Source organism: Leptosomus discolor, chromosome 7 (assembly GCF_034619465.1).
Source record: "Leptosomus discolor isolate bLepDis1 chromosome 7, bLepDis1.hap2, whole genome shotgun sequence".
Classification (NCBI taxonomy): domain Eukaryota; kingdom Metazoa; phylum Chordata; class Aves; order Leptosomiformes; family Leptosomidae; genus Leptosomus; species Leptosomus discolor.
Window position 1 is genome coordinate 35,463,161 of NC_141397.1, and position 288,358 is coordinate 35,751,518.

Sequence of the window (288,358 nt, forward strand, 5' to 3'; positions counted from 1 at the left end):
ACACCGTTTAAGTAGTACACCTCTGTGTCAGAAGAACAGAATTATTCGGTACCAACCAGAGGCACTCGCCTTTGTTGCTTCAACAGTAGCTACACTGCTTTGGACTGCTTCCCCTTTCTGCACACCTCCGATGCCCACTGCTGCTAATACACCACGTCCTGGTACAAATACATTAAACTTCAAATCTTTCTTCTCTCTCCCTCTCTTCCCCACCCCCCTCCTTTTAAAAACTATGAAGTTCCTTATACAAAATTCACTGTCACACAAATAATTGGTTAACACTTTGGCCATGGTCCTCTAATACTTTGGGAAACAGGAAGAGTTGTTAATAAAAAACAGATCATAATTTATACAGGACAAATGTAGTTCATAACGGCAGAACCTTCTTACCATATAGCCAGAGTTTCCCACTCCATTTAACCATTATCTAGTAAAAGTGGATAAAAGGATTAAAGCCTCCAAGTGGGTACAGTTACTAGTTAGTCCATCTGCACGCCCAATTCAGCATGTCAATTTATTCCTCAGGTTATTAATACAATGTTGACAGCCACACATCAAAGAAATAGAGGCAATGAAACTTGTCCGCACTGTCACACCAAAGCTGCTTTATCACCATCGGTGCTTGATATGGGGGTCTAGTACGACTTTTATTTTTTTTTTGGAGTGAATGGGAATTACACAGTAGATGCCTGCAGCTCTCTCACGAAGGTTTCCACTGCAACCTACTGTATCAATTTTCTGTAAAGCTAACCAGCACTTTGTTACGCATTTAAAATATGCTGTGGTTAGAAAGATAGAGAGCTAGGTGCAAGTGTGACGGTTGTAGAAATCGTGACATGAACGTTCTCAAGAAATGAGACAGAGTAACAAAATAAATTCCATTCCCTTTTGGATTTCCTGACTCAAGGAATTACTAAAAAAACATTATAAACCAAAACCAGTTCCTACATATATTAAAAAAAAAGCGCCAGAAATGCCCCAAAACGCCAATAAAAAGAGGGCCAAAAGAATCCACAAATATAATTATGTATTAGGTAGGGGAAACAAGTGTTACCACCAGAACAGTACTGCAGAGACAGGAAATGGGAAGTATCTTGTCACTGTAAGACAAAAGTAAAAATACGAGGCTCTGTTGTCCTTAGCAAGGCCCAGGCTATACACACTTTTACTCACCCAAAATAGCATTAAAGAGGCAAAGCTCAACAATGGTCTAGTTTAAGAATATCCATATGACATATCAAGATCCGAGATCTACTATAAATAATCTGGCACAGGTAAAAATATATAAATTACAAAAGTTTCTTCTTTGCTTTTCCCTCATTTTTATCCTGTAATTATTAAAATACAGAATATTCCCTGCTTAGTTCTCTGTATAAAAAAGTAATACCAAAAAACCCAATTACAGAACAGATTTCCACACAACCTTTCTTTTGCTTTGCCACCTCTCCCCTATTTAAAATTCTTCAAACTAAAGCAGCCCAGCCTTCTCAACACTAAATACAGAGCAATCTCCCTGAATATTCCACACTGCCACTCCTTTCTTATCAGAAATCAACTTGCACAAGCCTTCTCTTCACATACATCTTCCCCCTTCTCCATTCAGTCCCCACCACTGATGACAAAGACGAAGGGAAGAGCAAATAGTCTTCCTCAGGCCATGGTTCCCTTACGAGCATGTTTGCAAGGCCTATAGCTACCATTGATGCAACTATGGCAAGTGTCTTTGTGGAGGTTATACAAAACATTTTCCGCACAAGAAAGCAGCACAGCCTAGTGAGTATTTCTGCTCCAATAAATGATGACAAACAGCATGTGAAAATAGATTAGAAACCCTTCAGGAGAAAAGTTTTTCATTTATGCTTCATTCAGGTATGGGCTACATGGGTTTGGGTGGCACCCAGCTTCTTTTGTTTTGTCCTTTGATATGAAAACAGAGCATTATTTCTTCGTTAAGTCAGAGGCATCTTCAAAGAAAAGGCTGAACTCTTGCAAACACAATGCAGATAGACCATCTTCTGCTTTCTTCTCGGGAATGACAAGGTTCAGGTGTTGCTGCTGAATAGGCTTTCTCCTTCTCACAGTGCCTTCCTTCAGTGAAATCAGTGAAGAGCTCTGAGTCAAGGATGGAAGGCATCAGATCTTCTTCTGGGAACCGATCATGACCTTTGATACAAAGTTCACAATGGCACTGGCAGGTTGCTCTGGATCGTGCTCAGCAAACACGTGGCACACGTTGTCTGTAGCACTGCCTTGCTTCCTGGCCACGAACCCAAATACTCTGCAAGGGCAACCATCACAGGATATCAGAGAACAGACAGACAGGCGTTGCCTTGTTTCATAAAGCAAAAAAAAAGACACGGCAGAAAACAAAAGCACAAATCAGACTTCGTCTGTTCTGACGGACAAGGCCCTGTGTGACTGCTAAACACAGCAGTCCAGGTGCACCAGCCAACTCAGGAGCTCCTGAATGGCTCACGATGGACTGAATCAGGGAGGGAGACTGTCCCCTTCCTTCAACTGTCTATACTGCATCCTGTGCTGTCTGCAGCCAGAGACATGCTGCCGACCCTGGGGATGTATTTAGCCTGATTCATTAATGCTGTTCCCCTACCCAGTTTGGGGTGGGGTGGGGTGGTATGTCAGGAATTGCCTGAAGAGAGGTTTTGAGGGCCACACATGTCAGCGGACAGAGTACTGGAAATAGGACTTCAGTCATCTGTTTCTGTTCCTTTCCAGAAACCAGTGCCTGAACTCTTTCTGTTTACGCTTTTTATTTCAGTAAAAGGGGGACAATGATGTTTGCCTTCAACATAAAACACTTTGCAATCCACTGGTAATCAGATATTTATGCCACGCACACGTATTACTTGAACTGGTTTCATCCATGTGCCGTGGGTGGGATTTTTTACTTTTTTAAAGCTATCAGGCTAAGAGAGACAAGTAAGCTTGTGCTAGTGGAACATAAAACTGAGTAGCAAATGGCTGTTTTAATGTCTGAAACTTTAGTCAAATCACAGACCTGTAACCCAAATAAATCAGGCTAGGGCTGGCTCCAGATATCCCACCATCACGTAATTAGGCCCTGACTTGCAGAGGTGCAGATGAAGTCTGATTACGGTGGGCAGAGAGACTTTTGTCCCTGAACAGCTGCTTTCCCTTCTACATCTCTGACAAAGATCATTTAGAACACTAAGAGACTAATCACTGTAGTGATATTCCTAAAACATTCAGTTAGAAGAGACTCAGACAGGTGTCCACTTACTTTGCAGAAAGGCCATCTTTCATCCATCTTGTCCATTGAGAAAGCAGTAAAAAAAAAAAAAAATTGAAAAAAATGGAGAAACAAAAATGAAAGCTATGTTAGGGGTTTTTTTTTGTAGATCAACAACACAAACAACTATCAGAAATACTGTTTGTCTTCCTTACTTTCTGTCCTGTGGATCCAAAGCACAGAAAATAACAGTGTTGACTGGATAATGTCGCCGAAAAAAGAGTCTGGATAGGAAGAAACAAAGCAAGTTTTAGGAATAGTGAAGATGCTTAAAATTTTAAACAACAGAAGATCTGAGAAATAGACTATATTTAACCTAAATTTAACAATGAGAATATATTCTTTTTACTATCTGAATCTCCTGAACTGCTTCAACCAAAGATCCATATTTAGAATAGAAACATCAAGTTTTTGAACCAAATGAAAACTAACCCTCAAGCTAACAAAAAGAACTAGAAGGACGAAATGAATTTTTTCTAAAAACTGGGCATTTAGATACTACGTCAGCGGGAAACACAAATTCTTGGAACCCGTGAATAATTTTCTTATATTAAGTTTCAAAATATAAGCACTCGTAGGCATTATAATTTAAGGTTTTGTCCTTGATCGGCTGTGGAATTCCCATGGAATTAAGAAGTCTGCCACTTTTTTTTTTTTAACCTACAATGAATTCCTGTTGTCCCTCCTTTGTTATTGTCAGCTTTCAAATCTAAAGACTTTGTGGTTGCCTTAATAGCATTCAGTACAGAGTAAATATAAATTAACTTTTTATCATAGTATTTTACAGGCTATCCAAAGCATAATTTCAAATACTGGAGAGACACAGTGTCTGCTTAGGCCAACTCTGTTCAGTGATACTGGTGAAACATACCATAAAGATAAATTATTTCACAGAATACACTGAATATCGAACACTGGCAAAGCCGTTACTTTCCCTTTTTATAAGAAATAACAATGAAAAAAATGCCATGGTAAAGTGATCTTCCAGGGGTAAAAGCTGCCATGTGGAAGTAACATCCCCAGCTTAAAACACTCACTCTCCAGTACTGCACACAGCTGACACTGTCTTCTTTAGCCAACCCTATTAGCCTCCGAGACAGTGACTGCAGAACATAACTAGGCAAGTCAAACCAACAGCAGCCAGCACTTGTTGGGGCCAACATCCTCTTCCCACCCCTCTTTTGCTTACTTTCTTTGATTATCTGTCAGTGTGATTCCCTGTGCAGACACCTTGAAATGGACAACGGTTGAGATGGGAGAAGGATCTTGCATCAGCGTCACACTCAAGGCTTTCTGCACTGCCTGGTAGCCCGTGAGGGACTCCATCTCCACTGAATTCAGGTACCAAACGTTACACGCTGTAATGAAAGAGGGGAAAGGCTTTGAGATGTCTTTCCCAGCAGCAAACAAATGGGTATCTTCCAAACAAAAGGTCAATTTTCCACCTTTGTAAAGCAAACAAGGAAGACTGGCAGCAAATGACCAAACCTATGTCTGCCTCACCTTGTCGCACCATTGCTTCATAGCTGAAGGCTGTAGTTTTAGAGGTCATAAGCCTTTTGCTGTCCCTTTGTTTTTAATACCTTTCTATTTAAGCCAATGACTGTATTTCTCTAGTACCCACAAACAGCTATTACCAATCAAGCAACTTCCACAGTGAGAAAAATTACTGGCTTGTGTATTTTTACATATTTATCTTTACTTCAGCATGCACTTAATTTTAAAAGCCCTATTCCTCCCTAGAGATATCAGAAACTTCTGAAGTATCTCTATAAAACAGAAGCTATTTAGTTTCTCCAGCTACCAAATGGTTAATTTTTTCACCTGGTCTCATATCAAATCTGCAGCAAGCACTAGGAAAAGAAGCACTAAGATTATATAGCAGTACTATAGTACTGCATACTACTACATGGTAACAGTGCTATATAATGTTATACAGTATTAATAATTATTATTTAGTATTAATAGAATTATTCACATACTTAAATACTCTGGGACTGTGGTATAAAGTCAAATTTACAAGCAGATTAAGAACATTTTTGAAACTGCAAAGCCCTCTTAGTCTTACTCTACAACACAAGCAAGAATGACTAAACACATCTGTAGCAAAACACTGGTACCAACAGACTTTGTGTTTTGGTAAAAACATTTCTGGATGTATCCAGGACAGAATTTACAACTTTGGCAGCTGACACATGCAAATTACCATGCTAATATTTCATTTGTTTAGCAGTTTAGCTTGGCTTGCCAACCTTACTACGAAAGCAAAGATTAAATTAAATCTAATAGCTTCGCTTTTCATATGGCTATTCTGTAACCTGACTAAAGCTTTCTCCTAGGACTATCCACGTGAAACACACAGCTAGACACTGGCACTTTCAAAACAACCAAGCAATCATACAGTTAAAGACTGCATAAGCGTAAGCTTGATTCCAGCAGGATGATTAGCCTGGTAACTTCAAGCTCTGGAGTCTGTCAGTAAAAGAACGGTTCCAGAGATTTGATTTATTTGATTTGTAAGTGTGGAATTTCCCAAACGTGTTTGCACATTGGTGTGATAGCTTCTATAACCTTTGTTTGAATCAATTACTATACGATTCATGCAGAGAGGGATTTAAGACAATGAATGGCAAGCTCAATGAGGCCTTCGTCACTGAACAGCTTTCTGTCTTGTCTACCCAAAATCATAAACAACATTCCAAACCATAAGCTCTCCTCTTCTCACATCATTACTGTGTATGTTTGGTACAGATCTAAAGCTCTTCATTATCCTCTGAGCCCTTCCCATCATAGGAAGCTTGTCTTGTTTCACAGTCACACTCCTCACCGCTTCTGAGACCCAGGGGAAGGGTTTCCCATCCTCTTCTGCCACATGTTGCACTGGTGTCCACAGACTGTGTTCAAGTTTTGCCTCTAAATGAAATTACCAAGCATTTTGTCTAGATCGCCCTCAATATCGTAGTTCAAAAGCAGTCACCAAATACAGAGTACTTCTGTAGCCCAAAAAATAATAAATGAAACCTTTTTCAAAAGTGTTGGAAAGAGCAAGAATGTCAGCTTAAAAAGGAGATTACAGGAAAGGACAGGTAATGAGAAAGGCTGAAAGATTTCTCATTTAAGAACATCATGTGTAGTCCGATGGGGCATTAAATGACAGCAATCCCACAGAAACCATACTCAAGACTAGAACAAAAGGAAGACATCTGTGTCTTCCGTGCAACGCAGCTGCCCTGCAGTGCTGCTGCTCTTATCTTCCGCAGGTGGCATTTTGTACCATCAGCTACACAATGTGGCCATTTCGAGTAACCCCTGCTGCTTTTAGACTGGGAACATGCTTTGTTCAGAATGCTTAGTCTCTTAACTGTCTTAGTGGAAACAGAGATGAAGAACTGGGATTTATTTGGGGCAGAAAATTTTGCTGCCAAACAGGTCTGTTCTAGGGAAAAGCCACTTATCTGTATAGTTTCTAGTCTTCAACTGTCACTCTCTGGGAAGCAAAGGATATCTGGTCAGCTTCTGCATTTAGATAATGACTGGAAATGCTCATCGAGTTTTTCAGATGGCTATAAAAAAACAATCATTCTAGGAAAACACATCTTCATTTTTTTGCTCGTGGAGTGGAAGAAGGGTGGGATAAGGTAGGGCAGGGGAAAAAGTGCATGTTCTTTGACTAAACCACAGGTGCTCACACAAGCTCAGATAGCTGGAAAAGAAACTATTTATGTGTTTCTGGTCTGCACTTCAGTGTTGAACTCCACAACTTGAATGTCTCTGTGACTGGAGAGAGACCTCTGAAGCATGGAAAATCTGTGGGAAACAATGTACTAAGACAAAAAAAACCTCTGAGAGTCCTCTAGCTAATTTATCTGTTCAGGTTCCAAACTCTTGTTAAAAACAAAAACAACAACAAACAAGGTCAAACCCAAATGTACTAAGTTCCCAAAATGATCCATAACGTGACAGCCCTCCTAAGGAGTTACCTGACTACCGCCCCAACTGAATTAAGAATTATTTCTTTTTCTTTGAAAAGCACTGTCTGAGCAAGGAGAAACCAACAACACATGCCCTTTTTGCTGCATTTTCAAGAGGGAAAGTTCTACAAAAATGCATTCTCCTTGCTTTTTCCCCTGTTGGCCATAACTACCACCACCAGCACTGGCAGGCAGAAAGGCCAACACGTGCTCCCTCCTGGCAGAGCCTCCCAAAAGCTTGCTATTGCCTCAGCCACACATTCCTACTTGATGACAGCACTCAAAGTGGTACTTCAGATTTTTAAGTCAAAGTATATTGCTGCACGAGCAAGGAGCAACACTCTCTCTCTCCAGAGCTGCTGAGACTGGCGACTGCCCCCTTCAGAAGTGCCCTAACAGGGGTGAGGGCAATGAGGCAGTATTCTTATAAAGGCATACTTGGCCACAACTCTTTTGCTGGTGGCTACAGTGGTAGGCTAAACCCAAAGGACAGTGGCAAATGTAGTGTATTCTCCTGCTCCAATGGGATCAACCGGGTGGGCAGATAGAACCTGGGGAGAGTTCAGAGCAGCCTGAAAACCAGGGACTGTGGGAGGGCGTGGACAGGATCCCCTGGGCATGGCCACTGCACAGGGGAGTAACACAGCGGCTGCGTTTCTACTGAGGACAGCCTTAAGCTTATGAAGGGGTACTCAGAACACCGTGTCCAGTAATGGTGGGTTAGGATGCCACACTTTTTCAGACAGGCTACATCACCAGCTGTCTCTCATCAGCTGCACACAAAGCAAACGAGAAGCAGAGCACGTCTCTACAAACAGCTACCACAAATACCTCTATCTGAGAGTGATACAGACAGTACCAACACAGCATCACATCATTTAGAGGCTATCTTGTCAGGGCTTTTCCGTCACATCAATAAGCTCGTGGTAGGACAACTGAACTTGCCAGAACGGGTGCTTCAGCATGCATGAGAATCCATAAAACACCAGCCAATGGAAAAGACCCCGGACATTTCCTAACAACATGCAGCATCAAGTGAAGCACAGGGCAATGGTTTTTAGGTTGGTTGTTTTTCAAATCGATGGGACAGTAAGCGTTTTCCAGTGGTACTGTTGATCCCTATGCTGAGAATTTAACCCTACTGAATACTTCCCTTCATTGCCTTTTGCAGATCTCAGACATAGTTCATGAACCTCTGCAACCACAGGCTGAAAATATGTTCTCTTAAGTTCATCAGTTATGAAAGCAATGTCACCACTTAAAAACTGCCGTGTTTGAGCCAACCTATGTGTACCTCATATTCTCATGGGAGACATGACTGGAAAACAAACAGGGCTGTAGAACCTGGGAGCTGCCTGCAGAAAACAGAAAGAACTTGGTATATATCCTCACAGTACCCTTTACACTTCTACACGGCACTCTAAATTTAACTGCTCCCTTTAAACATCCCAGAGCCTAAGCTTCAGCTTCTCCCAGCCTGTAAGACAGAAAATTTGGTGACAGCCAAATGCAAGGAAAAAGTTTAACAGACCTGCACCCTGTTTGAGAAGCTCTGCTGCTGAGTTTGCAGCAGTTTGTGGAGAAGTTTCTGCAATTTCCTCCAAGGGATCTGCAAACAGAAAACACTGTCAAGGTCTTGTTCAAACTTGAATTGACAAATAAATGCACATGGTCAAGCATGAGTTTAGTTTTTGTAATTGTGATCTCATCTACTGGACAATTCTTGAACAGAAACATGAAACAATCTTGTATCTGCAAGTATAACCATTCATGTGGCTTTGCGTTACATTAGTTTTGGTGCCCCCAGCGCCGCAGGAGGGATGCTCAATCTTTATTTCCTGACAGTAAAAGCCGTAACTACACAGCATATGCTGCAGGGACACACACAATGTCCCATTAAAATGGTACTAATGGCCACATTCCCTCATTACAACCTTGAAATTTTCTAAAGTGTAATTTTAATTATCTCATTTAATTTGTGTAATATACAATAATTTAGGCACAAAGACTTTGTGTTTCTATGATGAAATCAATTAATTGTATTTTGATTCAGAAGATGACAACATAATCCTTCTTTCTTCATACTTATATAGAAAACAAACATCTGAACTATTGGGATGTTTGTCTCACAATCCTCTGTTAAAATTCGTGAGAAAACTGTCCATCAGTATGTTATTTCAGCTATATAAATGCATACATATAATGCAATATAAAAAGTTCTCGCTTATTGCTGTATTTAACAAGATGCATGCCGTCTTTGAGTACATTCAAAAGAAGAAGAGAGCAGTAATAGGGTTTGTGACACTACTCACATGTTTAGAGTTATCCATGTGCTTTAAATAGTCCATGCACCGTGCCCAGAATCATTAACAACAGAAAATCATCTTAAAATGTGTGATCATACTGGATTCAAAAATAAATCGCAAATAAAATTTCCCTGTGGTATGCTTATTGAAGACAAGGCAAATGTTTCAGTCCTGCACCTCTGCCAGAACAGAAGGAGCTTTCCATTTTAGGTGAGGAGGGTAAGGAGAACAAGCCCACCTACCACACTAGTTTGCCATATAAAGAGATCTCTGGTCACATCTACCATAGCATGTTTTTGTGCTAAAACGGTTTCATTAATATATTTGCATAATACAAATGCTATGTTTGAAAACTGACATATCGCCTTTAACAAAAGCTTAAAGAGTTCAGTAGAAAACCACAAAAATGTTTAATATTGCAATAATACATCTGGTGTTAACCTCATTTGGGAGAGTAACAGACAACTGGATTATGGGGCAAGAATAGCTACATTTTGCTGTTGTCTTACAAGTGGTTTATCACATCACCTATCAAATAACCAAAATTAGAATTACAGCCCCATGACGCAACATGGGCTTTTTGATCATTTACTTAAACAATATTTGGACCTGTGTAAGTTACTACTTCCTTCCTACCAGTGTCACATGCAGGGCACCTTCTGTTCTCTACCGACCTGCCCTCCCTAAAGCCCTTTTGCCACTCAGGCCTGAATGAGCGGTTACATCTAACCATACATGGGCATAATTTCATGTCTGAGAAGTACATTTGTCTTCCTACACGCCAGATTACTGTGCGGATTTCCATGACGCATATATGTTTACAACTGGAATATCACAGTACTAGTCTGCTCACAACTACAGCTTGGATAAGAGGTGCTGGCAGTACTGAAGAACCACTTTTAAAACACAGCTTCCTCCCCTGTGCATTCTTGCTTAGATCTCGACATGTTCACCTGCCTTCAGACACTGGCACTTTGAAGCAGAGCTTGGCTGGGTACTTCTCTTCTGTACTTTAACAAGCATACCTCTGTCTGGGATGAGGAGCTTGCAGGGCAGTGCCAGTGGGGTGATGGAATGCTGATACACCAGAGCTGTCAAACTCCCTGTGGTCAGAAGAGTAACAAGACATACACAGTTAACTTGGTGGACAACCAGGACGCTTAACAGTTATGTTGGCTCTCAAGCATTTTATAGATGAAGGCCTTCCCCGCCCCCTGCCCTTTAAAAAAAATTCTCTTGGCACTTAAGCCAAGACCTTCTTCAGTCAACTTCAGTGTATTCACGTTTCCCAGCACTGTCCCAGTTGGATGTACTTGAACTCATTAACCACAATCACTCTCTCTTTGCCTGCTTAAACACACTACTTAAATGGCTTTGCTTTAAACGGAGAAAGCACCAAAACTACAAGAACAGTAACATATGGAAGTCAGTAGATTCCTTTCAATGCTCTTAACTTCTGCTACGTTAAATGTAACAAAATCTTACAAAGATGGTAAGAGCACAAAGGGTCAACACAATGTGATGAGGCACAGAAAGAGCAAGGAGTTCTGCCTTTTAGCCATGTAGTCTCCACCGTCTAGTGTGTTATCTACACACATCTCTATTTTGTGCTTCTAAAAGTATAAAAAATGGTCTAGATAAAACCTCCTCCATTCAATGCAGCAGTGAGGTACATAGCATTCTCCATTAAATTATTGTTCTTTTCTTTTCAAAGTCACTTTTGTCATTTGGACTTGGCTTGATTAAAATAATTAAACAATTAGTCATCCTTGCACCCATCTCACATTAGTATATGAGTCAACAGTATAATATTCATCAGACTGTTTGTACAAAAAGCCACCCTTTGATCCCATTTACTAACAAACATTGAACATTATAATGATGCACTCGAGAAAAATCACAGTACAACCAAAACCAACCTCATTTTTACTGCCCATCAAAAATTTCTTTGAAATGGAAAGATGACCCAATTCTGCAAGGGACTTACAGAAACACTAAGACCAACTGATACTCTTAGTCCCTCATTGTCTTATCTGTACAAGAGTGTCATAGTGCTTGCCCACCTACCTTGTGAAGCAGCTGTGATGCTGTATACATTGAAATGATTAGGAGATGCTCAAACTAAATGCTTAGTAGGGCTACGTACGTGCCATAAACAGGTACTTCAAGATCAAGGTAGGACTGGGCTAAAAATTCTGATTTGAAAGAAGTCTCATGCCAAACACTGACAAAATTCCATCCACCTTTACTTCAAACAGGATTTGTCATTTTACACTTGTTCATTTCATGGTAGATGATGTATGCATGTGACAAGGCTGGTAGCAGGGGGTGGGAGGGCTGCAGGGTGACCTCTGTGGAAAGAGGCCAGGGGCTGCCCCATGCCGGACACAGCTGGCTCCAGCAGACCCACCACAGGGCACCACTGAGCCATGGTGAGATGCCTCCAGGAAAGCGTATCTAATAAAAGGCAAAAAAGGCCACACAGAGACAAGAAGGGAAGAAAAAGGGTGAAACACAGCAGAGGGAACCCCCTGGTCAGAGGAGGGAGAGGGAGAAGGAGGTGCTCCAGGCACCCAAGCTGAGATCCTCCATCCTGCAGCCCTTGGAGGACCTCACATTGGAGCAAATGGATGTCTCCTGAAGGAACTGTGGCCCATGGAGAGCTCACGCTGGAGCTGATTTTCTTCCTGAAGGATGGCAGCTCATGGTGGAAAGCCCACACCTCAGCAGAGAAAAAGTGGGAGAGGGATGGAGGGAGGGAGGAACTGTTCTGCAATGACCATACACCCCCCAACCCGTCCTGCGCTGCTTGCGGTTGAGGAGTCTGGGGGGCAGAAGTGAAGTTGAGCTTTGGAAAAGAGGATGGAGAAGTGTTATGTTAATGTTTGTCTTTGTTTCTCACTACCTGAATAACAACTTTAACTGCCAAAAAATTAAATTAATTTTCCCCAAGTTGAGCGTCTTTACCATGGTAGTAACTAGGTAGCAACTTCCCTGTCTTTATCTACCCATGAGCCTTCCCAGCCTACTTTCCACTCCAGCCCCACCGAGGAGGGCAAATCAGGGAGCAGCTAGGTAGGTGTTTGGCTGTTTGCTGCCACAGGTAATGCACTTTCATCATATTACATTAGGTAGGCTGACACAGCATAATGGACTTTGTCAATGTCCCACTCTGGTGTCACATTAGCCAGCTAGTAGAAATACAGCACAGGACAAAATAAGGCAAAGGGCCTGAATCAATAAGGTCCGTAACAGTCATCTAGCTCAGCTGTGTGCAGCGGCATTGGCAGTGTCAGACAAGCTTGACCGCTTGATGCTCGGTCATGTGCATCTCTGCTGGAGTGCCCTGCACATATACTTAAGGTAAATGCGTACAAGGCTCGTATAACCTTAGAATGGGTTCCTACAGAAATCACCAGGACTCAAGCAAAGTATTGTCTCATTTGCACTCCATCCAAGGCTATAAAACAGCCCTGACAAATGCAAACTGTTCCCATTTTCTGTGTCCCTGTGATGCACAGTACTTACCAAAATATGGTTCATTTGGGCATCCTTTCAAGCGCACCCCCTTGTGAGTGCATTCAATTAGAAAATGCCTTACAAGTTCATTTGACAAATCTCCAACTGTGTTGAAAAAGAAAAAGAAAGCTCATGAAGAGAAGCAATGAACAGACAACAGTCTCACAAATTAGTGGGTCTTTATGAAGCAGTTTTCCACATTACCACTAAATGTTTTATATACAGCATGCAAAGAATACATTAGACCTGCTCTGCTGCAAGGTTACAAGCTGTAGTAAAAAGGCCATTTTTCAAAAACCAAACAAGCAAATAGCTCACTTTAGACAAAGAGTGGAAAAGGTTTTACAATCATAATTCAAAACATATAATCCATCACATAATCCAAATATACACTGGTATCCAAAACGTTCAAGCATGGTCTCAACTACAGACAGGAAGAGAAATTTGGAAAATGAATGGTTAGATATTCTGATGCACTTGCCCATTAGAAGAATTTGTATCCAATGTGACAAGGGAGTAAAAGTATGATAAAATACTCAAATTCCTAGTGACAGTTCTGCTCACAGAATTTTTCCAGACTAAAACAATTGAAGATTTAGCTACACAAAGGTAATGATGCCAAGTCTCTCAGCAAATTTTTAAGTCTTAAAATGTTTGCAGTTTTATGCGAAGTCTTTGCTCCTGAAAACAAACAAACAATTACATGAAACACTCAGGTTTCACTAGATTTTCAAAGACAATTTTTATCTCTCAGAAATCTAGGACAAATTGAAATTGTTAAGTTGTATGTAATGAGGAGATACAAAGTCCAAGAGACACATAAAAATTCCCTTGAGATTTAGCATTCTTTTAAACACATACATGCATACACATACATATAATTAAGACAACTTCATTATTTCCTGAAAGACTGGTTTCACAGTATTTCACATCTGACTACAAACCAAATCTCTCTCCAAGTAATTAAAGGGTTATTTCATAGCAACGGGACAAAGCTATCCAACCATTCAAACCTTAACAAAAGAGCCACAAACACCAACTGCTCCTTTTGACTGTGATCTATCAGCCACACTCCAGGAAACACATGACATCAATGGTTGACTCTCAGGCTAATAAAGATGAACACATTAATCCTGACAGCAAAAACTTCAATGCAAGTAAATATTGCAAAGACCACCTTTTCAAACAGCTTACTGTTTGCCATTAGGCTCTCGCAATACTAAAAATCAATGAATACAAGAGTATGTGGGAAGGGGAAGCCTGGAACAGGAAACCCTGCAGATTTGTGCCTTCTGGAATGCAACAGTAGAAACCAAAAAAGCTAAATATCACAGAGCGAGAAATGGAAGAATGCTACAGTCTCAACTAAAACTTTCTCTTACCACTTGCCTGTGGTACAACTAACATAAACTGGCCCTTAAAGGCTAATGCAGTTTGAACTTTCATGTCTTCCTGGAGTTCATTGGTCTGACGATAAAAAAGATTACTAAAAACACCTACAGCCATTCTCTGTTTGCTTCCTTGTTGTTGCTATGACCACGCCACTGCACCCCTCTTGTCTTCATTAAGAAAGACATTGCAGTGGTGCTGCTGATGTTTCTGGGCAACAAAAAGAAGGATTACACGGCAAATTTTTATTAGAAATTGTCTCAAGATACCAGATTAAGTGCACAGAATTTGAAAGTGTTATTGTAATAATGGTGGCCTGCTAACCTTGTCCCACAGTAAGTACAAAATGTTAAAAAAAATCCCAAACAAACAAAAAACCAACAGCCAACCAACCAACAACAGACAAAACCACACTTCCATAACCACGATGCTAAGAATCACTGCTTTCCTGTGATCTCAGCTGCTTACCTTACCAGGCAGCATGTACTAAGGAAACAGCAGCAATGAAAACCACCCCACTACCCTTGCAGCAGCACAAATGGAGCCAAGGCCACTACAGATACAGGCTGTCGAGTTTCCATACACTGATTAATGCCTTACATACATTCTTCTCATTTCACCTTTCACGACTATCAGGCCCAAGTTATATATAGAGGCACTGGAGCTGGGAGAGTAGGTGTATTTCATCACTTCTTTTAACCAGCTATCATCTTTCCTCAGGGAACCTCCTCGAATTTATATCTAATGTAGAACAAAGCCTTGGGGTAAAAAATAATCAACTTTCCTGCCAAGCAAAAGCTTTACATGGCTGTATGTGGATCAAATGCAGAATTCTGATTGCCAGGGAGGACCCAGTACTGAGCTGATTTTGTATTAGGTTGATAAGCTACAATACCTGCACAGCCACAATGAACATACATTTACAAGCCACGGTGATTCTGTAAAGTACAATGGTCGTCTTATCCAGTGTCATCTAACAAGGTACCAAATGCAGCCCGTAATTCAAGTTGCACTTACTAGAAGAGGGGAGATTCCTCCAGATTATTACTCAATATTGAGGGTTTCCTACTATGTACGGCTTGTTAAATAATAGATAGAAGGCATACAGTACCTTTCTTGTTTAACTGCAGCACAGAAGGAGGAGGTGTTGCAACTTTCATTGCTAGCCCATAGGCTCCACGAAAAGAATGACTGTCTCGAACAATAAATGACCCAGGTTCCTTGTCCTTGAGAACAGCGATGGCTGCAAGGGATTCCGGGAAAGAGAGAAAAACAGGTGCCCAACAACGCACACACCCAGAAAGTACAGAAGTGCAAATCTATAATTAATAATGAGACTAAAGGAAACATGATCCTCTTCTCTGTTTCCATTGCTGTAGAACAAAACCCAACCAAGCATATTTGGGGGATCCAAACAGAAACACCTTGTGCAAATCTCACAGACACTTATTTCAAGAGAAGCCTGAAAGACAGATCCCTACTGATTTAAATTGAGAAGGATGTGCAGGTCTCACCAGGATTCCTACAACCAGTGCATAAGCAAGCTGATTCCTGCTTACATTTGTGTTATGTGCATGACCGAGAGCACAGTCTCTGCAATTCCTAGGCTGACTAGACAGCACTGTCTAGTGCATCTTTTCCTATGCAGCTTCAACAGGCGGAGCAGATCTGTTTTCACCCACCACCACGTTTCTGTCCCTGTAAAGCAGTCTCACTCCCTTACTAGTTTTAAGGCAAGGGAATGGATGTAAATGAATATTTGCTCTTTAGCTGTCCAAGCATTGAAATATTTTACACCTATATTCTGAGATCTCTGCTGGAAATGTGGTACGAAGTCCTCCCCAGGAGGAACCATTTACAGGGAAACTACTTTTGCTTTGCATGAGTCTGTTGCAGACTTTGAAATATAGTAGCCCAAAATCTTAAACTTACTTTGAGAAAAGGCAAAAGGTTTATCTAATGATTGATCTTAATCAATCCTTAGTACTTTGCCTTTTTTTTTTTTTTTTTCCTGAAACTTTTTGGAAATACTTGTGTTTCTTTCCAGAACTTCTAACAATCAGGAAGCCTGGAAAAAGCCCAGATTTGACCCTGGAGTCCTTAACCATCTGTACATACAGAACATGGAAATTAGGCATATGGGGCATGAAGCTGTGTTTTGCAAGGCCTGAGCAATGATTACATCATAAGCACACATTTTTTTCCATGAAAAAAAGGATAGTAACAGAAAATCAGGAAAATGCAGTCATAATTGTCTCTTTTGTATAAGTGAGTAAAGCAAATACACATATAGTCTGTTCCACTCCTCTGTCAGATGGTGAAGGAAACAACTATTTTCACAATAACCTGTCATGTGTTGAGAGGAGGAGTATGAATATATAAAACCCTGCAATTCAGCAGTGTTCACATAACACTTCTAAAGCCGCAAAGGGGACAGTAATCATTTGTCACAGGACCAGTCCATTAAGCACAGGAAAAAAAGAATAAGTGGTCCCCCTCCTCCTCAAGAGTATCTTAAAACACTTTCTAAAAGGATTTTTACTTGGTAGGGTGTAAAGAGGCGTACTAAAAGGTTGGGAGGGTTTTCTTTTCATTTATTCAAGCAGCTAGGTTTAAACTTCCTTTATGATCTGCTCCCCTCTCTGGACTTGTATCAAGCCACAAAACTTTTTTTGCACACTTAAAGACTGAGTTCTCATTATGAGTGGGGAGCAGACAAGGGAAAGAGGGCTGGAGTGAAAGGAGCAGTAAAACATCATCCAAAGATGAATTAATGATCTGTTTTCTACAACCTTTATTCTCCTGGGCTCAGATTTACCAGTACACTATAGGAGGCATCCTCACCACTTGGCAAACTATGAACGAGACAGACATAGCAATTCATCATTTGCCAAGAGCTGAAGGCTATTTTGGTTTAGTGTGAACCTCCTTCCCAGTGCAGAACTAATTCACCATTTTTTCCTTTTTGACCACATTTTAAGAATCCCAGTTTAAAATCCTGTCATAACTCATTAAATACAATTCAGTATAGCTGAATATCACACCACGGGCACAAGGACCATTGGATCAATTGCATGTGCAAAGCACCCAGCATGCTTCACTTACACGTTGTTGCAGGGACAAGGTATAAGTTTGTCTGTACATATCTTCACATGCATAATAAAAGCTCTCTCCACCTCATTCAGTGATACAGCTACATATAGATGTACTATATCTGTACTGTACATTATAAAGATGATGTTCCATGGGAGTGTTATTTCGTGACCTTTAGCTTAAATAGGTCACTTGCAGCTGACAATGAAATTCAGGCTACAGAACAACTGGTAGATGAGGATGCTTTTATGATGACTTCTAGCTAATGAATTATTCTCTGATATTTAGCATCTCTCAATCTATTATCCGTGCAGGGAAACACACATGGCTGAGATCATGCCAGAGCAGCACATGTGTACTCAAAAGGTTTCTGAGAGCAGGCAGTTGTTTGGTATTACATCACACACATTCGCCATTCCAAACCTAGAGCTTTTCAGTAAAGTACATTTGCATCAGCTACCACAGGCAAATTTAAATTACTTTGTCAGTAGTTCAGTTACGCTAATAATTTGCCTGATTAACTGAATATTTTTGAGGATTACTTGACTGCCCTCTACTTTCAAATTCAGCCTTTGGACAAAATAAATTAAGTGAGGCTGTCTGTGGCCCTTCTAGGTTTTGTATTTCTTCTTGTGTTGCTTTTGGACACCAGGTATGCATCAAAAAAATTTACGGAGAATTCACCAACTAGTCTTTCTGTGAGCAGACATGGCAGAATATATACCAGTTGATATACCTTGTTCTCTTGAAATATCTGGCTTATACCAGAACTTGGATGTGTCCTGGACAAATTTTACAGTCACATGTTTATCAGTTGTGTTTTCTGTGAAATAAAAAGGAAAAAAAAAAATCAAAAAAATTTTAAATACAGAAGCATTTTTTACTTTTCTTTCCAACTTCCAATCACATTAATTATTCAAAAAACCTCATGATTAGAAGGACAATTTAGAGAAACTCAGAACTGTTTTAGAACCAGCAAATATAGTACCACACGCTAAGATTCTGGAAGCACTCTTGAAGTTTCATTTTGCAAAACCCATAAAATACGAAAACTCTTACATTTATAAAGCTGTATTAAATACAAATGTCCAGTGAATACACATCAACATTTTTCGCTATTCTTGACACCAGTCTAGAAAGGTGCAGAGAGAAGTCAGCCCTTACTAAAAGAAGTTGGACTCCATGCTGCTCACTTGTTGTTTGGCAGTTCAAAAGGTAGGCTGCCCTTGGCTGACATCTAGGAAAGGACAGAAAGAATTCCGCAGCCTTGTTCTCCGAATAATACATCCACAGCCAGTGAACTGGCGCCACTTACTGCAAACATTCAAGTCCTCTGTACCATTTTCATTCCATTGCTTTTTTTTCCCCCTCCTCCCCACTTTTAAAATCCCCTAAATGCTTTTTATAAACTCATAAAATCTAATGCACTTTGCATTTCTCTGACGCAGAACCTACCTGGCACTGAGGAAGTGCTTAACATTTTTGAGAAATCTGGGAGGACATTTGGGAAGGGGATGCTGATTGTGCTTCCACTGTGGGGGCTGGAGAAGCCGCTTGAAGACGGTGACACAGAGGCAAAGGAACGGTCTCCTTCAGAGGACCTCTTTTTCTCTGGAAGAGGCGGTTGAGCATGTGGGTTCCCTCCATGGTGCTGCTGAACTGCACTGTTCTGGCTGTTATGTCCAGAGGCCACGGTAAGAAAGTTTTGTGTCAAAAAGCCATTGTCCTCAGCAGTTGCCACTGATGAGCTCACAGTTTTAGGAGAGATGCTAGTATTGGCTATAAAAGTAGCTCGTTTCTCCTCGCGGGGGGAGCTGCTGCCCCTGTTGCCCCCACTGTAGCTCAGGTAGGCCCGGGCACTGCTGCTGACAGCAGGTTCTGGCTGTGGCTCTGCTGGTGAATTCTCCAGACTGCTCAGGGTGACAACTTGCAGTCCTGGAGTTTGGAAATGAGACAAGAGAGAGACATCTTGCACAGCGTTTGAAAATTCAGAGGGTGCAAGGTAACCTCCCAGCGGCCTGCTGTTTCCCATTGAAAGCTGGAGCGACGGGGAAGCTTTAGGGCTGCTTTCAAGCCAAGGATGTTCTGCTGCAGAAGAGCTGTCAAAAAAAGCCAAAGATTGGACACAAAAATATAACAGCAGCCACATCATTCCCTTAAAACATCCCTGTACAACCCATACAGCAGCGAGCAGTGAAGGCAGTGAATCACCTCACCCAGGACAATACCTGAGGGTGCTCTTTGACAACATGCTGGACCTGGTGATGCAGCTGGATCAAAGGATTCCAGCCCAACCCTGATCACTTATTTCTTCAGTGCAGGTCATTACGTTCTGCCTCATCTCACCTTCCACCTAGCCATGCTGATGGGACAGTTTCTGAGTTTGCACTGTAACCAGGTCACAAAAATACTCCTCCTTCCCCCTGTTTGAGAGGGTTACTTTTAATATGAATCAATTCAGTGTGGCTGTTCACAGCATTGCTTCACATACAGTAGGTCTGGAGATCTCTACAGGGTGAGCTGAAGTGCTGCCTGGAAAAGCGCAGTAGGAGGCACACATTTCTTAAGCCAAAGCTGCCATCAAAGGCAGAGGTTTATGGAAGAAAACTGACACTGCCACAGCAGTGCAAAAAAAAGAAATCAGAAATGGGCTAGGGGCATCATTGTGCACCATCACACAATAAATGAGTAACTATGATAAGGACACAGTTCACAACACCCAGCCCTTAGACCACGTCCTTTCTAATACAATTTATATTAAAAAAGGAACAGTGGCAGGTCCAGCGGTTAATTTATTTGATGATGGAATCACTTTGATTGAGAGAATTAAATACTTCAACAGATAACATTAGATTTTTCTACTGGGTAGCCATTCCACTTAAGCAAGTGAAAAACAACAAATATCCTTCTAAACAAGACAAATTAAGCTTCTGATGAAATCATCTGATAGAAGTTTAAATTGTCTCCTGGCTTCTAAAAGTTAAATGCCCTTAGACTGTAGCTGCAAACATTACCAGCAATATCAGATATACAGAGAACAAACTCATTGTGAGATGTGAAGGGAAAAAGAGCTGACATAACATAGATATATATAAAAACCCCTATTTTTTTAAGTAACAGGGAACTGTGGAAATGGATACCAGTAGATTTGAACAAATCAAAGTAGAAGAACCATAAAGAAATGGAAGGGAAGCAAACAGAAGATGACATCATTGCAAGGAAAAAACTCACACAGCTGTAGCTATCTGCTAGATGAAATGAAAAATGACAAAAAAAATATTTAGAAAGAAGGGAACAAATTTTTCTAGATAAAGTTTGAAGTAGGGCTGTAAACTTGATAATGACTGCATTGCCTGATAAGCTTTTAATTCATATCTACTTATAATGAAATGTTACACTGCTTCCTTCTCAGAAAACACTAACACACTTTTTGTTCAATTTTATGATTCACATTCATAATCCCAAAATGAAAACATTCTTTCATAGACCAAGTACTGATTGAAAACAAAATCAATTTGACAGGAAGAGAAATAACAGACAAATAGGTATCAACATTCTTGAAGCCCACACTGAGAGTCTTGACACACCAACCAACAGCATTCCAAATACTTATGTGAAGAAGCAGCCGATTATCCAAGAACAAAATAGGATAATCAGCCACAAAGGAATGGTGTTGAAGAGTGATAAAGAAGGAACCTAATCAGCTATGAGGAAACACCTCATCTGTTAAGTAAATACAGGGCACAGGTAATGACAGGTAATGATTCATTATTCATTGTCATGGTCTTCTGAACCTGCTAACAGTAACCTGGGACTCCTTGTTTATTTGCTGTGTTTCCTGTTATTTCTCATCTGATGCTGCAAGCTCCTCGGGACAGGGACTATTTTGTAAATCTATACTCTTCAAGCTTTGGTGCAGAGCCCTACATGTCTACCGCAATACAAATAAGAAATAATAAAATCTCCCAGCCTGCTGAGTAGTTGAAAGCTAGTCAGCTATTCACTACCAAAACCAAATCCTTTTGACATTTCACTGATGAGAAACGCATGCACTGCAGTGAAGAGTTCATACTCTCATATACAACTTATTCTAATGTGAGATTTCATGATATGCTTTTCAGTAAAGCATTAGAGAAGCTGGTTAAGCACACGAGAAAAAATGTATGAGCTTGTGCTAGCACATAATGAAGTAACTGAGCTATAAATTCCTCTTTATTTTTGTATTCCTACCTATCTTCAAAGCTAACTGTGTCCCTGACATATAAATAACATCTGTGTATGTGGTAAATTCCACCTGATGGTTAATTGTTAAATGTCACAACCAAACTTGAAGTACTTAGACAAATGCTCTGCAATGAAGATGCAAGCCTAACATCTTGACTGGCAACTATAGTAATGAGAACTAAACAAGAAGGTTTGAGTCTCTTTTCCTACCTTTCTCCTCCTGGGACAGGACTGTTACTTGAAACAGTACACGAAGACGCAAAACAGCGCTGAAAAGAGGGATCCGTCTGCATGTTGGCCCTCAGCAAAGCAGGGTTAGCGCCCACAGTGCTGTCAGACATCACCATCGGGTGGTTCATGGCTTCTGTGTAACTTCGAGATTCTGTAACAAAGGAAACAAAGTAAAAGGCAAGTTAAAAAACAACTCCTGTTTTTATGGACCTTGCACTGAAAGAGGTGTTTATAAAACTATCTGCTTTATAAACAGATGCAGGACAAATGGCAGAGGGAATAAAGATTACAAAATGGCACCACTCAAACTGTTTGATCGGTTCTCCAAGGTACATTCTGTAGCCCTAAAGATGAGAACAGACCTGTCTGTTCCCAGCTGTTTTGCATTCCACAGTCCACAGTGTTCATCAGGTATTTCTAGTCAAGTGTCCTACAGGACTCTACACACAGTCAGCATACACTTAAACACCAAAGTGATAGAAAACTGGGGTACTAATTCAGCCCACCCATTCAACCCACTGCTGAACGGGGCAGGGGACCCTGGTAGAAAATGACACGAAAAATGCTGAGGTACTCAAAACCTTCTTCACCTCAGTCTTTACCAGTAAGACAGGCCTTTGGGAATCTCAAGCCCCTGAGACCACAGGAAAAATCTGCATCAAGGAAGACTTACCCTCGGTGGAGGAGGACCAAGCAAAGGAGCACTTAAACAAACTGGATATATGTAAGTCCATTGGGCCTGACAGGTTGTACCCACAAGAGCTGAGGCTGCTGACTGACACCACTGCAAGGCCATTCTTGATAATCTTTAAAAGGTCACAACAATTAGGAGAGATTCCTGTAGACCAGAAGGGAGTAAGCATCACTGCCATCTTCAAGAAAGATGTGAAGGCTTGGCTACGCCAACCTCAGTCTCTGGGATGGTGATGGAGCAACTAACTCTGGAAACCATTTCCAAACACGTGAAGGAAAAGAAGATGACTGAGGGTTGTCTGCATGGATTTACACAGGGGAAATCATGCTTATCCACCCTGATAGCCTCCTTCTGTGAACTGAGTAGCTCAGTGGCTAAGGGAAGAGCAGTGGATGTTGCTTATCTTGACTTTAGTAAGGGTTTTATCACAGTCTCCCATAACATCCTCACAAACAAGCTGACAAAGTATGGGTTAGATAAGTGGACAGTGAGGTGGACTGCAAACTGGCTTAACGGCTGGGCCCATAGGCTTGTGATCAGCTGCACCTAGTCCACTAGGAGGCAAGTCACTAGCATTATACCCCAGGGGCTGATTATGGGCCAACACTGTTCAACACCTTCATTAACAACCTGGGTGATGGAATAAAGGTTCATCAGCAAGTTTGCAGACAAGAGAAAACTGTGAGGGGTGACTGATAAACCAGACGGTTGTGCTGCCATTTATAAGTGGGAGAAATGGGCCAAGAGGAATCTCAAGAAGTTCAACAAGGTGAAATGCAAACTCCTGCACCTGGGAAGGAATAATCCCAGGCACCAGTACATGCTGGGAGCCAACTGGCTGGAAGACAGCTCTGCAGAGAAGGACCTGGGGGTCCTGGTGGACAACAAGCTGACCATAAGACAGCAATGCAACCTCACAGCAAAGGTGGTCAACAGTATCCTGGGCTGCATCAGAAAAAGTGCTGCCAGCAGGTCAAAAGAGGTGATCCTTCCTCTCTGCTTAGCACTAGTGAAGCCACATCTGGAGCTCTGTGCCCATTTCTGGGCTCCCCAGCACAAGAGAGACATGATCTTGCTCGAGCAAGTCCAGTGCAAGGCCACTAAGATGCCTGGAGCATCTTTCATAGGGGCAGGGACTGAGAGCTGGTACTGTTCAGCCTCGAGAAGAGAAGGCTTGGGGTATGTTATCACAGTGTATAAAAGCCTGATGGGAGCCTCACTCTTCTGCTCACATGAGGAGAAAAGGACGGATCTGGGGTTGAAAGGCAGTTGAGCAGCACAGAGCAGCACGGGGTTTAGTTACTAGTGCAGCTACAGATTTCAGGTGTGACTTTGTTTGCACCACACAGACAAAAAAGTAAAGTAACTGTAAACTTTTCTAATAGCTTGCAATTAGCATCAGAGTAATTTGTTTCAAGTCTGAACTATATTCAACTGAATTTACTGGACATAAAACACTATGAGATTCAGTTAAACACAGATGCATCTGGATAAGTAATAATGTGGGTGCTACTACTGAAGAGCTTTACACAGGAACAGTTTAGTCCCCTTCTTTACAGGTGCATTTTAATAACCAGTCAAGCTCTAATGAGGATTAATTTAATTATTCTGGTATAGTCTAAAGCAATTCAACACCTATTCACGTAAACTCAGGTTCAATGGCACTATGTCCTACCACAGCGAAGGCCATGCACTAAGATACTGCAAATGCCTGTGCATCTGAAGTGCTTCATACACCTGAATAGTTCCATTGACCTCAACACCTGCAGGACTGGAACTCAATAAGACGATCACAGATGAAAAAATCTCTAATTACAAAAGACTGAGGGAGAAAAAATACAGAGGAAAGTTACAGAACAAGTCCAGTCCTACAAAGATCATATTAATGCATCTTTTCAATTAGGAAATCTTTATAATGTAAAAGTAAGGAAGGTTCTTACTATTTCTGTGAGCCTCACTGAAACAAGTCTAAACAAATTTTCTTCTCCCTTCAATTCATGACAGGGCCTGGCTCTGCTATTATTTGAATGACGAGGGTGCAAGGTAATCAAAAGAAATGCTTGAGACAAGAAAATCTGCAAATCAGTGCCCTGACTGAAAACCATTTGAATTCCTCACATAGCACACATACTGTACAGAGCAAACACTTAACTGGATGAGGGAAACACTGGAAAACTGCAACACTTTTTAACTATACCCATTACTTTAACTATATACATGCCAGCCATAAAAGTGAACTTCAAAGAAAAACTGCAGAAATGTGTGTGGTGTGTAAGAGCTAGAGAAATCTGAATCTGTATCTGTCTAACAGAACAGATACATTACATTCATTCTCATATTGGTGCAAACACAGTCAGAAAAACCTGTCTGCATAAACCCATGATTTAGACCATATTCCTACTGAAATCAGTGCTGCTTGTTTATGAAGTATTACAAAGACTGACTGTTTACCCCAGTATTATAAAGACTGATGTTAAGCCTTGAGCACGGATTTCAATATATAATAAAGCAATGTTACTTTGTCTTAACTATGATCTGAGAAAAAGCTGATTAGTTGAAGGTGGGTTGGTCAAACTAATGTTGTACATCCAAAGACCACTAGAGCCTCCTCAGAAATACGACTTTCACGAGGCTAAAAGCAGATGAATCTACCGAGAGCAGCATCTGTAAGACAAAGTATCCTAAGTCCAACATACATCTCATCTCTGCGCATGAACCTCCAGATGCTTCCCAAATGCACTGCAGGATGGGATGACTCTGCTACTGTATGGGAGAGGTCAATGCATTTGCTGCAGGCATGGGAACTATGACCACAAGTTTAACTCCATATGCTTGCTTGTTTTCATGCCTCTATGTCTGCTCCCCTGATACCACACTGCACAGGGGAGACACTGGACTCCAGTAGTTACCAAGAACCTGGGGGCGGGAAGGGGAGTGGCACTCCTTCTGCAATAGCTTAACATCTTTCACTCCAATGCAATCTCAGCTATGTGCATAAGAATTAATCTAACGCATTTACACAGCAAAGTCCTCTCCTTGTCCCACTCATAACAGCACTTGATTGAAGAACCAGACCAAGGCTTGATTCTTCCCTGTTTCAGGCCTTGGACTGCTGCTATTACCTTTAGAGCACCAAATGCTGCCATGAAGGAAGGACCGCTGTCATGCTCGCAGATGCAGCATTTCTTTTCATACCAAATTTTCACAGATGTAAAATACTAAACTAAGAGTGAAAATTCACTGGCAGCCAGGCATGTAATCCGCAGAAAGAACGTAAACTCTGTAAAACTCCTCCCCAACTAGAAGCAAGTATATCTGAAAGGCATTTCCCATGAAAGCAGCTTTGTTTGTATTTCAATTAAAAACAAGCTTGCTGAATATTTCAGCTATGTCTTCTCTATTGTCTGATGCAAGTCCACACTCTCCAGTCAGCTGTTAACCCTTTAGCTCACAGAATCATTAACTTGGTGCAATCTCATAGCTTCTACAGGACTTCTGTATGCATGGTATGGACTCCCCTGACATGTGTGCTGCAAAGCATTGGTGCTTCTTGCTTCAGGCCCCTACTAAATCTATGCCCCTGTATCTGTGAGAACACTGACATTGTTAAAACGCAGCTCCCTAGTTAAAGTAGTGATGTGACAAAACCGGGATTATTCATGTCCATCTCTTCATGCACCCGGGTCAGACCTGTGTATCTGCATTTACTATCACTGATCATCAACTTCACAGGCAGAACCTAAGAGGAATGGGACACTGCATCACACACTACTGAAAAGTGACATTTGGGAAGAAAACTAATACTATTGGGCCCACACACAAGTCAGAAAAATATCCAGCTCACTCTTCCACTGTCCCACTTGGCAGCAAAGGACAAATACTTGTAAAAGATGCAAGCTTCTTTCAGCAGTAAGCAGAAACTCCTGAATTAACTTGTATTTTAATCCACTAAATCTGTCAAAACAAAAAAAAGGATCCATGAAAAAAAAGCGACGAAAAACCGCCTGAGTGGCTTAATGCAGTCATGGTCCAGATAAGAGACACATAAAAACGTTCCTTTTCCTCTTTCTTGTAGCAGCTGAAGGGCAGAATCACCTCACAGCTTTGGAGACAATGGTCCAACAACAGCAGGGAGGTGAAACGAGCAGCCACTGTCATACCTTGTATTTTAGCAGCTTCTCATACATCCCCATCTTTGTAGTCCTTTTTGCAAGAAGTTGATAGCTAACCTGCATTGCATGAGCTTGGAAACTCCACTTAAGATGCCCAGTTACATCTTTCAGGGGAAGGGAGCTCTAAGTCACTGTTCCGCTCCCAAAACCCTGAGCTGACCACCCCCAAACTACCTCAGGCCAGCCTAAAAGCTGAATGGACACAGAAAAGCATATTGCTGTAAAGCAAGCCAAAGTAACTGAGCCACTGCCAGCCCTAAAGAGCAGCAGAAGGATAAGAAGCTTTGTGCAATACTTTTAAATTTCACAGTCTATTTCTTGATCCTTCCTTTGATGGTTTCAGCAATGAAAAAATCCAGCCTAAAGAAAGACTTGCAAGAAGCCACTGTGAAACATTCCTCATATCAATACTCTCATTCAGAGGTCCCTACGCTTCCACCTCTCACTGTTCACACAAACAGCTGATGAGCCCATTCCTTTAGACAGATTTGCTGACAAACCATCTACAAAGACAGAACAGAAGTCATCTAGGAATGTAGTGGAAGAGAATTTGGCATCTTCTCTACACAGTAGAAGTATTTTTTGGGTTTGGATGTCATATCAATATCACTAAGGACTTGATATTTCTTATTCTCCAAGGACACACCTTGGACTTGGTCCTACCAGACAAGCATTCTCAAGATTTTCTTTCCTTCGAAAGGGCTCTGAAAAAAAAGCACACAGTACTCCCCAGCATTCATCAAAAACTCCATGGCACTTCACAGCTTGGCATCCAGCTGGCTCCAACTACCATTCGAAGTTTACATTACTGCCAATGTAAACTCCACCGCAGTATTGAGCTGTGCATCTTTCCTTTCCATAACTAGGGAACCGTAAGGGTTTCTACGACAATAGTCTCTGCTGATACAATTTTATTTCATCCAGGAGACCAAGGGTCAAAAGATAGCCACTTCCCCTTTCCAATATTAGATTTTATTACTCATTAAGCAAGTTGCTCCACCATTCATCTGAATGTCTTACGGAAGACTTAGGCTCAACTCAGAGCTGAGATGTTACATGTACAAGGAAAGGTAGAGTAAGGATCGAAGAAAACCCTAGACTTCGGTATTGCACATCAGAACAACTTATCTAGAGACACAGTGGATGGCTCCACGGCTTGAAGTATATCAGTAAGACAAAAAGTACCGGATGAAGATCTGAAGCACAATTTATGAAAGAGGTTTGTTTAGGTATGTTTCTTTCCAAACTTCTAAAATCTACTAAGGAAAGAAGTGGAGAAAGCTTTATTAGGGAAACAATCAACGAAAAAAACCCATCACAAGTGAAGTACAGAGCTAATGATACCAAGTAGGCACAATTTTAGTTCTTCCAAGACATTTGCCAGTATTTCAGCAAGGGAAACATTGACAGAAAGATTAGTTGGAAAATAACAGCCTCGAAAAAAATTGGAGCAAGGAAGGGAGCTTCAGCGAATGAGATGTGCAACATCCAGTGAAAGCTAACTGGACTGGATGAAGTGAAAAGGAGCGCAAATTCCAACTGCACTGTGAGTAGAGAGTAATAGATAGTTATAGTTATGCATACATAGTTATGCTACTATGTAAAATCAGAAACCCTCTGGATTTGGAAAAAAAACCCACCACCACCACCAAAAGTCCCTCCAGTAATAACAGAATTGGCACTGGTGAAGCTGATCAGCTCCTCAGCAACCTCTACAGAGCTCATGGGGAAGGCCAGAATTAAAACCCCTGTATATGGAGAGAGGAGACAGCAAGATGGCCCACAGTTTACAAACTAACACCTTTCCAATGTGTGGGGTTGGTATCTGGTGGGGTTTTGGTAGCAGGGGAGGGGGCTAGCGACACAGCTCCTATAAGAGGCTTCGAGAAGCCCCCCTGGCTCAAATTTGGACCCACCTCTGGCCAAGGCCAAGCCAATCAGCACCTCTGCAATAAACCTGTTTAAGAAGGGAAAAACGTGTTGGGCAGGTTCTTTGTATGTGAGTCTTTGTTTGGAGTGAACGAGAGGATGGGGACGTGAGAGAAACATTCCAGGTCAGTGAGGAGGGAGAGGGGAGGTGTGTTGGAGCAGAGATCCCCCTGCAGTCCATGTGGAGATGGCAGGCTGACCCCTGCAGCCCACAGAGCTCAGTGGTGGAGCAGATGTCCACCTGCAGCCCTGGAGGACCTCAGGCTGGAGCAGGCAACTGTGCCCGGAGAAAGCCACGACTGAGAGAAGCCCACGCTGGAGCAGCCAGCAGCCTGTGGGAGGGACCCACACTGGGGCAGAGAGGGCTGCAAGGACCCCTCTCCCTGGGAAGGAAGGAGCAGCAGAGACACCTTGTGATGGACTGACCGCAACCCCCATTCCCCATCCCTCTGCACTGCTGGGGGGAGGAGGGAGAGAAATTGGGAGTGAAGTTGAGCCCAAGAAGAAGGGAGGGGTGGGAGTAAGGTGTTTCTAAGACCTGGTCGTATTTCTCATTATCCTTGGTGGTGGTGGCGGTGTTTAAATCACACTGATGTAGTTATCCCCAAGCTGAGTCTGTCTTTTGCCCATGACCATAACTGGTGAGTGAGCCCTCCCTGTCCTTATCTTGCCCCTCGAGCCTTTTGTTATATTTTCTCCTCCCCATCCCACCAGGCGGGGGGTAGGAGTGAGCAAGTGGCTGCACGGTGCTTTGCTGCCAACTGGGTGGGCTCAAACCATGACACAAGTCCATTAGCACTGGAAGGTTCTTATGGGGTAGCCATCTTCCCTTTCACTCTCTCTCCTGCTTTTCCAAATGCTAATGTGCCAAAATTAGTACAAGAGACTGAGATAATGCTGAAACTCTCTCTTGCTTTCAGTCAGTCTGCAAATTATTGACTTTACTGAATTTTGACCTTTTATACTTGCTATATTCTGTTTTCAGTTTCACAAAAATACAGTGAACCAAATTATTTCCTTCCATGAAATCCATCAACTTGGTCCCACTGCTCCTTCCTTTCCACAGAATACGTGGAAATCAATGAAAGATGCTTAAGATCTTGTCTTTTATAATTTCAGCTGCCAGGGAAGGGAAGTACTATGCCTTTTGCATAGTACATGCTATCCTTTCCGACACAAATTGTTCCACTTCTCATTCAGGGCTGAATTCCCCCAAGCTGTTGCTGCTAGCCTGCTTCTACCATTATTTCTTAAGTGTTTCAAACAAAGCTCTGAGAACATATTAATTTACTGTATTACTGTTTCTTTTGGTTGAGAAGAGTTAAAACACAAATAAGCTGACCTAAGCCACACACGCTGAAAGCAAAACCTGTAACAACCTCAGGCAGCAACAAAATACCTCCTGTTCATTGTCCTCACAAAAGAAGTGAATTGATTTATGCTCGTCATATTTCTGATAGGATAGATTTGGATGGTTTATATTTTAGAAAACAGGTACCTGTTACAAAACTTTCCAAATAACAACTTGTAGACTGAGATAATGATTGTCATCATTAGCCTATTTTTCCTTCAAGCAATCTTCCCTCAAAATCCACCTTTTTAATTTTCTTAAAATACGGGAACTTAAAGTAAGGGTTAACGTCCATGCCAACGATTCCGCTTCACTGAACCACACTGATAACTAGAAAAGGACTAACATTAAGCTGATCTTTAAGAATGCCAATAATGAGTATTGGGACTTTGGTGAACTTGAGGACTGACGAATAGAAACCTTATTTAAGATCAACATGAAACAAACAAAAAAAATCTGTACCTGGGGCAGAACAAGACCTTGCAACAATACAGGCTGAGATCCAACTGGTAATTAGCAGCCCTGATGAAAAGGCTCAGTAGTTGCCCTGGGTATCAGGCTGAAAGAGCCTCTTTGCTTTGCTCTCAGTCCAAACAGGACATACTGAGCTACGGCGGGAGGCACATGGCCAAAGGAAGTTGGTTATTCCCCCTCTGTATTTGATGCTCGGAAAGCTTCACCTGGAACACTAAGCTTGGGTTTAGGCCGCCAGTTCAGGAACATGAGAAACTAGAAGGGATCCAGTGGAAGGGTACCAAGATGGCCACGGGCCTTGCTCGCTCAACCCATGATGACAGGATGATGGAGCTGGGACTGTTTAGTCTGAAGAAGAAAAGCAACCAGGTGGGGAATTTAAAAGCAGCCTAAAACTACTAAAAGAGGGTCTCTCCTCTACCAGAAGAGACAACAGAGCCAAATTCTTCTCAGTAGTGACAGACAAAAAGATGTTGGGAAATTCTCACTAGAAACCAAAGAGAGCTCTGTCACTACGGGCAGTGCAACACTGGAAGAGGTTAACCAGGGTTGTGGTGGAACCCCCATCAGGAGGGGTTTTCTGATTCAGACAAAGCAAGATCCAGTACTTGCGATGGTCCTGTTTTGAGTCACAGGTTGAACTACACCCCCCCAGAGGTGCTTCTCAAACACCAGTTCTATCTTTCTAAGGTAATGCTCATGCAGAAAAGTCTAACACAGTTAGACTTTCCAAACTTTTTTAGCTGCATAGCCCATCAATGAGAAATTTTTGAACACGTACTGAGACAGATCTCAGCAGAATATGTATCAATTGTTTGGCTCTTATAAAAAACACAACAATGTGGAGGCTGACAACCTGGGAAATAGAACAGCGAATCTGGAGAGGCGGTAAAGTATTTCTCAGAGACATTTATCTGGCAGAAGAAGTAACAACCTCAACAGTTAGAACCCAAACTGCCAGTAATTAACTAAAGGTAAGCGACATGGCAGTACCGAAGGCTTCTAACTCCATGCGATTATTTATTGTGCGCATTTAGAAAGTGTTCCGGCTGTTTTCAGAACCTTACAAATGTATTTAAAATAAAAAAATGCATTCTTGCCTTATGCCTAAAGAGGGCTGTAAATCACGCATGTTGCTTGAGGATTTTTGAGGAACTGTCCTTTGCCCAGCAGCGCTCCCCAGCCAGCACTGGGTGAGCAAGGCTGGTGCTCCGCCACCTCCACGGGAGGTTCCGGCCTGCTGGCAAGACGCATGACAGGAGTGGGTGCACGCTGGGACATTCCTGTCTGCCTGCAACTTCTAGCTCCCATAATAGCCCACACAGGCTCCTGCCAGCAACCAACAAACGCAGCCTCTGAAGCTGTGCCAGGGGTCAGCTTATGTCCAGGCAACCCAGGATCAGGGAATTAACTGCACTTACCCTCTGCCTCTGTCTGCACAGGGACAAGTATCAAAAAGATGATTTACCATACCCCACCTTCTCCTACCCACAGTCCCTGTCCTGAAGATCTTACTATCTGGCTTCCTTTCTACTGAGGAAATAACTAGTCCATTGACAGACCCTTACACTGTTTCACAGACACTTGGTATACATTTATTCAAAAACATCAGAATACAAATAACTCTTATTTGCTGAATAGAATTTGCAATGCAGCATCTTCAAAGCAGTAAAATTCTTATAACGTCTTTCTGAAGGACTTTCTTATACTAATTTTATTTTCCCAAATAGTACCAGGAAAAAATAAAGAAACGTCCCCAGGGACTAAAGAAATCAGTTGCACATGTCTTCTTATGTATTTTAAAAGATCTTGCAGATGCTCTGCTATTGACTTTAAGCATAGCTTTGCTGTCTTAGGAATGCAAATCAGCTGCAGAGGCATCTCCTCAAGCCATCCGGGTCACATGCAAACATAAGATGTGACACTTATTGGAACACTCTTCAGGAGAGAGCCACTGTCAGTCTACAATGCATAAACAACAACAGCACTATTATTCTGCCTTTAAGTACAGCAGATCATTCAGTGATGAACAAAACCAAATCCAACAAAACAATTAGAATATAATTATTAACATGCTTGCACTAAGTTTTCACAGCAAATTAGTTAAGGGGCTTTAGAGACAGCCAATTCCATTCTTATCATGTTTTATCTCTTAATGGAATTTCAGATATTCACATTGTTGAATATGACAATTTTCATCAAACTGTAAAATGAAACTGCAGTAGTGGGGGCGGGGGGGGGGGGCAACACACTAGAAATCAGATGTGTACAAACTGGTACCTCTGAAATGAACAGTAATACTTTTTCATGCAGAATGCCCTGAAAGACCAAGCACCTTTCAAGAAAAGAGAGAGTAAAATGCCTGCCCCGTGCTCCAAGGTTCATTAGCTATTAAAATTGCTTGAGTGGTGGGAGATGCAGGTCCAAGTTGTCTGTGCTGAACTGGAAAATGCAACTCATGTCTACTGACAGATTCACTACAACGCCATGCAAAGGTGGCATGGGGGGCAAACTGGAGCAAATACCAAGTGAACAAAGAAGGGAATGAGCTTGGGGCTGACCTTCTGGCATTCCTGCAAAGCCAGAAAGTGAAGTTTTCTATTTTGTGGTATGATCCTATCCATTCTTCCTAAGGCGAAAAAAGAGGGAAAAGGGAGTTTCAACTCCCCTTCTCCTGTCTCAGTCCAGTTCCCTGGTGCCAGCAGCACCAGAGAGGTCCAAGTATGCAGCTTTTGATGTCTGAGGAGCCCTTACTTAGCAGGAGGAATGGAAGCAATCAAATTCACGTTTGGACCTTCTACCAAAGTCTCACTTCGGTCTTGGTCTTCCGCTGTCAGAAAAATACTGCCTAAATGTGACCCTCTTCAACCTCTTCACTTCTCTGGAGTCACTTACTTGTAACAAACATATGAACTCAGTTCACTGCAGCCCAAATACCAAAAGCAAGGGCTGCTTTTTAGTTTTGAAGTAGCATACCTAAACCATTTTTATTTTAGAACCAGAAAAGGAGCTGATTTTTCAGAAGCCGCTATTAAAAATCTGGAATTGAAACAGGTAACCCCGAACTCCACTCAGTTTATTTTCGATATTGTTCAGTATCATGTAACAGATGAAGTGAAGTGAAGTGAAGCCCTAAGGTGTTTTCTTGGTCTGCCTCTCAAGAACTGTGATTCAGCAGCTCTCCTTTCAGGGCTGCAGTCTTTCCACGAGCAACCGCTGCTACTGACTGCACAGAAAAACTGTTTGCATTAAGGCCGTCAGAATCAAGCTCTTTAAAGCATTCTGGTGCACCTCGCACGTCACACACGCAACAGCTGGCCGCTCTCAGACTGTTATATATTTTGATGGAAAATTCAGATCTGGAGCAAGGAAGCTAGACTATTTCACGTGCACTGCCTGAACTAGAAGAATTACTCTGCCAGTGCTAGTGGCACAACACAGTGTTTTTCTCATTAAGCAAGGAAGTAGGAAAACGATGTGATATTCCTCGTTCAGGAAAGAAAGTCGGTTCATTTTTCATGCTTTTGAAAGGAAATTTAATGCTGCTATAGCATTACCAGGAACTCCTCGGGGGAGGAAAAAGAATCAGCCTGGACAAAGTTTTTGTACGTAGTCAGCAATTACACGCGTTCCAGGCAGTCCCCTGTCCTTCTACTTTGAAAACACAACCGCCGCCACACACAAAAAATGACAAGTCTTCCTCAGCAGAAAAATAACTCCGCAAAGACCCCGCGCCCTCGGCGATACCAGCAAAAAAACCCAACCACCACCAAACAAACAAACAAACAAACAAACAAAAAAAGCTCATCCTGACAAAAGCCCCGGGCAGCCCAGCTTTCCACTTTCTTCTTGGGCGCCGAGCGCTACCGCCCGCCGCCATCGCTCCTTCCCCGCCGCCCCCCGCGCCCCCGTCCCGGTCCGGCCTTTGCCCTCCGGCGCCCCCGCCCCTCGCACCCCCAGACGTGACCCCCCTCCCCGGGCGCAGCCCACGGGCAGGGCCGCTGCGCGGGTCCGTGGACGCGGCCTGTGCAGCGCGGCCCCCGCAACGCCAGTTTCCCGCAGGAAAGCACGGAGCTACCTGCGGACGCCACGGTTAGAGGAGCCCCCTCACGGAGCGCGGGCTGCGCGTCCCCTCCGCTCCCTCCGGCCGCTGCTCAGGGCGGCGCGGCAGCCCGGCGAGCTGCTCTGCCGCTCCGGGGCCGGGGCCGGGCCATCCCCCGCCCCTGTCACCTCTGAGACCATCCGCTCTCCCCCGCGCGTTACCGCTTCGCGGCAAAGAGGGGTCCGCGGCCTGCAGAGGGGGAGAGCCGGGCTCCCGCTCTCAAGGTAGCCGGCGATCGCTCCGTCCGGGCGGGCAAGCAGTTCCCCGGCCAGACCGCCCGGGCAGCGCATCCCTGCTCCGCTGGCTCCACCTCGTCCCCATTCGCCGCCCACCCCCGCCCTCCGCAGCGCCGCCCGCCCAAGCGCCGCTCCCCGCGCATCCTCCGCGCAGCGCTGGGGCCGTGGGGGCACCGCGCCCAGCGCGCTCCCCTGCCTCCCCCCGCACAAGCCGGGGCGGCTGCTGGCTGGATTGGGTTGGTTTTCAAGCAGACGCCCAGTCCCCGCACCGCTGCGTGTGACCTCACGGGTGTGCTTCAGAGACGGCGGCACACGGAACTGGGAACCGACAGGTAAGCGCTTCTTAACCAAAGCCCAGCTGCTCCGTAAGGCCCAACAGGGATAAATTTGGCATCCAGAGCTCGGAATAAAAGTTTGACTCACTTCCCAAGATCTCTTTCACAAAACACCACGTGCAGCCGTGCTGTGCTGCATTCAGCATCGCCCCATCATTGTTCAGAGCAGGTTTTATTTACAGGTCAGGAAGATGAGTGGAAATGCTGCAGCACTGCAACGGGCAGAGTGTTTCCTTCTCGGGATTGTTCTTCAGCGTCCCAGGGCACCGGATTTTCTCTAAGGATGGCTATAGGAAACTACTTGGTATGGACAGAAACAAATACGACCACTTAAAGCTTTCCTGTAATGAATTACTCAATTGCTTTCAGATTTCTCAGGGCAACATATTTTGAACATGTGTACTAAACCCTTTTGATAGCTTTAAAATACACAAATTGGCTTGATTAGAGAGATGAGCACTGGTAAACTAATTAGACTTTTGCTTTCTTCCACAGACCAAAAGATAAAATGAATCAAACTACTCCTTTGTAAGATTATTCACTCCTACCACTTATTTTCTTCATAGCAACTGCTCCTATTAAACAGTCTCATAATGGTTGCACCCAGGAGACCCAAGCAGCAAGGATTAGCTGTGATATACGCCGTACTGTCAGGTAAAAAATGAGGCACAATCCTTGCCACAGGGGCAGAACAGGTTATTAATGCAATGCAGCAGTCCAGAAGTGCCATCCGTTACCTTGATGAATTTATTATCCAGCTACACTTTCTCTTTGTCTTGGATGCTTCCTGGCAGAGACAAATGCAGTCTAATGCAGTCTTCAAACTCCTATAAACAATAATTATTAGAGAAAATTGCTCTCCACAGAAAGCATTCCTGGCTCTGCATAAAAAACACTGTAATCACAGGAAACCTTTGGATGTCCCATTTCCTTCCTGATTTCCAAGTCGTGGAATTGCTTGTTCAGCCATTTACACTTGCTGAATTAGAAGAGAACAAGAATAGTAACTTTTAACCAAGAAGATAACAGTGGTCTGAGATACCACACAAAGGCTGAGTTAAGTGAGAACGTGTTAATTTCTAATGTATGAATGTAATGTAAGTAGAAACCAAGTAATTAAAATCATTAATATACTGGTGTTTTGTCAACTCACCCTTTGTTAAGATTTTTTTTGCATGGAGCTTTCTAACAGAATCAGACTTGGTTATACTAAGGGGGCCGTTCAACAAAACCTCTTTGACATGAACACTTTCAATGACAAACAAAAGGCACTTGATACAAAAACTCACCTTTTGTTTGTCCTTCTGTCACAAGTTCAAAGTTTCAACCAGCTGAATTCCAGGGAAGAAAAAAAAAAAAAATCCGAAACTCTAAAGCCATGAGATACAAAGGGCCAGACTGACATGTTGTTGCATAAAAAAGCACAGGAGTTAGGAAGGGGAAAGGGGTGTTGGATGTCTCAGGTGAGGAACTGGTTGGGTTGAGGCGAGTGCAGTTTGTGAGATAATGCTATCCCGAAAGGAGAAGGTCTGTTACTTGCCAAGGAGAATTGTGTTCGTGGCTGTGCCAGATACAGCACAGAGACAACGATCAGGTCCTCCACCCTCTGCCGGGTGGTAGTATTTACTCACACAGCAAGGCCTGTATACAGTTCTCCCAAGTAAAGCGCACAAGATTCCCAGTTTCATCAGAACCATCGCGCTGCAAGATCTGTCCAAAGTAGCTTAAAACATGGGACTTGAATTGCAATGTGCGCCTTTCCCCAACAGGAAGCCCTGCAGGAGGGTGGCTGTGCCATGGCCCTCGGATACAAATTCAGCAAACTCCATCATTTGTGAAGCAACAGCATACGGTTTCTCCGCTACTGCCATGACTGACAGAAATGTGGGAGTCAATCTCAGGTGACAGTGCATTTCAGATTTTGCCTACTAGGTCTCTGCATATGAATGGCTTCATGAAATAACATGCCTAACTCGGGCATAGAACACAGACAAATTTAGTTTTCTCCTCTTCTGCAAGAGGCAATAAACATGAAGAGAATTAACGTAGGGGAGAACAGTATCTTAAAAAAACACTGAGCAATATGGTCTTTGGACTGTGAATGCTTAAGTGGGATGGAATGTGTACTTCCTCTACGTCCTCGCTCAACACTGGCAGCTCTGTAATTATGGAACATCTCTGACTTGTGAATGCAGCAGACCAGACCTTTCCAGGCAGCCAAACAGAGGACAATTTTAAGCCTTTGTTTTGAAAAGGTGTGCTCACAGCTGTACTGCATTTTTTTGAGATTTTTTCTCCTTCAGCCTTCCCTCAAACTACATGGATGACTCTGGCACATCACAGTTATTGAGTACCATGTCATATGGCAGGAGGCCCCACCCTGGAAAATCTGAAAAAGCTTCTTTCACATCATCATAGCAAGGGAAGTAGTTGTTTCCACAGATTTTTGTTAATTTAAGCTCTTCCAGACAGAAGGACTAAGAGCTGCTCAAAAATGCATGCTACCCTCATGCACCACTCACCGACATCACAGGTATGTGGAAAAACAATCCATGTCTGCCAGACTGCCTGCTCACCCAACCCTGTATTTCTGTTAAACTGCTGAGAAATTTCTGCCAATGGCTTATCTCCTGCATCTTCAGAACAAGCAAAAATTAGTGGTGGATTAATCAGCTTCAGACTCTTTTTTTTTTTAATATATGTGTAAGATACTAGTCATACGTACTTCAGTGAATACATACACAGACATTATTGGTCAAATAACAGATTTATTTGGAAAACGTGTGCCTTCTTCCCACTGAAAGGGAAAAATAGAAAGCAAACTCTCTAAAACTTAGTGCTTCAGAAACCTCTCAATTTTTCACTTGTTCTTAGAGACAAAACAAAAAAAAAAAAAAAAGAAAAAAACACCCCCACCACCCACCACCAGTATGTTATCAGGGTGTATTTCAAGTTTAACTGGAAGAGCCATATCTGCTTTGAGACTGTGATCAAAAGTTACAGCACTGAAGTCTTGTATAAACACATTTTTTTCCTGTATAATAATTTAATCATGTAAACATTTTTTTTGGCACTTCCAACTTCAGAATTACAGTTTGTATTATTGCCTGAATTTTAGAAATTATGAGCTCTCATAGATACCAGTGAAGATAACGAAAAATGGTGTTCAGCACCTTTGGAAATGCTATCATCTTTTCAGCTAATAGTTGTGTATTCCAAGTACAGTCAGTTGTCTTGGATGGCAAATACAAAATGCCCTTAAAAAAATAAATAAATACCAGATCATGCTACTGCTTTCTCTCATAGGAGAATGCCTTTGGACTTAGGGATGGAAGGAAGGATGTAAGCTGCACGTTGCACAATTCAACTTGCAGATGTATTGCTGCTGAATGGAATTCAAAGCCCCAGGGCACAAGCTTGGATTCGCCATGTAACAGATGGCAAACGCAAGCTTTGGAAGAATCAGGTTCATTTGGTCACCTAAGGCTACGTAATGGACACTGCACAAGAGAAGTTTCATTCTGGTGTAGAAAGCTGACAATTCCAGATCGAAGGAGTATTTTTACACAAGCTTCACACTTACAGACTTTAAGTAGTGTAACAGAGTTAGCCCTTCATCCTCTGTCCTAGGCAGAGGACCTCCTCTAAATCAGGCCACAGGATTTGAATTCAAGTTCTCCTCCTGTGAGAAGCCTGCTCTACCGTTATTCTGACCGGTATTAAATAGGAATGTGTATGAACTAAGCCAGAAAAAGAAATCTGGCTCAAAAGCATGATAGTTTTCAGACTTGCACAGGAAAGCCTGGTTCAAGTCCTGCTCATAATCATGCAGAAGAGGGAGATGGCCCTGGACCTCTCCTATGACATATGAATACTCTAACTGGATATTAGATTTGCATGGAAAAAGCTCCTCCTAAATGTGATTTAGACAATGTCTAAGATTTAGGTTCAGCTGGTGGAAAATGCAGAAGATAACCACGGTTGTGAACGCCACTGGCCTTAACAGCACAACTGTGCAGACCTGAGAGATCAGGTACAGTGTCACTGCACTGAAGTCACAATATTTACTTTGCTGGTTCCAAGGCTGATGTCCACTGATCTCGCAGCCCTCGGCACTAGGCAGGGGGAGTCGGAGGAAGATTCCTCTGACTGTAAAGCGCCAGAGCTGCAAGCCGTCAGTGCTAACACTCCCTTGCTTTGGTATTCTCTTCTGGCGACCCATGGACCTTTTCTGACCTGCTTTTCCTCTCAGAGTAACTCAATGTGAAGTTTCCAAAATTCATCAATTTCCTGAATGACGTCTGAAAACAGTTCTTTGACATGCAGGTATTTACAAGTCTCTTAGTGCATCTACTTGGTAAGCTGACTCTGGTGCTTAGCAATGATCCAAACAGACTGGTTGTATAGCATGCTCCCTGACAGAGCAAATATAAACTGGAATGCAATTTCTAGAACAAATAGTGTTTACAGAAGACATATTTAGAATCTATTCAACATTCTCTATTCTGTTTTCTAGTATTTTCTTGAACTTTGTCTTCTTTTTCAAACCTCCTTCATAATAACTCATTGCCAAAATATTTGTGGCAATTGAACACAGGCAGGCAGCTTTCAAATTGCTAGGCTGCCACTCAGACATAGAAATAAATGTAAGATAAAAGAAAGAAAAATCAAAGCACAGCAGAAACGTTTTCATTAACGTTATACTTTGCTGCTTCATAAAGTGTTTGAGCTTGATCTTATAATTTCAAGGGATGTGAGCACAGTATGAGGTCCCTCTTACTTACACAGGTCTCAGCTTTCATTAAACCAGCCAGTTTATGCACACCTTAGTATTATGCACTTTATCAATCTGTGTGTCATCTCCCAGCAGGGCATGAAATCAGTTTGCAGAGAATTACAACCAGCAGGCACCCTTCAAAAGCACTGAATGAAAGGTATTAATAATGCACTCTCTTTTGACCAGATATGAAAGCACTGAAAAAACAGCAATGAAAAAAGAAAGCCACAACCAATGCGTAATCTCAAGCTATTTTTAAAATACCCCCACTGTTTTCCAGAACAAAAAATATTTTGCTAGTCTTGAGATAACATTTTGCTGTGACCAAGTGTAGAACGGATTTATAATCTAATGCATCCCATCTCGGGAAACTAGGAGCTGCATCTATTCTCTACCCTCAATACAGAGGGATTCTTGAGTGCTCAGGAAAAACAAACCCTTTTCTTGATATAATTTATTCCGATTTTTGCATTAAACAGTTTTAACAAAATAAACACGATATAAACTCTACTGTCATTTATATGATACAACTTTCTGATATTGGTGGGTACATTTATACAAATGAAAGCTCAGCTTGGCTCCAGTAATTAAAGACATCCGAATGAATGTTTCCTTAACCTTCATTAACTTCATTAACTTGTTCTCCATTTATCTTCAAAGAAAAAAACAGTGTAAACGAAATTCTGAATATAAAAAATTATGCTAACAAGAAATCGTAACATTCTTCAGGCTTTTTGAAAGCGACAGAACTCACATGGTACAATTTCATCTTCTTATAAAGAAGTCTATATAATGTATTATAATTTTTATTTCCTAGAGCTTATCTGGTGCACAGATCAATTCAAGGATCCCAGTGACTATCCCACAGCTCCAGAACATTTCACCTGCAGCACTACATTATCTTCATAGCTGTCCTATAATCTCCCAGCAAAGAATTTAATTTTCATTTACTTTATTCTTGAAGCTTTCTAGACAAACTCTTAAAACATTGTTAGAGCAGTAAGACAACATGAGAACACTCAGGAAATCCAGTGTCAGTAGCATACACAAACTAGGAGTGTGATTGAAATACTCAGTTTGTCTTCATGCTGTTTTTCTTGAAATGCTGCAGGTGCAGTACTATTCAGACTTTTAGAGTTTGTGCTTTTAACACAGTGTTTGATGAAGGACTGAAAAAAAAAAAAAAGACTATTCTGCTTTCTGTACTAGTTCTTCTTAACATACCTTCATTACATCCCTCAGCTCCAGCTATAGCGTCTCTACTCTTCCCCAGCTTCCTTCCTGATGTTTCTCCCCCAGCACACCCATGTAGTTTTTTCCTCTCCAGGATTTTTCTCCCACTTTTCTCATTGCAAGTGCTAAGTTGGTGCAAAACCTTCTGGGAATGGAGGGGAAAAAATTTCATGTACCTGTGGCCCCTCAGGGATCCTAAAGTCACTTGGGGAAAAAAGTATATATATATTAGAGAAATCTCATACATCTGGTTTTCAGAGCAGGAGGTGGTGGAAGGGGGCAGGAGGTGAAAATAAATGAAAGCAAACTCACAATTCCAAAGGCTATTAAAGGAATTGTGTAATTTTGAAATGTTGGTATGGCCTCAAATTGCCCACCTATTTCTAACAGCTAATTCAAATTATGAGGGTTCCAATTATGAGCTACATCTATCTGGAGTTGTGCAAAGCATTTGACACTGTCCTGCACAACAACCTTGTCTCTAAACTGAAGAGACATGGATTTGATGGGTGGACCACTCAGTGGATCAGGAATTGGCTGGATGGTCACGCTCAGAGAGTCACAGTCAACAGCTCAATGTCTGAGTGGAGACCAGTGACAAGTGGTGTTCCTCAAGGGTCAGTACTGTGACCGGTGCTGTTTAACATCTTTGTCAGCGACATGGACAGTGGGATCGAATGCACCCTCATGCCAATGACACCAAGCTGTGCAGTGCGGTCAACACACTAGAGGGAAGGGAGGCCATCCAGAAGGACCTGGAGAGGTGGGCCCATGTGAACCTCATGGAGCTTAACAAGGCACAGATACAGGCTGGGCAATGAGTGGATGGAGAGCAGCCCTGCGGAGAAGGACTGGGGGATGCTGGTGGATGAAAAGGTGAACATGACCCAGCAATGTGTGCACGCAGCCCAGAAAAGCAATTGCATGCTGGGCTGCGTCAAGAGCAGCATGGCCAGCAGGGCGAGGGAGGTGATTCTCATCTGCTGTGGTGAGACCCCACCTGCAGTGCTACATCCAGCTCTGGGACCCCCAGCACAGGAAAGACACGGACCTGCTCGAGCAGGTCCAGAGGAGGCCATGAAGACAATCAGGGGCTGGAGAACCTCCCCTGTAAGGACAGGCTGAAAGCGTTGGGGTTGTTCAGCCTGGAGAAGAGAAGGCTCCAGGGAGACCTTAGAGTGGCCTTCCAGTACTTAAAGGGGGCTACAGGAAAGGTGCGGAGGAACTCTTGATTGGGGAGTGTAGCGATAGGACAAGGGGTAATGGTTTCAAACAGAGAGGGGAGATTTAGATGAGATATTAGAAAGTTCTTCACTGTGGCTGCCCCCTCCGTGGCAGTATTCAAGGCCAGGTTGGACAGGGCTTTGAGCAACCTGGTCTAGTGGAAGGTGTCCCTGCCCATGGCAGGGGGGTTGGAACTAGATAATCTCCAAGGTCCCTTCCAGCCCAGACTATTCTATGATTGCTTGACCTGAAGTTTATTTTGCAGTGAAGCATTTCATCATATAAATGCATTAGACAAAATGCACAAAGCTCAGGTCCTACCCCTGCAATTTCCTTTATATTCTTGTGGTTTTTTCCCCTTCAAACATTTTACTATGCAGGAAAATCATGCAGAAAAAGCACACTTTATTATTTGTTGAAAACGCCACAAGGTTTGTGGTGATTCTGTTATACACTGTAAGTAAATTCTATGTTTGTGGGCCATCTACTGAAAAGCACCTGTCCTAAACACTCACTAGTCTTACTTTGGTGGCAGCGCTTCCATTGTTGCAGTACAGGGCAGCCACGTGGGGCACTCAAGGCTGCTGATGGCCAGACAATCTTTGAAGAGCTTGGGAGCATCTGCAATGCAGGCTTTGAAGACAGAATCAAAGCCTTAATATTGTGTGTCTGTCAACTGCCAAGATACGCAGCGAACAGAGTTTCTAGCGGACTGTATTGCCAAGCATGCAGGTGCTGTTTTCTGTATTGCTCCTGGTTCCAGGATTTTCCCAGTTAATACCCCCTTTTGAAAAAAAGGTTGCTGTTTCACTTTAAATTTACAGTGTTATAGTGACTCAAGACCAAACAAATAGCAGACAGACTGGATTAAAATGAGGTGCCCCAAATAAGGGATGAAGTCTACAGGGTGGGTCATCTTGAAGGAGACCCTATCATCAGTTATTTGCTCTAATGGTATTAGCATGGGATTGAGGAGCAGTCAGACCTGTTGAGCTACCATTGATGGAAGACTTACAATGTGTAAGAGGCTTTAAAGATGTCCAGAGCTAAAAACCTTATTACATATGCATTCCTGTAGGACAGCACTTTCATCACAACATCTACCATTCCTTTAAGACAGTTTAACATTTGACTTGAGGACAAGATGAGTGGGTGAGAAAGTGAAGAGCCTATATCTAGGTTCCTCACCACTTGGATACTCATTTCCCTGGGAGAAAAGTTAATTCACATTTGCTATTTTAGGCAGAAGACTCCATGTAACTTTCCAGCAGTGTCTTGGTTCAAATGGATGATGCAGACAGTGCCAACTGACCTCTGAGGGGGCTGTTAACTTTCCCTTTTCAGAGGGATAGTCTCAGTTCTTGTATTTGCTTATCAATTGGCTCTTTCAGCATGGAACAAAAAGCCATCCAGTAAAACCAAGAAAAAAGAGCAATGTGAATACTTTCACAGAAGGTGAAACACGCAGTATAAACCAGAAAGTCTTTCCAAATCAGTATGTGATTCGTTCTCCAATGCCCTTTTAACAGGGACAGATACAGCTAAAAGCTCGTTCTGATTGGTGATCCAGTTTCTGCTACAGAAGTGAAGGTGGGAGGAAGAGGAGAGTGACTAGCTTCACTGATCATCTCTTCAACGTAATGGCTGAAGTACCTAACTATCCTCTCTGCCTTTTCTCTTTTTTTTTTTTTAAATTCCTCAGGATTATAGAGCAGCTGCACACAGAATTACACACACGTGCACTAGATTAAGCATTTTGACAGTACTCAAAGTCAACATATTTTCCACGACCATCTACAGCACATGAGTTTGTCTCGTGTTCAACATGGCATTCAACCTGTAAGTCGCACCAAGCCCTGTCCCATGTAGAAGCTTAGCTCACAGGGTCATAAGAACTTTCTACCATTAATATCTTTGTACTGACATAAGCATCAGATTTAAAGAACTTTTGATTCTGTGATCAGATACAATGTTGGCTACAAGCCAGAATATATTCATGTTTCAGAATACTTTATCAACAGTGTCCCAAACCAGAGACAGATATACTTTACACAATATGCTTCCTTATGAAAATTCAGTAACAGGAATGGCACCTTTTGTCAGCTTTAACATATCAGCCAAAGAAAAACACATTTATATTGTCCCACTGCTTCTTCATCACACAGTATTTTCCATGGACTTGGCACTCCCTAGCTTTTTATATTCAGGAATGTGTATTTGTAGTCCTTACTCCTCTGAATCAATGACATGTTACCATTTTTAATGAGTGGCTAAAATATGTCCAGATTTTGTAAAGTTTTACGTAGAAACACATAACATGGCTACAAACAAAAACAGTTCATATTTAGCTAGCTAAATGGCTTAATCTCTAAATCATTTCATTCTTATCTCTAAGCCAGACACTAAAGCTATGGTAAGTTAATCAGCGTGCACTGGGAGAGTACATCCCATGAAAATCTTAGCCAAACTAAGTGGGGGGAAAAAAAAGCTCAATTAAAGCTGATTACCAAACAGCTCAGCTGCAGATACTTAAAGATTTTTGGTTAATATTGCTCACTAAAAGCAGGTGTAGACTACAAGTGTTTCAAGTTATTTTCAGTTTGGTTCTGTTACAACATATCTTCCACCAGACTGATGCAAATTAAATGAAACTGTTAATCTATTCAGCACCTAAGATGGAACATTATCACCTTCGCTGTGAATTCGGATTACCAGACTGAAATCACTGCTAATGAGCATTGCTTCTTTCTCCGCAGGCCAGACGAGATACGCAATTTCCATGCTTGTATTTGAAAGATATGTTAAGAACTGTATTATAATCAGTGGCACACAGGGAAGAGGCTCTGTGACAGTAAAGACTTGAAAATACAAGTAGTCATCTTCCAAACTTTGTGCAATAAAAAGTTTGTATAAATGTTAGTTTTACTGAGCAGAATGTGTCAATGAAAGTAATCCAGGGAGGAAAAAGTATGACCTAGATCATAGCACATTATATTGACTTTGGTGTTTACAATGGCCAAAATGCGGTCTCTGAACTTTTATGACTATGCCTTACAGCATTCCACAGGCTCTTTCTGGAAGACCTGATTAAATTCATGTTGGTAGAATCCAAACAGGAGAACCGAGTCCTTTCCTACTTGCTCCGGAAGCCTATGGAGGCTTCATATGCACTAGTAAATGGTATGCTTTATCCTAACGGATAAGGGGAGGAGAGGAAGGCAGGTATAAATAAATATTATATGCAGAGTTTCCATATTGCGGAGAAAGTTTTTGCACATCATAAACTGAGATTTTTCCCCTCTCACAAATTAGTATCACTGTTATTCCCTGTGCTGCTAACCCTCCTGACACACACAAAACATTTTTCAATCAAACAATTCCACAGTACGTTTCATTTCGCTTGCAACTCAGTGACTGGAAGAAACGACAATCCTGGAATGACAGTATAAAATTACAACAGTGTAAAATGCTAATCAGCAGCAGAATTGTACAGTAACGAGGATATCTGTTTGGTTGTGGTTTTGCCTTCGGAGAGGTTTTGGAAACATTCATTGGCTCTACTGGGTGGTGTAACAGAGTACGCCGATGTTAGTCAGTGGGGGGAACAGGATTACAATGTCTTTGTCAGATAGAAACAGTGTCTGTATGAGAAAAACCAAGGAAACATGACAGCATCTGGTCTTCAAGAGTCCCATGGCAGCATGAGGGGAAAAGATGACCTTCTGACAATTTTTAGAAAAGATGCACCTCCTATGCATAACGTAAGCTTTGGGTACAGTATCTAGGCTAAGCTCCATGGCAGGTATGAAAAGGCAAGGCCTTACACATGCTTGAAGGCTCTGAAATTCCTCATACCAGCAGCAGTGCTATCGTTCCACCATAGGCACTGCTCGAACTACGCAAGTTTACTTTGGCTGTTCAGAAGGGACGGAAAAACAGGACATCGCATCTTCTCGTTTTAAGTACACAGATAAAGGATTATAGACAATCTCCCCTTGTTCCACAGATCCCTGCCTTCTCAGGCAAGAGAGTGCCTGTTTGTGAATGCAGATTTTCTGCAAAGCTCTGTCTCTGCTTTGGCCAGGGCTGAAGAAGGGGCAGCTCCTCACGGCCAGCCTGTGGGGTGAAGTGGCAGGGGTGGTTAGCCAGAGTTCAGTCCTCTGTCGAAGGGCTTGCTACGCTTTTGTTACTTCTTTGTACAAAGGGACTTCAATTAGCTGTATGCTGTCTAAGACAAGAGAGTCTTTATAAGCTCCAAAATAGCCTACAAATAGCACTTCTGTTCCTTCCCTGGTGTGTGGGACTATCCTGTGGGACACACAAAGGCTACTGTGTTACTCAGAGAGCCGTATCTGTGTTCTATCTGGAGTCCGCTTTGTCACGGGGTATTTATAAAACCAGCCAAGTTATAGACTGCTCAAGTTTGTCTTAAGAAACAAGGTGTCTTTCAAAAGATAATTCAGAATGAACTCCATGGGTGCTGTACTACTTGAGAGCTATGTAAAGTGAGGAAAAGGGTGATGAAACCACAGCAGCAAGAGATCACTGGAGCAGCAGCACCAACACGAAAGGGCTGCATGCCTGAACATGACTGAGGGAGGTTCAACCTGCTCCCATCTGAGAAAGGAAAGGAATCCTGCCTTTTCTAGCTGGTGCACACAGGGCATCTCAAAGAAACATATGGGGAGAAAGAAGAGGTAGGGCATAGCTAATGAAAGGGAGACAGACACTTAACACCACTGGACTGACTCTCCCTAGCAAAGTGGTTTCACCTGGAAAGAAAATCAAGATTTCTAGGGCTAACAGAGCACCATTGTATACCGAGTTTTGTCAGGCTTCAGTGAAGATAGTGCTCTTCACTTCAATAAACAGTTTAAGAATCAGAATTAGATGCATTCGAGACATAAGTACACAGTTTACAAGAATACCTTACAAAAGAACAGATAATTTTATTGTTTTGTATACATAAAGACGGGATATAATTGTAATTCTTGACTACAGAATACAGAAAACCATGTATTATTCTTTTAAAATGTACACTTTTATACTTTTCTAAAACCACAGTAGTTCTCCCTTGATATGGTAAGTGCTAACTACAGTGAAAGCTATTCTCTACAAGGAAGTGGGGAGGACATAAGACAGTAATATATCTCAATAATTGGTAGACAGATGTTACAGCATCCTCACTGTTAACTTGGAATGCAGATAAGCAGCAAAGCTGAGATGCAGAACAAAACAATTTTGAATTCAAGGGTGATCTGAACCGAGACAAAAGGGGTAATACCTTAATGGCAGAAATTAGGACTCCAGAGTCCATGACTCCAAAAGTCTCAATCTGTTGAAAAATCTCTGGAGAAGTCAGTATGTTTCCCAACCTCTACCAAAATAAAAACCATGAAAGCATTTAAAAGAAGAGCAAGGCTGCGAAGGAAAGTACTGAAAACTGGGGCTGTAAGGATTCTTGCACAGTGCATACTACTAGAGTCACCTTTGTCGCATGTGCATTAGAGCAGTCTCAACCCCAGGAACAGCTACTTCTGCTCCCTTGAGATTCTTGGCCTCATTCAACATGCAAAACCCAATGCTCTCGCACTGACCATGCATTAGGGATTTGTCGCAAAAATAATGAGAGGACATCTTCACTTCTCACCAAAGTGATACTTACTGTAGATCCAGGCAATAAAACAAGCAGAAGAGTGAAGGGAAAAGAGAAGAAAAAAGGTAAAATTAAAGTAGGATTCTAATATTGCCTCTGGCAATAGAAGTTTCTGTGCGCTGGTGGGAAAAGTCATCCAACTAACATTTCTTAGAGATGCTCGCTAATGGTGTATTGCATGTTTTCTAGCTGACCCACCTCATACACCTTTAACCTTAGTGTCCAAGTACATGATGTTTACGACTAAAAGCAAAGCCATAGGGAGCTGAGCACGTAACCTGTAGCATTCAGTACACCTTGAGGATCATTTTTAAAGGGGCATTCAAAGGGAGAATTACCTGCTTTGGTCTCAGCTAGAGTAATTATTTTCAGTGTCACATTAACTGAGTATCCAAACCCAGCATTTGAGAGATAACAGCATTTGGAATTAAGCAGGAGAATCACCAACAAAATACAGAAATATACTGAAAGCCTCAAAATTTTCTAGGGCAAGTCCTAACTCTTAGCAACAGCACGGGAAACCATTTAACAACAAAGTGTTCAGTAGATGAACTCAAGGTAAGCAACCTGTAATTGATTTGCTGAAGCTGCCCTCAGGAGGATACCTGTCGCTACTTGTTTAAGAGCGGAGAGAGTAAAGGGCAAAGCCACAGCAACTGAACCATAAAGAGATGTCCTGAACTGGGTAGAAAGTTGCTTTATTACTGAAGATAATTTTATTCTGTGTTGATGTTACTTGCTTTTGATAACTATTAAATAAGGCAAATTAAACAGGAAGGTTTTTTTCTCCCAAGTTAAAAACACAATACTGTAACTATTATTGCATCAAAATCCACCGTCAAATTTATTGGAGACTCTACTATCAAGATCTTGTCCGAGAAGACAGTCATAGCGTAAGCAATAAAAGTCTATATACACATGAATTACCATCCTAACATCTTCTAATGCACAGAATTTAAATGAATGTCTGTGATTTTTATTCAGGTTTTAAATAAATTATATTAGCTTCCTTCTATGTCCAGCACTTCCTAATGCAGTCACATGAAATACATTTTATTAAACTTGTTGTTCTAAAATAATTTCACAGAGAAAAGGTGACAGCTAACAACAGCTTTGCTGCTGTTTTTAAGTGCAAAGACTTAAGGTCTCAAAGCAGAATCCTTTATTAATAAAATTCATAGCCAGATCACATTAAATCTTTAACCATGTAATCATCTGTTACCAACTATTTTTCCATGCTTGTGCATTTACAAACTGTATTGTGGCAAAAAAACCTCTGGAACCTTCATTCCTCTGATTAAGCATCTCCTTGACTTGAGTATAGCTACTCTCAAGCTCTATTGTCAGCCCCACTTGCTTGGAAAGGTGCCAACATGCATATCACCCCTCTTTCCTCAGATGTAGACAAAGCCTACTAAACATCACAAGGAACTCGAGTCTCCTGACAGTACTATTCTGATATTAATAAATATCAGCAGAGAGATCATGGAACATTGAAACCACGCAAACACATACAGAGAACAAGAGCAGGATACCCTCAAACACTGAACTGCATTTCCTTTTATCGCCATGACACAACTGCCCGACTGCTCCACGCTGATTTTGGACACTGAACATGAACATGGGACTCCCTGTTGGCAATTAATGGCATTGAATCTTTCTTGGATAATACTTCATTGTTTACTTCTTTTTGATATTATTAAAATAGTACTGCTAAATTCTATTTCTCCGACTAGCACATTTCTAAACTCACCAGGTATACATCCTATTTATAAAGGACTGTTGTGTTAGTTGCCTTCACACACAGTTCAATCTCAAATTATTTAAGAAGTAGGGGTATCTTACCAGGATTGGTTCTGTACAGCTCAGACGGGCTGCTGACCTTTTGGCTGGAGGGAATCCGCTGATGGTATAGTGGAGGTGTTTTCACTAGGAGAGAAGGAAAAGTACAATTCCTCTTCAGTAACGGCTGAATTGATCATAGTGCTATTAAAATAAATAAATGAGACAGACATTTCCTTACCATATGGTGTCTCTGGTGACAGGGGAAAAGCTGGTGTGGATGGGACAGCTTCATTTCCATTTTTTGTTGGGGAGAAAATTCCTCCATCTATTTCATCTTGGTAATGTGTAACAGCCACCTAGGAAGGACACAAAAAGCAAAATTACAGTGTGAAAACTTCCACTTAACCCTATAATATAGTGGGGCATTTTTCATCAGATTACAGAAGGTTTCATATAACCTGATCCACTGCTCCAGCAGAGAGATCATGGAGCACTGAAAACATGCAAACACACAAAGAGGACAAGAGCAGGACACCCTTAAACAGTGACTTGCATTTCTGAGATAACTACAGTCATTTGTTCTACTTATCACCACAGTGCAACTGCCCAATGGCTTCACATTGATTTTGAACACTGAACAAGAACATGGGACTCCCTATCGGCCATTCGCTTCAATAAGTATTTCTTGAAAAATTCTTCACTGTTTACCTCCTTGGTCTCCCCTACAGGAATGGGTGATCCTGGATTGACAGCCTGGTCAGTAGCAGGAGACTTCATCCATCCAAACCTGTTATATGATGGCTGCCCAGGGACATCATTGTCATACTGCCCAACACTTAACTTCCTGATCCTTCCCTCTCTTGCATTGTCATCTTGCGTACCTGTTGCTGAAAACAAATAGGTAAACTGTTTAATAAACTATCTTTTTTTCCCAGTTAGAGCTGTTAAAACAAACTTCACTATTATGCATTCAGTGTTTCTGTTCAAGAATGCTTGTGAAATAACTGGTTTAATAATTGGTTTACAAAACCACACAGGTGGGGGAAAAAAAATAAAATCAGCTGTAGTTAGCCTTGCTGACACAAATTGGAACATATTTGCAGTACACCTGGTTCCAGAGGAGCAAAGCAGTATGTTTCTACTGACGCCCATTTTTGGAAGGGATTACTACCCCCACCACCAGCCCCAGTACAGCCTGCCTGCAGGGGCCACTATGGCAGCCGAATGGGAAATCTCTTCTTCCATCTCTGACTCAGCAGCTCTCAGCAGCAAAACCACTGCTGCTTTCCAGGACTGCATCTTCCCCAACCAACCAGCCTCCTTTTAGCTAACACAGACCATGGCCCTTATAAACCCAGCTCACTGTCCACCTTTCATGCAACCACACTTAATCACAAAAAGTAGGTATAGGGTACACACAGGAGTCTGAGGAATGGAGCACAAGAGTAAGCTGAGCCAGCAGAACAAGCCAGGACATTCAAGAGCATAAAGCAGTATTTGTTTCCAAAGTCACTATTAAGAGAGTGTCATTAGATACAGCTTTTCGCTTAGCAGGACTTTATACTTAGTCATCCACTCCCACCAACAGGCAGGATATTCCTGCAGCAATTGCTTTTTCCACCCTTCTTTGTAAAAGTAAGTCCACAATAAGGATCCCACAGTCATCCTTACTGTGTAGTCACAGGACAGTACAAAAACAACCACATAACAGCAACCTGTCAGATACTCCTCTTGGAGTTTTTATTGTCTATATATGCAAAAAGATCTTTGAGAATTAGCTATTTCTCTTAAAAGAGATGAGGATTTCTAAAAGAACTTTTTTTCATTGTGTGGTGTCATTTGAAATCTTACAATCATTTCCAGCTGTAAGTATGTGTTGATTAAGCACATCTCCTTCACACCCAGCTCATGGAGTGCAACAGTAGGAGCCCAAAGCGTGCCCTTCCGCTAACCCAGCAGGAGGGCTGAACCAGCCACTTAGAGAAAGGCAATAGTGTACACTTTCCACGCACATCCGTCTCCTAATCTGAAGTAGCTGACAGAAGCCAAGGTGTAAAATCTGGCATGCAGCGTAAGAGCTTGTGTAATATATTTCACCTTGATTATACAGCATAATTATCAAGGCACAAATAGGTTTCTGTACAGGAGAACAGTTTTTATTCGAGACATGGATTTCAGACTAAAATCGATGGTACTTAAGTGATTCTGCATTGATATACATATGTATCAACCTGAATAACTGGCTGGCAACTAGTGGCGTAACTTAAAAATATCAACAAATCCCTTGTAAAACTACAGAATTAAACACTTTCAAAAATCCAGCTCTGCTACCATCAAAGCCAGTGTGACAGTAACTACCACTAAAGCCAATAAATAAATAAACCCCTGTCCATCAGAACAGCATTAGGCATTTATCTTGTCAGATGGCTATCACCATGCCAATGCTACAGCTAACAGAAACATGGCCAGTGGTTAAAAGTTAATCCTTGTTTGGTTTCTTTAGCTGCTTAGCTTTCCTGGAGTACTCCTGAGAGGTATTTGCAACTATTAGACAGAAAACAACACTAAGCTAAAAATCTTGTCTGCAGTGGCATGTAAACAACAGTGCTCTACCTCATATACTAGCAGTTGTCCCAGCTAAACTTCAAAAACTGATAATTCTTCATGCATTATACATGTTGGTATTTACCGAGCACATGAGGCACACCATTAAAAAGGTCCACATATACTTTCAGTTACCACAACAATTAGTAAGATGATGCTTACATGTTTCCACTTGATTCACAAGGCTTGTGGGCTAGCCGCACAACCAGCTTTCTCTGAGAGTGGGGCAAGCATAGCGTATGTGGTAGGACTCTCTGAAGAACTTTTCTTGTGGAGGTGGAAAAACAAGCTGGACCGACAGCCCTTCTGCCCATTATGGAAGTCTTTATCATTTGTAAACTAGAACTATAAAACTTTTCCAAAACCCAGCATACTCCATCAAAGACCATCCCTTAATTCCTATCTAGTTTGTATCACAGCCAACTGTGTACATTACAGTCAAACTGGAAACGCCTTACAACAGATAAGTATAAAACAAAGTTCGCAAGAATATGAAAGTTTCAGCATCTTGTTGTTTACCCCTCTCTGCAAGGGGCTCTAAATCACATTACGTCACCTTTAAAGTTCTGAATATCACTTCAGGCCACTCAACTGCCCTTCTGTTCCTCTGCATTGTTTTTCTTGATAAAGGTCTTTTGAACAAAAGCAATATATTACAGAAAAGACTAACACAAACCCTATACATAAACTTATTCAAACTGGTTTGAAGGCAGAGAAAAAGATTATGATCATTGTATCACAACAGGATAAAAATGCTTTAGAATCTCAAGATTCACATGTTATCCTGGTTACAATAACAAGTAAGTAAAAAACACATTTAGTAGTTATTCATCCCTTGAATACCATGAGGGTCCATAATGTACTTCAATTTACCAAAATAATAATAATTTGCTCTCATTTAGTATTAAGGAAATGGAATGGAATGGAATATTTCAGCTGGAAGGGACCTGCAACAATCATCTCGTTGAACTGCCTGACCACCTCAGGGCTGACCAAAAGCTAAAGCATGGCATTGAGGGCATTGCCCAAATGCCTCTTACACACTGACAGGCCTGGGACATCGACAGCCTCTCCAGGAAGCCTCTGACAGGGACTGACCACCCTCTCAGTACAGAAATGGTTCCTCCTCATGTCAGGTCCGAACCTCCCCTGACGCACACAGCTTTGAGCCATTCCCACACACCTTGACACTGGGCACCAGACAGAAGAGCTCAGCACCTTCCTCTCCACGTCCCCTCTGCAGGAAGCTGCAGAAAGCAGGGAGGTCGCCCCTCAGCCTCCTTCTCTCCAAACTAGACAAACCCAGAGTCCTCACTCGCTCATCACAGGACATGCCTGCCAGCCCCTTCACCACCCTGGGTGCCCTCCTTGGGACACATTCAAGAACCTTCACATCCCTTTTAAATGTTGGGGCCCAGAACCACACACAACACTCAAGGTGAAGCCACACCAGTGCTGAATACAGCAGGATAATCACCTCTTTGGACTAGCTGGCTGTGCTGTGTTTGATGCACCCCAGGATGGGGTTTGCCTTCTGGGCTGCCAGGGCACACACTGCTGGCTCCTGTTGAGCCTCCTGCTAACCAGCACCCGCAGACCCCTTCACCAGACTGGTCACCAGCCAAATGTAGCCCCCTTCACTACAACCCTTTGAGCTCTGCCCTCCAGCCAGTTCTTCTCCCAGCGCACTAGGAACCCACTCATCCCACAGCTGGACAACTTGTCCAGAAGCACGCTGGGACAGAGTAGCAAAAGCCTTACCAAAATCCAGAAAAACTACATCCACTGCCTTCCCTTCACCCACCAGGCAGGTGACCTTATCATTGAAGGATATCAAATTAGTTAGACAGGGCTTTCCCTTTGTGAACCCTTGGTGACTGTGCCTGATGATTGCATTGTTCTTTAAATGCCTTTCAATGGTAGCCAGGATAATCTCCAGAATTTTTCCAGGAACTGAGGTTAGACTCACAGATCAGAGGTTTCCTGGGTTTTCCCTCATGCCCTTCTTGTAAATTGGAATAATGTTGGCCAGCTGCCAGTCACCAGGGACCTCCCCAGACTCCCAAGACCTTTGGTGGATGATCAAGAGGGGTCCTGCCGTAACATCCACCAGCTCTTTCAGTGCTCTGGGGTGAATCCCGTTAGGTCCCATGGACTTGCGAACATTCAGCTGATACAGCTGGTGCCTTACAGTTCCCGTGTCCAGAGAGCAAAAGCCACTGTTCTCTCTGCTGTGGTCTTCCAACTCAGGACTGGGCAGCCCAAGGTCTGTCAGTATTATTAAAGGCTAAGGCAAAAAAAAGCACCGAATGCCTCTGTTTTTTCTTCATCCCTATTAGTCTCGTGACCATCCTCAAGTATTGGTCCAACGAGGGACTTGGACTATTACGCAGACTTCTGTAAATGAGATTAAGGACTTAATTTACAAGGACTCAATTTACATTTAAAAAACTCTATGGTTTTCTGGTTAAGAAATGTATCTAAGTGGTATTTCAAAATAATGTGTAAATTTCAAAATACAAATACCATTACACAAATTTGAAATCCATGTGGTAAAATTAATTTTGTGTTTATCCTTACAACCTAAATATGTGGGCTAAGGAGGACACAAAGAAGAAAACGTGGTTGCAGGAACCTTATGGTAAGTGACAAAAATCTTTTTTATAGCCGTCTCTGTGGAATGAACAAACAGTTGACATTAAGCCAAAAAAAAAAAAGTAGGGAACTCCCTTATACTCCTGTTCCATCAAAACAAAACAGTCACAAACCAAGTTTTTACAGTTTAGATACTCTCCTTGGTTTGTAGTGGCCACTCGACTTGTCAAATGTCTTTACATTTATAGTCTCAAAAAAAGAAAGATGTGTCGGATCCCCATTTTCCCCAAATTCGTATCTTTTGTAACTACTCATTTAGCACCACCTACTCTATACATTGCACAACCAGAACTTGCTCTTCACAACAGAAATACCATCAATAATATAGTCAAAATAATAATAATACTCAAAAGATAATTAGTCAAAACTATTTTAAAAATACGAATTGTTCCAACAGCACCTGATTTTATGTTTCATCTCATCCATCTAAAAACAGTTCACCAGTACATTAATCTCATAAATTCATAATTTGAGGTCATCCCACCTTCAGAGAACTAAAACATAGCTGTAATTTCATAAAGTCTATCTTCTAACAGGACTGAAGACACCAAGCTTCACAACATGAAACAATACCAATGTGAAAAAACACTACCTGAACAGTACATGTCAGAAGCTCAGCCAACTCCAACTTTGTTTTAAAGCTGTCATCTTAAATTCAGTTACTGAAAGGTAATGATCCAAACAGTCTCCCTTTGAACGTAAATTTAGACTTGACTTTGCAACTAGTTAGAGAGGTCACTGGAATGTCCATTATTGCTACCAATCCTAAACCAAAAAGCCTTACTGTCTTGGAGTACAAGCTCCTCCAAAGCCAACTGAAGTAAATAACAACTTCAACAAGTTCTAGATCAACTCTAAAAACCAGGGTTATTTTTCTGAAGAAACTTTTAAGCCTCTGAAGTGGTCTAAGACTAAATGATCACACTGTATTACACTTCTCCAAATTATCTAACACTTTTTTTTTCCTCTTACATTTTCTTGTCAACTATCAAATAGAAAAATTATTCAGCACTAGAAAAAACATTTATTTGACCCTTCACATAATAATCTCCATCTTTCCAAAGGCCGAACACAGATTTTCCTTGGGATTTGCAAATGCTTCCAGATAGGTTTTGAGTAAGTGTAATTTCAGATAGCAACAGCCTCCTCAGTGCTTTTCTTAACTTGCTTAACAAGTTGGTTCTGTTTATGCACAGGTGACACAAGGGTGCATAACACACTTGGCAAAAGGACAAAAATGCTTTAAATCACACCATCCTCTGATTTACTACCTACAGTTTGGAATTTCAGATCATATTCTCTAACATGTCTTTTAACCCTACAACAGATTTCTGTCTCCATGTGTCTTGCAATAATCAGCTGCTAGTAAATGCTAAATATTTTAAACTTTAAATTAAGATTAAGTTGAATTAAGATTCCATGCACTTCATTGTATCTGCAAGACACACCGATTTATGTGTGTCTTTGTGGCAATTTATGTCATTGGGATGGAGTAATCCCATGAAACTGTACAGGCTTGGTAGAATAGAAAGCAGCTATGAATAGAACTGAACAGATAAGCAGCTGAATAGAAAGCAGTTACTCAGAAGAATCTGACGATCTTGGTTGTTGCACTTGTGGCAAAAGCCCAACTGAATGCTGAACTGTAATATTAAGACAGTAGCCACCAGGTCAAGCAACACAATTACTCTCCTCTATTTGGTATTTGTGAGGCCACATCTGGAGCACTGTGTCCAGTTTTGGGTACCACAGTACAAAAAAATTGGACTGAATCCAGCAAAGGGTTACCAGAACAGTCAGAGACTGGAGTACATATACGAGAGGAGACTGGGGATATTCGCTTGCTGACTCTCAGTAACCCAAGGTAAAATGGGCCCTCACTGCTGTCTTCAATTGCCTACAGAAAGGATTAGAGATGCACCCAGACTCTTCTCAGAGATGCAAAGTGGTAGAACGAGAGGCAACAGGCAAGTTGCAGCAAGGAAAATTTGGAACAGACAGAAGGAAAAAGAGTTGCACAGGCAGACGGGTCAATCTCTGGAGCAGGCTTCTGGAAACACTGAGAAATCTGCAGCCTTGGAGGGTTTAAAAATCTGACTGGACACAACCATGGGCAACTTGATCAGACTGAACCTGCTCTGAGCAGGAGGTTGAACTCAATGACCTCCTGAGGTTCCTTTCAGCCTGAAACACTCTCTTGATTCTGTAACGCAGAAATTACAATAGAATATTGCAGAGTTGGAAGGGAGTTACGATGGCCATTGAGTCCAACTGCCTGACCAAAAGCTAAAGCATGTTATTGAGGGCATTGTCTAAATGCCTCTTAAACACTGACAGGCCTGGATATGCAGATGAATCTACAGGGACACCCAGCAGCTGTGCCCAGTGCATGGCCATCAAGAGCAGGGACAGCCCCTGGGCCTCCTGGGCATAGGGCCTGCCTTGGGGCCAGCACCCCAAAGACCTCCTTTCCAAGGGTGCCAGCCTGAAAATCTGGAAAGCAAAAATTGCTGCCATCAAAGGGGAAGAAATAGATTATTCAGTTTTTACAAGATACTAATCTTACAAGTTCTGTGCTGAAATTATCTGACAGGTTGCAAACATGGTGAATTGTTACGGCATTGAAATATTTATATTGTAAAACTAATTTTAACCAGTTCAGTCATCAACACTTGAGGAACAGTTATGATCATCTTTTCTAGATAGAGCAATTAACTATTATTTCACAGACAGCTTCTCACTTAGCTAACGTCATTTATTCCTCAGCAGGATTTCTGGAATATTGAATTAATTTCAACCCTATCCTTCTCACAAGAGACAAAAGATTACACCTATACATTTAAGAAAATCTGAGAAGCATGTACACGAGCCACATGTACATCATCTAAGAAAACTGGACACAATTCGAAGAAACAAAAGGAAAACTTACTAGGATGTATGTTTAATCAATCAATCCAACCAATACAACATAACAGATACTGTAATTAAAAAACTAATACCCTCAACAAATAACAGCCTCTTCAGACAGACAACTTGGAAATCATTGCCATGTACAAGCTTGTCACACACAGAGGAGCATAGAGAGGAACAGACCAAGCAGACGCACTTCAAGTGAGCTTCTCACCATAGCTTCAATCTGTGTAAAAAGTTAGCATGACATAGAAGAGGCTCTACCAGTTCAACCCACAGATCAATAAAACTCAGGGTTCTCTTGAGAAAGGTACAGTGAAAGCTCCTGCAGGGCTGTTTGTCCAGTGATCCTTTTGCAGACCTCAGCATAGTCATGAAGGCTGAAATAAGACTCCGGGGAGAATTACGTTAGCATTGCAGAAATTCCAGATGCCGCTGCATTACAGCAGTTTAAAAAGACCTGCATAACTCCAGCTACCCGTTACTGTGAAACATGGGGATTCAATCCAACAGGAGGATTAACAATTCATCAAGAAAAAAAAAGTCAGTAAATTAACTTCTAACAGAGGAGCCTTCAGGGCCTGCTCCACATACTAAAATATGGTACCATAACACTACCCAATTCAAAATTGATTTCCTTCACTGGCACCATTTATCTTCTACAGAGTTTAAAATTTTTGTAGAAGGCATTTAACGATCAAACTTTCACAAAAGCTTTATGCTTAAAGCAAAGCAAATCTGGTTTAAGAACTCAGAATGAGCTTTACAATCACTGTAAGAAATTTAAAGGAAAAATAAGATCTTCAAAGATAGCAAGACAAAACTAGTGCTAAACATTGTTGCGGAAAAAAAGACAAGCAAATGTGTACCCAGCTGAATCAAAGTGATGGTTTTCTGATCAGGTGCTAACAGAGTATCTTGTTACGCTCAAATTTTCAGATTCACAGCTCTATAGGAACACTGTTTCAAAGGGATTAATCAGAACAAAAGCTAGCTGAGCTGTGCCTGTGATGTCTTCAGTGCCCTAATCTTTCTAAAATGCAGTAAGAAGTACTACTGCAGCCAGAAAAATCTCTTTGTTCTTGAAAAAATGCCTCATGTTTAACAATGAATCACAAGGAAACTATTTTTATTTCCCCTATCTAGTAGACTAGGAGTCCCAACTTTTTATAACCCATTAGTCTCACAAGCAAATGAAAAGGTCTAAACTCCACCCCAAATCCAAGCAGGCCATTAAACCTGCCCATGTAGGACACAGCAGCTTTGCAGTCTGGCCACTTTAGTTTCTTAGGCCTTTTATGCTGTGCCAAGCACGGGCAGCGAGCCTATTGCAAACTCCAAACTGCTAGCTCCAAACCCATAGGGATGCCACAGTGATGCTACATGAGGGCCCACCTCCTGGAAGTTACAGGACTGATAAAAGTTTGTGGAATAGTGTCCATGACAAATTAAATGAACAATTACTGTGCTGCTGAATGTAACTAAAATTCCATCTTTAACTTTAGCTTAAAAATTAATTTAACTGCATTTAGTTTAAAATACTGAATTTAGTTAAAACTCCAGTTGTAACTTAAAAACTCAGGGTTTAACTTTAGTTTAGCTAAAAACTCCATTTAAATTGACTGTTAACCACCGTAAAATTAACTCCAAGTCAGGTACCAAAATTTTCCTGTGCGATGGAAACGACAACAGGTTTTGTATGTTAGCACATGCAAACAAAGCACATGAGGATCTGCACAAGCTTTGTTCTCCTGTCACTTTACAATTTATTTCAGATGGACTGGGTTTGCTCTCCCAGAGAGTATCACAGAGTGAATGGGAACATCTGGAACAGTTCAATGCTTTTAAAAATTATTATTTAATAAAATATGCAAAAGGATTTCTTCTCCTCTCTTTTGTCTGTGGATACCCCATAGCATGATTTATGATACTGCAATTTGGACCATCTTCAAAGATTTATTTTTCATAGAGGAAAGATCTCTGAAGGTGTTCCAGACACTTGCAATCAGGTGTTTAGGCACCTCGGGTTTTTTCATTTTGAATGCTGGGATTTTTTTGAGGGAGGGAAGATGGATTTGTTTAATGCTCAATTCTTTACCAAGCTGGTAAACTATATAAACTCCACACAAAATATATGGCTGTGTGAATCATCTATCTGTGTTGTCCCCACCACACTAGGTGACCCAAGGATGTTTTAAGACAGCATTTTCAAACACAATGCACAAAGAAGAATTAGAATTAGCCGAGACAAGAATATAATCCCAACCTTACGGAAAATAAGAGTCCCTCTCTTCCTCGTGCTGTCCAGTTTTGACACACATGCATCTCTCGGTCACAGCAATGGAAACGGGCTGCTCCCGAACACTGAATGCATGTGTCCATGTGCTTTGTCTTAGTCTGATCACATAATTCTTTAACTGCTTCTAACATTTAAAGAGTGAAAAGGTGGGAGGCAGGGATGAGACATGGGTGACAGAAATGGTAGGTTTTACTGAAAATGGGTAAAATCCTTTCTGTTCTCTACATTTATTAACAGATTCTTGCTTTTACAGTTTTCTAGGTAGAAGCAAAACATTGTTTTAACTTTCCTTCTCTACCCAATAAGCATAAGCTTTCTGACAAAAAATGGCTGGTTGGAGGAAATAAGTCTAATAAGTCTTACAAATGATCTTTAATAGCAGACTGAGGTCATATGTCAGTAGGCATGAAAGAATATACATATAGCGAAGTAAAGAAGGAACATCAGGCTGCAGAGAAAAGCTTACATACGCATCAAAATTTCCTCAGGCTACAAACTTTCCTGTTACTTAAGAACTACTGAAGCGCTCTGTGTTACTAGTAAATGGCAGCTGCTTTCAGTATTAGACACTTATCTCCGTGTAGCTCAGCTCGTGTCAAAGCAAAAACTTGGATAATCTTAATATGCAGTGGACTGATTCACCTCTGATAAGTGACACAGGTAACACAGAAGGAGGAAAGAGGTCATCAGCCGCTGTTCTACATGGTTCATGAAGACACGTCCTAGCAAAAAGAAATTCAAGTATCACTGCTTCTCCCTGTTCTCAAAAATACTGAGCACTTAACCCAAGACACACTTTCGGACAGAACTCAGAACTCTGCTACGTAGGCAGTCAGTAGTTCATGCCATGTTAACCTATGTTAAGGGTACATGTATATAGAAACCTCTAGGAAGAAGCGTGAAAGGAGAGGTAGCTGCCTGTCTGCCCATCAGTACAGAAACAAAGCGAAGTAAGAATGGACCATAATGCACATCCCAGCTGACATACACACTTTTCATTCTTAAGCTCATTCTTCCTGCTTTGCAGGGCACTGGAAACATGCACACGCCTTCTTAAGGCATACATTTTCTGCACACCTATGCAGGAAACAAGATAACCCACCACCCTCTCATAATTCAGCCCTCAAGTCAGGCACACACCCAACGCATCATTTCAGTCCTATTCATCTCCAGCATGGTTTGCTCCTGCTCACTCAGAACACCTCATCTGTCCCTTCAGCCTCACTCAGAGTCATTCAGCCCTGATCTGCCAACTCCCTCCACCACAGGCCACTTCATTCTCTCGATACTCTTGTTAGATCAAGGGCTGTTTAAGTCACAGGGTATAGAGCTCCCCCTAAAATCTGACTGTGTAAGACCAACCATTACTCATCAGTGAACAACTGCTGGTTTGGTTATCCTGTATTGATGGCTATTTCCTCACTCTCACAGCAGCCAGCATTTCTGTGTGCTACACCTCCTGTGCTGCAGTAGTTTCAACAGCTAATTAATTGCCTTGGAGAATCTCCTATTTCTATATGCCTACTCCGAGGTAAGACAAACCACATTCAGCAGGCCCGTGCTCTGTTATCACGAACTGGCAATGAACAACAACGTATTATTGTTATTTTAACAGATTATTCAGCTTGTTTTATAAGGTTTTCTTCCCCTTCTAGCATAGCACATGTTTACAGCCCTCCACTGCAAGCATGCAGAGTACTTCAGCTTTACTGCATGTGTGTGCATGCACAGGGGAATAGAGTCAGACTAAATTGATGCTTCAGCTGTGCACTGTGGAGGGAAAGCAATGTTAAAGTCTGGAGAGGAACTTTCCGTGACATTATACATCAGTTTGTTCCCATACATGCAGGAACAGACTTTTGACTTTAACCAAGCACAGTAAGTTATGCTTTTATCTGATTTTTTTTTTTAACTGTTTAACACTTGCCATTTATCCCAGTGAGTACAGAGGATATTTCTTGTTATTTATTAATCCTTGCACAGTAGGAGTATGAATACAAAAGACTTTTTAAGGGCTTGGATTTGTACACTGAAACTCTAGAGCATTTGACAGACCTGCACACCCTAAGGCCACTTTCTCTACCTCTCTTCACATAGGTATTGCACACCTATGGTCCCCAAAGACAAGCAAACTGTCAAGCATGTTTGAAAAAGGAAGGGAGTTAATAAAGAGTATTTCCTTGTTTCTCAAGCTTTAGGCTTGCTGCTCGTTTTTCCCACCCACAGTCAAAATAGACTAATTTTGCTGTATTTTCTCATACAGCTGAGGCTGGGGAGGTAGTACAGGCTTCTGCAAACAGTAGGCTATTTTTCCAGTGTTCAGTTATCTGCCTAGCAGAATATCATGATGTTTGGACTATGCTTCTGGATTTACTCCTTTGAAGTCCGATGCAGAGTCTGAAAGAACACACCAGGACATCTGTGTTTTATGCTCAGAACCATGACCATCCTCTGGATTCACACAACACATGAAATTACACTCCTGTTACTTTCATCTGACCATTCCAATTCACAATCTCTCCTTGCAGCTAGAATGCTCCCTTTCCATCAGATGATGTATCAAGGGAAAACCATTCCAGGTCTTCCTCATTCTTAACATTCATTCAGTCAAACTCCTTTTCCCCCATCTTGTTTTGTGCATACCTAGCATAAATTATTCTGTATACAGCAGCGGGGCAAGTCCAGATATGTAAACAAATAAACCCTACAGCATTTGCAAAATCAGTATGTGCTAGTGATCTAGTCTCAAGCAGACATGGCAGCATCCCACATATACATATGGTTTTAACTTTGGAACCACAGGTAGTTTTAAAAATCAAGCTCTTACCAGTATAAACTGAAACATATTTGCAGAAGTCAAAAATAGAACATTTTAGCCCTTGACATAAAGGTAAACTTAAAAAATTGTATTTCTTTCAGAAACATCTTTTGTTTAATTAAATGCTATTCTTATGTTACTCCAGTATCACATGCTGAAGTACATGCAGAAAATGTCAGGTGAATCCTGACATCTCCAATCTTACCCTTGGAGCTAATGCTCTAAAATACTGAATTTACCTTTCTCATAGCTCTGCCCCAGTATTAATCATAATTTCCTAATGGTGTTTGGTAACACAGTGGAATAACTGTGCTCCTCACAGTGAAGTTCCTACAGATAGGTCCTATCACAAATATATACGTACGCAGTTTCAGGATAAACCTGTTCTATCTGGTTTAAATGCAGCTAAAATAGCCGTTCTGCTTGCCCCCTGCCTCCCGTCATGTGCCCTCACCACTCTTTGCACATGGCATTTAGTGATTACCTGTCCACGCTGCAAATTTAATTCTGTGATCTGACAGAGAACTAACCCACAAGAAAACCCTCAAGCCATTAAATTAACAAGCTAATCCAACAAACCCCACCACTGCAGCATTACCAGATCTGACGCAGAGATGTATGGGGTATCACGGAGGCAGTGTAAGGCCACCTCTCTTGGGAACAGTCTGCTGCATTTCAATTGCATTAGACACAACATAAAATGGCACTGTTGATCACCATGAATACATTTGAAGGGTTCAAAGGGCAGGCAAGGGACTCAACACACATCTAAAATTACTGCTTATCACTCAAGAGCAAGGCATGTGATCATTACACAAGGGAAACTCCCCAAGACACTACCTACATTAACCACAAGCAAAGGTCTTTAAACTTCAAGGTGCTTAAATGCCTAAAACTGTGAGGATTAAGTTAAACATCTAAATCCTTTTCATTCCTATGCTCTGCCTCTTCTACCAGAAGATGCCATTCTCTGAAGTAGCAGCTGTTGAAAATGATGGTGCTTTAACTTACAGCCCCAGAAATATAAACTAATAATGCCTCCCCACACCCCACCAAGTTAGGAGCTGAAGGAAATGAAAGCACCCAGTTTCGCTGCCTTTGATGAAATGAACTATAACCTCTCTACAAGGACCACCACAAACAGGTTTCAGCTCAGAACATCCAACACCATTTTATACTAGCATCCTGTTTCAAAGAGACTACTAAGGCTAGAAGACGTTAACCAATGTAAACAACACTGGCAGCATAAGGCCACGAAAAATTGAAGGTAAAATTAAGAGAAAGAACTTTAAGGGTTAAACTTTGAAAGGAAATTTACCTAAACATAAAAATCCTAAGTCACTATAAATATGACTAGGATGAGGCCCATAAATCTTGATGATGTAAGCCAAGACCTGAGGGCAACACAAGCCTCCAGTCTTGCATTCTATATCCTGGATTCCACACATTCTAGGCTCTCTGCAGTCCTTCAACTCTAGATACAGTACATTTATTTATTTTGGGCCCTAAAAATGCAAGGATAATCCTTCACTTGCCACCTTCCTCCTTAAGTCTTTAACGTCAATGAAAGGCTTTGTGAGAACTTCAACAGAATCTGACTTCAGGACAGTAGAAGCGTGAATGGAGTAGGTACTTCCTCCAAGTAAAAACCTAAGAAAAGACTTAAAGACCCAAATACCAGTTGATTCAATCCCTGACTGTCCCTTCAATAATTAGCCTTTTTGCCAGTCAAGGTATCCCTCGTATGCTGAAATAAAACATCATGCAGAAGTACTCATGATTTGGTAGAGTGCAGAACTGTCCGCAAAACACTGGATGGCACTCCTCCTGTAAGTTCTTGATTAAATGAAAGTGTGTTGGGGATCTCATCAATGTGTATAAACACCTGAAGGGACAGTGCAAAGAAGAGGGAGCCAGGCTCTTTTCCATGGTGCCCAGTGACAGGACCAGAGGCAATGGGCACAATCTGAAACACAGGAGCTTCCCTCGAAACATCAGAAAATAACTGTGCTACAAGTGTGACTGAGCACTGGCACAGGTTCCCCAGAGAGGTGGCTGTAGACAGGAGATAGTCAAAAGCCATCTGGACATGGTCCTGGGCAACTGGCTCTAAGCAGCTCTGCCTGAGCAGGTGGGCTGGACCAGATGATCTTCAGAGGTCCTTTCCAATCTTGACCACTCTGCAATTCTGTGATTTCAGCAGGAATGTGGGTGTTGCTTTGGAGCAGAAATAGACGGTATGGGGAAAAATTCAATGTCAGAAACAGAGCTGCTGTTGATAGCAATTAGCACTTACATACCACTTCCAGCATGCAAACTGTGCTCACCACCTCGCTTTCAGAGACATATACTCCACATCTAATTAAATCCACCAAAGAAGTTGAGTTACAAGTGGATTAGGAATCAGTATGCATAAAGGTTACGTTTGAAGCTCAGTATGATGTAAACATCCTGCCAGGACGTTCAATATTTCTGAGACAGGTTTAAAAAAAAAAATGGAAAAAAACATTAACCCTCTTTTTCTCTTGCTCAGACTGATGAAGGAGAGAGAAATGCCTTGCTAAAGGCAAGGGCATGACAAAAAGCGAAGGAGCTTCCCAACTCCTAAACTCTTTCCTCTTTCATATTATGCTCTGTTGCCTGCTTCCCCCAAATTACCCAGGATTCTAAATGTTGTCTGTATATTCATATTTCTTTCCAAATTCATCACTATCCTTAAAAAAAATCCTCTTCCTGAACATGCCCCAGGGACTCATATGCTCACCAGTCTTTATTAGAACAGGAAGTTTACCTGCTTTACCTGACTTTATAAATGGAAGGGCATTGACAGTGACTCCTATTTCCTTTGGGAGATGACCAGAATCTGTGAGAAAAATTCAAACATATCTCTTCAGATTCGTATCTTTAAACACAGAATGGTAAAAGGTGGCTTATTCTAAATGACCCTTTTATCTCCTTTACTAGCTTTACTATACACCAAAGAGAAGAGTTCTCTCCTGCTGGAAAAACCTCACTTACAATTTGTCCATAAGCTAATCATTTGCAAAGATTCAAGAGAACGACAATCTAATTAATTTAATTCCATAAAAGCCACAAAACGCATACCGTGTATTAAAAACAAACAAACGGTAAAGCAGCTCACATTATTCATCATGGATTTCTGGACTTTAGTCCTCAGTTACCCTCCTACATACAAAATTGTGATTTCACCTTCCCTACAAGAATCACCATCCTTGACCACAGAGGCCTGCACATTAATGGAAACCACACACTAGTTTGCCACGCACAGTCATCTTCGAATGGTTTGACATATCCAACTGGGCTTGAGCTGAAGCAGCTCATTTGTGTCCACTGAGGTCATGGACACATGTTCTGGCCTATTGGCTGATACTGAATTAAATCCTGGAGACATAAGCAAGTCTTCCAATGCACCAAGACGGGAGGTACGAAGAGGGAGAAGAGGAAGAGGTAAAGAAAGGAAGGTAGGAAGGGGACATATGCTCTGCCAGAGCAATTAGATCACACAGTGTTTTCAAATATGACAGCAAGACCAGCAAGAGCTGGTTTGTCACAAATTTTAGCTATGGCATTAATGAAAGGTTTCAATGGACTGAAGCAGAGACAGACTACTCATCCTTTTGCAAAGCTCCTAGTTCTAGTAGCAATACTTAAGCAATATATTCAGCAATTGTTGCATATTTAATTCCACCAGTTGATTTTGTCAATCTTATCAGAACCAGAGATAATAAGCAAGCAGTATTTTTAAACAGAAAAAAGTTTCACGAAGAGCATGTTTTAAAATACTTCACTGGCCAAGACTATATTATTTATGAAAATACTGCACAGAAATTGAATGCCAGCAGCATTACACTAAATTTGAAAATAAAATTGTCAGAACTTTTTCTCCTACTTTAAGTGGAAATCATAAAAAACTTATAATAATAAAAAGCATACAATCATAAATCATAAACCATTTCACTACAGATGCCTTCTAAAACTGTCTCAAGGTAGGAAATGGAGTTCGGCTCCCTTACCATTTAAACTTACAGCAGCAAAAAAAATCCCAACTGATGATCTATAACAGGTAAGAATTTGCTGAACAGTACCTTTTTCAAGCAAAAAACCAACTACCTGCAAAACTCACTTATCTTATATCAGTTTGATTCCATAATTTCTTGGATGGTTATGTAAAGAGGGTATCAGAAATAACCCCTTGATAATTATCCTGAAGGTTGTAAGTCATGACCTGAGCTCCTGCTGTACCATATGAAGAACAGACAAGTGCTAGAAAAAACATTATATTCAGAAAGTATTACAACATCTTACCATGCCGGAAGGGATTCCTGTTTGTGACCTCTAATTTGTCATGGAAGCCAGGACTCCTGTCAAGCCCTTCCATGTCTACATCAAGACTGGTGAAGCCATTTACTTGATTTCTGTCCCTGGTGACAGTATTAATGCGGGTTGGGATAGGTTCAAAGGTAGGGTCTAACTCCAGGATCAGCCTGTTCAGTTGCTCAATGGACTGATCAATATCCAAAGTTGGAGAAGCTGGCAAGTCCCCTGCATTCCGTCCTAGATCCAGGCCATTTGTATCCCTCTGAGGCACTGGCCTTGACTGAAAACTCTCAGCACTGGCATGCTCTGCAGCTTCAGCAGCACATGGCACACTTCCTAGCCCCCTCTGCACAGCAACTCTGCTGCTGGAGCCACGTGTCGGGGTGTCTGGCACTTGGGACTGGATCTGGACACTGCCGGAATTCTCCACAGAGTTATGAATGCCAACCCTAATTCCACTCTCTGGGGCAAAACCATACTGGTGAGCAGTCACCATCTGCTGCTGGCGTACCCAAGTCTGAGTAGAGTAGTTACTTGGGCCATAGGCTTGAGGCTGGGGTGAGACAGAAGGATTCCGTATCAATTGCCGAGTTGACTTGGGCTCCGTGCTTCCAAATGATCTCTCATAGAGGGGATCCACACCAATTCCCAGGTCTGGGGCAAAAGCATTGTGATGCTCTTCCCCAGTGTTACTTCCAAAGCCATCTGAGAGAAGTGAGTTCTGACTGCTTTTGTGGCAACTAAAGTTCCCAAGGTGGGTGGAGTGCTGCCCTTCTGAGGAAGACAAAGTCCCAATGCTGTCCACACTGTGAAGGTCATGATTAGGCATTTCGTCATCCAGAATATCAGTCTCCCTGTCCTTCAGTTTGGTGTCTCCATTCATGTGAACTTGAGCTGGTACTATGTGGCGAGTCCCACTGTACTTGCTTCGAGCATCAGTCATATCCTTGGTGGTGTTGACAGAATCCTCCAGACCAAAGCCACTAAGTAGCTGGTCCAGTTCTGCCTTCTCTTGTGGGCTCAGAGCCCGTTTGACTCCCAGCACAAGGCGCTCCTCAGTCTTGTCTGTCCTGACGGAAGCCGTTGAGTGTCCTGAATCACTGCTGACAGACAGGGTATGATCACTGTGATCAGGACTGCCAGTCACGGGAACACCCTGAGCAACACCAGGGATGCTGCTGTCTGAAGAGCTCTTCTTTCTCACTTTCGCATACAAACTGCCATCAATGGGACCTTGGGTATGCAGCACTGTGGAGAGATAAGTAACAAAGAAAGGGAGAGAAAAGGACACTGCATTATAAAACAGCTTTGACTGGTGTCATACCACATGACAGAAGTACTGCTAATACCAACGGTATTGCTTCTGCAAAACTAAACTGCCACTACAAATACAGCCTCAATCAATGGCATTATCATCCTTCATTTTACATTTCAATTTATAACAGTTTTCTTGATAGAAATATAACATGCCATTCATAGCTCAAGATCAAATACAGTTCTCTCTTTTTGTGCCATTTGAATGCATGTTTATGGCTCCACAAACATTCTAATTTGTAGAATTACACTAATACAGTGCTATAAAGTTGAGAAGCAGCTATCATGCGTTTCATTGAGAGCAAGAACGGTCGGAACCTACCAGCCATTCTTGCCTTGAACATATATCCTGTAATTGCCAGCTCGTCCATTTCTACTTGATGGTCTAACTACACTATGACGACTCATTTACTCCTGTTTTCGGTGGTACAAGGAAATAACAGGCTTTCCACCAGAGCTGCAGTCCTTCGAATACATGTAAGGCCTCTTCACAAAGGCATGCACGAGGAAATGTTAGACTCTGAAATTTCTACATGTGTGGAGGATCTGGTATGCATTTCACATTTCAATTTTAATAAGCAAGACAATAAATTCATCAGTTTATAATGGCAAGAAAAGTGGTATGGTTGGAAAAAGCATTATGGGACACACTGCCAAATACCTTAAAAATCAGAATATAACTCCTTCCTCATCAATGATGGGAAGATCCTAACTTTATTTCTGAGCTCTGAAGTACTCATGCAAGTAAAGATTATGAATAACCATTCATAATAAATATGGGCTAGAACTTTTCTTTCTGCTTAGAACATCTTTAGAAAATACACTATTGCAGGAAAATGCATCTACCAAGTTTACTAAGGCTGGGTGTTAAGAACAGACAAATTCCTGCTTCCAGTTGCATGAGCAGAACTTAGCATGCTTCACTGACACCAGGTGTGCATGGAAAACCTGGGTGAGCCAAGTTTTACTTTCTTACAGGGCTAATGAACTCACAAGTGGAGGGCTTCACTGAAGTGACTAGATTGCTTTTGATGCCAAAACTGTTACAGGTGTCCATGAACCCTGCTGCTTCTTGCCGTCTCAAGGCACACGTCCTGTATCTTTTAATCTGATATACTGATTTTCTCTCACACTGCAGCCACCAGCCCATCTAAATTCTTTCTTTCCAATAATCAACAAAAAATGAATGCAAAACATACAGCAGAAAGACAAAAGAATCACAAGGTAGAGACTAAAATCTCAGCCTTAGAATTGTCTCCCACGTACGTATCTCTACATGTTTTATCACATATGTAATATCTAGGATATTATGCTCTATTGCTAACAGGAATGACATAAAATATATACTCAACAATAACAATTAAGAAATACATACAAAATGGGTGATTGAAGTTGTTGAAAAATCTCTTTTTGCTTAGAAAAAGAACTACCACAAACTTGGGCAGATTTTTATATACAATTGGGAAGTAAAAAATCCATTTGAGTTAAAATACTACTGTGAGAATAATCTTTTCCATGTTGTTTCAGTACAACCAACAGTGGCAACGGATAAAACCACAGAACACTGAATACAGCGATTTCCCTCTGGAATATTTTAAAGCTCAAGAGTTTATTTGAATCCAGTTTATTTTATCCAAACCACTTTTTCCTACCTCTGCCTGTCAGGGCTTTTTAAAGCTCTCCCTGACATTATAGACCAAGGAGAAGAAACAAAGCTGTGGGAGGCACATTCTCATGATCCTTTTTATTGGTCTTGTTTGTCCAGCTCCCACACACATTACACAGGTTAGACCAGCCTGAGGTTAGAGTATGGCTACTGGGCTCTTAACCCAGTGCTGAAATTGAACACAATTAATTTGTTTCTCATGTAAAGCTTTAGGAGTAAATACTTCTACTTTCCATCAAGCCGAGAAAGCAAAGCTAGTGATTCTACTTTCAAAGGATTTAATGCTCATTTATCAAAACATTTATACCAAGCAGTAGTTTCTGAGTAACTTTTCCTACCCATAGTTTGAGAATTGTTTGATAAAAAGAAAATTAGACCATTACCATTTAGGAACAGGCAGATTTTTGTCAAAGGTAACCAAAAGCTTAGTCTACATTTGTGGCAGTTCCAGAATCACGAGAGCCACGGAGCACCCAATGCATTTCAACATCAACTCTACCACACATTTTCAAAGTATACTTAAAATGACATCGTGATTATGAAACTTCCAAACAGGGAAGCTTTTCTAGGCAATACCATTTTAGAAAAAGCATTATTCAGAAATTGTACCCACGATGGCAATGAATTCATCAGTTTATAATGGCAAAGAAAGCGGTCTGGTTGGAAAAAGCCTTCATTACAGGATACACTGCCAAGTTTCCATCACTTAAAATACTTACACACTGGAGGTTATATAATAGGTTTAATAGATTTTTAGCTAATAATTGAAGGACAACTTTTTACTTTTTAAGGACTAGGTACTATTACTTGTCTGATGTTGATTTTAAAAACAGCACACGCAAAGACCAAAATACTCCTTTTCAGAACAAGTCTTCAGGCTAGGGAAAAAAGAAATGCCCCTTGCCATAGAATTGCTCTATGGGCAAACTCTTAGAAGTTTGCCGAAGTTTATGATGTGTAAATCCCATGGTGAAAAGAGCTGCTGTGCATGAGGTTGAATGTCTGTGTACAGATCTTTAAAAACAATATTTATGAAAAAAATAGCATATCTAAGGAAAATACAACCAATTGAAAGTTTCTCAGACTCTTTCATGCTGTGATTTCTTATAAGCTCTCACTACTGCTAGGACAATGAAGCAACCCTTGTGCTTCAGGTGGAATTATTTAATACGTTTACCACAATAAATTTAAAAAAAAAACCCAGCAAAACAAAACAAACACACACTAAGAGTAACTACTAAGTGATTAGTTTTTTTCCTTTTCTGCGTGCTTAGTTTTGAGTTTAAAAACTAGAAAGGAAAACGATACAAAACTGCTTCGATTTGAAGTGCTAAATATCCTGACACAAAGTAGACTTGAAGACTCGGTTACAGGTCTGAACTGAACACCGTTAAGTAAATACAGGACTAGTACACTTGAACCATTAAGAAGTCTTCCTGTCTGACTTTTCTGTTAAAGTCAAACCCAGGCACAGCACTGTAAATCCTTCCAATGTGCTACTCAGCCATGAACACCTCACAGCAGATGAAACATTCTAGCGTGCAGATTTGGTTTGCTGTACAGAAACATTAAACAAAATCTGTCAAATTCTCAAGTACAGACATGGAAGCAACGGAAAACCCACATACGTTTCCTGCTGTCAGCCCTACGTCTGCCATCACACCGAGCCACTCAAGCATAGCACCACAAGTACAGACTAGGTGACAGACAGACTGGCAGCGGACTACTGACCCAAGAGTCTTGCACATCTGCACTCGGTAAGGTTCAGAGATAACCCTGCCCAGTACTTCTCCCACTAATATAAAATTATCAAATTTATTCTACATGATGCCCGGATTGTTGAGCAACCACAAATCATTTGGGGGTCTCCCAACTGAACCGTACACCTTCTGTTCTGAATAAGAGACATGAGTTCAGCTTACCAGTAGCATCTCTACTTAAAATTACGTCATTTCATTTGGAAAAAAAAAGAAAAATAGAAAATTAAATACCAACAACAAACCCACAGTCACATAAGTGAATTATAATTCTCAAGAACTGTTCATCTCCCCTCTTTATGTTTCCATTTGAAACAAAGAAAGCTTTTTTAGAAAGTTTGGTTTTGTCGTATTTTGTTGGGGGTTTTTAAAATTTGTACAATATATCTACACACAAATTGGGAAATATGCAAAAATAATCCCTCAATGTATTTTTAATGGTGTTAGGAGTTAGCACCTTTGGATATAAATATGGAAACATCTTTCAGCAGAGGATGGGGCTTTGGTTGCTTATGATCTTTGTTTGCTGTTCACCTATTTGGTATGCAAATTAGAGCACTCAGACTTTGGATTAGATACAACAACTGTATAATATTCAGGAGGTCGTTGGGGTTTTGTTTTGTTTTTTAAATTCTGAACAATTTAAATTTCCTAGAGACTGTTCCTTTTCATACTGCATTTAACTGTCAGTAAAAAGCTTAAACTACTTCAGGATTCTGAGATATCTTTCAAGTGAATTTAAAAGCACCTTTTTCTGATGAATGTAGAAGTTAATTGGCTGTCTTCAAACTCTCAAATGATTCCATTGCTGGCTAATTACTACTCAAATACCAGTTTTAATCCGAGCTATAGTTCGTGGTCAACACTAAGAACACATTGTAAAAAGTGTCAAGTTTCTCTGAATAGGTAGTGTTAACTGGTAAGCATCAAGGAAGGGTGTAGGAATGTTTTAAACAAGTAAATCAGACGAAAGGAAGAAAAATTTTGCCAGAGGAATTTCTCCCTCCCCTAACCTGTCATGTAGATGAATGAAAATGTCTTTTTTTCAAACAGATCTTTTCAAAAATACTGAAAGTATAGATCTCTACTACACTGAAGAATGGCATGTGTACTCATTAGAAGCCAGATTGACAGAGAGAGATACTACTAGGAACAAGAAAGAGTTTCTGGGACTTCTCAGAGGGTTTATCTCAGGATGGTCCAACACAAAATTTAGTTAGAACAGAGGCAGCAAACTTAGAGACTAAAAGGTTCATGGCCAGGAAAGGAAAGCTTACACACATGAGCCTGTACATATCGATGAGTCTGCATATGGAAACCTCTCATTTTTATGGGGAAACTCAGTAAATCTGATCTGAAGCTTCAGCAATAGTAACCATGTTTTTGCTACAATATGGTCCCCTGTTGGAAATAAAATTTCTGAAATCTGAGAGTCTCCTAAGACAACTAGAACCACTTTGTATAAGTAACTGATGACTGTGAGCTGTCTGAGCTTCCCAATTACTACATGTGCTGATGAATCACACAGCCCTGTCAGAACTGAGCACCGCGGCAGAAGGGATGATGTCTGCACACTAGCATCTCTGTGACATATTTCGGCACCATGAAACTGGCAACTAGGTTTTGTGGCATTCAGTGTCTCAAGATCGCCGGTATGTGGAATGCCAGTGGATTAAAAAGCGTGAAGAGCTGTGGACACGAGTATGATCTTACTCTGCATCAGCCTCACTGTGTTCATAACCAAGACAACAAGCCTAGGTATACCACTTATTAAGAACTTCACAATGAAAGAAACTAACAGGCTGAAATATTTTATACACCCTGCATTATTATCTGATAAATGTAGATTATCTAAATTGGAAGGAAATGCATATACATGAGAGGAGGACCAAGAACTCCACTCGACTAAATGAGTAAACTATTTACCAGGATTCCTGGTCCTGCACAAACCATTTAAAGTGAGCACACGGCTACATAAAAAAGTCATTTAAACTGCACAACGGAAATGTAGTCAGTAAAGCATAGGATTGAGATATCCTACTTAAGTATCCATTTCTGAAAGTCTGGTCCACCGCCAAGCTTTGCAAAGCTCTAAGGCAATTTCTCAAAGCGATGGCTCCCCAAATAGAGGTCTTATTGGTCACAAGAAGGCTGGTGAGCCTAATAAGACATTACTTTTGATATTTATGCTAGAAGTTGAGGATTCATATTATGTTATCTGTCCACAAGTGAAGCCAGAAACAGAAAGGTTTGGGACCTGCTGACTTTTGGCTATGAACTTAAAGATGAACACAATATTGTTAAGACTTCACAAGCAAACACCTGCAATTGTGGGGAAAAAACAATTTACTTGCAACTAGACCATTTGGCTCTAGTAGGCAGCTGCCTGTTTAGAAACTCACCAAAAAAATTATCATTCTGCATTATAAACAGATGAGAAAGAATGAGACTCACAGCTAAACAAAAACCCAGCTGCTCCTGAGGAGTCTGGATATTTAAACTTGCAGCTCCCAACCATAAAAACACAATGGATATTCCATGTGACAAATTTAAATTATTTTCAAATTTGCAGAGTTGTAGGAAAGCATTCTTAGATTAATTTAGGGTTTTTTTTTTTAATTTAAATATGGCAAGCACTTACAGGTAATTAGGCGGTAGAAAAAAATTCTGGTGTGTAGTGCTGAACAGCATTAGGAATTTAGTTTTACCTCAGATTTGTGTAAGATTTGTCACTGCAAGTCCAGTAGAAAGAATACAGCTTAGCTGAGGTAAAAAAGCAACTGTACCTAGGATTTTTTCCCTCCTAACTTGGTTTAACAGGAATGTGAAATGCTTTATGAGGCAAACATAATTTTATTTTAAAACATAGCTTTTCTTCCAGGGGGGTAATTAAATAGATTGTATCACACACTGTTGACAGAGCCAGCATTTATAGAGCACATGTCAGTGGTTTTACCCAAACGTTATACTGGGCAGCCTGAGATAGGTTTCTGAACCAAAGTAACCCAGACAACACTTAGATATGACTTATTTTAAATGGAAACAACCACGACAAATCTATCTCCAAAGGTTCAGTGATATCATAGTAGAGAACATGCAAATAGTCAAAAGAAACACAAGATTTCATTTTAATTTGTGTGTGTGTACATACATATAAAATACATAAAGGTACACTATTTTTTTTATATATATATAAAAGCTTTCTATTTAAACTATATATATATACACAAAACCTATATACATCAAAAAACTATATATATGATTTATTTGTTAAAAAAACAGGACAAATTAACTATCTAAATACTATAAACCTTCAAAACACTAAAGTTTTGAAGTTCTTCTCATATTATAACACGCCTTCATTTCACATCCTGCATCCGTCTAAATCATAATTTCAGAATACTTGTGCATGAAGCCTTTTGGTCTTCACTTTACACTGGTCTCCATCCACATTTTCCCCTAAGAAGTGATAATCAACTTGACTGCAAAACTGAAGCTATGCAGGGACAATTTTTGGCCAAAGAAAATGGGAAATTATACTAGCAATGCAAAATTTTATTCTGTGCACCTCGCTAAGTAATGGTACTGCAGAGGCCTTATCTATTCGATACGTCGTCTCAATGCACAACTCAGTCCTCGCTCTCATTTTTTTCCAAGAAAGCACTGTGAACTGCTGGAGCAATGAACTGCCGGAGCAACACAGCTGTCAAAAAACAAGGGACGTTCACAACAGTGGAGACCCAAGTAATGCTGGCACTTAGTTAAGCAAAGCGAAGAGGCCCACTTTCTTTCAGCCTGACCTCTCTTCCCAGGAGCTGTTCCAACTCCCTGAACTGCCCAGGCTGAAGCCTGACAAAATTCCCACACTGAATCTGAATTACACACACACATGCACACCCCCAGTATCAGGGACTCTCTTATAAAGGAAAGCCTCAGAGCAAAAGGTATGTGTGTATTTTCATTCCCCTGCCTAATACACAAACAGCAATTTATAGAAAAATTAGAGGAGCTGAAATACCAACACATACCAAATTCGGTGGCTTCCTTCCAAGCCTGTGTTTCCTGGCACTTCCCTCCTTGAAATCCAAACACCCAAAGGCAGGCTTGTGACTTAAAAAGAGGCTTCAGTCTTTCAGCCTTTGGACTTGTCCCCACAGCTACCCCCTGTCCATTCACCACTTGTGAAAACACACACAAATGCAAGCCAGCTAGGTAAACACCTAGACCACAAATTCAGCAAGAGCTGCTCTGACCCAGTCCACCTGAACAAAAAGAAGGAGGTTGCAAATACACAAACCTTTGCATGCTCTACCCTTGTTCATGTTGCAGCAGGAAACATTACAGGAGATCTGGATTATTTTTTTCAACTTCATAAATAAATATTTCTACCTTCAGGCAAACCTGGACAAGTCCAGAGCTGCATTCCTTCAAAGTTACATCTTTTTATGTGTGCTTGTCTTTTCCTTTCTCCCACCCTAACAAACACAGGCCCTCATTCCTTGCAAACTCTTCCCATATAATTCTGATAAAATCCATACAGAAATACACGTGGTTCGTATTTCCAGCTGTTGAACCACAACAAAGCTGCTTACCTCTTTACTAGGCACGATCAGGAACCTTCTGCAATAGTCAATCATTGGCTCATTTAAATCAACTTGTATTCTCTAAGCAAAACCCTGCACAGAGGAAAGCCAAAGTTCAGTCAAACAACCCAGCTTAAAAAGGCAAGAAGTGTCTCTACTCCTGCTGCATGAGCTGCAGCTGCTGTTCCTGCTCCCGGAGGTAAACGGTCTTGCTAAAGAAGCACGAGCCTTGTAGCAGCCAGGAAAGGCAAATGAAAATGTAAACGCGAGGGAGGAGCCTGAGGGGACAATCAGGTTCAATGAAATCTGAACTCCTGGAGCCAAGGAGGAGTGGAAACGTGTTGACTGAAACAGTTATTCATTCTACAAGCAGTTCCCTTTCAGTGGTTCTTTTCTCAGCCTGGTTCAATATCCAAATGAAGCAGAATGAGCTTCAGCTCCCAGATCATTTAGCCACACACTCACGACTCCTTGCTTTTGATGTCTTTTTCCCAAAACAAACAGCCTTTAGAAAATGTTCCTCCACACTGAACAATCAGGTCAGACACTCTCATCCACATGTTCAAGAATTTGTGTATTGCTGTTCTCAGGCAAGAAAAGCTTTCTGGAAGTCCTATAGCGATAATGCTCATTTTTACGTAGCGGCTGCTGCTCTCCACCTCTCAAACCCCAGCAGGCTTTGGCTCCTCCTCTATGTCTGGAATGAATCAGCTCAGACTAGGGGGAGTGAGCCTGTTAGTTCCTCCTTTAATAACAGCTGTATCTCACCACATGGCAGCCCACAAACTTTTGCTCTAAACATTATAACAAATGTATGCATGTATCACCAGCAGCCAGCCATGCCCCCAGACAACATTCATTTTCTATTTCAGGGACAATCAAGACTTTAATGACTTCTCAGTTGAACAAAGGATAAAAGTGTCTCCTGCATCCACAAAACTGTTCATTGCTTACGAGTTAGAAGTTAAGTTCATACCTAATTCAGAAAGTACACGCTTTTCTGTTCAAGTGTTGCTGTTCTTGCAAATCAGTAAATGGCTGCAGATGAAACCAGTCAGGACTCTGATAAAAAACACAAACCACACAACACAAGCTACACTGTCAGTACTCTCCCAGAACCAGAGAACTGGCTTTCTCCTCTGGGATGATACAGAATTGCTTGTAAGCCGAAAACTTCGAGCATCTGCCTCGAAGATATGAAAAGAAACAAACAGGTACAATTCAAAACTCTTAATGCAAACTGACGAGTCTCACTTAAGACGCAAATTTAGTTTTAGACTCATTGCCTTTTGGTTCTCTGTGAGGAAAAACACCCTACTATATTCCTTGCTTCAATTACAGGCTTCTGCTCCTTCATAAACCTGTAGTGCACGTGCACACTGGTGACCTTGGATCATTAGCACTCAGCGTACTCCAACGCAGGCTGAGGCTCAATGCTGACATCTGCTCTAGCTAGACTACCAGAAGAAACCTGGACAAGGTTAAGAGCAGCTCTGCCTAAACTAACATATTCTACGGTTAGATTACCTGCAACAACACTGCAGGACTTCCAGAAATTTTGTTATTCTAGATAGCCATAGCGGTGCTCCACACAATCACTGAAAGAATGTTTTGGGATTTCAAGCAAGCCCTGTATAACTACAGGTTAAACCTATCCATGGATGCGTTTAGAAAGATGTTCTCAACCCAGTATCACTCAACCAGTTTTGCTGATGCTTCCTCTGTTATCAGTTCCAGGCTTTCTGGGACACATCACCCTTTGCAATAGTAGGTACTCTGATTGTGGGCACATTCCCACATCTAAGGACTGTCGGATTACGGGCCCAGTTCAGGTAGGGAACATTTAAATTCTACAATATATACCTCTTCAAAGCTTTTATGTTGACTGTTGCGAGTACAGATGATATATGTTCTGGCACAGAGTGGCAGAGAAGGGTCATGCAAACGAACTGATCACAATGAATGGATCAAAAGTTTTGGGGAAAAGATATGGATCCACATTGTGAATCCGTATCATCTTAGACCTTTGCATTACCAGTTGTGGTGCTTTGTACAATTTGAGACCTAAAACTGCACGTAGTGCAACTCTCAAACGATGACATAAAAAGCAGGTCCTGATTTGGTACATTGGTCCAACGCTTCAAGATCAATTGCTGGTTCATAAACTTCATCCAGCAATCCTTTTAATACATTTTTAGAGAGTTTTTAAAGAACTATAGTTTGAGAATAACAGAATGGACTGGAAAGAAAGAGAAAAAGGTATGAAGTCATCTTCTACCACTGTTTCTCCTCCCACTGACTATCCAAAACATCCAAGCCAACTCCAACGTTCATACATGCATTCCATTTTAAAGAACTGTTTTTCCAACACGAAACAGCAGTAGCTAAGTCATCAGGAAGTTGTTTGGTTTGCTATGCTTCTCAGGTCCCTGACTCTAACAGAAAAATAAAGAAGGCTGAAGAAAACAAGTCACATATCACAAAACCAAGAAGTGAGCACACGCTCCAAAAGGAAATCAACTGCAGGAGTTGCTGTTAGCAAAATGCTAACAAGCGGGACACTCAGGCTCACATGAGGTCCTTAAGCCTTGAATCTTTTGAGAAGCCAAGGAGAGGGCACCCAAGACCCTAGAGAATCTCTATACTGTGCAAATCCTAATGTATATTTCCCAGCCATTCAAAGGGATAACATATGTATCTTAATGATTTTACAAGTACTCTGGAGTAGGAAAAACCTGTTTCACAAATCACTGCTTCTAGAAGAGAGGCTGGCTGCTGCCCAGTCAACATGGAACACAGGCAGAGCCAGCCAGCTCAGACTCACCCTTAGAATACCACTGTAATATATTGTCACACTTTTTCCCACCTGGGATCAAAAGAAAATAATACTGTGCCATTATCCAAAGCACTAAGAATAGACTGATACATTTATTACTGCAACTCAGTATACACAAGGTTGTATCTATTGTGTCATTTTGATTCTACTACTGCAAACTTTTCTCAGTCATTTAAGCATAGACTTAATTTGAAGTAGCTTCTGCTTGGATAACCAGCAAAAGAATAACAAAACGTCATGGTACAGAAACATCTCCACAAGTACAAAATGCTAAGCAAAGTTTAAGGGCATTACAAAGTCGCTGAACTACATGAAACTACTTCCTTTCCTTCACTCCAAAAACAAAGCCCATCTTCAGAAACTCTCCATTAATTTGCAAGTGTGTACTCCAAATGTTGAGGTTCAGAATTCACAACTGTTCTTCCTTACAGCTGGAACAGCACACTCACCTTGAGTCATGGCTTTTCTCCTACTCTACTGTTAGGCTTCCTGGCAAAATCAGTTACGGTCATTAAATGTGAAACAGCAGGAAACCACAGATGATGCTACATAGTTGCTGAACACTGTACAGGACCACAGTAAAAAAAGGAAAGGGCTTAAAAGGGCTGTCTAAAAGGTCATACGTAACGAATGCACTCTTTCTGTTGAGTGTGGAACGTGTAATTTAACGGTATTACTATTACTAATAAAATTGCTCCAGCACTCTACGGTGCTTTCAATAAGCTGATCTTCAGGTGTTTCTAAACAAGTCCACATATCGAAATGGGAAGTTAAGGCACAGATACATTTAGCAGAGCTCTTCGATTTCCTAACTTCCTAATCAAACTTAGACAGTTTTGCACTGGGACTCGAGAGACTCGTGGCTTATTTTCAGGTATTAAAGCAACAGCAGAAGTAATACATAGTAACCTTATATGATAATAATTATAATATTTACATTTCTCAAAAAGAATATTTGAATATGATGTACACATGCTCAATACAAGCAGATACTAACATAACGAAGTATGTAGTTTTGGCGGAAAATTTCTAATGTGCCTAAATGACTTAGACTAAAGTTCTTCCTACAAAGTATTTTACGCATATTTACTAAAAGGAACATAAGGAACAGCTTGACACCAGAAACATAAGGTAAGCTTCAGAAGTTTGGCAAGTTTTTAAATGGGCAACAGATTAAGAAACATTCTTCAAGGTCCAGAATAAGATAGAGAAACAATATAGAACATGAAGAACCCGGAGGGTATACTCTAGCCTGTACTACTTGAGCGACAACTCAGTGCCCAGGGCCATCTCAGAAACTGCACCAACGAAGGCTTTTCCAACCTCAGTAATTCTGTGGTTATGCCACAGTGCTTTCACTTCTGCCTAGTAAGAAAAAAAGACCTGCCCTCTCAGCAGGCCACACATTTACACATTGATAGACTCCAGGAACAGAGAGAACAACATAAGAGAGCTCTAGTAATGGAACTTGTGCTTTCACAGTTGGAGAGATGTCCGCAATTAGAAGTGGGTCTGGGTTCCAACAAAAAGCTTTCCCTCTGCTTACCAGAATTTACTCCTTTCTGTTCAGTCTGGAAGGAGTTTGAACTAGTGGCTCTTCCTCAGCATTCAGATAGCATCCATGTTTGAAAGCAGAATCTAGAGGAGGTATCATCAATATGCAGGCAGACCTGAAGTCTGCCCTGTCTTTCAATTTCCCCTTATTGCTTAGCAGTCTGCCCCAAGGCTCTCTGATATTTATGCAAATCTTTGCAAAGAACTTCAGCCTTAAATAGAAGGGACCACAGATAAGCGTTTAACACTCAAGAAGTGAAACTGCTGGAGCAGGGGTAGATATGCCCGGGGCAGCTTTCTGGGATCGATCCAGAAATAAGAAGTGTACTATCTTTAGCAAACCTTCACTTGCAACTACCAGGAACCACTCAAAAAACTAACACAATACTACAGCTGACTGCACTACAGACTGCTACTGTTACTGGTACAGCTAAAATTCTGCTGTTGGTCTCTTAAAAAAATTCATTATCTCATCGTTTGGCAGAATTTACTCAACCACACTTTACTATCAGAAGTGCCCGTGGTGCTAAAATACAGCACTAAAAGCACACTCACAGAGCAGTATGCTTCGTTCTGTACAGACTACTGAATATGACAGGTAGCTCTTAAAAATGATACATTAAAATCAAAAGTGGGACTCAGGAGGGCTAGTCTTTCATTCTGCTCTTTTCCAAAGTCAAGAAAAAAAACACCAGAATATAGACACGAAGAGCTCGTGCAAGTATTAACACCACTTTGGAAACACACGCAAGCGGGGAAAAAACCTCTCTCTCTTTCTGTGGTTCACTGAAGAGAACCACTATTTGCAGAAGATGCTTGCTGCAGAAACCTTTCCAGGAAGAGTCCTCAGTTCTTCAGTCCCTGCTGTATATATTCAATGGCAGAAACTAACAGCTATATTTCATTAACCAGCATACCAGACTCTCAACAAAACGGACAGTTCCAGGATGATCCTGACAGTTAATGCATGCCCTATTTGCTGGACGAGCTCTCCTTCAAAAACCAGCACTCATTATAGAACCAAGCCTTTCTGACCAAAGCACACACGTAACCAAAAAAAAACCATTTTGCACAAGCTGTAAGCAGAAACTCATCAGGCCTTTCTAATCAAGAGAACATGCTTGCCAACGGGGAGAGAAGGGTGAACGCTGCACCACAAAATCATTAGTCTTCTTATGAAGGGAGTGGTGCAGTGGCTAGCTGAAACCCTGAAGCAGGACCAGGAGGAGACAGTCATTGAAAAGGAATCTAGCCAAAAAAGGCAATGTGCATGATGTTAAAAGATCAGCACAACAGGCAGTAATTACACCCAAACCCAGGAACAGTCACTCAGAACAATCTGAATACTTCAGGGATTTACCAGAAAAATGATTACTGTTGCTTCATGGTGGCCTAAGAAACCCAGGAAACTCCCAACCACTTTCATGCTGAAGTCTGTCCTTTGTTTTCTAAGTCTTCCCAGAGATTTGCCATTTGAGGATCATCATGAATTCAGTATCATGAATCACAAGTTCTATCATGCACATCCATTCATTCAAGAGACAGTATGACCTCTTACATCATATGCAAATGGCACCATGACTGACGATGCCCTCAACTCACATTTTCATTGGTTACTGGACTGAATGCTCACATAGAAAGCATAATACACAAGGCAGTTCAGTGTTATGTGTGCCTGGGTGCAGGCACAGAGCGGGGACTTAATTGCTATTCTTTATGGTCTTAGGAAAGTCACAGAACAAACAAGCACCAAATCCTAATCTGTACTACAGCATTTCAGTCTGTTTCTTTCAGTCTGTTTCTTCTACACTTTCAATCTCATTATAATGCTGCCACACTAATTTTACTGCCAAGCAAGTAAGGTGTTACAGGAAAAAATAGATAACCAATACCTACATCATCATCAAGGTTATTTTTCCTTGTCTGATGAAGCTAAATGGGTGGGATGCCCTATTGCTTTCAAAAGGGAGAGGAAGAATTATTAAGGAAATGGGTGCAGGGAAGGAACACACACCTGTGGCAGGGGTTTGCCTTTCAGAACTCTTATTCAACGTGGGCCATTAAGTAGATTGTAAGATTGGGTGAAGAGGCTTCTTCTGTGGTATCTATACATGGAAGAAGATACTGATTTGGACATTAGTGTTTAACAATATTAACAACCTTAGACTGTAGTTGACATGACTAAGAAACAGGCATATGCTAAAAGGTAAATGCAAGCCTGCTCAGGAGCCCAAATAAGCTGAGCCAAGAAAGACTTGCCTGAAAAAGCAGTTACACGGCCCGAGATAACGGCCTTTGTGCGATATATCAAGAATACGGGAAGAAGAGAGAATGCTTGCTACAGTCACATGTGTTACCTTCTTCCGAGTTTCTACTGTCTGAATTCTTCTGTGCTAAAGAGAATAGTCTTTTGCACAGTCTTATAAAAACAGAACTGCAAAAGATACCTGAACGTACACAAACCAGCATAAACGTCTATTAAACCACTCAAATGTCACTCTGTGGTCTTTGGATCTAAAAGTGTAATGAAAGCCTTTCACCAAGGGCTAGTGAATAACATCCTTAGGATAACAACACTGCCTATTACTGAGACAGGACAGAAATCAATTGGAGGACATGGAAATGCTTTTTTTTGAAAGCAAATAATTGCCTCTGCAGTAGCTTTGAAAGTATCTGACATGTGCAACCTGTGCTTCGAATAAACCTGTGCACTGTTAAAGACATCGATACCAGTGGGTATGGAGGCAAGTGTATGCAAACATCCCTCACAGAATCAAAGGCAGAGAAGCTACAGAAGATCTAACTAGGAGCTGACAAAGATTTAAGGGCAAAGGAATTCACAGGAAAGAGAAAGGGAAGCACAGGCAGGCAGAGGTGGGAGGCTAACGGAAAAAAACAGGGGCCTAGGGTGAATGCCTAGGGAACCCTGCTTCTAATCTGTTCTTCATTTCAGACATAAGACTTCCAGTATTTACCTTAGGTATAAGCACCCCTCTCTGGCACTTTGCATTTTGAGGGGTTTTCTGTTTTTATTTGAGATAATTTTAAACTCAGTAGAACTGACAAATGGTACCTAGCAAAATCAATGTCCCAGTGCACTAAGTAAAATGCACGTGATTCCTCACTTCAGACAACGCCTTACTAATACGTTCACATGTTTGGGTAAAAGGAAAAACATATTTTTCAACAGAACTTGACAGGCCAAGTTCTGGAGCTCAGCTTAGCACTGAAGTAAACACTCAAGACTTTCAAAAAGGTGCTCAGTGTATCTTCAGAGATACTCTTTAAAAATAGCCAAAAGAAGTCGCTTTGAATCAGTAAATCCTTTGAAAGTCTGACCCCTGACTGCACTTAACTGCCAGCTCCTAACTGACTTATCCAAAACACTCTAACAACTTCTTTTTTGGTTAACAAAAAAAAAACCCAAAAAAAACAAAACCCCAAAACAGGAAAATAAGTTATTACAGTCCAGAGCAATCTTAGCTAATTAAACACAATCTTGAAAACACTTAGGTGAATTTACATTTAGTCCCCAACATATTAAGCTAAAAAAATATTTGAGCCACAGCACTGTTACAATCAATGCTGTATAAAAGGAGGAGAGAATTACCTATCGCTGCACAAGTAGAAGTGAAACCTGGTAATCCCATGTCTGTACTCAATATTACTGACATACAAAGGAAACCATTTCCTATTAAATTATCTCAAACTCACTGCCAACCTCATGATTAAGAAGACTAAGCAGATTTAAAAAATATATATATAAAAAAGAACATAGAAAACATCAAGAAATAGAAGACATAAGTTTCCTCAGAGAAAAATCAATTAAAGGCAGACAGTCCAAGGCACTTCAGATGCTGTTTCAAGCTGGCAGCATTTTATAGGGTAAATTTTTCTATTTTCTATAGATGAAGTGTCAAATAGAAAGAGGGGAAATCGTTGCAGGACACTTTTTCATCTCTACCTTCTAACAAATCTCTCTTTGTCTCAAAGAATACTGCATCCAGCTGGTGACTAAAAGCTGGAATTACCATTTACTCACTACCAATTTACCCTTCAGCTTCACTCACCAGAAATGGCATCAAACCTGCTGTTTTCTTTGGTAGGTATCTGCATTCCTGTTAAGGTAACAAAGCCAAGGAGTTTTGCCTCAGCCCTTGAGTTTTGCAATAATGAAGGGGCCCTCTGGGAAAAGAAGTGTTTAACTACATGAGAGGGCACCTCCCTATTGAACAGCTATTTACTTTGGGTTGAAGAGAAGAAAAAAAAAAATTCAATAAAAGTCAAACATCCCATCTAATCACATGACATAGGTGCATACCAGAATGTTTGTTACTGCCTACCTGGAGACACTTCTCCAATACTTTCCTTCATGAAAAGAAAAAAAAGCAGCAGCAAACCAGTTTATAAATATTTGGCAATTTTTGACTAATTGGTGTTGATTACAGTTACGAAAGGTTAGAAAATTTGTAAAGTAACACTCTCGAGATACAGGAATTTGGATTCGCTCAGCCCTACCCTATTTGGCTTGAATTAAAACCACTTTTTTGTTTCCAAAGTTTCTTTTCTAATTATCAAACACTGTTAAGCAAGGAAACCCACTCTGCTAGGAAACAAACAGCGAGGTTCTGTTGAGAAAGATACTCAAGCTCCCGCATTGCAAAGACTTGCTAGAAGTCCTTCTCTTGTCATTTTAAGCAATTTCTAACATGTGCACATGTTCTTTTCTTTCCACAGACTGTAGAGCTGGCAGATAAAAGAGTGCAGAGGGATTTAGTAGTTGTTAAAATAAGTGAAATGTCTTAAAATGGAACACTGAACGAGAACCAGGTGCATTCCTGTTGTGAACCCACTGAATTCAGTCAAACTAAACCAAATACTATTTTGGCCAACTATAACCTTTGATAAACCAAACCAAAACAAAAAAGTCCCGTATCTCGACTAACTGAATGCTGCACACACAAATGGCGGTACAGAATCCCAGTCGCACACATCCCACAGTCATTGTCTTGAAACAGAGCTGGTCATGGTAGATTCATTCTCTCTCTAGAATAATCTTAGCGTGCTATCAAGATACTCAAAATAAACCTGAAATATAGCAGTCATAGACAGTGGCAAAAGGAACAGCAGCAGTCCTCTTTCGTCCAACTATTCACCTTCTCTATCAGAACAAGTTTCTGCTCTTTGGCAAAACATTTAATTGTTATTTTAATCTCTCAATTTATTTTCAGATCACCTCAGAGCCCAAGCTCGTACCAGGACTTGCCAGTGGGTTCCACACAAACTCATGGTTCCTGTCCAATTGGAGGCTTGCATTTTCAGCAGGAGGAAAGTGTGTTTGTGTTAACAATAGTGTCTCTTACTCACCATGCCAAGTAATAATCTTGAAAATTATCGCTGAGAACTGAAAAAAAAAAAAAACCTCAACAAAAGACAGGTCAAATATTTTCCATTTAGCTCTTCCCTCTGGTCAGAGAGAAGCTTTTTTCAAAACTAGTTGCCATTTGGTATTTGAGGAAGAGAGAGAGAGAAATATTTGTTTTGTATTTGAGAGGGAGTGAAAGACAGAGAGAGAAATATTAGTAAGTGGAAAGCATATGAGACTTTTTTAGGGAGTATGAAGAGGGATTACTTCTTTCTTTCAACACGCTGTTCCCATAGAAAATACATCATCCTCATTTATCATTACTCCCCCTCTCCCTGCCCCAAATACCATAATTACAAGCAGTAACTGCTTTTACTAGTTTTTAATAACAATAGCTACTAATCCCACATTAGTTTAGTCCATCATTTCACTTCAAACTACTCCCAAAACATTATTGTGAACAATTCCAATCCCCAAATCAGTCTAAATATAGAGGAGACATGTATGATCTTAGCAATCAAAAGGAAGACAGACAGCGAAGCGCAGCTGAAAGTATGTGAGCTACAATAACCAAGTCATAAACTGAAAAACATTATTATCAAGAGGAACTGGGACACATTTAAATCTCTTGATACAAAAGAACATACTACTCATTCGTGGCCACAGGTGGTATATCTTTGCGGTCAATTTGCTAGTTTGCAACAAATGAGCAACCTTTTGTAAATCCATACACATCTATTGAATGGCAGGTGATGCCTTAAGGCAAAAAAAATCCCAACCAACAGAGTAGTCAGTAAGATCAAAAGTCATTTCTGTTCCTTTCTGCCCACAAAACACACACAAGACTTGATGAGTACCATGGCTTTAAAAACACAAGAAAACCAATGGCAACTATCTCAGACTTCTACAGGGCAGCAGGAAGACCTTCTGATTCTTGTGGATCCAAGTCCAACATTTGACTGCATACTTTTAAATCAGTGTAACAGAAGTCTCTGTGCTAATGTACTGCTCGAGGAGGAGGAAATCTGATACAAATGCAGAACTAGAAATTTAATAAAATCTTTAGTCTACTATGGAAGACCATTAGTGCAATGTAAAAAGAGACACTTCCCAAGGGATCTGAAGAGAAACAATATTTATGAGAAGAAATCAAAATAATTTCTTGCTTTCCAGTTGTCAAAACTTCTATATTGTTAAGAATCAGGAATAAGAAACTAAATGCAGAGCAAACCATCCAAAGCCTGCTTATATTCAACACAAATGCACACAACTATTACCATCAAAGGGTTCAAGATCATTGAAAAGGCAATTGCTTCTGTCTGCAATACTGTATCATGCCAACAAGCTAAGATACTTTGGGTACATTTTTCTTTTATCATCTCCTTTCATCTTTTGTTCTTTTGGTAACAAGGCCAAGTAGGTGTAGTATTTCAAAAGAGACATACTGCTTTCTTGTTCACTTCTAACTTTCCATTTTAACACATCAGCTTGGAAATAGCCCATCAGCACGCGTATACCTACAAAGCAAATCCTGTTCATTTCACAAAGCTCTGCTGTAGCCTTCCTGGCCACCTGGATCTGGAATTTCATAGGCACACGTTTTTGAAGTGAACAAAAAGGTGCATAACTGTAATACAGGAATTATCTGTCACACTCACATCTCATATTATTCCTATTGAAATTCCTGTGGGAAAGCAGGTACAAGTAAAACCATGAAGACCAGTTCCCACATAAGGCTAGGAGTTGAGCCTAACATGGAGTAGATCTGAATCAGGCACTCTGTATGACAGCTTCCTGCACCTTAAACATACCACCACTGTTACACAGACTTTCACATGCACCACATCTTGTACCTTAATCTTTTCTGAGGTACAGAAAAGATTCTCTGCCTTCAGGATTATAGCTAAAGGCTTCAGACTCTAAAGTGTTTGACTTTGCTCACCTTCTGGATATGAAATCAGCATCTCCTCTTAGTGGTCTCTCACCTGTGGTGAAAACTAGGACTCGATACATCTTTTTAATGCAAAAGCACGATATTGAACCACTGTAACAAGCCATAAGAAGAGTCTGTCCTGGTGTTCATAAAGCCTATGTAAAAGAAGACCTAAGCAAACTATGTTTACCTCAAGCAGCAGGCTGAGCTTACCTTTGTGTTGAGTACAGATCTCATCCTTAAGAGAAAAATGTATCTGTCCCTGTGTATGTGCTTTAGTCCCTCCTGATCTGTTGCCCAGCCTATGCAGAGACAAATGCTCTGCCTGCAATTCAGTTGTTCAGCACCATAGCATAACACCCTGCCTCCTAAATGCTTGCTTGAGAAAAGAGTATCTGGATACATCTCATGTTCTTATGGTACATTCTCCAGCTTCAACTCTAGCAATTTCTCTGCAGGCGCACAATAAACTTCTCAATATCTATGCTAACACATCATAGTTACGTTGTATCTCGGATAATTAAAAATATATCATGCACACAAATTCCACATAATAGCTAATTAAGCGGCACGTATGACTTCTGAACAACAGGGGAATAAGCTAATTGTACTTGCAAATGGTCTGTGATCAAGCTTCCTACAAGCCATGAGCAGCATATAGTTCTGTTATCTTCCAACAGTGTACTGCCTACATATTTAACTCTCTTTTCGATTTCGTGTACCAACAATGCAATGCATGCGGATGGATTGTCAAATCCATCTATCCAATTAATCTTAGCAATTAAAAAATATTTGACATCAATGCGTTACTTGCTGAGGGTTATGTATATATAAAGGAGGGGGAAAAGGAAAGGAAGCAAATGATACGGAAACATCCTGGGTAGAAATTGAGATGTCCTCTTCACCCAAGATTCGGTCTCTCTGATGTTACTCTAAGAGACACTGCACAGTCTTATCCAACTATAAGACCTCTGACAACTCCCCACAGAGTGCTCTACCTGCCCCATGTAACAGTGCCAAATGACTGTTCTCTTCCCACAGTCTAATTTTCACCTAGTTTTCACCAGATTGGAATCTGCTGTGGAAGTACTGGAAATACTGCTGTACAAGAGTGATGCAGTGGAAAAAAATCACACTCCCAGTATGGCTCTGCCCCTAAAACCCTCACTGATGCAGTCATTAGATGGTCAATGCTGAACTCAGATTATAAAAACTAATGGAAACTGAGCCTAGAGAGTGGCTAATTAAGTATCCTAGCTCTACATCTCTCTCATTTCATAACAGGAGAACTGTGAAAACAGGAACTTTGGCATCCATTCAATACCTTCTCTCAGGTTTTTACCTGCAACAATGTTGGGCTTGCATGCGCATTGAGGTGTGCAAACACAGGTGTGACATTCTGAGTCCTTACTGGAAAACTATACCCATTCAAAGTACAACATTCACTCAAGCAAAGCATCAGTAAAGCATCCACACTGGAGTCACAATCTGAAGGCAGCTACTGGAGGCTTTCATCTTCTGCACGTATCAGCAGAAGAAAAAAAATTTAAGAAATAAAAGGGCAATTCAGAAACTGGTAAATTTATGAGGGAAAATATGCAAATATGCATATCATTTGCTGTTTATTTATCTGTAACTTTACAGCCTAGCACAACTCCTGCAACACTCTAGATAACATAGTAAGTACTGAATGCTACAAACTCACATCATTTTGTTTTTCTTAAAATTCTCTATGAGGATTCTAACTAGAAGCTTTAGAACAACAACAAGAGCAACAACAAAAATTAAGCAAATTTACAAATAATACAGTAACTGACATCTACCAGTTGTGTCTCAGTTCAATTCAGTGCATTAATAAGAATCTCTTAAACAACTACTAGAGCTTTCTTTCCATTAGAGCCACTAAAGCTAAATAGGGAAGGGTAGACAGCTACTTAACACATCAGTGAAGTGTCATTAGTTTCAAGCAAGTGAGCTCTCCCTCCCTTTCAAACGCTCTGGCACAGCTGTGAAAGGTTTTGGCTTGGTCTCATGTGACCGAATTACTCACCTTCCCCATCAGGGCTCATATTTTCATAGGAATCCCAGCGTATTAGTGGGTCTGAGGTATTGTAATCAACTATCACTCCATGATCATTCTGAAGGTGTTCACATCCTAAAAAATAAACATCTGTTTGAGACCAAAATTTATCATAGCCACATTTGTAACGACACACACGCATGCATGTACATGGCCTTCTGACAGAAGTTTGCTCCCCAAACTGCAATACCATATTCTGAAATGTAAGAAGCAGCACTAGGGGAGGAAAGGTTATACAAACCACCTAAAATAAAATTTAATTTATGTTTCATTACAGAAGGTACAAGCAGACAGTTTTATCTTGTGCTCCTTGACTACGATGTAGCTCTGATAACTTGGATCAGCCCCTAAACACAACTAACACAGATGATCCACTCAACCCTGCAGGCGGGCACAATAAAACAAGGAGCTTTTCAGAACAAAACCACAAATATCTCTAAAGAGATGGTACTAAAAGAATGATACAGACAGACTTTGTAACAGATTATCATTCTGACACCAGAGCAATTTATCACTGAAGATGAACAGGGAGAGCTGAAAACTGCCATTTTGTGACCCTCCCACTTCCCCCAAGGTGCCAACTATGCTGCTTCACCCACCCTCCAGCCTCCTGACAGAAGCTGAGGTTGGGCAGCTTGCATTCAATGGCTGCGCTTAAGTATGCTGTGCCAAACATAACTGGGATTTTCAGCAGTAACCCACATTTTTGTGCCTTTAATGAGGCATAACATAATATTCAGCTTTAAAATTTATACCATGAGGAATTTAGGTGTGGTCCAGTGACTCAGAAGATCTCATGACCTTGGACTTGGCTTTGACACTGATACAAATCAAATCAGCTTTCTGCCTTTGCTCCTCTATCCAGATCAGGGAACACAAAAATGCTCAGTTATCAACTCTTTGGCTGTGTCCGGAGAAGCAAGTCCTATTGTAAATTGTTCTAAAGCAACAGAGTGTTATGCACGTGCTGTGACTTTCACAACAAAGAGAGTTTAAATTAGAAGGACAAGAACGCTATGGTCCTGTACCTTTATATGCAGGCAGAAAAAAGCCATCTATGGAGAGGTTCTGTAATGACATTTGTCACAAGGCAGGTTTATGGAGTTTGCTACCTAAATATTTAGGTGTCTCATCTTCTTGGCCAATGCATTCTTTCTTAAAAACTGTAGTACAGTTATTTTCTAGAACAGTATCCCATTTCGAGTGACGCAATACAAGAAAGGTATGAATAAAGAGAAGCAAATTCAGGGGAGGGCGACCAGGGTGGTCAGGACTGAAGGACTTGCCTTGTGAGGAATGGCTGAGGGACCCTGGTCTTCAGTCTGGAGATGAGATGGTCTCTGGGGGGACCTGCCACCAGCCCCCCAAAGGCTAAGGAGGAGATAGAGCCAGGTGGGAGCAAGGCAGAAGGACATCAAGGGACAGGCATAAATTGAATCTAGAGAAGTTTAGAGTCAATATAAGGAAAAAATAAAACCACTGTGAGGACAGTGACACATTAGAAGGTTGAGGTAGCAAAGTCTCCAACCTTGGAGGTTTTCAAGATCTGACTGGGCAAAGCTCTGCACAACCATATCCAATCACACAGGGGACCCTACTTTCAGCAGGAGGATGGACTAGAGATACTCTGCAGTTATTCTATGATTCTGCAGTATTTTCAGATGCAGAAAAGTCATTTTGCAGAAATTGTAAATAAATATTTCAAGGTGAACTCCCTTCTAGCCAGTTAATCTTACTTTCCAACAACGTGGAGCCTGCTAAAAAACACACCTCTGATCTGCCATCTAAGGAAAGGAGACTTGAAAAAATTTTGATCCTTTTTCAGTCACATCAATTGCCCTCTCTTCAAGCATTTACTATCCAGAAAGGTTTAGAACAAGTTAATCAAATTTATCTATAAAACTGGTTTTCTTATATGGCTTTCCAACAGGCTGAGATCTTCATATTCAGCTGGACAGAATCCAGTTTCTTGTTTGCTGCTACTACAAGTTTCTAAGTGATCAAACTGGTGGGGAAAAAAAAAAAAAAAAAGGAAAACATGCAATTCACAGGACACTGAACGGGAATATGTATGAGACAAGACAGTTAGGAACACCGGTTTTCATTCAGTCTCAGGTAGAATCCATACTTTTCAGACACCATAAAATGAGTAAGAACACATCCATTAACAGAATTAAACTGCAATATAAAGCATGATCTGAAGCTCTTATTGCAGGTCGTAATTGTCTATGATGTCAGACATATTACAGTAGAATTCTGGAGGCATACATGGTATACCCTACAAGCCAACTTCAGAGCAGAAGCGTTTCCATCAAAACTATAGCTGTATCTCTTTCTGCCAAACTGAAGACAGTTCAAACTGCGCCACTGCAAACATAATCAGTTATGACAACATCCAAAAATGGTTATGGGATAGGCCACTCCTGTCACTTACGCCAGGCCAAGCTACCTATACTATGGAAGTTTTACACAGATATACAAATGTTTTCTACCAGTCGTCAACAACTGTTCTGGTGTAGTTTTAAAACAAAATCTAATCACTCCTATGCTGATGTAAATGCAGAGTCTTTGTTAATTTTTTCAAAAAGGAATTTTTAAAAAAAATATGCATTTCAATGTGGTTTACTTCCAAACTTAGCATATTTCTTCTTCCGTGTACTCACCTTGAATTTTCTCTGGAGTTCCTGAAAATATTAATTCCACTTTGCCGTAATCAGGGAAACGGTCATCTGAAAACAAAGGAGAGTATTTCAGCAAGCTGTCTCCCTGGAAAGCAGTTCCAAGGCACTCAAGAGTCATAATAGTCTGTAACTATTAATACACATATCCTTGTCACTCTTCCCTTCTCACTTGCAGTTTAGTGATTTGCTTCTAAGAGACATGTTCTTTGCCCCACGCATTCTCCAGAAAAGACCATGTAAGTGTCAGCTGGAGTTTTGTTTACTTCCAAGAACAGTCAAAAGCAGTTTGTACAGTTCCCAGACCTCCCTCTAGACAGACACGGCTGGTTTTGGCTTTTAAAGGAAAACATACCCAGGAGCAAATTAAAATTGTTCTCTAATTGATTAAACTGTAATACTTGACCACAAAACTTTTGCATAGCCTTATGTTGCAGGAAAAGATGTTTGATTTTAGTTTGTTAGTAAGGTGAGGGACTTAAAATCCTGCACACAAACATAAAATTAAAACTGCAGTAGTAATTCGGAAAATACAAAGACTAGCACAACACATTTTCAAATGTGTCTGAAAACTTTGCCTCCATTTTTGGATCTTCTGAAGCATAATAAAAGATCTCCATACTCAAGCAGACAAACACAGTATCAGACTTTGTGACCGTTTTCATCACCCAAAGAAGGGATTGGCTTAGCTCATCTCATTTCCTGTAATGGTGACTAACGTAGTCACCATTTTAAACAAATGTCTGTTGTTTTTACAAACATGAGAGGAGCCAATAAGGACTATGTAGGAGTATCTGAATTACTCGGACAAGTTAACTCACTTGAAGAGCTTTTTTTCTCATTAGGGGTTTACCTGTGTTACATGCTATAAGTTAACTAACGCAAAGCAGTCTCCCTTTCCCTAAAAATAGGGATGGAAAAAACCCAAAAATCTGTTTGAAAACAGGTCCTGAAGATGATCATTACTGCACAGGCACACACATGCACCCCTGCACCCCTGCACACATATGCATCCAATCAATCCCAGAAGGCAAGTACCTTTGTTGGCATTGTCCAAATCCTCCTTGCCAAACACCAGACCCTGCCCTTGAATAGCGCCAGTATGAAACTGAAGGCGAAAAACCACATCACGAGTAGCTGACCGGTACTTTTTGTGATAACACTTCAGCTACAAAGAGAGAGAGAAAAACATGTCAGGAAGTAATTTCTCACAAATCTGACTAAACATGTGCGTATGCATTAGTTGCTAAGTAAAGCAGCCACAGCACAATTTATTGCAGACACCCCTGATGTTGTAACCAGCAGGGTATGCGTTATTCAATTCTTTAAAATTATACAGGCCCAAGGCAAGACAGTTCTGGATGTGCAAAAATAATAATTACTATTTTCATCACTCTCAGCACCAATCAGAAGATTATGATTCAGAATCATAACATTTGTCAGTATAATGTTGGAATGCTGACTTGTATCTGTACTTCACGGTACCAAATTAATGTAAAATTGAATTATAAGCAAACTCCTTTCAAAATAGCTGAAGAATATGCAATTTTTAGAAGCAAGCCTGATTACATCTATTTTAGCACTTTTAAAAAACCTACTCTAGTGATGACAAGATCTTGTTTTATGTTACTGTGGGACATTGGTAGTAGTTTTGACACCTTGGCTAGAACAGCACGGAACTCTAAAAATAACATCTAGTACCAGTTTCAGCAGCTAAAGGTGAACACAATACACCTACTCTCTAATACCACCTTCCCTTAGACTAGACCTATGGATATTTTACCTATAAATTCTCTGAAGCATCTGTAATACAAAGCCACTCAGCTTTCTTACAGGAACAGATAAAAATTCTGGTGACATTAGTAAAAGGACTGAAAATTTTACTATATTATCCTGATGATACCAGGATTTAGTGACGAAGCAGATGTTACTGAAATGCATTAAAGACAACAAAAATCACCTTTTTTTTAAGAGAGACTAAGAAAAGTCTAGACAGAAAATACTGAATAACTGAAGAGCAAACAGTTATTCAAACCCAAGTAATACAAGAAAGACATAGGGGGTTAAGAGGGATGCTTCTGAAAGTTGGCATTAACACATACTTATGAAATCCTTCTCACTACAGGACTTGAAAAATCTAACATAAGCTGTTGCTCTCTACCTTTCATTATAGTAGCCCCGTGATGCCTTGAATTTCAGAAGTTAATCAGTGCTGACCACATACATGGCACATAGGACAAATTCTGAAATATTTCAGCCCATATACCAGAGATGGGGTGTTTTAAGTATTCTCTATGCAAACCACAAATTCCTAACCCTTCACAAAGGCTGGGAGATTCTCTACACAAGGAAGCATTATTCTATCTAAAAGTGATGATTTGGGGTTGTTCCTTTATTTTTTTAAAAAAGAATCCTCTACAGCATAGTGCTAATACCAGGTAAAACAGTATTTGCTTTTTATTTTAAACAGTACTTTACACCCACTAAAATTAACATCATGTACAAACCCCTACCTGTCGAAGGAATCTATTTCCCTTTAGTCCAACAAAACTATCAGCATCGGTTCACTAGAACCATGGCCGTAAGTCAGTCCCTTAAACTACCGAAACATAAAGTGGGGGAAACAGACGGCTTGACTCAAAAATAAATAAACACTCATTCTCCACTCTGCCCAACAACCCTAGGTAAAGGTGAAACACCACCATAAAGGATGAAAACTGCAAGTTCGCCCGGAAGTGAGATGGACAGAAACAGGATTAAGAGAGGCCCTGATGAGAGATGTCAGAACTAACCTTCTCCGAAATATATCATCAGCCTGAAAATAACCACGATAAGTCTTTTCAAGCTTCTTTTTGCTCACGTAACAATTAAACAGAATTAAAAGCTTCTTTCAGGAATATATATATGCCTCCACATTTGTGTGTTAAAACATAAACTTCTTCAGCTGCTTAATCAATCACTGTTCTTACATCTGGATGAGAGTTTCTAAGATGCAGAAGACTAAATATCCGAACAATATGTTTTACCCTCCAACTTCTCAGGAGTTTTGGCTTCGCGCAGTTGCTGGATGTACTCATAATACGGATTTCGCATAATTGCATTTATAAAAATGCTGAGCTGGGTCAGTTCAGAGAACTACATGGTTCCTGCTTCTATTTTCTAATTCAAAGTAACAGCCTTGAATAATTTTAACTTAGCGTATCCTAAAAAAATTACTTATAAAAAATTGTAATTGTTTATGAAAATCTGTCCTCTCCTACAATCAGCAACAGCGTACATCCACACCCAGGATACCGAAAACACCTTTTAGTGCTCTGTATAGACAATAAGCTTTCAATGAAGTCTAAGCTTAACTTTGAATTCTGACTCCACTACCTTCTGATGCCATATTCAAGAATTAACGCAAGCTGCTGCAGTATGTTGGAAAATACCTATATGCATTTACAGATGTCAGTGCAGCTTTTCCACAGCTGTGGCTGTGCTGTATCACCACATACTATCCACATTGTGTCAACAAATTCTCTAAACCTAAGACAAGCAAGGCTTTCCCCCCCTCCCATTTTTTTATTTTTTTTTTTTAAACCCACACACTTGAAGTGGTTAAACTTTTTGGAGCTGGAGGTGGAGCATCCTATAGATCTTTTTTCATTTTTCCTGAAACCACAGATCTTTATGCTTACAGTATTCAAATATTCAAAACAGAAGTGAAGTCTTCATTTCGCAAATACTGCCATGCTGAATAAGATGCTGGTTTGCTGAGAAGAGTAACCTCCAACAATAGCATTGGATTAATGAAGCTGATCTCTTTCAAAATGATGCAAGCATTACTGAGAAGCTGTGCTCATTTGTCATTTTATACGCACATTTGAGAAACATTGAATTTGTCTCAGACTGATTTCTTTTGTGATCTATTCCATTTCCTTAGGCACAACAGTCCTCCGATGAGTAACAAATCTTTCTGAATTTGAAACTGTCCCAGACCCCCAGAGCATATGAATTTATAACAGTATAATTAAAAATTGTTTCTCCATTTTTCAGTGAAACTAAGAATGAACAATACACTAAACTGAATGGGGAGGGGACGTAGGAAAGGGAGAAGGAGGAAGGGTAATAAAAAGAATTATTTCAAAAGAAAAAAAAAATAGGAAAAAAAAAAGAATCTGATACCAAGGTCCAACATTTCTCAAAGTAGTACATAAAATAAAAAAACATTCTGAAACCTACTAGCAACAGACCAGGAATACTTTCTGACAATACTTCTCCCCACCATTCATTCCGCATGTTCTTCTGTCCTCTCAGTTTAACAAACTGAAAGGCACAGCAACTACCTTTCTTCACTTTCTCTCTGCTGTGCATAACCGTGTATGACAAGCAAGAGAGAAAACAGAGAGATTCAAAATGATAGTGCTGCAATTCCACCATAGTTACGCTTTGCATAAAGGGAATTACATGCACTATACTGGTGTGTATAAATTGCTTTCTAAATACTCAATGGGCTTGTAGAATCAGAAAGCTTTTATTTGGTATCACGCATTTTTGATTCCCAAATCAACTCAAAATTAGGTATTTTCTTTACAGCACATAGTTTTACAATTGTGCACATCGCCTGCCAAGTTACAGGGCAAGGGTATTTTAGTGCCAAGTTACAAATACTCCCCAGAGCATTTTTGTAAAGAAAACAGCAATACAGGCCTTATTGTACTTGGTGATGATATGAAATGGGAATGTTGACAGCAATTGTTTCAGCTCCTAAAAACCTTCTAGTTTTGAGTTTTATAGGAATTTTCACTCCTATAAAACCCAAGGACAATGACTAAATTAACTTAACCTATTTTGTAGTATGTCTGCCACCATTTGCTCAATTTATTTTTTTTACAAGAACACAAAACTGGTCAGAGACTGTAAACTAAATGGCACAGTACTAGATTTTCATTCCATACAATTAACTTACCATAATATCTCCCTTCAAAAGCTGGGCAGGGTCTATAGCAATGCAGATTCGGCTTTGATCTTCTGGCCCTACACTACTTAACAGGAGACAGAAGAAAAATAAAATTTATGGTTTAAAGAAACAAAACAACAACAACAACAACAAAAAAAGACTATGTCATTCTGCAGTTATGAGAATTAAAACCTGGATTCAAACATAAAGGAAAATGCTTGCGACTTACTATATTCCAGATGTATAAACTGGTTGCATTGCCTGGTATAACTTCAGAAAAGGCCGGCAAGCTGAAAAGAAGTCAACAGAAAAGACTGGTTTGTAATTATTTTCCTTTATTTGAATATTACAACTAGAAAGCTTCACGCACACCCAGACTGAGCAAAGTGGTTCATAAATGGCACAATGTTGACTGTCAAAATATCCTTCAAAGCAAAATTGGCTTTGACAGATTCATTTTCCCCCATTCATGAAATGTAATGAAAAAGTCACTTTTTCCCTGATCTTCAGACTAGCTCTGAACTGGGAAGGAGGGGATTTCAAAGGATTCTGGTAAGGAAAGAAAGAGGAATCACTTTGCTCCTTATTAAATGCCTGTCTGCCTGCCTTACCACTTTTTCTGCAGGAAAACAAAACTATTAAGGGAGAAAGAAAATGGCCAAAACAAAAGAAACAAAACCAAATCCCGAAACAAAACAAAAGCATTTTCAAAATGAAACAAAATATTTGATCCACAGATTTGTTTCAAAACTATTAAGTCCCTTAAGTTTCTTACTGCAACAAACAATGTCCTGTCTTTACTGAAACTTGTTTTAGAAATAAAACCAGACTAAACAACAATGAGAATGGAGCACTGCAAATTCAGGCTGATGACATTTCAAAAGACAGGTGCTATTTAACTCTTGGATGGTAAAAACACAGAGATATACTCCTTCAGTACGCTCTAGCACAACATCTTGGTTTAGCATTTTAATTTTAAAGCCACTTATTATAGCAGGCCCACTTAAGATGCTCATCATATCCAAATGATTTTCCTAAGAAAATCCAACCTCAAAACAGAAAATAAGATTATATTTATAATTACGTTTATTTCCCAAACAAGGAAGAAATGACTGCGAAACCTGTCCAGGTTCTCAGCTCTTTTGCAGGGACTGGGATCACAACTGTTCAGAAACTACGCAGGCATGAACAGCATCAACTCTTCATTTAACAAAGGACAAGAATTTTATTTCAGCTGCTGTAATTTTTACTCTTAGGATATTTCCCTTCTCCAGGTTCTTTTATCGCGAATATTTGGACTGATATCAAGGAGCATCAACTCTACTTTGTGACTCATGCAGGCTTTCTAGAAAGCTTCAAAATGAAACAAGACTTTGAGCCTACTCACGGATAGGAACAATTCAGTAATTTACCTCCCCCAGCATCGAAGCTTGGGATGCCATGAAGGATAACATAGTGCAGGAAAAGAGGAGTTGCATTCATTTTCACAGATCCAGATAGAAGGCCACTTAAGAATTGCACGTATCTAAAATTACAAAATTTATCTGAATTAAATAAAAACAGCAAGGCAACCATAACAGGGAAATAAGATTCTTTACACATTAATATTTCTAGGCCATAGGTAGCGAATAGCATTGTGACATTACACGTAACTGCAACAGAACAATCTTCACAAAATAGCATGAAAAGACACTTTAATTTATCACTTGATTAAATCCATGGCTGTTACACTGCTGTTGTTGATGTCTTCATTTTAGTTATTTACATCACTACACTAAGTAAGAAAGGAACTAGCAGAGACACAAAAGTCAAACACTTTGGTAGACATTTCTAGTTGAAACTGAAGGTCTCAACTGGCTTTCACAGCAGCATGACATGGGTCCCACTCCATTTACAGTGAAGCGCACGTCATTAAAACAAGAGCAAGAAGTGCCCTTGTCAGAAATCTTAGTGTTAAAGCCAATGCAGACAAATAGTATCTTCGTAACGGGAAGTGACCTCATGCAGCACGAAACAGAGGAAAACTACCAGAGTAACACGAAAATCATTGTATTTCTATTTAATACCTGGTTTGGTCACAAGCTCACAAGCAAGTACATGCAAGTGAACACCACTGCAGTGCGTGTTAAACAAACTCCTCCTATCTCCTTAAACAACCAAGGAAAAATCAGCCTCCTTTAATTTTTCTACTGGCTTTGAGTCCCTTTTTCTTCAATACCCATGACACAACTGTCATTTAACTTCACTCTCAGGAACGTACAGAAAAAAGAAAATCACCTCTTTTTCCCCCCCTTTATGCACATACCTGCTTAACTGATCCCTTACTGCACTTTCCTGGTGACACCACAACTAAAGATACCCTGCCCAACAATGACAGCTTTACTACGCCAGTATGGGATTTGTGGTAGTTTAAAACAGGTTTCATTTCATAGACAGCTACCAAAGCTCACTTTCTTTTGAGATGTTAAGAAAAGACAATTTTTTGGTTTCTTCCTTCAGTCTTTCTGAAAATATTTGGTACGTTAAAAGCACAAATTCACAAATTGTCACACCCAAGTGACAAAAAACAGTCTGGTAAAACATTTGGTCAGTGTCATCTCAGTCTGAACATTTTCTCTCTACCACTACCTGTTTTTAAATATTCCAAAAATTTGACTGAATTTTTGAACACCTTTCTCAAGACAGTGTATTTAAGAGGCTTACAGGCAGTTGGCTAATTCTTGAGAAGCATGTTCAAAGATTTATCCTCAAGGTTTATAAGAAATTTTTAAATATGAAGGGTCTGTATCTGCACTTCTTATTCAGGCAAACCTGCAACTGCTTATCGGAGAGTAAGTATCCATTTTAAGTATTGCCAGAATAGATTTAGAATAGGAGAGCTGGTCCTATGCTTGCTTTTTCTTGCCACTCCTACAGCATCCAACTAGCAGTGGGGGAAAAGCTATGTGGTATTTTCAGGACTTATGCACTTAATGGCCACAATTTATTTTTTTCTAGACAAAACTTAGTGTAGAAAAAGCTTGAAAATACAAATAATGGGTGCATTTTCATATTTTAGCATTTTGATATTCACTTAAATTATACCTGTTTATACAGCAACTGGATTTTAACAAGGATATTGCTAATTAATTATCTAAGAATGGTTTCAGAGAAAAAGCACATTCAAAAGGTGATTCAGGCCACTAACTGACCAAAATGGAATCAAAAAGGATTCTAAAATTACCCGCGAATACTACTGAGTTGGTTTTCCCTTCTCTGCAATAGGACTAGTAGCCACTGCCAGACCAGGCACGGGAGGAAAGGCCAGGTTCAGGAGGAGAACAGTTCTGACAAACAGTTTGGAGAACCTCCTCTATTCTCATAGGGAGCGACGCTCCAAAGCACTTGCATGCACATGTGTCTGGAAGACATTAAGGGCAGCTCAAGTTCAGTCCTGCTGAGCAAAGACGCTAACTCCATCAGTCAGCAGGTGAACTGAGTATCTCTGAGACATCCCCCACCCACCCCTCAAAAGAATTAAGCGAGTGTCCTTGAAGAGGGCAGGAAAGCTAGGTACCACCATTTACACCTATTTCAGCTCCAGTTTTAGGGCTCACATACAGATCACCTAAAATAGCAGCTACTGAAGCTTCCTGCCAACATGGCTGTAAAACCTGCCCTGATGCACTGTTGAGAGGCAGCTGCAAGGTCCCTGGCTCTCATGGAAATACGCCTGCTGCGTACAGCATCTTGATGGGAAGATTAAGAACATCTATCTCCTTTTGCTCCTAGGTTCATGTTTCTCTATCCGGTAGGCACCACACTCAAATCCTTATTATTAAAATGCAGTATGTGCAGGCATAAAACTCAGAGCGGGGGGAAAGAAAGATGCCAGTAAACTTCTAGTTATGAATTGTTTACTTCAAGTCTAATGGAATGCTATGTTAGTATTTTTCAAGTGGAAAAAAAGCTGTGATTTGGTGCAGGTCACCAAATGGCTTCAAGAAGTAATGGAGAAGTTTTTCTTATTTAAAGATTAACAGAACCAAACACCTTATGCTCATTGTTACTACTTATTTTTCTAGTTTAATTACTGGTAAAGCCTCATCCTTTAATCAACTTCTAAAAAACCTTCTGTATTCATGCTGATTAAGACCAAAACCAAACAGTAATAACTAAATCAAATCCAGTTGATATTTTATGTTTCTAAAAGAAGATTCACCTGTGTTACAATTACCTGTCTGATGGATATCAGTCTCTTTCGGTACTGAATCCTTCATTACCTCTCATCAAAATGAGGTAAATAACAAACCCCAATTTCCCAAGCTGCTTACTTTGAGTCCTAACTCAACCTCATCCATGCAGACAGACTGAAAAGGTAAGACATCCAGCTAGACAGAATGAATAATACATGCTTTGACAAACTTTTACTAGCATGGACATGGGGCAGATAGAAAATCTGCAGATCCTCCAAATGAGTGGTAATAAGATCTTTATTACACACTAATCAACACACATTCCATACCCATCATTTATCCCACAGAAAAATGAGTTTATTATTATCTTGGAGCAATCAAGAAATAGATTGTGACATCTCTTCTTGTTAACAAACAATGCAGTAAGACCACATGTAGATAACAGTGCAGTACAAAAGGTCTTATTTATCTTGGGAACTGAAGGAGAGATCTCATCAACCAAGGGATATTAATGTAAGATAAAGTGCTGAGAGTTCAGGAATCACTGGAGGATCTTGTGGAAATAGCCTTCACACAGCAGGGGAGGGAGTAAGTGATGGGGGCAGAAGACAGCAATGACGTTTCCTACTGGTATGAAGTAGAAACAAATTAAATACCTTCTTTGGGATGGCTGCATTAAAGCTGAAACTTTATCATCAAAGAATTTCTTCATAGCAAATCTGTCTAGAGCCTGATCAGCACTGTCAAAACAGAGACACAGATACAATGTTATTCCCACTCAGGGTTATCTTGGAAATTCAGCAGGTTACCACCTGAAATATGTCAAAATATTTAGAAGGAAAAAGAAGGAAATGAAGGAAAAAGAGAAGAAAGAAACACCTAACAAGCAACTCTGGCACTTACAGGACAGACAAGAACATTTTTTCCACTGACACCTTCTCATTCCACACCTTAGGGCAGTTTCCTTCCTGAGGCAAAGCACCTACACCCTCATTCAATTAACTGGATTACGCATTTCCAATGTGATTGTGTTGCAGGCATAATGCAATAAACTTTAGCAAAGCCAAGCAGCTCAGGCTGCAATAGCAGGATACTCGCCATAATCTCCTGTGTGCCATTGGCAAGTTTTCTCTGTAAAATACAAATTTATTCTCTTTTCTAAAAAAGCCACAGCAACATTATGGACATGTAAACCACTGCTAGCGCTGACTGAGGTGCAATGGAGGCTGGGCTAGAGGATCATTCAAGCAGTCAAGTAATTCATTCAGTCTTTGTTTCTTATGCCCCAAGCCACCAAGGGAGAGAATGTTTAAAATAAACATGTCAATCTTTGAAAAAGAAATGTTTTACATCAGACAACCACAAACTCTTCAAATGCACAATTCAGAAGCAACATATTCCGAAAAATATGCCTTCTTCCATTCTCTACCCAGAATGGCTCTGATGCGGATCTTCTGCATCTGTGCAGAGGAAGGCAAGAGGGTATAGAAAAAAGAAACAGAAATTCCAAAGCTCAGTAAGAATGCTGTTAATCACATGTGCCAAGTAACATGCTATACTGATTCTGTTGTACCTATACCAGATAAAAACAATGTGTCTCTTAGGAGAGGTACTTGTCAGTGTTAATTCACATCAGGACATAAAAAAAGTAGAAGTTTCAAAACAATTACACTCTGGAATCTCTAATTTTAAATTCCACATCTAGTTCAACCTAAACGAGTTCTGAGAAAAAATATTGTGCAAAAATACATAAGCATCTCAGGCTAAAAATGGGATTTATACCTTTCTCAAGAACTAATCAGATGTTACCAATTGTCTTAACAGGGTGCTGGCTCAGGCTGTAAAATCATGCCTTTTCTTCATGGATGTTAAGGATTACATAGTGTGTGCTTAGAATATCCTTGACCCAAAAACTTTCTTCCTCACCTAACCCATCATAAGTCTTCATCTACACTACCACCCAGAATTTAGGCAACCCACTCATAACTGGCCAAAGACTGCTAGTACTTTACGCATTAAAACAGAGTTTACCAACTATTACAGAGAGCTCTGTTTATAACATAAAATAAAAAGGGTTTCACATCATAAGGCTTCTTCACTAAGCCTGAATTTTTTGGCATGTGCACACAGACAATTAGAAACTGCATTTAGTGTGAACATTCTCAAAGTCTTCTGAGGACCATTACTGACACAGCAGCTAGCACCCTCAGCAGCAACACATACAGCAATTTCTGCTTCTGTGAGGTTGCTCTGTAACACTTTGAAGAGCCTTGATAACGCCAGGGATATACAAGTCCTAGCTGGGAAACTTCCCCAACCTCATTCTTACACAGAAAAGTTAAGTTTGGCGTGTCATCCCTCAGCTTGTCAGGGGCAAGCCTGATATTATCCCCCTCCCCTTCCAAGTCTAGTTTAAAGATCTGTCAACAAGCCTCGCAAGCTCCTGAGCAAACGACTCTCTTCCCCCTTCAAAAAAGGCAAATCCCATCTGATGCCAGCAGGCTTGGTGCCACGTAGGCCATCCCATTATTGAAAACCCAAAACTGTGGCGGTGACACCAGGCCTGGGTGTCATCCATGCGTAACGGGCCATCAGCCTATAGTGATTCAGGACTCCATCTACTACAATATCACATCAAATCTATTACAGACAGGCTGGTATGAATTCAGAACCAAATTTGATTTAACCATGGCCTCTACAGTGCATTTCTATTTTAATACATTTACATATGTATATATAAAAGAGACCAAGGGAAAATAATTTGATTAAAAACCAAATAAAAACCCCAAAATTAAACATTCTTTTGAGACCATTTATCTATGTTGACATAAATTGTCAACTGTCATTTCATAATTTGAGAAAAAACAATTAAAACCAAGTAATCAGACACCTGTTGTTTGAACTGACTGCAAGACAAAGTCCAGATGATTTCTTAAACTGCATTCTGCACTTTCATCAATATCTAGGAATTCTCTATTCAAATATTGATTCCAGAGTCTAATAACTGTTTTCCTTAAGTACTTTAGGATAGTTTCTCATTGATTCAAAAGGGGTAACTTGATGGATGTGGCAAATAGATGGGATTAACAGAATAGAGATGGTATCACTATATAAAAAAATGGTTTCTTGCACATTTCTTTATGTCGAAAAACCCTTTAGAGAATTTTTCCACAGAATCATCGAATATCTGAAATTAGAAGGGACCTTAGGACACCATCCAGTCCAACCTCCTGCTGAAAGCAGGAAGAGAAGAAAATTCTGTCACGAAAGCATGCTATTTTAAGATATGCTCCAAGACTCTTTGAGAAGAAAACCTGACAGACCTTAACTCACGAACAGTAAGATGACAGACAGTACTACCATTAAAAGGCATATTTTTCTATTGTTTCCTTAACTGTAAAAAAATTACACAATATATATTGCTCACAACTTACCTTGCAGAAACATTGGTGAAGTGCATATACGATGATATGACTACGCCTATCCTTCCTTTTCCCCCCTGTATTAGGAAAAAGGGAATGATAACTTAATTTATTCCATTATTGGGCATTATTTTAAGACCAACACTTAACAAAACTTTAAGACAGGAGAGTCAGAGAGTGCTTTTGCTCATGCATCTCCTGTGTTGTCTGGAAGGTGGCAATGATGGGCAGCAGCTTGTCTGTCTACACAAGCTGGATGACAAGAGACATAAAAAACACCAAGTAAGATTTCTCTCTGTGTGCCTGTCGAGTCTTATTCACAGGAAATTATTTTTAAAAGAAACAATATGGAAGGGGAGTAGAAACATTGTATCAACTATTCTAATTTTATATTACTTTTTGCACAAATAATTCAAGACAAGTCTAGACAATGTTGCAATTTCTGGCATGAAATGTTATAAAATACTATTTTGGAAAGCATATGAGTTTCCAACAGGTTTGGGCATTTTCACCTCCCCAGCACCTGAGATTTATAACTACTACTTATTTTTCTATGGATAATTTTAAAAATATTACAAAATCTTACAAAATAATTTACATTACATAAATTTAGTACAATTTACCAAGTGGTAATTCTCACAGATTTCAGAACAGTTTCAGTCTCTCAGCTGATACAAGTAGCTTGTGATTGGAAACTTTAAAGTCACTACCGAAAGGCATTAATCAACAACAGGCACTGCCAATCTCTCTACAAAACGCCCAGGAATACTTTGCCGCCTTCTCTTTTGTCCCATGTATGGGCCATTCTTCTGCAGGCCTGCAACTAGGGAGAATTTAATAGTGTTCATACAATTGTGGCACTCTGCCTGCAAGCAGTTCAGAACTGGGGACTATACAACCTGACTTGAAGAGAAGTTTTGGTTCCACTACTATCCTCATTCTGCTTAGAGTAACACCTGCCAGTGATACAGAGACGGATTTGCCTTGAGTGTCACCAGCACAGCTACCAACCCAGTTCTGAATTCATTTTATCTTTATTTAACTAAGGCTTCTCTATTTCTCTTCATTGTGAACAAGCAAGAAGAAGAAACAACACTGCATGTTGGTAGCTTTGCTGTAAGACACTGCAACAACGTTGGCAGTTAGAACCTGCCAGAAGTACCCAGTAGGTACTTCACGCCCTCATTTCCTACAACCGTACGACAGTCTAAAGGGATGATCTGTGATATGTTACCTATCCTTATCCTGCAACAGCTACTGAGCTGGAAAAAGCTCAAGCTTCTAAATGCACTCAGAGAAGTAGCACTGAGCTTTGAAGGAAGCAAACTAACATCACTGCAGGCTATACCCAGAGCAGAGGCTACAACCACAGTTATCATAAAAAACCCATTATGTAACAAGCATGCACAGCCAGTGGATTTAACCTTACTTAAATTGACTGAAGATTTGGCACAGTTTCCAAGACTGAAAATAGATCAAACTTTTTTTATTTTCTAAAATGAGTGAGAATAAAGGATGAGGTTTTTGAAAACGTATACAAACTGACAAGTGACATGTGTACACAAAGCTCACTTACTCTGCAATGGATCACCACCACGTGTTGAGGATCATTGTTCAGCCACGACTCCATAGCCTTGCAGATGGTGCACACCTTATCAAGAGGCGGAGCATGGAGATCAGGCCACCCCACATCCATAATCTGCAATTAAACAAGCAACATTCATAAGAGACACCGTGACCCTAATACTATTAAAATCTGGCTTCAGATAACTGTGATGGTGAAGAGTCTCCACATTTTTTCCATCCCCAGATAATCATGTCATTCGAATGCCATGATATAACTAAAATAGGCTTACAGGTCTTTTAAGGGGAAGAAGGGGATTTGTTTGTGGTTTTTAAGATACTAGTACTTTTATAAAAACAAAGAACTCCCCCCACAACCTACCAACTGCTCACAAATGACAACATTTCTAAAGATCTTGATTTCTTAAAGAAGTTGCAATTAGAAATTCAGGTATTTTATAACGGCAAAATATTTAGAAGGTCAAAATTGGAACAATGACTGTTAACTGGCCTGGTCCAATATTTTGTGGTTGTTTTTATTTAATTTGCAATTTAGTTCCTTCACGTACAATAGATTCGATATCTCAAAATTTTGTTCCTATTTTCTATTCAACTTTACTCACTATATAATACAGTTTATGCAACCTATTATTATTATTATTATTATTAAGTATGTTAACCCTGACAAAACCAGTAACCATTAATAACTTAAATCCTTCATGATCAATAAAGCATTCAAAAGGTCAAAATTAAGAGTTCTTTTAATATTTTCCTCAGGTAGTGCATACCCCTGTAAATCTACTGCTACAAATAACATCTGTGCTACTCTGGCCTTGTACAGGTGTTGAAGAGTTCAGCACCTGCATATAATTTTTTACGACAAACAATGTAATTGGTGAGGAAGAGACAGACATCAATAGCTCCCTGCCTTATGTCTCTATGGTGCAGAGAAGCAACTACGAAAAGACAGTACAAAAAGGAAATCTGTATCTGAACAGAGTTCACTAGCTTTAGCTATCAGACTATACAGTACGTAATGCCTCGTATCCTGTGACTGCACAAAGAAAGAAAACTTGGAGTAAAATTTGTATCACACAATAGGAGTTTTTCAGTAGTCACAATGCGCTTCAGGTTCTGTGTGCAAAGTCTAAGAAAACAGCAGGAACAGCTCTGTAAAGTGCAGACCTACAGACAGAAAGCAGAACTTGGGAAAAAAATAAAAAGGGATGCAGGCAGGGTTTTTTAATCATCTTCCAAAAGTTGTTCTCTTACTCCGTATATCAACGCTTGCATAGCTTCAGGGCTTATCAGGCCATTTAATTTGTATTTAACATGAGAAAGAGAGGTATGTTATGGAAGACAACCAATACCTTTGGGTTAAGCTTGGCAAGGTCATATCTCTTTTCAGAGAGGTTTAACACCTGTTCAGAAAGAAAGAAAAAAAAAAAAAGAACCATCAAGACTTCATAATTTATGTAATAAATTATGTATTTGAAACACAAGCTCTATTTGAAACACAAGATAATTACAAGAAACTACAGTGGCAAGGCTTCAGGTTTGCCTACTGTTCTACTAAACTAAATTAATACGCAAAGTCCCTAGCAAATGTATTTCACGTATTCAGTCATTATACGACGAAACTAAATGTACATTTTGAAAAAGAACAATTAAAATTCTGCTACAGTTTATTTATTTCACATGGCTTTACTTTAGTCAGAAGTATATTGAGAGACCTGGGCACCATGTAAAATAACTGCACAGCATAAGAATTAACCAAGAAAAGTCTGGGAGGGTAGGACAGTCTTAAATATTTGAATGTGAGTGCCTAACAAGAAAATATTCGTCTGTCAAAACTTCACAGGGAAGATATGGCATAGCTAGTTAACTACAGCTTTGTGTGTGAGATCTTCCAACTCTTCTGCTAACCCATTAGACAGTAAATTATCATACACTTAGTGTGCTTAATGACGAACAGTTAAAGAGACAGACTGCCAAATTAACAGAAATAAAAATAAAGCCATGTACAAAAGTATATCTGACTCTTTCACTAGGAAATACTTTTAAATCAGTATCAGTAACAAAAAGCGGAAATATCAATACTCAACAACTGAAACAACGCTACAGAGGCAGCTTCTCTTTCATAGTGTGGCTATTTCACATCACAATGAGTTAGGTATAGATGACATCCATAATCATTTAAAAAGTCTCACTGCACTGTCAGAATGGGACAAATAGACCACAAATACCTAAATAATGAGAGGTGAGCCCATTATACAGTGTACAAGGACAATTTAAGAACCCTTTTCTGAAGCGTGTTTGGCATTAACCAGCACTCTCGGCAAAGAAGTCAAGAACTGAACAGGCTGAAGAAGCTACATCATTTCGCTTTGAGAAGTTGGTGCCTGCTGCTCACTGATGTAGTACTTAAATAAGCTGAATGTGCAACCCCATCATGGGCACAGTGGAAGCAGGAAGACATTATGCCATCTTTAAGAAAAAGTACACTTTTTGAACAAGAAATTAATCCAGGGAAACCTCCCAAATTAACAAGGTACCCAAGAAAATAGCTTCTGTTTTAAGCTGCATATGGTTCTGGAATCACACGTGATACTGACCATAAAGGGTATACACTGCTTTTATTGACGTCAAACCCCAAAAGAAAGCATAAAACTTCCTTATATGATGAGGAACATGGTCTTTATTTCAATATGTTGTTTGCATTTTAAACAGATTACTGCTGAAGAGCTAAATGGCAATCTAAAACTCATACACACACTGTCCGTATTATTTTGGATCAGGAAGATGTATCAACATTTACAGTTAAGATCATAGTTATCCTTCCAGAAATACCAGCTGTAATTTATCAGGAATGAAACCAGAAGTGTCTTATACAAATGACTCACAAAAATGTCTAGTTTTCTATCAGTCTTAATATCTGCAAAACAATTTAGTGGAGAGTTGTATTTCTCAGTACAGAATTCTTACAATTAGTGTTAAAGCTATGTTAAGAGATCAATTACCTAAAATTTTCCTCAGGAAAAAAAAGTGATATTTGGTGAGAACTTTTTTTATTCATCTTTCTTGTTGTATTTCTATGTAAGATCAGTTTACATCAGGATACGGCCCTGTTCATGGTGAGTATTCGTCACTGCTGGGTCAGATGGCAGACTCAAAGACACTGTTGTACCCTAGTCCCTGTCAAGCTATAGAGTAGAGATCAAACTGAGATACTCCAGGAGTCCTGTCAGCACAGGACAGAGACCAGAAGGGGCAGAAACCAACATTTCACGTACAACAACATAACAAGGGGTCACAGAAGTCTTTGAAGAGAAGCTATAAACAGATGTCAGTGGAAGATTAACTGTATCCTTTTTAGCATCTTTTTGGCATATCCCAGGTCTACTTACTTATATTTTGGTACAAGAAAGATGAACATTAGCCTTTAGTTCTATGAAACCAAATTATTTTGCCCTAAATACCTCATATAAAGAATAAAATGAAGTAAGATAAAACAAGTGGGGAAAAAGAAACCCTTCCTCCTTATACACACCAGAGAGGCAACATCCCTCTCCCCCTTCCCATACGAGTTAATCCTAAACAAGTAACTTGTACTATTGAGATAACATTAACTCTCTCACTCCGCTCAGCAGCACCACAGAACAAAAATAAGGAGACCTTTTAGCTGGAGAAGAGACCCTCATGAAGGTAGTAAAGGGTCTTAGATTTGGTCTGCTCCTGAATCAGATGACCAGAAATACAAAATCTCATGCCAAAGAACAGAAACAAACAGCATAAAGCTGGCAACTTCAGGAAGCAATTTTGGACACAAAGTACTGAGCAGGGAACAATTCACCAGCCTACAGCCTGTTCCATTAAGGAGAAGAGCCTGGGAGAGCAGGCAGGCAAAATTCTTCTACCAGGTGGGACCAAACTTGCTTGCCGAACACAGCGGTAGCCTTCTGTTGAGTAAAGATCAGGCAAAGAGAAAGGTGGCCGAAACACAACATAAGCTAAAATTAACCAACTAGTTCCAACTAGTAAAGCAACAGCAACACATAAGCATTACCACACCACTTACATACACAAGATGAAGAAAATGCAGAGCAGTTATATGAGTCTAATCTATGTACAAACATGTATACGCTAAGACTGCAGTGTAACCACTGAAATATTTTTATAAATTGTAGCAGCACGTTGGGGGTTTGTTTCACGTTTAAAAAAGAACTAACCACGATTTTAAACAATAGCATTTACTGTCAGATTCCTAATGCCTTTGATAAATGAGTTACTGTTCATCAGCTGTATGACCCTATGTAGATACCTCTCTAACTAGTGAGCTAATTTAGAATAGTTTACTCCTCAAAAAACTTTATTACCTTTCAGTCACTGTGGATACAAAATGTAACTGGAGCACACTAACAGAGCAGCAGACAGAAATACAGTAACTTGCTCATTTATCACTGCTCGAAATCAACATCAAGAGAACTGCTTTCACAACCATAAGAAGCACTGCAATAAAACCTGTTAGAGAAACTGAAAAAACCATACATATTTATGTTTTAAACACCAAAACATTCAGCTTTAAAAAATCAGACAAGCTTATAATGGATATTTTTGCTTAAAAGCTCAGAGTATCTGAACAATTGAGCATTACTCCTCTCCTTACACGTGCAATGTATGGCAAATGGTTTAGTCAAAATAGCATGACAAATACATTACTGATGAAGTTGATCAGAACAGTAACGTAATGGTGAATTTAGTTTTGCAAACTGAGTTTTTCAGTTGACACAGCAATTGTGTCATTTTAACTGTTTTTTGCTTTCTGACAGATGTTTGCACTGTGTGTATTCTGGAAGTATTAGTGTAAAGCAGCATTCACTTGGAATCAAGCCTTTGAAACTTGCAGTAACATATGCATTCATTTGCAACGAAGAGACAATTTTATTAGGGAATAAAAGGATGCTTCATTCTATCCTTTAAAACTCCTTACTCTGAAAGCTTTGGGTCTTCACATAAACATTTTTTGCAGGAAGACTCTGACAATGAAAATACACTGCATGAAAGCAAACATATCAATACACTACTGTTTCTTGGCCACTTTAAAGACTATTTTTTAACAAATGTATTACAGAATATTTTACTTCTCTCATTTTTTCTTTTCTCTGTCTAATCCAGAAATAATCTTAATTCATGATTAATATAAAACACTAACAACTTAAGGACAAGAGGGAATGGCCTCAAGTTGCACCAGCAGAGGTTTAGATTGGATATTAGGAAAAATTTTGTCACCAAAAGGGCTGTCAGGCATTGGCACAGGCTGCCCAGGGAAGTGGTTGAGTCACCATCTCTCAAAGTATTTAAAAGACATGTAGATGCGGCACTTAGGGACTTGGCAGCTTGACTCGATGATCTTAAAGGTCCTTTCCAACCTAAACAATTCTATGATTCTAGTCTATGATTGAAACTGTCTTTTGCTATTTTTGACGTAAAAGCTTGCTTGTTGTAACAGCCAATTTCTAAAGGCGATCAGCATTCAAAGAACAGGCTTTTACAACTCTCCATGAATTTTGACACATCACTGCATTCTTTCAGAGCATCATCTCGAATTTTTCAACACAATGCGACTTCCCTCTTGCTGACCAAGGCCACACACATACAAACAGAATAATCAATGAAAGTACTACACAGATAAGACAAAAATGCAGTTTTGAAGTTTTTTTCCGTTAGACAAAAGTTATGTTTCTTCTACGAACCATAGCCTCCTGAAGTTTTTTTTTTTTTCAGGACAACAAAGCAGAGAAAAATTTACTGTACACTATAGACAGGCTTCCATCTCTGGTCTTAGACCATCAAAGTATAATCCTCTACTGTTAGAGCAAAGGAGATACTTATGATTTTTTGTTCATACTCTTCATGACAGAGACTCAAACAGGCAACAATGCCGTCGCCCAGTTCTTTGGGCATATCATTGCCCATGTCTGTCTCCACTACCAACTCTACTGGCAACAGTTCAACATGTATAAAAATCTGGAGGGAGAACAGCTAGACAAGAAATTACAAATTATTTGTAGTATACGTTCTGCTAGCTGAGACCCTGACCTAATGAAAATAAAATTGTTCACTTCAGCAGAATGGCCAACATGCATACTTCACGGGGGGGCGCAGGGGGGTGTCTTTGGGGTTGGGGGGGGGGCGGGGTTTGCTGCTATACACACACCTCTCGAGTAAACTGAAGGGGTCTTTGAAACATGAGGAACAAAAGACAGTTTAAAAAGGGGTTCTCTGGATCTACAGCCTGGCTATGGTTTGCCAGGTTCCCTCGCAAATTTGCGGAAACACACTTGGAGCAGAAGGCATCAAACTTTCTTTTGACACCTCAGTTTGTGAGCAAAAGATAATGTATTTAAATTGTTAGGTGGAATCTCTCCAGAAACTATTTTCCACTATGAGTCAAGTTCATGCTCCAGAAGCCATGGATTTCATTCTAATAGTTTACACATGCTAACTAAAAAGACATTAGAAGAAAAAAGTAAATAAAATATTGGCCCTGATTTAAATTCATCTTCATAGAACAAGCTGAGACAACACATGCCATAGAGTTTAGATGCACTAGCCAGAAACAGCACAGAAGATTAACAGTTTGGGTCACCATTTAAAAAAAAAAAATAAAAAATTCTGCACACGGAGCTCATTATAGATTTGCTTACAAATGAATTTCCTATAAAAAACTAAACAGCAGGAAAAGAAATGCATCTATATCAAGTTAATGAGAAAGAGCTGGACAGAACACACAAACATTCACCCTACTCTTATTTGCTGTTTCACAATACGTCGTAGAGACAGCCAAGACATGATGGTGAGAGATCATCAGATACCCAGCTGAGGACCCAGATGTAGCTGGCTGCTAGAAAAAAAGAACATACTCCACATTGCAGTGTGTGTACCTCTTAAAAGCATGATTTGGACAATTAAAATGCTCAGTGCAATTATTCTACAGCGTCTGACTATATGCTATCACAATGGAGACTGCAGTGCCACCAGCAGAGAAGTGCTCTTAATATCTGTCCTTGCCTAACAACTTAAAACACTACTCAAAATGTTACTCTTGCTTGCAAAGCTGTAAAGATAGACCAAAGAGGCTTTGGATAAGTGACCTTTAGTTTATAATGGTGTGTGTGGACCAACAAATGGTCCTCCTGCACGGCAGAAGAAGTATCACAAAAGACTGATCCTACACATACCAAGTAATTATCCCCATGTTTGGATTTGAGCATTCGGGTTACATCTTGCAGATTGTGGAGATAAGTTTCCTCAGAACAGCTCGCAGGGAAGGATACAGCGATGATCCGCTCTGTGATGTAAGTGAGGTCAAGTTCATAGCCTTCCTCCATAATGTGATCCAAGTCCACACTTCTGCGAAGAAATTAGATGTGGCAGTTCAGAGCAAAGCAGTCAAGAACAAGCATACTGTATCAATGAGAAGAAACTGCAACTTGGACTCACACAGTCAACCACCTGATGCTTCCAATATTTTCATTACAATTACAACTTATTAAATGCTTACAGAGCTCAAATTATTCACCTCAGTACACAAATGGGAATTAGCCAAACATCAGAGTACTTCACACCAAAACAATAGTGAAAAAAAGCTCTGCAACCAATAACACAGAAAAGCAGCAAAATGAATACAAGCAACTTTGACAAACACTAATGCAACAGATCTGCGAGTTAAATAGAAAACATATAGGTACTTATGTGTGCACAAATCTCTTTCTGTAGAATTCTGCAAATGCTTTACAAACTGATAGATTCACCAGTGATCTGTAAAACATTGCGGATAGATACAACCTTGAAATCTGCTCCGAGTAACATTGAATTGAACCCAAAAACCAGTCCCCAAACTGCAAGAGACACCACTGTAATGCAATTAATTTCACAGGTTAGTCTACAGATACTGTTTACTACTTCTTTTCCAGGCTGAGGGCACAACCAGGCACCTTACCTTGTCCTTCTTAATAGGACAATCAGAAGATTACAGTCATTAAGTTAAAAGTAAGCTCAGCAAATATGCGCAGTTGTTTTCTCAGATAGGGACCGTAAAAATGGTCCTTGCATAGGAGGACATGTCTTGCAGAAGACTGAACTCACAGAAATCACAACCACAAATAACAAAACCTGAACCCACCACAGCATTATGTGACACTACTACACAAAATACGAAAGAAATACTTGCCGTGTTCCTTTGTCACAACTGAAAGAGGAGTTCTTCAAAGCACTGCTGGAACTCTGGAACAAAGAAAGCAAAGCAGTCAATACGGTACCTTCCTTGCTGCCACTGATGCCAATGTTCCTGCCTTTTTTCCTCATTTATTGTGTCCATACTGTGGAAAACTACACCAACAACAGGATAAGAGAGTACCATCGCCTTATGTTTTGACTACAAACACTGTGGTTATGGTCAGGTTATGTCCAGCTCTTCATACAGACTCACTACTACCTCTTCCAATTCACTACTGCCAGAGAAGGACTGGTTGTCTTTTGTGGTCTTCTTGGTAACTACATTAAGATTAGAGAAAACATTCAATAGACTTCTGAAAGACAGAGCTTGAATTTCCGTATAAACCTGCAAAAGTAAGTTCCTCTCAAGTGATTCTCTTATGACAATATTGAAAAATAGACTCATTTTATTCCAGTATCAGAGTCCTGGGACTTTGAATTGAAGCCTGAGCTGCAATGGTTTTGCTTTATGAGAATTTAGTGTGTGTCTTTTCCATTTCTTCAGTAACTTTTCATTAAAAAGTGTCAAATTGTTCTCCCCTATGAACCTGAGTAATACAATTTTTCTCACCTCATTTTAGCTGTCTCGGAATTAAGCTCCAGTGTGATAGTCACCCAAGCTCTCTGTACACAATGAAGTAAAACAGAGACATTGGGGCGGGGGCATAGCCCTTCCTTCCAGGACAGGTTTTTACAGAGAGACAGCTATTACTATACTAACAGTAAATAAAAATAAATATTTACTTTACATTTATATATATCTTTTTATACAGAAAATGAGAAGTTCAATTTAACTCCATAAGAGAAAGAGTATTCATTCATCTTCCTGCCCTGAATTTATACCTACCATACAGAAAAAATGCACAGGAAATCCTATTTAGATGAAGGGTAAGAGCTGGAAAGCTGATAAACCCTACTGGTTTTGGCTACACACATGACAAATATTCCCAAACCAAATAAATTGTGATTGAACGGAAAAGGCCTTAAAACTTTCCATACAGTAACGCTGTGTATCAAAATCTGGGGATAGCTAGGACACATATGTTTCCTGCCAAAGTTTCTGGAAATGAGCTGTTCTGGCAAATTTTAAAGCACACGTGATGGCAGAAGGTGCACCTCACCTAAGTTCTTCGTCCCAGTTCTACTAGTCCTATCTTAGACAACAGAAAATAAGGAAACTTTTTCAGCTCATTTTCAGCTCAAAAATGTCAGGTATTTTCAGCTTCTTTTTACTCAATACTTTTTTAGGATTTTAAAGGCTGTAGGTAACACATTACAGATGCCAAATCAAGTAAATAACTAGTATCTGACTTTCAAGACAAAGCTTCTAGTATGTTTTGTTTTGTTGTATAACTAGAAAGCAATTAGCAGAACATGCCTCTCCCTCCTCTTTTTTGGTCTCCTTTGGTCACACAGGTGTACCCATTGCCTAAGGAGTACTTCCACCATTTTTAAATAGATTTTATGACTAACCCTCCATGTAACCTGAATGATCAGTCACTTAGTGGCTTCCTCTGGTAAGAAAATAAGTGATAAAAATAATTCTCTACTCCACACTGTTGGAGCATATAAACTAGCATATAACCATATGTATCATGCAACATATAACCATATGAAAAATAACATAATGCAAACCACTAGCAGAAAAACCCCTGTTAGTAAGATCCATATTTACTGTATGCATGCCATGTCACCTGCTGAAATGCATAGTATTATATAGTCTTTCCTGCTCTGTGCACAGAAATGGATAATCTTGACAGCTTCCAAAATTCAACAGCTGGCACAACTTAAAACTTAAATCACCAGTGCTGTTCGAAAATAAATTTTATTTTATTAAAATAATTAAGGACCTATAATACAGTTTAAAACTCTAGCTGATTGGTTGCACAAATAAAAATATAAATATATCAGTTTTAAAGTACTCTTCTTCTGAGATCTCACCTGGGTATCACGTTTCATTGCATGGTCTTGAATAGCTGCAATACTCTTCAATCTGTCGTTATGGGTACGCTTTTATACAAATTCTGGACGCCCCCCAAAATCAACAGAACCCTACCATCTTCAAAAGATACCATGAAACTTCCCATTGCCTATCTATGGTGCACCAGGCTACTAAATCTTACTTAAGTCTTCATAAAGCCAAGACCACCTTGTACATTTATGTTGAAATGACCTGTTCACAAATGGACAGTCAAGCTCTGTTTTCCTGCATGTCCTCTAGATCATAGTCACTTCCTCCTCTCTTCCATGGCTTAATTACCTACCAGCTAGTGATGCATTCTTTTTTCCCCAGTTTTTCTTTTTACTATTTGGTTTGTTTACTAATTACCAATGGCTACACCACTAACTTTTCCCCTCACAGCTAAAATATTTAGCGAAATCCAACAGACTATGTGATTTACTACAGATGCAAAATTGTTACTGAAAAAGCTTTTTATATGTTTGATGAAACATATACCATATATGCACATCCCCCTACAACGTGTTCTCAAACACACAAAGAAGGTGTTACAGCACTGCTCGCAACAGGCAATCTGTAAATGTGAGCTGTATCTTACCATGCGTCTGACTGAATTCAGTAATAGTCAATTAAAACCAATCTTCAACTTTTGTGACTGCCTCTTTTTCTTCCAACATTTCTGCATTTTCAGGGTCATTTCAATGATAAGAAGGGATTCTTCATCCTGCACCAAGTCATACACACCTATCAGCAGAATATGAGTTTCACCAAGTACACGATTTAATGGTACAGGGCACACTATCCATAAAGGCAAATCACCTCCATCTGAGTGGAAAAAAAAAAACAACACTATTTTCTGCCTTACTGAACTGGAGGGATAATAGCAAAACATTTACCTAATCTTCCAAGATAACAAATGCCATCTGGCATCTCCCAGGGTGGACAATTACACAGAAAATCTTGCAAAACTGAGACGACTTTCATCTCCTGTCAGCCAACAGCAGCACGGAAGACGAAGGGGAGCAAAAAATAATGGCTCAAAATGGGATGTTTAACCACCCCTGGCTAAAAATTTATAGAGTTGTAACTAGGACAGATCCAGTGGAACCAGTGCTTGATTTGTTGCCAGTAGGATTACTTTTCCTGAGATTACTTTTCTATGAGCTTCTCTCCACAATTCTTGTTCCCCTGCTTCCCTGGGACTGCCTGGAATGCAGACAGTATAATCAGTCATTTGAGAAGCAGAGTTCTGAAAAAAAGAAATCACCTCCCATTTATCTGTTCATTCAGTTTTAAGGAGTTTTTATATCCCAAACAAACAGATCAATCCCAAACAATAACACATAAAAACTACCCTTATGTAAAGAAGTGCAAAGAGCCTTTTGGACAAATTTAGCTGCAGCTAGTGTATGGATGCCAGCAGGGGGAAGCAATGGCTTCTCAAAACACAACTGTCTTCTCTCCAGTCACAGAACGACACTAACAAGCAAATTCATTGCATCTACAGTACTGCATCATTACCCTTTGCCAGTGAAAACTAAAGCCATGCAACACTTCCCTTTGACATCCTCCTTACTGATCTTTTACCACCTTTCGCTCCTGAATCTAGTCCTGGGCACACTGCAGAGCTTGCTATCCCACCTTGCTCAAAAACACAGTCCTCAGACAAGACCATCCCAGAGTCCAGTACAGCCCTGGTGTGATATAGAAGCTGAGAAACAGGCCCTTATTTAATTCTACATCATCTTCACCAGCTCACAACAGTCACTAGAAGGTAGAGTTCCCCAGCACAGCCTGCAGTCAATGGAAGCGTAGGAAGTGGGCAAGACAGCAATTAAAGCACAGCTTGGACAAGACAGGCTTTTGAGATCAGTCCTGTTTATTCACCTTCCTCGGACACCAGGGTGAACCTGCTTATGGATTACCTGGTCTGGCTCAATAGCAAGGTTGTGCTGTCCCAGGCTGCATCTCGTACCTTTACAATCTCTCTTCCAGACTCTCTCCACAGTTCCAGAGGAAAAACGTGACACAGATGTATGTAGTACAGGCCATCTCACACAGGGTGGCACTGAGACACCTTCTGCACTAGTCCAGAAACAGAAGGAATAAGGAATAACCTCTCTGCTAAGCCTGCATCCCCTCGCCTATGACGAAAGGCTGCCTCTCAAGGAAAGAAATGGGGACAATAAAGTAAAAATAATAAATCATATCTGTAAGAAAAATCAGGTGTCTCAGTGAGATGATCATCCTCAACCTTTTCAAGAACTGAATAAGGGAACCTGGGTTACAGCTAGTAGGCTTACATTCCGTAGAAGAGCTTCACGGACCAGAAAGATCAGGGAAGGGACAAAGGGTAAAGGGAGATGAGTTTTGCCCCAGATAAATTCTTTTGCATTTTGTCAGTACACAGATTCATTGTCTTTTATATGACAGCTCTGTGGGGAAAAAAACAAACAAAGAAACAAAAAAAAAAACCTGGTATGTAAACTGCTAGTTTCCAATACCAAAGTAAAACTAGACATGTGGGCCACACGTAGGCTTAGAAATATAAGGTGGGATAATGACTTACCCCTTTTGAGATTAGAATCAAAGGCAGACTAAGGAAGCCAAATGAAAAAACATCCAGTAGCCTTTCCCAAGGTCCTGTTCCTGGCATTGAACTATAATATAGTAACACAATATCTGCTTTAAAGCGATCTCAGCAGAATATATGAACCACAAGTTTCAAGGACTGGGTAGTTTTAAACAGCCGAGACAGCTGAACTTCAACTACAGGCTCCTCCGAGTAACAGCACTACTGAAAACTCATGGTTCCAGGATCTGATGTGCTCATCTGTTTCTCTCCAGTGCTCCTTCTTGAATGGGAGCATTAACAAGCGTAAGGATCAATAAGTAGAAACTACAACTACCTGAAATGTAAATCAATGAGTAATCTGTGACTTAAAGGTATCGGGACATATTTTGAAGGAATGACATGGATCTATTTGGGATATAAATATTTTATTTGTGCCTATTTTTAATGTTGATATAAGCATCAGTAAACAACTAGCTAATCTGTCATAAAATTACATGCATTTTACAAAGCTTCTAATTAGCTTATGAAACTTTTTTCCACATAATTGTTCACCATTCAAACAGCAACAGATAAGAATATGAATAGAGAGACTATCATCAGGAGACCTAAATGCATTTTAAAAATTTGTGATGGTATTTTCATTCACCAAGCCATGGATAGGAAGCAGAAGGAATTCTCTAACCTATTTTAAGACATAATGTAACACTGCTATACACTCGGGGCTACTGCAGAAAAGACAGGACAACGAACTACACTGATCGTTGGACTGCTCCACCGTGGTAATTCCCACTGACACAGTAGTTTCTTTTAGAAGCTACAGTGAAACACATGTTTGGATGTCTTGGATGAGAACCACAATTTGCATAATCTTTTGGCCTCTGGCTTTAGAGCGATGCCTTATGTGGAAAGCAAAGATTTATGCCTTGTGAATACAAATATCTCTCTGCTCCTGCAGTAAATATTAAAAAAATCAAAAAATCTTTTTTGTAGTTGACTCTCTGCAGAAGAGATTTATCATTATCTCTACTGCAAACAGCTATTTGTTCAGCTGTACATTTTCTTTTTGTTCTGTATACGGTGTTCCATAAAAAAATAAGTCTCTGTTCCCCTGCGTGGTGTGACAGCAAGAGTCCAGACAGATGTGCCCCTTGCAAGTAGCAGTGTCTGCATAAGTTATAAATCCCAGCTCGCTGTCTTCCTGCCAAAAACTACCCCGACTCTTAGCTGCTGGCAAAGCTGCTCCCACAATTCTTCCCTACAACACTTCAGCCAAGACAGGCCAGGGTCCCATAAACACATCAACTGTAGGACTTCGTAATCCAGCTCATCTTTTATCACATTTGTGGGGCACGTGGAGATGGAGTTTCATCTACCAGTCTGCCAGGACAGCAAGTAACTAACTGGGGCAGGAAGATCACCTTCCAATTCACTTAAATTCAGAAAAGCAGCCCTGCTCACAGCCTGAAAGTTCCTGGTACAGCTGGGTCTTCAATCCATCCTTTTCTCTTAAAAAAATGAAATTGATAACAGAAAGAAGGCACATAGCAAATTTTTGCTACTAAGGGCTTTTCAGGAGAGAATACCGAATGCATGTAAAGTCCATATTCAAGTGAGAATGAGGCACATCTGTTTTATGTCATATACAATTTTACAGATACACATATTCAGATTTGGAAAACCGTAATATTTCTGAAGCCTTAGTTCTACAATGTCTCAAGACCAATAGTTCACAGGGAGCTTCGTGAGGCTAACACCCAGCCCTACTCCGTGATGCCTAACGCTGCCTCTTGCACACACAGATCAGGAACATGCCTGCCTGGGTGAGTTAAGAGTCGTGTCAACATGCGAACGACTGCATTCCACTGCAAACCTATGGAGAAACTCACTATGTCCCTATTTAAGCATGACCCAGTAAAGCTTTAGGTAAGGAGTTTACATCGACTGACTAAAATAATACAGTGCTCCAGCTCCAGGTGTAGCATAGTTTCATAATACTCCAGAGCTTTGAAACAGCTTCCTGAATGAACACTATCCACAGGCAATGTAATTGAGCACAACAGACACAGCACAGCATAAAGGTTTCGGCATTAACTCCCACCTACTACATTATGAGGCTCTGCAGAAGTCCCGTACAGCGTGACCTAGTAGCACCTAACGCAAAATTCCTGTATATGCTTTGCTTCCTAACTCTGTAAAAAGATACAGTGATGTCCACAGTGGAAAGAAAAAGATGTGGTGGCAGAGGGAAAGACTTCAGAAGTAGATCTCCCGAGTTTCTGACCTAGTTAAGATGCAAGAGATCAAAACTGAAGCAAACTTTCATCATAAATTTAGCACCCTATTAACTAACAGAATATTATGCGCACGCAATTCTTGGATGGAAAGTGACACAATCACTTCTGCCAACCTTTAGTTGAAACAAGAAGCCTCATTTATTTGTTTTTAATATGTTATTAAGAATAAAATAAGATTCCAATCCACAGCAGCATGAGGAAGCCCTCTAAATGTAAGAAAATGCACTACTGACTTCCTGAGTAAGAAAGCATTATCCATGGCCCAGAGCTATCCCAAACATTAGAGTTAAGCTAACAAAATTTGGTTCTGACCTAGAATTCAAGCCAAGCTCTCTTTGTTGATGTTTACACAGCTTTCCTATAAAGCAGTAAGGGCTGACACTAGAAATATTGCATTAGCAGTCACACTGCCAGGAAAAACCATGAGAGCTTTTCTTTCCTGGACCAGATGCCATGGAACAAGACGCAAAGGAGAGAAAGGAAGGGAGAAGAAATCCCAGAGCCAAAAAAGGGTCAGGCAGGTTAAAGCAGTCGCTTCCAATTTAGTTAATAAACCAAAAGGAGAACAAGTGTGGCACAAATTTAGAAGGAAGAGAAGGCAGGAAGCCAAGGAATGCACCTCCCATTAGCACTACGCAGTCTGGATGTGTGCTGCAGTCATGGGTCACAGAGCCAGAGCTGCAAAAACCTCATCCAGGCAATGGCAGCATCTAGCCCCACCGTCTGCAGGCAGCACTTGCTTATGAATCCCCCAGCCTCACAGCTTTACACCTCCTTCTCCTTTCCAAACAGGAATAGGTGTTCCTACCACGGTGTTTCAGTTGGGAACTTTCTTCTGTTTCCCAACGGCCCCCTGCCCCTCATCCATGTAACCGTCTGCTCCTGGGGTATACTGGTCCATGGAAAGTAACTACCAAAAATTTCAGGGAACTTGCTAATGGTGATGCAAAATATAACAGGACAAAAGGCACAGCTGATGAAGTACTGCTTGCCATTAAGGCTGCTTTCAAAGTGGCTGTCCATGAGCTACTATGTGTACAGAAAAAAAAGCCCGAAACCATGTGACTTCGGCTTGTTAATAAGCCACCAGTAGAAACAGAAAACCCTCTGAAGTATTCAGATGTAACACTATGAAGCCAAAACTTCCAACTAACAATAGAAAATATCTGCAATTATTTGTCTCACAATGTATCTCATTATTTTGCTTCACATTTGCCACACTAGAAGCAGCTGTCAAAACCAATTATTCACATGCAGATAATGAAGAAGTTTGCTTTATTCTGATTTTTTAAATTTTAGTTGATTTGTCTTCTTAAGGAAGAGAAAAGTGAAGGAAGAAACAAGCTCATTACCAGCCATTTCAGCTGGTTGCAATATCAAATATATTCTAGCAACTTCGAAATAATTATAATTTCACAGCAACAGTGTGGATAATATCATGGATCCAACCACAGGAACGACCTCAGTTGTACAAAACATTTATTGCCCCCCCAAGGAAATAAACTGTACTGCTAATACAAACGCAAGCTCTGTGAAGGCCTCCTGCCTCTATGGGTAGTCAAGGATCAGAACTCTTCACACCCTGCACACAGTGGCATCAGCAGAAGCCTGCAGCACTGAACCATGAACGACACCGCAAAGCAAATGCAGAGCACACAAGACTAACGCTGTGAAATAGATGCTGGTTTATTGCAGCAGAGAGCTGCTCTTGAATTGTACAATGAATCAGTGAAGACCGTATGTATCTTGCAAGTCCCTCTCTCTGCCCCTTTTTAAAATTTAACTTCATCTTTACAGCACTGAATCAAATACCTGCATCACACTCGCCTACTAACAGGTAGTTAACTATCAACATTTCCCATGAATTACTTAGAAATCAGAGAAACTTGGTATCTCTGATAACAGGCAAATGCAAAGGACTTTAAAAAGTCTTTTCTTCTTTGTGTGTCTTATGTATTTCACAGAATTTGTGCTGAAAGTATATTCATAAGTGCTATCACTATTGAAATGTGCAATACTTCCCATTTGCAGAAATTTCTACACAACTTAGAAGACTGGGTTCTATCCACTTCAATAAACATATTTAATAATACTTGTACCAGCAGTACTACAGCAGCAATAAGGGTTGGGAAAGGGCATTTAATTTTGCAAATAACATGGCACAGTAAACTGAACATTGACCACACTACAAGAACTAATATTCCTCCTGCTGAAAAAAAATTATCTCTTGAATTTCTGTACTCCTCCAAATACAACTAGTCCATGAAGATTTTAATATTCCTCTTTACTTCTCCACTGCTTGATTTAGAAATAAGGAACATGGAGTTCATTTCATTGTTCCTGGATAAACTCAGAGGGGGGAAAAAAAACAACCCTGATTATCCTAATCAAAGGCTAATTTCACACAGTACAGAAACCAAAGGGTGTGCTTTGAAAATGGCTAACAACAAACGCTTTGTGAAGATGTAACAAAAATAAGCAGACACAAACAGGAAAATAAATCAGGCCAAGTAAAGGAAAAAGAAATCAATAAAATGGAATTACTTACAGTTCTGGTTACATGATTTTTAATGACCTCAGAGTTATTAGCCTGCAAAAGGAGAAAAGTTAACAAAACTGGCTTTAATTTTCCAGATAGTTTAACTATATTCTAAGAAATCCCCTCCTAATGTATACACACAACAAATAAATCATTCAGAAATATACATACATTTCACAGTATTAATAACCAAACTATCCTTCAAACAGATACAGAAAACAAATTGACTTTACATTATCATCCTGCATATTCAGGTCTTGTAAGCCAGCACTCAGCTACTGAGGGTGCTTACTCCAAGTCACAATATACACAGAGAAGTATGCTGATAACCATGTATTCCCTTTTGCTTTTCTTCCCAAGCTCTCATTTTATGCTTTTTCATGAAAACTGACACTTGCATGGGTATTGACAAAGTGAACTGCCTTGGATTTTCTTCAAGTGCTCTGTTAAAATCTTTTTTCAAGGCTTTAAAACATGCTAAGTTGTATCTGTGGAGGTTTAAAATAAAAGAAAGGAGCCAATGCATTACTACGAAAATCTAACATGAATCGTTAGAAGCACAACCTTCCAGCAGTACATGCTTTCTTATTGATTACTACAATCAGCACGAAATCAAGGTCATGTAATGGGAGAAGTACAGTGATAAAACTGAGTAAAAAACCCTCAAAATGTTTGCTTAAGACTTCAATAAAGTCAAGATTTAGCATTTCACATGAGAAGATACCCTAGATTAACGATTTTACCATTTGGAATTATAATGGAAGAATAATTGAAGTATTTCACCTTGAAAAACACTCAAAATGAGGAAACTTGAGTAACTCTAGAACTAAGCCAGTGCTGTGAGTTAGGTAAGACTGCACCAAACTTCAGTGCTCCCCACTCCACAAGTCTGCAAAGAGTCATCGTGCAGAGAGCAATATCTAGTGTTCAACTGCATCAAAAGATTGCTTCAAATGACAATTTCAAATTCTGTGCAAAAATCAACAAGGTTTTGCTCTGAAGACATTAAAGCTAAATTGTCACAAGCAATGTTGCTGCTGTAGCCACAGTGTTATCACTACAGCTAACATCCCGTCTGCATATTCACCCTGCAGAATGCAAAATCATTTCACAATCTGGAAAATCTTGCATGCAAATTTTACACAGAACATGAATCACTGAAACACATGTGCCATTGAAATACAGACACCTCTGGAACAAAACATAACAGCCGTTAAAACAGCACTGCAACACTTCGCAAGAATTAGGATGAAAAGTGCAAACCTTATGCAAATCAAACTTCGTATTTATCTTGTACATTTAAAGCATGAACTAAATGAGGCAGGTAAGGAACATGTTAAAATACGGTTTTCCTCTTCATAACTTTCACTGGCACACTACCATAGAATCATAGAATCATTTTGGTTGGAAAAGACCTTTAAGATCATCAGGTCCAACCATTAACCTAACACTACCAAGCCCACCACTAAACCACGTTCCTAAGCACCACATCTCTACATCCTCTGAACACCTCCAGGGATGGTGACTCCACCACCACATATGACTATGCAACAGGGAAGAGAGTAACTGGAACTGAACCCTACTTATTTGGAAAGAACACCCAAGGGAGGGAGAAACTACTTTCTGATCAGGAAACTACTTTCTGATCCTGGGTGAACAACCAGGTCACCTTACAATGGCACACACAATAAAATGAAAAACTAGTTCTTCCTGTTGAATCGCTGTGCTGACCAGAGATGGATTCTCCTGCAACTTCAAGACTGCGCAGTAACTTACAGCTTGGAAAGCATTTAAAAAAAAAACAAAAAAACAAAACCACACACCACCACCAAATAAAGCAGCGCAAAACACACACAGGAACACAATGTTTGCCCAAACTAAGAATACCAGCCTCTGCCCAAGACAGTTTATGGGCCAAACTTGCAGCTACACAACACCACCACGCAGACATCTGCAGTGGTCCAACTCAAAATGTGACTCCAAAGCCTGATGTGGGAAAGATGCTTTCAACTAGAGATGCAGCTTTACAACTGTCAACTCTTCTTTTTTTGGTAGGTCACGGAAATTCAGATACACTCTAGTTGCAAATCTCAACTGGAAGAAAAGGTAGTGTTTTCAGAGTGTAAACTATAGTAGCAACACCTTGCTTAATTCAATGAGTCCACACACAATTTACCAGGGCATGGATCCTGCACTAACCACAACCCTTATTATGGGAGACTGGCTCACATTTAACCCTTGAGAATAAACTTTGAGGTTGTTTTATTTGTTTGTTTAAAAACTTCACTTCACTTCTCAGCTATAAATCTCCGCAGAGCTAAACATCCAAACCTGTCAGTCAGAAGAACTAACATGTAGACTGACCAATGCTATTAATTCAACCCAGAAACCCTAAATTGATTGAAACTTCAAAGTTCTCAGCAGATTAAAGTTTATATACAGGACAAACACCTGTATCACTAGAAGCTTAGTTATAATTGTATTCCACAGAATGCTACTATTCTCCATAGGGAAATTGTGACCTCTATCAAGAGAATGACTTTCCAGTGTAAACCTAGAAACCAGAGGCAACAGGAGATTAGAGGCCTCTCATCTCATTGGCCCCATGTGCAGCCATTATACTTCGACCCAATATAAGGTACCGAACACTGTGATGCAGTATATTACAGCTAACATGCATTACCCGTGCACCTCACCAATCACAGCATTTCAAGAATACCAAACAGAGCAAAACATTCTTGTCTGTCCCCTCCCACAAAGCCAATTCAAAGAAAATCAGATTCACACGGTTAGAAATAAAAAACACTTCGCTATGGAACGAGGAAAAATAATTCCAAAAAAAAGTCCCGTCTCCCCCTTCTGCCATGACAGATGAAAACCATCACAGATTCCTACCAACGTCTCACTAAAAAGCCTCTCCAAAGGAAAAATAAAGCTATTAAAGCAAAAGATAAAATGACACTGCTACTTAAAAAAAAAAAAAAGTTATATTCATTTTAGTAATTGCAAATAAGGAACACACATCAGCCCTTAAATGAATACTCTATCCTCTTTGTTCATTCAAGACATACTGTTTCTTCACCTTTGTTGATGTTTCGCTCATCAGTAGGGCTACCTTGCCCTCAAAGCTTCTCATTTGGACTCCACTTTAAAGACACCCAAACATGAATGAACTCTGTCTTCCCTCCCTTCCTCTCCCAGATAGTGCTGTGACATTTCTCCAGGAAATAGACTTGAGCTTCGACCTCTCTCACTGCAGCATTTAATGACATTAAGTGACAAGAATCAATAGCAAGTTCACACACAGTACTTCTGCCACATGCACTTTGTAACTTATATGCAAGTATTAAATTTTTGAGCCAATGTGAAAAAAGCCAACCTAAAGCAAATTATACCAGAGTGATTTCTGACATGACAATGAACTAAAATGGAATGGCATGCTAGGGACTGAAGATTAGTTAAGCGATGAGCAAACATGATCCACATTATATGACAGTCAGACAAAACATCACAATTTAACCTAAGGAATCACATTTGCTTCACAGTTCTGTCTGAAGAGAGGGTTCATATGGATACCTGGGCTTAGTACAATGAATACTGACTATAAGAAAAGCTGATTTTTAAACTGACACTAAAGGATTTGTCTCTTCCTTTCAAAAGACAGGTGGCAGGCCTCAACGACATTGTAATACTTAGTGCTACAGTAATTTATTTTTGTTTGCTTGGCTGGCAGACACTTTATAGAGATGGGATCGGTACTGTTCTTTCCTTTTATATGTCCCACTGTCGCGAAAGCATTTTCAAAAACTAAAAGCACCTTTGCAAGACACAAAATCCATCACTCTTGGGATAAGCTACGAAAGAACAGAGAATTATGTAGAAAAGCAGAAAAAAAAAAAATACTCTGGAGTGTGTATAGCCCTATTCCAGCGTGAGTTGTCAACATCATGCTGCTGGATTTATCTGCTATAACAAATAGTGTCCCACTTCTGAAAAGCAGACACTTCTGCCATACTCAGTGGAAAGGTTAGGAGTCAACTTGGAGAAAATAAACAAGCAAGCAGGCAAACCTGGCTCTGGAAACTACCAAAACTTTCCCTTCCATTTATCCCCTATTTCTGCAGATTGTTTTTGTTAAAAGAAAGCCTGATTTTCATCTCAGTTTGGACGAACACCAGGGACCGAACAACACAGTGTATTATAATAAAACTTCATATTTCAACCTTTACTAAGTCGTAATTCTCTAATATTCCTAGAAACAACACAAGCCCTCCCTCCTGGCAAATATAATGATTGGCTTTTGAATTTAGTACACACTGCACAGCTCAACTTAGAATTACTACATTTGTTTAATTTGGGCGAGTGGGGTGTCCATATTCACACAGTTTGATCCTCTGTTCCCTTTTATGGCTAAGTCAGAGGCATTTATGAACAGGGCACTGACTGCACCCTAAAATAGCATTTTTGAACATCTACTCTGCAGTCCCACGGGGTCCATGGCCTCACTCTGGTAAGCACTTGGAACACAAAACCAAAAGACAAACTCCATAGAAATGCATTATATGGAGGTCCGCATCAATCCCCTTCTGGGATCTGCAAATCCAAAAAAGTTTGCAAAATAATCATATCAAGTGTTTCAATTCAGGCAGCAGCTCACAGGTTTTGTCAAGAAGGTGTCTCATCACTCCATGCTTCTGCTATCTATGGCACTGGGGGAACAGGGCACTAACAAATCAAGAAATCGAAAAAAGTAGAAATATTATTGTTTGATGAAGCTGGGAAAAAGGAAAGGAAGAGAAAAGCATAGCTCAAAATTTAATAAACGGAAACTGAACAGCAAGAAAGAGCTAGCTTTAAAGAATAAATAGCTTCAAGGCACCTCTGCTTCCTCATCGGTTCAGGAAAGCTGTATGAACCAGAAGTGGAACCTCCATAAAGGTTTCTCCAAAGCGCACAGATTTCTTCACATGGGGACGTGGGCACTATGGTTCTGGCTGGTGACAAAGCAGGAACTGAACAGCCAAATACAAACCTCCACTGGATATTCCCACCCTTTGCAAACAAACTAGCGAACAGCACAGCCCCATTGCGTTTCCCTTCCCGTGATGTGCAGGCACGTTTGTGGGACAGGCAGCTCCAGCTCACAGCACTCCTGGGCAGAACTGCTCTGGTGAGGCTCAGGAAAGGAGGCAGGAAAGAGCACAGCAATGGGGAGGTCTGGTAGACTTTCTGTGCCCTTTACCTTCACCAAATCATGCTTGCTATGTGCATATAACACTTGCTTTGTATGCATCTCACAGGCCCTGTGAGCTAAAGATTGGATGTAGCAAATGTAGCAAAAAGTTAAGTCCCTGTAAAGGACAGAGTTGGGTATTTTTCTAGTTTTCCATAAGATTTCCATGCTACTGCTTGAAAGAAGAAAGAAAAAGGAAAACCCAGAAACAAATTAGCCATAAGTCACAGAAATTTACCACAAATCAAACCCACTTGAAGCAATTTTCCAGGAAAGCTTTTACCGATTTAAGCTGGAAACCAAAATCGTAGCTGGCAGAGAGAAATCACTGTGTATGTCAGTTCCTAGTTCAGCTTAGTCACTGTCACCATACTCCAGGGTATTTGCAGGTCATACCTGATTAACCTCAGTTAACAATCCTATGTCTTCTAGCACTGAGGCCCCACTTGAAATGAAACCGGAGAACGCAATCCTTCATCTACATGCTCAGGCCTTCCCAACAGCACAAACAGTAATTCAGCCTCAGATTTCTCAAAAAATCCCTTGCAGGCTCACATTAGAAACAGATGGACTGTGCTCCATGGGAACAACAGACTGCCTCACTTTTTTTTTCTGGGAAGACCATTTTAAGAAGTAAATGAATGCGGTAAGGATAAAAATGCATCTTGTGATATCTACTGATCCATCTCAGCCAAAGCATCTGCTTTCAGCCAAATGCAGCCAAAGGCTGCATTCACCAGGTACGTTGGAAAAAAAAAGGAACGGGTTTTTTTTGCTAAAAAGGACTAATTTTCTTTCAAACATTGTTAAGAGTACTGAGTTTTCATAAGGTTTTCTGTTATCTTCCTCTCTTTCCCCATGTATACTTGGGTTTTCATTTTGTTTTTCTTTGTATCAAATACATTTTCACAAAAATTCACTTTTAGTTTCTTTTGAGAAAATGCTGGCACTAGGTTGGATACATGAAGGTATGTGTTAACTACCATAGATTTCAAGTGAAAATGAGAAATGCAATTAGGATGAGGCCTTTGTGACTCCATCAGCTGCTTCTTCAGCAATTTTTTCAAGGTATTCTCCCACTCCTTAAAAAAAAAAAATACAAAAAAACCCACCACACACAATAAACTCACCTACACAAAAAACCCCATCTTTTCTCCCACATTTAGTTTTATTCTGCTTCCCTCCTCCTTTTTAGAAAGGCCAGAGCACAATCTGACTCACTGTTCAAAATCGGGTTTTTGGTTTGTTGGGAGGGCTTTGAATGTGAAAGTCTTTGATTTTCCTCTTCACAGCAGAAAAAAGGCTTACATGCTTAAGGAAAACAGAGTTAAGCAAAACAAAAAAAGCAGAAACACTGTCACCCCTCCCCAGTTTCTATCAACATGATTAAACTTCCACCTGAGACTCAGCAAAAGAGCTAAACAACCTTCAGTTTGAAGTGATGTTACAATAAAACAGAAATAGCTGGATAAGTGTCCACTTAATCTTTTTACATTATAAGAGCTGGTATGAAATGTGATGTTTAAAAGGCAGCACTACAGGTATACAGAACTCCTTGGTAACCAGCTGGAAAAAAAAAAGAAAAAAAAAAGAAAAGAAAAAGGAAAGCGGGGAAAAAAAAAAGGAGGAAAAAAAAGCAGGAAGGTTACAAAGGTTAAATCAGAAATTTCTCTGGTAAAGATCACTACTTAACTGTGCCTTAAAATGGGTAAATCATGCAGTGATAAGGACCATTCAACCAATGGTGATCCTTTAAGATAATAACCCATGTACACTAAGAGGGTCGGGCCTTCATGCCACATTTCATTACCGCATGACATTTGGCGGGATATGCGAGAGGCCTCTGAGGAATTAAGATTTCATTTCCTTTATTTTTTTCAAAGATACACTATCATGATGAATGGAAAAAAAAAAAAAATATCAGTGAAGGAGACAAACTTGCTGCCCTCTTGAAGCATCTTGAACTGTCCTAGAAGACTTCCTAGAATCTAAAAATTACCTCAAAACTCATATCCTTCCACTGGCTTTCCTTTTATTTTTATCTTTTTAAAGTAACAGATGAAATGAAAAGTATTTGGAACTTTAAGGTTAGGGTCTAAACCTTCTCTTCTTTTTGTAGCACTAGAGAAAAAGACTTGTTTAAGAAAAATGTGATTACTTGTTAGCAAATATTTTTTAATTTAAAAAGTTGATTTTTAAAAAATAAGATCAACTGAGTAATTGTCACTCTTTCAAAATAAGAGCCAGCAGTTCCAGTAAAGGATGTTTAAACAGACTTGCCATCTTTGATTTTTATCAAATTTTAGGAGAACTGTTATATAGGCTAAATTAGCTCTTAAAAAAAAAAAGTGACCACAGCACTTCTTTTTTAAAATCTATACGTCATGCTATACATGTCTGCAATGAAGTCCATTGCCGCAAATAACCCACTGCCTCTTCATGAAATAAAATGCAGTGCACCAGAATAGGCAGTCTTTGCTAAACATTTGACTTGAATTAACAGAGCTGGACTAACATCATCCCCCTTTCTCTGGTCAGTGGAATGTGCATGACAACATGAAGTAAGTAGTATTAGAACACTTAACAGCAGCTGGTTTATGTTTTAGCACCTGAAACTCCTAACAGCTGCATTGGGTTGATATATGAGGGTCCTGATGTCATTACAAAGCTTCAAGATACATGGCTTGTGAGAAATGGGAATAAAGGGCCTCTTTGGAAACAGACATCCAAGCTGAAAATAATCAATAAAACCACATTCTGAAGAAAAAGAGCATCTGTGAGTTTCATCAGGCTTCAACAGTTTTCCAACAAACATGCCACTGAGGCTTTAACTACAGTTCTTACTACAATCCACATTTCAGAGCGCGATACAGGCAACTATTACACCAGCTAAATATATGTAGCACTAATTTAGATAGACATATGCATCGTTTATTTATGTGTGAACTAAAAGGTTGGAATTCCTTCGCTGGAATGAATGGGGTTAAATCCATGGTCAGCAGCAAATTGCGATACAACAGTTTTTGATTAGAGTACTGCCCTCCCTATTATCTAAAGATCAAACTGCTTATCCTTCATTTTCACAGTATTTTACACTCAAAATAGTTGTAGAAGAAATTGCTTACACTGAAAATGGTCACAGATTATCCTCCTTCAGAACAACAGAACTCTTCACTCAACAGATAAAATTTATTTGTACATAAGGCAGACTCCTAATCTAAAAAGTCACCACATTTCACATCAAAATCAAAACACATTGCTCAATCTCACTCTCAGTAATAAGAACATACTGCACACTACGTAGTGAAAATATTCCACCTACAGCTTTCCCTGCTAGAAATTTAAATAGAATGCCACCCTTTCTTCTCCCTAAAACTATTAAATGTTTTATTCAGGGACTGAATATACCTCTGGCTACATCCCTGCTAGTTAACTAAAACAGGTTACGCCACTTTTGCCATCCATACAGTTCAACTGTCAGCAGCTGACGAGACACTTGGGCCCAGATCATCAGCACTGCCCCATGTTCACAGTTCACATAACCAAGTTCAAGCAGAATCATTAATGGTAATGACTGGTAACGTATGCCACAGGTTGCTGTATGTTTAAAATTGTTGCTGAATCACAATGACAAATTTTCAATGCCAGAATCAATATTAAGGTTGTGCGCAAAACGCAAAAGAAAGAGCAGCCACAGTTGTAAGTATTCGTCTAATACTGTGAGCTGCAGATGTAAGAGTTTCTTTCCTATTTATAATTTTAGCAGTAATGTCATACAGGATCCTCAGACTCTGACGTAAGTTAATTCATAAAGTTACTGGGTCAAAATTAGGAGAGACCTCCCACAAGTTGATATTCACATTCCTCATAACACATGAATCATTGTTTTAGGTTTCCAGCCTTTCTTTTAAAGGACAATCATTAAGAAAAGCATGAACCAACACTTCTACAGCACCTTTTTACTTCTGTGGTTCACATTAGGTAAGTATCATTACCTGTGTTTTTCCAGCAGGGAAATCAAGACATAGTGACATGCAAAGTGACTTGGCCAATCCACACAGCACAGCAGAAGCGAGCTGCAGGATTCCTAATTGCCAGTGGCTGCATCACATACCTACAATACACTGAGTTTTTGGCTGACACTTGGGCATCAGCTGTTGGCTGGTTAGTCCTACCAATGACACTAGCAGGTGGCAGAGCTGGTTCAATAAATAACTGTTACACCCCACCCTCCAGCCATCGAAACATTACCCTTGGAGCTAAAATAACCAAATTATGTCACACAAGCCAGAAAACGCTTATTGTCTTCCTGTCCTGAGCAAGCGTGGGTTAACTTCCTCTCCTCCACCATCAACGAAAAAATAACAGGCCCCAACCAAACCATCCGCTATTTGTACTTTCAAACTGACATGAGACATCAGTATGTTGAAACATTTAACAGCTTGCTTTCTTTATTTAAAACACATAAACAAAAGTAGATCATGTAATACGGACAACTGCACATGGCTGCTGCATCACAGGCAGGTCGTCCAGTCTAGTTTAAGAGCAATCCTAAACAGCAGGAAACGTTTCACCCAGTTAATCCTTAGCCTTGCAAAATAAAACAACCAGATTCCTGCATGACACAGTTACAAGTTTCAGGAACAGACCCTTGATTCGCCAAGCCCTCACTGGGGAAAGGTGATGGCACAGTACGGAAATAACAAGAGATTATAGTCAGCTACAGCAATAACCCAACCTATAACCTAATAAAACCTGATGGGTAACAGTAGTGCCAAAAATACTTACCAGTTCGTAGTTGCTTGGAAAAAAGCAGGGTGTCACCACCTGAAATAAAAAATAAGAATAAAATAAGGAAAAAAAAAGACACTGCCTTTGGAGATGGCCCAAACCTGTTGACTGAGCTCCCTCAAATACTGTGAAAACCGGGCAAAGTCAGAGGGGTACCAACCAGACCAGGTGCACAATCTGAGTGTCCACTGCTGTTCCTGGCTGCATTACCTTCTCCCAGCTCCCTGCAGCACTAGCATTAGCTCAGCGCTAACTCAGTGCCCTGCTCACACGCTGTAACCAGTGAAATAGGTCAAAGAGTAATGCCTTCCCTCAAGTCACGTATGCAGGGAAACATGGAGGGCTTTCTCTCCCCCTTCATCCTTTGCAGCATTCTTCTAAGTTTATTTAAGTATTCTGCTTTTCAAATAATCTAGAACTTCAGCAGTTCCCAAAACCTTACTCTTGTTCTGGATTTTGTTATGGGATGTGGGCTGAGCAGAGCAAGTAGAACAGATATTCTGTGGACTCACATAATTTCAGAGGTTTGGCTCCAAGTTAAAACATTTCCTATGGAGAACATGTTCTGCATACAACACACACACACAAAAAAAAAAACTGTGAAACAACCTTGTTTGAATAGTCAAAAACAAAACCACAAAAAAATCCAGGAAAAGCACAACTAACCCAGATTAAGTGATGATCTAGGAAAAAGCAAGCTTCTTCCTACAGTCCCATACAGCAGGCACTCTCAGACCTCACACATACAGCCAAAAGACTGTGGTTCATCACTTTATGCCACTCAGCTGAGCTTCCATAATAGCCACCATGCATGCTCACTGTAACAAGCACCTTGAGGTCAACCCCAGTAAATGACAACTGTTTCATTTCACATATTCACCTTCACAGTTACGGCTCTCCATGACAGACTCATCTCTCGGCCAGCAGAGCCAAGTCAGAAACTTGGTGGCAACACCTGTACTACAAAGGTGGAGTTTGCTCTCAGGAACTGTTGGTGAGGTGCCCCACCAGCTCTCAAGTCATTCTATACAGACTGGGTTACTGAGGAGAAGGGGTCTGATGTATCATTTCTAATCCTTAGAACAATAAAAAGAAGATGCAGTCCATGCAACAGTGCAAGCTGCAAGAACAAAAGGAAACATCAGTCCTGTAGGCAGCAGAGACAAGAGACAGAGCTGACTACACCAGGATAACCCACTCTGGTCTTCTCTCCAGAACGGCTTTTAACCACTAGTATGGAAGGGATGGCATTTGCCTCCACAACTGCTTGTGAAAAAGGTATCTCTGATTCTCAACACTGCTGACATCACAAAGTAGTTATAAAAAGTAGCAAACTCATTTTCAACTCCCAGACTCATCATGATCTCCACGCTGTCCCTAAAGAAAACAGGACAGATAGGAACCCTTGAGATTTGTCTGCTGCACCCCATGACTCCTCAGTGGGCCTGCAAGTCCAAGCTCTTAATAAGCTGCATTTCTGCAGCTCATTTCATGACTGCCACTAATGATTCACTGGTCTATCCAACCAAACACCCATACTAAAAACGTGAAAGATGTTAACCAAGCTCTCATGATAGCATTCCCATTGCTGAAAGCAAAGACAACATCTACCTCCGTGACCTCCTGCCTGACACAGCATGTAAACCTTCATACGCCACCTTCGATTACAACCACCAATTCTCCTTTCAAGCCAAAGCGGCAAACCACCAGGCAGAGTCGTCCGTAGCAGGAAGAACCGAGGCCATGTGGAAGCTGCACCACCACCATGAGCAGCAAACACTGCATCTATGGAGGAAAGACTGTCCCCAGTTGTCCTGGCCATGCGACTACCTAGTACTTACTACAAGTACTAAAAAACAGGTTTTGCTAGCGTTCTCATTAGCAACACCTAAGGTTAAAATAGATACAAACAGATATTTCAACAATTACTTTTCTCTCACTGTCTATACTAGGAAGAAAAAAAAGAGAGTTAATGGAAACCCCAAAGGAGTTTGCAGGCTGTCTGGGTAGCACAGTGGAAAAGCAGAGATGAACTAATATTACACGCTCACATAATTAATAATTGGAATCACTGCGGAATAAAATTGTCATCACTGGAGCTCATAAACATCATTCCTGCTCTCTCCCTTTCCTCTACTGTTAAAAACCCTTGAGGAATCAAGCACCTCTTTTCCCCGTGGCTAACCAAAACACAACTCTGCTGTAACCTCCTTGATAATGACAGTTGACTCACTGCCTAAGAAAAAGAAAAATTCCCTTTATTCTCACACAAGAGCACTGGGAATATTCCCTGGAAATATACTTCAGCAGAGAATTACAGATCTTTCTTGGCAGATCTCTGGCATCTTACTCAGGCAACTCAGACTAGTGCTGTAAGAAAATCAGAGTTAACATTACAGGCAACACTTGCTTGATTTTTTCTTCTCTGAGCTGCTCTATATGCCTCCAAGAGCTATATACAGCAACCTGACTTTACGGATAGACTCCATCTTCTCCTGGTTGTCTGTCTTTTGCACTTCCTTTTTACAAAGATCAACACCCATGTTAGATGGTACTGTTCTAGGACTACCTAAGAGCCACATAATACCCCTTCTGGTGAACACAGCAATCCCTTCAAGCTCGCACACTGCCACTTACCACTATGTTGAACTGTCACTACACCGCAGAGCACTGAAAATGCATCACACAGCCAAAGATCTGGATGCATTGCTACTGTTTTCAAGCTACAAAACTCAATGCAAGACACACTAAATCACGTAAGGTGCACTGACTTTTTTTCCCCATATACACATTCCCAAATAGCCTACTTCTTCCCAGATGAAGCAAAATAGTCAACATCTCTATGTATACCAATTTCAGGTCTCATGAGCAGTTGCAGCAAATTCTTCCACTGTTAATCCAGACACGGGTTAAAAGCAAAAGAGCTGACGTGTTCACAGATAACAGAGTGGCTATTATCATGAGGTCTAGACAACCAAAGTTGAGGGTATGTGAGTGGCTCCACTCTTTTTCCTGGTTTGCAAAGGTCTGAGACATGCCAAAAAAAATGAGCATTTAAAGTACAGAGCTGGAAAGCAAAGTTGCAGGACTTCAGTTCAGTATCAATGCAGAGACAAAAAATGGACTATAAATGTCTCATTCGTTGGTTTAAAAAGATACACGCACTGTGTATCAACTGTATAAAACAATAACTTCAGAAAGACTTTTCTGGTCCCCCAAACTGAAGCTAAAGCTAATGTTAAAAAGGGCATTTGCAATCACCTGAAGTGTCAGCTTTCAACAGTACCTTTATTCTTGTAAGAAATACACTGGATATGCATTTGTGTAACATCTCATAGTATCACGCAACCAAGGTGCATTTACCTTCTGTACTTCTGCACATTCACATATTAACAAGTAGTACCAGAATATGGGAACACCTTGCCTGATTTTCAAAAATAGCTGCCTCTTCAGTGCCCGGCACATACACACACATGCATAGACACACATTAGTCTACCCACATTAACCAAGCAAATATTTGAAAGACAGACTACCTGTTCTTGCATACACAGTTAATATGGAAACATTTTCCTGGTGTGATACTTCCTGAATCAAGCCTTCGTTTGAAAAAGTCCCATATTGGCAGAAAAATATTTAAAATAATTACTTTGATGAAGAATTCTGACTCCAATGAATCTGCAGGTAATTTTCCTTCATACGACTGTTAACACCAGTCACATCAGTTAATGAGTAACCAACCAACATGAGATAAATGTTAACTCAAACAAGAAAAAATGTCAACAAATGGCAGAATATCTGGCACTAAGGAAATACAATCTGTCCCGACTTGCTGTGCCAGAGACACAACAGTGCCCCCCACTGTTGCACAACAGTTCATTTGCTGGAGTATCCGGTATTTACATTTCAACGCCTTTTTTCACTTCCATATGCATCTTTCATTTTTATCTTCCTTACTTTTTATTTTCTTTTTGCAAGAATTAGGTGATCTTTCAGAGGAAGAACCATCTTCCAAGAATGAGCCAGTTATTACCAAAGGTGCATTTCAAAGTCCAAATCTCAAACACTATCATATTGCTTTTGCAAAAGCAATTTAACCATTTGGCATTTCTTCCAAGCTACAGTTTTATCATGTAAGAAATGCTGGTACGCCTGCAACAGGGTATGTGTAACACAAAGGATGGGCAGGGGGAGGAATCTTCATCAAATATATACGTGACCTGCTAAAAAATCTGTTCATTCTTATTCACTAATAATCATGTTACACAATTGATGAGAAAGGGTGAAGAGAGCAGGAAAATGAAGGCACTGACATCCTCCAAATAACAAAGTTACAGTGATGTTAGGAGACCTTGTGACTGCTGCATAAACAACTGCCAGGAGCCAAATGGTAAGCTCACGGAAATATTCAATATGCATCTTTAAATATATATATATAGACAGTCACACACACAATTTTTTTTTTCCCTTTTCTTAAAAAAAAAAAACCCACACACACTTATCTATTTAAATCTACAGTTTTGGAGTTAAGTGTTGAAAACATAAGAACTTTCTCTGCTTAGTTTTCTTTTTTTGACATGCCTGTCAGTTATCATCCCCCTTCTCCAACCCATCTCCCAAAACATTCAAATCATAAATCCTCTTAATCACTAAGGAGACAAACTAAAGGACATTGAGTGCAGTGTATCTTCAAATAACTCTGTGCTCTCAAAGACAAAGCTTGTAACATGACAAAATTTAAAATATAAATCCAAATTCTAGAATAAAAAGGGACATTGTTGGGCTATCAACTCAGGATTAAAAAGCTATAATAGTAATATACAACTTTTTTTTTTTTTTTTTTTTTTTTTTTAATAGAACAGCTCCAGTTGCATGATATTAGTATCTAACTTAGACTTTTGTCCTGGAGATACAAAGCATCCTCAGCACTTCATCCCAGACAGAACAACTCTAAAGCATGCCCAAAACCCACCCACTGAATTTTCCTTTTCAAATTAAGCATTTTCGGAAACAGTGAAAACAGCAGCTTTAATGGAAGCCTTATCAAACACAGCAGAAACAGAACAAGCACTTTGCAGTCACTACAGTATTTTAATAAACAAGTTATAACTGTGCTCCCAAAAAGACAATACAGTAAAATCAGCATTGAGGTTCGGTGCAGATATACACCATTTCCACTCTCACTTCAGAACAACAAATTCTTTTGCCCTATGGAAACAACCCTCCTAGTTGATTAGCGTAAAGCAGTTTTGAAGTTAAGTTTGGAAGAAACAAACACAAAAATTGCATTGTAAATTGCAAAGATGACTACAGTTGAGAAACTGTTAATAGGCTTGGCTCATGATTACCAATAAAACCAAGATTATTCACATATAATGCTATCATACAGCAAGCAGAAGCCAAGTAAAATCAGAAAAGCTTCATAACACATTGCATTTTTTTTCTCTCATCTAGTTCTGGGATAAATTTGCTACAGGGAAAGACAGAACAAACACAGCCAGGAGCTCTCTGAATTCAAAACCAAATTCCAACAGTGATATTTTAGCACCATTTTATGAATTTCTCAGGTTCAGTATTTTTTATTTGCTGAAGTAACACTAATACTACATGTACCCACCTCATCAAGGTGTAACGAGGATCAGCTGAAGCTTAAGAAACTCTCCATGAGTTTCTTGGAAAAAAATGTATGAGTAACTGAGTACTGTAACATCTAAGCCATGTTCCTACATTCCTCACCCATGCACAACTCCTTTCTGTCCACTTGGGATTATGCCTTATGAAACAAAGTCTGAAATTAACACCTGAAGTGGAAAGTTATATACCTTCAGGAGGTATTTCAAAATTTAGCGTATTTATATACATGCAAATCCCCGTTTCCCAAGACAAAACAACAAAGCTGTTTCAAACAAAGTCACTAAAGGAAAAGAAACTCTTCACAAGTAACTAGGAATACAGTTATCCCAAGATACAGAAATGCATTGTTCACATATCTTTGCCACCTCAAAGTCTGGCTTTCTTCCATGCTGTGATACTTGATCTTGCAAAGTCACAGTCCTGACCTACGTCGTGAAAGTTGTTCTCCAACTCTCCAAAGAACACATACAGGGCAAGACATTTGGTACATAGGTTAACTGGAAACAGGATAAAAAAGAAGAGCCTCTTCAAAACTTCAATGAAACAGAAGATTTCTAAATCAAAAATGGATGAGTTTCTCTTGATAACTGTAAACCAGTAATCAGAGATGAAGTCCTGTCCTTTATCAGGTCACTGGATTTGCTCCAAAAGAGTTCTGAAGCAAAGGACAAGAACGTCAGTCAGAACTTGGGTGTAGCTAATAGGGCTTAAACCAGTCAGCAGGAGCCAAGATCCTAAAACTAGATTTTTACTGGACTTTGCACTAGATCTCTGTGCTGTGGTTTAGTTTGCCAACGTGAACTGTAAATGGAGTGCTAGCTACTGTCCCTCCTGAGTTAATCTGTTTAACCAGAGGTTTCTAAATGAGGTAGAAATTATTCAACGTTAAATGAGTGCAAAAACATAGTATCTTTGCTCAAAATGTCTTATTTTGCTGCTTCTTTAAAGAACAGTTAAAAAAAATAATCCTAATTTTGGCAATTGCATACATCTTTGAGAGACTTGACTTTTCCCTTGTTTGTACCAGATCTGACCTCTCCAAGCTTAATTAGTCACACATTCCTCAGAGAACTATGTTATCCTTTCAGAATTCCAGGCCTATTTATTTCGGTATAATCCTCATGCAAAAACCTGCTTCATTTGCAAAGTCAAACAAATCTTGCAACATTACCAGACAGGGAGGGCCCTGGCAAGCAACAGGAATACAGTTCCATAGACACTTTACTCTCCCAAAGGAACAAACTACCAGCATGGATTGGATTTTCTTGAGCAGAAACAAGCTGTGCACCAGACCTGTTGTGCCTCAGAATTCTGGACCTTTAACACAGGTGTTGGTGCAATTTCTCAGGGTTTCAGTTTGCTTCCACCATCTAAGCAATGGTGATAAGAGCTAGAGGCATTGTGGTTCCTGTGGTCATAAATGGCACCACACAGTAAACGGTATCAGAAGTTTTAGGAGGAGGAGACAGGGGTTCTGTCACGAAAAACTGCAGAGGTCAGTGCTCAGCCCACAGGATTCACTGCTTCCAGTGTGCCTCTAATGTCTGGGACAGACAGATGTCCATCAAAAGAAAGTATTAAAGATAGCATGAAAGCAATATTTAAACAATAAACTTTGGTTAAAATGGGGGGGTGATTTTTTTTCCACAGTACATATTACAGAGAAGAGGAAGCTGTGGTAAGAGGAGGAGGGCTCCAGAAGACAGGAAAGCCAATCTTTTCCACTCAGCGCCACAGAAAAATATGAAAGCAGAAGTCACGTCAGACTTGTTGGTGAAGTAATGAGTTTCAGACGTTTTTGGTTTATTTCCCTGGAGTTGAAAACCACCCATCTGCAGGATGACTTTCTGCATCTCCCTAAGGCCAGTTTAATGCACAAATGCGGTAGATCACAAGAAGGAAAGACAGCTCTTTGAATCAGGCAATCCAAAGATATGTACAGCAATTTAGCACAGGCCTGGTTTCAGTCTGTGATGGAAGGTCCGCCAAGAGCCATGTCAAAGAGGCATAGTGATCTCTCCAGCAGGAAGTTTACAGAAATATGTTGGAAAAACTGTTGGACTATACTGCTCAGCAAGCCAAAGGAGGCCAAAGTAGCCCAAAGGGTCAAGAATCAAGGAGGAACCTTCCACTTTCCCACCAACGTGTATTCTCATGTTGTAAAGGTGTCCCTCCACAAGGCCCCAGTTCACCCATATCTGAGATTCAGAGCACTTTGTTGGAAGCTGCCATGAAGACACTGAAGTGCCTGAATTTTGTTACAGTATATGACTTTCTTCTATCACAATCCTAACTTTCATAGCCCTCTAGTCACTTTAACAAATTTCTCTCCTCTCAAAATAAATTAAAGTCTTAAATAGGTGCATTCCAAATATATCTTCAATTTCCCAGCTATGCAGAAAAGAGATAATGCAACAAAAGAGTACAGAATGCTCTCCCTATAGCAGACTTAAATACATATTTTTTTATCATCAAAACTAGCTTTCCTAAACAGTTTTCCCTAAGACTGAATTTATTATGCTTTAACTGTCAGAGGTATTTTAAATGTTTTGTTCAGCAAGACAGAACACAGGAAGGGAAGCAGCCTTCTAGAAATAATTACTAGTAAAATACTATGAAATGCTGTGTTATCCCATAGAAGCAGTAAAAGCAAATTCTAACAAAGCTTAGACATTTCAGCTTACCGATACAAAACAGTCAGGACTTCCAGGATGGAGCTCACAACCTTCAAAACACATAGTGCTCACTCTCATCCTATGTTCCCACAAAATTGTGGTTATTCATGATCACAGAATCACAAAATGTTAGGTGTTGGAAGGAACCTCAAAAGATCATCTAGTCCAAACCCCCTCGCTAGAGCAGGACCACCTAGAGTAGGTCACACAGGAATGCATCCACGTGGGTTTTGAACGTCTCCAGAGAAGGAGACTCCACAACCTCTCTGGGCAGCCTGTTCCAGTGCTCTGTCACCCTCATAGTGAAAAAACTTTTTCCTTATCTTAATACGGAACCTCCTATGCTCCAGCTTGCACCCATTGCCCCTTGTCCTATCATTTGCCATCACCGAGAAGAGCCTGGCTCCATCCTCCTGACACTCGCCCTTTATGTATTTATAAACATTGATGAGGTCACCCCTCAGTCTCCTCTTCTCCAAGCTAAAGAAACCCAGCTCCCTCAGCCTTTCCTCATAAGGGAGATGTTCCACTCCATCATCTTCGTGGCTCTGCCCTGGACTATTTCATGCAGTTCCCTGTCCTTTTTGAACTGAGGGGCCCAGAACTATTAGTGGACACACTATTCCAGATGCAGTCTCACCAGGGTAGAGTAGAGGGGGAGGGGAACCTCTCTCCACCTACTGAACACACCCCTTCTAATACACCCCAGGATGCCCTTGGCCTTCTTGGCCACAAGGGCACATTGCTGGCTCATGGTCATCCTGCTGCCCACCAGGACCTCCAGGTCCCTTTCCCCTACGCTACTCTCTAACAGCTTAGTCCCCAACCTAGACTTGCACATGGGGTTGTTCTTTCCCAGATGCAAGACTCCACACTTGCCCTTGTTGTATTTCATCAAATATCTCCCAATCCAGCTCTCCAGCCTGTCCAGGTCTCTCTGAATGGCAGCACAGCCTTCTGATGTGTCAGCCACTCCTCCCAGTTTTGTGTCATAAGCAAACCTGCTGACAGTGCTCTCTGTTCCTTCATCCAGGTCATTGACAAATATATTGAATAGCACTGGTCCCAGTACTGACCCCTGAGGGACTCCACTAGATACAGGCCTCCAACAAGACTCTGTCCCATTGACCACAACTCTCTGGCTTCTTCAACCAACTCATAATCGACCTCACTACCTGATCATCCAGACCACACTTCCTCAAATGATGAAGTCCACAACTCAGTTTCCATTCTTCCATCAGGTCCATAAGACAAGTCCTTGCAATCTAAGGCTGAGGTTTTTGAGATGCAGTATTGCAAGAGGGAATTCGACCAGTTCCTAGGAGTATGCACTCTTCATCAAAACCCCCAGCAAAAGCAATACAGTATGACACAGCAATGGTGCAAAATGCTTTAGGACGTTTTGCCTGCTACCCAATTAGAGACACTGTTGACGTTCAGAGTACCCTTGAAGATGTTGCTACTGTCTTGAGCTGCAACAGTGGACACAAAAGCAATGCCTCTTGCATAAAAGCTACGAGAATCATGTACAGTAAGGGTAAACAACTTTTTATAACAGTAACTCACAAAGAAAGAAGTAGTATATTCTTGTAAGCTACTTGATTCCCATTTCCCAGAGACGAATGTGGCATGAGCTGTATAACATGACCTAAGGGAGCATTCCAAGCAGCAGCAATGTAAAATTCATCACTCCTGGGTTCTCTGATTCCACTTTAGAAGGCTGACAAATACCTTTCTACCTCTCTTAAAAAAAAAAAAAATATATATATATATGGCAAGGCTGTGTAACTTCTCCTGTATCTATACAGAAAGGATCAGAGCAAGAGAGAAAATAACTGGGCCAGTAATGAGGTCCTTCCCAAAATCAGCCAAAACAGGACAGGGCACAGAAGTTAAAAACCAAACAAAAAATCACCAACTCTCCTAAAACAGCCCAAGATTTTCCAGTGGGAAGTTTATATTTGTCATGAAAATGTAACCTATCCATATTTTGGTGGTGAACAAAAAGAAAAGCAGACATTGTTTTGCTTCCTCCCACCACTAACATCATGTTATCCTCTCGTCCCCTTGCCAACAGCTAGATTTATTTTTAAAAGAAAATCAAGAAAACAAATAAACATTGACATTGTACATGCACCAGCTGGGTCTTGCACAACATAGCCAGCTATCTGAAACAGTTAGTCTAAATGAGAGTTCTTATCTAAAATCACCAGCACACTTTAAAATACTTTTTCATTTTTGGGAAGTCCCAGCAAATTAACTGCCAAATACACAATGCTCCAGCACAGCACTTTTGCTACTTAAACAATGCAAGGTTTATGCCCATAAAAAGCAATTTCAAGTCCTCATGTCACTCAACAGCTTGCAGTTCTGGTTGAATCTGAAGGTTCATTCATCACACAGTTCATTACAGCGATATTATGTCTAACAGAGGGCAAAATATTTTGTAGACAGGAGGATCTGCAAAATACTGCTTCTGGGTACAATCTGGAAAAATCAGAAGATCCCTTTGAGCTGCAAATGTCAGTTACAGAAGTCACACAGTAATCCCTTGGACTTCAACTGCAAGTATTTTTATTCTAACCCGATGCCAGGCAGCACTAAAAGGGTTGCATGCATGGTAATATAACATGCTAAAAGCTGCCTATGAAGAAAAAAAAATCCTTGAAGTCTTCAGCCTTATTGAACATGTTCGGATGGATAGATTCCCACAAAAATGTGCCAACCACAGAGATTCATTCACACAGTTGTCTCCTGGAAAAAGCATGACAAATTTTAATTTAAGCCCTTGATTCCCTCTGCCCAAAATCTGTGATGGTTAAGGAGAACCCACACTGAAAATTTAAAAAAAAAAAAAAAAAAAAAAAAACAAAAACACAAAAAAAACCCAAAACAACAAAATACACACCAGAAAAACCCTCAGGAGAAACCATTTGAAAAGCAAAACCATCATTATTTGGTCCACTGCTGGTCATGATCGTTCTAATCTACACTTTCAAAAGTACCGTATTAACTAAGGGACAAAAGACGACAGTATTTTGCTGATCTCAGCAAAGCAAATCTTTTCCAGGTTGCTCAATTATTTTTAAAACTAAAAGGGCTTTACTTAAAAATCACTTAAAAATAACAATGTAATGATTGACAAACCCTGGGCATTCAGGTGGAAAGTTTGTGGCATTCTGTTTCTGTCTCCTCCCCAAAACCTGCCTTTATTTTTCTGAGACATAATCTGTAGTGCTTGAAATGCAACTGAGTAAGTATGAAACAAGGTTAGAAAATTCAAGAGAAAAACTGTCACTACCAAAGTAGCAGCCATCTCTCTAAAAAGTAATACACGTTTTGACATCATGCAAATCTGGCTTCTGCTTTAAGTTTTGTATTGTTTTAAACATTCAAAGAGGACTTCTTTCCACCCTTTTGAATACAGATGCTGAACTCCCTTCCATAGCAAGCTGATGCAGCATGCATATCAGATAGAAAAGAAATAAATCATTATCACCCTCAAAAAGAGAGAACATTGGCAATAGTTCGAGAAGTGGTAACATCCCAGATAAAGTTGCTTCCCTTTCCAAACTGACCAAGTATGGCTGTGAATATACTTGGCCAACCTTCACACTAATTTCAGTGCAGTAATCAAAGAAGCAGCAGAGATTAGACATCAGCAGGAACACAGTAACCTTGGAAATCTCAGTGACGAGTTTTTTTTCCTTTTTCTTTTAAAGAGAAAGTGCCTCACCACCACTTGGAAGAGTCCAGCCCACTGCTTATTCACTTCTCCAACCAGTCTCCTCCCTGGTTTCCCTTTCCTAATGGAACCAGTACCAGTAACCCAACAAAATGAACCAGGGTGCATCAGTTAATTTTTTTTTTTTTTTTTTTTTTTTAGTCCCCTTGCCTGGGACTACAAGCCAAAATTCTTTCTTACAGTGCTAATGGAACTCTAGAGAGATACTCCTTTATGTACTTTATTCTTTAGTGATGAACAGTAAGTAGCGTCCTGCAATCAGGACACATCACAGAGTGAGAAGGCACCACCCTTCTGCTCACATAACCAATGCAAGACACAGGAGCCAGAAGTGAAGAAAGTCTTCCTACAAATCTTTCTTTAAAAAAATCAAAGCAAGCCAAGCAGGTGCATTTGAGATCAGGATTTAAACTACTCCTGATACAGGAGGCATAAAAGTAAAAACAGAAGCAGAGAGGAAAGTCTGCAAACCAAAAATTAAAGTCAGTATTCTCAAGATAGAAGAGGACTAAAGGTAAAATATTTGGGGGGGGGGGGGTGTTCATGGTTTTTGGTTTTGGTTTTTTTTTTTCATTTGCACTTTATTTACACAAGTAGTAGGAAAACAAGAAACTAATCCACAATCACAAGTGAGGTACAGTTTTGGATTAATAAGAATGCATCGTCTGTAACTCAATTCTGAACAGTTAACTGAGCTGTTTAAAAGATAGACCAGGGTGCATGAATATAAAATTCAGATAACGGTGAATTTCTGATGAGGTGCAGGGATATTCCAGTTACAATTAACTACACTGCTTTACATCAGACCTCTGTTTATAGAGAAGCCAGACTGGGGAAAAAAGAAAGAAAGAAAAAAAGATACCCCACATAGTTGCCTTGTTCGCATGCATGTGTACATTACAAACATGTATGACACAGGAAACATGAGCATGCCTATCTGTCAGCCACTTCGTGGGAACTATTACATTAGACATCATTTCAGGAATCTAAACTAAATTTCAGGAAGGTAAACAAAGCAATAGTCCACATGACTTGCCTTGGAACCCTTGGCAAGTACAACAAGAAATATGCCATCTTTTTTCCTCAACCTAACACAAAAGGGAGAAGGATCTTTCCTTCTTGCTCCAAACCTACACAAGAGGAAATGTCATATGGTAGTGCATCATATGTTTCTCCCATAAGTATCTCTCCCACTGCACTGCCAAAGGCCACTGATTCTCTTTACAGGGTAAAATTATGTCTTCATGCAAGAGCCAGAGCCCAACCTCGCAGCCATAACAAGGCTGCCCCAAGTAAGCACAAGGTTTATTCGCAAACCAATCTAAGAAGTACTCAAGTGACAAAAGTCATTAGAGCCTTCTGAGAGCCAATACAGCTTATGCTTTAAATCTCCAAACCAAAAATATCTGCCCAGCATTAGTCTATATATAGATATATGTACACAGGTAGGTAAGAAGTTCCTTATTTTCACTATAGAAGTTGAACATGCAACTCAGGACCAAAATCAACTATCACTCCTTGCTAGTTTTTATTGCTGTGATTACCATTACTCTCCCTTCCATAGTGCTGTTAGTCATGTTTTTTACACTAATTCAAGTTAAATTTTTGTCTATATCTATGCATTTTTCTGTAAATCATGTTCATATTTCCTAGACTAAGAAAGAAAAAGATTAGGGTATCACAACAACAGGATTTGGCAGCAGCGGGGAGCCTTCTTTCAATCCTCTTCAATCAGCAACAGCTTAAATGGTTTAAAGAAAAAGGAAGAATGGGGTAAAGGGAAGATTTCCATTTTCTCAGATACAAATGCCTAGGAAAAAAATAATCAGAAAAAACACGGCCTTTGAAAAAAGTAGCAGGACAAAGTGTCCTGTCAGAGTTTATACTTTCTATGATAAAAACAGTTTTGGTGGCTTTATAAATGATAAAATGCTAAAAATGTATTATAAATCTATTGCTTCTCTACGAAAAACAAACTACAGTATTTGAAAGTACTAAACTATTTGGTCGAGCTTTACCAGCATTCAAGTGGCACATGACCGCTCAGGAAACTAGTCTAAAGAAGGATTTTAGACTGTTAATACAAAATTCTGAAGCTTTAATTAAATCTGCACTCCACTGAGATGTCTAAGACAGCTTCTTGAAAGGTGAAGATGGAAGTGTGCTGAATCAAACCCATGTATACATAAATTAATCTTACTGGAACTGGAAAAAGCCATTGAGACATCTGTCTAGGTAGGTAAGAAATACCTAGGATATTGGTTTCTTTGAAACATCATTTCAGACTAGCAAAGAATCAAACTGTCCTATGTAAAGACAATGTCTTCTTGGCTTAAGCATAGCAAAAATATCTTCTAGGTTGAATTAAGGATACACGCAATGTTCACTAGGCAAAGGCATAAAGCTGGATCACGCCCAATTCAGACAAAATCTTCAGCAAATACTTAAGCTTACTGATTGTAAGAGAATTTAAGTATTTGCTTACAAGCTTAATAAAATCTGTCAGTTCTCAAGACGGAGAACAAGCATACAAGAAACAGGTCAAGAAAATACAGTCAAGAAGTTCCCCCTCCTGCTTTCAGTCTTCCCACAGGAGAGGAGATAGAAACCAGTTTTCAAATTCCCAGACTTCAAAGAACAAAGTTTGGCTGGAGTCACGATGTGATGCCTTTCAATGATATCACATATGTAACTGACACAGTACAAGATGGAAAACATGGCACCCCAGGACAGAGCGCTAAGCGAAAGCCTCGTGGTGGGACAAACAAGTATTCCTACATCATATGCAGAGAGGCATGCCCCAAGACAAAGCTACAAAACAAAGGGGACTCAAGTTCCCAGAGCAAAAATCCAGAGCAACACCCTGGGGGCATTAGACATGCTGTAGCTTCAGAAACCTCAGGGAACGCTAATTAGATATGTAGATCTGAACAAACAGCCATACAGAAACATTTCCAAGTTAAACACACATGGACTGAGGCCATATAAGACAGTAATTACCTAAATGAACTGGGATTTGTACAGCAAAACAAAATTCTTTCAGAATTCATTCTTACAATGTTTTTCAGAGAGAAAACAAAAACATTGTCTTTTATAGAGTTTTAAAATACAGTACGTACAGGAATAGCAAACATCCTCCTCTAGAGTGGTTTTCTGTCCCCATCACTTTAAAGAAAAAAGCACAGATGATGAAAGCACAACAATTATTTTTTTTTTATAGTAAACTGAGATAGTATTATACGCTGGTGTAAGATAACAATTTGAAAGGTTGGCTTTGGTTCTAAATAAGCCTGCCGCAAAACCAAATACACTACAGTAGCTTAATCTATGCAAGGTCAAGGACAAGTTTATAAGGGCTTCCCATGACCAGAAAAAGCATCACTATGGTCCAGAAAGTTAACACCACCCCAGTACCGTTCAAGCAGGGCAGCATTTTTAGGGCCTCTTTTCTATCAACATGCAGAAAAGTATGGTTCATCAGGCCTCCTTGACGAGAACGCATGTGTATCAGCAGGACACCTCACTGTTAGTATGTACAGACAGAATACTAGAGAAGTCACACTGCAGATAGAACCATGTGTCTTCCTATTAACACATACCAAGTTTCTGAGGCTCAGTGCAACGGGGCTGTCCTAGCTCAGCACTGCCCATGCACATCATGCTGAGCCCATCGAGCAGTATGCAGGCAAAACAGCTCTCCTGAGAGGCTGTACTAAAATCAAATGCTTTGGCACACCCTGGTGCACACCAAGATCTCAAGACAATGCACTGGCAAGGATGCAGCAGTTTCACAAATAGGTTAGGAGAGTTCATGCAGGCTATGAGAGTTGAGGAGCCCCTTTACGGCACAGCCCACTCGGAGCTCTGTCTCCCAGGACATGATTAAATTGCTTCAGTCCTGAGTAACTGCACCACTTTTCATCTAAACAAATTTGCCTGTGAGACTTGTTCACATACTCATTGCTCTCTGTGTGAAATACTGCTTCCTGACATCTGTTCTCAATTTGTGGATCCTTAATTTCCACTAATTCATCCCTGCAGCCATGCGCTCGCCCTCCCCTTCAGGGCTAAATTGCAAACAGTAACCTGACAGAGACAGATATATCTCTGAAGGTTTTATAACCAGACATCCACTATGTTCACTTTTTTGTTTGTTTTTCTTTCCATAGACAATTCCAAGACAGTGCAGTTTGGGCTTTTGACGTCTTTTTTTTTTTTTGCTGGGCTTTTGCGTAACTTTCTTTTATAGCTCATCCAATTTTCATGCTGGTATCCATCCATACCATCTAGTGGATGTATGCTACAGAATTTCTAACATTATAATCTTTCTGCAACTCATATAATGGCACCGAATGCAACAGCCTCAATCGATGCAAGTTAATCTCTGCTCTTTTTCTTTTGTTTTTGTGACTTCAGATTTTCTTCCAACTGTGCTCTAGGTTTTGAAATGTTACTAAAGTGCTTGCCTGCATTTGTTATTTTGTACTCACTATTATGTCAGGGGCAACTGGAAAACCCTCACCGAACCAATTTAGGGTTCATCCTACAAGGCAGCAGCTGACAAACAATTCCAAAACATGATTCTTCCTTCATTTGTACCTTCTGATCAAATTCAGAGCCCACTTTATTTTCAGGCCTGCATAAACTTTATTTTCATGGATGACTTATCTAACAAATTGTTTTGCATTTGCAAGCATAAGAGTGGTATTGTCTTGACAAACTCTTGAAAACCTGCATTGTAGCGTTGCCAGTGTAAGGCCTGAGCTGCTGTTTTTACCTGAACACATTTATAACATTATCCATTTTGTTATGGGGCTTTATGGCTAGACTTGCACATAATAACGCTTTTATGAACACTCATGACCCCAGTAGTCTTGCGCGTAATGCTGCACCACGATGACGCATTATTCTTTTCCAAAATGACTACAGGATCTTCTAAGTGCAACGTTCTTTGTTCTCATTCACTCCTTTTCCATGGGACTGTCATCTGACTAACTGCTTACACATTTTGTCTTCGGGAATGTTTAACCAATGAAAAAATAGTTACTCTCCATAAGCTGCAGACAGGTGGTTTTACAAAAAATGCAGACAGTAATACCTCTCTTGGAGGTAAAATACATTCTAGGGAGAAAAGATATTTGTGGATCAGCTGGAGACATGAAACTCTTTCCACACACATGAATCCGATTATGGCTACAGGTATCCTCAAGGTTGCCTGCAACACCCTTAGACGGTCTTAGCATGTTCTCAGCCCAGCTTAAAACACACCAGAATCATTCCTGCCTTAAACGGAAAACCAAATTAAAATACAGATGCCATTTTAGGCAACAAAGGCAAAACTCAGATCTGAATCAGGATGAATGATGTAACAAGATTATACACAATATTGCTGTGAGCCTCATGTAAGTTGTCAGAAAAGAAAAAACTTGTAGAAAAATTCTGAATTTAAGCTACTTGTTGGCTTACTACTTCTGAAAATCAGAAAAAAGCTTCTTGTAAAAAATAATTTAAATTTGGTCTTGTTCCCATATCTTATTTTATTATCTTCTGTAATACACACTATTAATCTCTTTTCAATCATTTAAAAACCATGAAATATATCAGTATCTCGATGATAGTTACACTACTATATACTTTTGGCACTCCATATATTAGTCTTTTCAACACTCAACACCCAAATCCCTGAGAGCATAAATACTAGTTGAAACACAGTTTCCCATTTTTAACATATGGCACATGTATGAAATTATTTGTCTCCAAAACGAGTTTAAAGAATTTCTTACCACAGTCTCAGCATCATTTATGTACCATTACTTCTGGAAACTCTAGATCTACATAGCACCTACCCAAGCAAATCTGCAAGCTACCAACATTATCAACAAACCAGATTCTTCCCCATGGAAGCTGGTAGAACTCCATACTGCAAGTGCTATTTGGAGAACCAAAGCTACTGTGCAAAGAGGGATCAACCTGGTCTAATAAGAAGTACTTCTACTAGACTGTTTCCCTTCAAATTTTAGACCACCACTACTATAGTATTATTACTAATCATTATTAAATGTATATAGTTGATGTAAACTTTCAAAAGGTAACACCTTACTTAAAAATTGAATTACCACTGCATGTACTTTATCATCTTATTTCATGAAAAAACAACATTCTGCATTAATTCAGCATACCATGTAACACAGCATTTTTCAAATGCACAAGTACCATTTCCACGCAAAATGGGAGATGCTCACCCAAATGACACTTGTATTTACTAGAATTTCCCCAAATGGCCTAACAGATCTCCAAGTCCTTCACTAAGCAGAGGTTTTTCTAATCAAAAATTTTAGTTAAAAGCAGAGAATATTATCCCATTAAGGCAGTTCTGGTAAAATAAGGTAAAGCCCTCCAAGACTGCTAGATTAGACTGCAACACTCTGTAAATGTCTTCGATTTACACAAATGTAGGGATGGGGAAATTCTAAGTCATCTAAGACCATGGAAGTACTGATCTCACCTTGTGTGAAAGAGACTCAGAGGTACTAAAAACTAACAAAAATCTAATAATGAAACTGAACTGGGTGGAAATTATCTACAGTAGACACTGAAAATAAATCAGTAATAAGCTTATATCTTTTATAATCCAATGCCAAAAATTGCCTTTAAATCTCTGTTGCTGTAATTTTTTTTAATATACATATATATACCTCCCTCTACTCTGCTCTGGTATGACCCCACCTGCAGTGCTGTGTCCAGCTCTGGGGCCCACAGCATAAGAAAGACATGGACCTGCTCAAGTGGGTCCAGAGGAGGGTCATGAAGATGCTCAGGCGGCTGGAGCACCTCCCCTGTGAGGACAGACTGAGAGAGCTGGGGTTGTTCAGCCTGGAGAAGAGAAGGCTCCGGGGAGACCTTACAGCGGCCTTCCAGTACTTAAAGGGGGCCTGCAGTAAAGGTGGGGAGGGACTCTTGATCAGGGAGGATAGTGATAGGATGAGGGGTAACAGTTTCACACTGAAAGAGGGGAGATCTAGATTAAATATTGGGAAGAAATTCTTCACCGTGAGGGTGATGAGGCACTGGCACAGGTTGCCCAGAGAAGCTGTGGCTGCCCCCTCCCTGGCAGCGTTCAAGGCCAGGTTGGATGGGGCTTGGATCAACCTGGTCTAGTGGAAGGTGTCCCTGCCCATGGCAGGGGGTTGGAACTAGATGGTCTTCAAGATCCCTTCCAGCCCAAACCATTCTAAGATTCTATGACATATACATGTGCATGTGCATATACACACACACATGCATGCAGGAGTGTATACATATGTGTGTGCGTATATGTATATACACCTTATTCACTCAGAACTGTGTGGTTTGTGTCTCAACTACTTAACTTGCTATTTTCAACCTGAAATGTGTCCTCTTGTGGGAGCAATGAAAAACTCAACCACAGGTGCAGATGTTTTGACTACACAGGGACCTGTTTTATATTAATGGCAGGAACAATACCCCAGGAAAAAAAAAATAATTTTTGACAGGTACGCATCTGATTTAATAACCATCTTAGTCTTAATCAGTTGATATAGCTTTTGTAGTCTCAACTTCAAATACATGTGGATAAATAGCAAGAAGGAAAGCAAATAAATATGCTTACCTTTTCTTCACATTTCTTGTGGCAGGCATACTTGCAAACTGAAACAAAAACAAGTAAAACATATGAGTAAAAGAGTGGGTGGTTTCTTCTCTTCATTTCTTCAGATCGGTTTTCCACTAGAGATCTGGCCAAACTCAAGTCTGTACATATAAATGTATTTACACACTTTAAAACAAACCAAAAAAACCCTAAAAAAAAATGCAATTAGTTTTTACTCATTTCTGAAAGAAAGATTAGTTAATTACAGAGATGTTATCAGATTCATGCATTCCAGCAGCTTATGACAACATACGCCTGGTTAAACTTCATGGGCCGATTATCTTGACACCTACCTTTAGTTTCACATGCACCAGAAGTTCTACCATCTAAATAACACAGATAGTAAGATCAATTGTTCCTGCTGTAATGTGTTAATCAGTCATATCAGCAGTCCCAGAAACCTAAGCAGGGTGACTTCAAACTCACAAGCCACCACAACTGTTCAATCCTTAATATCTGATTGAGAAACATAGTTGACACAGTGTTGCAAACTTTACTTCCAAGGGATTAGCTCTTGATTTCTTTTAAATTCCTGCTGACCTAAAAGCAAGAAAGGATGAATCATCCGAGCAGGTTTAGATTCAGGAATCGGTGCTTAACCAAAAAAGCAGCCAGAGGAGCAGCGATGTAACTAAGATGTAGCAGCGTAACAGCTAGAACCTGACACAGGCTGGTTTTAATAGATTTTCCATTTATACCCACTTCCTTCTTTACTCCAAATTCTGCTTTATTTCCATGCAATGTCTATCCTTTGCGTTACTGCGAGCTAAACTGTATTTTAAATTCAGGAAAAATTTACTTATTCAATCTCCAAAATCAGTAAGCCACAGAATACCACAGAGGTTTAGCTGGAAGATCAACTGGGACCTAACCTTAGACCACCAAAGCTGAAAGCCATGCTCATTTCTCAGTGCCTCTAACAAGAGAAAGATATTTTACAGCCTGACCCAACAGGAAAGATACAACTCCCAAGACTTGAGGTCAGCAAATACACGCCCGTGCCCATTTCAGATTCAAGTGTATTGACTGCCTAATGAAAAACCTTCATGCTCCCGCCATTTCTCGGGGGGGGGGGGGGGGGGGGGAAGTAAGGCTTATTAACCCACTTTCTCACGCAACCTTGTAGGTGCTATGTTCACTTATTTTCCCCAGGTATAAGTCAGGAATGAGTGCTTTGTTCACAGTGCTTCACAGGATCAGGATTCTTTATCCTAAAAATGTATTAGTGTTCACACAAATACACTGCTCTGTTAGCACTGATAATGATCAATAACCACATACTACCTACAAATGCTATCAACCCTAAAGCAAATGGAAGATGGCTTTTAATCCATGAAGATAAACTTCATTTTCTTGTGTGACAGCACAGAGGATGCCTAAATTTATTAAGTCATTTCATGCACCAAAATTGCCTATTTAGTAGAATCCATATTTTAAATCAGCATGATTAGCTTTGACTTTGCAAAATGTTAACAGATTCTCTAAAACTATGCATGCATACTATGCGTTTCTTCTATAACCTACTTTGAGGTTATCTCCTGCAAAACGGCAGGGGGTGGGGGTGGAAGAGACAAACACAAAAAATAAAGAATAAACCAGTAAATTTTTCAGGAAGCCCTGATGTAACAGACAAGGTTCTCAACTTACAGGCTGGATCAATGGGCTGAGGCTAACGCTATGAGGTTTAACAAGGCCAAGTGCCCAGTCCTGCACTTGGGTCACAACAACCCTCAGCAGCACTACAGGCTTGGGGAGGAGTGGCTGGAAAGGTGCCCAGCAGAAAAGGACCTGGGGGTGCTGGTTGACAGCGAGCTGAACATGAGCCAGCAGTGTGCCCAGGTGGCCAAGAAGGCCAACAGCATCCTGGCCTGTATAAGAAATTGTGTGGCCAGCAGGAGTAGGGAGGTGATCGTGCCCCTGTACTTGGCACTGGTGAGACCACACCTTGAGTACTGTGTCCAGTTTTGGGCATCTCACTGCAAGAAAGTCACTGAGGTGCTGGAGAGTGTCCAGAGAAGGGTAAGGAGGCTGGTGAGGGGTTTGGAGAACAGGTCTTATGAGCAGCAGCTGAGGGAACTGGGGTTATTTAGCCCAGGGAAGGGGAGGCCGAGGGGAGACCTTATTGCTCTCTACAACTGCCTGAACAGAGGCTGTAGTGAGGTGGACATTGGTGTCTTCTCCCAAGTAACAAGTGATAGGACAAGAAGAAATGGCCTCAAGTTGTGCCAGGGGAGGTTTAGATTGGACATTAGGAAAAAATTTCACTGAAAGAGTGGTCAAACATTGGAATAGGCTGCCCAGGGAAGTGGTGGAGTCACCATCCCTGGAAGTGTTCAAAAGACGTGTAGATGCGGCACTTTGGGGCATGGTTTAGTGGGCATAGTGGTGTTGGGTTAACGGTTGGACTTGATGATCTCAGAGGTCTATTCCAACCTTATGATTCTATGATTTTTGCTGATGCTTAAGCCTAGATTTCTGGAAGGGCAAGATGAAATAAAAAACAAAAATAGATTTCATTCCATGACAACTTCCATGATTTTGCTACTGGCTCACGCAAAACCAAATCACAAACACCACCAACAATACACAAAATCTTTACTAAAGACGTAGATAACAGTAAATGCAGCCATTGAGTTTTTTCCCTTTCCATGTACATGAAAAGTCTGAGTTTGCTGCTCTTGGGCAACACAACAGTAATGTCTTTGCTGGGAAAAAAACCACTGACGTGAGATGGGAGTTTAGCCTGGACAGCAACAAGAAGACTGGGTCTAGCAGCAGCATCCCATTCAAACTCATAAGCAACACAGCAATATGGCATACAAACTCCATACGTAATTAAAGGAAGAACGCATTACAAACAAAGCACTGCTATATTTATGAGACTCAAAGGAAACAAAGACTAAATTCTCAAGAGGTAATTAGTCACATACAGATCAGGCAAAGCTGCCTGACTGAACCAAACTGTGTACTTTTTCAGTTATGTAAAGCTGTAACATTCTGAAGGTAGCTTCACTTCTCCTCAGCATCCAGAAATATCTATTCATACCTAAATCCAGCACTTTCATAGATTAGACTGCATTAAGTCATTACCTTCTCTCCTTCACTGTCTAATAAAACTGCATAGAAATAAGCACTCCAAATTGAGATCACTGACTGTCCAGATGCTGGGAGCAAAGCAAGCATTCCTTTGTGCTCAGAAGCAGAAAGGAGATTCTCCCCCTTCCCTCTTGGGTGAAAGTCAACCTGCTCATTCCATACATTGCTCCTAAAAGGCATACCAGCCACGTCCCAACGACAGAAACGGATCCCCAAGCATAACAGATCCAAACACCAATTCCGTTTTCTTGACAGGTATGATTTTCACTCGCTGACCAAATCTCTGCCCAGAACAACAAAACTTAAAATGACTGAGCCCATTTTGATGGACTATTCTTGGCATTGACCTGATGCTCAAGTGTTCAAAACATTTCACATAACGTACGCATGCCCCACTGAGGTACAGCAAGCATCACAGGTTTTGATTTGCTGGTAAGGTAACCTTTTCATGTATATAAAGAGCTACATTTGTGTCTATATAAACATTTACACATATACATACAAGTGCAAGCATATGTACACAAATACATACCTGCATATGTACACAAATATACACACTCTAAAACCACAGAAGTTTTGTTTGTAGTAAACATACAACTGCTTGCTAAAAACCAAAGGGCGGGGGGGGAGGAGATGGGATGGGGGGGGTGTAGAAAAAGGCTCTTTTCTTTTATATAACATAGAACATTGCTTAGGAATTAAGTGATTGGAAGAGAGTATACCTTGGATCACTAACCTGCAGCCAATTATCAATCTCTAGATGATAATTCCTACCAACAATTTTACTGCTAGTGTGGCAGAGTCACGAGAATAAACTTTGAGGTTGCATACAGATAGAGTTAAGTCAAAGTACTTTTAAACTAATTTGTCCTTCTTTTCTGGTCTCCTCTACTTTCCCACACCCTCCGTCCCTTCTCCAAAATGGAGGGAAAACATTTGGGGAAAAAAAAAAAGAAAAAAAAAACAAAAAAAAACCAAAAAAACCACGACACAACACGGGGCAGGGGGGGAAGTATCAGCAGCATTTGAAAGACAGACAGGTATCAAGAAAATGCCATGAACTGGGTATGAGGAAGCATGCAAGCACATGGGGAAAGAGTGCACAGAATAAGGGCTGTGCTACAGCAGCCACAACTATCCAAGCATCTGAATACAGAAGAGTTAGTGGAGGGAAGCACCACTGCCTTTCCAGGCACATCCTTTTACAATGCAATTCATATGTTTTCCTCCACTATACCTGCTAACATCACGAACAGTGAGAGACCCCTAACAAATTAACCACTCACAGATAAAAACCAATTTGTTTGGTATTTTGTCACTTTGAATTCCTCTTGCCACAGCTAATGCTACTACCTCACAGAACTATCCTGGCCTAGATGACTGTCTCCCCTCAGCCCAAGCATTCACAGTACTTCCAAAGATATTATCTCAACCATTAGATTGCCAGAGAGACCAAATCACGTTTCAGTGTGCCAGCTGTTTTTATGGAAACCCTTGAATAGCAGAGATACACAGTTTCAGAAAATTTCCGAGGCCAATAAAGCAGTATCATACCACAATTGTGCAACCCGTGCCTTTTCAGTGCAACAAACATGCAATAAAAAAACCATATGAACAACAGAGCTTACTCACAGCACACCAACTGTTAAGAAAAATACACATAACTTACAGTTAAAAGGTTCCAACAAGCAGCTTCTACTGAATGCTGGCATTCTTCAGGCCAAGCTTACAAGTGAAATAGCTCTTTTCAGGACTACAGCCCAAGTGTATTTGAATTTAAAAGTGTGCCTGAAACAGTCCGAAGGACTTAATCAATGTCACACTCGGCAAGGCTACTTCAGTTCTTCAACTGAACAGCTGAATGTCTGCATCCCACACATCAGCTCTCGTCAGATACCAGACTTTCCCAATTTGTGTTTAAGGACTCTGGCATCAGTTCCAAGAACTGTCCCAAGCTGGCTGGCAATGAAATGGAGGCCAAACCATATTTAGTCAATTTACTACACTTCAAAACATTTCCTAAACAATAGCTCTGAGAAACAACTCTTTTGGGGGGGGGGGGGGGGGGGGGGGGGCGGGGGCAGCGGGGAAGAGACATGTCTTTTCATCAAAATGAACATGTGTTAACTCCTCCAAGCTAACAATTTTGCTGCCAGGGCAAAGGCAGAAGGACAAGTGTAGTGAATCATATTTTTCAGACTTGAGCATCAAAATTTTTATGAAATGAAAGATCTACTTCCTACATTCATGCATGTAAGATGCTCTCTGAAAACCAGCAGAAATGTATTTGCAAAGAGAGTACTTCCATAAACTAACCACAGAATGATTTATGGTTTACCAGGACAAAGTTTTTCTCTGTGTGGTAAGGGCTACTCACCTTGTCACATTTTGGCATTTAATGGACATATGGTATGGCAATATATTCCATAGAAATATTCTGTCACACTGTACATGCAGTGAATATTAAAATACAACTAGTTTATAAGGACAACCTTGCATCTAACCACAGCTTTTGTCAAGCAATTCTCCACGGTGGGTTTTTGTGTGTTTGTTTTTAAACAACTCTATGTATGGCAAGGGTACAAACAATGTAATTCAGAAAAACTCCTGGGGCAGAAACTTGCGTATAAATAGAGAATCTAAGAGATGTAACTTAGTTTAATACATTATTAAAGCCCAAGAAAGATCACTTGCCCCAAAAGCATATACTATACAGCTCTTGATATTCATTTCTAACTTCCTGGTGACAAATAATAAATCAGGATACTGACCCACAGGCCTAGCTGCTTGAAAGACGCTTGCTTTCCCTCAGCATCTTCAACTCAGCTTCCCCAGAACAGACATATGCTTTCACAGGTATTTTTTGACAGTAATGGAAGATCCATAACAAAATGTAACCTGAACCAAGCATATAAAAAGATTTCTGTAATCAAGACTTAGTTTTCATAGTTCCAAATTTCAGTCTTGTCTCTTAATACCACAGAAAGATGGGTGTCAGAGTGGCACAGGAGTGGTCAAGCCCAGCCATTTTAGTAGCTAGGCTAGTGATACCACTGAGCAACAGCTCCCTCCTACAGGAAACATTGTGCACAACATCCCAGCCCATCAGCTCTGAAGAAAAGATGTTCTTCCTTTTTTCAGAAACCAAATCAACATGTTTTAATAAATGCAAGGCCACAACAGGATCTTCTCCAGGCAGAGCTTGGTACAAAGACATCCATGACCAAAATGTCCCAAATGGAGAGAACTGGGCAACTTGCTGGCCATTTATATTTTGACAAGAGTTTAACAACATTGTGACCAGATTATTACAAAAAACTCTCACCAACACACAGACACTTTTCTGCTGACCTACCAGCTCTGCAACAACTCAAGTTTAAGATCCAAAATGAAAGCAGTATGAAAAGCAGACACATGGAAATTATTAACTGCAGCATTAAAAACAGGATGGCATGCAGCTTTGTGTGGGGCAGAGATACCTTTGGGTGGCGGGTGGGGAAAGAGTCCTCTAGCTGAAAATATTGGGCTTTAGCTGGGAAAGTAAACACTTCTATTTTTAAGAAGTTATCAGTCACATGCCAAAGATGTCGCAAGTCTAACAGCCACACTACAGCAACAACATCTGCTGGTGCATTTCCTGTGCCTCAAACATTTTCCTAGATTTTCTTTTGTTCTTTTTTTATATTCAGCCAACCATCGTCTCTTCATCTGAATATTGCTCCCAGCACTTCATGACAGGGACTGCAGGCATTATTTTTGAAGATGAAGGCTGAAAGACAGTTATGGGAAATTTGTGCAAAGCCTCAGCATTTTTTACTTGGGGTGGCTGTACAGTCAAGAGCATTGTGAATGAGCTTTCCTGCAGATTAAATATTCCACTTGCTGACAATAGCAGTGGAAAATCTTTATTAAGAGAAAAATATTTTGGCACTACTGCTGCATTAGTATGTCTGTTCTTTTTTTTTTCCCCTCCTTTACTCCCACCTTCTTCCTGTCTTGTAAGAAGAATCTTGACCACCACGGGTTTTTTGGGGTCAATTTTCAGTTTGTGGGGGGTTTTTTTGGGTTCCCGCCCCCCATGGAATTTATAGTTAAATTTATCATTTTGCATCTTGAAGACTCCTGGGTGGGGTTTAGTTTTGTTTGGGTTTTTGTTTAATTTCCCATAGATGCTGTTACAAAGGTCGAATATTAGCACAGCAAAAAGAGTTTCACATTTTTAAAAATAAAGTACACACACAGCAAATTTTTCCTCTCTTTCTTTTTTTCTCCTGATCTCATCACACAGTGAAGTTTTTTCTCTACTACACTTGCAAGTCAGGTAGGAAATGACTAAACCTTAATCCAGTTTGGAAGCAAAGGTTATTTTTAGCTCTCCTCCCCCTAGCCGAACAGACAACCCCATGTTGCAACATTTCTTCCAGAAAACCATTTCAACCAGCTTATGGTTTAGTGTAGCCAGGAACCCACATGAAACTAAAAAAATGGCTGGACTAGCTCCAGGTTCTTCTCAGAGCTGCAGACAGTGCAAGAACTGTAAGATCTCGAAAGCTTGCACGCCTGTGATGGATCTTGAAAACATAACCTGCATAAATTACGCTAAGAGTAAGGATCAGAGAAAAATAAGAGATTGGCTTAAAAGGGGTGATCTTCAAAATAAGAAAGCCAATGTTGTTAAAAACTTATTTATTATGTGGATAAGACCTAATGGGCGTGGAAGCTTTGATTCACAGCTGTTAAACTCCTACAGAAAATGTAAGTGACAAAGACCATAACCAGACGAGAAAACTATAGGCTATGTATGCAAAGGAGGTAATCAACATGATCCTTCAAGTACTTACACAGTTGTAGGCATTTTTTCCGAGGGTATTTTTTTAAATCTTATTAATGACAATAGATGGGGACTCTGCTTACCTAATTACAGGGTTCAGATCCTGAATGTGTCTAAATGCAGTTATGTTTGTAGCCTGGCTTAGTTTCTTGAAGCTTTCTTCACGTACCAGAATAAACTTTCCCGCATTACTTACAACAGATTTTTTTTTCACCTCTCTATTTAAAATTTATCATTATTTCTGTCTCCCATGGTAGTTGCCACCACCCTTGTTTTGAGGCCAATTAGAAGTGAGGTTTTAGCCAAACGTATAAAGATTTACTTTGAGGTTCCTTTCCCCACACAGCATATCAAGGTCATCACACTCAAATTATACACTTTAATGATGATAGCATTTCATTGCAGATTTTGGGGTTAGAGCAGATAATTCTAACTTCCATTTATCCTTATGAATTTTAGGTTCTCTTCAAGTGGGCTAAGTTTATAAAAGTGCAGGTATACCAAATCACATAGCAGCCATTGGTTTTCCAGGAAAAAATGTGGGTAGGACCACATGGATCACATTTACTTTGCGCTTTTTTTTTCTTTTTCATTTATTAGCTGTAATGAACAGAAGCTGCCACTTTTTAGAAACCTTAGTTATTTGAACTTTAACTTTAAAATAAATTTTATAACCACAGATCAAATTCTGGCATGATTAAGTTGGTCATTATGAGGTAAACAACTAGGGAACTCATGTCTTCACTACAGACATCTTTCTGAAACATCCTCTATTATCTGTGACGTGCTTTGGCTGCTATGAACATTAAACATTCCACTGAAGGTTTTTTGCCTTGTGTATTCTTTATTTTTAAATTAGTAGGAACTTATCTTATAGATTTCTGCCAAAATTCTTCCCTGCTCCCCCAGTTCCCACTGGGATAACAACATGCCATCAAAAGATGTCAAGCGTACAGCTCCTCTCATCTCCAGGGAGGGCTGCGTTCCGTCAGGATGCTTATGTACCACTTGTGTAATACCTACTAATTACAGTGGCTTCTTCTGTATCTCTGTATGCTCCAGTAAGTCTTCATTCATCCTTCCCTTTCATGTCTTTGCTGTTGTTATGCACACAGCTTCCATGTTTTGCTATCTAAACTCTGCGCTGAAATACGAATGCGTAGCTTGTACAGCTGTGTTAATTAGAGTACATTTTACTAAGTCTGTGGAACTTGCTATTTACTGCATGCACCTTTCGTCTAGAGAAGATGGGCCGACCTTCCCAGGCTTCTGGTGTCACATACGGGCTGCAGTCCACGTTCCTCTTCCCAGCCTTCTCCTCCTCCCCAGAACAGTACACTGTGTCACTCATGTCCAGGTCAACATCCACTCATTTCTGAGGGGTTCCTAAAAAGACTTCTCTGCTGCCACTAGATCAATTCATGCAGTCTCCCTTAGACATCCTCCTAGACGCCTTTCATAAACAAGGCTGACAGTCAAATGAGGTTTTATAGCAAGGGCCTGGGTCCCTACCTAACCCAACCTTGCTCAGACGTTCCATAATCCCTCTTCCTTGGAGTTCACAGCAGCTACAAACCATTATCTGCTCTAGGGACAACAACAGACCACGCTCCTTGGTCCTACAGCCTGCATACCTTGGTTTACACAAAGTCGTCTGTCTGTCATCTCATCAAATGTTGGTTGTAAATGAAAACACACGGTGCTAGCAAAAAGAAAATCTAGGCCTCATTTTTCTCACAAGTCCATATACCTTTTAAATTTGGAGATAATTAGCAGTTAATTGATTAGGAAAATAGCAAGGGTTTATAATTTTTGTTTGTTTTCTGCTGCTTCTTGATGAGTCTGAGCCACACCTACAGAAGATCCTCATTTCAAATCTTAAAAGCATTAACTGAAGCAGTTATCTTAAAACCATTTTAAAACAGTCCCATGGAAGGCAACACAATTTTCTGGATCAGCACTCAAGGAAACATCTAAGTGTACATACAAACTTCAAGCAGAAAGCAAGAATGATTTGATGAAAAACCCCTTTAACTTGGTGGCAGCCTTTTCATTCTCTCAAAGATCTCCTGTATTACAGTATTAATATCATTATATGGGTATGCCTATTGCCAAAATTTACCATAAGATGGTTATATTCTAGTTATGTTGAAATTACAGTAAATACATATATATCACATATAAGATTGATAGATGGGTGTATTAGGAGATCTACCCATTTAAGTGCCTAGTAATACAGGATTTTACTCCACAAGGATCACTCCATGGAAACCAGGGTGACATAAACACCCTCCACCCCACAAATACACACTACATGCTTCACCATTTAGAGTCAACTGCAATGCCACTGGCCCAAGCAGGATACAAATTCTTTTGGCATTTCTAGCTATCTAGTTTCTCTGCCAGAACTGTAACCACAGACATGCTTTGCACATTATTAAGATACTAGTATGTTATTACTGAACCTAGCACTTACTGAGAGGACAAGCATATAAAACTGCCTGCTATCATACAAGATTAAATATGCATATATTTACACAAACAAGCCTTAAGAACAGTTTGCCAGTTCCAAATGAGTCTCAACATAAAAATGTATTTTGTCTTCCCAGAAGCAATGAACATTTGATTAAATTCAGAAAACTCTTTGCATCAGGTAACTCCAACTGACTCAAAAGGAGATTTTAAGCGTATCGCCAGCTGTGACCACAAGCACAATCACAAGCATGCAGGTGAATTTCAGAGGAAAATATCAAACATCTTTAAGACAAAAACCAGCTCCAATTGTCTTCAAATGCTGATCTATGATCTGTAAGTGGCTGGAAGTTCTTGATTAAACACATATATTCTAATTTGATGAGAAAATGTACTTTCTACTACCCCTTAATGTTACACACTCAAGGAAACACTCCGGGACTTACTTACTGTAAGCCAATCAACACTTGTATGAGACCGTATGTTAACATGACTTACAAAACAGAAGTTATTATACAGATTAATTTTAAATAAAGAAGGTGAATTGTATTCTTCATCACACTCAGCTTGCACACAATACCATGGTAAGCACTTCTCTGCTCATGGTATAGCTAACAGTACATGCCAATGTAATTTAACACCTCTCTGGTGCTTATACATGGTGGAAAATACCAGGAAGAAAGCAAAACTCACATACATTCAAACCACCATAGAAAAAAGCCTTCAGGAGAAATAAAAAAAAAAAAAAAATCAGCAACCAAAAATCTACAAGCACTCCTACTGCGATCACTCCAACACGCATTCCCAAAGCAAACACCCTCATGGCTAGGTAAGATTAACAAAAAGATAGCCAGTTCATTCAACCTATCATTAATTGCTTTAAGTTCAAAATCTAGTTCATGGAATGCTTTGTATTGTATGTAAAGCCTCACTAGCAGCATCTCAACATGTTATCTGGAGGGGAGGGCAGTTTCATCAACAGAAATGTGTGAAGTGTTTCAATTCTTTCTACTTATTTCACCCATCAATGCTCTAAGAGCTAGGAAATAATGCTGCCTTATTTTAAACTACTTGAGTTTCCCAAATCTGGTCTCCAGTTTTAAAACTGCCAGAAAAGTACTTTTCTGGAGACTGGGAAGATTCAGAGTACCTAAAAAGCTCTCTGTTCCATGCTAACAGTCACCTGAGCACAACACAGCAAAGATGGATGATAATTTTAAAAAGCAAAGTAAAACAAAGTAAAATAGAAATAAAAAAGAAATTTATATTTTACTGTAATGGGTCTGCGTGGCAAGGTTTTGGTAGCAGGGTGGGTTACAGGGGTGGCTTCTGTACGAAGCTGCTAGAAGTTTCCCCTATGTCAGATGCAGCCAATGCCAGCCGGCTTTAAGACTGACCCGCCGCTGGCCAAGGCCGAGCCAATCAGCAACAGCGTTTTTCGCCTCTGTGATAACGTATTTAAGAGAGTGAAAAAGTTGTTGCGCAGCAGTAATTGCAGCGAGTGAGAGTGAGAATATGTGAGAGAAACATCCTGCAGACACCAAGGTCAGCACAGAAGGAGGGGGAGGAGATGCTCCAGGCGCCGGAGCAGCGACTCCCCTGCAGCCTGTGGTGAAGACCATGGTGAGGCAGGCTGTCCCCCTGCAGCCCATGGGCGGTGGAGCAGATGACTGCCTACACCCCGTGGAGGGCCCCCACGCCGGAGTAGTTGGATACCTGAAGGAAGCTGTGACCCTGTGGGAAGCCTGCACCGGAGCAGGCTCATGGCAGGACCTGTGGCCCGTGGAGAGAGAGAAGCCCACGCTGGAGCAGGTTTGCTGCTAGAGACCCCATGAGGGGGGCTCACGCTGGAGCAGTCGGTTCCTGAAGGACTGCACACCATGAAGGAGACCCACGCTGGAGCAGTTCATGAAGGAAGAAGTCATGGAGGACTTTCTCCCGTGAGGGGGACCCCACATTGGAGCAGGGGAAACGTGTGAGGAATCCTCCCCCTGAGGAGGAAGAAACAGCAGAAAACAACAGTGTGATGAACTGACCCCAACCCCCATTCCCTGTTTCCCCCCTGTGCCACTGCTGGGGAGGAGGGAGAGAAATTGGAATCAAAGTTAAGCCTGGGAAAGAAGGGAGGGGTGGGGGGAAGGTGTTTTAAGATTTGGGTTTATTTCTCATTACTCCTCTCTGAGTTAATTGGTAATAAATTACATTTCCTTTAGTCGAGTCTGGTTTGCCCGTGACGGTAAACGTTGAGTGATCTCAATGTCCTTATCTCAACCCTGCAAGTCTGTTATTTTTTTTCTTCTCCCCTGTCCAGTTAAGGAGAGGGAGTGATAGAGCGGCTTTGGTGGGCACCTGGCATTTTGGCCAGGGTCAACCCACCACATTTACATATATAAAATATAAAAGAAATATAATAAAAGAGAAATTCACATGGAAAATACATAGAAATTACATTATTATGACAGCTTGTTTAAAAATAAAGTAAAATACCAAATATTCAATACCTAGGATAAGTAGCTTAAAAAAAAAAAAAAAAAAAAAACACAAAAGGCTTTTGTAACACTGTAGGCCTTTGCACATATAAATGTGCATGATTAGAATGTGTATCCGCTTAGCCCTGAATTAAACTGAGCTACACTGCAGGGAAGACCAAACCAGAGCTCAAAAGCATTAGAGTTTGAGGTAGTGCTGAAGAGACATGAGGAGTCCTGTGGTCCTCTGTGTACTGCAGAATGTGCAGATACTGCAGGAAAAAAAAAAAAAAAAATCAATCAACAGCTGTTTGTCCTTTCTTCATATTGAGAAGCTGCATCAAAGACACAGCCCAGGTACAAACATACTCACCAGGCAGGGAGACAGCCAGGAGCTTCCCCTTCTTCAAATCTGCCTTTCCTTTCCACCACTGCTTTTGTAGAACTTGTAAAAATCAATTCACTCTAACCAAGTATGCTTCACCAAGGTGGACCAAAGCGTACAAGGACAAAGGGACATCACCATTCAACCGTGCCTTTCAGTCAATCATTCATTTTTCATAGAAAGCTTTTAAGCACTGCATGCAGACCTGGCTACCAGCAAAGGACACATTTTGCAAGACAGGGCTGAACAACACAACCCCAAAATAACTGCGACACACTAATGAAAATTTATCTAACCAACACAACACTCAGTTATGGCCTTTTTTTCTTTCAACAAGTAGATGATTCATTGCTAGATAAACAGCAAATACTACATAGTGACCAATTTGAAGCCCTTCCCCTCCCCTCATTTCTCTTGACACGTAACTTTCCTTTAACCGATAAGATATTATAGTCTGGAAGGAGCCTGCAGTCTGTACAAAGAGCTATTATTTTCTGAGGAGAAACTGTTAAAAAGCAAGATTTTCTCATTAATACACAAAGGAACTTTATTTCTTCTTAACTAAAGGCTTTTCTTCTCCCTCCCTTCCCCCCAATGCCAACTTGCTCACTTTCATTCAGCAACATGACAGAGAATTTACCAGAAGCAGCAGCAGCACCAGGATTTGGCTCTGAAACAGCTGGTTTATTTTTCTTCATATTAACAGAGTTTCACAGTACTAGGGTACATTTCAAGCACTGCAGTGCTGGCAAGTGAACAGACAACTTATAGTTCTGTCTTTTCCAAAACTCTGCTTCATAAAGCCCACGCTGTAAGTTAAAATACAAATGGTTTCTTAGTGAAGCGAAACTACATGGAGTTATAACTTCACTCGGTGCAACTCCTGCTGCTCCCATCCCACAGGTAAGTATCAAGCAAAGAACAGTGGTGGGTCTGCCTGGTGCTCACATCACCAAAAGGGACTATGGGATACTATCAAGGGTCTCCTTCTGAAAACTGCACCCAGAAACCTAGAGAAAATTATCTCAGTCAGACCTAGATATGGGGACGGATGTATCATAGCCATGAAAGTACTGGTTGGGGAGTGTGTTGGAGGGATCCCAAGTGGAGTCCTTGTAGAATTTTAGTTCCTCACTTTCTTTGTTTTTCCTGAAAGCTTTTTTCCTTGATGGGTTGAATACATGTGAATTTTGCTTTCTTCCTGTTATTTTGCACCATGTATAAACACTAGCTAAAGAGGCGTTAAGTTACAGTGGCATGTACTGTTAGTTTCTGTATTTGAACCAAATCTATTACACATTGGGGCAAAAGGAAAACTTGCTCAGACTCATCCTAACCTCTGACCTGTTTACAAGACATATGGTAAAGCTCTTAGCACCTTTGGTAGGTAAGCACACTGACACAGATTTCGCAAATTTGAGACTTCCAGCTCTGGGCTGTGAGAACTCAAATCCAGAGCAAACTGGCAAGGATTTTTTTCTATTACCACCCCCAAGGCCTTTCTGTTCAAAACACTGATTCTTCTCTCCTGGTAAAGTGCTTTTACACTGAACCTGACCTAGAGGGTCTTCAGGCAGCTCCTTCACTACACAGGCTGTCTTCCAACAATACCACTTCTGCTAAGTTGGAAACAACTAAATCCTAAGAACTTTGGAACCAACCTCCAGAAGAACAGTCAGAAGAAATATGTCAAAGAAATACATATACAATACATTACCACTCCCAGGATGGTAACTGTTATGCTGAACAACTGAGCTGTTTTCCATTTAGCTGTTCATCTGCAAAGTCTGGACCTTAGCTCGGGAAATGACCACATTCCTTCTGCATCCAAATCTCTCACTTCTCTCTCAAACTCTCAGAGGGATCCTAAGGTGTCTGAAGGTGTCTGAAGAATAAGGTGGGAGAAAGAGATCCACCTAGAACTGGGAAGTGGTGCAAACATCTCTAAGTGAAAACAGCTTCAGAGAAGAGACAGTAGCATTCCCTTGCTAGGAGGTAAAACCACGCATGCGGTAAGTAAAGAGACTGTTTTATTAATGCAAAATAACAGGAGTTGAACATTAACCAGGCTAAACCAGTACAGGGAATCGAAACCCCTATCCCTGGACAACCTGAGAAAGGATCTATTGAGCTTCCCTAGGATTTAATTCCACCACAGGTATCCCACGGAGAAAAGACAAGTATGCTTAGTTCTACACAGCGAGGGAGAAGAGTGAGGGAAAACAGCAGTAAGGAGCAGGCAGCAATGCCAGCAGCAGATGAGTCTCTGCAGCCTGTGCATCCAGAAGGATGATCTCTTTATTGTTTCTGTGAGTGATTAGAGTGAAGGACTAAGGATTAGACAGAGCATAACACAACTGGAAAAACTCAAGTCAATAAATAGATGGCTGCTCTTGTGAATTTTTGCAAATTAATGCAGAGAAAACCTTCATGCCTCAGTGAGTTAGGGTCACACACTTCCTCATTTGGAGACTGAATTCCAGAGGCATCTGTCACCCACTGTGCACACATCACTCACATGCTCCTCAGAGAGCTCCACAGGCATTGCCTTATTCTGGAACCTGCCTGAATAGCACAATAATACAAACACATCATTATACAAGTCCAATTACCTACTACAGCACCCCACACACTGACAAAAGCAGGGAACATTATTGTACAAAGCAAGGAAATAAACTGAGGTAACGTTTGTACTTAGTCCAGGGGGAATTTCAGAAACACGGATTCCTAGAAACTTTAACACTGATATAAAATTAATTTCCTTTACACAGCAAGAAAGTAAATAGCACATCATATGTTTCTCACCTTTGCAGGAAATGCCTTGGCTATCAATTACTTGTTTGCAGATTCCACAAATTTTGGATTTCTTGAAAGACTTTGTTTTGAAGGTATGAGACCTTGAAGCTGTTTCTTGAGGCTGGAAGCAAGCGGAATAACATCAGATCTTCCCTCAGCTTTTGATTCATACTCTTAAGTGAAATATAGATAATTTTAAATTAAATATAACAGTAGTGTGTTAGTGGTATAATAGTAGTACGTCAAAGCACTCTCGCTCGCTCTGTCATCCTCACTCCTACTCAGTAACATGAGCCTTCCACTCTCAAGCATGGGAAGCAACAGTGTGAGGACACAGACACTGCAAAACATTTTATATCATAACTTCAGAATTCACACTATGACTTATCTTTAAAAATGAAATACAGAATAATCTCTATGATAGAAACCAACAACCTTCTGACCTAAGGTCTTATCTACATTAAAACTTGCATTGGTTCAGCGTAAACTGCTAAAAATAATGTAAGTAATGCTCTATCACAGTAACCAATTTAACTCATCTGGTGCAAGAGACAGCTTGGGTTTTTCATTTAATAAATGAAAAGCGTCCATGCAAGCTGATTTTGGCACAGATTACCAACTTTATAATCACTTTTGCTTCTTTCCTGCAAATGTTTAAAGTAACATTATTTCCACAATGTGTCACAGTAACTGAAATAATCAAGTTAAAGCATAACACCATAATGATATTTCTAATCGTGGACAGAACTGCAAAAGTCAGTACCATATATGTGATGGGTATTATATGGCTTCTATAACTCAGGAAACATTTCGGTAACACATCAGAGTGGGCTACCAAAAGCCTATGACACAGTCTTTATCTCCTCCAGAAGGGCATAATAACCTTCATTTCCATTGGCAGACTTTTTGGAAATACCAGTTACCTATTCAAAACCAAAAATATATTTTGTCAGACCAAGAAAATCCCAAAATGATTCTTCATGTTTCTCATTTTCATTTCACATTTGCACCTTACTGTCCTTAAATTCAGTACTGCAAACGGGCTTGCATTCCACACCTCAAGACCTGCATTGAGCTTTAGCAGCACAAGTGTCCAGAGGCAGAAAGCTGTCCCTCTGCACATGGCCAGGCCAGGCCACTGCAGCACAAGGCTGCCACCCATGCGCGCGATGAGAAAGTTTCCCAGCATGGAGCAACACACAAGCCTACGGCAATAAGATAACATGGCATTTCTTTGTGGCTTTGAGCAATTCAACATGTGGCTCCAGGCAAAATGTTTACTGTCTCCAAAAAAAAGTCTACCACACAGCTGCTCAGTAGGCACAAAAACAGCCATAAAAATCGATGTCACCTTCAAGCACTTCCTCCACATGGGCCTACCCACAACTCCAGAGGAGCCTCAAGGAACACAAATGGCAGTGACTGGGTGCTCGGAGGCCATGCTCACCACCGGGGACCCACAGTCAGAGCCTGATCTTAAGAACAGCTTGAGGAAATATTGTTGGTCTCACCCACAGTGTAAAGCCAAGGCAATTAACATACTCCCATAAACACCAGAGTAGAAATTACGTAGGGTGAAGGAATAAAACTCAGGCTGGTCTCTCAGAAAAATCTCTCCACCAGTGAAGCTTACTAATCAGCAGAAATTAGCGAGAGAAACAGTAAAAGAGCCCACATGCTCAAAAGGCTGAAGCAGGGGATGAAAACATTTGGGAAATAAATTTGAATTGTAATAACAATCCTTCATTAGACACTTTAATCACTCACTGCAGAAGCTGGAAGCTGTAGTCACAAATTCCCCTGTATCCCCTACTGCATAACATCCCCATTTGCATCATGTTATCTCAGGTTAAATCAAAATACATTTTCAGAATTATGACTCAAATTCAAAATAAACCATAAAGAAAAAAACAGCTGAACTCCAGCATTATGTAGGAACATACTTGATGGCAAACAGATCCAATTTACTATTTCCAAAAAATCTGACATGATTGGGTTTTTCGTGTTTGAAATATGGGAGATGTTTTTGATGAGACAGAGGTCTAGGAGGAAGGAAAAGCGTCATTACATTCTGGTAACTTCACTAATCTTATGTGACGAGGTTCTGCGCCATAATGGTTTCAGGCATTGTGTCCAAAGACCCGAGTCCCTCATGTCCACAGCCTCTTCTATGTAAAAAAAAAACAGCAAGGCACTCATCTCCACTGGCTGCTGCAGCTTCTCTGCTTTGTAGTTATACACACAAACAGAATTCTCATTTTAGATTTTGTCCACTCTTCTTCCCTGCAGAGTTCTACTTCTGGGTAAAGTTTACAGGACACATCTGCAGCTCTCTCTGAAAAGGACAGTTCTGTAGAGCTTGCAGTTTTGAAGAAATTCATTGATAAACTTCATAGAAAGTATATTATGTATCTAGGCCTGCTTCTCCTTATTTCCTACCTCCCAAACATTCTTTGCAAGCTTTGACGCTTGCACTGTTACGAAGCAAGAAAACTGTCGTGAGAACTCACTGTTTAGATACTGGAGTTTAGTGTAAGTAGGTCTTGACATTAACTGATCAACCAGTCAATCTGTCCATTACATTTGTAAACATCATTTTCCTCTGTAGCATCTTGGAAAGATTCTGCAATGCACCCTTTGCATGTGGATTTAAAAATACATGCATTTTTTGTTGCTTGTTGCTCATTTTAAGTACATTCCACTATGGGCTCCCCAAGCAATTCAGCTAAACAGTTCATTTAGGAGATTCAGTATTCACAGTTGTGGGCAAGAACCTGGCATGATCTACTGTGAATACTGCAAAACCTAGAGGAGCCTAGACCAAGGTTTCTCTGTTGTCACCTGGTACAGCTTTTGTGCATCTCCACTAAGGAAGGTGCCAAGGAAAAAGAAAGGGGAGGGGGAAAAAAAGAGAAAGGAAGAAAAAAAAGGAAAGCAACCATGGCAGGCAGCAAGCAATGCTACTTTCATGAGGCTCAAGACTGGAATCTAAACTGCATGTAACTGTTAGGAGCAAAAAATTGAAAGAAAACAGCGCAGAACCACAGGTTACAGACTGAGTTTTTTCCCAAGGAAGAGGCTGTAATTATGTCTGGTCTCAACTGCTAATATTATGAAACTCTCTTTTGTTTACCACACAAGGAAATATTTTTGGTCATGCTCTGCTCTCTATGGCATACGGAAATCTAATGAAGCTGAAAGTTTATCCCAGCCTTGCATCAGTGTAACACAGCAGACTGTGTAAAGATTTACATGGGCATCCGCAGCTATGATAAATTTCAAATATTCCTCATCACCAAGCATTTTCATTATGTAGCAACATGCTGATGATCATCAGATAAAAAATCCACAGCAACTCTGTCAAAGACTTTTGAGACACATAGCGTTTTGAGAAGAGAAAAGCAGTTTACACAAAAATACTCTCCAGGTTTCAATTAAGCCAATACAGACTAAAGCACTCAAGATACACCGCTTGGTTTTTGGCAATCCTGATACAGCAGTTCCTCCTTGGCAGAGACTTAACGCTGGTTCATTACACCTACGGAAGAGGCATTCACAATATTATTTCCAACTACCATACTACAACACAACCAAGAATTCTTTAACGAAGAATGGAACCAATCAACGTTTCTTTATTTCAACTCCACGTTTCCAACATGTAAACTGCAATTGTGATAATAGGTCATTCTTTAAGAAGATAGTTACTGGGCTTAGATCTTTTATCAAAGAATCAAGCAAAAAGTGTAAAATCAAACCTGTTTAATCTTCAAGAAAAGTGTATAACAATATTCACGTACATACATGCACAATTAAAAAAAAAATAAAAATCAAACTTAGCTGATTATTCATTACTTCGGAATTGGTTCCCTCCAAAGTCATCCAGGTAGTCACTACACTATACTTAGGAGGAAATACAAGTCTCAGCAAAAATAATTAGACTTTTTAAATAAAATCATTAATTCCAGATGTTATTCTATATGGAGAAAAAAAAAGTCAAAAACTGTTTCTACATTATTTCTCTGTCTCCAGAACTTGTAATGATCCATGTCACATATTCCAGCCAAGAGAAAAATTATAAACATACACGCAAAGCCCCATGAACTTCCCCTGTGTCAGTCTCTACTCCTGCTGAATTTTACATGACCCATAAAAACCCTCTTAGCACAGCAGCAAAACCATAGAAAGCAAAAAATATGTTTCCTTCACTTCCCATCCATGCTCATGCAAACATGAGCCCTTTTCCTTGTCCTCTCTCTCATTAACTTACCAGCCAATACTGCAATTTCCTGGGACTCCCTTTGTGCATTCTTCTACTCTCCAAGGTAGCTTTAAATCCACTGGGTGATATAATGCTTATGACTATTATTTTAATTACATGGAGGTATGGGGTAGCAGGGTACTCGCAGAATGGGTATTTCACCACCTTTTATGGGTTAGGGAAATGCTCATAGAGGGAATGTCCAAAAGAAAGTTCAAATAAGGGATGATTGAAAGCAGCCTTCTCAAAAAGGCTGAGCCCCGGCTAAAAAGCGTTTGCAAAACTAAGCCATGGATCTATTTCTATAGAAATTGAATTATTGCTCCAAAAATAAATCACATGACTAAGGAAAAACAGCACAGTTAGCCAAGGTGAATGCCAGACAACTCAACCCCTTTCAGCCCTTTCTGTTAAGATTACCCAGCATTAGTTCTGTCACCTCCCTACTTCCTTTTCTCCCGTCTCTTACACGAAGTCTGCACAGCAAAAGTGCCACAATTTCTGCAGTTATTTAGAGCATCCATGGAGAAATGAAAGAATAAAATCCTATCAGGTTACCCTGTAACTACCATTCCTGAAGCGAATACTGATGAGACAGGACTGCCCAGAATACAACAGGTGGTATTACTGATAATACAAAATAGTTTAGAGCTTTTCTCTTCCCTCCTTGTAGTAAATGGCATTTTTAGTTTTCCTGCTCCTGAACCAGTGTTCCACATTTGCTGCAGGTTTCATTTCCAGAAAAATATTTAAGAGTGCCTACCATGCATACAGGCCAAGCAACAGGTTATTACCCACCTACCTTCTAACATGGCTTTTAGAATAGCAGGGCTGACCACAACTTTTTGATAACCGTAGAACTGATTAAGTCAAAAGTCTCATTCACACAAGGACAAGATGAATACACAATGAAAAATTTTCCAGAAATACCAAACACCCTAACACATGAGATTCTCTACAGCTCTTCCATAGGAGAATAATTTCTTGGAAAACATACTACTGCTTCAAAAGTAGCACAGTATTTTAGTCAAATGACGTTGACTGAACATACAAACAGTGTATGACCTGAACAACAGTGGTGGAATATGGGCACAGGCTGCCCAGAGAGGTTGTAGAAGACCCATCCCTGGAAACATTCAAGACCAGGTTGGATGGAGCTCCAAGCAATCTGAACCAGCTAAAGATGTCCCTGCTTGCTGCAGGGGGTTGGATCAGATAACCTCTAAAGGTCCCTTCCGACCCAAACTATTCTATGATTCCATATCACAGACATTTAAGGACACACACAACTACCACCAGTGAATATATAAATTTTATAGAGTCCATGCTACACAACAAGAATACAGGACCGTGGACAAAAAAAAATGAAAAGCACCAAAGGATTTTTACACAGGCTGAAATAAGGCATTTCAGGCTGTTTCACTCAAATTCAGAGGTTATTTCTAATGTGACAGACATAGCACATATATACATACTCAGACACATACACACAACAAAATGTACCCAAATAGCTGGTTATACAACTATCACTACCATTTACTACTACCAACTAACTTCAGAAGGATTGCAAAGACAAGTGAGTATTTGTTAAACACCCCATTTACACACCATTCATACAAGGCATTTCACAGAAGGACAGACAAGCAGGCCATGCTAGAGAAGAGAGATTTGACTTAGGAACATACAGCCTGGCAATATCCCTCCCAGTGGAGTCTGCTCCTGGCTTGTGACTCAAGTGAAGGCACATGGAGATGTTGGTGAGGAAAAAAAAGTCTCATTGAACCAGCTGACTAATGTTCATGCAGAGAGGAAAAAAGTTCTGTGATTTTGTAGTACAAAATTGCCTTGCTGCCCAAGAATAAGAGGCCAAACAATAATAAAAAATGACAGAAAAAAAGAGTGCTGTCTTCCTCCCTTATTTTAAATATTTGGTGCTATAATTTTAAGCAGGAGAAGCCTTTGTAGTTTCTCAGGCAAAAGAAATCAGGGGTCTTCATTGTTTTAATAAGAAACTCAGACTACGTAACAGGATTTCAGAGCTATATACTTTTCAAAAACAAAACTGGAAAGGACGTTTCTGTTCAAATGACCTTATAGGACCTTTGTAGATTTTAAAAAAAGAGGTCAGAGATGTGTGAAGTACCAACATTCAAGGTTTACTCAGTGCACCAACAGCGAACTGTAGAAAATATGGCTCAAAACATAAGGCATGCCTTACTGGGTCAGCACAACGAACGTCTCACCCACCCAAGCACTTCATCGCTGTGTCAAAGGGAGACACTATTCAAACAGAGCAAGCCAGCCCTGCCCCATCTGTGCCCTGTTCCCCCCCATGCTCCTGCTGTACTAGGGATGCTGGAAGGTCCATCCCTGACCCAGCTTCTTAGTATCTGTTAATAGACCTGTTTTCCACTACTTTTGTCAAACTCTGCTTTGAACATGCTGGTACTGTCTCCCCCACAACCTTCTGCAGCAGCAAATTCTAGGTCACACTCCCCCTTGTTTAAAGAACCTTCATTTGTTCATTTTAAAGTCAATTCCCACCAGTTCCAACAATTGTTAGATTCTGCACTGTGGGACTGCATGACTAGTTCTGCCTAGTTCAACCTACCCACCATCTTTAGATTTTTGTAAAACCTTGATCGTATTCCCCCTAAGCTTTCCATTTTCCAAAATGAAGAGTCAGTCTTTTCAGTCTCTTCCCAAAAAGCAGCTGATTCATCCCTGTGACCATTTCAATCACCCCTTTCTGGACATGCTCTTGTTCTGCCATATGCTTTTATACATGCTGAGACCTGACACATAATGTTTCAAAGTTTCAAGTTAACAACTGAAAAGGACAGATTTGCTCCACAGCCTGTTCAGCTTGCACAGCCTAGCACTTGGGTCTCTAGATCTAGATTTCCAGGCATAGCTGATTCCAATTCCAGCTGCCAGAAAAACCACCTTGGTCATGAGCTGAAAGGAAAATTGTACTGGCTCTCACACACAAAGTTTTCACCTTAGCTCTCTCACTTGTAGCTCTAAACTCAGAAGTTAAAAGCCAGACAGACACAAGGCAGCGCAAGATGTGATAGAGAAGCAGTGGCACAAACCTAGTCTGCCACAGGGTTCTGCAGCCTCAGTCGCTCTAGCAAGTCACCCACCCAGAGGAAGCCACAACTGAACAAAACAGCAACTTCACTGCTCTCTATGGAGGACCTATGCCTCACGTTTTACTCTTTCATTCCACGTACATTTATATTTGTCATTTGTAGACAGTTCACGTCGGAGAACATCCTTCATCTAGATCATCAATTGCACATGCTCTCCTCAAAGTTTTACATTCTTGAGACAAAGCGATACCAGCTTTCTTTGAAAGACAGTTTCCACAGGATGCAGAGGTAATATAAGAGAGCAAAGTGTTTGGAAAAGACTCATCATCAGATAACTCTCTCTTCCCCACTTTAAAGTTTGAGGTTGGCCACCTCAAACTTTAAACAACCTACAGGAACTTTTTCGTATTTGCTATTTTCGCAGACAGTTTCAAGTCCTTCCCCTTATGATCTGACTGAGATTTCAGTCCAGAAAACAACAGGTCCAGGTCTGCCTAGAGGTAGGTGACACCCGCTCAAGAAAAACAGTGCCCAAGGGGGTCTGAACACATGCCCATCCACAGCCCTGACAATCCTTCCAGCAGGATGCAAGCAGAGCAGCAAGAAGGCTGCCTTTCTCCAGCCAAATCCACGCTGCTCTCCTTCATCCAAATATCCCTGGAAATCAGTTGCCTGTAGACAGCAGTGGTTCATTCCCTCTCCTCCAAGCAGGAACAAACAGGGGGGGCTGTGGCAACTCCTCACTCATAATGTAAAATAGCAGCAGCTCTCACATTTTTCCATTTCATCAGTTCTTTGCATTTTTGTTTCAACACCTTCATTTCTCCACTGCACATGAATTTGTCTTGGTAGAAAAGCAATTAGGAGGCAGATGGAAAGTCCATTAAGACAATCATTACTCCAGACACTGGAAAACTTGTCTTTTTCATCCTCATCTCACTAGCAAACTGACACTTTGTTCTGTGTGGGAAAATACTGTACAAAGGAAACGCCTGAAAGCGGCAAAGGACTATGTGCATCATGAAAGCTCAGTGTTTATCAATGGCTTTTTTCTTTTTTTTGTTCAATGAACTGGCCTTGACATCTCTGAGGATACAACACTGCTTTTATTACACAAAGATTGGAACTCCCACATATTCAGACATCTGAAGACTAGAATTCACATCTTTAACAGCAGAAAAACAGGCTGTTTCTGAACATACATGGTTTATCTTCAGTTCACAGAAAAAAAAAATGTCAAAGGGTGTAACAAAAGTAAAAATTCAGAGACATCAGGTGTTTACCCTTGAAATGCTGACAGTTAATTTTTTTTTTTTAAATCATTTTCACCTACAATCTCTGATCAAATCTCTTCCCACTGCAGATAAATTTTTGCAGGTACACAAAACACCGAGCAAAGTACATGTTTCTGTGCATATTTCCTCCCTCAGTGCCGAAGTCCCTAATGAACCTGTTTACAAAAGCAGCAAATGCACAAAGCACTACAGCAATGTACAACCGCACCTCCTATGACATGATGCAGTCAGTTACAAAGCCAAATACTAAAGAGCTACTAAGAGCTATGTCTCACCGTAAACAATTTCTGGTGTGACAAGAAAGAACCAGCTATTAAAAAACAAAAACAAACAAAAAAACTACACCAAAAATGCAACCAGGAAAACCACCAAAATCTGCAAAGCAAGTGGAGAAATGGAGAGCAGAGGCAGAAGCATAGGACAAGGAGAGATGGCAGCAGCTGTGTGCCAGTACACTGACCAGAAAAAACAGCTGAGAGGGATAAGATGGACATCAGTAAATCGGTTACTGAGAAATGGAAGAAATATTATTAATACTAATGCAGTGAATAATTTTAGCAATTCCATATAGGCTAATTTTGCTACACAGCTTGCGCTTCCCCTCTTCCCCTCACAATTCTGCTTAAGGCAGGCATGCTACACTGATACACACCCAGTTTGGCACTAAGTTCACGCAGGTACTCTGTTGTCAGCACTGCTACCTTTCAAGATATATCTTCCCCCCACCTCCCCCATCCTCCAGAGAAAGTCAGCTAGAAACACACAGAGGTAAGCAAGCTGATAGTTGCACACTTCATATACATGTGCATTTAGCAGCTACTGTACTAAGGACACATGCGCACTGCAAGTGCATATATTGGGAAGTACCAGTCATCAGTCACGATCTCCCTTCTGTAGCATCACCATGTTACAACTTCACCAGGTAGCAAGTAACATGCTTTCCAAGGCTGTGGGAAAATCTCACTAAGGGTGATTCAGTAAGATGGAAAAATGGCAACCTCTGTTCAGTTTCCTCCTCTCCCCACACATATCCTTATTTAACTACTTTCTTGCAACCCAGGCTATCTGTGTGGCTCTTGGGACCTACCGACACAGGCAGTATTAATGATGTCGTGAAGTCCACCTGGCCATTGTACTTTGAAAGGCTGGAGTTGCACTATGCAGGGAACGGAGCTCAGACAAGTATCTGTGGCCAGAACATCTTCACTCCCCACCCCAAAGCATGTACTTCAATTTACTCCCATGGGCCAGAAGCAACAGTATTCCAGACACTCCTGATTCAGTATGGAATCAGCTCCAGTTAAACATGCAATCCCACACAGATTACCATCTGCACTAATGATAGTAACTTATAAAGAAAACAGCACTCTGTCTCTGTGTGTGTGTGTGACTGGAATTACATCCTTAACTGTTTCCTTATTGTATAAAGTTATCTTACCTCATATAGCTAAGACTGTTCCAGCCAGTAACCTAAACCAATATCTGTTATATAACGACTCAAAATAGCACATTTTCCACACTTCATTAAACCTGAGAATCCAAAATTTTTGGCTTACAAAATGTCTTATTCAGTAATTTAAGAAGTGGGGGAGAACCCACTGTGGCACATAAAAATCTTCATTGTGCACTTTTGGGTAGAACTTTGTTTCTTTCAAAACATATAGTTTCACTTTTTTGCTGCTATTTTACTGAAGCTTTGCCATTTTTTTCCATCAAGCTATATTCAACCAGTTTCAGGAAACAGAACCAAACTAATATTACACAGACTTTTACAAAAAAATTTGATAGGATAATGTAAGTGTCACTCCAAAACACAAAAAGGTTTACTCAACAACCCTGCTCCAGGACGGAATTTCATTACTTTCATCAGACAGCAGACAACTTGTGATTAGCCATTTATTTTGCATTTTTCCTGGTGTTCCTGTGTGGTCTTGTCAGATGAGTCTACAGGAACACAAGCTGACGAAAAACATTCTACTTGCAACTGTAGATTTTACACATCTTCCATTTATTTTCCTCCAAACGTATCTCCCAAAGTGTTTATCATGTGATAAAAGTATACTAAATCAGAAAGTCTTGATCATATTCCCTCATTGCTACTAACCACAGATGATACTGTACAGAGTCTGTGCTCACCTAAGCACTAACACAGAAATCAGAGGAAACATTGAGAGCGCAAAGGCTAGAACTAGGCAGGTGTGTGCTTTTACTGAAGAACATGAACCACACACACACAAAAACAAACATAAAAGAAACCCAAGCAATAGTGTCAAAACTTCCTGGTTAAGCTATCATTCATACTACAACACCATTGTCATAATGCACAATTTAAAAAATGGTAAGGAGGAATCAAGGTCAGCCTGATGGGAACAGATACGTTGACACACAGCAAAACAAGGCCTGTCTTCCAATCCTTGCACTGCTTCTAGCTCTAACCACCCTTCCCACTCTAGTACCCGGATCGGCACTATGGAAAACAGGCTGCTCAGGCTCTGACAGACATACCTAGCACAAGATGCAGTCACACATTGCCGTACAGAACAATAAAGCACTTGCCATGTCAGATTCAAGCTTTGCCTTTATTTGAGAGAGGAACTCACAGAAAACATATTCCATTATACAATGTCCAGTTCACACACACATTCTAGCATTTGGCCTGCAGCTCTGGGAATAAGAAAAATTCAACAGCAAAGTTGGGATGAGTGGCTGGAAAGCTGCCTGGCGAAAGCTGCCTGGCAGAAAAGTACCTGGGGGTGCTGGTCGACAGCCAGCTGAACATGAGCCAGCAGTGTGCTCAGGTGGCCAAGAAGGCCAACAGCATCCTGGCCTGTATCAGAAATAGTGTGGCCAGCAGGAGCAGGGAGGTGATTGTGCCCCTGTACTCGGCACTGGTGAGGCCGCACCTTGAGTACTGCGTCCAGCACCTGGGGCCCCTCACTGCAAGAAAGTCACTGAGGTGCTGAAGCATGTCCAGAGAAGGGCAACGAAGCTGGTGAGGGGTCTGGAGAACAGGTCTTATGAGGAGTGGCTGAGGGAACTGGGGTTGTTTAGCCTAGTGAAGAGGAGGCTGAGGGGAAACCTTATTGGTCTCTACAACTACCTAAGAGGAAGCTGTAGTGAAGCTGGTGTTGGTCTCTTCTCCCAAGTTAACTAACGATAGAACAAGAGGTAATGACCTCAAGCTGTGCCAGGATAGATGTAGATTGGATATTAGGAAAAATTTCTTTACTGAAAGAGTTGTCGGGCATGGGAACAGGCTGCCCAGGGAGGTGGTGGAGTCACCACCCTGGAGGTGTCCAAAGACATGTAGATGTGGTGCTTAGGGACATGGTTTAGTGGTGGGCTTGGTAGCATTAGGTTGATAGTTGGACTTTATCTTGAAGGTCTTTTCCAACCAAAATGATCCTATGATTCTATGAAAGTATACCACGTTATGGCAAAAGAATGCATCTATAGCAAATGATACCTACTTCTGCTGTACTGCAGATTTTTATACCTAAAAAAATTTGAATTGTTACCCTTACCTCCACCTCACTATTGTAATCATTTTCAAAGTCACTTCAGTTACAGCCTGGAGATAGGATAACGCCCTTGCTTGCCTGTCCAAATGGTCTCCACCTTTCCGATTAAATATTCCCGTTCAAATATTAACCTCTAGTAGGAATACAAGAAAATAGCCATCTTGACAAATGACATCAATTCCGGTCACTGACTAGTGCAGGATGCTACTAACTGGGAGCCCTGTGTGCTCCCACCCAGCCAGGAAAAGATTTATTGCTACTGGGCTGAGGCTTGGAACTTCAATTCCTCTCCTCTGCCACGTGAATGAACCAGGATAATGTAAAATGGCTTAGGCACAAGGATCATATTCAGCTACAAGATTTAAAGCTCCTCTGGAAATGGAAATCTAACACAATAGACATTTATAAAGTTATTATACAATGCCTGCTCTGTAGCTTATTAACTTACTCACTCACCCAAGGACAAATAGTTAAACTATTATGTTGAGAAAAACAATTACATAAAATGCAGCTGTTACTTAACTCAACGACCTGCTCCTTCCTTGTAGCTCAACATAACTATTAAATTTTCCAATAACTATCCTAGTTATTTCCCTGGCACTAAACTCAGGATCTCTTACCACAGGACAAATTCACTAAAACGTATGTTGAAATTGACTTTCACGATCCTCTTTAAAGGCCCAAAGAATCCACTTGAAACCCTAAATTCTTCCTCCTAGCAACCAGGAAGCTCCACAAACCCTTACTCTTCTAATCTAATACTCTCCAATCTCATCACTGTCACTTCCTCAGGATTCTTCAACTTCCATTCTCTTGTCTGTCTCTTGTACCAAGGGTACTTTTACATTAGCACACTGGAAAAGTACTCTGCTGTCTTTCCCTTCTCCCAGAACAATGATCGTTTCCTCTAAAGCATTTGTAATTTTTACTCTACTGTAGCTTAGATTTTCTTTCTGGCACTATTAGAGGATTTAATTCATTATCACAACAGTTACTGCTCTCTTTGCCCCACAGAGAAAAAAAAAAAAAAAAAAAAAAAAACACTTTCCAAGAAAAATTCTTCAAATAAAGCACATTTCTGGATCACAGCAATTTACAAAAGTAACAGTCCCATGGCACATTTGCCAAACCCTGAAATAATTTAATGGGAATGTATAACAAAATACAAGTGAGACCAGAGAACACTCATTTCAAAGGCTCATCCCAGTTCTGACATCCAATTGTTCCAGTACGTTCTTCATTATTACAGAGCACACCAGGTAGTATATCAATATTGCTAATGAAATCAAGTAAAACTTGTGAAGTATCTTTACTGCCTGGACATGTTTGTTTGTAGATCTGTTGACAAGGCAGATCTGCAGGCTGGTATTTTTATAAATGTTGTGAACAGAAAACACAAATACTGTTGTCTCAAGACCCGAGGTGTATCTCTGAACATTAACGAAGAAGAGGCAATCTTTCAAAACAAAGCTACCAAGTCTCAGTCTAACCAAAGGTATTAATCAGCAGGTATTCATCACTCAACAGATTTCACTCAAAATGCCGGGACAGTCAGAAGTTTTACTCTTTAAGAATCTACGATCTGGTAAAGTAGGCTTCTTTACAAGCAGCAAGCCATTTGACAAAGCCAAGCAACTACAAGAAATCAGTGATACCACAGCACTGGGCAAATAAACCTGCAAGCGTACAGTTAGCTATTCAAGATTTGTGTGTTGGCTGTTTAGTATTACATGACATTTTTCATACAATGCAGTTCAGGGCAGGAAAACCTGTAAAATTTTCAGTATGTTTTTGTTGTTCAACCTGACGCTATATATCAATGTAGCCCTTTCTCTCTCCTTTACAATAAATGCGCAATTTCCAAACAAGAACTCGCTTTTCCACAAACACATAAAACCTGAACCCACTTTTCCACAGACATGTAAAACCTTATTGACCAAACCCCAGTCAGAACATACACTGTTCTCCTGAGCAACACCATACACAAGAGAAAGGGAACAAAAGAGAGAAGAACTGCCTCTTGCTAACAGTCTTTCAGCAAAGATTTGTAATCCATTAATTTTGCCATTCAAACAAACCTGATGCCTCCAGCCATAAAGAGCCTAATGCCTGTACGTTTGTTTTATTTGTTAATTTTCATTACACACAAGGCTTTAAGGCAATAAAATTGTTTATAGGATGCAACCCTCAGCAGCAGAGAAACCACAAGGAATTCACAGATGTGATTACCTTCTTCCAAGTTAAAAGCATTACTTCAGAAACATCGGTATATAAAATGGATTGAATTACAGAGGAATGAACATACCTCGGTTTGTCCACCAGCCAACTCTCCAGTCGAACTGTAGTCAGCCTGGTTTAAACAAAGGGTTGCTTTAATTAGTGAAATATTACTAACTGACAGGGCAAATTCCAAAAATACTTTGCTACAATTAGAAACCTCCCCCCCCCATTAAAACAATTTAAAAATAGTATTTAACCCCTACACGGCCACATGGGTGTGCTCTAAGAATATCCATTTCTCCTCTGTACATCTAACAACAGCTAAGCAAACAATAAAAATGTTTCCCAAAACATCTAAAAAAGCTTCCCAATATTACTACCAGAAGATCAAGGCAGTATTTAATTTCAGTCCTGTTTCAGATCCCACTGGTACTGAAGTTCTTCCAGTCTAGCTCTGCATTGAGCTTAAGGGTGAGGGGGCACACACATAAAGGAAAACAAAACACCAAACAACTGTTCAAACCAGTCTTTCAGTTCAGGTTAAGTTCAATTCACAGCTTACTACTATACAGACGGTAGTTGTCACCTTCCCCTAGCTGCAGTTAATTTTCCATCTTTTCTCTTTCTAGAAACTGTTCACTTATTCTTTCACCACCCTGAGCAACCTAACAGGCCATGGTTCACCACACGCCCCTAAGACTCCATCCTGTCCCCATGCACTCCCCCATGCAGCCACCAGCATGCTGTGAATAAGCACAATAGCAACTTGAACTGTAGAAATCAGAATCAAAATTTACCGCTGACAGAACAGGTAGTAAGACAACCAGAGCAGATCTTTTTAAACAAAGAAATATCATTTTGCAAGTAAATAAAGGGTGGAGCTTAGTAACTTTTCTTAGAACAAATGATAAAAATCCTTTAAAGTTAAGTCAAACCAAACCCTGGGACTTAGTAACCTGAACTACTGTACTCTATACACTCAAGCATGACAAATGAATCTTTTTCCATGCAAAACATGCACATATACACAAGATATTAATTGTATAATACCTGTACAACAATATACAGATGCCCTTTTTGTTCTTACTGCTTGCATGTGCTGCGTGTACAGTCAGGTGCCTTCAGACTAAATGTCTTGTCATAGTGACATTTTGCAGAAAATTTAAGATCTATTACTCTGCCTCTTTGGAGGATGGCTGTGTTTAACTGTGTCTCTGTGACTGAATGTGGTAGCAGGACTGTCCTCCATGAAAAGGAGAGGGCTGCTTACAGACTTGGTATTCCCCAAACATAAGGCTCCCCAAACAGAGGTACAGATTTGATTCGTGCAGCTGAGTGTTCCAGTGACCCCAGTCCCAGACAGGAGAGGTGATCCTGCAAGGTCATCCAAGTGAAAATTTCTAGCAGCATCAGACTACCTGGTATTTAGGCTTACAGTTGTCCAGCTCATGCCATTATTTAAAGCAGCCATAACTTCCAAGCGTTACAGCCAACGTGAGCTTGTGTAGCTTATACAGCAGTGCTTACTTACATCATGACCTACGCTATGACTTCCTCTTCACTGTTGACTGACACATCTAAATCTAGAAGCAAGTATTTCCATGGAGACAGCAACATGCAATCATCCTCCAAGGACCTCCAAGGATCCTCATCCTGATATCTAACACAGTTCGCAAAAAACCTCATTTTTGCAGCTATTACATAGTTACTTTTCTTTCACTCAGTCAACTTGTTTTAGTCATCACCTTCTGTTGTTCAAGAGACATTTTTTAAGAAAGCAATTCAATTACTAGGAACCACTTAACACTCCTGTAAAATGGTGGGATTTGTCTATTTTTTTTTTTTTTTAAACACTACCATATCACCCATGAAGGTCAAATGCAAGACCTCTCAAACATTAAAAAAAAAAAAAAAAAAACCAAACAAACACCACACACCACCAAACCACACAAACTATGTTTTACTTTGTTTACTCAAATTTAACCTCAAATATACAAACTCCTGCTAGCAGAGGCCCAACCACCAGCAGGTGACAAAAAGTCACCTTGAGTTTAGGGGGATTAAATTGCCCTCAGTTTCTTTGAAAAAGGCCTCTGTGAGGTGGGTGAGAAGAGTCTTTGTACTCTTTCCTTAGGACCCCGAAGCGGCCAGAGTGAGCCACCAACTACAAAACCAGAGAGAGAAGGGAAGAGCATTGCATCTAATCAAAAGTGAGGTCAGACTGCAGTTATTCATCCTGGAACGTGGCCAGACCCCTTGGTCAGTCACGTTTATGAACAACATTCTGTGAGACCTTAAAATAATCAGAGAGAGAACTGCAACACTCCAAGCCAAAGTAAGCCCCTAAAATCTTTAAATGTAGATGTGTAAGCAGCACAGAGAAAAACTCCACTAAATAAATACTATAAGTTTATGCCAGGACTCTGGGTGTTACATTCTGCTATTTTCTACCTTGAACAAGAAAAAAATCTTGACTTGTGGCATGATATACCCTCACGGAGACAAAAAGTTCCAAATGACATATGCACACACACAAACCTTCCCAAAGCATCTTCTGGGGTGGAGGAAGAGATAAGAGATCAAACCTCTCTGTAACCTCACCAGTGCTATCTTACCTGCACCTAGGTAAGATAAGCACCTAGGCAGAATTCTGAGAATATCCAGCATGAAGAAAATCCTGACACTTCTGGAAAATCTTGACTTAAAAGAGCAACTTGAGAGGAGGCTGGGAAATATGAGTTCAACAGATGATAAGTTTAACAATCTTTAAGAACTTTGTTTGAGAAACAGCATAATACTCGATATTACCAAATCCTTCTCTACTTTCAGGTCACTTAAATATATGTAATGATTCCTACTCACATTTAAGATGTCTGAAGTTGAAATAAACAAGAAAACCTGGTAACGTTTATGAGACTGTTTAACTATTGTGGATTATCAATGAAGGAAAACTTCCTACACTCACTTGTGGTTTCTACACAGTATCCATGTCTTACAGGCAACCACACCATTATACACCAAGGCACACAGGAGCCTGAAAGCACAACTGAGCAATTTTTCTTCCCTCACCCTGCAGAACACATGGTTTTCTGTATGCAAACACAGATGGATTAGTGGCCATTTCTACAAGAATTATACCTTAAATAAGAGTTGTGTAACCCTGATTCCCATTTGTGTTTTTCTTGCATTCCCTCTATCTAGTCTGGAACTCCAGCTCAGCAGACAGAGAAATGACTTCCTGCAGGCAAGAATGAACAATCTCTCCCCAATTACAGAGCCATGTGTGGGCTATGAGCAATTTTCCAAACATAAAAGGAAGGAGGGAATTTGCTATCCATAGATTAACAAGCTAAAACAAGCCAACCTGCAGATGGAAAGGATCAAAGTGTCTGTTTTGAGTCACCTCAAAATTAATCCCCTCCAGCAATGTTCACCACGCCCCCCCCCACACACACACTACGTCCCCCCAGTCCCTCCCAGAGCAAAAAGTCAAGCTCAAAGAACGCACCTAGCTCTTTTAGATTAATATGATACTCCCCAGAATACACACCCCCTCCTTTCCTATGTTTTTCCCCTTCCCCCTCCATCCCCAGACATGCACATACAGCGAGCTGAGAGACAATTTTATCCCCATTGTCTATCAAACATGATACCACGCTTCATCAAAAACATTCACTGCAGATTCAGGTTGGAAATGGCACCTGCATCATACTGAGCTATGACTGTCCTTTCCAAATGCTAAGACAGCAAAAGTAATTATTTATCATCTGTAATACAGATTCTTTGAAGCAAATTTGCTTTATAAACAGGAAAAAGATAACGTGAAAGGCTAAAGATATTAGAAAAAGCAAATACATGCATTATGACAGGAAGCTCTGCTTGTATTTCCAATATAGTCACATTTCACCTTCCACTATTCAACTGTATTTTACACAATACCTTACTTAGATGTCAAAAGGGCATCTGTGATGTCAAACTTTTCCACATTTTTCTCTTAGGCAAGCTGAAAACTACCATGATTTGGACAGGACCTGAAAAAGAGATTCTTGTTCTGCTAAACTATGGACAAAAAAAAGCTACATTCTTCCCCAAAAAGCCTAAAAAAGCTCAGTGTTTGCATAAACAGCCCAGTTTCATGCCTATAGAAGCATCAAAACTCCTATTTTTCACAGAACGCATTAGAAACAGGGAAACCTAGTAGCTGACACGGTTGGTAAGAGCTACAAGAGTAACATTAATACTGACAATTCTCACCACACCAGAATACTGGGCAGATTAAGGAGACAACGCTACTGAGCATTTACAAGCAAATCTATCCTGCTATCACCCACGTTACATCCATCAGCTCCACTACACTGACGAGTACATAATTTGGGAGACTGCCATGCAGTGTGGCTCACTGACAAGCAACATTGGTTGCTCCAAGAACTCATGAAACAACACAAGCTGTGCCAGGTAGCGTTAACAGGAAGGAAGTGATGGACTGGGAACAGGGGCTTTACTTTCAAATTCCACCTGCTAAAGCCATCCTTGGGCTTCGATGTTCTCGCATTTCATTACCTCTAGCAAGTTTGCCACTGCTTCTTTTGCGGATAGACTATACACAAAATTAGATAAAAGGGAACTAAGACACAGACCACTTCATCTACCATCCCACTATTTGGATTCTGGAAATGTCAAAAGCTCCCTGCCTCACCACAGACCTCTGGGGAAACATGAAAAAATGGCTTCGTTTTTCCATGCAGCTGTGCACCATCTCTAAAACTGAGATACCAGGGTTGTTTTGGTTTTTTTTTTTTTTTTAAGATTGGGATGGCATACAGCTAAGTAACTTTGAGAAGGAGCGTAAACTGTCCGGGTACCACAGTAAAATGTGGGATGTAACAGACAGGAAGGAAGGTTAATATATTTGTGCACAAACATACTTGAAATGTCAGCAGTAATACAGTTTCACTACACTTATATAAAAGAAAGCTAGCAATAAAGGAGGAGGTACTCATAGGACTGGTTTCTAAAATTGTATCAGATTTTTGGAAGCACTGCTGTGTATATGAACACCAGAATTAATAGAAGTAAAGGTTTTGGGGTTTTCTTCAGTGAGCTAGGATGTTTCTCTTTCCCCTTTAGAAAGTTCCAGTCATCTGGTTAGGAAACAAATTTGTACACAACTATTCATGATTAATCAATAATGCTGTTGCTACAATGGGTAACTAATAGAATACAGCACACCTTAAAAAAGTTATTCAACTATAAATAATGAAGAGAAATACAAACAGCATTTTTAAATAGTTCACCACCTGGTGTAGACCTTATAGACAAATAATGTATTATTCTTCAGAGTATCTTGCTAAACCCTGCATGTAGAAAGTTCATCTGTCATTGCCGCCCACCCCAATTTATTCATTACAAATACATCCCCCTAAAAATTAAATCTTGATTCCTAGCAAGAGACAAATAATTAAAAGAGCCAAAACACACTCTTGTTACTCCTGAAGTACAGAACAGTCCGGGTTAAATGACAAACAACTCAGGTCTGACAATTCATAATCTCCAACAACACAAAGGTGTAACAGCATGTGTATACTCTGTGGTCCCAAAGTGATCTCAACTGTTGCATTTTCCAGGAACTTTATATTCAAAGACCTATGCAGCTTGAAAATATCACCCGAAAAATTCTCTTTCCTTTCTTCTCTAGGCCTTTTCATGTTGCTTCTAAGTGGTAGTATTTTCATTCTTCCTCTGCTTTCCCACTGATCGCCTCTCTCTTGAATACCTTTTCTCTCTCCGAATGCTGCTCAGCAGTAATTACGATACCTAGGAAATTGTCTGTGCCTCCAGGCAACATGCCTAAACCTGTGAAATCCTCAGTCTGTATTCCTGTAACCTCAGGCAGGTGAATTCACACTTCTGCCATTCTTAAATTTCTTCACTAACTAATGGATACAGCTACCCCTGAAATACTTCATTATATCAGTCACATTACACTGAAATTGCCCTCAATCTTCATGTGAGCATAACACTTTTCTTTCAGAAAGTGCAGAGGAACTTCAGTTCTGAATACAGGAAGTCAGTTACTTGAACTGAAAACCCCAAATCTATAAGCGGGTACAGTAAATTTCATGGCTATAGTAAACAAATAAAACTGGTGGTCAATTTGGTGTCATTAAGAAACAAATGTAGCAAGCTCACCACTCTTCTGAAAGCTATCAAAAGATAGTTAATGACTCATAGGAAAACCTTGATTTGCTTGCGCATGTTTCAATTCCCTCACCACTTCAAGTACAAGAAAATGAAAAATTCTGCCTGCTTGAACATTCCTACTCTATTTTGAAACGTTCTTCCCTTCTCAGCTCTACAGGTCTTCAGGGCATTTACCCATTAGGGAACAACTATAAGTAACTGAAACAGCACCCACATGGGTAAGCCAAAGCAAGTAAACTGAACAACAAAACAACGTTAAACAGAAGCAATGCTCCCTCTACAAGCAAACTTGTAAAAGAAGCATCCATTTCCTAGAAAGACTTGAAGGTGAAAGAAATTGTTCCAGGATGCCCAGGGAAGGAATGATATTCACAATACTCAGAATGGAAGCCGGAAGCAGAGGAAAACAACTCAAAGCTCAGAAGTGCCACCAGAAAAGAGAAACTGCATTTTCTTACTGGCAAGGCTCTGATTCTCAAGAGTGACAAGCCCTCCAGCTCTCAGCTCTTCCTCAACTCCAAGCTCAAAAGGAACCAGGAGGGTTTTCTGCCTGTTAGGAGCTTACCCACACCTTTGAGCAGAACTGCCCAACCTGGCCAGCCAGCACCCTTCACTGGGATGCCCTCCCCATCCTCTTCTCCCACAGCAGCAACACTCACAGCCCTGCTCTAAGCACAGGATGCACGATGTCACCTGGTTAAGCAGGCGTCACCATGCAGACGACACCTGAGAGCCTGAAGCTGCTTTGCAGGAACAATTATCATCTCCAAAAAGACAGAAAATGGATCCCAATGAGGCTAAGCACCAAACTATCTCACTGTGTATCATTTCAAGCTAAGTTACTGATGACAATATCAGCACAAGTCAGTGACATGGAGAACATGTAACACTAAAGTCTGTTTTGACTGAATTTCAGTCCTGTGCTCTAAGCATTAGTCACCACATTCTTTAAAAACAAAATAAAACCCAATCAAAAAAATCTATTAAAAGGAAGAAAAGCCATTACTCATATTTCATACCAGCTCAGCGTAACCATGTCGTATATTAAGCAGAATTTATGTTTCCATAAAATCTCACACCTGCAGAGAACACACTTTCACTTAAGAGCACACGGATAAGGCACTAACCAGCTCAACTGGGTGTTTATATCAAGCTTGAATCCATTAAACCAGGGATGACAAGGTGCTTTCCCCTTCTGAAATGAGCACAAGCCATTAAAACACAATTCTCAGAGATGCTTCTGATTATTTATCAGTTCCTTCTGATAACACATTTCTTTAACCACACCATCACTGACTATTTTGACACTATTATCTTAAACTAGACTATGAATCAACATTTCAGTCCCAGTTCTCCCCAGAAGTACTGTTTTGTACTTGCAGATTCCAGATGTCACAGCTGAACACAGCCACTCTTTCCCAATTAGCTCCCAAATTTTCTGTCTTGGGGAGCAGCACACTATCTCCTGCAGGCCACAATCAAAGCTCATAACCTAGGCTCTAGCTTTCAAGAAAGGTCAGCTTGTTGACACACTTTATGCCCCTGACATACAAAAAGAACAGCTACCATCTCTTCAGGACAGAATGACCATCTGCATTTCAAAATAAAACTGAGAGGAACAGCACGCATACACACAGCAAACAGGCAAACTGTTTCAGTTACCTAGAAAAAAAAAAGTCAAAACTGCATTTTTAAAAGTTATTGTTTTCTTCAAAAGTACCTTTGCACAGTAGAGAAAGTAAGTACAGAATACTCACAAGAAAAGCCAAAAAGATTTTGGCACGCTACTCTTGTGCTTCCTGGGGGATTGAGTTCTAGCTGGCTTCTGGTATAATTCCTCTAGCGATTAGTTTCTCTACAGAGAACTACAAATCCCATGATGCACTTCATCAACGGTCTTGCTAAAACCACTGTGCTTCAGGAAAGCCACTAGTTGGAGAAAAGTCCAGCGCTTCCCAAGAGAAAATAAATAAATAAATATCACAAATTAGGCATATCCCATGAAGCAGCACAGAAGTAAATGCAAAATATTAGACTGAAAACATAACATTTTTAAGCCTCGGAAGGCAAGAACTCTATGGAAGAAAATTAACTTCACAGCCAGAATTAAACTTATTCTTCCCCACAATGCCCCATCATTAAGCATCTTGAAACACATATGTTATTTAATACAGACAGATGAATCTTAACATAAGATTCAAGCCTACACACTTCAGCATGCTTTTGTACAGCAAATAGACAGAAGAGTGGAAGGATAGCTGCAAAATATTTTAAGTAACCATGGTATACAAGACAGAAGGAAATAAGACAAGTAAAGGAATATCGGCAGCCATAAAAATACTGCAAACATGAAAAGCTCTCCAAATAATGCACAACAGCTGGATTCAAGCTGCAGCAAGGCCACTGCTGAGCATCTGCTCAAAGAGAACACCTGCAAGTTTGCAAAAAGCACAAAACATGGAACTCTTTTGGAAAAGGACTACAGAATTGTTGTCAGTCACCTCTTTCAGGAATCGTAACTTACAAAGAAAGTGTATGAGACTTGCCAGTATTTACTTCTCACATTTTACTTACAGATTGAAGATGCACTTCTAAAACAGATGTATTGCTGATATTTGAAAAATAAAATTTTGTTTTCAATAAACCATAATCAAAGAGCAAGAGCAGCCAAGACAGAATAGTCATTTTTCAGATGCTTATAATATTGCAGCTCAAAAAAAATTCAGTATTTGGACTAGACAGGAGAAAGCAAAGAGGAATTTTAAGAAACTGACTAGTAACAATCTCAGTGTTTCGAGTGAAATCTAACCTAAACATTTATTACTTAAAATCCAGTCTACTACTAAAAACCTACATCCTCCCCCAGAGTTTGATCTTAAACACCTTTATCTATTGAAACTGTCACTGGTAATGCCAGGTTTCCCAGAAGTTACAGGTGTAGGTCATAAACTGTACTTGACTTTTCACCTTCCAAATCAAATCCACCTCAACTGAAAATAAAAATAATTCTGAAGGCTGAGAGTCGCTAATAGCTGCAAGAATAAACAAATAACTGCAAAAAAGATAGCACACCTCAGGAAGGGCTTAATTTTTAATCAGTGAGATACCTTGTGTTCATAAGGAAGTGTTTTCAGGTTTTTCAAACACAAATTAAATTGGTTACATACTAAAATCAACAGCAATGAATTTAACCATAGACCTAGTCAGGTTCCAGGCTCTCACTTCTTGACCATAGCAACAGGCTATGTGTTTATGAACTGAAGTCAGATAACAGCTCCTTCATCAAACCCAAAGGGAACAGTTTGTTACCAAAATCCAAGCAGCTGAAATTTCTTCGTGTACATGTAATTTTTAAAAAGGCGAATTACCCATAACCTGGCAAAAGCACAATGTCAACAATTCTTAAAAAATTACATTTGGACTGCAAACACTACAGAAAGGCTCAGACACATCAGGTAAACAACACCTAACACATATGTTCAGGAAATCGCATGTTCCCAGACGTACAAGCACACAATACCCACAAAGATATTCTTTGCTCTCATAGTTAATATTTTCAGGACTCTGACTGCTAGAAAAGTATCCTATAACAAGCCTCCATCACCTATTAGTCACTAAAACTAGGCAAAAACAAAAGCTTGGATGCACACAAGTTGTGTTTCCATGACTAATTCCTTTATAATTTGGGAGAAACTCTCACAAGGCTGTGCAACATGGATCATGGCTCCCTCCTCACTACCCTCAGGAAGGGTAGAAAACAAGGATGCCCACAACGTGGTAGAGCCTAACGCCACTAGAACTCGGTGTTACGAACCACCTCACCTCCAAGAGAAGCCTCTAACAGAGTAAGCCATTAGCTTGTGGCTGGCATCAAACAGCCTGGCCAGGGCACCTCTCAAGTCTCTCCTGGGATAGCAAGTCCACTTCATACTAAAGCATCAAAGCAGCAAGGGGAGATTCTGCATGGACAGCTACAAGAAGGGAGGACCACAGCACCTCTACGCCAGTACACTCTTCTGTGATGCAGAAGGCTCAGGTTCAAGCTCCTGCTCTCCTTTGCTCCAACACTGCAGAAGAGCACCCCAAACACAGCGCTGCAGTATCTGTCTCCTCCTGGCTCCACAAACACTGGATTATTTAATACAAGGGTCTAGTCTCAGATCCCAAAACCTACTTTTCGCTTTTCCTCCTTCCCAGTGGGATGCCCTCAATTCCTCCCACCTTCCCAACTACCAATTTTTCTGCCTGACAGCAACAAGTCATCTCACAGGCGCTACGAACCCAGCTGCTGCCCTGAACCAGAAGGACTCATGCTAGCCAGCACAAGAGGACTGAGCTACTGACACTGCAGCTGGACCAGAGGAAGAGGAAGGAGGCAGCCACTTCTGCAAGGACAAAAAGCAACAGCAGCAACTTGACACTGACCAGCAGGCTGGAAGGAGGTGCAGAATGTCTGGGCCCTCCTCATCCCCTCCAAAGAAAAGGTGGCAAGACAGAAGTGTCCCCTGGGCCACTTTCAACCGCAGCCACCTGCTCAGTCACTGAAACAGAGAAACAGAAACCTGAAGGCAGGAAAAAAAGCCTCAAAATGTATCAGTCTAGATTAATACGGGTGATTAGGACACAAAAGTGTCCTAATTTGGCAATTGAGAAGCCTTGCAAAAACCTGAAGATTCTGTCAGAGATATTTTCATGCTGAAAGGCAGAAGGTGCAATGTCCTTTATTTTTTTTTTTAATTGGTGCAAAGAAACACAGCTAGAGAAAATATTTCTGCAGAGACCCTGGTATCCAACAAGACAATATTACGCAAATGTAAATAGTCCTCATCAAGTTACACACTAGTGGCTTCTCTTTTCACCTTACCTTCTCAAATGAATTTTAGTAGTACTAGTTGCAGAAAAAGGGCAAGTATAGAAAGCACTACAGAAGAAGGAAGCCAACCTTCAACTTTACTTCAACTAAAAAGACAGCTGTAAATACACTTCTCTATTGATCAAAGGGAACACGCTTACAAAACATACAGTCTGAGAAATGGTAAGCGAGTGACAGGAGGACAGGATGGTACATTGAAAGTTTTATATATGGTCTAATGATTTTTTTCACCACAAGGAAGAACTACCAATTCACTTACATTGCAGGATTCCACAGTTTAGCCAACTAAAATTACCTCTTTCAAGAAAAAAAAAAATAACAAAAACACAACAGCATTTTAATTGAAAGTAAAAACATGTGTCTGCAGGTTAAAGCCATGATCACTCACTTTTTCACTCTGCCCACAAGCATACAGCTTTCAACAAACTGGGAGGAATAAAGATGACTTCATATCTACATTTTCTTTGTTTCTGTGGTTAAGGCTTCAAAGATATCACCACGACCTTTGCCTTTCAGTATAATCGATGCAAGACTCATAGATTAAATAAAAAAAGCTAAGCTCTAGAAGCGCCTCCTGAATATGTAAACCTAATAGACTGCTCTCCAAATGCCACCATTCTCCAAAATCAAATAAATACATTCCTAAATGGATTAACATCCTCCTTACGCCATCCTCAAAGCTAAGACAGTGTCTATGTAGCTTAAGGAACTACAAAGACGTAACAGCATCTTCCCTTCCTCCGTCTCGAGGCTGCTTAATTTCCTCAGATGTTTTCCAGTGGAGGTGCAGTGGAAGCAGGCTGCATCAACACACCTGCCCATTAGATTACTGCAAATCAATCTGTCACCTTATGCCTCAAGCAATTCATTATCTCAATTCTGTTATCACACAAGTCTGTACCCGCAGGGTAATTAGATAGTAGCGTGGGCAGGAAAGGAAAAAAAAAAAAAAAAAAAAAAGGAAAAAAGGAAAAAGGAAGGTAAACACCTAGTCCCTATGAAGCAAGGCAATGGTAATTTCCTATCGCTGGCAGATCACTACAACAGACCCTGCAGGCTATGGAAATTCTGCTTCTGCCTTAATACATCAAGCACAGAACAGCTATATTTCCTTCCTGAACTTAAGCAGTCCTGAGAGTGCGTGTCCACTTATATTCTTAAACTACACAGAAAAAAAAAAATAAAATAAAAAAAAATAAAAAATCAATTTTAAAAGCACAGTTACATGGTCAAATATATCAATACAGGAGACTATCAAATCAAGCAAGGAGAAAAGGAAGAGGGGGCACTTACATGCACGAAGCACATTACCATTATCACTACAGACCCTCCCACACTGCCATAAAGATAGTTTAAAGGGAAGGAAACCTCCTCACTCTTATTTATCAGACGTAACTTATTACATTTATTCTGCCATTCCAAGCACTGCACTAAAGGATTAGTTTTAAAAGCCAAAATGAATACAACGAAGTACACTCTGTCAGTGCTAGGGGTGTTGCAACGAGCAGGGTAGCAGACTGCTCTGTCCCCAGGTGCAAAATATTATCTTCCAGGCTGTTATTCTGAAACCCAGTTTTCATTCATCATCAAGTGGCAGGCCTCACTTTGGGGACATTGGACTGCCAAAATTTTAATAGCTTTGACATTTCCAGGATGCTTGCTTCCTCCCACCTTATCCTTTACCCCTCACTAAAATAACTGGCTGCTAAACACCTGCAAATACTTACATGCAAATCCCTCCGTGAGAAACAACTAAGCAGGGACTGAACTGACTTTCAGAGAGGCTGTACGGTCACCTGCCTTGCTTCTTGCCTTCCAGCCACAAAGATACTAAGGCCAGCAGAAACAAAACAAACAAATCACCCCACAAAATAAAAAAAAAAAACAAAACCAAAACAAACTCATCGAAAACTAACAAAAAAAAAAAAAAAAACAACAACAACAACATAAAAAGACTGAACCACTAACTCACTCCCTGTCCCCCACCTCTCCTTTCACACACATTTTCCTTCATGGCTGGAGAGTCTCCATCAAGACAGATTTTCCAAGAGGAGGTTCTTCAGCAATAGCTCAGGTATGCAGTTGATACAGACAGACTCTTGTTAGAATTTGGTATCTTCTGGTTACTCGCAGTCCTGCATTTGAGGCATGCACGGAAGGCACAGGAGCTGAGGTTAACCTGTCCTGCAAAGGTGGTTCTTTTCTAGGCTTCACTTCCTTGTTGCCGCTCAGTCTTAGCCTATTGATCCACCACAGTGCTAAAAGGTTTGTCATTTCTGAATGGTAAACAACAGGAATTGCTCCACAGTGTTATTTCACTCAAGCAATTCATTTTAATTCCCAATTCATCATCATGAGGTAAATGCGTACCTTACTTAACATCTGGGTAAACACTTCCACAGTGATATTCCCAACTTACTCAACGACTCAGTGTCAGAATTAACAACCAGACCACCCATGCAATATTTTAGGTTGCACTTAAAGGGCAAAAGTGTGGCAAAGCTGTACTTACAGCAATACACAGCATTTTTCACATCACAAGAACACAGCAAAAAAGTAATGTGCAAGCTGTTGCAGTACTTCTTTTTTCTCCACAAAAAAAAAAATAAAGCTGTAAATTTCCAACAAGTTTTGTGAAGCTGATGGATAAGGCACATTCAGGACTCGTTACTATGGCAGGAATTGTACATTCTCAATAGGTACTCAGTAAGGATCAGGAGATTCTTCCAGCGTGCAAATAAGTTAACAATTTGATTCTTAACTGGCAGCCAGAAAAAAACTACAAGAAATTCTCACTAGAAATAGGACAGAATTCTAAGCCTTAAAATTAAATGTCTAACCAACCATTATGCTTCTTGTAGTATGGGTAGTGACTTCTAGATGAATTTCCTCGTACTGCAAATGTTTGACCACATTCAGTTTTCCTTCATTATCCCTGTTCTGCAATTTTAGCACTGCTTGCTATTTTGGTTACCATCTCTGTTTTTTTGTAAAGAGTATGTTCAGGAGACACACAATTGATCACACGAATAATGTTTTACTCAAATAAGCCTCGCTGACCTCTCCAAAATACCACCTCATTGTCCGTCATTTTGGTCATTTCCAGAGAAGGAGAGTCGGACAGGAAACAGATGAAGAAACTCTCCATCAGCTTTGTCAGACACAAAAGAAACTGCTGTATTCTTCCAGTCTTCTTCACTCATGTCACTATCTCAGTGACACCACTTCTTCTGCCAACCGTAGAGCTTATGGTCAAAGAGAGAGATAAGCTTTAGGGATGGACTCACGTGCCAGTCTGCAAGCAGCACGGCCAAAGGAAGAACACACAACAGGGATCTTTTTCTGTGTTCCAGCTATAAATATTTTCTGCATGGCCAGGAAACAAGAGCAGACCAAAGAAGGTAACACCAACAGTAACTATATCCCAAAATACCACAGTTGTTCAGTAAAACAAAGTGTGAACTGCAGAAAGGTACTTCGGATTAAGTCAGAGATTGCAAAGAACACTGATTAAACGACTTGTGGCCACTGCCTTCGCTAAATAATTGTTCCCTGTGGCACGTACACATCTATCCTGAAGTGAAATGGATTCTTTTAATTTAACTCATGGAAAACTCTTGGCAATGCAGCACTGATTTATGAGCACCTGTACTTCCAACAAATTAAATGACTAATTAAGCCTTCCAACAAACATTTGTTACTAGAAGTAATCAATTTAATTACAACAAACAAACAAAAAAAAACCTCTTTTAGCTATAGGGTATGAAAAACCCGCTACTTCCAGTACTTCAGAGGTTCTATTTCACAGCTTCAAAGTCATCAAGAATCTCATCAGTTTCAGCAAAAGCCCCATTTGGCCTTCTAGACAATAAACTTGACTAACGAACTACAGCAGTTTCTTTTAAAAATCAGCCAGCTTAAGACATCTGTAATCAGTCATGGTATTGAGCAGTATTCAGAAGTTTCCTATCAGGCATCACATAAACCAGACCCAAAGCCTCATTTGTGCAGCTACAGCCCTTGTGGCTCTTGCCACCGTTTCGTTTCATACCTAGTGAAATGTAAACGCTGCTACTGCAAATGTAAGGACTACCACCACCAGGTGCTCCTCAACACCAAAAAACAACACACAACATGTAAACTGCATCCAAGGAAAAAAAAAAAAAAAAAAAAAAAAGAGGATTTCAAATCACACAAAATGCTGTAATTATCACCTAAATTATCACCTACTCCCAGGCTTGGAGAAGAGACCCTCGGTCGAGGCACAGCTCCTTACTCTCCCGCTCAGGAGACCATGCCGAACTTTGTGGATCCTGGCGCCGGAGCCTCCCGGCCTGCGCGATGCTGTTCAGGACCTGGGCAGTTGTCAGGAGACACACAAAGATCCTGAACCTCGATCCTCCATAAGGATCACTTCTCTCAGAAAAGCACCAGCAAACAACTAGAGGCTGTGACCCCTCTGTAAGACCGCCAGCAGTTTTCACCAGCGATGGCAAACCACCACCAGCAGTCAGAAGCTGGCATCGGGAGAGATTTGGGCGGGTACCGAAGCCCCCACCGTTTACCGCGGACACTGCACAGCCGGCGACAGAGGCTCAGGGCAGCGGCCCCAGAAGCCGGGGGCGGCTCCGCGCTGCCGGGCGCCCCTCAGCCCCGCACCGGGGCTTCCCCCGCCTGACAAGCCCGCAACTCGCCGTAACCTCCCCGGAGGGAAACGCGTGCCGTGCCGCTACGCCGCCCCGCGCGGAAAGACCCAGCCCGGCTACCGAGAGGCAGGAGCGCCCTCCCGGCCCGCCGCCATGCCCCCCCCCCCCCGCGGCGGGCGCTCCGCCACCTTCGCCCTCTCCGTGAGGCGAACCCTTGATCTCTCTCCCAGCGGACGGCGCTCCCTCTCGCTGCCCCGGCCTCCGCACCGCCGGGGGCAGGCAGGCTGTTCCCCCCACCGCCGGGAACAACGCCGCTCCCCGCTCTAACGCACCCCGGGCCGCAAGAGCGCGGCTCCCCGCCCGTCGGCCCCGCAGCCGCCGCCTCTCCCCAGCACGCGCCGCTGAGACACCGCGGCCCGCTCTCCCCGCCGCCGGACCTCCTCTGCCCCACCGGGAACAAAGCCCCGCGCCGCCACACCGGCCCGGCGAGCTCCCACTCCCGGGTTTCCCGACGGCCGCCCGAGTTTACCTCGCTCCCCCGGCTCGGCAGCAGGGCCGGGCGGCTCGGCTGGAGAGCGGGAGCAGCGATCCCCCTCCCCCAGCGCCGCACACACTTGTTATTTCCTACGGTCCCTCCCGCCAGGGAGAAACCTCCAGCGGCTGCCCCGATCAAGGCTGAGGAGGAGGCGGGGAAGAGGCGCGTAGCACCACTCCCGGCTTGAGGCGGGGGTGCGGAGCAGCCCCGCCGGGCCAGGCCCCGCTGCGTTCACCCCGCGGCGGCGACCCACCCCCCCCCCCGGCCCTGCTACCTGGCGCGATTCCCGCACGGCCCCGGGACAGGCGTGAGCCCCCGCCCGGGAGTCTCGTCGCTTGGGAGCGGGGGCGGGGGGGTGTCTCCAAGCCACGCCGCAGGGCCCTGCAAGGCTGGGCTTTGCCGGCCTGTCCCCCGGCGGCTTTGAGCTTCCATGCAATGCCAGGAGCCGCGGCTCTGGGGAGGCGAGCGCTTACCTCTCTCCGGGACGGCCAACCATGGCTGCCGGCAGAGGAGGGAGCTGAGCAGCCCCGGGCAGCCACGTGCAAGGCTGCCGCAGCAGCGAAGCCAAAGCCAGGTGGGTGCCGAGGGGCCCGCACCAGCCTCAGTTTCGCAGCACAGGACTATCCCCAAATTCTGATCTCAGCTGGTGCCTAAGGCCGTGGATTCCCTGCGTACACGTGTTCGTGCAAGTACAGCTCTTTATTGCGCTGGCATTTCTGCTATTTACACACGAAGAATTGCCTCTCCCTTGAGGTAGCTCAAGAAGGGGCAGCTCTGCACCCGGCGTTCCTGCAGCATCCACAAACCGTCCTCTGTACCTGCTGGGCCACAGCTGCTGCCGCCTGTAGAAGGGCGTAATTTGCATGACATAAAAATCAGCCAAAGAGCAGGGCAAGGAGGAAAGCGAGATACTGCTGTCCTTTTGCTCAGCATTTCAGAAAGCAGAGGTCTCACCCCACATGCAAGAGATGTGAGTTCACATCCTTCCTATGGTGAATTATTTCATCCCCAAAGCTACCCTGAAACAGGCATAACCTGAGGCTCATTCCTTGCATTTAAAAAAAAAAAAACCCACCAACAATCAAATATTCACTGAAGTAAAGCAGAATTTGATTAATAGGATTGAGATGCCTAACCCTGATCACGCTGATAGCTGGGGCCTTACCTGAGAGGTGGATTGTCATCACTAGAGACAAAGGAAAGGATCTGAACATCCTTCTTATGACTAGGACCCCATGTAAATGGGGTGTCCATACCAACATGACCTCTTTGTAGCTTGATCAAGGAACAAGCTCATGGAAGTGAATCCCAAGTAGGAATTACCTTACACTATTACTCTTAGAGGCAAGATTTACAGCCAGCCTATTCTAGCACCAGGCATTTCCCCCTGGCTGGTTCAGGCAATACCGTGGTTAGCATTTGCAAATCCTTTGCATTGAGGAGGAAGGAGCCCCACAAAACAGAGATTCCACAGCCGGGCTTCAAAATTCAAATCTAAGTCTGTTCTTTACAATGCTTCATACTATGGGAACAGGCAGACAGGTGACCATACGGGAGGCAATGACACTCAAATACAGATAGGTTACTTACTGAGAGAAATATAATGAACACTGGGCAAAGTGAAGCCAAACTACGTCCCAGATATGCTTAGTGTCTCACTTGGGCAAGACTGTATAATATTGCTAGGAAAGCTCCAGTATATTTAGAAGCCAGACATAATCAAAATCCTTTATTCATCACGGCATCTTAAATCTCTTCTCTCCCTTTGTGCCAAGCAGAGAAAGAGAACATGTGTTACAAACCTTTTAGACATGTGCACCTCACTGTTCTCTGAGATACAGTTTCTCTTAAACTTCCTGCTGGATCAATGCCATCTGCATGACCCTACTGCATGGTTCATATTTAAATAATACCTAATGTGTCCCTAAATCAAGCCAAGAGACTCTGGGAAGGAGATCAAGCTCTCAATCAGCAGTGCACAGGTGCTCACAATCAGCACCTTCAAAGCCACACAACATTCGGTGTTTTTCTTAAAGCCCTGCCACATGGATCATATGATTACCTGAAAATGTCACCAATGAAAAAAAAAAAGGATTACAATCAGCCTCTAGCTTTGAAGCAAAAGTTTTGAAACTTGAACCCTAAGGAAAGAAGGAAAAAATTACTGTATTTTAAAAAAATCTAAACAATCCCGTGATTTAGCACTCTGGCACAGGATTTTGAAATGCTTGCACTTTGGCAAGACTTCATATACATGCAGATACCAGCTTGCAGATGCACAGATTTTTTACACATAAATGACATTAGCCAAAGGAAAAAAGTATTTCTTGTTTCATACCACCTGCAATACAATGTGAAGACTCAACGACAGGGAGTTCAGTATGTAGGGTTACTGCCACAGTGTTAGCTTAGGATAACTGCATGTTCTTTGTATTTTATAACACATGGCTTTGACAAACAATATCTTCTTATATGTTTACATCCCTAATTATCACCTCGATATTCTGAATTCATCCCCTCCCCGCTTTTTCTAGGAATGGGGAAGAATAGGAAGGGAGAAATAAAATCTCTGTGTTTTAAAGAGCTTTAAATGTATTTGAACCTGCTTAGAGGTGTAGCCAATGACCAAGTTAAACATTCATCTCAGTTACACACTTGCTGAACCAAGGAATCCGCTGTGGGAAGGCAGTTGCTAAGCTAACCTGCTAATCAAAATAGTCTTGCTTTCTACTTTAATGACACCACAAACACTGTTAAAAATTCCAAAGAATGGAGTAAGAGGAGCGACGGTAGTGACTCATACCTTCTACACACTGGGGGTCACTTGCCCCTCATTTTGCATGGTGCTTTATTCTTACTGGTTTCTACAGAAGCACTCAAATTTGAGTAATGCATCAGGTAAACAAATAGAGCTTTTAAATCGAAATGAAGAGGGAATCATCACTGAGCTGAAACTAACCATCCACACTTGTCAGCAATGAAGAACTTGGGGAGTGAGTTATGCAGAAATCAGGGCACAGAAAAATGGTTTTCAATCCTATCTACCTGTTGCTATTTCACTTAAATAACACAAATCCAAAGCAAAATGGTATTCTTTCATGTGCATAAAATACATACAGTGATGACATATGCTATGCTTATAACCCCTCACAAGGCATACAGATACAGACCATGTTTGTGTCAAGAGTACTTGACAGACACCAAGCTTCCCTTGAGCAAGGCTCCTAAAACTTGATACGCTCTTTCAGAGCAGGCCACTTGATACAAATTTGTCATCTGACTTCAGTGTCAGAGTTCACAAAATAATAGTTTCTTTGGAGATATTTAAAGCTACAGGACATAAACAGTAGCTAAGAATTTACAGTCTTTCATAAATGTCTTCCCAGCAGCTCTGTATTCTGGCATGAACCACCACCACTAAATCCCGTTCTGTACTACAGGCTCTCTATTCTTCACGCAACACTTCTTTTGCTGCAATACTATTCACCTTTCATTGGTAAGGCCTCTTCCCAAGGTAACAAAGATAGGCAGTAAAGTTTTACCTTTCAGCTAGAGTATTTTATAATGGAAGAGTTGTAAAATAAGTACTTTATAGAAAAAAAAAAATATAAGAACTTCCAGATGGTAATATAAGAGAATATTCAATTGATCAGCCCTGATTTTCTTAAATCTGAACCTAAAGCTAAGCAATCAGTTCCCTCAGGAGAAGAGAAAATGGTTTATGGATTACACTGCTAATATAAAAATAAATTATTATCAGTACCTTAGAGTACTGCCAAATTGCACATTAGTTTCCTACATAAGCTGTTAACTAAGTTTTCTTTCAGGGGCATTTTGCTATGCATCTGCAAGTTAGGCAATTCCTGGAACCCACTGCTCTGATTTGGAGAAGATTGCTAGGATCTTACTCAGATGACAGCTGAATCTTAAGAAAAGACAGTGAGAAACAATTTCAAACTCAGCCTGAACTTCAGATTATTTCCATCAGCAGCCAGAAAAAAAAAAAAAAAAAAAAAAAAAGCCACAAATTCACAGTGCTTACATTTTTCTTTGTAACAAGAACAAAGCAGAGTTCTCTAGTAATGAGGTTTTATTGTTTTCTTTCATTTTCAGTAAAACAAACCCTTATAGCTGCAGTGCTGTACAAGTAATAATCATTTAATTCACGTACTGTTTACAGAACTGCCCCTGCATATGTCAACTTTGGGCACTAAGCCACAATTTCACATATTTTCAAGCTACCACATCAACATATTTAACCCCATGTTCTATGTTCTAGAAATCAACCCACACAACCTATTTTTCATCATTGACTTACTGGTCTGGAACATATCTGTGGTGGTCAAAAAGCTCACGTTAAATCTGCTGACTGATTAAACAAACCAGCGGTTGTGTTACAGATGAGGCAATGAAACAGTAATCTACATTAACCTTCTGAAACATTCAATTGGTACAAAACCAAAAGAGAAATACAAAATCTTTCCAAACCGTATGAATAACTTCAGTCAATGCCTACAGTGTGCTGCAGAAAAATCCGTCATTAATCTGATTCTTATTTGGTACTCTGATTCTTTAGGAAGAATGGACAAGGACAAGAAACTTGCACAGTATTTACAACACTTCCTCCTTGTACTGATTTACCACATTTTCCTAATAAACAATTGCATTTTTGCAGGTTATCAGCTTGCAAGGCAGAAGTAAGGGCGTGTCTACATTGCCCACTACAGGACAGCACAGGCATGTTGAAAATAACCATAAAGAGTGGAAGTAGGACTACGCAGTTTTAAGGTAGACTCATTTATATTATGATACAAAGAGCACTGTATGTGTAATTATTCATGTCATCCAATACTTAATGGCCTGTGAGAAAATAAAAAATGCCTGGTACTTAACATCCGATAAACATTTTGCTATTCTCCAGTTTCCTAGAACTGCTCCTCCTTTTTGTTTTTCTTGAGAGAACAAAAAGGCATTAAGAAGAAGCTAGTGAGAAACACTGCAATTGGCAATTTTAAAAGTGAAATTGTGCAGGCTGCAGAAAAGCCTCTAATGCACTATGTAACTGATGCTTTGTACAATATATACTAGCACTACTATAGTCCAGAAAACACTCCAACTCCAGAAGACGCTTTCAATACAGGTCTGGTGGTACTGAGTGAGGGAAGAGAAGTGTTACTTGATACAGAGAAAACTGGTAGGAAAGAGAACTAAATGAAAAGTAAAACAGTTGCTGCTTTTTACTCAGAACTCAATCAGTTCCTCTCACAGGACTCAGACAGAAGTTCCACACACAGGGATCAGTTGCACAATTCTTCAGCTCTTGTGATGGGAGGCAACGATGAATCAAATGCCATGTATCATATACTCAGTGCAACGTGACTGGAAATTTAGTGCAGAGCATACAAAAAATGCTGCAACTAGCTGCACAAAGTTCAAGAAAACAGAGAACCAAGAGCATGATGTTGTAACATGCATTATCAAACCTCAGTGCATTGTTCCCTGTGTGTACTCTAAGCATTAGCAACTGCCTGGGTTTTTTGGTGGCACAAGAGCTACAAAATGATATATTCCTCCTCCACCACCTCCCTTCTTCACACAGTGAAGCAGGGCCCAACCCAGAACAACCCAGGACTTATTGAGATAACAGCTCCAAGAGAGAATCTGCTGTGCGTGTTGTGTGCCTATAAACAACATTACTACATATATACACTAATTATTAGTGGAGATGTGTGGATTTCCTTAAACTAAACAAGAAAGCAAGCTTCCTCCAAGCCTGTGCATTGCATCCTACCTCCCAGTTATAGCCCAGTAATATCAGTTACCAATTATCAGTGAAGCTATACAATACCTTGTAGAAAAGTAGTCACAAGTTTATATGTCCATTTAGACCCTTCACAGACTTCAGGTTAGCCATCACTGTTTTCTAGAATATGGAGCCTGAAAATTGGGTTTTCAGGCATTAATTTGAAAATAAGATTCTTTAGATAAAGATAGAGCCACACTCTTTAAACAGGAAATTTATCTAACCAAGGTTTTCCTTATGATTACCCCTTCTTAAGCATAGTATGCTACATCTCTGCAACACATCAAACCAATGGCTGTGCCCCAAGAAGCCTAAATCTTTGTCCAGTGACAAGGCTTGGCTTCTTTTTACAGCCCTACATACCATCTCCAGTTTAAGGAAGTTTCCTTAGCTTTCATTGTAACATCAGCTGTACAAAAGCATTAAGGATTTGAACAGCTCACCTATCATTCATTTAGATTATAGGGCTGGTAGTTACTCTCCTCAGGGAATACAATGTCTTCTTTCTAATTCACAATGACACAATTTAAGGAAGAGGTCCCAAAGAGTGGAACCTAACCTGTAAATGTACGTTATAAAAGGGAGATGCAGCAAGACCAAATTTTTTATAAAATATTTTCCTGTGAGTTGACAGATGCCTGCCTCCAGGGTCCAGGCACCAATCCTGTTTCAAACTCCTGTATCTTTTCCCTTCCACACTCCACAGTTTATAAATCAAAATAGTTCTTTCCTCCCCAATTTGAATCATATGAGGAGAGGGGAAGACATCAATTTCAAGCATGGGCTTATGTTGTCCAATGACTTCAAGAGAGTTGCAGTAACATAACTGTAGTCACAATGAATTAGGAAAATATGTCCAATTAGTTCCAATCTCCAAAATAGAACAGAGGAACAGCATTACGCTGTGTGAGCAAGAGACACAAATAAGCCTGTTTTATGTTCCCAGGACTTCCATTCAACTCTGCAAAACAAACCAAAACTATGAGAGTTGAATGAGGAGGAAAAGTTTTAGCATAGCAGCAATTATAAAGCCCAGGGGATCACATTAGCTACTTGCGCAATACCAAATCTCAGTGTAGTACCAGCCAAGAAAAATTTAGGATAGAAAACAAAAAATTATCTCATTGAAATCTGTCGTAGGTATGGAGAATGTTTTAACAATTTCAGTACATCTTTAGTACTCATATTGTCTCATTGTACTCAACAAAGAGAAAACCCCAGCTTCTTACAATTCAGCATTCCCAGTAGAAGTTCCTGAAAATTTGCTTTCTGCCTGCCTACCTGTTCGATTATGCCACTCTTACACAAGTAGAGACAAAGATGTTATTTATCATAAGTAGCAGGAAGCATGGGCAGGAGCCATTCCTAGGTCCATTCAGGCACCTGGGAAAGCCCTTAACTTCTTGGGCAGAGCTTGGGAACCACTAATAGGTGTTACCCAACACTTTTGGCCCACTTATGCTGACACAGCTTCCTAGCACAGACTTAGTTTGCGCTGGCCTGAAGGGTCTCTTCTGCCACTGCAGACATCTCACCTATTCAAATAACATGAGCCACGCACAGAAAATTACTCCACTGAGGCTCTGTCAGCAGTGCTCCATCTGTTTAGAAAAGGGGATTTTACTTCAAAGGACTCCCAGTTGACATGGCTGTGCCAGTCCAACTTTACAACTTTACAATGTAGAGCAAGTCAAAATTCTGAGACAAACTCACCCTTCATCAATAATAACCTTAATTTTAATTCCTTTTCTTTGCCATCTGTTTTATAAGCCTGGAGAGTTCACATTTTCAAGCTTTTATCCAGAACCAGGAACTTTCCTCATAATAAAAGAAAATGAGATTACTGTATTATTGTAGTGGATTGACCCTGGCTGGACACCCACCAAAACCGCTCTATCACTCCCCCTCCTCAGCTGGACAGGGGAGAGAAAATATAACAACAGGCTTGTGGGTCAAGATAAGGACAGGGAGATCACTCAGCATTTACCGTCATGGGCAAAACAGACTCAACTTGGGAAAAAATGTAATTTATTACCAAGCAAGTCAGAGAAGAGTAATGAGAAAAAAGACCAAAGCTTTAAAACATCTTCCCCCCACCTCTCCCTTCTTCCTGGGATCAACTTCACTCCCAATTTCTCTACCTCCTGCCCCCTAAGTGGTGCAGGGGGATGAGGAATGGGAGTTATGGTCAGTTCATCACACGTTGTCTCTGCCACTCCTTCCTCCTCAGGGGAGGACTCCTCACACTCTTCCCCTGCTCCAGCATGGGGTCCCTCTCACAGGAGACAGTCCTCCATGTCTTCTCCAATGTGAGTCCTTCCCACAGGCTGCAGTTCTTCATGAACTGCTCCAGCACAGGTCCCTTCCACAGGGTGCGGTCCTTCAGGGACAGGCTGCTCCAGCATGGGCTCCTCTGTCTTCACCAGGCCACAGGTCCTGCCAGGAGCCTGCTCCAGCACAGGCTTCCCACAGGGTCACAGCCACCTTTGGGTGTATCCACATGCTCCAGTGTGGGGCCCTCCACAGGGTGTAGGCAGTCATCTGCTCCACCGCCCACGGGCTGCAGGGGGACAGCCTGCCTCACCATGGTCTTCACCACAGGCCGCAGGGGAATCACCACTGCAGCACCTGGAGCATCTCCTCCCCCTCCTTCTTCACTGACCTTGGTGTCCCTAGAGTTGTTTCTCTCACATATTCTTACTCCTCTCTCAGGCTTCAATTGCTCTTCTGCAGTATTTTTTTCCCTTTCTTAAACACGTTATCACAGAGGTGAAAAACGCTGTCGCTGGTTGGCTCGGCCTTGGCCAGCGGTGGGTCCATCTTAAAGCCGGCTGGCATTGGCTATATCAGACACAGGGGAAACTTCTAGCAGCTTCTCACAGAAGCCACCCCTGCAACCCCCCCCCCCCACTACCAAAACCTTGCCACACACACCCATTAGAATTATTTAATCACCCTCAGAACATGAACTTGTAAAAACACCAAACTATTGCAAGACTCATGATAAATAAACAGTACAGCTAAGCACATCCACTTTCTCAAAGCTACAGGCAGAAGAAGATGTTACCTAGAACTACAGAGAGTTGCTATGGGCAAGGCATATCTAGTTGTTTGACTATGTCAGCAAAATTCAGACAGAATAGCTGATGTACGTCAAATTTACAGACTGCTGGATCTTCCTGATCTTGCATTATTCCAAAAGCAGCACCACTGAAATGAGCTAGGTACAGTGCTTTTCCCTCTTCACTACAGAGAATAGAACTAAGCCTAAAATAAGGGCTGTTATCTGACACTCAAATTCCTTGTGCAATAAGGGAATGTCTCTTTCACGCTCTGTCAAGCTCATGGATATTTTGGATCATTCCTATGCCTACTGCAATAGCAGGCAAATGTCCAGTGGCAGCCCAACTGCATGACTCAGATTTTTGTGACTGCTCTTTCCATGGCTTTTCCCCTTCTCTTCTGACACTTATCGCAGCAATGCTCAATGCGTTCAGTGGAGGAGAGAGGGTCTAGAAAAGGAAACTTCTAAGGGTGGGCTTCTAAGGTTCTATTTTAAACAGCCACCATAAAAAGGTACAAAACTCAAACAACTTGAAGGACACCAAAGGCTGTGTTTTGAGATCACAGTGTTGCGTTTATAACTTCACAAAACATCTGAAGCCAAATTATCAGGCTACCATGATGCATTCTAGGAGTAAGTTACAATATGAGCAGCAAACATGTCTTAAGATATGTTGGTTAGCACCTTAACAAACTTCAAGAGGACTTTTCAGTCACATTGAGGTAACTTACCTGAGTGAACATAACTAACAAAGCAAAATTCTTTGCCTCATCAGAAGAGAGCCTCTTACTACTGGCTCAGCAACAAGGCAACTGTTGACCTTTAACGATTTACTCATATTTCTGCCTGGGGATAGGTTGTGGGTATATATTTATATATACATTTATACACACACACACACACACTTATAATCTTTCTACCATTTAACCAGATTACACAAAAAATGTTCCCCAAGGGAAACAAGATAAAAACACAACATTTATTGTTTGCCAATGTGGCCACAGAAACCTCAAGTGTGCACACCATGCAGCCTTAACTCTTGTGCCCCAAGGAATTCTGCTAACTACTGCTCTATAATTTATAGGTATAGGAGTGGGGGAGAGACCTCATGTTCAGCTTTTGGTAATGATATACCTGAAACTAAACCAAAGTGAAGAAAGGGAATGCCCTTGTCCAAAGGAAGGCTACTTTCTTTTCCTTGGTTTAGATCCCAGGGCCAAGTTTAATCAGCAGTGCAAGTACCCCACTACTGTTCTGCCCAGGTACTTCCAACAGCAGAGGTTACTGAATAGAGAGGTTACTTCTACCATCAGAGACTCAGCCCATTCAGCCCCATTTGACCATTTTGATGAAATTTCAGCAGTGTGATGAAATAGCTGAAACACCAAAAATGCTAAAAGCACCATTTCAGTTTGGGTTTTCAATAATCACTCAAACCAGACAACTGTTCAGCAAGAGCTGTATTAAGGTCACAGCTTATTTTGCATAGATCACAGAACAGTACTGATCAAGTAACAGCATTTGCTTACAGCTAACCCCTAGCTGCATTATAGGAGGGTGGTGGGTGGGCTGGGGGAACAGTTTATCACAAAACGAGTGACTTGAGGTAGCATTAAATCCATGCTTTTATTCTTATATCCAAAGCATCTTGCCATTTTTCAGTGAGTTACCACTGAAAGTGATATACAGCAAAGCAGACTGACTTTACAACTACACACAATTTTTCCTAGCATAACATTAACCCATGACCAAGTCTCATAAGCTCTATCCTGTCAGCTACTGCCTTCTCCATACGAAGAGTGAGAGGAACGTCTCTACATATTCATTTTAGGATTAAAATATTTCTCAAAATTTTGGAGATAGGAATTTATGTCCCTTTTTCAGAACATCCTTGATATGGATAGAGAAATCAGGGAATCATGTAAATAACTACTTTGGAGTAACTGCCTAATTGATCAGTTTTGAAGAGCACTATGGTTTGAAATAAGGTTTACCCAACAGCGACTCCTTCATTTCTAGTGGAATTCCCTGTCATACTTCTTGTCCTTTCCACCACGAATACTCTTTGGGATCAATACTGATCCTTATTTATTCTGTTTGCTATGTTTCCTTACTTTACAGCTCCTTTTTATTATCTTCAGCTTTGATCACCACGTATGTAGTTGCTAGTAGAGCTGATATATATGGTGCCTGCTACACTTTTGCTGTTGTCTACCTTTTTGTCAATTATGAATGTGCCCATCCTTTAGCTGAACAGCACAGTTCATCCTAACTGGAATCTGCTCCTAGCTTCCTCCTGTCCTGCAAGGCCAGTAGCCCTCAGAACCTGGGGTGCCTTCTGCCACCAGAGTGTTTGCACATAAACTCTGGGTAGCACATAAAGAAAAATTAGATTAGTCTATATCTATTTATTTTGGTTTTACATCTGCTCTTTTACTTAGCTCAAGCCTTTGTATTGCCTTAAATGCCTATATATCCTTAAATGCCAGTCATTTTAAATCACCCCCCTTTGCCAAGTTTGTCATTCTCTTATCTTCATTCCATTTTTAGCACTATCTCCAGATTATCAGATGTCATATTTCATTCAGATTTATTTAAACTCATATTTAATGTCAATTAACTTTGATTTTAGCAATAAGGCTAACTCCTGTTTAGCCTGAGGTTTTTTTGTAGATAAATAATACCTTACAAAAACTTTTTGCCAGCATTTAAAGGAAAGAGTCTAGCAAAAGTAACTAACTAACAGATAAGAAACTTCCCTGAACACTAACATCTTTCTTCAGTAAAAGTCTTTACAATGGTTTAAATAACTTGCAGACATTTTGATGACATTTTGGTCTTTTAGTATTTATGCTAGCTCTCCTTGGACTTCAGCATCCACAGAACTGCAGGCAGACAACTACAGCACTGCAGGCAGACAACTACAACACTGCAGGCAGACAACTACAACACTGCAGGCAGACAACTACAACACTGCAGGGTCTGGGTGTCCCCTGATAGTTTGTGATACATTTAATAGCTACCTATGGAGCTGCAGAAGAAGGTATGTGACCTGTGTTATGTTAAAATACACCACTGGGTATCTTAAACCACTTACTTCCATTCATCTCATGCTATAGCCTCACATATACCATGCTCCCTTTCGTATCAATCACCAAGGAAAGACATATTCAAGACAAATGTGCCTATCACTTCACTGTGCTATAGGACCACAAAATCACAGTGAGTAAAGACTGAGAGGAAGGAAAAGATTTTAAAATTACACAGGAAGATAAAACATCAATCGCTTTTCTTATTCTATTCACACAAATATCTTTCTCACCAAGAAAACTTGGAGATATAAATAACAAAATAAAGAAGTATCAACTAGTAGTAAAAAAAACCCACCTACTTGCAACATTGATTTAGCCACTGACATCTGGAATACAGCATGAGCCTGGCCAGCTGTGTCTCCGTTGGTTACATGGGAAACCAGTGACTGCAATATGAAGGACACGATCAGCAGTGTATCATGTCAAAGCGTTCACTTTCTTAGAACGTTGGAAATACAGATAAATATGGCTGACACTTGAGAAAAGATTAATTGCAGTGACTCTGGCCCTTCTCTTCCAGTAAGGCTATTCAGACATTTAACTGAACCATCCCAATTTCTGAGGCTGTACCTAGCATTTTGATGTGAGAGTTTTCAACTCCTGTCTCAAACTTGCCAGTCAACAGCTTTCTTCTACCTGAGGGATAGATGGATCAAATGCCACCTGCCTCAAAACATGAATCTTTTACTGCCTCTAATAATCAGCTAGAACAGTTAAAATCAGAGTAAAATTACTTAAAATTTTATAGTAAGATAAAGATTCCAGTAGCACTTTTCCCTGTAACCTGGGTATCCTTTATAAAAAATGTTTAACAGTAATAAAGGTTTAATTATCATGAAACAGGATGTAATATGTTGAATTTATATATACTTCTCTTAAAAGGTACCTCTCAGTGGCATCAGAACTGCCTGAGGTTTTTAAACACGCCTATTACAGAGCGGATCATGCATGTTTGCCAGATTTTTCTGACTCAGCTTTGGCTGGAGCTGTTCATTTATTCCCAGAAGCCTTCCAGCTTGTTATAAAACTTGCTTGTTTAATGCTTGTGACAAGCTGAAAGTTCACAGCAAGCTGTAGTGTGAGAGGCAGCAGATCCTAAACATCTAACTGCAAGAAAGCAGGCTGTGATGGCCTTGCACAATGCATTTGTCTTTTTTTTTTCTTTTATTTTTAGCTTGGTTTTGTAACTGTGACTTGTGAATACAAAAATCACCTTGATTTACATCTCTATCTTTAGTGTCTTCTCTAGCAGTTTTTAAACTCAGCAACTTCCATCCTGGATAGTTCCTTCAGGTTTCCTGAAAACAGCAGTTAGTTGGAGGATGCAAAATATACTCATGCCTCATCATGACAGCGCATCCTTGCTCATCAAAGAGTCCACCCAGGAGACTGACATCAAGACACTAAAGCACAGGAAAACAGATTTAATTAACTTCACTGCTTATAGAAATCTTTGTTTTAAATGCACTTACTGCTTCTCCTTCCTCCTTTCCCAAACTAAAAAGCATTCACTTAGTTGCCTCTCCCCAGCCCAAACCACAGTAAAGAAACACAAGCAACAGCATTTGGAGCACAAAAGAGAAAACAGTGTTTGTCAGACCTGAATTCGAATTTAACATTGTCCTTAGGTGATAAGAGGGACACACATCAAAAGAACAGTTCTGCGTTTCACAAATTTGCCAAAACTTTTGCCTCTACCTCCCCGTTCCCTCCTGCCATGGCAGGGCTCCAGTAATCACTCCATTCCTGGTCAACAAGGGCTCCTTCCCCCTCACTGCCTCTCCCTCCGGAGGCATGTCAGCAAATGGTGAAAACCTGGAACAGTGTCTTTAAGACAGCTGAAGTCCTCTGATTGAACTCTGTGCTAGTGAACATTCTTCCACCCTCTCTTCCTTCATCTTCTAAGCAGAAGTTAGCATTAAACAGCAACCTCTGAAGGAAATCTTCACCACCCATGTTTGTGTGTTGTGTTGACCAAGACCTACATCAAAATACAAGCACACCTGAGGGAAGAGAAGCTTTTCTGTCTCTCATTCATATCCTCTGGATTACAAAAATACTATGACATTTGAGACAACATTCTCTCTGTCAGTGATGAACATGCCATGTCTGATGTTTTGCTGCTCCTTTTTATAGTGCCAGGGGAATCAAGGACCAGTCAAACTCATAGAGTGCTACAAAATGAACTACATCAAAAATGTACAGAAACCAGCAGATGAAGACTAACTTGTTTAGGATCAAGTGATGGCCATGGTAGCCCAAGGGAGGGGACAGAATGGGCCCTGGGATTAATGGCAGCGTACAACAGCTCCTTCAGACTGCAGAATAGAGGCTTGGAAAATGTCACACTTACTGTATAACAGAGTTGGCTTGACAGCTGACACAACTTATTTTATGGAGATAGCTTGCTTACAACTTAAAAATCAGTAGGAAAGCAAGCTGGAAGGAGTAATGAAGCAGGCATGTAATGCTGAATATCTTTGTTCTTGCAAGCCATTCGGAGACCCTCCCCAGTACAGCTTGAAATGGCTCAGAGTTTGGTAAAAATGAAAGTCAGGCTCTTTGGCATGTGGCACATGACCCAGGGAGGCCTCTCTCCCCAGTGCAGCCAGCTTTCACCACACGTGAAGAAAAGAACACTGGGTATAACCAAAAGCAGGGCATCCTACAAGAGCTGTAATTACCACCAATGTTTCTGTTTCTGGAAATATTTATAAAATTTCTGTTCAGGTTGCAGTCTGATAGATCCCAGACTTTCTCTTTTAAGCACTTCCATTTTCAGCAGAGAAATCATCAGGTTAAATAAACACACGCTTTTCAGGTTACAAATTTATTTAAGATAGCTACAGGTCATACAGGAGCTATTTATAGGCCTAAGGAAAAGATACTTGCATTTGTTCTTGATGGTGAGTTTGGGTTTTGGTTTTGCTTTCCTTTGGGCTCATTGCATGGGCATCCTTAATATTGCTGTTTCCTGATTTACATAACCATTACCTTAAATATAGGTGGTTTGTAGAGGGTTGTGTTATGTAAAAGCATATACAGGGAAACAAGAGGCAGTGATGGTTAATTAGGGAGAGTGAAAAGGATGGAGTAATAGTGAAAGGAGATCAAGTCACAAGCTGTTCATGGTAACCACTATGAAACCATGTAAACATGTAAATACTGGTCTACAACTAAAAAGAGAGGCAGCTTAATTAGCCCTGGAATGAGGAGGAGCTAGCTTTTTGATGTTAAAAAAAAAAAAAAATACACACTTCCTCCTGAAACTTCAAAATATTTCCCAGAAATGAGGCTGTTGCTGGAAATGGCCTGTGTAGTGAGAGTACTGCAGTGCTGTCCCGTGGTGGTGACCGCTCTCTGCAGGCTTGCCTGCCAGGGAGGGGGCTGCTGCCTGGGCTTTTCAGGGCTTTTCCTCTTTCTACCTCCACTACAACAGCAGATGACAGCTGATACACTAACCCTGCAAAAACCATCTGCTCTCTTCTAAACACGCACATTGGCTTGAGTTGCTAATAACTAATAATTAATAATAACTAATAATTGATCAATCTTTACTCCCTCCAGGATCAGGTCAAGAGTTGGCACATGACAGATGCTCACACAAGAAGGCGACACTGTTCTGAACAACAAAAGCGCCTGCCACACCTTCAGTCAGCATGTGGGTGCTGTCTGCGAACGGCACACACAGGACAAGGGCCACGAGAGCATGCTGCAGGAGCGTCCAGAGACACGGTTACACAAAGCTTCAATATGGAGGATCCAGCACACATGGACGCATTTCACTTTTTACAGATTTCATCATCAAAATCGCCAAACACAGGCCTGGAATCATACAGGAAACAGAGAAAAGGCTTTTGGCTAATCTGTGTCAGGATGTCTGCTAGGCTGTGCTGTGCTGTGCTAATTTCATTTGCGCAGTTCAGTTTTCAGAGAGGTAGAGAGGAATATGAAACATTTAATCCTGAGGCCGTGTATTCTAGTATTATTCTTTCCTATGTAAAATTTTGTTTGCCTACTTATTCCTTTCATTTTGCATTGAAATATTCTATATCCTTTTACTTTTTTTGTGTTTTAAACACACAGTAACCACATTGCTTTTTTGTCTTAGCACAGCCAACCAAACATCACCACATACTTCTGACTTTCCAACTAAGAAGGTACACAAACAGAGACAATTGAACCTAAACTCAGTGATGGTCCTAAGTGCCCAAGACTACTTAGAGCATTTTAGCAAAATTCCTGATACTCAGATATTTTCTAGTGAGTCCCTATTCGGAGGCTCAAGACTTTTTCAGGGAAGCAAAAAGAAAAGTTCCTAATACTTTACTTTGAAACAACAGGGACTGCAAAACACCTGCAGTTATAGACACACATTTAAACATGGCAGAAGTGCATGTGTGTGTGTGAAAAAGTCTTCATTTCTCCCCTCAAAAACAATTAGCAATGTTTTTTCCATAAGCATCCCAGATTAATGCCACTGAATTCAAAGCAATGCTTTCCCTTTCTCAACTGGAAGACAAGCCCATAGGTTTCAGTGCTGCTAGATAAGTAATTAGAAACCAGATGACAAACATATCAAGATCTCTTAATTCACATTGAATAACAGTAACTAAGGTTTATATTCTCAGTTATGGGAACTGGAGATTTGGGAGATCATAATTGCAAGTGCGGAGACTGGGACAGCTTATTAACAGAATTAAGTTCCTTATGTAATCACAACTTTTTTTTTTTTTTTCTTTTAAAGTCTCCATTCTAAGGTGCTGTGCTCAGACCCTTCCTATAGTTATATTTACACCCTCACAATTTGGCAAGATCTCTAAATAGCTATTAGAGTTTAATTTTTTTAGTGATATACAAAGCACACACACAAACCAAACACTGTTAAGTCCTTCACACACAGATGAAAAGAAAGTGTAAGCGTCAAGCTAGATTATTTTGACCTAAACAGTCTTTCCTTCCCACCAGCAAGGGTGCTGACCTACATTTCCATCCTGATCCTACAAGAACAGCAATCTCTTCTCTCTAAGAAAGTTACACCTTTCACCGTTTTTAAAACAAAAATATCCAAATCTAATACAGTAAGTAGAAATCATTCTACCAAACTTTAGCCAGCAAGAGCTGGCCGTCAAGTTTAAACTGTCTGAGCTCCCTCTGTAGTTAGCAAACAGCAGTAGCCAAGCTTAACGTGAGCTGAATAAATCATCTTCTGGGATACTTAAGTAGGAAGGCTAGATTCTTAATGGCCTAGATGCATAACCTTCAGATAAATATTAATGAAAGCAAATACATACCTATTACAGAAATTTATGCAGCTTGTGGTAAGTTTTCTCTTCTTGGGTTTTCATCTTGTATTCCCTCTCCCTGCCTCTTCCCCACCCCATCTCTAATTTCCTCAGCTATTTTTATGTTCCACTTCTCGTCTACTTTTCTTTGCAGCTCTTGCTTTCCTATCCAACTTCTGGTCCTTCCTGTTCCAGATCTCCTTTGCTCTCTCCCTTCCTTTTTAAATCTCCACATACAAATCATTCAGTCCCTGCCTCCTACTTCAGAGTCCCCCCTGCTCTACCCTCTCTCTTTATTCCTCTCTCCCAGTCACCGAAGGTTTAAGGTCAAGAGAGCAATCAAGCAGCAGCTTTGTTACACAGATGGGGTAGGAAGAAAGCAAAGGGAACAGGAGTATCTGTTAAAGATCAGTTTCTCCTTCTGTTGAGAGCCAAAAAGAGACCCAGGACTAAGCCTGCTTGCACAGCTACCAATCAGTAATTTAATCAGTAAAATCTCTGGTGTGACAAAACCGTGATCCTTCACCAGATCTAATACAGGTGCAATTAAAGAAGGCATGTGGCTTTGGACATGCTAAGTTTGTTCTCTAATTCCTGATGCCAAAAGACCCTGAGTAAACATAAAACGTTTGCTTCTCTGGCACCTTTAGATGTATAAACCTTGTTTACATAAACCTGGCATGGCTGGGTGGACGAGCAATCAAAATAGTGCGTTTCAGCAGGGCACCAGATATCAGCTTGCAGGCAGAGCAGGAAGTCGGGAATAAGATACTCTTCCTGTAGTAACTCACAGAGTACAGTTACAAGAGCTGAAAAGGAAGGAAATTATTAATTTTTTTTCCTCTAAAAATTCAAGTCTGCTGGAGTGGGACTTAATTTTAAAGCAAAAAAAAAAGCAGTTATAATAAAAATTAGTTAGAAAATGAACAGAATTTGTTTAGTTCTTCTGGATAGTGAATATATTGTAGTTCAAGGTCTTTTTTTTTTCCCCTCTCAATACAAATTAAATTCTTAAAACAGGAACAGCCAACCTTTGGGTAAATGGTCACAGTTCCAGTGAAACTTTTCTCAGGATCTCCAGAATCAGTTTCAGAGGGGTATCTTCTAACTTCCCATAGCAACTCATTTGTGTGTCACAAGCAATCCCATAGCAAACAGCATGTGCATTACAGACGGGGAGAGAAAGGCTGAACAGAAGGCAGAAGGTGGCAATGCAACTCGTTTTCCTTTGGTTTTCTCTGATAAAACTGTCATGGCCAGGTATTAGACCTAATTAAAGCATACAGAAGACTCCTGTTCATTTCCATGGCTATTTTCCTTCACCTACCAGTGCCATAATGTTTGGTTAGAGCAGACAACATCGCATACGAATGCTGGAGAACTACTACAGGCTTCAGCAGCCCTATACCAGTGTAACTCTGATGTTCCCTTTTCTTCTGTTGATAATTAGCTGTAATTACGATAAATTAATCACGAGCTGTAGTGCTGGAAAACATTTTGTGGAACTCTTCTTAGGATTCACTTGCCTTCATCTACTTCTCCACAAGCCAGCCTTTCTCAGACTCCATTTGCTCTGTTCCCACCTGGTGCCTTCCAGTACGACCAGACAGATAGCCATTGAACTGGCTCTCACCCCACCAACCCTCCCTGCTACATCTATCTGGAATTTGAGGGGAGAAGGAGAGCAAACAAATAAAAAATATAATTTCTGTACCATGTAGGAAGCAGCGACAGCATATGCAAGAGTGTCCTAGGTGCAAGTACGCATACTACTACTAGGTAGTATTCCATGTAGGCGGCCCCATGTAGCCATGTTTGGTTGTGGAGCTTCCCACTCTGTGCTAGTGCTGGACCCAGGCTGGTCAGAATCTGCTACTACTGAACCCTGCCCAGTTTCATAAGGAAAGCACAAGGTTCTCAACCCACGCCTCCTTCCCAGCACTGGAAAACTTTCACCACCAGCAATGCATGTTGCAGACAGACACCACAGCTCTTCAGGGATATCCAGATCAGTAACAGCGGTAACAATCAGAAGGGCAAGGACCAATTCTAGAGAGGCCTTCCCTAATGAAAGGTCTGGGGTTGATGTTCTGGCCCTAGCAACCCAAGCAGAGACTTGCTACTCTGGGGGAGTCAGGATTTCCCTCCCTTGATCTTTGTACTTGTCTTCTAGATAGTTTTGACAGAGGCTAAAAAATAAAATCATTCTCATCTTCTGGAAAATTATTTTTGAACCTTTATAAGCACCTGTTTTTTCAGATGGTCCTAACACTAGGAGAGCATGTGTGATGTGCACTGAGGCAGAAAAAGCCAGTGGACAAAAGCCAGGATACTTCTTTGCTGACATTGCTCCCAAGGTCAAGTGTTTCAGGAACATACAATAAACGCCGTAAAAAATGCAAACTGCTGCACCAAACTTTTTCTTAAGTCTGAACAAGACATTATGTTGCCTTTTGTACTTCTTGCAATTGGCAGCATCATGTCATCTGAAAACCCTGAACTCTCTTCTCAGTTAGCACTGCAGCTAAACCCAGTTAGCCTCACTCTGTCTGTACAGAATGAAAACACATCCCTGTGAACTTACTTCTGGGTGCAGTCTGCCAGTTATGTTTGTAACCTATGATTTCTGCTACATCCTGAGAGTTGTACGCATCTGGTGCCGTAACTATCAACTCTTTCCTCCTCCTACACTTTAATCTGAGGTCTCAGATGTCATCCATTTGGCTCAGAAGAAGCCTCTCTCTATAGCAAGGTTTCCGTTCTTCCCACACTCTGTTCGGTATTCAACTATGAGAACAAGGCTCCCAAGTATTTCACAGCTCACAATGTTATGTCCTAGTGACACATTCTCATATGTGATTTGAAAGGAAACCAACCCAGGTTATAATTCCATATGTAGATTTGTACCTTGTTCTAATGTAATTTCCTTCTCTTGTGTAGGTTTTTGCATGACATCTTTCCAGTCAATAAAAAGAGGTCAGTCGATGGAAGCCAGAATAAGTATGCCTCAAAATATATATAGTCCATCAGCCCATGGGACTATATTGTAATCAATACTTTGAGGTACTCTCTTCCAGTCACCATAACAGCATGGCCAGGACACACAGTTACACTGGGTACAGCATTCTTCCTCAATCTCCAACTCTCTGTGTGCCTCTGAGGAACATGCAGCATGACTTCAGCCAAAGGAAGGAAGCTCCCTCTTAGGCAAAAAGAATTTCTAACCCTTGTAAGCAAAGACTGCACCCCAGAGCCACTCCACTAGTGATTTAGACACTACCAGATCTATTTGATCTAGCCACTGCTAAAACTGGACATACTGCAAAAACTGTGAAGGAAGCACTCAGTGAGTTCAGCCCTCTCCAGCAGCAAGGCAGCCTTTTAGCAGGACTTTAGGGAACATGGTTTTGGATGTTGGCATCCCAGCTCCTTAAGTTACATACTCGAGGTTTGAAAATTAGTTGAAAAGGCTCTCCAAAAGAGCCAGCTAAGCAAGGCGGACAGAAGAAGTATAAACTGATGCTGCAAGTATTTTAATCTGCAGGTCACACACATACAGAAAGTTTTTCTTACCTGGTGGGACCAGAAGATGGACAAAATTATTGTTATGATCAACAACAGCCACAACAACAGCTCACCATGTAAAAGGTACTTGGATTTCTAATCCATTGCATCCCTAACACCAACACATACACTCTTAAGAGAGTCAGAATAGGGTTCTCCTGTAGTTTCATTTAAGAATAAGATACAAAAATCTAACATCCTGATGCTGCATGTTGATGCTGAGGTTTCTGATTTGTAAGTCTGATATTCAGTGTAGACATTATACACCACACTATTTGGGATATACGCTAGAAAACAAATAGCTAAGCTAAATCTAGGACACATGTAAGGAAGCATATAAGCTCAATGCTCTCCCTTCCATCACTGAGTGATACACCCCTTTTTTGTCACTACGAAAAACTACAATCACGACTGTTGCATTAGTCAATCAACCCCTGCCTCTTTTCATGCAAAGGACTGAGATAGCGCAGAAAAAGGACACAATATGAGGCTAAACCAGGTCCCTATATCCCTATAAGGACTCTATTAAATATTCTTCAATTGTTCTTCTCTATACTGAATCTCTGAACCATCACAATGTTTTCATTTATTTAGTTTCCAGAAAAGAAAAAAAAAAACAAACAAACCAAAAACTCTGGAAAAAAGCGCCAATAGCCCATCTTACTAACAAAGCAACAACACTTTACAGGCCCTCCTTTCCCAAGTAAGGGATTTTTATATCCATTATGAACTTATCTTCAAGGGAAGCCTGGCGAAGTAAATAGTTACTGTGTATCTTGCTGAACACCCTGAACATTTCTGCAGCTCCTACACTCTATTAGATCAATATTTGGTCTACTAGAAAGAGCATACATGAAAAATTGCTTACACAGAGCAGGTGAAAGTCATGTGGAGGGTGAAAATGCACAGCCTTTAAAAAATTACTGAAAATGCACTTTTCGTATTTGCCCTTTCAGTGTTTGACAGGAATAAGCTCGGTTTTAGTTTGCAGTCACATGCCAGATACAGAAGTGTTGAAGGCAATAATTCAACTAAGTAGATCTTTAGCTTTAAAAAATTATGGTGACAATTTATCAAAACACTGAAGACAGCACCAAAATGCAACTGCTGCAGTATTAACAAGGATTCTTGCTATTTGTTTATTCCTTGCTTTTATTTTTTGTGACAAAGTATAATACGTAAATTTCTTAATGAATATTTCTACTGTATGTGGAAGCAACAGAGAAAATATGAATATTTATAAGGAAATTATTAAATCCACCGTGTATTTCATAACACCTACCACTTTGAAGTATTTTATGCACAATCCTGTAGCAAGGTTAATAATTCTCATCTTTTTTTCTCATTCTCACCATGTTCCTGCAAAAAGTTATGTTTTTAAAACTTGTGAGCTAGTCCTTTGCAGCTAACTTTATCTGAGTTGGAACTGAAAGGAATTCAAAACAATTAAACTGAAAATACTGTTCTCTAGTAAGTTCCACATAATTCATTTTTCCATCCAATGCTCTCCATTTTTGAATGACGTTGCAATGCTGTTATACTTACAACTGCAAAACCCAAGAAGAAGCAAGCATTGCTGGAATCTCAGTCAGAGCTGCTTAAGGCTCAGCTTCCACCCTTCTACAAGACCCTCTGCCTCTCAAGATGGGGCCATCCACAATGAAACCAAGCACTTTGTTCTGGTCAATTAATTTTACATTTTAATGAATATCTAGCATCAATAGCCTTTCAAGATGGACTGCAATGGAGAAATAAGTTTAATAAGGAAATAATCTTTTTGCTTTCCAAACAGTATTCTTCCATTTCTCCTTTTATGGATGTTCACTGCATTCACTGATCCCAGCTGATACATTAAAAACATGCTCCTTTTTCTGTGGGGAAACCAGCAAAGTGTCATGGTTTGGTGACACAGAGACTACCCCATCACTCTTTTTGAGGGTTCTGTCAGAGTTCCTTTTTTCTAGACTCTCACATCTTGAGAGTCTTCATGCTACATGTGTAAATGCATTCCTAAATAGGATTTTTTTCCAAATGAGGTCTGAAGAACCCTAAAATCCTGCACATTTTGTTCAGTTTGAGCCAACGGATTCTCTCCTCTTCCCGGCTGGGGACACACTTGATGCAACTAAAACTATCCAGAAGACAATGGGAAATAAGTTAGGACTGATTCAGGGAAAAGTTATGGGTCAAATATCTCGTAAGCAGTTAACAGAAGACACGCTTTTGTGTCAGAGTGACTGTGAACCTCAGCTTCCTCCTACTTGGGAAGTTACAACCACAGGACCTAAAGGCAACAGGTTGGCCACCAGAATTCACTCTGCATGACATCAGCCCTCCTCAAGTTAGCACTGCCACTGGTGCCATGGTGCTGGAAGAGCTGAGTGAAGTGTTACACTCACAATCATTGTTTCCACCTGAGTACAGTTCTTCTTAGAGTGCTCACCAAAACACTCATGCACGAAGTAGCACTTTCCCCTGCTGAAGCACAAAGGCAACAAAAAACTATTCCAAATACCTTAAAGACAGGTTAAAAACACACCCCTTTGTTTAACCACCCACCAAATTACAGCTGTATGAAAACCAGGTCAAAATCCCCAAGTTGAACTCACTCATCTCCTGTTTCATCTTTCTTTGTCTCTCACATATGCATGCATGCACACACACCCCATCTAGGTCCTGGTGCCACTGTGCATGCATGTGCTTAAATGAAGCCCTTAGACCACTGCATTCAAGACCAGAACGTGATCAGCCCATCACTGAAGCACCATACTAAATACATGCACTGAAAACCCATGAACTGACATTGCAATAAATCTACAGAGAGCCTTCATAAATCATATGGGGAGCCTTCAAGGACAAAGACCCAAATGGTTTTAATTTCCCTCTAACTGATAGCCATAGTTAATACCAGATTTGGCAGGAAACAGGCATTCCATGGCCATGAAAAAGAGTTTATGTTTGACATTTGCTTTAAAAACATAATGAAAACCTTTTGCTCTTTCAAGTCCCAAACTTGCATTAGTTTCTGAGAGTCTATTACTTTAAAAAAAAGCATTAATTGGCTCTGATTGCTTGGATAACTGACAAAAAAGCATTAGGAGTAGGCTCTTTGTTAAGAGTTCTGTAGCTGGATGACAGAAAACAGGGAGCAACAGAAACAAGATGCTGAACAGCACATTCACTCTCTGTCCCCCTTACAACTGTTTTTGATAAATAAGAAGTGGCTTATGACATCAAGCTGTGATTCATCACTGTCAGATCTCCATCAATTAACAGAAAGGAAAGAATACGTAGTATTTCCACATATCACCCCAATTCTCTCTGTGTCTTTTCTCCCTGAATGTCACATACAGCCGTCTGCCTGGTGCCATAGTGGCACAGTCAAACAGTATGGGAAGTGTTGGTAACAGTGGAGATCCAAAAGCAACATCCAAAAGCCCATTTTCTATCAGCTGTGCTCCACACTCCTGCCAGACATGTAATGGAGGGCTAACACCTCCACAGCGTCAGATGCATCTGGGGTAGGTCAGAGCTGGGAAGGTTCGTGGACAAGTCTTCTCAGGGCAGAAGGTATGAAAGGGCCAAGGCCAGCTTGTTGTGAGAACAAGAAGCAGCAGTTTAAGAGAGCTCTTGCAAGTCCCACAGTCAAAACATAACCAACCTGGTCCCTCCATCCTGAAATCTATACGGGAATCAAAAAGGTACATCTTGCTCTGTGCGTCAGCTCCTGAAAAAAAGGCTGATTTCACACTTTGTGTAAGGCAGCATAGACAAAGGCATAACTCAACTGTTAAAAATCATGACCTAAGGAAAGGAATAGCTCTGTGGTATGCCCCAGATCCATCAGGATCATGACTTACTGCTTTATGTTGCATTACTTAAAATTAATGCACCACCAGTTTAACCATGTGGTCAAATACATTCTGGGGTTCACAAGTAACTTGAGATATAAATAACAACCAGTGTGGGCATGTGAACACACGCACACATGTACTCTCACATGTACACACGCAGATTATGTGCTGCGCTTTGTAAAAATGTATGTATTGATTCTTTTAAAAAACTAAACTCTTGCTACAGAACTGCTCATATTCCTACCCAGGGAGTAAAGGTGCAACTAGGATTATCATTGTAACTTAAGTATCCAAGAAGTGACAAAGCAGTCCTAGCTTTGGTGACTTCGAAGGGGACCTGAGACATAAGTAACTTTTCTTAAAGCCCACAGGGTCCAAAAGGGTTCCAGAAAACAGTAAGTCTCCTCAAGGTGCCTCTTACATTATCAGCTCTCCTTATATTACCAGCTGGCTGAGGTTGGAAGCCCAAAAAGACTGAGATGGAATAGGGGTTGGCCCTTCCCCAGAAAGGGAGTAACTTCCGTGATCAGCTGGACCAGGGCCAGCACAAACCAACTACAGCAGCACAACAAATCTGTGAATTAACAGCAGCATTGTCAGGGAGCAAGGCATGCTCGAAGATGGTCATCACATGGGATTTGTGAATGAACTCTGTTTTCAAAAGCCAATTCAGAAATACCAGGCTGAACCACCTCCTGACCACCATGATCCCTGCCATAATGAGCTCTTGAGGTTTGATAAGAGTCCTTACAAGAAAATGTACTGGATGGCTGATAATAAGTAGGAATCTCAAAGATTTTGAGATAAACTTCACTTTACTATCATGCTAAAGACTTCTTTAGTTTTATGTATGTGTTATAAAATGAAACAGGCCAGGAAGGAATGAGAGTGCCTATTCACTTCAGTTAGCTCTGCCTTCATTCACTTTTTTCTCCCCAAATCTGGAACAGGTCCGATAAACAATAGTGGCAGTCGACTCTAAAACATTTCACAACTATGCTATTTGTGACAGCTGAAACAGCTATTTATGCCCTTAATCCAAAAGGGAAGGTCCACAAGGCAGTGGTATTTGGCTTTAATTGCAAAGACCTTACAAGAACAAAACAAATAGCCAGGAACTCATTATTGTAGAAAGCAGTACTGACTGATGGTTAAAGCACAGATAAACTGAAGTAAGAAGATCTGTTACAGGCTGTGCTACCAATCTTTTTTGGTTAAGTGTCTTTTCACCATTCCATTTATTTTATCACGGCCAAGATGAAAAAGTGCTGTGTTGTGACAGAGACAATGGAAAATCTGCAAAACTGGAATCAAAACGATGAATTTAAAATTCCCATACTACTTTCAAGTGGCATCTGAGGTTGTTATTTGCTTCATTTGAAAAAGAACCTCTAGGATTTTACATACAAGTTTTATTTTGGATATGCTACTGATTTTGAAGGTAGAGGTATTCTCAATCATCTGAACAGATTTCAAACAGAACTTTAATTAAAGTAATTGTTTCAGACATAAAGCATAAAGGTGTACATGTATGTTTCAGGTGATTCTTGTACTTATTCTTACTGTCCTTCTGTGGTGGTAAAATTTGCACTGTGGCTTCTAGGTCAAACTTCTTTTCCCATTTGACCTTACAACTGGCAGGTCATTGAACAGAAAACAGGGTTTCATAAACACAGACCATAGTAATTCTCCAAGAAAAATGAGCTAGCAGCTAAGCAAAATAATAATTTCCGACTCTGAAAGTCATTAAACAGTAGGGCAGGGACTGCATAGAACTGCTAGACAACAAATGCAAGAAATCCTGGACTATTTTAATGCTTTTTTCTAAGGACAAAAACATTATTCAAGTCCTAAATGGGTAAGCTGCCAAACAGTATCTTGTAATGCCTTCAGTTGTCACGAAGCAGAGTCAAACTCCTCTCCCCACCATCTTGCAAGGAACTACAGAGGCCACAAAGACAAAAATACTCTGAACCTCTCATGCACGCTGAGAAACACCTAGCATACACTCAGCACTGGGCACATCCTCACTTTTTACATTCCCACTGCATTTACTCTAGTTAGCGTGGAAAAATCGTGTCTAGCTGGAAAATCTACTCCCACTTATTTTGGCTCTTTATGTATTCAAAACAGAGCAGACTGGAAGGAGAAAAGAAACAAAAAGATAGTGCACTGTCATCTCCTCTTCATCTGTTTTTAAGAGAAGGCCACTTCACATTTGGGTTTTTTTTGGCCATGTGGAGGGGAAAGGTTTTCCCAGCAGTGATTAATTACAGAAAGTGGCAGGTCATGTAAAATGAATTCACAACATGAAGGTAGCTGCAGCATCCAGCTGCTGGGACTCAGTCTGGTCATGTACTACGTACCACAGCCTCTTTTCTAATGGGCAAACCTAGATAGTGGGAATTCACATAAATAAAGCAGGAGTACAGCACATGAGCTTATGGGGGTTCTTGCAAGCTGTCTTCTAACTTAAATTTCCTTTTCCTCCCTTGGTCCCTCCCACATTTGCCTCCCCAACCCAACCCATACATAAAAATGTTAACATGAAGAATATTGTTAACTACCACCCATGCTAAAGATGAAAAAGCCTCCTGAAATATCAGTTTAATTTTCTGCAAAGTATTTTTAACTGCCAGGGCACTATATTCTGTATAAATTATTTCCCAGGTAAGAGGTATCTTCACTTGCCTGGAGCTTTTGAGGAGTCATTATCAGCTTTGTAGACACTGAATCAGGACTCTTAAACCTTATTTATGTGTTTTATGTTGCACCAGTTGTCTCTTATAATGCTGTAGGAGATCCACACAGAGCTGGGTTCCACAATTAAAGTTTTGTTGCTATAAGAGCCACAGAATCAGACCCCAATTCAGCAGGTATTTAAACCAGGGCCTATATTATATGTAAACAACTAAGCATGTTAAAGTATGAAATATCAGGGTTAAACAAGTGAAAAATCTGTTCCATGAGACATCACAGATACAGCGTCACACCCAAGCATCATGTGATGTGTGTACCCACATTAGGGGAAAAAGGAGGGCAGTGGGCAAGAAAGCTCATTTTGTACAGGTATCTGAGAGGATAAGATGAAGCAAAAGGAAATACCAAGTAGTTACCTCTTCAGAGGAAAATATAAGAGGGCATAAAGGTAAGTGTTGTTATGTTTGGGGAGGAGGGGGATATTTATCATGACCAGCAACGCAAATGGATCACTAGGATTAAATGTTCCTAAACTTTAATTCAGTAAAATATCTTAAGTCATCTTTAAAATTCATTGTCAGTTTCTAGAGATGTCACAATCACATTAGCCTGGTAAAAATACTAAAAATTAGTATTTTATTGTATAGGAACAGGCTTAAGAAATTGCTTAAATGTTCAAGCACTTTGTTGAATGAAGAACCCTGCTGCTGGAGCTAAGCACACATTCAACCATGGCAGAGTCATGATGATTCCTCAGCCTCTTACATGAGTAGAGCAGACTGGAGGAAGAAGGGAAATGCTGCTAACATTTTACTTTTTCATGAGAGCGCCAGGACTGCTCAGGCACCAGTGCTACTCAAGCATTTATTAAATCAGCAGGAGCTCTCTCTGCTGTTGGATGGCCATGGGATCTGCATCAGCCCTAAGGTCAGGAGGAAGGACCAGCTCGAATGAAGGAGAAATAGGAAAAGGAGCATGACTTTCATTCTATGCATCATAAAAAAGAACTACGTGCTTTGAATAACAATTATGATAATTTTATCATTGGTTTGGATGATTAAACAATGTGTATCAGTGATGGAATTGTGATCTGAACCATCTGTGCAAAGAAACAGCTTTATGAAATGGTGGGGTGACTGAAGCAGTATTTAACCTCCTTGCTTTTAACCAGCTAGATTTCCAGCAGATTGTAGCTACTTATATTCAACACATTAACTTTTCCCTCATTGTTCCCCAAGGCTTTTATTCTATCAGTTTTCTGGATAACCAAAGACTGTCCATGATCCAAGAAACTTCCTTATTTAGATTAAAAAAAACCCAGAACCAACAACGAATTTTCTTCTAGAATAATACAATTTAACATTCATAGTCTGTGGGAAGAAAAAATTCTGAAATTACAAAGCAACAGCAATGCTCAAAGTAACCCACAAACTGTAAAAAAAATTTGTTTTCTATTGTAAGTTTCATGGGAAAGTTGTTCATCTCACAGGATGTTACTTCAGGGCAGTAACCCAGCCATTTGGGGAACTTTCTTTTTCCTCCTATTCACTTAATATTCTTCTGGGAGGAAAAAGTGTTTTAAATCCTTCTTTCCTCTAAGTTCCTCCAAGGTATTCTTTTTGTTAAGTTTTGAAGCTGCATTCATTTTTTTCTAAAAAAAATAACAAATCTTTACTTCCCTCTTGCTGAAAACCACTATAAAACTGGATTAAAATGACAGAAAACTATCCAGCCCATTTTGCACAGGACGCATCACAGCTGTCAGACAGAAGGAAGGCTACTGAAGTAAAGACGTAAATCTTTCCAGTACCAGCCATTATGCTTCAGTGTACTTCACCTGTCTGAGATCACTTGGAAACCTAACTGATACAGCAGCTTAGGGTTTTTGAAAAGCTTTTCCCTCTCCTTGGTCATTAAAAATATGACAGACAACTTGCACTTAAGAAACCAGACATTGTGCTGAAGCCCGTGAGAAGAACCCCAGTTGCACACTGTTACTTAGGCTGTGTTATGCTAGCTTCCACTTGCCCCAAGATTCCCATGTGCTAAATAATGTTAGTAACAGGGACACCACTTCATGAATTAACCTGACTAGTTAAATAATAATAACGGAGTGGTAATAAGATGCGTAGTCTAAGGGATTTCCCATCTACATACGATAATAAAAATGATTCCACTTTCCACCAGAATGTATTCCTCAGATGAAGGAACACATTTATTAACAAAAGGGTTCAGGATTCAACAGCTTCTTGAATAGGATTTGACTAATAATGCCTCCACTGGCTGGGTCTTCTACGGCTGTTCACCATCTTGGCCTGCAATCTGCACTGAGGGACTAGCACTGGCAAAAAAAAAAAAAAAAAAAAAAAATTAAAAAAATTAAGGATTCTTGTTACTTTATTCTGACTTTTCTGTTGCATAAGACAATACAAGGAAATGATGCTAAAGACTTCTGAGCTTGTGGACATTTTGGGACAATGCTGCTATTTGCTTAGTATTCAATCCAAACCCCTTTAAAATCTTTCTTCCTGGAAGAACTACTTTTCTTCCTATTCTTTCTATCTGTACAAATAAGTCATCAGTAGCAGAAGTCAGAATATTCCTGCAGGGAGATTATGGCCTGTGTAATATCGGTGACCACTCTCTGATGTAGAGCAGCAGCCTCGCATTTGCACGCTTTCACCCAGACACAGAGATACCAAGATACAATACAGAAGCCATACACACTGTACAGAGAACAGTATGGAGACCCATTTGGACTGGCCCTCTTCCTTGCTTTGCACAAGTGACAATTCTTTACTTAAAAAGTACTATGCTTCAGCGGAAAAGCATTACACCGAGGATCAGGAAACCTGAAGTCTTTCATGTTTGCTGAGCAACTCTGAAAAAGTTACTTTATTTACTTTTACTTTTATTACTTGTACTTCAGTTTTCACTACTGCTTTTCTGCTTGCTGATACATGAGAGCAGGACCGATACACCTTTTCTCTTTTTCACAAGAATATCAGCAATGCAAAACACAGGAACGTGTTTGCATATTCTGATAATTTCAGTTCAAGGACCGGTGTTTTTACAGCTCATAACTTTTTATGATAAAAACCACTTATCTCCCACACTCAACTTCCAAGGAAAAGAAAACATCGCAAGGATTGCTCCTCTAAGAAGTCTGACCTCCCTAAAGATTGTTCAAGGAGTCTGACCTCCCTTACAATATTACACACAAAGAAAAAGAAATTTAAAGACGTGCTTAAAAAGTCAAGATTAAGACCATGAGTGTTCAGGTAACACTGGGATCTGCTCAGGAAGGACTGCCTACAAAAACTGAGCCATGGCTGATGCTTGCATTCAGTCCAGGCTGAATGGAGAATTCAATAGTCACAGCAGCCCCTCACAGAAAGCTGATAACCTGCCTGAGGATGAGGCCTAACCAAAAAACAGAATTGTAAACCTGTGGCATTAGTGCCAATTTTAAGTTAGCTTAATTCCATTGATTCCAAGAGAAAAATACTTGTCTAGTATATCATACTAGAAAAATCTACCCCTCCCCTTGAAAATACAAAACAAAGAAACCTCTTCACTCTTCAAAAAGCCTTCTAGAATCAAATTTACGCTATTTTCCCCTCATCTTTATGTTAAGACCTTTTGGCATATTCTGAGGCAGAACATCTAATATTACAATTATTTCAGCCACCCAGTGGTAGAAATTCAGATGGCCTATTGTATAGTGATATATCTTCCTGCTGAAAGAGCGAGATAATAGAAATTGAACAATATAGAAAGCTCATATTTTCAGCTATTGCTTGTTGCCTCCTTTTTCATGTTCCAGATGTAAAATAAAGCCAGTGATGTTAATACAGCCTGCCTACATGCTTTCTGTTCCGTAATAGTAGCATAAATTGGAGCCTATGCCAGCTTTGTAGACTAGTCCATCATTTGAACTCATTTTATAACCAGTATTTTGAGAATTACTGGCCCCGCTTCCCCTATCGCTCATACTAATTTAAAACTGATGAAATGCAATTGGTTTCAGAGAAGGAACTCTTGATTTATACTAATATATAATAAGAGAAGAATGCAGAGCATCCATTTCATGGTACTTGGTATAAGGGTGGTGAAGCTCTCCTCAGCCCCCACAGTCCCTACTATATCCCTACAGACTAGTGCTAAGGAAACTGCTAGATTTCTTTGTCTTGCTGCTTGGTGTTACCCTCACGTGTCTTTTTAAGTGTCACAGAAAGAGGAGTTTAACATCATTTAGCTTGTTCTCTTGCTCCTGCATTCAACGCTCAGGTTTACTTGACCCTTCAGGATATCTCAACAAGGAAAGGAAGAACCCAGAACACACCTGGAAGAAAAATCTAGCTTAAAAGGAGTATTAGTATCGCCTAAGTGATACTAATAACATTAATTAGCTGGAGAGCCCTCTGAGCAGCAGACTCTCAATTAGCAGCCCCAGGCAGCCACAAAGAAAAGCAGGAATCAAAGTGTGGTGGGGCAGCTGTCACGATGAACAGGTACTACAGCAGCGTGACACTGTTTCTGAGCAATGGGGTCACCCATCCCTAACTAAGTCCTAGTAACGTTAACTGCTGCATGAAAAAGAGAACAAATCTCTTTTGCTCCTAAAGTCATATAGTGTGGAACATCTTCTTAGTGTGTTTCAAGAGCATCCAGCAAAATTGAGGTCCTTGTGTCAACTGAGTCACTGCACAATGACAAGTTAGCAATCTTCCCTCCAGTAAAGCATCCTCCATTAAGATTCTAAAATCAGAGTCACAGTGCTGGAGCTAAGAGTTACTAGAAAATTGATCAATCCCTAATAAAAAGAGTTTGTTACAGTAATTTCCCTTTCCATTGTAACATTATGATTTTCAGGTTTAATATTGTGCCTAGGGTCACAGGCTAATGTTTCTTTGGCAAGAGATCACTGGAGAGCATTGTGTATGCTTTCAAACGGAATAAAGCTCCTTCTTCCAATTCTGAGAGAAGACAAAGAATTCAGCCCTTTAAATGAATCACTTGTCTGCATCTGAACGCTGGCCATCTTACATCTCAGAGGAAAGCAATTCTAACAGGAAAACACACTCAGGTATTTCCTTGGAAGCTTTTTATAATAAAACGGTTATTTGAAGCTGCTTGGTTTGAAATGTTAGACACAAGAGCAATGGAGAAAGTTTCACAAGAGTGTACTTGAGATGGTCAAACAGAGCTCGAAACCAGTAAAGATTGTTTAGTGCAGACATCCATAGTGTACCACTTGTGTGGTATATTATTCAAGAATTTTGGGAAACTAATCCTAAAAGGTTTTAACAGCAATGGTATGTTTTCAGAAGGGATTTGAAATTAAAGAGGTTGCTCACTTAAGCATGCAAGAGGAGAGAGACTGCTATAGCGTGCCGAACCCCCGTCAGCAAAAACATTTAAACATACGCTTAAAATTAACTTAAATACATTGTTGAATCAAGCTTGCAGAGGTAACGCAGAAAGAAGTGCCTGAGACTTCAAAGGTCCAGAGGTTTGCTTAGCAAACCAGCAATAGAGATGCTTGAATGAGCCTCTGGAATGAACTGCCAGGCGCTGAGCCCGGGCCCCCGCTCCAGCCAGGTCTGCTACCTCCCGTGGCCGTCGTGCCGAGGGGCTGCGGCTTTGGTTTTGCCCACAGCCGCGAAGCCAAAGGGAGCCCATCACCGAGCCGAAACGGGTTTAAAGCTTTCATAACCGTCAGCAGTTGCTATGCGTGCTTCGGGATTACCAACCCATCCTCATTTTTGGACATTTCTTTTCCGTAACTGCCCCAAAGCGCGCCCGAGGTGCGTAGCCAGGGGTCACAGCGGACACGTACACGAACGCGCACCTCGGGGCGCGCCGGCCGGTGTCGGGGCGCAGCCCCCGGCGGACCCGGCCCCGCCGCCTCACCCGCCCGGGCCGGACCGGGCCGGGCCGCCGCCCCGCAGCGGGGCCGAGCGGAGCCGAGCGGAGCGTCGGGCTCGGCCTGAGAGCCGGGCAGCCCCGGCAACAGCCCCGCACGCCGCCGGGGCGCCGCCCCGCACACAGCCGCCGCCGGGGCGACGCGATGCCCCCGGCGCCAGGCGCCTCCCCGCGGCCCGCCCTTCGGCGGCGGCGTCCCCGAGCCCCGCGGGGTTGGCCGAGGCTCCGGCAGCGCCGAAAGCCGCGCCACCGCCTCCCTCCGCGCCGCGCCGCGGGGTCTGGGGCGCGCACCCCGCGTACCTGAGTCGTCGTCTCGGCCTCTTCTGTCGCCGAGGGGCGCCGGGGCGGGGGCGGCGGCTCCCTCCCGCTGCACGCCAGGCTCGCCCGACCGCCCATGGGGCACTCCCGGCCGCTCCTCGCCTCCAGCGCGGCCCTGGGGCTCTGCCCTCTGCCCGCTCCTCACCCGCCGGCGGCGGTCATGAGCCCCCCACCCCTGCGCCGCCGGTGCTGGGCTGCCCGCCGCACCGAGCGCCGCCGGCCGCTCCCCCAACTCCTTCCCTTCCCGCTTCCCCTTTTGTTGCCGGGCTCCAGAGCTGACCACACCGTGTCCGGGGCCCGGACGACAAATCAGAGAGCCGGTGCCGAAAGCTCTGTCTCCAGCTGGGGAAACTTCGCCTTCCCTATCCTGGTGGGAGGGTTTTTGGATCGCTGAGTGGTGTGGACACAGTAACAGCGCAACTAGTGACTGGCAAACCGGTCTGCCTCGGAGGGAGCGCTGCTTTTGTGCGGGGCCGCAGCGAGCTTTCCGGCAATTTGTCACTGAAGCAAGCTCGTAGCACCCGAGTAACTTGAGAGAGAAAAATGGGCATTTAAAGTTGACACCGAGAATGGCTTTGAAAACCGTTTCAGAAGGGGAGAACCTACAGAAATTTCCTGCTGCTTCGTCTAATCTGCGCAGGCAGATTAATTAATTCCCTTTCAGTTTTTACCTGAATGTGTTTTTCCTGCCTGCAAAGGGATGCTAGGGGCAGGAGGGATAACCGTGTGAGGGGAGCACGGCACCATGAGCTTAGAGGCAGGGGCTCTGTTTCTCGCTCTGCCAAAGGCATTTGCTACCCCGTGCAATTTAAGTTTGCAGAAATGTGCTGTAATTTTGCACGTTTTAATTCTTAGATCTCCAGCCTTAGGAAAGGCACAGCTGCTGAGAATCTGTAGCTCCCACCAGGACCCAAGGGCGTAACGCTGGATAATTCTTGCTACTATAATTATGGGATCGTGGGCAAAAACTTTCAGCTGTCTTCTGTTTATGTTTCCAAATTTCCTTCTCTGCAAAAAAAGGACACGGTATAAATCAGTGCTTCCCTGACTTCCTGAGAAGTTCAAGATACATTTACTTGACTGTCATGCTGTAAAAGGTGTCTATAACTGAGCAGCAGATAGAGTTCATTACCTGATTCCAAACATTTGAATCTCAGTGTTCTGGCAGAGGGATCTTAAAATTGCTTTGGAGGAGTTGGGTCGATCAGTTTTGTTTTTCCTCAAGGAACAGAAGAGACGAGAAATAATTTCTGAACATTCGTGTCGTGGTAACATCTGGCATGTTATGGTTTAGGTCAAAACGATGTGTCTTTCATACAGCTGAAAAGAAAGATTCATTAAATGGTTTTTATCACTATTATTTTTTATTTGTACCATTTGGATGTTCTAGTTGAGTACTTGGCCCCCATTATGCCAGGCACTCGACTTCAAGTGACTTAAGTCATTTTACTTCATAAAATGAGTTGATCTTGTACGTGAAGGAGTTCAGGTATACACTGAGGGTCGTTTCTGGGCTCTCAGCTTATTTTTACCGGATAAATCTTCCCATGTTTCTCCCCCTGCCCTCCATTGCCTCAACTCTGTGTTCAAAGAGCCTGAATGCATAAATGGGTAATTTCTGCAGGATGAGGAATAGATTAAGGGAGAACGGGTCATTGTACAGGAAAAAGCTATTCTTAGATAACTTCAAGGTCTGACATTGTCAAGTAAGCTTTTCCTTGAGAAGTCACAAATCATGACTAATGAGCTGCATTTGAAACATCCCAAACTGACCAGAGTCATAATACCAAAATGTGTATGTGAAGGTGACTTTTATGAGCTACTCAAAAGCAACCTTTCCAACTGGCAGTTGTACTGGCTTATCCCTGCAAGGGGGATTCATCTGGTCCTTGTTGACTGATCCACAAATAAAAGGCAGGAAAAGGAGAGAAATTAACTCTGTATTGTTGCTTTGACGGTATAGGAATGGCTATGGACAGGTTTGAAATTCCTCTGCAGAAATGAAGTGGTATAAACGTAGAAATGTCGACCCCTTCTGAATGATCACGTCCATTGCTTTAGTGCTTTCACCCTACGTTTTGTTACTGGCGTCTTCTAAATACGACTTGGTATGTGTGACAGGGTTTGCAAAGCTTAACTAATCAAGCCAATGTTTCGTGTGGGTCTGCTGCTTGTTCTGGTATTTTTTAAAAAAACGAACAGTATTTGTTTTCTCAAAACCAAAGTAGAATCAAGAATTGGAAGGGGACAGAGAGTCATGCTGCGGGTAGATAACTAAGGTTGTAGCTTTCTTGCCTAGTGCTACGACTTCCCTTTGTATATAGACTCTTCAAATGCAGCTGGGCAGATAACTTTGCAAAAGAGATCACAGAATTTTATTGCAACTTTCTTTAACAGAGGTAAACAAGAGCATTTGGGGATTCAGATGCCAAGTTCACCTCTGGATTAGTCCTTGACTCTGGCACCTGTATGCAAAAATATTCGGTGGTTATTTGTTCATAATTAAGAGGGAATTTTATCCGTGGGTTCTGCAAGGTGGTGACCCTGTCCTTGACGTGTCAAATGGTCTCAACTTCCATTAATTGCTAATTGAGGGAACCCATTACCACAAACCAAATCCAGTGCAGTACCTGCAATGAAAAGAGTGTCTTTCTAAAGAAGGTAATAAATGTGGGTTTATTTAAGGTAGGGGCAGACAAGCACTAATGGCCTGTTATTATTTAAGTAAATAGGAATGGAAGAGTTTCCTCAACTATTCAGTCCCCCTTCTACTTCCTCCACCTTTGTTAGCAGCTAGAAAGGGTGGGTTTCAGCCTTGCCACTAGCAAAACCGGAGTACGGTTGGGGAGGACCAAGGAGTGTGGGGAAAGAAGTTAACAAAAAATGCACAGATGTGTAGTGACTTCAAATTAAATAATTGTGGCTAAGACATAGATCACTTCCTAGAAAATAATGACTACAGCCCAAGGAAAAGCTGTATTAGCATCAAGTCTGCCATTAACTCTCCAGGAAATGCACCAGTCTGAAGTCATTAACGAAATTATAGCCAGTTATTTGGTGGGAGAGGGATTAGTCAGGCAAGAGGAACATTTTCCTTGTGGTGACATTATTTCTACTGAGCAGCACAAAAATTATATTCATTTCATGACCCTGCTTCTGTGTTTGAACATCTACAGAGAAAAAATGGATTGTACAGGAGTTATTCAGAATTTTTTCAAAAGCTCAGGGAATTTTTAGCGTTGTTGCAGTGGGAACAGGAACAGCTCCTAAATTTTGCACATATTGTCAGGGTTGTGCAATTCTCAGCCTTCTGTACTTCAAATACTTGGCTTCCCTCTGTACTAAACAGTTTTGTTATTCCAGTGTGTGACTGCCAAAAGACTCCCATTAGCCTTAGCAGTATTTAACATGCTGTTTCTTATTATTCAGATTATCTGAACATAACAAAAATTATGTTTTTAGAAGAAAAACAGCAGCCAGCTCATTCTGCTTGGGCTGACAAAAAGTGAGTATGGAATAGGATAGATCAATCTATGCCAGTTTCGAACAGAGCTGAATCAACAGAGTTTTGTGAGAGTGATCATACATTGTATTTAATGTATAGTGCTTTAAATGGCACAATCTAAGAGTCAAGCAAAAATAAGAAGGAATGTGGTCTTCTGTAACACTTCACATTTTTCAAAGTCTGCACAAACAGTACTGCTTTTTGGTAACGAGTTTAGAGGTAGCATCCAGTTATAAAGATTGAAGAAACAAAGTACTCTCTTCTGGAGGAGGTAAAATGGTACCTCAGCTATGCAGAGCTGTACCTAGACCCTCCAACACCAGTGGAATGACAGTGATGCACTGATGTCAGTCACAAGCCCTGAGTCTGGTAACTGTGCAAGAGCAACACTGCTGTTAATAATTTTTCCAAAACACTGTTTTTTCTTGAGCAGCAGTGTGAGGATGAAGGAAAATCAAGTTTGTTAGGTTTGATATCTCCAGAGTGAATTCCAGACTCAGTATAGTAATCTTTAAATACTAACTTATCACAGAATCACAGAGTGGTTGAGATTGGAAGGAACCTCTGAAGGTCATCTGGTCCACCTCCTTGATCAACCAGGACCACCTAGCACCAGTTGCCCAGGACCACATCCAGATGGCTTTTGAAGATCTCCAAGGAGGGAGACTCCACCTGTGCCAGTGCTTGGTCAGCTTCACCGTAGAAACTAGCCACTGCTCTCCCCTCATCTACCAGGTGCATCAGTTCACTGTAGAAGGTTATAAGGTTGGCCAAGCATGACTTCCGCTTGGTGAAGCCATGCTGTCTACTCCTGAGGAGTTTCTTGTCCTTCATGTGCCTGGAAATGGGTTCCAGGATGAGCTTTTCCATCACCTTCCCAGGGATCGAGGTGAAGCTCACCAGCTTGTAATTTCCTTCCTCCTCCTTCTTGCCTGTCTTGAAGATAGGAGTGACATTTTCATTCCTCCGGTCTTTAAGCACTTCACTCGGCCACAATTAATGAGCAAAGATTATGAGAGTAGCCTTGCAATGACATCGGCCAGTTCTCTCAGCATTCGGGTGCTTCCCATCAGGGCCTATGGATTTATCGCAACAGGAGGTACTATATGTTATACTGGTTGGCTCTGGTACCAGCAACATTTTATGCTGATAGGAGCACAGAGCTCTGCCATGTGGGGCTGATACCCTAGCTATCATAATCAGGTTCCACATCTGGATACAGTGTGAGTATGAGGGGCGTGGAATAAAATAAGCCTGAATCTCGTCTTGACACATATGGGTGAAATGTACATTAGACTCAGAAATGGGAAGTTCCCCAAGATAATCATAGCCTCTTTACATTGTCAAAATTCCTCTAATTCCTCTGTTCGTCTAATGAATAACATTGAGATAATTTTAAAACTATTCTGAGCTTTGTTTAGAAAAAACCTGTGTGCATGTAATTCCCATCAAGAACTAAGAACTGAATCTCCATGACCACTTATCCAAGACCCGTAACTACGACGTGAGACCAGTGTGTGCAAATGAACAGATTTCTGTGGATTGTTTTGGAGAAGGAACGGAACAAACTTCACACGTCAAAAAGAAATGCTCTGGCCATTCTCTTATCTCTATCCACTACCTCCATTAACCTCTCCTTTTGATATCCCCAAAATAAAACCTAACCAAAAGAATTTTCCCCCCAAGGAGGCCAGTGTTAAAAGGCTTCAGAAAAGATGTCATTTATTGTGTTCTGCTATTCAGCTGCAGGAACACACCCTTTCCTGCTCTGCCATCCAATTATGGGGAAACACTGCTCTTTCACCCCAAGCCAAAAATGTGGGAGGTCGAGGAAGGACAGACAGATGTGGCAGATTTAACAACTTCACTATGTCTGTGAAACATAATGAAAAGACATGTGTTTTATAATCCCTGTATATGTGCCTGGAAAGATTAGAAAGAAAAGGGGGCTACGCTAAACAATTTAAGCTGCTCCCTCTATAGTTATGTCCATAACTCTCTGAAAGTGAATAAGTATCATCTTTTGTCAAAAGCCACTTTACAGTGAGACTCGCACAGCAGAAAGAGAAGGGCAAACCTCTGCATAAATGCAGATCTGAATGCAAATGGTTCAGGTTTTGTGTTTGTTCTTAAATCAGCTTAGCTATTCATGAAAAGTAAGAACACATACTTAAAACTTACCTTGTTATAATGATGAAAACATTAGCCGAAATCTCTGGTTGTACCTTGGAAAGAAAAAAAAGTTTAAAAAAGCCCAAACATGTTACATAACTGTGCTGGATTTCCAAGAAAACATACGGCCATGCAACAGACAGTTAATGTCTGCAAAACTCCAGATTTTTTTTTAAATGCCCTCTGGGGCCAATTTAATATTTTCCAGACCCTTTGCCATCCCACTCCTGCTTGCTAAAAAACAGCAGTGAAATACCAGGAAATGGTCTTCAGCTGCGGTAATGTTTTCATTTGCCCGGTGTCTGAGGTTTTGAACTGTTCCCCAGCCCCTCTGCCTCAGCCTTCTGGTGCTTTTGGCATTCCAGGAGCAGGCAGGTGACTTGGGCTTGCTCTCTGCCAGGCTTTTGTTACTCACAGCCAAACTCGGCTCTGCAGGCTGCCTTCAGGGGAAAAAAATAAACCCCAAAACTAACCCATGCAAAGAGCAGCAATGTGGAGCTGGGGACAGTTAATACAATAAATTTTCCCCTTGCAAGGCTGTCTCCCCACTCCTAAACACATCAACAAAATCACCCTTTCTCCTAAGCGTATGATCAAAAACACCCTTTCCAAAGACATTTGCTTGCTTACACCAAAGGAAAAAAAAAAAAAACTGTGTTTGATATGATTATCCTGTTATTTTTAAAGAACAAATACTTGGTTCTACTTGGTATTTAACTTTTATGGTATCCCATGGGTTGTTGAACAGATGATAAGATATGCAGGTCCAGAGCAGCACTGCTAATTAAGTCTTACAAATGTATGGGAATAAATACGCAAGGGGAGGGTGAGAAAAGTGAGATTTCAAAGTAAACAGAAAGTAGCTTTTAATGGACAATATGTCTGCATTATACTGCAGGCCCCAAACTGCAAATGCTTACACGTGTGCGTAAGGCTGCTCTTGAAGCAGGTTCCAGCGTGAGCAATCCTGGTAATTTAATTTGTGTGTGTATTCTTGTGTCTCTCTTGCAAAGCTGTCAGGCAGGCTCCTTGATGTGGGCGGCAGAAAAGCCGCAAACAGTGGGGTCTGATTAACTGTGAAGGCTGCAACCTTAACCTCTGAAAGTCACTATTCCTCTGCTTTCAGTCACCCGGCAGTAGAGCAGCAAGTTTGTCTGTGCTACTTTTTCTTGCCACCAACCCCCTCTCAAGAGTGACAACTAAAAAAGCCAGGAGGGCCCTTGCCCTCTCCACATTTTGCCATCTTCAAGTGAGTCTCAGCTTGATGCCAAATCTTCACCTCTGTCTTTTTCTTCCCTGGACAGAGAGATGGAGGAAAGAGAGCCTGATCCATGTCAGACCAAGGGTTGTACACTCATCACCTCGGTCAGCTGGTTCTGGAGCCTCGAGCCACACAACACTCTACCTGTGCAAACTAACTATTTTTTGTGTGAATGCACGTGTGCTGGCTCAAGGGATGCAACTTCTGCCCCCTCCAGTTTTACCCTTGTCTTTTCCCACCTTTGTGGTTTTGCATCTAAGTCCCTTCGACTCATGCAAACCAAAGTGGTTGCGTTGTCTGTTCCTATAAGCTGTGTGCTCCTGCATCCTCCCAGATCTCTTGCCTGACAAATGCAAGATCAAAAAACTTCGGTTACAGACACAAAACCTCAGTCAGTCGACATAAGGGCATCAACAGTGACTCTGGCAGGCTAGGTTAAAGGTGGATAGGCCAAGCTGAAAGTAGTCCATGTCCTTCAGCTGCTTCAACTTTAATAAATTCCTGGTGCAGCTAATATGTTAGAAAACAAGTTTTGCAGAAAAATGAGGAAAACAAATGGGGATATTCTTCGAAGTCATGCAAACAAACCCCCCACCCCATCCCCTCATAATCCTAGCACTGTAAAAATCTCAGACCTGATCTGGCTGTGTAACTGCAGCCTGGGGCATTTACTGAGCACCACTAGAGCAGCAATGCCAGCATTTCTTTAGTTACTTTGCTCCATTACAATTTCTGGGAGATACTCAAATTTCCATTTGATAAAAGTCAAGTCGTCGTTTCCTCTTCTTGGACTCTGTCAAACAGCAAAATGTTTAGGCTTTTTGCACATGCTAAAGGTGTATGAATAACCAATTAGGCTATGCGAAGAATGAGTTTTCTATCTCATGCAGGCGATCCATACTTTCTAAATTTACCTGAGTTCCAAATAAAATATCCAACCCTATCATGCTCAAAAATATCCACCAAAAAGCACCACATTTTTCTATATACATCTCAAATAGGCTCTCAAAGTATGTTTTTTTTCAACAGAAACAAACACTGTCTTTTGGGTTTGATTTTTTAATCACTAATGGTAAAGGCAATGAAAGTGAAAAGTCTCTCCAAAAATAAGAAGTTAAAATGCTGAGCTAAAAAATGTCTGAAGTCAGAACTGCAGTTCCCAAATCAAAGTTCCAAAGAAAATTACCTACTTTTATTAAGCATTTAATTTAAAATGTAACCATGTGTCCTCATACAGCAGGACTTTGTCAAAGTTTTACCTTCTAATTGTACTGAATATTTTAATGTCTTGAAGTTTCAAGGGTAAAAAGACTGATTAAAAATAATTGATTATAAGGAAGCTAAGTTTTTGCAGCCAGCCAGTGTCTAGATCTAAACCAAATAAATAATTAAGACTTTGAAAGATTTAAAGTCTTTTTCCCCCAGCTGGTCTAAGACATAGAGAATAATTTTGTTGCATGCCACTGCAATCTGAGAAGAAAGAGAGTTAGTTGCAAGTGTCTGCACAAATTCCTTAATGCATCTAATTTTAGCCTGGCAAGCTTCACATTAGGGGGTCACATCCTGCATCCCTTGTTCCACCAAAAGCTCACTGAAGTTTTCCTGAAATGCTGAATGACCAGATTCTCAGAATGTTTAGATATCTGGTTGAGTGCAAATAGTAAGCAACATATGGAAGTGAGTTTGTGTTTCTTTGTTCAGTTGTCATCAAAGATAGATTGGGGTCAACCACCTAAGACTTATGTTCATTCCAATGGTTAATACAGACTATGTTATTCCTGCATGCCTGTGTTTAAACAAAGTACAAAGAATTAAAGAAGGTAATAAAGCCACGAAGTCTGCAGAAAATAGCCTTGCTGCATCTCTTCTTACAGTATCTTCTGAAAATGTGTTTGGAAAGTAGTAAAACAATTATAATAAACAAAAAGATTAATTGTGAAAGGTGAAAGAAAAAAGTATTTAAGTATTCTGTTAACTTTACAATAGTTGGCCAATTCAGTTTTATTAGTGGCCATAGGTAGACACTTGTAAAACTTGTACCACTAAGGAGGGCTTAGACCTTCTGAAAACTGGACCGCTTGTTAAGATGTCTAATTTTAATCATCTCCAGTTTTGTGTCGAACCTGTCTAGTCTCATTTCCTATTTTGTGAAATTGGTATAACACTGTAGTATCTTTCATACAGCAAATTGAATTAAGTTCACAGTTAAGTTGAATCAGTGTTTCCACGAGACTTTGAAAATTACAAATGAAAGAAAATACTCTGTAAAACCAAGAACTAGTTATTCTTGCAAATCGATTAAGATGCATCCTTATGGGTCTGAAAGTAGTTTTTAAATCTGTGTGGTCCAGGTGAGGTGGAGAGGGGATGAGGGGAAGGAGGTTCAAAGGATTTCTTTTTTGCTAGTTTCTTATTCCTTAAAACAGTCCCCCTACAATTAGTGTGTGTAAACATTAGTGTATATACTTATGAAATAAAACTTCTGTGAACTCATCAAACAAGAGGATAGTAGCTAGTGTACTGTTCAGCAGTGTAAAGAGGATCTGGTTCACATGGTTACATGCCCTCAGTGGCTGAAAAAACATAGCTTCTGCTATTTTCTGTGTGCCCAGTTTACAGTTTGGGAAGGGGGGGGCACATGTGTTTTTAAACACATACACAGCTGCTGACAAAGCAGGAGGATCATGCATTTTGCGTACCCCTAGTGGATGACAAGGTATAAATGGGTTTAAGCAGCAGCAGTATAAATTGATGTCAGTCATTAGGACAAATTTTCTACTGATAAGGGTACCCTGGACAGGACTAGATTGTCAGGGAAAGGGAGGCTACTGGAAGTCTATAGAAACACATCAGATCAACATCTGCCAGAAGCAGGACACAGGTATTCCTGCTTGGAGACAGAGGCTGACCTACAGAGAGGAGCTCCATCTTTGCCACAGTATTCCCTATTGCAGGTTGCACAAAATGCTCTTCCAACACTAAAAAGATGGGATATATGGAGTATTCCCTCCCCACAGAACTATGCCTGTCTTTGTAAAGATAGCATAATCCAGTTCTCCCGCTTCAGGTCTGGACATAAAAGGACAGAATTTTGTCTCCATAAAATATAAGCATGAGACATGCAGTTAGACTATGAACATCAGTTAAGTCATCATAAGAGAGACTGGACAGTGTTCACTATGTAGAGATTGTTTATGGTGCAGTTTGGCCAAGGATTCCACTTCACCCCCACCCCAAACCACCAAACCGAAAAGCAGAAGGTGAATGTCCTGTAGACAAAATATGCTCCTATTAGAGCATGCCAACACCTGGATATTTCACCACTGGAAAGCTAATGTATTACTGGATATTTTTTCATCTTTGTACCTGTCCTGTGAGCTGCTCTAAACAGCCTTTAACATTCACTGTGCACTTCTCTCTTGGTGGCTTTACCATCAGAAGAGATTTTTGGCACGTCAGTACAGAAGTTACGTAAATACAGTAGGAGTGACCAATATGTTAGTCATTTGGGGACAACCATGTAAAGGATGATACAGCACCTTGGGAGAAGAATGGTAAACTCAGCCAAAGGATGCAGGAAGAGAACAAGCCAAAGGAAGAGAACATAACCTGTGTGATTTTATCTTTCCTTCCTTTCCACTGTGTTCTTAGATACGTGTAGTGTGTGCTGGAGAAGCGAGGGGGGACATCTGTACACCTGTGGAAAGCCAGCACCATATCTGTGCAAGAAATGTTTTCTTGGAGGCCAGGTGATAGCAATTTTGGCTGTTGCCTGTTTTGTAATACGCATAATAATAAGCCCTCTTCTACTGTGTCTTCAGCTGAGGTTAAATTCCTTCCCGTGCAAAAGATAAAAAGCAGAGGCTTAAAGAGCCCATCTGGCAACCCTCGATGTACACATACAGAAGACATGAGATCTTATGGTTTATAAATGACCATGTCATCTGGTCTTCTGTCAGAATGCAATTTCCAGCAGGTTATTAAACAGAAAGAAGATCATTTCGCAGATGCATGGCCGTACCAGATCTATGTTACAATACTATCATCAACAAAATTTACTTGCAGACCTTTTGTTCTTCACAAAGAGCTAAAATGCACGGATACATGCTCCAGACCACACACAAGCAGTACCACCAGAGAAATTTCCCCCCCCTTGCTCCCAGAACCAGAATAAGCAAAAACAAGTTATAAAAGATTCATGTGGTGAAACGTGGCAATGATTTCAGAGAGGAAAGAATATATGAGATTATAACAATTCACAAAAGAAGGATGCACTTTTGCAAGAATACCTTGGAGCCAAATGAAAGAACTAATGTTATTTTGTTGGATTCTTCAGGCAAAACTAAAGCTGTCACTTCTGCCTTTTTAGTACACAAAAGCATAGATATCCCAAAGGCTTGAGTCTTAACCATAGAAAGTTTTAATAATAAATGACATACTTATGTTCATCTGTATAAACACTTTGCAAGGTCAAATCTCAAAAGAAGCAAGTAAAGAGTATGCACTATAACAGAAGCACAGCGTATAAGAACAACGGTTATCAAACTATGTGAAAATTCATTGTTGCCTTTTAAATAACTTGTAGAGGAGGCATTAAGCACCAGAACAGGCCCCTATGCTCATAAGTAGCTGTTATTAATTTGCAAGGGACTGTAACGAGTTTTTAATCTCCTAAGCAAAACAAGAAGTAGTGAGGGTTTAAGTACAAAAAGCAATGTCTGTTCTTGTCTTTTCTCACATTTAGGTATTACCTTTTCTAAATGAAACCATCATCTTTTCTATCCTAAGTGAAAACTCCATGGGGTTCTCTGGCAGGTAGAAAAGATCACTAAGCTCTGCCGCATTGCCTCCTGAATGGTAGGCCTGAACATCCTTCTGAAGTTCAAGCTGGGATTAGGTCTAGAAGTCAGATAGAAGAAAACAGGGAAATTGGGGAAGAAGACATAATTCCCATACTTTACCATTTAGAAGATAAAGATGGAAAAATATAGCATCCTATGGCTTGAATAGAAGTCAAGGGGCTGTGGTCATAGGGAATGGCTATGAGAGGCTTTCTTCTTCCATATGGTAAGGAGAAAAGAAACAAAGTTCCCACAGGTTATATATCTTATGAAAGACAATGTCCAGAACCCCTCCCTGGGCATTCATTTAGCATACCAGCTATGCAGAGCTGCGTTTAGCATCAACCACAGACAGTTTGCTTTGATTTTTGTCATGCACTTTTTTGCCCTGAAGATGAAATGGGAATTTATGCTTTCATAGTTTTTCCACAAGAAATACCAGCAGCTGACAGTACCTGCCGTGCTTTTGCTAGCACAGATGATGTTAACACGAATGGAAAATTAAGTTATCTATGGCATAGCTGCTTGCTGTAAGAGACTCAGTTTGTACGATCTTACTCTCATGCCTGAAAAAGTCATGTTATCAGGTTAAGGTTATTGAAGAACATGAAGGCGGAATTCATGCCTTTATTCGTATTAAGTTACGGATAATGCAAAGCATATGTAAGCACCTAAACAGAATGAAAATAACTCTAAATATAGCTAAATTTATTCAGGAGGCACTTTTCTCATACCTACACATTATTAATCCTGTGCACCAAAATGGTGTCCAAGCAGCAAGTCAGAATGAAGGCCGATAATGCTGGGCACTGGACAAACTCTGCAGAGTGGTTAGCTTTCAAAAGCTTACAATACAAAGTGACAAAGAGAGGAGGTGTGGGGTAAAGGATGGGATAAAAAAGCACAATTATGGCAGCAAACTTTTGTTTTAGCTTAGTGGTTATTTAAGATAGATTTACTTAGTAGATTAAAGTTCAATCCAAATGACTGCATAAAAACCTGTGCATTTTCCCCCTATCATATCTAACTTAATTAACCACTACGTTTCTCGATCCACATTTATTTTTTATACTTAAATAGATACATCCAAAATTGTTGCAAAATGTTATTTGAAGAGGATTTTAAAATAAAAGACCATATCAAAATCTGGCACAGCAAACCGAACCCTGTCATGTACATCTGGAAGTTATGTTTGGGTGCTTTTATTTATTTTTTTTGTTTTGGGGGGTGGTGGTTAAGACAAGCCTGTGTTTAAAAAGAGATCCCCATTGAGTCCTCCTTGATGAGGAAGCTACTAGGCACATACAGTTGGCCTTGGCCCATTGATCCACCCTGTCCAGATCCCTCCAAAGAGGGATCCCTTGAGCAGGTCAACACTCCCACCCAACTTGGTGTCATCTGCAAACTTACTGAGGGTGCACTTGATCCCCTCATCCAGATCATGGATAAAGATATTAAACAGAAAAGGCCCCAGTACTGAGCCCTGGGGAACACCACTTGTGACTGGCCACCGACTGGACTGAACTCCATTCACCACCACTCTTTGGGCCCAGCCATCCAGCCAGTTTTCTATCCAGCAAAATCACATCTGAAAGATAAAGATGTTTTTGTTACCTTCATTACTTTTATGAATCAGACCCTTTTTCTTGCTTTCAATAAATGCTTTGGGGTTTTAATCTTTATTAATAATATATCCCAGACTAATGATTTATTACTGGCAGAAGTCTGCACCTGTGTCTGAGCTTTTAGCCCTCTAGATGCTGCGATTCAGGTTAATGTGTTTGCTTTGTGCTTGTCACTGATGAAAAAGAATGCAAAGTCAGCTATCCCAGCTCAGCCAATAGACAATGCTTTGGTTCAACCACCATATTGCGATTGTATGTCTCAGTCCTATGTAAATGTCTAGAAGGTGGTAGGGGCTCAACCTGGACCACAAAGGCTGCCAGGCAATGCATCTTAGAGTTTCTTATGCAAAGAGCAAACAGATCGTTCCTGAAGTCTTCAGAACCAGCTCCAAGCCTGGGAGCCAGCCACATAACCAAAGGACTTTAAGATCCAGTTTTATTTTCACCCATGTCTAGCGTAACTGGTCAGGGGCTATTACAAGACAAACCAGATCGATCAGGATAGGTTTGTAACAGGAAATATACACAAATACTTACATAAGATGGATGTAAATAAGACCTTATGTTATGCCTCAGTGCCAGCATTAAGAATTTTGGCAGACACCTGGAAAGACCCCTGGAAAACCAGCACAAAATACATTTGCACTGGAGTCTCCAATCAGCTACTAATTCTGTTGGCCCTGGAATTAGTATGCCCCACTGAGGGAACTGAACTGCTCCTCCACACCGTGGAGATGTGAGCTGACCCTCCTCTCGTTACCTGAAGGAGGGAAAGGGTAAGGGGCACATCCATCTGTCATTTTCAAATGAAATGTCTGCTTTGGGGTTTTTTTGGGGGTGCGGGCAGTGCATTTAACCTGCACTAGGCGTCTGTGTTGAGGCAGATGAATTGCTTCCCTAGAAGCTGTTCCAGTCCTTAAGCCTCACTGTGGAGCTGCACTGTAGCCCTATTTTCCACATGTCATTTCACAAAGCGGGCAGTTCGTGCAGGTTCCAGTACACTATTCTGAAGTTTTTTCATGTTCTGATTTACTTAACAAATGCATCTGCTTAATTTAAGTACCAAATTAGAAACTAGTTTAAAAGATTTTAAGTATTTGTATGTGTATATATGTCTAAAATCTAAAGTTTATGGGAAAGGACTGTCGTTTCCTTATATATAAATAAATCACATAGCACAGTCATCTTTCATCCAAACCTTTAAGTCTTTTTAAGATCTAAGGAAGAAAAAGTTAATAGATACAGTTACAAATTAGTCGAGTTTATATATTTGCAACGAAGTCTTTGGGTATAATACTGATTTTGCACAAGAGTGAAGCTGAACTATTTTCACTAGCTTTAGTGCATTCAGGATTGACAGTGACGGCAACAGAAACTCACCCTTATGTTTTCACATTCAGTATTCTGAACATCAAAAGTTTATATTTATGTTAAATTGTTTACTTGTTGAATTTAACTAATTAGTTACTAATGATAGCCTTTTGAAACAGTGTCTCCTTGGCTCACTGAAAGCCTACACAGTAAGCCATGATCTTTTCAGTAATTTGGTGTTCTGCCTAGGGTTGTTTGGCTTCTTTTGTTTAAACAACTGGAAAAATACTGAAAAAAAATACCTAGAAATTACAGCCTAAAGTCTTTCATCCAGTTTTCTACAGAAAGAAATAATTTCAGGGAGGATAAGGTAAGTTCCATATAAACAGGGTCTGCTTTATAACCTAAGATGAAGTTTTTTAAGCTATAGAGGCTACACTAAATGACAATCTGATGTTTAATAAAAAGCCATAAATAGCTAATTAATGTCAGGACTTGATGGTTTTTTTCAACACTTTTGTCTCTTAAGAAGAATAAGACCACCCATCCAGACAGCACTTAAGCTCTTGAAAGAATAGTTGTAGTTTCTTTAGTACAAATAAATAGGAAGAACATTAAAGCTAATTCAGAAAAGAATAATTAAATTATTAAAAACAGATCTAAATTTCTATACAACAAAACTGAAAGGGCTAAGAGCGAGGAATCTTATCCGAAGAAACTGGTGATAAAACTACCAGTGACTGCACTGAAAACAGGATCATGCTCCAAATCTTGCACCGTTTTCCCATTTGATTACTTCCACTAATGCCAGTGATAAAGCAGGAATCTGATCAGAACTCTTAATTTCCTGCTTCCTGTTCCTGTGTGTTAATTAGAAACAGAGTCCACTTGCAGTTCCATATTTCATGGTATTTACCTTATTTTTATATTTCTTGCACTGTAAACTAGGAAGTTTTTCAGAAACTTGTAAAAACATGTCACAGAGAGGTTAAGACTTAGCCAACCTGTATGGAGTCAGATGAATCTAAGCTTTCACATCCTGTTTCCTATGTTTGCTCAGCAAGCAATGGCCTATGGAAAAACAGGGTAAACTCGGGAGTGGTGCCATCTGTCTCATGCTGGAAGAAAATGTGCTTCAGTGGCCATGTATCCTCGCATGCCTTGAGGGTTGTCAGAGTCACCTCATGCACTGGGAAACTAGAGCTGGGAGGAACGGACTTTCTCTAACACAACTGCTGTTGGGCGAGAGTTCGGACACAAACAGAATTTCTTTAACTTCTTCAAAGCACAGGGCTGAGTTTTATGACATTTCGAAGGCCCCTTCCAAGTGGCTTTCCTGTGAGTTCTCAGTATCCTAATATATTAAGAACAGGTTTTACATAGGGTAGAAATAGAGAGGGCAGGTCAGAATTTTTCTACCACATTATTTCCTGATAGAAAAAACCTATATTTTAGCTTTGTTTATTTTGCCCAGTGCTGTGTAGCTGGGAATAAAGTATTTTGCTTTAGACTGATTTGGCCTAAAGGGAAATATTTGTGCTTAGCAACTGTTTTATCTTATGCTATTTCAGTGTTAAATGCATTACTTTGAGATGCTGTGTTGGCACACAGGAATTGTGTTTCACCTGCCCGCTGCTTCAGTTCTCTCGACCTGGGCACTGGTGTGCAGTAAGAATCTCCCATGAGCTGCAAGAGTTCAGCAGGAGGTTCGCTCCCATCCAGCAAGTTTTACTGCTTGGCTTTTTCTAAATCTGAAGGTCATATCCAATATGTCAGTCTTGTCAAAAATTCTGCACTGAGATTTTGTGGTTGGAAACACATACTACAAAGGCAACTGAGAAGTCAAGATCACAAATATGTCATCCCTTTAAACCAGTGAACTCCTCTTTTTTTACGTATTTGCTCTAGTTGATGGTGAAGCAAAGCTAATAAACTTCTTATAATTAACATGTGTTCTCAAACTTCTCTGCTTTCATCTATTTTTCATTAACAATAATTTAAGACAATTTTTCCACAAGCATTTAGTACTGCTCTACCTCTGGTCCAGATGAAGTCAATGAGAGTTTTTCCTACTGATTTCCACAACGGCAGAGTTACGCCCACAATGAATACATTTGACTACTCATCTGTTACAAAAATAAGCTATTAATTTTTAAGAATCTGTGTCTAAAGATTAGAAAGAGTTGAAAGCATTGAATTTTCTAAATGGGCCAGTTTGCTTCAAGCATTTAATCTGTTTTTATTTTCTTCTTGCAATGCCAATTAAAACCAGTCTTCTCTCTTTCCAAGTCACTGCTCAGAAGGAAAATGAGTACACAGAGAGTCAGAAAAAACATCTGGGCAGTTATCCTGGCTACAGGCTACAACCCCCAATAGGAGCACAAGGCAGGTAACAGCTGGGACTTCACAAGCTCCTCAAGACCTGGTTGAGACTGTGAGCCTGTGTATTAAGACACATTACAATACAACATTCAGGATCTTTTCAAACCAGCAAGCAGCCCTGCTTTGCCAGCACTTCTCAGTGGTCTCATGAGGCAGCATAACTTTGATGTGTCTTAAATACTCCTGTAGTGTTAAAATATCTTTCTTGAATATCACTGCTGAACTGTTCACTTTCCACTTTCCAGACAATGGAGGCAGCACATAATTACAGCAAAAAGACTGAACAATCTGTGGGTGAAAGTGGAGAAATGGCTTGGAATAATCCCCTCAGCACCATCAGTGCTTAGTTTCTCTGTGTTCTAAGCTGGTTTACTTTGCATTTAGCAAACATATAGGCAGAGCAATCAAGAAAGGGGGAGAATCTTTAAAAACATCAAAGGCAAGACAGTAAAGCAGAAATAGTGCTAAAATCTTTAAAGGGACTTCAGCAGCTTTCACATGTATTTTAGCCATCCAGGCTCAAGGTACAAGACTAAACAGAAAAGCCTTTGGTATGTTATACAGATTTCAGCAAGTTTGCTTCAAACTGAATTACAATTTGCAACATTTTCCAGAGGTTCCTCAGCTTGCTCTGATTGTCAAGCAGCCTATTCTCACCATTTCGCATTCTTGCACAATTAGTATATTTCCTATCTGGTTGTATTATACAAGTTCTTGTTCCTGATGGGTCATTCAATAAGATAATCCCTATAATGTACAATGGCTATTTCAGGCTATGAGATGCCACTTCTTATTAGTCATCAGTGATAAATACTGTTTTGGAGAGAGGGTTGTATGCCATACAAGGTACCATTGCGAGAGTTCATGTCTGTCCACTTAGAGAGAAATGAAATGGAATAATAAATCTTCTGAACAATGTTACAGCTGTTTATAAATTCCATTGGAGACAGTCAGACTTGTAGCCTAAAGACAGGGCTGAATGCTCAGCAGAACAGCCTAAGACGTGAAAGAACTAGGTTCAGATTAATCGCTTGGCCTCTTCTGTGTATCTCATGACTAAGAAGAAGAAAAGGAACTTGCCATTAAAAAATGTTTCATAAAGTAGGGCAAGGCACAATGCCTCATCCTATACTGTATGCAGTTCAAAGCATCGTATGATACATGGCAAGTCTGTTCTGGAGAGCTGTTGTCTTCCATATGCATGTTAAAGGATCATATGCTGTTGTAGCACTTGCACATTAAAACAAATCAGTATTTTCCCTGGTTTTTAGAGTTTTCAAAATTCCACTCTGTTTGAATCCAAATATTATTAATATGTAAGGAGAGTTATTACTATTCAGTTACTCTAGAAAAGGATGTGTAGCAAAAACTCCTTGAAGTTGAAACATTATAACAGTCCAATTAAAACAGAATGCTGTTGAAACCACTGAAAGGGACAATACTGATTGAATTTGGGATTTTATTCAAGTGAAATTTTACCTTTTTTTTCAGCTTTTCTTTGGACTTAAGAGGTATTTAAAAGAGGCAAGCATTAGGTTTATTTTCTTTTGTTTTTAAATACCTCCAATATACTCCTTTACTACTGCCCTCTCAAGAACTTCTGCTGCCTTTCTCACTGTCTTCACAGATAAGCCACTCTTTTGACAGACTAGGCTTGTAACGATCTGTCCAAAAGTGGTCTGTAAATACTTTAGGAAAACAGAATAGGAAATGTTTAAGAGCAATGTGAAAATCTAAAACATTGATGTCCAAAATATGTTTACTTCCCAGCCATCTCACATGTAGACGAAATAAAAAGTTGAAGCATGTTATGGTTTCAAAGCAAAGTCTTAAAGTTATGCGTTAATCAAAGTACATATGACAGGGGCTGGACCTTTAACGTTCGTTGTCATCAAATATGGTGCTTATCTGTTTTGAGGCATGCTCAACGAATGTTGTTATGACTTGGCCAGAAAGCTTATTTACACTGGCACACTGATGCTCCTGCTGATGTGGGCTCTTGCACGAGGGAAGCTCTCAGTTTAGGTAGCCACCATCTGGGTAGTGCAGACATTCAGCAAATACCCTCTCTTATATACTGGTTGTAGACCCTGGCTTCATTTCAGAAAATCTAGTCGCACGCCTGGAAGGGCAGTTACACTGTTTGGGAGTCCACACACTAGCAACAGCTTTGTTTAAAATAGACTCACTTCAAGACTCTTCCTAGGGTTGTGACTAAATAAGCACTGCCAGCCAACCAAATACTGCCTTTCCAGCAGAGCAAAACTTCTTTTAATGCCAAACATATGAAGGAGGTGACCTGGGTAAGAGATAAGAGACAAGTTTCCAATGCTGAAAGGAAGTTCAGAAGAGGCCCCCTAGTCCTCCTTGTCAGCAAGTAGGAATGATGGCTGTCTCTCACCAAACCCTCTCAGAAATGCTCTCCAAGAGCACAGAAAAGAGCTTCCCCTTTACTTCTGCCCCAACCTTCTGTAAGGCTGCCAAGCACAATCTTCCACCCTAGCAAAGTACAGAACTATGGAAATAGTTATCACGTTACATAATGAGTAAAAGCTCTCAGTAAGAGTTTGTGACTTGTATGCACTAAACCAAAACCAACAGGAGTGAAATACAATGGGATACAACCAGGTCTTTTCATGCATGTTTTATTAAAATGGATTTGTTAAGGAGAAAAATATTAAGATATGAAGTCTTTAGTCATGTCTGCGACTCTGTCAATAGACAGAAAATGTCATAGTTTCTCTCCAGACTACTCTTTAAATTAGAGAAGAAGCAAGTAGGATTGTGAACATGAATTGCGGATGTGAATGTGGCTGTGCATGAAGTAAATTGCTTGCAGAGATTGGAAAATAATTAGATTAAATAAAGGAAAGGATGCAGAGAAGAATAGTTGTTATTCCAATTTCACAGAAGATGATCTAAAGCCCAATGTAGATGAGAATCTTCTCCAAGAACATACAGGAAGTCTCTGGCAGAGCCAGGGTACAAACCCACAGCATCTAGTTCCCAGCATTTGAACCACAGGCTCATTCTTCATCATTGAAGAATCTTTTCTCCCAAGACTTCAGCTGTTCCTATTACACATGCCCCAGTTAAGCCATAAATTTGTGTACAACAGTATGGCTTGAATTTCCATTCCTTCCCCACAAATCTGAACACATTTACAGCAGGCACCAGAATGATATAACTGCCCGTATTTCAGCTAGAAAGCTTTTGCTCAGGTTCAGGCTTATAGTAGACAAAAGAATTCACGCTTCATCAGAAAAATATTTATTTTTCCTACAGGAACACCCTGTATTTAAAACACTTTCACAAGAGGGAGTGGGCTTCTGTTCTTTCTGAAAGATTTTTTTTCAAATTCAATTAAAAATTAAAGCATCAGCTTTGTCAAATAGTTTTCTTGTGACAAGTAGCAAGACTTGTGCAATTTTTAGTAAATAAAATATGTTAATGACATTTTCATTATGTGCTAACACTATGGAAAGATAGAAATATGGGTATATTGAAAGGAAAAAAAGCTTCTGCCTCTTTATGTGTCTTATAAAGTGGTTTTCTTTGTATTTGCTGTTTGGGGTTTTTTTATGCAAATAAACCCCCCCTCTATGAATTTATTTGGGTGTATTGTTTTTAAAAGATTTCTTAATTTCCTCAAGACATTAACATAATTTTTTCATGCAGTTGGGAAATAATTCACTTCTTTCAAGGCGTTTAGTGGCATTTCCCTCAGAAGTATCTGACCAGGTGCCTGATCTGCAAGTGCTCTTCGTAAGAACTATCGTTCTCTTCACAAGGAGTTTTAAAAAGAGCTCAAACCCCAGTTTCGTAGTTCTTTTAAAAATTGCACTGGTGTCTACATCTAGTACTTGCTTTGTGCCGGGTAAATTTCACCAATGATTTGACAGGACAAGGTTCACAAGGATCAAGTCATGCCTCCGTTGATGTCAATGACAAAGTCCCCTCTTGACCGCAGCCGAGACAGGATTTTGCTCCCAGTAAATATTAATATAATAGGATTGCACTGTCTGATGGTCTCTCATGTCAAATCTTCCATAACTTATAGATCCTCTGGCACTGAGAGATATATTTGGCCTGTTGACTGAGAGGTGTACAACAGCATGTTATCATGGTGTGGGCTTGAATCACAGCCAGAACAGTTGGCACACTTCCTCACAGAAGATGGGTTTGGAGACAAAAGACACATGCTCCAGGGCACTGCTGCCTGTGCCTGAGCTCCTGCTCCTCAGAAACAAGTTTTCCAGCATCCTATATCAAGTCAGGTTGCTGCTTAGAGCAGCTGAAACTTCATTCATGAAATTGTTTGTTGTTTTACTAATTCTGTATAGGAAAAGCTAAGGAGAAAAGCTTTTCTTATATGCATATAAGATATGCATCTCATATTTCATTTCCTATACAGGAAGCATTTTCAGCAGTACATAACCTTGGAGAGGCTTACATGTGCTTATTCTTTTGTTTGGGTTCCTACCAGAAGTTTTAGAACATGTTATGTTCATGCTGCAGACTGGTAGTTTAGCTGATACTTACAGAGCCATACTGAATCACAGGATGTTGCTCAAACAGAGAGCATCATCTCAAAGTGAGTACACAACAATGATATCATTTTACTGCTGTGGTAATAGTATAGTTATCTTCCTCTTCATATTCCAGACTTAAAGTCTTAGTGAGCATGGATTTAAAGGAAAAAGAAAAAAAATCTTCATGTTTAGAGACAGTTCTTGACTTCTTGGATTTGCATTTCATAGGAAATACATTTTACTTTGTTCTAAGGCTAAAATAGGTCAGTAGACCACTGTTCAACAATGAATCCAAAATACTTCCCACATGGCCCAGTTCTATGGAGCAATGAGTGATGTAAATAATTGCAGCAGTTTCTCGATGTATAACGTAAACGCCAAGATTTTCAGATCCTTTGGGGAAAGCCAGCGTGCCATGGTTTCCAGAGGAAACCATGCTATGAAAGAGAGTTTTTTCATCTGATCAAGTGCAGTGAAGGAATTTACACAGAAACGTTATTTAGTGTTATGCTTTGTAGGTGAACTGGTGTCAGTAAGTAATGGGATCCTCTCAAGATAATAAGAGGGCAAAATCTCGTGTGTCCTCCCCAGGATACTGTAATTTTCACTCAGTTTCCCTCAAACCTTGACATTCATTACTATCAGTTATTAGCTTTGCCAAATGACAAATTATCAGTGGCATCTCACTGGCAGAAAAAAAAAAAAAAAAAAAAAGAAGAGCGTTTTTGCTGATGCAAATCACTCTTTGTTGAGAAACCTATCATTTGGCAAACAGGTTTTGCTCTTCCCATTCACCTGCCATCCTCCTCCTCTGTGGTTCTGATGTTGATGGTGGCTCACATACTGCCTGAAAAGATAGACAGCACCTTCATGACAATTTAACCCTCATCTGTGTCTGCTCAAGAAATCACACCATGATGAACCATCTCAGAGCAGATTGGACTGAGCAGAAAAACCATGTATAGCTTAGCAAGGCCCAGGTGCATGCATGAATTGTACATAAAGCCAACTCTCACATGCTCCTGATCCTAAAGGTACTATAACTGAGTACAAGAAGAAAAGGAAGTCTGTAAAGACAAAAATAAAGTTTCTCATAGGAGCAAATTTTATTTATTTGGATTAAACTTTCTGAAAGAGAACTGTGAAGATGTTTGGCAGTAAAGAAACAAGGAACTCTGCCAAATACAAGGATTGAAGCATAACTGAAAAGTAAAAGCCTACAGCAGGCAACGGAAATCAGAATATGCAGGGAAGAGTGCAGAGAAAAGAACAGGGAACAAGATGAAGGTTAGGGGGAAAAAAAGTGTGTTTGTTAGGTGAAGAATTATATTTGTGCCATTTTGGCAACACCACTTTGTAGAAAGAAAGTGGTATTTAACCAAATCAGAAACAAGAAAGGATTTGAAGCTGTCATACAATAGAGAAAAAGGTCAGTTGTGGAGAAGCAACAACTGAACAGAATCCTGGGTCTGGGATACATAGAAATGACTGTGCTGTCCCTGGGGTCTTTGTGAGCAGGGTCATACCATCTCCAACACTGGCAAGAGGCTTTACTGCTTAGCCAGAGCCGGCCGTGGGCCCCTCTGTTTGCACATACAGCTTAGCAGTATCGGCGGCACCACAGTTAACACTTCTGGTATTCCCCTGCTTGCAAAAGTACCATATGCCCAGCCTCATTTTACTTATTTGATAGCCAAGATGTGACAATTATTCCCTGGTTATAGCAGTGAAGAGCTCTTTTCCTATTATTACAGAAACTACTAATAAGATAATTACATTCCAGGTATTCTACAAAAGATAAGAAATTTGTTTTTCTTTGATGGAACAGGTATTAATAGCTGTATTTTCTTAAACTTGATATTACTGAGCAAACAACATCTGGAAAAAAAACCAGGGCAAATATGTACAAAAGCCTCCTCTCCACACCGAGAGTCAGGCTCACAGTAAAAATGCTTCGGGGCCCTATCATGCAGAGCAGAAGACTGCCCTGCTGGCCTTCTGTTGACAGAGTGAGACTCCATCCATCAGTTTCCTTTTCTTCTGAGGATGATCTAAGGCATTTTGCCAATTAATGATGATAAAACACTGCAGGGGATCATTTAGGGCAAGTCACTGGACTAATTATGATGGGGATTGTGCTATTCTCTGAGGTAAAATGGTAGTAACTAATAAGTGGCAAGGTTAATCAAATGTGTGGGACTTGAAAAGGGCAAGAATGCATAGTCATGTACAGGTCCATTAGTAAGAGTAAGATTTGGGAACAGCAGGAGGCTGGGCACACTCTATTTGTGGTCCCATCTTTCCAAATACAGCTATTTATGTGCTCGTGAGCATTGACTGGGGAAACCTTCAGTGGCACTGTTGGTGAAAAGTGCAAGTCTGAAGCCAACCTGATGCCTTAGTTGTCTTCCAGGATTGTGGAAGGGCTTGAAACACTGACCAGCTACGCTAATCAGAATGGTCAAGAGTCATGAATCCCTTAATCAGTGTTTTTCTTAATTCTGCAATGGTTGTTTAAAGGTAACCTGATTATTTTGGTTTGTAAAATTTTTTATTTTCATTTTAGTTTCCAAACCTTTGACTGGTTTCTGAATACTCACTTCTTAGTCAATTTTATAGCTCTCTGTATCAAAATCAAAACCGAGAGAGAAAAATGATCCATTCGCTCATGGCTAGTGAGCCTTGCTAATAGCAGTACATCGACTTTCTTTCATTATGTCTGTTTTAAACCTATGGTATTTTCTCTAGCCTTGTTGCTGAACAGTTACAAAGTCTCACAGTAAAAAGTCTTAAGACAACAGGCTTTAAAAATATTACCCTACATATATATATCACTGTTCTAAATGCCAGGGAAATCTGTGCCTTCTTTTAGCCATGTATTCATGTAAGGCCCCTGTAAGACCCTGTAAGGTACCTGTTTCAGTAGATATTTAAATTATGGGAAAAAAACTGGGAAAGCTGAGACCTCTGCAGCTATAAGCTGTATGTCTTTCCTGAGGTTGTACGCAGTTCTGGATAAGGCAGGCTTTCCGTCAAGGGAACTCGGACAGATCCTTAAGACGATTGGTTCTGTGCTTGCTCTGTGAAGTTATTTAAACTGAGATATCATTGAATTTCATCAAATTGCCTTAATATTGTTCTGCGCCTGGCTTGCAAAGCTTTAAAAGACTTTTCAAACACACTCAAAAAGAGGTCTCTGGAAAAAACAACACCACAGATTTGTAATCCTGACAATCTGGAGCTGTGATGAACCTGTTATGAAAATAAAAGCCAGCAGATCTTCCAATTTCCTTACAGACATGCATACAAAATACTTCATCGTGGCTGATATGTCAAGGCAGAAGCAGTTTTTGCTTGGAAGGCAGCAGCTGTACAAGCATGTGTGTGCATGTGTAGGGAAGGGGGGATTCTGCTTCAAAAAAGCTGAGAAAGATGATGCTACAATAGATCTTGGCACTCTGAAAGGATGTGTTCAGTCTGATGGAAAGATGTTGCTCACATGTTATGCAACAAAGCAAAAATTACGTCCAGCTTATTCAGCTTAGAAATCAGATTTATTTAAAATGTGTTTTCCTTCCTCTAGTGTGTTAGGATTTAATTTCTCTTATCCTTTCCAGAATTGTATTTTTTACAAAGTCTTCTGATACAAGCTGAATCATCCCTCCTTCACTGTATTTACAGTATCTATCGTAAGTCTATGTGTACGTATCCCTCATAAAAATGAATTTTTAAAAAAGTCCCTAGCTCATAAGTATAGCCCTGCAAGGCTTTAAAGAAGACACTTGATTACTTAAAAGTCACCTATTTATTATAATGCTACTTCATGTTGCCATATCTCTTCTGGGTTTGGGGGCGGGGGGGGCAGTTGGTTTTGGGGTGGTTTGATTTTTTTTTTTTTTTTTTTAACTTCTGCCTGTGCTGACTGATGTCCATAAAAGGAGACTGATGAGAAGCATTTAAATAGCTTTGCAGTGCCTCACAGCTGGGTAACACTTTCAGAACTCCAGACATCCTGAAATGTAATACTTTCCAGGTTGCGTAACTGGTTGGTTGTGCTCGATATAAAAGAAGCCCTGAAAAGGAAGTCATTGAGCAGAAAGTTCTCTCTTTCTTCCTCCTGGGTGTTGTATATAGAGATTGAGGGAGGAGTTTTTATATATAAGCATTCAATTTATCTTCTGTATTTCTTTTATGTGATAATAGCCAGTAAAAGCATCCAATCAACATATCACTAATATCAGGCATTTTACACGTAACATTGCATAGCTTCGGGCTGGACGGAGCCCAGCTTTGTGGGTAACTGCAGCCACGGAGACTGCTATGGCAAAATTTCCATCTGGACTGAGATTACCCAGTAGGAGACTAACCTGACTGTACAACAGCAAGTCCTCGTCATAGAATCATAGAATCATTTTGGTTGGAAAAGACCTTACTTTTCCTTCAATATTCATGCTCCATGCAATATTCAGCAATATTTTCCTGAACTTGATTTCTAAGCAAGGAAAGTTAGATCACTACTCCTTAATTTAATAAAACCTTTATCTTCCTCTTATAATGGAACAGGCAAAGGGAAAACAACAACTTGTTCTTTTAATCCATTGTCCCTTTACAATGTAAACATATTTTGCCTTCTCCTCCATGTATCTGTATCGTTATCCATCATCAGCTGCCCTTCCCTGGCCTCTCCAAATTCCTTTCATGGTAAATGAAACCAAAAGCATTTTTTTCAACCCTGAAAACTGGACCTCTGCCTTAATTAAACGGTCTCTTTATTAGCTAAGGCTTCTAATTTATGTCTTTAGGCCATTACACGTGACCTTTGGGGAATTTCAATGCATAAACTATACCTCTTTATATTAGCAGCCAGCTGAAAAGCTGACATTCTCCCAATGTCTCTGCACATGTTTATTGAAGTGTTCTTACGCTATTGCCATCTATACTGACAATGTCTAGGGCCTTCTTAGCAAATAAAATATCCCATGCAATGTTTAGTCATGCAAACAAGCATGTATTTTTCTACAAGTTATAAAAAGTCTCTTGCTGTTATTTTTCCCAGTGTATCTTTTGCCATGCAAACTAAAGCCTGTGGCAAGGATTTAAATACTTGTCCGTGCTGAGAAGGAAGGTACTGAAACAAAGATAAATATGGCAGAATTTTGGGGTGAGAGCATTGCTCTGCACTACATGTACTCAGAGGTACTATTTAAGTGTTGGGAAATGTGTTTCTTCCACTGTTTGGAAGAAATGTTTTTTTACCTTCTGAAATTTTAGCACATAACTAAATTTGGAAGGAAAGAGCCCTTTGGAGGAAGCACAGAAGGAACTATTTTTGGAATGCTCTTTCTGATGAAAAGTATTTCTACTTTACTGACTCCTCTTCCCAGTCCAATTTCACTTTACTCATTGTAATGGGTCTGCCTGAGATGCAGCCTTCACCATGCTGTGCAGTGGTAGCTAGATAACACACCAGTGTTTTGACTACAGCTGAGCCGGGCTCACACAGCACCAAGGCTGTTTCCCCAACATTTCCCCAGTAGCTGGGGGTGGGTAAAAACTTGGGAGGGGCTATCGCCAGGACAGCTGACCCAGACTGACCAAAGGGATATTCCGTACCACATGATGTCTGCTCAGCAATATAAGCTGGGAAAAACAGGGAAAAGGGGCGGACATTCATTTCGTGTTTGTTGTCTGGAGCAAGTGCTACGCGTACTGGAGCCCTACTTCCCAGAAAGTGGCTGGACATCGCCTGCTGATGGGAAGTAGAGAATAAGATCTTTTGTTTTGCTTTTGCTTCTGCGCATGGCTATTTGCTTCATTAAACTGTCTTTATCTGACCCACGTGCCCATTGTTATATTTTCTCTCCCCTGTCCAGCTGAGGGGGTGAGAGTGATAGAGTGGCTTTGGTGGGTACCTGGCATCTGGCCAGGGCCAGACCACTACACTCATTCTGCACTGAAATGAAAAACCTGAATTATAATACAGACACTGTTTTTTCATTCCTTGGCAAAGTGTTCACTTAGGCTAGCTCAAGGACAGTTAAATTTGAAAGTGGAAAACTTAGTCCTTTAGCATGACTAGATAAAATAGGAGCTGTAGTTAAACAGTAAGGTAGCAACTATGGTCTAAACTCTAATTGCTAACTTCATTAGGAAAAAAAAAAAAAAAGGCTGATCTACCCTTGGGTCTGATTAATGCTTGGTTGGCTTCATTCTGAGAAAGCAATGATCAATACTACATGATGTCCTTTCTTCCGTACCAGATAACATCCCCCAACCTCAAGCACCTTCTCAGCAGAGCCCAAGGACAGTAATGGCATGGAGATGCATACACTATGGAGAGTGCACAGAGGGACATCCAAGGGCATTGCCTCTCACTGTACTGTGAACCAGGGCGATAGAGGCAGGCACAGGTCTGTTGGCCTGCATGGCTGTCATGTTGCACTTCTCATGGCATTTTGCTATCTATTGTTGTCAAAGACTAGCACAGGAAGAAAGCACTGCTTAAAAATGCTGCATCTGAATCTGTCATGTTCTGGCATATCTGCAGCCTGAGCCATGCCAGCCTGGCAGCATGGAGGGAACATCTCCACTGCCCACCAGTCTTCCGGTCCAATCCTGGGCCAGATATACCAAAAGTAAAGATATACCAATGTACAAAAAATACACATTGCATTCATCCTGTCTTTATTGAGGCAATTTACTTCATTCACCTCATAGCATTTACTAGTAGTTATGATTACTACAGGACATAGTAGGACTGATTCACCATTTTCCTGATCTTTAGTGGTCATTTACACTGAGCAGTGCAAGGCATAAGGAATAATAAGGCACAGCCGTCTTTGGAAATTAATTCTGTGCTTTTTCTTTTAAAATTTATTTCAAGCTCACAATATTGAACTAAGTATGGAAACCAAATTAATGAGACTTATGACATCTTTCTAGACAAGACTAGCGTTTGTGCCAAATATCAACAGCTTACATGGCTTAGTTTGTCTTGATTTATTTTCAGAGCAATCAAATAATTACCACATTTTCTTTTCTGTTCACTAAAGATCATGACTTTAACACACCAGTCATATGACCAAAGAGTATCCTCCATACTACAGATGTTCTCTGAGAGAGAAAGGACATGGAGGAAATCAAGTCTGGGCTGTGGAAGGAGGTAAGCAGTGGGAATACTTCAACTTCTGCTTCTAGAGCTGCATTTGGAAAACTATGAAATGGATGCTCCAGCATCATACTGCACCTCAGGCCTACCTCTAGGATGACTGTGAGAAACAGGGGATTTGAATTTCAGCTCATTGCGAACACCATTTGTCTTTGGAGACTGATTTCTCAGGGGACATGGAAACACACTCTCAGTTATCATGACTTGATCAATTTACCAAGCACATGCTATCCTTTTGGCCTGTCATCACCTTGAATGTGGCTAAACTTTACCATGGACTTCAGATGAGACAACAGAATAAGCAAATATTCATTCTTACACAAAAATCCCCCAGGAATACCCAGGTACTCAAATGCACATGGCTGATGTCTCTGGTATAGAGCTCCCCTCTCTGAGCTTCATCCAGTAAATGCAATATATGGCCGGGAGAGGTGGAGGCTCATTGAAACCATCGTCTTTATGCCTTGAAGCAGCCAAAATTTTCCATGCCAAGCATTTACTTTACCTCTCTGGACTCTGCGTTTACAGCCAAGGAGAAAGCCACACTGAGGAATTGGCAGTGTGCCATGTGTTCAGGTGCCCAGTAGGGTGGGTTGCAAACAGTCCTTTCTGTGTCGGAAGCTGATACCTTGAGATATCTCCTCAGGGGTACTGTATTATCCTCTCCCCGGCCCTCCTCCTCCCTCTGCATCTTTCCATCTTAGCCTGCACTTAGAGAGGTGATTGACATCTGCATCTTGATCTAGCCCCAGCCTTTCTGAATATAAGGCTGGAAATGGTATCAAACACTGGCTTCCACTTCGCCACCTGTTCCCATGTATGGTGGAAACCCTAATGAGTTATCAAAGCAGACTTAAACACATTGAATAGAAATTATCCAGACCACGGCTTGATGAAGTCAGGGGTGAAACCAAAATAAACCCCACACATTTATAAAGCAAATAAAAGAGCAGTTAGAACTATCAGTATTCCTTCTCCTAAGAAAAAGGTTACACAGAGACATCTCTATGTGTGCTTGTATCTCTTCGTATGTGGCCCAACATACTAATGCTTACTATATTGTATCTTTGCACTCTATGTGTAACACGAAACTTAGAAAGAATTAAAGATACCAGATATATCTGTAAGAAGAAAAGATGTAAAAGAAACTAGGAAAAAATTTAATTTCAAAACATTTTTACTGTCACTTATTATTGCAATGGTATCTTAAATTTGTCAGGGAACCATTGAATTACTCACTGTATATCCACAAACTGAAAAAACAGACCTCGCTCTTTGCAATGTACAGTCTAAGGAGATAAAAAAAAAGACAACATAGTGAGTGGCACAAATAAGCAGATTAGTGAAAGGACATATATAGATTAAGATCATTAACAGATGTTGATTTCTGCTGTGTTGCAGGTATTTTCCACCAGTAACACTGAAAAGAAATTGTGTCAGCATTATGTGTAATCAAGCAGCCACCAAACAATGAATGATTAATAATGTTTCATTCCATAAGTAAAAAAAAATGGTTAATTTGACATTAACTCAGCATTAAAAAAAAATTCTGCCTTCTACAGAAACATTTCTCAAGACTGTCATTTTTTTTCACTTTGCTTTTCATACAATTGTAGAAATCACAGAATCATTTAGGTTTGGAAAAGACCTTTAAGATCATCAAGTCCAACTGTTAACCTAGTACTGCCAAGTCCACCACTAAACTATGTCACTAAGCACCACATCTACACGTCTTTTAAACATTTCCAGGGATGGTGACTCAACCCTGGGCAGCCTGTTCCAATGCTTGACAACCCTTTCAGGGAAGAATTTTTTCCTAATGCCCAATCTAAACCTCCCCTGGCACAACTTGAGGCTATTTCCTTTTGTCCTATCGCTTGTTACTTGGGAGAAGAGACTGACCCCCACCTCACTACAGCCTCCGTTCAAGCAGTTGTAGAAAGCAGTAAGGTCTCCCCTCAGCCTCCTCTTTTCCAGACTAAACAACCTCAGTTCCCTCAGCCACTCCTCATAAGACCTGTTCTCCAGACCCTTCACCAGCTTCCTTACCCCTCTCTGGACACACTCCAACACTCCAGGGTCTTTCTTGCAGTGAGGGGCCACAGATGCTGGACGCAGTACTCAAGGTGCGGCCTCACCAGTGCCGAGTACAGGGGCATAATCACCTCCCTACTCCTGCTGGCCACACTATTTCTGATACAGGCCAGGATGCTGTTGGCCTTCTTGGTCACCTGAGCACACTGCTGGCTCATGTTCAGCTGGCTGTCAACCAGCACCCCCAGGTCCTTTTTCCACCGAGCAGCTTGTAGTATTGCATGGGGTTGTTGAACCTGGCACTTGGCCTTGTTGAACCTCATGCAATTGGCGTAGTAGGTCACTAAGCATTTCCCCTTGGATCATGGGGGCTTCATTCTGCTGCCTGTCCCTGTCTTCCAGCTCCAGGGGCTGGGTACCCAGAGAACAACTGGTCCTACTATTAAAGACTGAGGCAAAGAAGGTGTTAAGTACGTCAGCCTTTTCCTCGTCCTTTATCACTGTGTTTCCCTGCACACCCAATAAAGGATGGAGATTGTCCTTAGCCCTCCTTTTTGTTGCTAATGGATTTATAGGAACTTTTAAATTGTCTTTTACAGCAGTAGCCGGATCTAGCTGGACTTTGCCCCTTCTAATTTTCTCCCTGCATAACCTCATGGCATCCCTGTAGTCCTCCTGAGTTGCCTGCCCCTTCTTCCAAAAGTCATAATCTCTCCTTCTTTTTCTGAGTTCCAGCCATAGCTCTCTGTTCAGCCAGGCTGGTCTTCTTCCTCACTGGCTCATCTTTCTGCACATGGGGACAGCCTGCTCCTGAGCCTTTAAGATTTCCTTCTTGAAGCATGTCCTTCACCCTTCAGGACTGCCTCCCAAGGGCCCCAACCAGGCCCCTCAACAGGCAAAAGTCTGCCCTTCAGAAGTCCAAGGTGGCAGTTCTGCTGACCCTCTCCTTACTTCTCCATGTTCTTCTGTTGAGTTTTGTCATGGCACAACAAAGTCGTCACGATGAGTGTTGACAGTTGTACAGGATCCTTTCTGGAACACCAAGAACTGAAAGAACTGCCATGGCAAATATTTGCCTTTACCATGCTGAACACAGAGGCATGCCTCAGTAGAGAAAAAAGAGGAAGCTTTGCCCGTGCTACAGCGTACGTGAACATTAAAAAAAAAGTTCCCTGGGGTTTTTTGTAAGGATGAATTTCATGAGCATCAAATGATAGATTTTCATGATGTAAACTGAATCAAAAGCAAAAAACCTCTGCCTTTCTATGTAGGACTGTTTTTTTCTTTTAAAAATTAAATTCTCAGTCTCTATTTTTCAATCTCCTTACATCTACTCTATGGAAGTCCAAGGTGGTAATTTTACTGACCCCTCTCCTCACTTCTCTGAGAACTGAAAACTCTATCGTTTCATGACTGCTATACCCAAGACACACTCCTACCATCACAATACCCACAAGTCCTTCTCTGTTCACAAACAGGTCCAGTGAGGCACCTTTCCTAGTTGACTCCCTCATCAGCTGTGTCAGGAAGGTCATTTCCACACACACCGGGAACCTCCTGGACCATTTTATCTCTGCTGTACTGTATTTCCAGCAGACATCTGGTAAGCTGATGTCCCTCACAAGAACAAGGGCTGATTGTGAGACTTCTCCTAGCTGCTTGTAGAATATTTCACCTATGTCTTCATCCTTGTCTGGTGGTCCCTAACAGACTCCTACCATGATATCTGCCTTAATGGATTTTCCTCTGATTCTTACCCATAACCACTGAACCCTTTTATCAGCATCATCAAGCTCTAGACAGTCAAAACACTCCCTAACATACAGGGCTACCCCACCGCCTCTCCTTGCTTGCCTATCCCTTCTGAAGAGTTTACAGGCATCCATTGCAGCACTCCAGTTATGCAAGTCATCCCACCATGCTTTTGTGACGGCAGCTATGTCATAGGTTTCCAGTTGCACAATGACTTCCAGATCCTCCTGTTTGTTGCCCGCACTGCGTGCATTGGTGTAGATGCACTGCAGTCAGACTGTTGATCCTGTCAAATTTTAGAGGACTCTAATTCCTATGTGACCATTCTCAGGTGCTCCCGTGGTTGTTAAACACATCAGTAACCCTTGCATCTTTGCTGCTGCATGTCTCTTCATCTCCTGCCTCCACTGAGATGGCAGAACGAAAGACCTCGGTAACACACCATCCTTCAAACACTGGCATGCTTCTGCCAGGCTTATCTCTAGTGAGCCTGACTTTATCCCTTTTGTCATAAATCTTGTGATAACTGGTTCCTCATTTTCCTTTTTGTAAAAACTTCAGAATGTAATATAAAGGTATATCTTTTATAGGTTTTTATTTAATATGTGTCGAATTTAACAGAAAAATTGATCCCTGCTCTCAAATACAGTAGGCTCGTTCAAAAAATCCCAACACAAAAGATACAGCCTTTTTCCTTAGGATTATACAACTCTACTGGTTCTATCACTATTACATTCTGCAGGCTTTGTTCATATATTCTGGATTAAGGTCTTCCAAAACCTCACAGAATCTATCTGGAAAAGGAATGTAATGAAAATTACCAGGCTTAATTTATATTTTGCTTCTGTTGTACTGGGTACAATAATATCCTAATCACAAAGATTGAAAAAGAAATAAAATCACAGAAAAATATATAATCTACTTAACTGAGAACCAAGGTTTTTTACTGTATTGGTGTTGTACTACGGTTGGAAAACATTGATCAGTTGGACAAGAATTTGTGGAAGTTTTTGATGGACATCAGCCACATAACCGTGATTTGTTAGTGTTAAACATATGGGAAAATGCTAAAATCAATGATATCTTAACTGGAGAGTATGAATCGTGACCTGGCAGTACAGAACTGAGAGGATGATATAGGTAATTTTGGAAAGAGACAGAGAGAGGATGTTGTGGATAACATCAGAGGCATGGGGAACAGAGCTGAGCTGTCAGGGTGGGTGAGGAGGTGCAGGATTAGCTCCTTTTCTTGGTAATGCTGTGCAAAGTCCAGGAATTTCATTTCTGCAATCTTTCCAATCGGAAGCGGGAAGCTTGGGAAATGTCAGCACTCATAGGGTCCCTGAGTACCCTGATATAGGCAATTAAGGCCAGCTAATTGGGTTTGAAGGTTTGCAAGCATGCAGTTGCTTAGCACTTGTGCTACTTATATGAGCTCTGCTGTATGGCCCCACAGGCATCCACTCACCTGAGACAGATGCCTGCCTAAGTGCCAGTCCCTTCTCAGGCCACAAAATCAAACAGGTAGCGGTTCAAAGCCACACATCAGACACAAACTTAACAGACACATGATGAAGAAAATGCAGTACAAATTTGAATTAGGTGTACTGAACAACAACATCTTTACATTGCCCCGATGGAAAGTGCCCAAGTGGGAGTCACTGACCAAAATGAAACAACCAAAAAAAATCCATATTCTGAGCACATTATCATATCAGTGAGGAAAAAGACATCTGTTTATCTAGTTTAGACATGATGACATATTCATTAAAAAAAAACACAGAAGTTTTGGGGAATCAGAGTGGCAGAAACAAGAAGTTGAACTATAAAAACACTGTGAGGAATGGGCTGGAAGGAGAAATACTTAACAAGTAAAGCAGAAAGATAGAAAGTGAGGCTGCAGGAGCAAGGAGACTGAGTATGTAAGGTGGTTCAAAAATAGACGCTTTTACTTGTGACCATAAGCATAATTCAAACGTTGCTGTTGGTTTTGTTATACAAAGCTAATTTTGTTTCTGCAGAAACATCCTGTAATGAGTAAACAATCAGTGCAAAAGCTGACACTGTGGCCTTGCTACTATTATAGCTTGAAACATTCCAAAATCAGTTTAAAATCTAAGGCACTCTTTATCCTGTCCACCTGAATGCATAGTGCTAGAAGTGAAAGATATGTAGGAGTCAAATAGCTAAATGTTCATTCTTGCCACGTGCAGTGAGAGGGCTAAGCTTATGGCACTGCGTGTTGGAGTTTCATCCTGCAGGTCCAACAAGCTGTAGTTAGCATTTGGTAAATCTATACAGTTGCTTAATTCACAATTTTTTGCACGTACTGTAGCCAGAATCAGATAAATGCTTGAAGCTATTTTACCCTGGGAAGGATGAGGTTTTGTGCAGGCTAAGCAAAGCACAGTCTAACCAAAAGTGAAGGAAAAATAAGGCCAAACTTGGAACTGCAGCATCAGGGTACAAACTCTTGAAGCACACTGTTCTTTTGGAAAATTTGACTGTATCATATAAGGTGCTGCAATTATTGTGAAGTAGCATCATTTTTCTGAAAGCTTTACAGTATCAAGATCCAACTGTATCTGTTACAGAGAGCCTTGGATCTTGCAGTACCACTCTGCTGGCAGAAATGCTATCTGTAAAGTGGTTACAGGGCTGAAATTGCTGAGCGCTACTTGAAACCTAGATCATTAATGCCCTGAAAGAAAAGAACATCTGAGTATACACTCTGTGTTTTCCAAAGCACTGCTTTTTCTAGTCCCTATTAATTGGAATCTGACTGTCCCCCATCTGTAATCACCAGGGGAAAACATCATCTACATCTAAACCCACTCACCTCAACAAACTGGCCCCATAATGCACGGCACAGAAATGCTTTGGTACAGGCACTGAGGAAAGATGAGAGGGACTTCATTTGTACAAAGAAATTTAGCTCTTTCTGTAGATTTTGTTCTCAAGAAAACCCATTTGGAGCAAAAGAAAAACATTCTGCTTCTACTTTCTGAAGTGGCAATACACATACAGAACTAAAAATAGTATTCCAGCGACAAAAGAAGTCAACTTAGGTTCCTTAACTGTAGTTACAAGCTCCTCTCCCCTGTTTAGCAAATTGTTCAAATATTAGAAGGATGTGAAGACTGTGATTGCATTTGAAGTATTTGGAGTATTTTAAGTGGAGAGGAGTATCAACTCTCCTCTCAATCAACACTTTAGCAAGATGTGGCACCTCATTCAAATGAAGCCAGGCCTGTTTCTGTGAATCTGGCCTGCTGATGTGAGTCATTGTAAGTATAGGAAGAATAACTCAAAGAAATAGCCATAGAAAATTCAGATCAAGCGTGACCGTGCATTGAATGTGTTCATACAGAAAAATAGGCTATGCACGGTAAATCTAGTAGTTGTGGCATGTTTTCTGAAATGTAACCCTAGCCTTGGAGTGCAACGTAAAGGTCAGATACAGCCACAACATCACCAGCAGGTAGGCAAAATTACAAAAGGAGTAACCTTCCTGCCTTCCATGCCAGCATAAATTTGAACTTTGGCCATACACTGAGGTTAGCCTTTCAAAATCAGTTGGAAATTTGCTGTTAACTGCAGGAATCAGACTTTCACCCTGGTCTCAGTTGATTTGATTAAGTGAACACAGGTCTAGAGGCAGCCTTCACAGTTCAGTCAAAGCATGGAATTATTGAATGCAGGCAGATTTCCTTCATTTTACTAGACAATAAGAAAACAAAAATAAACACCAACACCTACTCCCGTTCAGACTTTCCCTGAGCTAATTTGTGACTCAGCATCAGTAGGATGCATCCCGCTTCCCTCTAAAACTGGGCTCTATAGCTGCAGCCAAAACATAATCTTTATTGTAGAAAAGGAAAAAGCGACCAGTTCATTCAGCCTGAATACCACCCTCCAAATAGTGAATGCCCTACAAACTGTTCAAAGCAAATGCTGCAGAGAAATCGACAAAACATAACACTGCTACAGCTGTGGCCAGTGGCAGAGTTTGGTCTGGATTCCCTCCTTTACAAAGAGAAAGGGCACTGGCAACCATATATTTTCCATTGAGGCCCCAGGAGTCTGGAATGTATTGCTTTCCCTTGGTTTAAAATAGCCTCAATTTGATGTACTTCCAGGCATACTGCAAAAGCTATTTGTTTGCTGAAGTGGGGGTGGGAGCACCAGGTTTTTGGAGGCAAGAAGTTCTTCCGGAATGTTTGTCTTTCTCATGCCAGCTGGCTGAGGGAAGCTCCTATGTCCACATAGTCACCGAAGGCTCCTGCCTAGCAAATCAGTTCATGTATAGGATACTCCAGAACAAATCTCAAGACACACAGGGACCTGGCATAGGTCTCTTTTCAATGCAAAGATGAGCAAATAAATCCAGTTTGCAAAAAAAGTTTCTTAAGCAATTCTAAACAGAAAATAAATTTTAAAAGATCATAGACAATTGCTGTCAAAGGAAAGAAATTAGGAATTAGATATAATAACTAAAATCTTGCCAATGAAGCTTCCAAGATGATTTTATTGCATAAAAAAAAAGGTGAAGATAAGAATCCACACTTTGGAGGTTTGAAATGAGAAGCGAGAGGAGAGAAGGATAATAAGGATCTCCTGCAGTTCATTGCACTGCTTAGCAGGCCCATGGTTTGCTCCCCTGTGCCCTGGAATCTGATCTTTGAGGCCTGCAAATTCTTCTGCTGCATCTCACACGTCCTGTTGGGCAGGGCGATATGGGCAGTGCTCCACATCCTTAAGACTTTTCCTGGTTTTGCTGAGATAGGACTTTAGACCAGCCATGGCATGCGGGCCCTTAGGCAGTTCCAAGATGGCTAGGTGCTTAGGCCAGGAGGGGCAAAGGCCAGGGCAGCTGGCCCAAGCTGGCTCACAGGGGTATTCCATACCATAAATATTAGGCTCCCTATAAAATAGGGAAGTTTGCTGAGGGCAGGCTGGCTTTTCCTCTTCCTACGTCTTCTGGCTTTTCCCTCTCCTGAGGACTGCTCTCTTGTCGATTGTGATCACTGCACATCCATTGGGCTGAGTATAACTTCGTATGTTTTTATTGGTAATGGTGCTGTTTCATTAAATCTCTTTTCACTTCAACCCGCAGATCTCCTCTCCTTTTCCTGATTCCCCTTCCTGGTTGGTAAGGGGTCATTGGGTGATAGAGCAACTACTGTAGCTTAGCCCCACGTACAGGCTAAACATAGACAGTTTATTTGGCGCCTAATGTTTATTTGGGACCCAACTTGAATAGGTCACCTGGGAGAATCGAAGACCTTTAATTTGAAAATCTCAAAGGGTTGAAGTTTTATCATATTTGACTGAGTTGACTATTCATTATGTTGGTGTTGGTAAGATGGTCGCTGGGTGGAATCTTCTGGTATTTGTTGTTCGAGTTGCTTTTGGAGCTGTGGATAGTTTTGCTGCTGTTTTGTTATGAGTTTTTTTGTGGTTTATTGCTTCTGGGTGTGGGGGTAGAGGTGCTGCTCTGCTAGGTAGTTTGTTGTTAAATTATGGTATTATAAATTCTTGTAATTACACCAATTTCTGATTTGCTTGGAATGGTAGTGGGCAAAGAGAAGTGGGAATACCCTTGGGATGCTTCCACCACTATGTTCGTATTATCACACCTTTTGAATGTCTTTCAGTTCTTGGCCTTGCTCGAAGTAAAACATTGGTAGAAAGCTGGGCACTCTGTGGCTGCTGCAACCCCTGGAACAGGCGTTGCAGCTACCTTTGCCCCCATGAGAAGCACTGCAGCTACTCAGACTCTGCTGGTGGGTGATGCAGCTGACCTAAGGATTTATTAAGTGCCAGTATCAGTTGCCCCTGTACAGAAGAAATACACAAAAACAGCTGGTCACAAAGATCTTCCAGGGACATCACAGGAGGAAGAGCCAGAGATAGCCTCTCTATCTCTACGTGAGCTCTGAGACATACATGAAATTATAGCTGTCGTGAAGGTGAGTGACTTGTTACTTGGCTGCTCCGATATTGGGATAACGGAGTCAGTGGTTTGGAGCTAGAGGGTAGAGAAGCCAAGCAATTGGGATCAATAGCTAGAGAAGTGGGTATTGTCAGGGGCCTTAGAAAACAGGCACAGCCTCTCACTCTCTGGAGGCAACTCCTGTTGAGCGTGAACAGGGATGACTGTATACTGTCTGGGCAAGTGGAAAATTGTTGAGAGAGGTGTTAAGAATCTGAGGGGAATAGCTGTGCAGGAGCTGATTTTTTTTTTCTGATCTGGATAACCTGCAGACACACTTAAACCCAGGCAGAGTTACCAAATCCATATGGTGCAAATGGGTACTGAGCATGCTGCCATTGTATGCCAACTCCTTAGCATTATTTAGCTGGGACAATAATGAGCACCAACGGTGGCTCACATGGATAGAAAAATGCAGCAATATGCAGACAGTCTCTCTTTCTCTCCCTGGGCTGTGGAAAAAACATCTGACAAATCTGTGGAACTGCTCAGTAAGGTGTTGGAAAAATTGTTCCGAATGGAGGATAGGTTCCACTCCCTACCTGTACCAAAGAATGTCTCAGCCGTCAGGAGAAAATTGTCCCCTGTAAGACTTGGTCAAAAAAGACAGCATGCATCATGAGGCAGCCTATGGGGTTTTTCTGCATAACCATGAAGAAGGCATGAGAAAATGGGATGGAAAACCTACCTGGGTTTTACAGGCACATGTGCAGGAGTTGCAAGGTAAACCCATCCTGAAACAGGGTGCTTCCAGGAAAAGTGTTGCTCCAGTTTCTAGAAGGCAGTCCCCTAGATGATGTAGATGGGCTTTGGCTCCTCATTTACAAGACATGCATAACAACAACGGAGGTCTAGTCCACGTGAGCCACTCAGACCCATATGTTGATAATGGGCACTCTGTTCAAAATTAGAGGGGCCCTACCTCCGGCCAGCTGGAGGAAAGGGACAACTGAGTTTATTGGACTGTGGATTCAATGGCCTGCTGTGTCGCAACCACAAAAGCATAATGCTGTAGTGGGCACCAGTGCACGAGGCACCCTAATGCCATCACACTATAAAGGGACAGAATCCATTAGTATTTCTGGAGTGGCAGGGGGATCCCAAGAACTAACCGTAATGGAAGCTGAAGTGAGTCTGACTGGAAATGGGTGGCAAAAGCACACTATTGTGACTGGTCCAGATGCTCTGTGCATTCTCTGCACAGATTGCCTCAGAAGAGGGTATTTCAAAGACCTGACAGGGTATCGATGGGCATTTGGGGTAGCTACTGTTGAGACAGATGAAACTAAGCAGCCACCTACCTTGCCCAGTTTATTAGAAGACCCTTCTATTGTGGCACTGCTGAGGGTTGAGGAACAAAAGATGCCCATTGCTACTACAATGGTGCACTGGCAACAATACTGCACTAGTTGAGATTGCCTGATCCCCATTCATAAGCTGATCTGTCAACTGGAGAACCAAGGTGTGATCAGCAAGGCATGCTCACCCTGCAACAGCCCTAATTGGCCAGCATGGAAGTCTAACGGAAGGTGGAGACTGACAGTAGAGTATCATTCTCTGAATGAAGTCACACCACTGCTGAGTGCTGCTGTGCTGGACATGTCAGAACTTCAGTATGAACTGGAGTCAAAGGCAGCCAAGTGGTATGCCACAGCTGATATCACTAATGCACTTTTTCTATTCCTTTGGCAGCAGACTGCAGGCCACAGTTTCCTTTTACTTGGTTGGGTGTCCAGTACACCTGGAATTGATTGCCCTAGGGGTGGAAACACAGTCCCATGATTTGCCACGGACTGATTCAGTCTGCACTAGAAAAGGGTGGAGCTCCTGAACATTTGCAATATAGTGATGACATCATCATATGGGGTAATACAGCAGAAGAAGCTTTTGATAAAAGGGAGAAAGTAATCCAAATTCTTCTGAAAGCTGGTTTTGCCATCAAAAGAAGCACAAGAAATTAAGTTTTTAAGAATTAAATGGTAAAATGCGTGTTGCCAGATTAATAGGTGTGATTAACAAAATAACAGCTATGTCTCCACCAACTAATAAAAAGGACACAAATTTTCTTATGCATCGAGGGTTTCTAGCAAATGTGCATTCCAGACTACAGTCAGGTTGCGAGCCCTCTCTATGAATTGACTTGAAAAAAGAACAGTTTTAAATGGGGTCCCAAGCAATGACAATCCTTTGAACAAGTCGAGCAGGAGGTTGTTCATACAGTAGCTCTTGGGCAACTCTGGACAGGTGAAAATGTTAAAAATGTGCTCTATGCTGCAGCCAGGGAGAGTGGCTCTACCTGGAGTGTCTGACAAAAGGCACCAGGGGAGACCCGAGGCTGACCCCTAGGGTTTCGAAGTCGAGGATACAGAGGATTAGAGGCCCATTATGCTCCCACTGAAGAACAGATATTGGCAGCATATGACGGAGTTTGAGCTGCTTTGGAAGTAATTAGTACAGAAGCACAGCTCCTCCTCATGCCCTGACCGCCAGTGTTGAACTGGATGTTTGAAAGGAAGACTCCCTCCACACATCATGCAACTGATGCTATGTGGAGTAAGTGGGTCACACAGATCACTCAGGGAGCAAGAACAAGAACCCCAATTGCCTGGGAATTTTGTAAGTAATCATGGGATGGCTGGAAGGCAAAGATTTTGGAACGTCATCAGGGTAGAAGGTGATGCCCATAGGAAAGGCCCTGCCATATAATAAATTATCAGAAAATGAGAAGCAGCATGCTTTATTTACCAATGGATATTGTCGAATTATAGGAAAACAGCTTAGGTGGAAAGTTGCTGTGTGGAGTTCTACATGATGAGTTGCACAAATGGCCGAGGATGAAGGTGAATTGAGTCAGTTTGCAGAGGTAAAAGCCATCCAGCTGGCTTTAGATATTGCTGAGCAAGAGAAATGGCCAGTACTTTATCTGTACATTGACTCATGGATGATGGCAAATGCCCTATGGGGGTGGTTAAAATAATGGAAGGAAAACAATTGGCAGTGCAGAGGCAAACCCATCTGGGCTGTCTCATTGTAGCAAGACAAGCTGGCAGTAAAGGTACATCACATGGATGCCCATGTACCAAACAGCCAGGCTGCTGAGGAATGTCAAAACAACCAGCAGGTGGATTGGGCTGCTAAGAATCATAGAATCATAGAATCATTCAGGTTGGAAAAGACCTTTGAGATCATAGAGTCCAACCATCAACCCTACTGTACCAAGTACACCCCTAAAGCGTATCTCCAAGCACAAGGTTACAGTGTCTCAAGTAGACCTAGATTGGCAATGTAAGGGTGAACTGCTTTTAGTAGAGAGATGACATGTCGATGGGCTTGTGACTGGGGATGGACTTGACCATGGCCACTATTGCACAGGTCATCCATAAATGTAAAACAGGTGCTGCAATTAAACAAGCCAAATGGTTAAATCCTCTGTTGTACGGAGGGTGCTGGTTGAACTATAAGTATGGGGAGGCCTGGCAGATTGACTATATCTCACTTCCATGGATATGCCAAGGCAAATTCCATGTGCTTACTGTGGAGGAAGTGACTGCTGGATGGCTGGAAACATATGCTGTGCCTCATGCTACTGCCCCTCACATTATTCTGGCCTCGAAAAGCAAAACTTGGGGCAACATGGCACCACAGAAATAATAAAGACGAACAATGGGACTCATTCTTGAAACAACCTCATAGACAGTTGTGCCGAAACGCGTGGTATCAAGAGGATACATCACATCCCTTATCATGCATCAGCCACTGGTAAAATTGAATGATGAATGTGGTCCATAGTGGTGACATATGTCAGGGTAAAAAGCTAAGCAAACCAGAGCAGCAATGTATGCTTCTTAGGCATCTCAGGAGGCATAGGAGATGGAGATCCACATGGCAGTGAAAACACAAGGGTGTTGATGTGTTAGAAACCATGGGAGCACCTGAGAATGGTCACATAGGAATTAGGGCTTCTCACCTAAGAAAGGTGTCAGGGTCAACAGCCCAACTGCAGGGTATCTACACCAATGCAGACAACACTGGCAGGAGGAGCTGGAAGCTATTGTGCAACTGGAAAACTATGACACAACTGTCATCACAAAAACATGGTGAGATGACTCGCACAACAATTTTTTCATCACTACTTTTTTCCAAACAGTAATATTTCTTTCTAATGCCTTTTTTTAATTAATAGCAAGCAAGAAGACTTTAGAAAAAAAAAAAAAAAACACAAAACCCCAAAAAAACCACACCTTAATCTAGCTACATTGTGGACAGTGAAATTCACTGTTTAGGCCTTCAAAATGTTTCACAAATATGATATTAGCAGCATAATTTCTCAGAAAACTCAAATGAATCTACAACTTTATTTTCAAAATAGCATCAAGAATGAAATCCTGTTCAGGACAAGGGCAAAACTCCACCGACCTTTAAATATATGAGCTGGAGAAGAGCAGAGAGAAAAAAAGTTACTATTAATGTTGGCTTTTTGATTTGAGATACAAATATATTTGCTTTCCACTTGCTATACTGGGGGCTTTGAACACACACTTTTAACTCACACCTTTTCCGCTGATTGATGAAGAGGAGAGATCTAGTGTCATTTAAGGTATAGGGCACACTTTCTGGAACATATGTATCTGATGCTTGCTTTTAGAGTAAGTCTAAGCTGATGTACCATAAGCCACCTCAAATTCCACAGCTTTCACTTCCTTTTTTCATTAGTGTGGGATCATTTTAATTAGTAGTACAGCAGAGGAGTCACTATTTTGGATGAAGACCCTGTTGCATTAGGAACTAAAAAGGCACAGAGGAAAAAGATTGAAGAAATATTCAAAAATCATATTAGTCAAGACATGAAGTTAGCTCCAAAAATGCAGCCTTTTTTTTTTTAAATACACCATGATTTTTTCTTAAACTCGTACCTGTCCTAATATACAGAACACATTGTTCAGATGGTATGATATTTTGTAGAATGTTTCCAAAGAGCTCATTTCACAAGCCCGGCATATACCTGCATTTTATCCCTACAGCCTTACATGATAGCTGTCTCACATTATTATTGTAATTTTAAGAGCAGAAAAAGAGAGTTGCAAAAGTTATGAATTACCATCCCAGGTATGGTGCTCCAAAGCATTCCCTGGAGTTGCATAGTGAAATACTTGTGCAGCTCATGGGAACAGGTTGTCTCATCACCACTCAAAGTGTGAGCAGGCAGAGACAGGTTCAGGGTATGTGTCACTCAGGTAAGGATAGGCTGCACTTTTTGAGTGGAGTATTCAATAGATTAAATCCCAACACGTGGTGCAGGTAAGCAATAATCGTAAAAATAGCTGCACAAAATTCAAGCTTTCCTTGCAGGCATAAGTGCTCATTCTGCTAATTCAGAAATAGTTATCCTTCAAAAAAAATATTCAACAGATATTATTGATTATAACAGCAGTGGAACTGGCAGGCTTGGAGAGCAGAAACTGTGCAAAATATTGCATTATATAAAGATTTGTTCCTAAATATCAGAATTTTCCATATGTATTCATACTTCATGTGTACAACTATGTATTCCTAGAAGACACATATCTTTGAAATGTTACCAACTCTGTTTTTAACCATAACAATGTCTAAGCATCCTGTTTAGTTAAATGTATGAATGATGACTACTCTTAGAAAGGAGAAAAAAGGAGAGAGAAAAATAGAATCAATGCTGTATGGAATCGTTTTTTTATTTAACTTTTAGGTGAAGACCAAAGAAACATACCCAAACTACACCCAGAAACCCTGCAGTGTAACAACTGATTTTTATTATCTGTAAGAGGGTGACTGACAGATGGAATATCAGGCAAGTGCAGAAACTGATGTAATAGTTTAAAACAACGTACTGTGTATGTGCCCATGTAAACATCGTTGTAAAGAGTCATAAGTACTGTTAAAAAACTTTATAAAGGTACACACACATACTACGTACGTTATACACACAGTTGTATGTATAGAGAAGGTATTCCAGTAACATGACTCCAGTTGCAGGCATTTCCTTCAGTATTTGTTTGCCAATATCCTGCACTACTAAAAGCTGAAGCAAGAATAAACTTCAAGAGAGGTTGTAAAGCCTGGTACTCTGGATTACAGAAGAAAGTGGACCTACCGTTTCTCCCTCTCTTGAATATAAAACTTCAGCTAGATATAAAATGAGCAGCACTATTACTAAGACTAGGTATGCTAAGTGCTTATTTGCTAATGCAAACTCAAACAGCCTGGAGTGCAGCACTTATTGCCTTCCAAGAAAACTGTGACTAGCTGAAAACAAATCAGAACCCCTTTCTCATTCCACACAACATTTTCTCCAAATACGTCTGCAGACAGAAGAAAAACAGTGAGCAAATTCAGCATCTACTCTGCTGTGACATTTGAGAGCAGACTGTGCAAGATGTAAAAGAGGGAGAAAAGGGATTATTGAATGCTATTTAGAATGCTGAGATGTGAGTGTGTGGGAAGTACAGCCCGACACAAACACACAGCTGGACTCAGCAGAACTCTTGTTAGCGGGCTGTCACTTTTGCTGCTGGAGACAGGCAGAGCCCTGTGTACAAAGCTGTAGAGGACACTCTCTGTCACAGAACCACAGAATGGCAGGGGTTGGAAGAAACCTCTGGAGATCGTCTAGTCCAGCCCCCTGCAGGTTCACCTACAGCAGGTCACACAGGACTGCATTCAGGTGGGTTTCAAATATCTCCAGAGCAGGAGACTCCACAACCTCCCCGGGCAGCCTGTTCCAGCGCTCTGTCACCCTTAATGTAAAGAAGCTTTTCCTCATGTTCAGGCAGAACTTCCTGTGCTCCAGTCTGTGCCCGTTGCTCCCTGTCCTGTCACTGGGCACCACTGAAAAGAGCCTGGCCCCATCCTCTTGACACCCACCCTTTAGATATTTCTAAGTGTTGTTAAGGTCCCCTCTCAGTCTTTTCTTCTCCAGACTAAAGAGTTCCAGGTCTCTCAGCCTCTCCTCATAGGAGACATCCTCCAGTCCCCTGTACTTGTTTCAGGTTGGGTTCCAGTAAAGGCAGAGAGCGCTACAGTGGGATCTTGCTGCTGGTCTTCCTACAGCAAAGAAAACTAACCCCTCGCATCTTCTCTGAGAGGACACAGCATGCAGGGGGTGTGCTGGGGGCTCCAGGAAACCCACCCTTCCAGCGCAATGTCCCAGTGCATTCTGGGTGGTGCAGGGCAGTGACCTCGCTTTCTGCTGCTTAACCACAGGCTGTTAGCCCCCTCCCAGCCCACCTAGCCCAACCCTCCCTGCTCAGGGACTGGATGGCTCCCCTGATCACAGGGGCTCCCTGGGGCATTTCAGATGCACCACGCATTTCTAACATGTCCCTGAGCATCTGCTTGGGAGAGAAACTCCATGCATGCCCTTGCCACAGCTGCCCTGACAGCTGCATTCGGCTTGCCCCCATCCACGGGTCCACCTGAGCTCCTGAGCACCGTATGTTATTCGTATAAGGCAAGAGGGTTTAAAATTTAAGATTTAGTTTCTCACTGGTGACATTACTTTTCAAGTCACAGAATCACAGAATCACAGAATGTTAGGGGTTGGAAGGGACCTCAAAAGATCATCTAGTCCAAACCTCCTGCCAGAGCAGGACCACCTAGAGTAGGTCACACAGGAATGCATCCAGGTTGGTTTTGAATATCTCCAGAGAAGGAGACTCCACAACCTCTCTGGGCAGCCTGTTCCAGTGCTCTGTCACCCTCACAGTGAAAAAGTTTTTCCTTATCTTAATATGGAACCTCCTATGCTCCAGCTTGCATGTGCTGCCCCTTGTCCTGTCATTGGACCTCATCAAGAAGAGCTTGGCTCCATCCTCTTGACATTCGCCTTTTATGTATTTATAAACATTGATGAGGCCACCCCTCAGTCTCCTCTTCTCCAAGCTAAAAAGACTCAGCTCCCTCAGCCTTTCCTCATAAGGGAGATGTTCCACCCCCTTCATCATCTTTGTGGCTCTGTACTGGACTGTTTCAAGCAGTTCCCTGTCCTTTTTGAACTGAGGGGCCCAGAACTGGGCACACTATTCCAGATGCGGTCTCACCAGGACAGACTAGAGGGGGAGGAGAACATCCCTCGACCTACTGACCACACCCCTTCCAGTACAAGCCAGGATGCCCTTGGCCTTCTTGGCCACAAGGGCACATTGCTGGCTCATGGTCATCCTGCTGCCCATCAGAACCCCCAGGTCCCTTTCCCCTACGCTACTCTCTAACAGCTTAGTCCCCAACCTAGACTTGCACACAGAGTTGTTCTTGCCCAGATTCAAGATTCTACACTTACCCTTGTTGTATTTCATCAAATATCTCCCAATCCAGCTCTCCAGCCTGTCCAGGTCTCTCTGAATGGCAGCACAGCCTTCTGATGTGTCAGCCACTCCTCCCAGTTTTGTGTCATCAGCAAACTTGCTGACAGTGCACTCTGTTCCCTCATCCAGGTCATTGATGAATATGTTGAATAGTACTGGTCCCAGTACCAACCCCTGAGGGACTCCACTAGATACAGGCCTCCAACTAGACTCTGTCTCGTTGACCACAACTCTCTGGCTTCTTTCCTTCAACCAATTCTTTCCTTCACCAATTTCCTTCAACCATCTCACCACCCAATCATCCAGACCACACCTCCTCAGTTTAGCTGTGATGATGCTGTGGGAAATGCTACAGACCTAAGTCTATAAGTACTCATTGTTTTCTGAAAAATTGTAGAAAAAGGGGGAGTTACTACCTGTGCTTTCTTTCCAGACTAGGAATTTTTAAAAGATACCTTGCTTCTTGTAAGGGTTTGCCAAACGTTTATGGTTTTCATAGTCAACATCTGCTAGATTCACGTGTGCTGGATTTCAGGCATGGTACACAGAAGTGCTTCATTTTTCAGCAAAGCACTAAAGAATGCACAGTGTGCATGCGTAGGTAAGAGAAGTATAAACACCAACTGAAGTCCTTTCTCACAAGCAGTGTAAACACCTCAAAAGAGGCTGTCATGGCAGCAGTGAAACTTTTTCCTTTACCTTTTCCTACCTTCCAGATGTCCTCAAGAAATGTAGGCTGCAGTTCTGACTGTCAGTTCTTCATTGCCTCACAGAAAATCCTTCAACTTATCGTGAATTTAACAGCACTTACCTAGCTTCAGTTATGGCTAAGCCACGGCAAATAAAGAACCTGCCAGGAACTGTACACATGCTACTGCCATTTTCAGAGTACAGGAGTCATAGCATATACTGTAAAAAGCCCCACAGTCTATGAGAGACTGCGCCATGAAGTCTGCTATAAACAGTGGCATGAATAGCTAATGTGATCTCCGTTTACCACTACTTAGGCTTTGAACAGATGTCAGAACTTCATAGTGGAACTCTTGCCTTGGGCCGTTATGTAGAAATGACCACTTTAACGTCCAATTCAAGATTAAGAAGAGATGGAGACCTCATTTGTAAAAAACGAGCAATTGTTTGTGTGTTTTTTCATAAATGAACTAGTAAACTAAGCATGTTTCCCCTTTGTTTTAAAGAGGCATCAGTATATTAGTCCCTTGAAAGGAGAAGTTCAGAGTTTTCCAGTTCCATAGAGAAGTTTGCAGCTCAAGCAACTATGTTCATGCCATAGTATGTGCTTTGCTTCCATTTATAAAAGGGCCACAGACAGGTACACAGACATTTACCAAGTTCCTCTAAGGATGTAATGGTTACCCCACCTCACAGAAGCTGGCTCCCAAGCAGCCTTAATGATAAAACTCAGAGTCCTATTGTGGTGACTGAGCATATAAATTTGATGGATTAGTGAAACACTGTGGAGTCATTCTCTAAATTAACACCAGGAGACCTGAAGGTGGTTATTTGTTGGGCTGACATCAGATGACTCCATTTAGAGCAGTCACGGACCAGGGTGTCAGTCTGAGGCTACCCATGTAATCAGCATTATTCATGCTCTAGCTGATTACTGATATTAAATAGATTTGCTCTAACTGAAATGTCTGCCTAGAGAAAATGCTAAAAGCTGAAGAGTGAGCTCACTCCTGTGGGTGTGAGTTGGAGGAGTCCCCAGGTATAGGAAGCTAGATACTGCATTTCAGACTATCAGAATTTGAGTTCCGCATGTCTAAAGCACTCAGGTGAATCGATGTCATTGGAGCTTGCTGCCCAGTTTATTGAGTTTAAATCCCAGTAGGTGCCTAAATACTTTTATGAATATGGCCACCTGGTGCAAACGGTCTTTGTTTTCCTGTGGTGCCTTTGTACTGAACAGGCTGCTGCTTGCTCAGGAAGCATAGTAAACCAAATGTGAACAACATGCCGTATCAGCTAAGAAAGAATAGTTTGCCTCAGTGTGCACTCTGTTCCTGAAAAGAGCGTGCTTGACATTATTTATGAGGCACGAATACTCAGATTAGCAGTTGTATGTGTCTGTACTTCCTGCATTTTAAATTTCAGACTCTAATTTGGGTATCTGCTTAAGATAAAAGCGATTTCTTTTACAAAGGAGAAATTGGGCAAAATATGTAAAAATAGAGTCAGGGAAAAATAACCTTGCCTTTTTAATCAGACAGAAAGTTACAGATAAAAGAAAAGCATGGCATAGCTTTAAAAAAAAACTCTTCTTTTTAAATTGGGTCCTTCCAAATTAAATATACTGTGTATTTTTATGACTTGGTTTATTATTTAAAATTCCTGCTGCAGCAAAATATAAAATGAAGTGCTTAGGATGAGAAACTTACTCTGTGAAGGAATGCTAAACATACTAGTGTTGCCAGACAGTTTAGGGCACTTTCAGAGAATTCACACATTCTGGCATCTTAGAAAACAAAATGAGGATGTATTACAGTACGTTAAAAAAATCTATCATCCCTAGAAAACAACAGAAAAATTTAATTTCGGTGGAGCTAAATTTAAGACCTTTTCCTGAAAGTATTTTGGCAAAGCTGCAGCACCCCTAAAGCAGTGTAATATTGCATAATGGACTAGAAATAGATTATTTTTATATTAGTTCTTGAGCTACAGGAGAGCAGAAACTATTAAACTCTAAACACTTGTGAAGAGTTTTTTAAAGTGCTAAAGAGGAAATAGGAACCCACATTGCTTCTCTGTGTGGATGGCATTTCAAGAAGAGAGAAGAATGCACAAAATCAATTGATATTACTTCCAGGGGTACTTCAGAAAGAAAGCACACTAGCTTTTCTCTTTTCTGGCAGACAGTGGAAGGATCAAGGGTGGGGTTTTTTCCTACTCTAATTTTAAGTAATTTGGATTTACAATGAGAGAGAGAAACTTCACCTCCCACCCACCCCCAGCAAATTTTGAGGTAAGAAACCTTCAGTCCTTGAGTGTCGGAGACAGGTTATCACTGTGTTATTTTCTCCACTGAAGTACATGCAATGCTCACTAAAGACCCACATGTGGTGCTAGACACATAAACTGCCAGCTGCTGCAATTATAGCATGTACAATGTGCAAGGAGACTAATCATATGCATTTCGCCAAACCACAAGGTATGCTGTTCTTTCCTGCAATGATCAGACAAATGCACTCTGTAGGCTAAATATGCTACAAAACTCAACTTTGTCTCCCTGCAACTAGAACCTCACGAGAACGGTAAGTTCAAAACCCTGGGAACAAAAGGGAGAGAAACAGCTCAAGAAGATGGTTTTGAAGTGGCCAGGCTATGTGCCAAAAATCAAAATATATTACACGAGGAACTTTAAAAACTGGTTCTTTATGAAACAGCAGCTACTACACAGAAAAGGAGAACAAAAAGCAAGCCCTTACAAAATGGCTGAAGCTGCTTCCCTAGGTCATCTTCTAGGGGACAATCACAGAAAAGAGTATAGGAGCAAAATAAGTCCTTTAAGAAGATAAACCTGTATTAATGAGAATTAGTAGACACCAAAGACCTACCAAAACAAATATCGTTTACAGAAATAGTCACTTCTGTGTTTTATGCATCTTCCCTCTCTAAATCCGTGTACAAATACTCCTATACATTATTCAGTTGTATTTTTGTATTGCCTGGCTTTTTGTAAAATTCTATAAAGTTTGTGTTGGTGATGCATTTTATTTGCATGTGTGTGTTTGTTTTAATATACGGCTAAACAATGTTAGGTGGGGGCAGGTTGAGAGCTTGTGGACGGTGTAAATGCGCTACGTTGGGGTGTCCAGCTCCAGGATACCAGTTAGCACCAGAGAGAATCTGGGTTACAAATCATTAGAACGCAGTTTTTCCAAGCATTTTTATAACATGAATTGAGAAGAAAGAGGAACTATTCCTAGCAAGCTGCTCTTCATTTGACTCAATGGTCTTCAAGGTTTTTTCCAACCTAAAAAGCCAACTGTATCCAGGGCTCCATCAAAAGATGTGTATCCAGCAGGTCGAGGGAGGTGATTCTGCCCCTCTACTCTGCCCTCCTGAGACCCCACCTGGAGTGCTGCATCCATCTCTGGAGGCCCCAATACAAGAAAGACATGGAGCTTTTGGAGCGAGTCCAGAGGAGGGCTGCTAAGATGGCCAGAGGGTTGGAACACCTTTTCTATGAGGATAGGCTGAGAGGGTTGAGCTTGTTCAGCCTGGAAAAGAGAAGGTTCCGGGGAGACCTTCTAGCGGCCTTCCAGTACCAGAAAGGGGCCTACAAGAAGGCAGGGGAGGGACTTTTTACAAGGGCCTGCAGTAATAAGGTGAGGAGTAATGGTTGGAAGCTGGTAGAGGGCAGGTTTAGACTAGATACAAGGAAGAAGTTTGTCACACTGAGGGTTGTGAGACAGTGGCACAGGTTGCCTAAGGAAGTTGTGAATGCTCCATCCCTGGCAGTGTTCAAGGCCAGGTTGGATGGCGCCTTGAGCAACCTGGTCTAGTGGGAGGTGCCCCTGCCATGGCAGGGGTGTTGCAACTAGATGATCTTTGAGGTCCCTTCCAACTCAAATCATTCTATGATTCTATGATTTGTCAAAAACCAGTGCTTCTGGTTTGGGAGTAATTCCCAAACACTGTGATGAATCTAGCACAGGAGCAGAGAACAGGTGTGAAGAACTACATCCTACCCGAGAACTGGAGTTGGCTTTGATAAGTCAGACTGAAGCAGGGTAGATCAGCCTTTGCCATCTGTGGTATAGAATAGAATAGAATAGAATAGAATAGAATAGAATAGAATAGAATAGAATAGAATAGAATAGAATAGAATAGAATAGAATAGAATAGAATAGAATAGAATAGAATAGAATAGTTCAGCTGGAAAGGACCTACAGCGATCACCTAGTCCAACTGCCTAAGCACTTCAGGGCTGACCGAAAGCTAAAGCATGGTATCATGGGCATTGTCCAAATGCCTCTCACACACTGACAGGCTTAGGGCATCGACCACCTCTCCAGGAAGCCTGTGCCAGGGACAGAAATGGTTCCTCATGTCAGGTCCAAACCTCCCCTGACGCACACAGCTTTGAGCCATCCCCACGCGCCCTGGCACTGGGCACCAGACAGAAGAGCTCAGCATCTCCCTCTACACGTCCCCTCTGCAGGAAGCTGCAGACAGCAGGAAGGTTGCCCCTCAGCCTCCTTCTCTCCAAACTACACAAACCCAGAGTCCTCACCCACTCCTCAAAGGACATGCCTGCCAGCCCCTTCCCCAGCATTCTCTGGATGCATTCAAGTACCTTCACATCCTTCTTAAATTGTAGGGCCCAATTTACAGGATCACATGTGGTCCCCCACAGTATGAGAATGCAATTAATACGGCTATAGTAAATTATTTCAGGACATGCTACTTCAGCATGCATTTGCCTTCTGGGGCCCTTTGCATAGAACCTTTCCAAACTTGCCTTTTTCCACAACTTTTCTCACTGAGATTCAGGTTGGTTTAGCTATCTATATGCACCATCATAGAGATGCCATATTGTTTCTGTGATTCTCATTTAGATTGGAAGAGTCACTTAAGATCATTGAGTCCAGCCATTAACTTAACACTGCCAACTCCACCAGTAAACCATGTTCCTAAGTGCCACATCTACAGGTCTTTTAAGTACTTCCAGGGATGATGACTCAATCAATTCCCTGGGCAGCCTGTGCCAACGCTTGGTAACCCTTTCATGACTGCTAAATTTAGAACCCCCCTTACATGTACATTAATAGTCTGTCCATATAAGCAGTCATTACTAGCACTACCAACAAGCATGTACAGAGCTAATATGCATAGTCTTATATTAAGTTTATCTGGTGCAAAAAAAGCCAAACCCAGGAAAGGTTCTGTGCAGCAATCATATACTATCAGTTTTCTAACAACTTCAAGTATTAATTCTGAGGTCTTTTCCTTGCTTATTTATATAAAACACATAGTCCTTTTACTGTACTCTACTACTTGTAACACAGTTATTTCAGAGAGTCTTCTTGGGTATCACTAATGAGACAGACATACTAGAGAGCACTTCACACATCTGGCAGAGATCTACACAGCCAGTCACCCCTGCTCAAGCCTGGTGTCCTGCTTACTCTTTGTGCCTATGTGGATTTAGATGTTGCATGTTGAGTCCAGGACTCCTGGAGTTTAAGCATGCAGTGGGATTGAAACTTTCCTGTGTGGATGCAAGACATTTCTGAGGTTGAAATTCTGTAAGATGCCAACCCTAG

General features: G+C 40.8%; 1 protein-coding gene across 4 annotated transcripts; it reads right to left on the reverse strand.

The window, feature by feature from the left end:
- Nucleotides 1–2,133: 2,133 nt before the first annotated feature.
- On the reverse strand, nucleotides 2,134–235,232 carry TNS3 (tensin 3). Of its 4 annotated transcripts, XM_086467647.1 has the most exons (32): nucleotides 235,137–235,232; nucleotides 170,912–171,023; nucleotides 154,816–154,853; nucleotides 135,131–135,169; nucleotides 125,119–125,160; nucleotides 115,698–115,750; nucleotides 114,706–114,877; nucleotides 108,835–108,885; nucleotides 107,478–107,600; nucleotides 105,914–105,978; nucleotides 103,136–103,219; nucleotides 99,717–99,829; nucleotides 98,534–98,594; nucleotides 98,314–98,389; nucleotides 94,401–94,530; nucleotides 93,348–93,413; nucleotides 90,655–90,759; nucleotides 67,585–68,844; nucleotides 50,681–50,859; nucleotides 50,211–50,328; nucleotides 50,033–50,116; nucleotides 21,984–22,155; nucleotides 19,005–19,648; nucleotides 18,286–18,372; nucleotides 15,568–15,699; nucleotides 13,077–13,172; nucleotides 10,574–10,651; nucleotides 8,774–8,851; nucleotides 4,461–4,629; nucleotides 3,427–3,495; nucleotides 3,263–3,289; nucleotides 2,134–2,278 (listed from the first exon to the last, which is right to left on the reverse strand). In XM_086467647.1, exons 1-32 carry the CDS (start codon nucleotides 235,230–235,232, stop codon nucleotides 2,134–2,136), a joined length of 4,764 nt encoding a protein of 1,587 aa, XP_086323773.1. The 4 variants fall into 4 exon arrangements, with proteins under 4 accessions (XP_086323773.1, XP_086323774.1, XP_086323775.1 ...); XM_086467648.1 differs by lacking the exons at nucleotides 115,698–115,750; nucleotides 125,119–125,160; nucleotides 135,131–135,169; ... (1 more) ...; nucleotides 170,912–171,023; nucleotides 235,137–235,232 and having other exon boundaries at nucleotides 98,314–98,386; nucleotides 114,706–114,870; XM_086467649.1 differs by lacking the exons at nucleotides 115,698–115,750; nucleotides 125,119–125,160; nucleotides 135,131–135,169; ... (1 more) ...; nucleotides 170,912–171,023; nucleotides 235,137–235,232 and having other exon boundaries at nucleotides 50,681–50,853; nucleotides 114,706–114,870.
- Nucleotides 235,233–288,358: the final 53,126 nt, after the last annotated feature.

Excerpts from the sequence above, each read along its gene's own strand:
- TNS3 (XM_086467647.1), bottom strand. The coding sequence starts at position 235,232 with ATGGGCGGTCGGGCGAGCCTGGCGTGCAGCGGGAGGGAGCCGCCGCCC. Across the intron at positions 135,170-154,815 it reads ACAAGAAATGTGAAGAAAAG|GTGGTGACACCCTGCTTTTT; the intron begins GTAAGCATATTT and ends TTTTTATTTCAG. Across the intron at positions 10,652-13,076 it reads CCCAAATGAACCATATTTTG|GGAGTTTGACAGCTCTGGTG; the intron begins GTAAGTACTGTG and ends TTCTGACCACAG.